Source organism: Sminthopsis crassicaudata, chromosome 3, assembly GCF_048593235.1.
Source record: "Sminthopsis crassicaudata isolate SCR6 chromosome 3, ASM4859323v1, whole genome shotgun sequence".
NCBI classification, from domain to species: Eukaryota; Metazoa; Chordata; class Mammalia; order Dasyuromorphia; family Dasyuridae; genus Sminthopsis; species Sminthopsis crassicaudata.
Genome location: NC_133619.1, coordinates 42641581 through 42929938, shown reverse-complemented (window position 1 = coordinate 42929938; position 288358 = coordinate 42641581). Strand labels below are relative to the sequence as shown.

Genomic DNA, 288358 nt, shown 5'->3' with positions numbered 1-288358 from the left:
CCATTTGGGGTTTTCTTGGTAGATATTGGAATGGTTTGCCATTTCCTTCTCCAATTCATTTCAAAGATGATATAATTGAAGCGAACAGGGTTATATGACTTGCCCAGCTAGTAAAGTTCTGCAACCAGATTTGAATTCAAGCCCTTTTGATTACAAGATGAGTGCTCTATCTCAGGTTTTCTTAAATTTTCTCCACCTCTTCTCACCAGAGAAATTTTTATCCAACCCTGGTTATATAGGTATATAAAATCGGTATACAAATCAAGCATTTACTATTAATAAATCATAATTTTGTGACTCCTCCACATTTGTGACTCCATATGGAATCATGACTCACAGTCTAAGAAGCTTTGCTCTATCCAGTGTGCTACCTAGCTGTTCTCTACCCTACACATACTTTGTTTAATAAATGCTTGATTACTTTAATAGGATTTCAACATGAGGTCTTATTAGAGAGCACAATAACTTTGTCATAAATATCATATCTTCACTTTACAGATAATTAAACTGAAACTCAAAGTGGTCAAATGATTTACCCAAAATCCTATATAGAACCCTAGAGTCAGATCAGAGACCTATGAAGATTTCTAATACAAGTGTAGTTCCCCATGTTATAGATAAGGAAGCTGACCCAGGAAGGTTAATTATTTATCCAAATTCACATAGTAAGGGCAGAAGCATAAGCCTAAATCTTCTGATTCACAAGTCAGTACTTTTCTCACTTTATCATGTTCAATTTTTCATTTTAATTCATAGCATATAAATTTTATTTCAATTCATATCACTTTATCACTGAATCAGAACTGGGTTTAAATTCAGTTTGCCTTATGTGAGATCCTGGACTCTTTCCATTATTCCAAAATGCCTCTCAAAACCTACTTACCCTGACTCTCACTTCCTCATTATACAAATGAGAAAATTTCATGGAAAAAAGCGACCTTTCTAGGTCAGATAATGACTAAGTGGGAGAGCTTGGATAGAGCCCAGCTGTCTGTACAGTCAATATTTTCTATGTTTGCTTATGGGAGACAGGAAGAGATTAGCCCCTACATTCCAGGCTTAAGTGACAACCTTTTAAACAAGGAAACCCTTCTCCCCCAGATCCAGAGCCAATCTTACAAAATACACAGTATTAGCAAAAATGAATGATTAAGAAAGGGGCCACATTATTTTTCTTTTTAGGTATCAGTTATCTGTTACAAAGGATCCACATGGGACCAGCTGATGCCACATATACTTAGTGTGCCTAAACTGGTTTTCGAGATACTTTAAGTTATAGATTTTCAAGAAGAGAAGAATTCATCCCATTTATTTTTATATTTTTTATATTTTATTATTATATTTTATATTTATATTATATTTTTATTATTTATTATATATTTTAATATATTTATATTATGTGTATATTATTTATTAAATGATTATTATATACAATATAATGATATATTAGATAATAAATCTATATGAAATATAATAATATATAAATATATTCTCTATTAAAAATCAAAATAAGTAAATCATTAGATAACAATTTATTAATACCAGTGAAAATGATAGACTTCTGGTCCCCTGCAGGCAGCATGAATGCTATGGTCAAGATTTCCATCTAGACTGTCAGAAGCTCCTGGCTATGGTTCATCATCTAAATTCCTAGGAGACTGAGAATTAAGGGTAGGAGTTGTGGTAATAGAAATAATCAAATGCAAGAAAAGGAAAGAGGGGCAAGACATGAAGAATTATCAAATATAGCATGTTCACATTTTCCCTCTGCTCAAAAATCATCAATAGTGTCTTAATGATTATTAAGCAATTTTGTTAAAAGCCTTCCAAAATTGGCTGCCACCCTATATTTCTGGGTTCATCTTGTATTATTATTATTATATGCTGGTTTTGGAGTCATTAGGAACTGAGTTCAAATCCAGCTTCAAAAATTTCTAGCTGTGTGACCTTGGTCAAGTCCATTTGATCATTTCTTTATTTATCTCCATTTCTAGAAATGTTAAGTGACATAGTCAGTGCTCTGCCTCTGCAAGGATTTGGAAGGAGGTCCTCTGACTCCAGAGTTTCATAACAGAAAAATTTCTGAGTCTTTCAGTTAAAATAGTAATCAAATGTTTCTCTCACCTCACATACCTTTTACTCCCTCAGGGAAGAAATCAAGCATATTTATTTCCTTGACAGTGTGACCTCCTTCCAGTAAGTAAACACTAAGGAGAATAATTTGCAAATACGTAAAGAGAAGATGAAAGAAACTTGGATCAAAAGAATTGCACAAAGATGAGATCTTGCACTGTCTTATAGAAGTTTTGAATCTAGCCCTGATTGGAAGAAAGCTTGAGAAAAGAAACTTAGACATGGTCTTAGAACAGTTCATTTTATTGTCAAAGTATGACTTAGGTGTGGAGGGACAGGAGTCACATCATCCAAAGTTACCCTTTCAAAAGCTGGAGAAAGCATTGCCCTAAGAGAGCATCTCCCACAAACAAACAGAAATGTACTTCAGACTAGATGAGAGACTGCTAAGACTCATATATAGTCTCTTACTTCCAGAAAAGCATTCTAGTTGTATCTATAGCAAATATTTCATTCATTCATTAATGCATTTATTTATTCTCTATAATACAAAAATAGTTTTTATAAATAATAATAGTATTATTAAATAATGATAAAAACATGCAACTCATCATAAGCCTGGGAATTCTGATGAAAAAATGAAACAGAATCAGAGCATTGCCCTTGAAGAAATGGATATACATCTTTTTCATGTTGGTTTGAGGACCACTGTCCCTCTACTTTGTGGAAGCCACCACTGAGGAGTTACATAGTCCTTTACCAACCCTAAGCCTCCCAGTTAAATTGCTGTAGAACCCTTCTCCCAAGATCTTCCTCCCTATTTCTGATTCTCAATCATATTATAAATGCAGGCAGGTCTCTCTGAAATAAAGGACTTTCCCCTCTCCTAACCACACTCCCCTTCTAACTATTGCTCTATCCCACTACACACACACACACACACACACACACACACACACACACAGAGAGAGAGAGAGAGAGAGAGAGAGAGAGAGAGAGAGAGAGAGAGAGAGAGAGAGAATATCACCCTGTTCTCTACACTCATACCTACTCCACTCTGCTTCTCCTACAACTGCTATTTCTTCAGGTAAAGGAATTTCTATTTTGGTCTCCAGAATATAATGAGATCTTAAATGCTAATACCAACTAAAGGGTCATAAATCTGTCAGGCAGAAATCACTGGAAAAGTTCCTGACATTGGGAAAGATTGAAGAAAAAAGGAAAGACAGAGGATGAGATGGACAGAGTTAGGCAAACTTTGGGAGATAGTGGAGGACAGAAGGGACTGGCGCACTAAGATTCATGGAATCACAAAGAGTTGAACACAACTAAATAACTGAACAATAACAAACTTTGTCAGGACAGATTAGACAAACTACCCACGTTATTTAGCCTCACTTTGGACTGTCTCCATCCTATTCCCCATATACTTTTATGCAAAATAGTTTAATTATCTCACTAGCCTGTACCCAATGAGGAGCACTAAACTATTTGTAAGCACACTCCATTCACTCAATTTTAGCTGTACAGATTTATATTCCTTATAATTTTTTCTGTTTTAAACAGTAATGACCCCCCAAATTGATTTGTACAAACCAGAATACTTCAGACTGAGGTTTAAAGATCATCAATGAGTGAAAACCAGACGGATTGTTTAGTATAGTTCCATCCCGAGGATACAGATAAGCCAAGGTTAATAAACCCAGAGAATGATATTAATCCTTTTCAATATCTTTCTAGAATGACACCTTTATGATTAAGTTTTCTATTTCTCTATTTCTTCATTCCAACTTCCTTGTTCCTCATTCCTCATTAGACAATCCCTTCTGATCCTGATCCTGTAGAGAATAGAGCAGAATCCCACAGGTACATAAAGAGTCTTTGAGACACAAATTTGAATCCTGAGGGAATCTGGATCTTCAGCTATCAGTTACCATTCCCCACCATCATCATCACCATCACCTAAGTTTGTCCACTACAGGTGTAGACCAAAGACCGAGACTGTCCCTTCTTTATTGTGAGTAGCAATAAAATTTATTAAGGCTATTTGTGTAGGATAAAGTTCATTGCTTGGGTTTGGTTTGGTTTTCCTAATATGGATTCCCCTGCATCACAAAGATAAAATTTTAATTCAATTCATTCAACTCAAATTGATACTTATTTAGCATCCAGTGTGTGTATCATTATATATGTATGATGGAGCATGGGGTACAGGAGTGCTGAACTCTCAAAATATTGGGGTTCCAGGTCTTTCTCCATATACACCATCAAATTTGGGATTTGGAGTTGAATCCAAAAATATATTAGGGTTTGGGGCTGGAGTCAAAAAGGTAGCTCAAAAGAATTTGTAGGCTTAGATCATCTCCAAATGAAGAGGCAAATATTTTATTATTATTATTATTATTGTGGCCTATGTTCCAAAAGGAAGTTAGTGACTGTGGTGTTTATTTAGTAAGCTGGAAAACCACAAAAGGAGTTAGCAGTGAACAAAGGAAAAGAAGAGGACCAAGTTCCCGAGTGGAATTGGCCATCAACAAGGGGAAAGATGCCATAAGGTGAGCTAACTTCCTAAAGAAGTTAGTAAAGAAGTAAGGTCCCAATAAGTTATTTTATAGGAGAAAAAACCTCAAGGGTTGACCTTTATGGCTTGTTCTTTTGATTGTATCCAGTAACTGGGGGATCCACAAAATTGATAATTGATAATTTTCTCAATTCAAGGCATTGCAATGTCAATGCAAAGGGGCTTGCTGCATTAAAGGTCCACTTAAGGATAACAAAAGACCCAAGGAGGGATAAGCCTGTCAGTGCTCCTCCCTGCTTGCTTCAAGGAATAGCTTGGCTTTCTGAAGGAAAAATTTACTAATTCAGGCCCTTTCCAGTTAATGTTCTTCCCTATGACCAACCCAACCCCTGAGGACCAAGAACCCAATCATTTATGTGTGTGAATACGTATGTGTATGAATATATACATTATTTATACACATACATATAGATATATATGTATATATATATATATATATTTCATAAACATACAAGTGGCTGTGTGTGTGTGAGAGAGAGAGAGTGAGTGAGAGAGATAAGGGGAGATTGAATGTTCAGATAACACATAGTCTCTGACATTAAAATTTATACATACTTAAAGCAGGGGGAGGAATTTTTTTTTTCTTGCCAATGGCCATTTAGATATTTATAATATAATTTAAGGATCATAAAAAATTATGAACTTACAGAACTCAAGCAATGGAAGGTTGTTGACCTAGCTTTGAGCTCATCACCACCTGTGGTTGATTATATAAATGATGTTGTGGGTCTCCTACGATGAAATGTCCCCCACCCCTTTCTTAAAGGTACATCTTTGCACATGCAGCAAAAGGCTAAGTCATAGCTTCTGGTTGTTGGGAGCCTTTTTCTTCCATTTATGGAGTGCCTAAGAATTCTCTGAGTCATGGTACCATTTAATTTCTGTACTCTTTTGTGGGGTCATGAATTTATATCCAGTCTATCGTTGGCTCCCAATACAGACACCTCCACTTGCTAATTGGGGAATACTGCTAAGACTTCAATGGAGAGATGAGAATTCCAACATTCTTAGTTCCTTTTAAACTTACAGATTCCTCTTCTACTCAAGCTGGGGGTGGAGAGTGGGAAGGATATCCAAGGCTAAAAGCCAAAGCTTCTCCTTTCCCTCCAGTAAGTGATTCACCAAGGTCTCTCCTCTCCTGCAGGCAGTTCCTTCTCAGGTGTTTTTCCTGGAATGCTCGGTTTGCTCCAGTTTCTGGAATTACTTAGATGATGTGGTTGTTCCAACAAGCAAAACAACAGCAAATTTGGAAGGGAAGTAAATGGCAAACATTAGGCAATCTATAATAATTCTATTCCTAACTTGTGAGCTCTTAGATTTGTCATGTGAAGTTTACACAGCCAAAATTCAATTCTCCTCTAAACTCCTCCCTGATTCATGTGAGGGCAGTGACTCTGAAAAGACTATGTTAGGGAAATACAGAATCTAGCAGATTATACCAATGATGAAGGACTTCAAAAATTACCTAGCAGCATCTATGTTTTGAGAAGATAACGCATCAAGTTTAAAGGGGCTCATCCCTAGAGTCTTAGTCACCAGATATAGATTTTTTTTTCAACCACAGCAATTTAAAATGCTGGACTAAGGAATGAAGCAGTTGAGTTCTCCATGACTGGAATATCTAGGTGGATGGTATCCTAAATCCTTATAGTAAGGTGCAAGCATATCCCTTTAATACCTGACAGAAGGATGGCTGACATTCCCACAAGAGGCTCTCAAAACATATCTAATTATGATGATGATGACACGATTCAAGTCAGAAGTAAATAGAATCATATTTTAAATTATAACAAAATTCATTGAGTAATAAAATCCACGGGCTAGGAAGAAGTTAGAAAACATTCCTAGCAATGTTCAAAGCTGGAAAAGTCAATTCAGAGATATACGAAAGGAATAATTATCTTCAAAATGATAGTTCATGACATGGAACATCTCTATTCAAGACAACACCCAAGAGTGTTCTATTATGGAAGCAATACTATCTTTGCTCCAGGTCCTCATCATCACTGTGAGCTCAGATATTATCTGTTCTCCTGGAAATACTCCCTAGACCTCAAGCCCACATCTCAACGAGACAACATTTTAGGAAGACCTCTGTCGACACACTCAGTACGAACTGCAACTGTCCTTAGGGCCATAGCCCGGCCACTCCATCTTCTCAGTGAGAATAGCATGTCTAACACCATTTATTCTTCTCATATGTCCATGGTTAGCAGGAATGAGCAAAGAGTCAAGGGATGGGATTTGGAGTTAAGGTGATAATGTCTTAAGGAGAAACAAGGGAATATGGGGTAGGAGAGTTCCATGGTTGGCCATGGAACTCAAACGAATGATGGGAAAAGGGCCTATTACCCCAGTTTCTGAGAAGACTTATTAATGAGTTTCTAGAAGATAGAGTTTCCCATTATTTTATTTACTCACCACTTTGGCCATCCATGGAGTTCATGGCAATTCAATCTAAGGAGTTTCTAACTCATCCCCATGTCATCAATTGTAGTAATTGTTGTGTTAAAAGTTGCTTTAATTCCCCAGTAATAACATTTGCATATTATTAAAGAATAAACTGATGAGGCAGCAGACAGTCTGTTCTAGCAGACAGTAAATGAAAAGGCCATCTTAGCCTGCGTTGTCAAAAGTCCCTTAGGAGTGGAGGTTTGTAAACAGTTTACATTGGAGTAGATATACAAAATCAAAAAAAAAAAAAAAATGGAGTTCATAAGTATTTATGAAACAATTACTATATGTGAAGCATCTTGATAAACGCTGGAGATGACAGAAAGAAAAGCAAAAACAGTTCCTATTCCCAAGAATGTTCTGATCAAAGAGACAATTGTAAATAATTACATACATATAAGGCAGATATAACAGAAATGCAAAGTAATCTCACAGGCAAAGCCTTTACTCAAAGGGATGGAGGAGGAAGGGACTAATGAGCCCTCCTGCAGATAATGGGATTTGAGATGAGTTTTTAAGGAAGTAAGAAGGCAGAGATGAATAGGGAGAACATTCCAAGAATGAAGGACAGCCATTCCAATGGAGAGAAAAAAACACAAACTAATTCAAGAGGAGGAGAAAACAAAGGGATAAATGGATTACATAAAGAGGTAAGTGGGGAAATGGGGCTGGGAGGCAGGAGAGGAAACGCCTTTCTCACCTTGGCCTAGGACTCCCCCTGCCTCCCTCTGCCCTTGGAGACCAAACTTTTATGTGTTTCCTCTTATTTCATAATTTCTAGAGATTGGATGTTAAAGATGATCAAATCCAACTTTTAATCAGTTGCAAGAATCCTATGTTTTTAAAAAATAGACATTTTCCTCAATTGAACTTGGGTATCATTTGGTATAAGCCCATCACTGGGGGCAGGGTAAATGGGGGGGGGGTCATCTTCTTTGATCTAAATTACGTTAGTAAGTCTGCAATGGGCTCATTCTCTTCCAGAGCTTTGGCTTTCAGGCAGAAACTTCAATATGAAGAATGGTTGGGATCCCAGCCCAAAGCCAGAAATGGCCATTCTTTGCTGTGTAGCTTCCAGAGCTGCCCCAAGCCTTCATGCTGTTGACTAAAGGGACAAGGAAATTCAAGGACTGTATAAATCACAGATATTGTCTCTGTATTCAAAATTTTTGTCCTTTGTTTTGGAAGAGGATCAATGACTTCACAAAATGAGGTTTTGACTCGCTCATAAACTCAAACTTAATAAAGTGAAGCCTTCCTTGAGCATCTGAAGTCTTAAATGGAAAAAATCTTGGCCAGTATTAATCATCCCCTTTAGCCTTCTGCCTCCTGCTGTCCAGCTTTTTGAGATTCATATATACAATGGTCAGGATGTTTTTTGTCAAAGCCAAGGGGGGGGAGAAAAAAAAGAAAAAGGGTGCCTTAGACACCGTTGGAGAGATTGCATCAGGTGGCTTCCAGCCATCCGGAGGGATTTCTTACACTGTTAACTTCAGCTGTTGTTCTTTCCTCCCACTCTGCCCACATGAGTAAATGTCACCAGAAGACAGATTGGTTATCAGTCTGAAGGGCTCTTGTGTTAGGAAGTGATAACAATGGCTAATATCTTCATGGTCTTTTAAATGTTACAAAGCAGCTATTTCACAACAGAGCCAGAGGTTGAATTAATTAATAAGACACGAATAAGATAAAGAGTAGAGTCATAAAAAACTCCTGAGGAGAGACTTCTCTGGTAAAATATATGGAGACATCATCTACTTTCAGTCTTGGAGAATTGTCTAGGACACTGAGAAATCAAGGGTCTTGGATTAGAGTCTAAGGCAAGATTTGAATCCAAGTGTTCATAACTCCCAGCCCAGTTATCTATCCACTAAACCTTGCTGTCTTAAGGGAGCAATTGGAGCTGCAAAAGAATACATGGAAATACAGATCACTTTTTTCCTCCCATGGTCCTCAATTGGACGTAAAATATAAATTATGAGATTTGTTGTTCATTTATTCCATTTGTGCCTGAATCTTCATGACCCCATTGGGGGTTTTCTTGGCAAAGATACTGGAGTGGTTTGTCAATTCCTTCTACAGCTCATTTTACAGATGGGGAAACTGAGGCAAACAGAGTTAAGCGATCTGCCTAGAGTGACACAGGTAGGAAGAGTCTGAGGTCAAATTTGAATCCAGGAAAACAAGTCTTCCTGATTTCAGGCCCAGCTCTTTATCATATCACCTAGCTGCCCATTATGAGATTTAGACATTCATAAACCAGATTTCTTGGGAGCAGGGCTTGAATCATGGACCCAAATCTGAAGCTCATCATCTTTGGCTATAAAATGAACATTAACTATTTTATACTACAACTAGATCAGTGCCTGTTATTTTATTGGAAGATAATTAAAAAGGTAAGCAAGGCTAGAAAGCCCTTTAGAGATCATTTAGTCCAATATCTTCATTTTACTGATGAGAAGTGCTAAGGTCAGATGCCTTCCTTGTGTCCCCCCCACACCTTGTGACCCTTGTGTACTGGCTCCAAATTAAGCATGCCCTCCACCACCACTCCCCAAGCTCCTCTTTATGCAAAACCCAGGTCTCTCCACATCCATTGCTCTTTCCTTTGTCTCAAGATGCCTCCAACTGGTGCTCCCACATTTGTTAAAGAAATCATCCATTTACTAATCCCTTGGTCATATACTGATCTCTTTCTCCTTTTGCACAAAAGGTCAATTTTTTATATTTGTTTTCCTAAAACTGGGATTTCAGGATGATTTTTCTTAAAATAGGCACCTGTCTAGAGTTAAATATATCACCTCCCTGTAAATTATCAATAAAGCAATTATTAGGTACTTGTTATGTACCAAATAAGTTTTGAAATTTTATTTTAATATTTAATACTAATTACTAATCCTTCCACTAATATAAATTGCAACTTTTCCAGATCTTCTTAAGCTGTGTAGTTCTCATTCATATCTTTCCATAAATTCTCCATTGGAGATCTGTTTAACATGAGGGAGTAGTTCTAGCTCTTTTAGATGGTACCCAAGATCTCCAGCTGTTGTCTCTCAAAATATAAAATAGCATTTCAATAGCACCTACTATGTGCTAGGTATCATGCTAAGTATTTTCCAGATCTTATTTCATTTGGTCTTCACAATAAATCCTTGGGAGGTAGGTGTTTTTATCCCCACTTTATAGTTGAGGCAAATAAGCAGAGTTTGTGATTTGCCCAAGCTCATCCCAGTAAGTGTTTGAAGCTGGATTTTGCTATCTTGCTTCCTGACTCCAGGCCCAGTGCTTAATTCCCTATCCTCAGGAAGCTTACAATTTAATAAGGAGAAAAAGAAAAAAAATTAAGGGAAGCTAAAGCCCTAATTTCCAGTTGTGATCAGTAATAGGGACAATTGCTGAAAATCTTTCAATGTCAAATGCCTCTTCTTTCCTCCCTTTATGGAATCCAATGAGACAGATCCTAGTAATGAAGCAACCTACCCTTCTCAACCTTTTGCTACCATAATGGTTTATAAAGAACCAGTATAGCCTATGAGAAGCAAGGTTTGGAAGAGAAAAGTTGAGAAAAAGCTTTGCAAGAATATGCATGTATATTTTATATGTGACATTACACATACACATTACATATAAAATAGATGCGATGGATATATCCCAAATTTGCATTATTTTGCAACAATCTGCCATTTTACACCCCTCAGTGATGTTTCTTAAGGCTGTAAAAAATACGGAATCCTCAACACTTACGACAGTACCTGGTATATTACTGACCCTTAATAAATGCTTATTGACTAACTGATTCATTGCTTGATTTCAATTTCTCAGGTGCCCAAATTTTTTTGCTCTTTTTTCCTTGTAAAGTTTGTAAGAGACTGTGCAGTTCTCTGAATGGAGAACCCACCTCAGAGGCAGGAGGATAGAATGAGTTCCAGACCTGCTTCTGTTGCCTACTGGTTGCATGATCTTCCCCCAAGCAGGACCCTCATCAAGGGATTTAATCTCTCAGTGCACCAAAGCTGTTTAGTTTTACAGAGCTGCCTACTTGCAAAACAGTTGAAAATCTGCATTGGGAGAGAGTTGTCTCACTAGAAGTTCCCTACATTATTGAAATCTCAAGTCAAAATGAATTTTTAAAGGTAGTTAGGAACAAGTTGTAGATTCATTTTAATATTATGTTAATGCTTTTGCTTGTTTTAAATGAATGAGCAAACAGATAGCTAGATACATGCAAAATCATGTCTAAAGCATATATTATGTGCTAAGCCCTGGAATATAAAACAGAAGGAGAGTCTGTTCCTTCATTTATGGAACTTAAATACCAGTTGGAAAAAATATATAGAGGAAGAAATTGGACTGGACTCTTGACTAAATTGGAATAGAAAATCCCCTGAGAAACATCAAATATTTCTCTTCATTACCTTCACCAGCTTACCATGCTTTCTGCTGAGTTTCTACTGAGTTTCTGCACCATCTGACTCCAATAATTACTAACAAGCTCACCTTTTGTCCAGAGTAGACTTTTGTGAACAGCATTTGATAAATTTTTAGCAATAGATGCCCCCAAGACATTCTTAGGACAAAATGCACAAAGAAAGATAAAAGCCATAATGCAGCTCTAAAGGTGAGTTCATTTCTGTAATACAAACACTGTATGCATTTTTCAGGATACCCGAAGGACAATAGTGGTCATGAATAGGATCCAACATATTACTAATTAAAAACTAAGAGCAACAGAATAAAGAACATTATCGTATTATATGTTAGTTATACTACTAAATATAACAGTATAGATGATATATGTTTATATATACACACATATGTGTAAAATTATATTATTTAGAACTAGAAAAGAAAGATGGTTGTTGAATAAGAATGAAGATTTACCCATGAACAACTTTCCACTAATATTCACCGGTCAGTGTTGGTATTCTCTCAATGTCAGGAGCTTGAGTAAACAGGTTACATCCACTATGCTGGCTAGCATCCTAGAATACTTTATTGAAACATCCTACATAGGATGGAAAATTGTAGATGGGATGTAATTGATTGACACTGATGGATTACATAGAGCCATCCAAAAAAATATGTGTGTGTGTGTACACTTTGACCCAAGATGATCTGGAAAGGAAATCACATTTAGAAAGCCCACAGGCACTAAATACAGTCAAAACAATACTTATATTCTTACAATTTGGTTAAGATAATAGTCATTCATCTATGAAAATTATATATTCAGAGCTGAAAAATATTGCTGTACCCCCATATCAATGTCCCAGGCATATGCCTGGGATATGACAATTATTCAAGACTGTCTTCTATTATCATAAATAAATAACCACCAAATGTCTTCACCCTCCATTCCTCCCCTCAAAGAAAAGGAAAGTTGTCTATGACATTGCCACATGTTATTATATGACTTTTCTTCCCATCTCATTGTCCTATGGTTAAATATTTAACTGCCCATGGAGAGATTGGGGTTGTTGATATTTCTTACTTCTGTAGCAGAAACTGATGAGCAAAGTTGTGATTTCTATAATTTCATGGTTCATGTTCTTAAGTCAGAATGAGTTTTATTGTTCCCTGAAGTCTCTACCAAACTCAGATTTAACCATTCTCAGAAATTATAATGAAAACATTAGGCAACTGAGTTCTTATTTATCTCAAAGTCAGTTTACCCAAATCATGTAATTCAAATATTCCTAAAGAACAGTATGGAGTCATTGCTTCCATTTTATAGATGAGAAAGTTAAAAATAAGGCGAGCCAATTTTCTTCCAATTAGGAAGAAATACAAGCCCCTCTCATAAGGTACATTGTACTGCACAAGTCATTGAGGGTATTTAATTCTAGGGCCCATAATTTTAGTACTACTTTTTAAATCCACAGTTTAAGAAGCTTTGTGCCCCACTATTATAGCAATATATTCTACACTATCATAGTAATATGCTCTATACCCCCCAGCTTCTTAAACTCTGGTTCAAGACCCAATATGAGGTCTTAGAACTGAATGTTGGGGTCACAAAATTATGATTTATTATCAGTAAATGTTGGATTTATATATCTTTCTACCTAGGGTCATGTAAATAATTCTTGGGTGAAAATTTAAGATGCTCTGCTCTATACTATCATAGTAATCCTACTATAATATGTTGCACACTATCATGGTGATATGCTCTGTACTATAAGTAGTAATACTAATATAATATATAATATATAATATAATACTATGGTAATATGCTCTATATTTTACTGTATTATCTTAACACTATACTTAATACTGTAATATAATCTCATATACTATCATAGTAATACTGCTATAATATACTCTGTACTATCATAGTAACTAACTGTACTTTACTGTACTAAATCATCCGATGCTATATCATACCATACCATAACATACCATACTATTCTATACTATACTAATAATAAAACCAATCTCAGATCCATGGAGTCCTGGGTTCAAGTCTTCCCTCTTAACCTCTCAGTGCCAAAACACAGATCTGAAAGAACATAAATTGCTGGGAAGGTGGCAGTCTATATTGGAAGAGGGAGTTTCTTCACTGGACATCCCTTATAGCAATGAAATTACAGTACTGATTTTTCTTTTAAAAAGTTGGTTAGGGGCAGCTAGGGGGTACAGTGGTTAGAGCACCAGCCCTGAAGTCAGGAAGACCTGAGTTCAAATTTGACTTCAGACACTTAACATTTACTAGCTGTGTGACCCTGAGCACTTAACCCCAATTGCCTCAGCAAAATGAACAAATAAACAAATAGATAAACAAACAACTAAGTAAATGAATGAATGAACAAATAAATAAATGCTCTTTTTAAAAAAGTTGGCTAAAGGAAAACATAGTCATATAAAATTTGCATCTCACAGGGTTATTATAAGGATCAAATGATATCTTTATGTAAAGAGCTTTGCAAACTCAAAGTCCTATACAAACTAGGTCCTAATTAGTTTGAATAATTACTCCCTTGGCAATGCATATATGTATTCAGAATTTAATATTTGAAGTTTAATTATGTGAAATATGGTCAATGAATGGTTCCAGCCCAATGAATATATACTAAAGAACATCTAACTACATAAATAGTAAGTATTATTATTTTATTACAAATCAAAATATTTTGGGTCCTGTGTAAATATTTCAGGATAAGAGAATTTCGAAGTTAAGAGGAAATCCAATATCTCCAAAATCCAATACTGGAAAAGAGACAGAATCAATCTGAACCATCTTAGTTGTCTTATAATTCAATTTCTTGAATTCCTGTGAGCAAGGCAATTTTACTACCGCTTGGTAAAAGTCTTCCAAAACCCACCAGTGCAGCCACCTTGGCAATAGCAAGTTGCAGGTTCAGTTTTGCTGATTTTCTGCCAGCAGAAAATCCTTCCAGCTTGGTAGGACCTGCCGGAGCCTGGGAACTACTGACAAAAGCCTTTGGGAACAGGGAGTCCCTAGTATGCAACAATGGTAATGGGAGTGTTTCAGATCTAAATTAAATCAATCAGCAAACATTTATAAAGATCTAGAACTGGGTGCTAGACATTGCTAGTAGGTTAAGTGCAAGAGGGAAACATTCCCTACTCACAAGGCAGGTAATCTTCCCAAAGCCCAGGCTGGCAATCTAGGCATTATATCCAACTGGAACATCCAATCTATTACCATAGTCTGTCAATTTTTTAAATAGTTTTTATTTACCTGGTATATGCATGGGTAATTTTACAACATTGACAACTGCCAAACCTTTTGTTCCAATTTTTCCTCTCCTTCCCCCCCCCCCCAGATGGCAGGTTGACCAATACATGTCCAATATGTTAAAGTATAAATTAAATACAACATATGTATACATGTCCAAACAGTTGAGTCTGTCGATTTTTTTTTCCTTCTTGAATAAGACTGTGATATTGTCTCTATCCTGGTGCAGAGCTTTAATTCTTTATGCCTGAGCTATTTATTGTACTAGCCAGCTAGTGGATCTACCAGTCACGATGCAGTCCACCTTCCATTCAGCTTCTAAAGTCATTTTCCTAAAACAGTTTCTTAACTCACACTCAATAAACTCCAATGGCTCCCTGTCAAGATCAAATATGAGAAGCAATTTGGTGGGACGGTGCCTAGAGCCATGCCCCGGAGTGAGGAGGACCTGGATTGCACAACTGGCAAGTCACTTAACCCCAACTGTCTTGCCTTAAAAAAAAAAATCACTCTAAAATTGCTAATTCAGAGCCCTTTATAACTCTTAATAGTGCCCCCCCCCAAAAAAAAATCACATATTTTTCAGTCTTGCCCCTTTCCCTGCCAAGTACTCTTGAATCTAGTGACAATGGCCTCCAGTGAATACCTCGGACATCTCCACTGCCTGTTTCTTACACACCACGTGCTCTCTCCATCTCCATCACATCAGCCACAATCTCACATTATCTAAGAAGCTCTTCCCCCTCTTCGCGCTCCTTCGGAGCCGTGCGTGCCATTTCTGTGGCACACGTGTGCGTGTCCGCAGCTGTTTCCTCGGCTTGTTCATTCTAGTGGTGGCTCCTTGAGATCACGGACTATCTGGCCTTTTTCCCTTCCTGCGGCACGGAGCCCGGGCCTTTCATCACGTCTAACTTTTCCCCGGCTTCTCGGCGGAGAGCCTGGGCCGGACTGGCGGCTCCCTGTCGGCGGAGAGCCTGGGCCGGACTGGCGGCTCCCTGTCGGCGGAGAGCCTGGGCCGGACTGGCGGCTCCCTGTCGGCGGAGAGCCTGGGCCGGACTGGCGGCTCCTTCTCGGCCCCTCTGGGCCCGGGCCCTGCCGGAGATCCCACAGCTCCACGTGTCTGAGCTAGATCTGTGCCCACGACCAGTCTGTCTGAGTCCAGGCCCGGCACTGCGCCCCTGGCACGTAGCGGGCACTTCCGGCTAACCGATGGAAGGAGGCTCCCCTCTGCTTGCCTGGGAGTATACAAGGAATTCCCGGATAGGAACAGAACTAAAGTCCTTTTTTAGAACGTTCATCCGAGGATGAGGTCAGAATGCAGATATAGATTAACAAGGAGGAGGGGCGGGTGCTCCCAGGCGATCGGGAGGCTGCTCGGTCGGAAATTACAAAGGAATCCACCTTTCCTTTCTTGTCATCCCCTCGGCTGTGACCCCGTTCCACCCTCGGGGGTCTTTCCCGGCGCCCCTTCCCTCGAGTCTCTCGGCCGTTTGTTTCTCTCGGCGGCCCGCGGCCGGAGGAGCCCGCATAACGACTGCCCCCGTCCCCCGAGCAGCCACGGCCAGCCAGACCGGGCCAACCAGCTGAGCCCCCAAGGGACTGTATGTTCGATTAGAAGTCACCCGTGCCCTCTGGTAGGTGCAGAGGAGGCCGAGGACGCGGGCCGGGGGGTCCCAGGAACTGAGGGGCTGGGGGCAGGAGGGCTTCTTGGAGGAGACAGAGGCTTCGGACCCGGGAGCCTCCAAAGGGCCGGGGTCCGGAGCAGGGGCGGCTGGGGACCGTCTGCCGCGTCAAACATCCAGAGAAAACCTCTCAGTGAAAAATGTTGTCCACAAGCCCGAGATCTGGATTCATTAAAATCCGACTTTTTGCTCCGTCCCTATTTTTAATTATTCTCTCTCCTAGAATAATAATAATAATAGGAATAATCTCTCCCAGGCCTTGAGCCTTCCCCTCGAGCAGCCACAGTCTGACTTTGTATCTGGGCCTGCACCCTAACTCCATCGGCATTTAGGGACATTGTAAACTTGACCCAAAATTCAACACAAAATTCATGAGGAAATTCTTCGAGTCCGCCTTTTCCCATCTTCTCCATGATTAAGCATCTCCTCTAGGCTTGGTTCTGCTGATTCCCAGATTTTAAATAGTTCTCTCAAGTTACCGCTACCTTGATGGCACTTGGCTCCTGCCATTGGGGTGGTCCTTGACAGCTCCTCGGTGGTTATTAGTTATCGGTCATTATCCCCTCCGTTTCCTTTTTTTTTTTTTTTTCCCTGAGAAAAGAGTTGCTTTAACTATTTTGTACATATAGGGTTCTTTTCTTTAAAAAAAAAATCTCTTTTGGAGTACAAGATTTTGCAGGGGTAAATAGTGAAAACTATCTTTGTATGTATTTTGAAAAATAAAAAGTTATTAATAAAAAATAATCTGTTTTGGGATTCATGCCTCATAGTGTTATTGTTAGATCAAATTTTATAGTTCTTTGGATATATCTTTTGATCATTTATCAATTGGGACAAGTGTCTTACTTTTTATATATGTCTCAGTTTCCTATATGTTTGAGAAATAAGACCTTATCAGAGAAACTTGCATCAAAATTCTTCTTACAATTCCACTTGCTAATTGCAATTCCCCCCATTTATTGTATTCTCTCTCTCTTTTCACTCTATTCCTCATCAGAAGTATTTTGCTACTGAACATTCCCTTCTCCAATATGCCTTCTCTTTTATTGCCCTATCACCTTCCCATATCCTATTCTCCTCCTACTTTCCAGCAAGATGAGGGTGCTATTTCCTCTTTGAGCTAATTCTGAGAAGAGTAAGGTTCAGTCACTCCTCATCTCATCCCCCTCTTTTCCACTACTTGACTATTTTTCTTGCCTATTTTATGGTAGATAATTTATGCCATTCCACTTCTCCCTCTCATGTCTTGATATTATTTTTACAAATATACCTTCATATTCAACTCACACTTGTGCCCTCTGTCCATATATAATCCTTCTAATTGCCATAATAATATGAAAGTTCTGAGTTACAGTATCATCTTCCCATGTAGGAATGTAAACAGATAAACCTTAATAAGTCCCTTATGATATCACTTTTCTGATTACCTCTTTATGCTTTTCCTGAGTCCTATGTGAAAGTCAAATTTTATATTCAGCTCTGGTCTTTTCATCATGAATGTATGAAAATACTCTATTCTTTGAGTTTCCATCTTTTCCCCTGAAGGATTATAATCCATTTTGCTGGGTAGCTTCATTGCTCCCTGGAAGACCATATTTTAAACCCTCCAGTTCTTCAATGTAGACATTGCTAAATCTTGTGTTATCCTAACTGTGGCTCCACCATTATTTAATTGTTTATCCCTGAATGTTTACAATATTTTCTCCTTGACTTGGGAGTTCCGAAATTTGGCTGTAATATTCCTTGGAATTTTCATTTTGGGATCTCTTTTGGAGGTGATTGGTGGATTCACTCAATTCCTATTTTATCCCCTGGTTCTAGAATGTCAAGACAGTTTTCCTTGATAATTTCTTGAAAGATGATGTCCAGGCTCCTTTTTTGATCATGACTTTCAGATAGACTAACATATATCTATATCTATATCTATATATATATCTATATCTATATCTCTCTCTCTATATATATATATATTTTTTTTTTTTTTTTTTTGAGGCTGGGGTTAAGTGACTTGCCCAGGGTCACACAGCTAAGAAGTGTTGTGTCTGAGACCAAATTTGAACTTGGGTCCTCCTGAATTCAAGGCTGGTGCTCTATCTACTGCGCCACCTAGCTGCCCCTAGACTAATAATTTTTAAATTATCTCTCCCTGGATCTATTTTCCAAGCCAGTTGTTTTTCCAATGAGATATTTCACATTTTTTGCTATTTTTTCATTCTTTTGCTTTTGCTTTATTTTATTGTATCTTTGTTTCTCATAAAATCTTTGTTTCTCATAAAAAGCTTTGATTTGCTCAATTCTAATTTTTAAGAAATTATTTTGAGCTCCTTTCCCATTTGGCCAATTTGCTTTTTAAGGCATTTTTTGCCTCAATAGCTTTTTGCATTTTCTTTTGCACAAAGTCTCTCAGTTCTCTTCTTAATTTTTCCTCTATCTTTCTTACCTTTTCAAAATTCCTTTTAAGCAATTCCATGGCTTGAGACAAATTCTTATTTTTCTTGGAGGCTTTGGAGCTTTGACTTTGTTACCTTCTTCTGAGTTGTCTTCCTTAACACAAGAAAGTAATTGTTTATGGTCAGAATCATTTTTCCATTGCCTTCTCATGTTTTTAGCCTATTACTCAGCTTTTAACTCTTTGTTAAAGGTGTTTCCAAGGTGTAAGGTATGCTGTCCCGAGCTTCAGGGGTTTTGTGCAGCTGTTTTCAAAGATCCTTCTAGGGACCTGATCCCAAGCATTCTTTTCTGACCTAGAGCTATTAGAGTGTCTCAACACCTCTATACCTATAAGATCTAGTATGCTAAAGCAACATTCCTCAGTGCTAGTAAAGAGACTTCCTGTGAGCTGAGGCCTCAGGAAGCTACCACAGCCATCACTAGCCCATTCCTGGTATGCTTGTTTCCCAAATCCCTCTCACCATACTAACATACAGTAGGAATACTGACTTTCCAAGTTGCCTTTGTCATCTCTGGGCTGAGAGGTCCAATAATCGCCAGTGCTACTGATAATGCTGAGACCTGTTCCAGCTCTGCTGGGACTCCATCCTGGTTTCCCACCCTGATGCCACAGAACTTTTCTGCTGATCTTCTAAGTTGCCTCCTGCTGGAAATTTGTTCTATTCCAGCTTTTTGTGTGTTCTGGTGCTGTTCAGAGTCATTATGTAAAGGAATTTAGGGGAAAATATGGAGAGTTCCCGCCTTTGCCATCTTGGTTCTGCCTCCAACTATGTTTTTTTAATTAAAATTGTATCATTATCTTTTGTTTTTACATCACTTTCATTTCTCCCAGTGCCTCTACCTTTCCCTCTCCTATAGAATATCCAAAACAAAACAAAAAGACCAAGAAATCAGCAAAAAACAATCATTACATTAAGAACTATAAAACTATATGCAATATTCCTCTCTGTGGACCTCTCACCTCTTCAAAGAGATCAGGAAAAGTGTCTTCTATCTCTTCTTCAGCTCAATGCTCATTCTTTATAATTCTGCCAAGTTCACTTTTATGTGTTATGGTTGATCTACTTGTTGTAGTCATTGTGTATCTTGTTTTCTTGACTCTGATGAATTCATTTTTAAATCAGTTCACACAGTTTTCTGTGCATCTCCATATTCAGCATATTGATTGTTTCTTATGACACAGTAATATTCCCTTCCATTCATGTACTATAATCTGTTTAGTCATTTCCCAGTCAATGAGCATCTGTTTTGTTTCCCGTTCTTTGCTACCACAAAAAAAGTGTTTCATAAATATTTTTGCATAAATATTTTGTATGTTTATGTGAGAACTCTCTTATTATCAGTGAACTCATTGAGAAATATGGTAAATAGTGGAATTTCTCAAATAGCATGGAAATTTTAGTTGCTTTACTTGCATAATTCCAAAATACTTTCTATAATAATCACATTGATTCTCAGATCCACCAATGTATGATTGTGACTTTTTCCATCATCACTCCCAACATTGAATGTTCCATCTTTTTTTTTTGTCTTTGCCAATTTGCCTTTGCAAGCTGTGAAACCTCAGGTTTGTTTTGATTTGCATGTATCCTAATATTTGTGATTTGGCACATTCTTTCATATGGTTATTAATAGTTTGCATTTTTTCCTGATAAATGTTTATTCATATCTTTGATCCTTTAAACACTTGTCTATTGGGTAATAGCTTTTGACATATACATGTGCAAGAGTGTGCACACACATACATACAGGGGGACACACAGGGGGAAAATCTTTGTATAAATCTACATAGTGTGTGTCTATAATCACATACATACATATTTATAAATGTATAAATGAACTTTGTGTTTAATACATATACATATCTATACACACAGAGATATGTATACATATGATGGGGTTGAGGTAGCACAACCTAGTTTGAAATAAACATGTGACAAATTCACAATGACCATTCTCTTTGGCAAAAGGCATGTTTATTTAGAAAAGGAGGTTGCAGACAAAATAAACTAAGGGATACAATAGACTCCATGAATGGTAAATATGAAATAGAGTTGAGAGAGCATATAGTTAGACCAATCAGAGGTAGCTAGAGTAAGGAGAAAAATGCCTTTAGAGGGAAGAGACTATAAGGGAGAGAAAAAAAAGAGTATTTCATAGTGGGCTTAGCAAAGTTCTTCATCATAAGCAGAACTTTTGAGGGAAAGATAGTTGGGGTTTCTCATGTATAAAGGCGGAAACTCTTAAGAGGGTCAAAGAGGCAGATGGAATGCATCCTATCTGGAAGACCTATTTAAAGATAAACTAATCTATATCTCAGAGGTTGTTTAAAGATGCACGAAGGTTTGAGGGATAAATAAAAAAGTTCCATCCTCATAATCACACTATACAAACAGAATTGCCTGGGAATTTCATTATATTGGATAATAGTTACTTGGGCTAGATAGTCAGTTCATATCACATACATGTGTTATTATAGATAATGTCCATATAAAAATCTATTGATTGTATCTTAGAAACCAGATTATTTTAAAAGCTACATGTGTTATTATAGATAACGTCCATATAAAAATCTATTGATTGTATCTTAGAAACCAGATTATTTTAAAAGCTTTTTATTTTCAAAATATATGCATAGTTTTCAACATTCACCCTTGCAAAACCTTGTGTTCCAAATTTATTTTCTCCCTTCCTCGCCCTGCAGATGTCAAGTAATCCAATGTATGTTAAACATGTGTGATCCTTCTATACATATTTCCACAATGATCTTGCTGCATAAAAATCAGATCAAAAAAAGGAAAAAAAATTAGAAAGAAAACAAAAAGCAAGCAAACAACAACCAAAAGTGAAAATGCTATGTTGTGATCCAATCTCAGTCCCCAGATGGTTCTCTTCATTACAAATCCATTGGGACTGCCCTGAATCACCTCACTCTTGAAAAGAGCCACATTGTCTCTTCAACAATGAGATGATTCAAACCAATTCCAATTGTTCAGTAATGAAGAGCCATCTACACCCAGAGAGAGAACTATGGGAAATGAGCATGGACCACAACATAGCATTTCTACTCTTTCTGTTGTTGTTTGCTTGCATTTTTGTTTTCCTTCTCAGGTTTTTTTTAATCTTCTTTCTAGATCTTATTTTTCTTGTGCAGTAAGATAACTATATAAATATGTATACATATATTGGATTTAACATATACTTTAACATTTAACATGTATTGGACTACCTGCCATCTAGAGGAGGGGGTGGGGAGAAGGAGGGGAAAAATTGGAACAGATGGCTTTGTAAGGGTCGATGTTGAGAAATTACCCATGCGTATGTTTTGTAAATAAAAAGCTATAATAATAAAATTTTTAAAAATTTTTAGAAAGAGCCACATTCATCAAAATTGATCATCACATGATCTTGTTGCTGTGTACAATGTTCGCTTGATTCTACTCACTTCACTTAGTATCAGTTCATGTAAGCCTTTCCAGACCTTTCTAAAATCATTCTACTGGTCGCTTCTCATAAAACAATAATCTTCTATAACATTCATATACCAACTTATTCTGCCATTCACCAACTGATGATCATCCACTCAGTTTCCAGTTTCTTGCCCTTACAAAAAAGTCTGCTACAAACATTTTTGAATGTGTGGATCTTTTTCCCTTTTTTATGATCTTTTTGGGATTAAGCCTAGTAGAAACATTGCTGGATCAAAGGTGTGCAGTTTGATAACCCTTTGGGCATAGTTCCAAAGTGCTCTCCAGAATGGCTGGATTCTTTCACAGCTCCACCAACAATGTATCAGTGTCCCAGTTTTCCCACATCCTCTCCAACATTCATCATTATCTTTTCCTGTCATCTTAACCAATTTGAGAGGTGTGTAGTGATATCTCAGAGCTGTCTTAATTTGCATTTCTCTGATCAATAATGATTTAGAGCACCTTTTCACATGACTAGAAATGGTTTTAATTTCTTCATCTGAAAATCGTTTATTCATATCCTTTGACGATTTATTATTTGGAGAATACTTGTATTCTCATAATTTTGATATATTTTAGAAATGAGGCCTTTATCAAAATTCTTAGGTGTAAAAATGTTTTCTTAGTTTTCTACTTCCCTTCTAATCTTGCCTTCATTGGTTTTGTTTGAACAAAAACTTTTTAATTTAATATAATCAAAATTATCCATTTTGCATTGCTTTCTCCGCCAGGTGCCTGCTTCAATTCTTAACATACATATACTATGTTGGTTGTACAGAAGTTTTTCAATTTCATGAAATCTAACTAAGTTCATAGTGCCCATCTATCATGACAAAGTTGGAAAGAGAACAAAAGTGTCTGGTTCTTTTAAAGATGCAGCTTGCTCTGGATACATAGATAATTAAGAGTCTTTTTCTCCCCTGAAATCGAGGAAAGCAGAATGTCTTCTTTCAGAAACTGGCAATCCTAGCCTCTCCTAAGTTAGTGCATTTTAGGAACATACCCACATCTACAATCCACATATGTGTGTATGTATTTATATATGCACATCATGTGTATGTGTATATGTGCATATATAGTTACATTGTACATACAGATGAAGAAATTAGAATATACATTCCTATATATAGTATATAGAAGTAAATATATTTATCATCTATATCTATCATCTATTTTTGTGTTTTCATCTTGTTCATTTGCTATTTTTATAGATTTGATGTTCTCTTTTTTTCTTTAATCAAGTCAATTAAAGGTATGTCAATTTTGTTAATCTTTTCAAAACAATAGCTTCTAGTTTTAAAAAATCATAAACTTTTAATTTTTAATGTAGCTGTTCTCTAACTTCCCATGTCTCTTCTTCTGTGCTTATATTTGGGTTTATTAATTTATTGGCTTTCTAATTTTTTATTATAGCTTTTTATTTACAAAACATATGCATGGATAATTTTTCAACTTTGGCCCTTGAAAAACCTTTTGTTCCAACTTTTCCCTTCCTTCCCCCCATCCCTAGATGACAGGTAGTCCAATACATTAAGTACGTTAAAATATGTTAAATCCAACATATGTATACATATTTATACAGTTATCTTTGCTGCATAATAAAAATTGGATCTAGAAATAAAGGGGAAAAAACCTGAGAAGGAAAACAAAATGCAAGCAAACAATAACAGAAAGAGAGGAAATGCTATGTTGTAGTCCATATTCATTTCCCATAGTTCTCTCTCTGGGTGTAGCTGATTCTCTTCTTTACTGAACAATTGGAACTGATTTGAATCATCTCATTGTTGAAAAGAGCCTCGTTCATCAGAGTTGATCATTGTATAATCTTGTTGTTTTGGCTTTCCAATTTAAAAAAATGAACATTGAATTAATCCTCTTTTTTTCTATTCATTAACTTGTCTTTTTTAGTTTGAAATTTTTCCCCTGAGGTCTGCCTTAGCTGCCTCCCAGAAATTTTGATGTTAAATCATTATAATTTTCATTCACAAAATTATTCCTTCTTTTGATGATTTGTGGAGCCACACATTACTTAGGATTTCATTGTTAAGTATTCATTTGTCTGCATCTTTTCATTTGTGATAGCCACCAGATTTTTTCCTTGATTTCAGAAAGGACTTTGACTTCTTTTGTTGATGTCATTGCCCCCATGAAAAGGAGTAGTTAGAATAGGATGCCACTGAGAAATAAGTCTGGAGATTTGATCACATATTCTTTCCATTTACATAGATAGATGGATGGATGGATGGATGGATGGATGGATATAGACACAGACACAGACACAGACACAGACATACTCCATTCCACTGAAACTGACCTCCTAGCTATCCCCATCCCAGAATATTTGTCTCCTGCCTTTACTCAGAAGGTTTTCTGTCTTCCATCAATCACCTTAATTTCCCATTTTTCTGCAAAGTAAAACTCTGGAGCCAACTTGCCTCTCAAATTTATTCTGAATCCCTAATGTCCTCCCCCCTTAAAATAATGGATTTACTTCTCAAGTCTACTTGGAACACCTGCAAAAGAGGAAGCACCTCTTGCAGGAATGGTTCATTTTTGTCTTTGTATTCTCATACACAAATGGAGCTTTATAAATGCAGTATAACTATTGTGGTGTTTCTTAGAATTTTCTGTAGATGAGAGGTTGACTACAAGTTTAGCCAGAGAGTCAAGATGTTTTCATGTCTCTGCTGAAAAATATATCTGGCTCCCATTTAAAACAGCTGCTATGCTGCCTTACAAGCCACCCCTGTGGAAGTGCAGGACATACTCAAAATCACTGTGTGGCTCTGCAGCACCTGGCTTCAAAACTCAGTTCCACTCTTAACTTGCATGCAAAGAACATCTTTCTTCAGCCTTGGTTTTTTCATCTATAAAATAAGAGGTTGTTTTAAATCGTGGGATCACAATTCATCACAATGCAACTGCAGCTGTGGCACATTAGCCAAATTGTGAGATATTTATAAAATGGTCTTAGAGTGTTTTTTTTTCTTTAACCTTCTAGTGGCCAAATGTCCAAGGCCCTGAGAGTGAATGCAAAGATCTAACAACATGCTCTCTCCAACTCCATCTTCCAATACAAGGAATCAAGTATCTTGTCAATGCTGAAGAACTTACTGGTGTTCATGGAAAAGTGATTGTTTTCCAGGTAATCAAATTTAGAAGGGCCCCCAGGAAATAATTCCAGGGCTAGAAATGCCTTGAGGAGCTCTGCCTTCATTTGAGAGGCTGCTGCGTTGCTTTGGGACGCGGTAGCCCAATAACTGGATTCTGGGGAAGGAGAGTCATCTAAAATTCTGAGCTAAGACCTCAGCAGGTTCTGGATAATAGGGACTATACCTGGTGGATGGGAAATATTCTCCTCCATCAGTTTGTGTGACTTTCTTAGCAGGATGTGCTGTATACAATGTGCACATTGCCTGGGAGGCTGCCTCCTTCCTCTGATGCTGTTGGGTGTCCTGTCAAATATCCTGCTCTGCTTCCCTGTAATGACCACAGTGAAATTTGAACATCTTAGTGATGAAGTCACATACTTTGGAGGAATAATCGGATGTGGGATAATAGTGAGTAAAACAGACTCTGCCAAATCTCCCGTGGATCACCTTCACCTCTGGGGGTAGGGTGGGGGGATTGGGCTGGCTTGGGCCCCTTCTGTTTCATCAGTGTTTGGGCAATGAAGAATGCATTATAGAGTACTGTCAGTTGCTGACAGAAATCCTCCCCTGTCCTGCTAAGAATCCAGAGATTCGGTGTTCTCATGTGTTCTTTTAACAGCTAATGTGAGAAAAGCTCCATCTTGCTTCTTCTCTCATTAAAATAAAATCCTGGCCTTGTCTGTTGAGTGTTTTTGGCCAACAGAATCACCAAACTATGTCTGTCACCCATGATCCTGATCAAAGGAAACCTTATTCTTTGTCGTGGAAGTAGCTTTGAAAAAAAGCAATATTCTTTTTAAAACCCAATTTATTTAAAAGTCCTCCAAAAAACCTTATTCCTACCATGAATTGCTTCTACCCATAGACTCTCAACAACAATTTCCATATCCACAGTTACAAATAGGAAGGGAGACTGGGGCTTTGCCTCAGTATATGAAATTTAGAGGTCCTCGAAGGGTCTTCAAATTCTAAATTAACCAAAGTATTTGTAGTGAAGTTTATTTCTCATTTAGCCAGGAGGCCTCTCAATAACTCCTTGAACAAAGTGAGAACACATTTTGCATCATGTTAAGGACAGTATGTTCTGTCTCAGACACAAGTATTCCTAGTATCATCTTTTGTCATAACCTTTGGTTTCTATAAATTAAAGAAAGAGAAGTAATAGCATCTTCAGACCAGCTTTCCTCTATGCTAAATGACGATGAGTTAGTTTGTGTTTTAAATGCAACCTTCTTTGTGGTCATTAAGAAGGGACTACAGTTCAGATGTTGCCCTTCATTTGATCAGCTCTAATCACAATCAAAGGAGAGCTATCCCCTATAGATGATATTCCATCTCTTACCCCCGTGCTTCCCCTGTCTGCAGTGAGATATTTGTCAAGTGCTGTATAAATGCTTATTCCCTTCCCTTTCTTTTTCATTCTCCTCCCTTTCAAGTCTAAATAGAAAGCTGATCAAACTTTGCATTCTTTTCACCTCCTTTTAACATTTTACATTTAAACATTTAAAATTTAATATTTGTTCCTTTAACATGATTCCATTAAGAGTACTCAGTGATTCATAAAAGAAATTCCCACTTTTTTTGTTCTTTTCTAGAGTCCTAGTCTGTTATGTTTCATCATGACTAGAGAGCTCCCGGAGTTCCTTTCCACCCAAACTCACTATCTTTGTTTCCAATTCTTGACAGATGATCTTTCCTGCTTTCACATTTCTGAGTATAGGAGCAAGAGCAAAGAAATGTCCTAAATTTAAGTGCTGTTGGCCAAGGTGTTTGGTAAGTGAATACATGATGGTAATAGCCAATGGAAATTCAGATGGATCAGGGGATCCAAATTTGGGGAGTCCTGATCTCATGGGTCCTAGACAGTAAGATGATAGGATATTTCCTGACCACTAGTGATTAAAAAAACTACCACAACATTTTACACACAATATCTGACATTTAAATATCATTTTAAGTGTTTTAAAGAACTTTATAAATATTATCTTATGTCCCTTGAATCTCACAAGAACCCTGGAAGGTAAGCTTACAGGGATCCATTAAAACAGATGAGGAAACTGAAGCCTGAGGAAATTAAGTGAAATTACACCAGGGGACAGCATGTGATTTTAGGCAAAAGATACTGTAGAAAATGAAAAGGTCTATGGTGAAGAACAGTTGCAGAGGAATTGATTTTAGTAAAGAAAAGGACTACCCTTCACCAGGGACCAGAGTAATAAAAGGATGAAATGGGAAATGAGGTGGAGGGATGAGATCAAGGATTAAGATCATTTTGAGATGATTAGATAGCTGAGGTGCCTTGGAGTGAAGAACAGATGACCCCAAACTTGCTGGGAAAGATGGCAGTAGCCTACTATCTGTTATATTACAAAGGCCTTGTAGAGCTGTAGGATTTTAAAGGGTGAATAATTAGTATGACTCAAGACATTATTCTTCAGTCTGATTTAAGGTAGCTTCTAAATGGGAGTATTTAAGAATATGCCTATTAATGACACAAAGTATTATTAGAAAAATTGGTCATGTACTAAAACATAAATTAGAAATAAATATGAAGAAGCAGAAATACTAAATACGTCCTTTATAGACCACTAGGCAGAGGGATTGAATCTGGGATTTCATTGATATAAAATGTTTCTGCTTTGGTTAACTGTCAATGCAGATTAACATTCTCTTTGCAATGTTATAGTCTTAGAAAGTTACCTAGAGCATTGAGAGGTGGAGTAATTTCCCTTCAGATTATCTTACTCCTTCTATTTTGTGGCCCCACCGAGACAATGTACCTTCTTGATGACCATACTTCCTTTGCCATCCTATTTATATCAATAGTTGCATTTTTGGACAGGACAGCAGACTCACTCTCTGTAGAGAAGTCAGAAAATTCCTTGCTCTCCATTGTCACTTGCAGACTCCCTCTACTACTTCGATTTAACAAATTTTCCTACTTTAAGGCTCATTCAATCCAAATTTAATCACCTAATCCAAATTTTGGTAGCTATTATATTTCCCTCTCTAGAATATTCTCCTTCCTTCCTTCCATGAGTTCAGGGCCTGGCTGGCAGTGTTTACTCATTTTATTTAAAACCAACATAAAGCAATTTTGATCCAATTATACTTTTAACAAAACTTACTTTTGTAGTTTTAAACATATTAATACCTGATTTGCTTTTAAAGGGTCAAATATCACAATTATCCTAATAGGGTTGCACATCTCACTTAAAATGAGACTAGAATAAATTCAATTACATCTGGATTTATAGATCCAAATGGTACCATACAGAATCTCACTCTTTATTGCTAGAGCTAAATATTATAAACACCACTTTCAGTTAATTTATCACCAAAGATTTAAAGTTGCAGTCTTGTCTTCTTATCTCCCTCTTTTAAGATCCATGAGAATTTAATATTTCTTACATAATGACTAAAATATACTTTTCTGATGATCCTTCAAGACAGAATTTTAGTATCCTATCTTCAAATAATTCCATGTTGCAAATATAGCCTCCATATTATAAGGAATAACCATATAAAGTTTTTTTATATTCTTATCTTTATTAGATTAAAATTTCCTTGAAAGGTCTCTCTCCAAAACTCCAAACCCTTTGCTTTCAAGTCGTCCAATCATGCAAATAGACTACAATTTAACTTTCTACCCAGTTTTTCTTATATCTTTTTTTTAATATCTTTTCAAAATTGCACCTGTTTTGAATAAATAAGTTTCTTTTAAATTCTGATCCAATACTTCCCTTCTATTTGCTCAATTCCTTTCATCATTTCCCTATCACAACCCGGATTATGTATAGAACTAATCTTCAACCCACTGAATTTTTCCTATGTAATTTGGCAAATTTTTGTCTTATACAATCCCAGTTAATTGCAATACTGCTGCCTTCGTGGTTCTTCTGAATTTACAGATGCATGGTTTTATCTAACTTCTTTTCATGACCTGACTTCTAGTTTACTTGACTCTACTGACTCTAAGTTTACTGTGCTATTACTCACAGAAAAAAAAAAAAAAAAACCAAAACACAATAATAACACTAAAACACTCTTCTGAGTTAAATTTTTCTTAGTTTTAAGAGGGTTCCTGATTTAAACAAGCTTTCTCCTTTTATTTTTCTTTCTTTTTTCCTTTTTTTTTTGGTGGTCAGGGAAAGAGTTCATAATAGACAATTCTTAAGTACCAAATAAATCTGAATTGCGAACTTAAATCTTTGTTTTTCTTTCTCTAATCAGTGAATTCACTTTCCCCTTTCACACTAAAACAATACATCTGTCACTTTCCAGGGAGTGATAAAAGGTCTAATTGCCATTTCCATGAAGTTTCCACAGTTTTACTCTTGTTTTTCCTTTTTTTAAATCTATAGATTTTTACCATATAACTCACTAAAACATTTCAGCATTTTTTTAAAAATGCAAACTTTCTTCCTGACTTACCCTAAAATGCCATAAATCTCTGGTGACCATGGAACAACGATTTACTTTCCTCTTATGCATTCTTATCTCTACACTCTCCTACCTGGCCAGAGTTTTAAAAATTTAGAGAAAGAGGACTACCTTTCTGAAGATTTAGAAAACTCACAAAAGTTCAAATTCTTTTTCCCAGAGGAAAAAGAATGTGTTTATTTTACACAGATAATGTGACAAGACAGACACAAAAGCACTTCCTAACAAAGTTCCTTTAAAAAAACAAAATCAGGTCCTTTTGTAGGCCAGATTTGGGGGTTTTCTTATATATTTTAGATTCATTTTATTCTATATTTAGTTGCTCCTTTTTCCTGTTTTCAGGCTTCTCCAACCCTCATCAACAATGCAGATCTTTTGCCCTTCGGAGAATTTCTCTGATTTGTTGCCCATAGTCACCAAACAATACATCAAGACAGACAAGTAAATTTGCAACAATTTTGGGGTTAAAGAAAGAGTCCAGCTCCAGTGAGGCTTAGAGTATGGAAAGGAAAAAAGAGTATTTCTAAGAAAAAAATCCTTCAGTGAAAATTTTCCCTGGAGTGCTTTAGAAGTCCCCTTGAGAGACTGTCCAGGTGAATGGCTTCCTTTCCTCAATACTTTTGTAATTGTGAACTGATGTGATGGAAATTAAGGTAAACTGAGGAAGCAAAATTCTGAACACATTCAGTTAGTTGATAAGAATAACAATAAAAAGGGTCTTTAGCTTCCCAACAAGCTCAAAGACCCTTAAGATAGGTTTTTAAGACTTCTTATAGTTTAAGAAAAGTAGATAAGAACAGAAAAGCATATAGACAGGATTAAGACATCTACTTTCTCTTGGTGGAAAGGAGGAGATTTGTTGTTGATTGGTAGTGTCCACTTGCATTCTTTGCAAGGATAGCTAGTGGGGCAGAAATAACTGTTTTCCTTGATAAAAAGATGGAACAGTGATTTATAGGAAGACTGAACCAATGAATTTAATTTAAAGTTAAAGAATTGTAACTTAAGCAGTTGCAAATTGTTGGTGGCAGGTACAGAATAGAACCAAGTTCAAAATTGTAATAATTTAGTTTTCTCATTTTTCAAGTATTTAGGGAACTGAGTCAAATTTATTAAAATAGAGGTAATTCTTCAGTGGCCAAAGGATAGATTTCTTCTTCTGAAAACTATCTATAGTCATATGAAGGGCAGCTTAGAGTTGCAAAAGATTAAGGGCTGGGATCAGAGTCCGAAAGAAAAGCTGAGTTCAAATCAAATCTTAGATACTTAGAAGCTGGTAAGTCATTTTACTCTGCCTCAATTTCCTCATCTCTAAAGTGAAGAAGGAAAGGAAATAGCAAAAACATTCAGGTATCTTTGCCAAGAAAACCACAAATGGGGTCATGAGCTGGAAACTACTCAACAATAAATCATGTGGGAGGAAATAATTTAAAGCAAATTAAAATAATTTCTGTAGTATCACTCCATACCTATCAGAAATAACAATTGTTGAAGGGGCTGAGGTAAAAGGGATACAATAATGAATTGTTTGTGGAGTAGTGAATTCATCTAGCTATTCTGGAGAACAATCTGAACTATCTTCAAAGACAGGAAACCATGCATACCCTTTAATCCAGCAATGTTTTTTATAGGTCTGTACCCCCAAAGAGATAAGTGGAAAAAGAAAGGGATTTATTTATATGAAAATATTTCTTTATTTTAAGTTTTAAATAATTTTTTTCATTCAATTAAATGTTAAAAAATTGAACATTGGTGTAAGGGGCCTTTAAATGGGTGCCACAGCGCATCGGAGATTGAGGCCGGGAAGTAATTCTGTGAATATTAGGACTGCCCTTGGGCGGGATCCTGGCCATATTGAGATAGCTTCGTAATGGGTGACTCTCTCGCTGATTGGCTGTGTGTGTGACCTCACAGGCCCTATGTAAGCCCACTGCAGGCAGCAGTCGCCTCTCTTTAACCTGGCGTTCTTCACCCTGGCTTCCCAGCCTGGGTGGCCAAGCCAAGATGGATAGCCAAAAGAGGTAAGGGTTTTGGTAGTGAACACGTGGGTCTTCTGACCAGGTGTTCACTTGGGAACCAACAAGTCAGGGCATCAGTCAGGGCATTATGTGAGTAGGTATAATAAAGGCTTTTAAGATTACACGTGGTTGTTCTTGAGTGCGCTACCGGTTATTAAGCTAGTAATTGTAACTGCCAGGAGAGCACGTTACACATTGGGGTTTTTTTTAGGTCCAAATATTACTACTACCTCCCTTCCTTTTGCACTCCCTGAAACAGTAGGTAATCTGATATAAGTTAGATATGTGCAATCATGTAAAACATTTCCATACTAGTCACTTTGTGTAGGAATATGAGAGGGAGGGATAAAGAGAGGGGAGAGGAAAGGAAGGAGGAAGGGAGGAAGGGAGGGCTGAGGAAAGGAGGGAGGGAGGGAGGGAAGAAGAGGGGAGGAGGAAAGAAAGCAAGGAAGAAAAAAGATTGCTTTTTTTTTGCTGTGGCTAATATGGAAACATGTTTTGCATGATTTTACATGTGTAATCAAAATATTGTTTGCCTTCTCTGTGAATGAGAGGAGTGGGAGGGAGGGAGCGAATCTGGAACTTAACATTTAAAAAGAAAATAATATGTGAACTAAGGGGAAAAATTTTAATCCATTAAATTGAGATGAAAAAGGAAGCTATCTACTGGAGACGAAGTCTTTACATCAAATATCTCTGATAAAAGTTTGGTATATAAGATAGAGGAATCTAACAAACAGCTTTAAGTAAGTAACATCAATTCTTCTTACTTCAGACTATCCTTGAACAGCAAATTAAATAGGTTCAATATAACTTCTTTGTTATCTTTGTGTCTCAGTTCCACATGTGCTTCTTCAAGTACTCACCATAGAAGACATTTACTAGACATTTAAACTTTACTATAGGTAATTACTGTGAATGGTAAACTATGCTACCATCAGTATAATCTGAATGATTACTCTGCCTATGAATATCTTTAAGGTTTTTTGGTGGGTCTGACATTAGGCCATTTTTTGGCCCACACTAAATATAAGACTCTCTGCAACTCACTTAACTTATTAATACTTAGGCAACACTCTCAAATACTGTTTAAGAGATGATGTTGAGAACCTTTGTCTTGGCAATTCCAAGTTGTTTTAGTAAAGGAAGTTTTCTTATTATACTAAATGAAATCCCAGCTCAAGTTCCTATCAATATGAAGAAGTGAAAATTACTTAATTTTATTTCTCTATTTTTCAGATGTTTAAGTCAATAATGTTTGCTGCACTGGGAATTGCAGGAGGATCTTATGCAATGGTATTAGCATGGATTGCTATTAAAAAAGGTCCCAAATGTGATCTAGGAGATAATTTCTGGGACTATCCCTTCTACGAATGGTAAGAACAAGCACTGCAGACATATCCTATCTTCCCATAAGGGGATTACTGTGTGGACCTACCCAATTTGGGGAGGGTTACCCTCTCCAGAGCAAAATCAACTTTCTTGTTATATATTTTACACAGTTCTTTTCAATATTAGGTGCCAGAAAGGCCAAAATGCAAATAGGAGAAAACTATGATCTTTCTCTCGGAATCTTATACAGCAAATTTCATATGGTGAGAAGGCCAGAATAACTTTGAATAGCTCTAAGCCAAAAGTAATAGCTGTCATAAGACACTGTAGCTCAAAGGAACCTTAGAAATCTAGATTCATCACATTCATTTTTAATAGTATTAAATTTTTGCCAAATATATGTAAAGACAATTTCAACATTTATTTTTTATAAAATTTTGAGTTCCAAGCTTTCTCCTTCCTCCCTAAAGTAGCAAGAAATTTGATATAGATTATATATGAGCAATCATGTAAAACATTTCCATATTAGTCATGTTGTAAAAGAAGAAACAGAAAAAGGGGAGAGATGCAAAAATAAAGTAAAAATAATATGGTTTGGTCTTCAGATTCTATCAGTTCTTTTTCTGGATGTGGACAGAATTTAACATTTAATATGAGTCTTTTGGAATTTTCTTAGATCATTGTAATGCTGAGAATAGTTAAGTCAATCATAGCTGATCATGGCAAAATGTTACTGTATATATTGTTCTCCTGGTTTTGTTCACTTGACTTTGTATCAGTTAAAGTAAGTCCATATTTTTCTGAGATCTGTCTGCTCATCATTTCTAATAGCACAATAGTATGCCATTATATTCATATACTACAATTTGTTCAGCCTTTTCCCAGTTGATGGGCATCCTCACAATTTTCATTGTTTTTGCCACCACAAAAAGAGCTGCTATATATATTTTTTGTACTTATAAATCCTTTTCCCTTTTTTTATAATCTCTTTGGGATACAGACCTAGTAGTGCTGGATCAAAGGGGAATGCACAGTTTGATTGCCTGTTAGCATATTTCCAAATTATTCTTCAAAATGGTTGGATTCATTCATAACTCCACCAACAGAAAGCACATTTATTTTAAGGTGAAGAAAGATTACTAGTTTTTTCTATGTTATTTATATAGCTAGCAAGTGGTGAATGTGGAACTCGAACCTAAATGCCTTTTATCATTGCATCTTATTTCTTTTGAAAAGAGAGACAGAGATAGAGGTGAGAGAGACAGATTCAGAAGCAGACACAGAGACACAGAGACAGAGAGACAGGCAGACAGAGACAGAAAGGCAGAGAGAAATATGGAGACAGAGACAGAGAGAGAAACTTTAGAATCTTTGGCAGGGGGAGCACAAAGAAAGTACAAAGAAAAATGTGTGCATGTATGTGTGTTTCTGTGTTGCCTTTGTAACAACTAAAAACCCAATACTTATTAAGGATCTGAACTTAATACTACTTAGAGAAGCACAACTAATGTCAGATATTTTGAAGGACAGTTTTCTTCTTAAGTAAGCTTAGACTGGTCTCACTAATAAATAGGAAGTGTGGACAATCTTTTAATAAGGCAAAATTAGTGAAAATGATGTTAGTTGTTTGCCAGATTAAAAAGCTAGTCTAAAGACAAATCCATGTATCCTATACAAGAGCATTGTTTCATGATCCACTGGAAGTTGACATGCAAACCTGCATGATCTTTTATTAATTTAGAAATAGAGCAAACCAATGTAGAATAGTCTTCTCATTCCCCACGAGGGTATCATGACTTCTGCCCTTGGAGATTCTGGTTCTGTGAAAATAGCTCAAAATACAAGGAATTTTTAGTGAACATAAAATTTAAATATTACAGATTTCAATAATACTTAGGGAGTCTTTCATTCAAATAATATTGAGATTTAATAGATGACTTGTTTAATGGTGCTGTGGGACAGAATGAGTACAGATTTTGTAGTAAAATGATTGGATTAAAGTCTTAGTTCTGCCAATTACAATGTGAGTGTCCTTGGGCAAACACTTAACATTTCTAGTCTGTAAAATCAGCAAAGTAAACAAGATAGCCTATAAGAAAGTATCAAACCTTCATTTTTTTCCAATTAATATATGTAAAGATAGTTTTCAACATGCATTTTTGTGAAATTTTGAGTTCCAATTTTTTTCCTTCCTCCCATTCCTCCTCCCTCCCCAAGATAGTTTATACTTGTATAATCATTTTAAACATCTTTCAATATTATTCATATTGTAAAAGAAAAATCAAAAGGGAAAAACTATGAAAAAGAAAAAAAGATGAAAGTAGTGTGCTTTGATCTATATTCAGTTTTCATAGTTCTTTCTCTAGATTTGGATGGCATTTTCCATCCCAAGTCTATTGAAATTGCTAAGAAGAGATAAAGTCTGTCATAGTTGCTCATTGCATCATACTGCGTTTCTATGTTCTGGTTCTGCTTATTTCACTCAGCAACAGTTCATGTAAGTCTTTCAGGCGTCTCTTTTTTTCCCTTAAAAATTATTTATTTATTTAGTACTTTTCCCCAGTTTACATACAAAACTTTATTTTTTTTGAGTTCTAGGTTCTTTCTCTAATCCCCAAATCTTCACTTCTAAATTTATGATATAGTAATCTTCTCATTCACTTTAGTAGGAGGTGGAATCAGAAATACCTGTCCAGCAATCCAGGTTATGTTCTCTTCCAGGACAGCCTTCTCACTCACTAGAATCCAAAGTTCTGAGTCTGATTCTTGGTTTTGCTATTTGCTAGTTTTGTGGAGCATGGCAAATCATTGTGTGTTCTTCTACATATGTTCCCTCATCTATAAGATGGGGACAATAATACAATAATACAGCGAGATGATTCAGGACAGTTCCAATGGTCTTGTGATGGACAGAGCCATCTACACTCAGAAGGAGAACTGTGGGGACTGAGTGTGGATCCCAACATAGTATTTTCACCTTTTTTTGTTGTTGTTTGCTTGCTTTTCTTTTTTCTCATTTTTTCCATTTTGATCTGATTTTTCTTGTGCTACATGATAAATGTGGAAATATCTGTAGAATTGTACATGTTTAATATAATATTGAATTACTTGCTGTTTAGGGGAAGGCATGGGGGGAACAGAGGGATTTGGAAGGTTTTGCAAGGATGAATGTTGAAAATTATCTTTCCATATATTTTGAAAATAAAAAAAATTAAATAAGTAACTGGGTGAAGGAATCCTAAATTAAAAAAAAAAACAAAAAAACTGTCCATCTTTAAATCTCCCCTGTATCTATTGCAGGTATCTCTATTCTCCTAACCATCCAGATTTGTACTTTTGTATAATCCTTAAATCTGTGTTGCCCTGCTGTACACATGTCCAATCAGTGTCAATTCTTCTTGTTCCTACCTTCACAACGTCTCTTACGTTTGTCCACTTCTCTCTACTCACTCAGTCATCACTTTAATTCAGGTTCTCATACCTCTCATTTGAATTGTCACAAGTGATTTGCTTCAAATTTCTCACTTCTCCAAAAGCCTGCACTCCACAATTGCTTTCTACACTTCAACAGATATATCTGAAGTGAAGGTCTGGCCATGTCACTCCCCTACTCAATAAAATGCAATGGCTCCTTTGCCTCTAGGACTAAATATAAACTCTCTTCTTTTACTTTTTTTTTTTTTTTTTTTTTTTTGAGAAAATTGAGGTTAAATAACTTACCCAGGGCCACATAGCTAGTAAGTGTCTGAGGCTGGATTTGACCTTAAATCTTCCTGACTCCACTGCCAGTGCTCTATCTATCCACTGAGCTACCAAGCTGTCTCTTCTCTTTAACTTTTAGAGTCCTTATTACAAACTGCTCTCTTTTATCCTCTGTACAACACAAACTGGCCTCCTGATTAATTCCCTCATACAAGTCTCCCTCCCCATCTCCATGCCTTTTTCCTAGCTCTTTCCCATACCTGCCATGCACATTTCTGCCTTTAGGAAACCTTTATTTCCTTCAAAAGTTTGCTCAGGTTACACCTCCTTTATGAGTCCTTATCTGAATCATCACTTGCTAATAGCCCTTCAGTATATGAAGCTCTGATGGTTTGTACTATTGGCATTTGTTTCTCCCTACAGATATAGGCAGAGGAAATAAGCAAAAGAAAATGTAGAATTTTAATGGACATATACAACCCTTTTATGGTGAAGTTCAATGGTGTCAAGTTCAAACAGAATTGGAGTCATTAAACTTCCTCCTGGCATCATATTGACTTGGAAAACCACATGTTAACATCATCTGGGTTCTATTATATTTTTATTTTGTTAAATATTTTCCCATTTTTTTATGTCTGAATGCTATCTAGAGTCAAGTATTTGACCCCTCTAGTGTAGTTCAAAAAAGTCCTAAATTTTCATCTCAATCAAGAGGCTTTAGTTTAGCCTCAGCACTGCCTAGATTCATCCTGAGTAAAATACATGTGCTCTGAGCTTTATTTTCTCCCTGTAGAAAATAATGATAATATGATTTAACAACTGTAGTCCAACAAGACTCATAGATGTGAAGAGAAGAGCTGGGTTCTGATATTCACTATTTTTTTGAAATCTCAGTCTCAAAATCATTTAAACTTCATATGTATGTTCTAAGTGTGTAGATATATGTGTGTGAACTGCAATTATTAATCAGAGACAACATGGAAGGGGGAGTGAAAGAGAAAGTGAGGAAGAGTAAAGGAGGGGAGAGGAGGAAAGAGGAAGGAGAGAGGGAGAGGAGGGAGAAAAGGAGAGAAGAGGGAGGGAGGGGGAGAGAGAGAGAGAGAGAGAGAGAGAGAGAGAGAGAGAGAGAGAGAGAGAGAGAGAGAGAGAGAGAGAGAGAGAGAGAGAGAGAGAAGAGAGAGAGAGAGAGAGAGAGAGAAAGCGCTAAGTTTGAAGTCAGGAAGATGTAAGTTCCCTTCATATATGTTTCACTAATTAGTAAAGTGAACATGAAAACTTTATGTAATCTTCTCTGAGCTTCATACAACTCTAAAACTAAAAAGTAAAGTTGATTTTTATTATTACTATTATTGTAATCTACATTTAGTGAGAAAGTTCCCCACACTGATGAAATCACAGATTCATTCTCAGTGACTTAGCCAAAAGTAAGAGGAAGCAAGTTGTCCTATGCAAGACAATTAAAACAACCACAGAGAATTTGTCTTATCTGAATGAATTAGCAAATGGAGCTTCAGCAAGAATTTCTCGATACTAATGAAATCCAACAACCACAATAGAGTGGCCAGACCATTTTGAGATCTACATGAGATTATATTAAAGGATCTTTAGGTGTCTAGAGTTTGTCATTTATGGAAAGGGTTGCCATAATTATTAGTAGAATTATCATAAGTTATTTTTCAAATATTAAGATTTCATTTGCATCTTTCAAATGCCCACTGACTATAAGTTTCTTAATGGCAGGGAAGGTGTGACTTTTCAACTTTGGCTCCATAATACCTAGCCTAGTGCCATATTTATGGCATTTAATAAAGACATTTAATAAAGTGTTTATTGAATGAATGTCTTCACCATCTACTTCCTCACATAGGGACTATCTGACTAATAAAGTTTTGTGGCGTAAGTGCAAAAAAACCTGTTGATATTGTGCCCTGGAACTTGACTCTCTTCTCCATCCAGCTGGCAGTAAGTTCTGGTCAGGTGTTAATCTGTACAATACAACTGGTAAACGGCCTTCTTGGAACATTGTGTGGACTGTGGGAGATGAAATGAATATTGTAAGGTAAGTTTATTGTTTTCCATGTTTCATCTCTCACCATAATCATGTGAATCAACTTGGGATAGCAGGGTTGTTTGTTAGTAGAGTCCCATAGACTGTGTCTCCCTAGACATCCAGCAGAGAACTAGACCAGGAGCAAAGCAAAGGGTCTAGTTTACCTGATTGGCCACAGCTCATCACAGTCAAAACTCTTTGGTTGAATCCTAGAAGCATCAGTTTGTTATACAATTAAAACATCTGAACTCATCTCTTCAATTCTCTTGAGTTCATATTGACAAGGCATGAACGAATATCTGTCTACACAAAGCAGTTTGCAAGGACACAGAACATTGTTGTTTGGCCCCAAACATAGTTTTATCCATTTCCCAGAAAAATTTAGAGCTTATTAGGTAGGTGGAAAAGTCTTACCTAATGACTTTACCTTAGTTAGGAGAATTTTGTATGACTCTTTCCTCATTAGTATAGAATATGCTGCTTCAAAAGCAAACGTTTTATGGATGTCTTAGTGTAAGAGAACCAGACGCCAAAGGGAAGGATATAACATCCATAACATTGAGTCTTTGAGTGTCACATAGACAAAGCTAAGTTAAAAAAAAACAAACCGCTGAATGCAAAAATAGTCTAATTACTTATAATATTTATCAGCTAAAACATATCATAAAAAAATGAAGTTTATATGCCATTTTTCCTTGCCACATACTTTTCAATTCAATGACAACAGGCCTCCTGGATGTTCTGCAAACAAGACAATGCCATCCCTATGTTCCATGACACTCTCCTCTATGCATTCTCTTTCCTCTTCTCTGCCTACTGACTTCCCTGGCTTCCTTTGACTCTCAAGTAAAATCTCATTTTCTACAGTAAACATTTCCCAGTATCTCCTAATTCTGATTCCTTCCCCTAATTATTTCCTATTTATCCCATACTTAGCATGGGTATACAATTTTTGTTTCTTTGTTTTCTCTTCTAGTAGAATAAAGGAACTGTCTTTTTCCTTTTTTATATCCCCAGCGTTTGGTACATGGTAGGCATTTGATGAATATTGATCATGTGTTGAAAGTGAAAAGATAAAATTCAAAAACTACAAATTCTCTTCTGATCTAATTAAGAATGGGATAGCATAATAATACAGGATTCTTGTCTCCTTTCTAGGGTAAGTAATCTGCTTAAAGCTCTGTGATGAGCCTTGACTACCCTCATAAAAGAGCTATCATCTTTGGAAGGTTTCAGAGGATTCCCCTGCTCATTTCTTGAGAAGGAGTTACTACCATAAGGCAGCTTTGCTGATCTCTTGTCCAAGCACCAGCTCATGAAATTCAATATTGGAAAATGTATTCAAATAAATGAAAATCAGGAAAATCAATTTTTGAATAGTGATCAAAGGACAGGAATGGTTTTCAAAAGAATTATAATCAAATACCATATGAAAATAAGCTTCAAATAATGAGTAATGCAAATGAAAACAACTCTGTGGTTTTATCTCATACCTGGAAAATTGGCAACCATGACAAAAATAGTAATGGTCAATGTTTGGGATGTCTGTAAAGGTATAAACTAATAAGTGGAGCTGAGAAATGGTTCTACTCTGGACATCATAGGGAAATGGAAAAGAAAATGTAAGGTCCAATATTTACCGAATTATTCATAGCACTACTTTGGATGATAACAATGAATACTAGAAACAAGGTAGATATATAAAAACAAAATCCATTGTTCGGTGAAGGATTGAATAAATTATAACATATGAAGGTATTAGAATTGTCAAGATATTAGGTGACATCCTGTTTTTCAGAACTAAGGTCCAACAAGCAAGTTGTGCCCTGAGCTTGAAAAAACAACTATCCTTTGTGTTAAGCTTCTGGATATTCTCAGCCACAGCAAAATCTCAGAATTATTTCTGGCATAAAACCCTGCTATGAATCAGACTTCTCATACTATTGCTGCTACCCCTCATTGTCAGGACTACAGTTCACTGCACAGCCATAGATGTAGATAGTGATTTCCCCATACTTAATTGGCTCCCTTCCATGAAAGGCAGGTTGTGGCACATGCATTCTTGCTTGCAATCCAATTAAATCCTTAACTTTGAAATCAAAGGTCTGTTCGACACCTGAATTCTTTGTCCTTAATCTACTCTGTTTGGCTTTGACCACATTAGAGACCAATTCCATCTCATTGACATTAATTGGTGTCAGAATTAGGATTGGATATGAATCCAGGGGTTTGGACTCTCTGGTACCATTGGGAATGGACTAGGTGCCACTTAATTTCTTCTCTACATGCACCCCCAATCTGATGAGTCCTCTGCCCTTAACCTTGCTTCAATCCTTTGAGCTCCACATTGGATAAGCTTAGCATTCTTTGACCTAGTTCATCCTGGATCATTGGTGTGTCTCTACATAGTTCCACTCTTTTGCTGCATGTCTCTGTTAAATTTTCAATTATTTATGCCTTGGTAACTTGTATGCTTCAGCCAAACTGTTCAAAATTAGAATTTTAATTGCGCATTTTGTTAAAAACTATTGGTATCATGTTTATGTTGTGAGTTAGCCAGCTATTTGTATCTGTCCTTTTGTTTTGTCTGTGTCTGTGTAAAATGGAAAATATAGCATGTTTGGGTTGTGAGCTGATTTAAATTTTAAAGATTTAAAATGGAGCTAGTCAGAAATACTTCTAAGGTCTACAGACAGAGTTTAGAACACTGGAAAAAATTAATGAACTTTTATAATTAAAGCAATTACCCAGAACTAACTCCCATTTTAGGCTTTCCTAGGGAAATTAGGTTATAAGAAAAGAAACTATAGACATTTTTTTCTCTGTCATTTCAGCTTTGGCTATGTTGGAATTACAGAAATAAAGTCAGATAATCATGGTCAAGCATGGTGCTTAATAGTTCTCTAAATTCAGTATGATTGATTTAATCCTACAACAAATAATGGTTTCCTAGTGATATAATGATTGGTTTATACTCAGTGTAGAGCATATAAACTAGGAGCCTCAGCTAAATTCAGATTCAGAGAGAGGCAGAGAAGACAAGAGAACTGGAGGCAGGAGCTTATGCTCTCAGAACCAAGGAGAGAGATTCATTTGATCTTCAGTCAGGCTCCTGGTGTCTGGCCTAGCTTCCAGTATTTTCTCCACTGAAACCAAGACTCTGAAAGGCCTCCAAGAAAGCTAGCTGAAGCCCCAGGAAAGGAGACAAGATTTTGAAAGAGATGTTAAAGGACTTGGACTTTAACCCCTGGCTACTCTTGTGATGACTACTGAACTGAATTGAAGGCTGCTCTCAAAACCTCCAGAAACCATCAAGAAACCAAACAGAGAATATTACATTTTTGTGCCCAACATGGGGCCAAGGACCTACATCTGTGACCCAGAAATTAGGGTGAATACAAGAAGGAAACTTTGTAAAAGGCTAACCTAGTGCTTCAGCTGAAATGGGACAGATGTTTAGAAAACAACCTTTTCCAATTCAAGGAAAATGTGTCGAAAGCTTGGTTAAACTTATAAAAAACCAAGATTTGATTGTAAGTTGGGAGCAGATTATTGAACTTTTAGAAACAGTGCAGTACATATCTCCTTGGTTCTCTAAGGAAAAAGAATTAGATTCATATGAGTGGAAATTAGTAGGAGAACAGCTATGTGAATATTACAATGATAATGGACCTGACTCAATTTCTTAAGAAACACTTTATATATGTAACTTAATACAATTATTATATTAAGTGTTAGAATATTATTAAGAAATTGTATAAATGTTAGAATAAGAAAAAGAAAGAGCAGGAGAGGAAAGGGAGAATACTGACAAACTAAGTGAAAAACATGAATTAGACAAGAATGGAGTTAAGTACGAAGCTGATGGAATTAAGGAGTGTGGTGCTTCACAGCAGGAGACAGTAGGGCATTCCCCATCCCCTGACCTACCCCTCTCAATTAACCCTTCATGGCTGAAGGGAGAAGGAGGAGGGGGAGAGGCAGTGACACAATTAGCACCACCTATGAAGCAGCCTATGACAAGATTACAAAAGGCATTAGTTAAAAGCTAAAAAAGAAGTACATGATATATCTGATTTTAAAATAAATACATACCTTGTAATTGAAGAATTTGATTCTTCAGGTCAAGCCAGGAGAAAATACACTCCTTTTGATCTGGAAAAAATTAAGGATTTGAAAAAGGACTGCACTCTTTATGGGGCTACATCATCTTATGTTAAAATGTTACTAGAGAATTTGGCTTATGAAATCTTAATCCCTAGTGATTGGAAATCTATAGCAAGGACATGTTTAGAACCTGGACAAAAGTTGTTGTAGCTTTTGGAGTATAGTGAATTATGTAGGATTCAAGCCCAACAAAATAAGCAAACTGGAGTTAATATACAAATCACCTTTGACCAACTAGAAGATAAAGATCAGTATGTAGATACTTTAGCACAGATTAATTACCTCATAGCAGCATATGAGCAATTACTGTTGCTGTTGCTGTTATCAAAGCATAGGGCTCCCTCCCAGGAAAAGATGGGGGGAAGCCTTTATGAAAATAGAGCAAGATCCCAATGAACCCTTTGCTGATTTTGTGGGACATCTGCAGACAGTTGTCACAATGATTGAAGAAAATGAAGCTATAAGAATTATAAGGCAATTGGCTAAGGAAAATGCTAATAAGGTTTGTAGAAAAATTATATGGGGACTACACAAGAATGCTCTTTTAGAGGAGATCATAAGACGCTGTGCCACAGTGGGCACGAATGTTTTTTATACCCATGCTGTGATGCAGAACATGGGAAGACAGGGTCCCTCTTGGCAAGGGACTTTTGGAGAGATTCACCGATGCTTTCAATGTGGAAAAATAGGGCATCTAAAAGCTCAATGTAGGCAGATAGAGAGAGAGGATAGGGTGAGAGAATAAGACCCCAAACCCTATGTTCAAAATGCAACCAAGGTTTCCACTGGGCTTCAGGATGTAGAGTGACCCAGGGAAATGAGATGCAAATCTTTTTGGAAGCTCAATACTCTGATATGATCAACCAGCAGAGAAGCAAACTGATAGAAGAAAGGGATTACATGATCAATCAGCCAAAAAGCAATCAGATGGCAGGGATTACAATTGGGGAGAATACAGGCTTTTTAACCTAACAGAAGGGCAGTGTCCAGTGCAAACAGCTCCAATATAATTGCCAGGTGATGTGAAGAAATCTAGAAAGTGGTAAATAGAAGGGACTAGATAGGTAAACTGCCTGGGAGAGAGGGTTTGCTTGTATCTCTACAGATGGAGAAGGAATCAGATGAGTTTCAAAGAGCCATATTCGCCTTGTCTGTCAGAGACAGAAAAAAAGAAAAACATCAAAACAAAGGAGAAGACCTAAGAAACATCTGACACTGAAAGAGCATGTCTGATAATGAGACTGTTGTAGAACTTCAAAACCCACAGAAATCATTGGATTCACTGAGATGAAAAATTTTTGCTAAGACTATTATAAAACTTTAAAACTTGCAAGAATCATTGAATTCCAGATACATAAAGTAATGGACAATACATTGGTTTTGGCCTATTTCTAGGACTTAGGAAATGTATAATTCTTCATGTTGATTCATGTTATTTGTTATATCACTACTAGCCTGTATTGTATTGCTATGTGCTTACATAATTTATGTAATTATGTGTAATGCCTCCCATGTTGGTGGATTTATGTATACCTGTTTCAAGTGAGACCCTTCAGAAACCTGGTAATCTTATTTGATTCCCCATTTCCTTTAGTGTTCTCATCTCCCTTTCTGAGACATCAGGGAAGGCATGACCATCTCCTTTATGGTGTTTTTACCCCTTTTTTGAGGAGTCAGGGAAGGCATGATCACCTCCTTTTTGGGGATTTTCAGTTCCTTGAAAAGTCAGGGCGAATGACCACCTATGTTCTAAAACAAAAGGAAGCAGGAGATGTTATGGGCCAGAACTCTGAACTTGAAACAAGGATTCTTACAAGGGGCTAATTCAGTGAAATTGATGAGTCAATAGTTATCTAGTTTAGCATGGTGCTTAATAATTCTCTAAATTCAGTATGATTGATTTAATGCTACAACAAATAATGGTTTCCTAGTGATATAATGATTGGTTTATACTCAGTGTAGAGCATATAAGCTAGGAGCCTCAGCTAGATTCAGATTCAAAGAGAGGCAGAGAAGACAAGAGAACTGGAGGCAGGAGCTTAAGCTCTCAGAACCAAGGAGAGAGATTCATTTGATCTTCAGTCAGGCTCCTGGTGTCTGGCCTAGCTTCCTGTATTTTCTCCACTGAAATCAAGACTCTGGAAGGCCTCCAAGAAAGCTAGCCAAAGCCCCAGGAAGGGAGACAAGATTTTGAAAGAGATGTTAAAGGATTTGGACTTTAACCCCTGGCTACTCTTGTGGTGATTACTGAACTGAAACAAAGGCTGCTCCTAAGACTTCCAGAGACCACCAAGAAACCAAACAAAGAACATTTTACAGAATAATATAAAGTGCTTAATATAATAATTAACATATGCTAATTACACATTATTTTTTTAGCAATTTAATTGTTCCACACATAATAACTCTAAAATGGTTTTAAAATGTCAAAGGTAATAAGATCAAAGATTTTTATATATGATAGCTTGGAAATACAATTGATGTCATCTTTTAGTATATTATAAATGTATATTATATATACGTACATTATGAATACAAGTTTATGCGTATTGTATGTGTATGCAACATATGTGTAGAGTATATGTATTTTAATGCTATATTAGTATTTCTAAATTCTCTTATTTTGAAACATTTGAAAGATCATTGTAACAGAAATACTGCTAGACAAAACAATTTAATTTGAATTCTTTTACATATGAATTTGGCTTTTAAAAGAATATGATAAAAAATAAGATGTTTGAAAACTGTTAATATTTAATGAGCTATATATTTTGTTATAAAGCAGATCTGGTACCAGAGAAGCAGAGTCCCTTTTAGAGTTGTCCTGAGAATAAGATGATTGTTGTCCAAGAAAAAGATATCTATAGACTAGATAACACCACCAGACACATGGGACTCAAAATATGCTAATTAAATGGATATTGAGAATGGGTTATTAAGATATATAGAGACTTTGTTAGTTTACATTGGGGATAATTGCTGTATTGCTTTGCATGGTTTATGTTTTCTTGGCTACCTTGGTGACATGTAAATCTCCCTTCTCAAAACTAGTCCATTGTGAATCCTCTGAGTAGTATTATCTGTATCCTGACACTAATATAACTTGACCGATTATAATAATGATTGTAAATTTATGAAGAACTTTATAGATTTGGTTTATAGTGGATTGAGGGAGTTAGGATAGCAAGTAGTTAATTATGGAAATTGAGTGAAGCATAGTGACTCTATCTTGTAATTCAGCCCTAGAACTGTGTACTGATTCAACTATGGAATAGTCCAACTTCTGTCTTGTGAGAAAACTTTATTCAATTGCGGGAACTGGGAGAAAGCTTAATTGCATTATTTGAACCTAGCCTTGCGTTGCTGAGAAACTGATCCATCTCTGTGCTGTTTAGAAATCCTTAACTAAAGAATTATGTTATACTGACCAAAAACTCAGATTCAAAGCTTGATGCAAGTTTTCTCTAAGGGCCCCAGGTTTTTCTTACTATTCCCACAGTGGTCACTGCTATCTATACCCATAACTTGTGAGGGGGTGCTCCTAGATCATCTGAAGGAAGATGTTCCTGAGTGGATGACAAAACCCTCCAGGGCTCTCAAGATTCATCCAGTACAGACTCAAGCAGCAGGTGACATCCAGATAAGACAGCTGTCCCAAGATACCGGATGAGGCCTCAGTGTACTGTTCTAGTTTTTGTACCCACCTTTCCCTTTTGGTATGTGCCCAACCACCAAGATCCTGATTCAAGCACTGGCATTTTCTCGAATTTCTTGCTTTCCCCATTTTGTTGCTTGCAAGCAAATAATGGCTAGCAATACCTGGGACACACTTTACCAATAGGTCCCCAGAGACAAGGAACTAACCCCCTGGGCAATGTCTTATTTTAGCTCAACCGGTCTCTTGTGGCATTTTGGCTTATACCTGCCTCTTCTTTATTGACCATAAGGCTGAGTTCTATTACATCCCCCACTTGGCCAAGATGGGGAAATGTTATTAGGAGACAGCTTGTTTTCCAGAGCTAAAACCCAGAAAGCAGGCTGGGGGCTGGGTCCTGAGTTTGGCAACAACAATCTGTTGCACTCACCTTTTGGATAATCTCAGCTACAGCAAAATTCCAGAATTGTTTTTGCTTATAAAATCTCATGAATAATTGTTGCTGTTACCCCTCATTGTCCCTCAGATCACCCTGTGAGGAGTGGGGCCCCCACATGTGTGCTTGCTTGCAAACCTGCTTCCCTCATTTTGAAATTCTATTTCTGACACTCCTTGTAAAGGCTGGAACTGAGCAGGATGCACTTAGATAACCAAGCACTTAAAGCTAATTACTAATTGGACAATACTCTATTAATATATGCTTGGAGAATGATCCTGCCCAACTATTCTGTGCTGAGAAATCAGTTATCAGCGGCAAGTTTAGTGATTTTGCTCCCCAATCTTAGGATCAGAGAATCACAGATTTAGAGCTGGTAAGGAGATCATCTTTTCTGAGTTTTCCACCCCCATTTTACAGGTGGCCCAAAGAAGTTAACTCACCTGGGATGACTCTAAACGATGGTCAATCCTTTGTGTTCTTTCAATTGAGGGTTCATTTATCAAATGATAAAATCAAACCCAGCAATGATCGCTGGAGGATTTAAAATCAAACCCAGCAATGATCGCTGGAGGATTTCACTATTAAGCAAAGAAATATTTTTACTCTATCTTATTCATTTTTACCTTTGTTATCTATCAATGATCAAATACTCTCCCACCTCCAAAATTCATTCCCTTGCATTTATTAAAGAGTATTGTAGTATAAAGCACACCTTGTGCTAATCCCAGCTTTTTCAGATGCTATGCAACTTTGAACAAATCACTTCTCAGCCGAATTTTTTTTCACCTTATTAAAAAACTGGAATAGAAGAGCTATGACTTCCCTTTCAGCTCTCACTTTCTGTGACTGTGACATAGTCAAACCTACCAAAGTGATTACTCTTTCCAACCCCATTCACATGATTTACATCAAAGAATTCTAGTCAAATAGGAAGCCATGATTTCTCTGAACTCCTGCTGCCCTGAGAGGTTATAGCCTTGATTTATCTCTCAGCATATATTAGCCCCTTTTTGTTATCTTTTCTCCTGCAGAGGTGCCAAAGAGCCTCCTTGCAAAATGCAGAACTACTGAGAATATCCTAAACCAGATTAAAATGTAATTATGAAGTGTTTAATAATTTTTTAAAAAATACAATGTTAATTTGGGATTTTCTACAATATGCAGCCTGCAGGGATATACTTCTATTGGAATTTTAAAGCACTGCCTGTATATACACTCTGTCACCCCAACTAGATTGTAAGTCCCTTGAGGACAAGGACTATGCTTTATACATTTTACTTTCTATCTGATCACCTAGCCCAGTGCCCTATACAGTTCCATAAAAAATCTGCTATTGATGGTGATAAGTTACTCTTCCTCTCACTAAGTAATGCTTGGTCAATCTGTTGATTCCCCAAGTATTTCAATTGCCACCTGTATGTATCCAGTATGGAAGGAAGGCTCAGTAATTTAAACTACTTTGGTCATCACAAGGTTGGGAGAAATGTCAGTAATTCACCTGTGCTTTATTTACTCAGGGAATATCAAAGTTAGGTAGGTGATCTATCCCTTGTGTTACTTAACTGCCCCTGGAGTTAAGGGAACTAGGTTATATATTAATTCGAAATTCTATGATCCAATGGATCAGAGTCAATAGTGTGTTTACTATGTTAAGGACTGGGAATACTTCCTGCCATCAAGGAGTTCACAATGTAACAGGAGAAGATAATATATAAATAGGGAAAGGGGGATACCTGACATAGCAGGGAGAGATGACGATCAGAAACTGGAATGAAAAGATGTATTATGGAGTTGACTTCATCTTGCAGGATGAGTTTTTGAAGATCATAAAGTTCAGGAACCTTGAGTCTTTAGCCTATTTCAAACACACATTTGCTGTTGAGCTTGGGTTACTTAGTTCACTGAGCTCATTTTCTCATTAAAAAGGGAATTTTAAAATGGTTCCTTTGACATAACATATGAGAAGTGCTTTGGAAACTTTAATGCATATTCTATAGCTTCCGGTTTCAGAAATCATTTTGGTTGATTAAATGTTTTTTTTCAGTTCATAGAATCTTTGAGAGTCTAGAAGTCCTTTTGTTCATCTTACTGCCCCCAACTTTCATTTCAGACATCAAAAAACTAAAATATAGGCTCATTAAGAAGGTAGCCCATTCAACAAGAAGAATGGAGAATACAGAGCAATTCTGACACAAGGGGAAAATCTTTCAAAATGCATGTAGAGGCAAGGAGCTTTTGAGACTGATGAGGATGGAGAATACAAAATACCAAACTCTTGCAAGGAAGAAAATACATTTTGAAAAGATAGAACCATGGAATTTGGGAGCACTGGAAGGGATCTCAGAAGCCATCTAGTTTCATTCCTACCCTGTTAAAATTTCCACTATAATACACCCTAAAAGTGGTCATCCAACCTTTTCTTGAAAATCTCTAGTGAAGGAGAAACCCATCATCTCTCAAAACAGGCCATTACATTTTTGGATATACTAGTCAGCAAAATTATCTGTATTAAGCCTCAATTTTTTTCTCTTTGTGATTTTTACACACTTCTCCAGATCCTGCCTTTTGAGGACAAACAGAACAAGTCTGACAAACACATTATGAAATTGCGGCTAGGAGATTGCTGCCAATAGCCACACCAAGAACTCACTTAGGATTTGACTGTTGTTAAAGAAAAAGGCAGCTTCCTCTTTTCAGTTTCCCATCAAAGGTGCTAGTTTTTTTCTACCTGATACAGTATGAATTGTTAGCACCCTGTAAATGTTGACACTCTGGGGCAAATCTTCATTTACTCACTCCTAGTTACAGGTCTATTAGACATAGAGATAAATCCCTGCTTAGTCACTTACTAGCTTCTTGACCATATTAGCAAAATCTACTAATTAATCTACCCTTACTTTGTTAAATGACACGAGGATCAATTACCATGGGATCATGAAAAGTCAGGCACAACTAAATTACTGAACAACAAACCTCACCTCTGATACATTATATTGAAATCATGAAGATCTGTAAAACTGAAAAAGCCCATCACAACGCAAAGAAAATAACAAGATCTCAAACTTCTGAGTAACAGTATAAATGTGGAAAGTAGCCAGAGAGATGATTTCATCTATTGTTCTTGGACAATAGTTTATTGATCTTTTTTCAATGTGTGATTTTTATCTTGAGTTGAAATCCAAAAAGATTGTTGCATGGATGAGAAAGCAGCAGGATTTTCCGATGATGATGAAAAAGAAGTATTCTTAGATCTTCTGCGAGCATAGTAGAATGTTATGAAGAGTCCCGCACAAGGTTTTAAGCAGCTCTATGCCTCTAGAGGGAAGAAAATGGTTACAAATTATATTACATTCAATCTTTTTATGTATTTAATCACACCATCATACAAAATCAACTGCAAAGTTGCCATATTTTATTTACACTGTATCACAATACTTTATAACAAGAATTAACTGGATTTCTTGAGAATCATGGTAGCAAGCCCTCTCTCAGTGGAACTGGTTGGAAGCAATAAATTGGTAATATCAAAAAAAAAAAAGACTAAATTTTAATACAGAGCCTTTAGATTTCTTTTTTTTAAATTCTCATTTTGATCTCAATGGTATTTGCAACCAGATTTGTGATTGAGAAAAACTTCAAAGAAAAATCTAATTCAGTTCGCACCCAAGCACAGTACCAGGGTCATACATACTGAATGTGTGAGCATAATTTTCTATCAAGTCACTTTCTGATGAAATTAGTAAATGTTAAGAGAACACAAAAACTGATGATAGTGCAATATTTTCATGATTTCAAAAGGGTCATTTCTAGCAAAAGAATGTTGGAGGAGACTATTTTCATTCTTCAAATTATGTCACAATGAATCACTAAACTATCTACCCTAAAAAATCAAAGAAAAAGTCAAAATATCAATATGTGCAAACCATTTCTTTCACATCTCTTTGTGCTAACTATAGTTTGTAGCTCCAAACTGCAAACTAAGTGGCTGCCCATTATGGTATATAACAAAGCTTCTTAACTCTGGGTCATGTAACTCAATGTGATGGTCATGAAATTATGATTTATTATCAGAAAATGTTTGATTCTTATGCCTATTATATCTACTTATATACTCAGGGTCATTTAAAAATTTTTCCAGTGAAAAGGTATCACAAGTGGAAAATTTTAAGAAGTCCTAAGGGTATTGTTGCTGCTGTTCAACTATTTCAGTCATGTCCAACTCTTCATGACCCTATTTTGGCAAAGATATTGAAATGGTTTGCCATTTCTTGCTCCAGCTCATTTTACAGATGAGAAAACTGAGGCAAATAGGATTAAGTGACTTGCCCATGATGACACACCTAGGAAATGTTTGTGGCCAAATTTGAACTCATGAAGAGAAGTCTTCCTGATTTCAAGTCCAATGCCATTGTTGTCTGTCCTTTGTTTTTCAAAAGGACCGTGTCATCTGGGAAGTGATTCCAGGCTATGTAAAGTGAATTAGATTTAAGTGAAGGTGGACTGTGCAAAGTCACCAGTCTCACTTCCTCCTCCAGTCCAATGGCAAGATATAGATCAAGACGACTGGCAATGACCCTGTATGCAGTGGGAGATTTTGGCCTTTTTAAGCTATTAACAGGTCTCACTTTGAGGCAACACCCATTAGTTGATTAAGGCTAGATTTAGAAACAAAATATATCAATGAAAACAAAAAGATCAATTTAAAATAATGCTACTAATATTGGAATCATTTACCCTATATACATTTAACCATATTTTGTCCATATAACCACAAAGATCTACAAAGAGCGCTGAAGTATTTGGTCAACTTATTTTATCAAAAGTGGTTTTAATGCTGACCAAAGATTATAACTAGTTACATATCCTCACTCTATAAGTAAATTTGAGTCATTCAGACTGATTGAGCTTTTGGTCCTGGTCTAGTTCTCTGCTAGGAAGATGCAAAAAGCTATTTTATTCTATTGACCAACCAGTCCCAGTCTCCTGAGTTTAACTCAGAAGATGGAAATATAATGTGAAAATGGCAAAATTACTCACTTACCCTTATGTGACCATGGGCACTTTTCTGACGTAAAGATTGTTCCTAAGATACCAGACATCATTGAACAGATGCATATTGCCATCTGAGCACTACTTACTAGCACCTGAACGATGAAAATACTCAAGTGCCAGGGTATAATATGAGGGGGACTTTTGCAGTCTTTCCAATAGTTCAAATCGACTAGATAGTTCCTAAGTGAGAAAGGAGAAAGTACCTGAAAAGACTAAACTGATTCTGTATCATTTTTATTGATCCTATTACAATTAAGTTTTTCCTGTACCTAAGTAATGGTTCTCTGCCTCTGAACTTAGTTCAGAAATTCAGCTGTATTGTAAAGAGTTTAGAAAACCAGTTCTGTTCATCACTGTTCTGATCTTGATTGAAGGAAATCTGTTATCCTTAGAGGATACAAGTGGGCACTAGAGAGGGCAATCCTTCAAGGATGACTGATTTATTATCCAAAAAAGTTGGTTCCTTTATATATGACCTTGCAAGTAGACTCAAACAATGAAATGTCCTTATTCGTGGGAAGGGAAGGAGGCTTTTGCTAGCCTTTCTTTCCCAATTTCCAACTAATCATATTGCTCTCCACATATAAGCTCCAAAAGCAATCATGTCCTTACTGCCATGATGCTAGTAACCCAGTATGAAGTCCTGTTCTTTGTTGTGTATTCCCCAAAAAATTATAAAAGGGGAACTCAGCGAGGTTCTTTATCTAGGAAGCAGACATAGATTCATTCTCTTGGCAGGCAACACTGCTGTTAATAAAATGTTGTCTTGCTCAGAAGGAATTTGTTTCAACATATCTTTGCCAAATTTCATTCATAATTTAACAATGTTCATTCATTCTTTTATTTATTCAACATACATTTATTTTCAATTTTGTAAAAGAAATTATTCTGGCACTGAGAATACAGAAGTAAAAAGTGACATAGTTACTGCCTTTAAGAAGTTTATAGAATATTGGTATTGGAAAAACATGAGTCTGAGACCTAGAGAGTGAGGGATTCATCTACAAAATGGAAGCAAACAGCAGAATGGATTAGAAACTAAAACCAAAATTTACAAGAAGCATATTTGAAACTGAGAGACACACACAGAGTTAAAATAAAATGCTAGAGTAGAATCTATTAAACTTTAGCTGAAGTTAAAAAGGAAGGAAAGCAATTAATTTCAGGCAAAGCAAAAGCAACAATCAAAGGATATGAACAGTTTTCAGATGAAGAAATTAAAGGCACATGAAAAAAATCCCCAAAGAAATACTAAAGAAGGGAAACGTATGTGCCAAAATGTTTGTGGCAGCTCTTTTCATAGTGGCTAGAAAATGGAAAATGAATGGATGTCCATCAATTGGAGAATGGTTGGGTAAATTATGGTATATGAAGGTTATGGAATATTATTGCTCTGTAAGAAATGACCAACTGGAGGAATACGGAGAGGCTTGGAGAGATTTACATCCACTGATGCTGAGTGAAATGAGCAGAACCAGAAGATCACTATACACTTCAACAATGATACTGTATGAGGATGTATTCTGATGGAAGTGGATATCTTCAACATAGAGAAGAGCTAATCCAATTCCAATTGATCAATGATGGACAGAATCAGCTACATCCAGAAAAGTAACACTGGGAAATGAGTGTAAATTGTGAGCATTTTTTTTTGTTGTTTTTTGTTTTGTTTTGTTTTGTTTTGTTTCTCTTCCCAGATTATTTTTACCTTGCGAATACAATCCTTCCTTTGCAACAACAAAATTCGGTTCTGCACATATATATTGTACCTAGGATATACTATAAGATATTTAATATATATGGGAATGCCTGCCATCTAGGGGAGGGGGTGGAGGGAAGGAGGGGAAAAGCTCGGAACAGAAGGGAGTACAAGGGATAATGTTGTAAAAAAAAAAAATTTACCTATGCATATGTACTGTCAAAGAAAATGTTATAATTATAAAAATTAATTTAAAAAAGCTATAAAAAATAAAAAAATAAAAATCCTCTACATCATTATTGATAAAGAGAAATGCAAATTAAAAACAACTCTGAGGTACTACTTTATGCCTCTCAGTTCGGCTAAAATGACAGGAAAATATGATAAATGTTGGATGGGATGTGGAAAAACTGGAAAACTAATGAATTGTTGATAGAGTTGTGAACTGATTTAGCCATTCTGGAGACCACTTTGGAACAATTTCCAAAGGTCTATAAAATTGTGCATACTCTTTGATCCAAGAGTGTGTTACTAGTGAGTGTTTCCCAAAAAGATCATAAAAATAGGGAAAAGGACCCACGTGTGAAAAAATGGTTGTAGCAGCCCTTTTTTGTAGTTGCAAGGAACTGGAAATTGAGTGGATGCCCATCAGTTGGAGAATGGCTTAATTAAGTTATAGTATGAAGATAATGGAATATTATTGTTCTATAAGAAATGATGAGCTGTCTGATTTCAGAAAATTCTGGAAAGACTGATGAACTGATGCTGAGTGAAGTGAGCAGAACCAAGAAATCATTATACACAGTAACTACAAGATTATATGATGATCAACTGTGATAGACTTGGCTCTTTTCAATAATGAGATGATTCAAGGCAATTCCAAGAGACTTGTGATGGAAAGTACTTTGTGATGGATTGTACCATCTACATCCAGAGAATAAATTATGGAGACTAAATGTAAATCAAAGCATAGTGTTTTCATTTTTTTGTTGTTATTGTTAGTTTGCCTGGTTTTTTGCCACCTTGTGTGTTTTTCTCTTTTGACCTGATTTTTCTTTTGATCAGCATGGCATATAAGAAAATATGTTTAGAAGAACTGCACATGTTTAACCTATATTGGCTTGCTTATCATCTTGGGGAAGGAGGGAGGGAAGGAGAAAAATTTGGAACACAAGATTTTGCAAAGGTGAATTTTGAAAACTAATCTTTACATTTATTTGGAAAAATAAAATACTATTGAAATAATAAAAAATAATATCAAAAAAGCAAAAGCAAAAATAGGGCTAATTAAAATAGATAAGCAAGAAAACTACATTATGTTAAAATATATTGTAGATGAAGTAATATCAATACTAAACATATGTGCATCAAATGATATAGCACCCATATTCTTAAAGAGTTAAATGACTTGCAGGAGATCGTAAAACTGTATTAGTGGGGAACTTCAACTTTCCTGTGTCAGAGCTAGAGGAATACAAAAAAAAAAAAAAAAAAGAAATTAAGAAGATGAATAGAATTTAAGAAAAGTGAGATATTCTAGACCTCTAGAGAAAATTGGATGAAAATAGAAAGGAATATATCTTTTTTTCTTCATGCATGTCACCTTCACAAAATGTGGCATGTATTAAGGCATAAAAAAGCTACAATCAAATGCAGAAATATTATACATTATTTTCAAATCATTATGCAATAAAAATTACTTTCAATAAATAACCATGGAAACAGATTAAAAATAATTTGATTAATTAATCTAATACTAATGAATGGCTCAAAGAAAGAATCATAGAAACAATAATTTCATCAAAGACAACAATGAAACAACATTCCAAAATTTCTGGGATATAACCAAAGAAGTATTTAGGAAACCTTTTGTATCCCTAAACACATCAATAATACAAAGAATAAATCAATGAACTGGGCATACAACTAAAAACAAAAAATGAATTAATTAAAAATCTCCTTTTACACACCAAATTGGAAATCCTGAAAATCAAAGGAGAGATTAATAAATAAGAAAAAAAAGTTGAATACAAATAAAACTAGGAGCTGGTTTTACAGTTTAAAAAATAAAATAGATGAATCATTTTACAAATGAGGAAACTGAAGGAAAAAAAAAAAAACCAGGGCAAAGTGACTTGCCCAGAATCACACAACTAGCAAATATCTGAGCCTGGATTTGAACACTAGCTGTGGGACTCCAGGCAACTCACTTGAATCTTGTTTACATTGATTTCCTTATCTCTATGGGGAGAAAAAGCAGAAATTGCCCAGAAGAATGCCTCCCAAAATAGTCCTTGTATTAGAGTGCAAATAAAAATATTGCCTGTCCTTACCCTTTATGGAAGGGATATTCCCATTTGTCACCTCCTACAAAACATTTGGGACCCTTATAAATAGCAAACAATGATACAAATAATCCATATGATGATCCTAGGAGTCCAATACAAGAAAATAATGCAGCATTCCCATTCTGAAAAAGAAAGAAAAATAAATTATTCTTCACCCCTTTGAGAATAACTTCACAAAAATCATTGACAGGTAAAGCTCCTATTCTGATAAAATTGATGATTCCAGTGATTTTCATGTGAGTGATTGGTTTACTTTAAGGTTTGCAAGATGCTTTCCTCCCAGTAACCACATGAGGTCAAATAGTGTAAATATTTTTTGAGTCATTTTAGTCACATCCAACTCTTCATGACCCCATTTGTGGTTTTCTTGGCAAAGATACTGGAGGGGTTAGCCATTTCCTTTTCCAGCTCACTTTACAGATGAGGAAACTGAGGCAAAGAGTTAAGTGACTAGTTCAAGGTCATACAACTCGTAAGTGTCTAAGGCTAGATTTGAACTTGGGAGATGAGCCTTCCTAATTCCAAGCCTACCTGTCTATCCATTGTGCCACCCTAGGGAAAATATTACTATCTCCATTTTACAGGTAGAAATTGAGTCTCGGAAATTATATATTCTTCATTATCTCTACAAGCATCAATTTTCTCATCTATAAAATGAAGATAATATACCAGTCCTACTACCTCTCAGAATTGAGGGGGCTTTTTTATTTTTGTTGGTGAGACAATTGGGGTGACCTGCCTAGGATCACACAGCTAGTAAGTATTAAGTGTCTAAAGCCATATTTGAATTCTGATCCTCCTGACTTCAAAGCCAATACTCTCTCCACTGAACTATCCAGCTACCCCTACTTCCCAGAACTGCTGTCAGGCATAAGTGATCTAACATCCAAAGAGTGCTTTGAAAACTTCCATGTTTTTATATAGACACACACACACGTATATGAGTTATATGCCAATGCTAACAACCTATTATGTGAAAAAACTTCAGGAGTTAATTTTTTTTTTTGGTGGGGGGGTCACTGGCTTCCAAAAGTATCTCCTTTTCTGCTTTCTTTCCACATTCCCCATGCTGCCTTCTTAACTCACTTGGTTCATACCAACAAGAGTATAAGCCTCCAAAGTGAGAATCTGGGGTTATTTTGCTGATCTGCCCTAGGCCAGTGACACTTCTGAGTGTTGTCAGTTCCTTCCTTATTCACTTACTGACTTCCCACAGAATATATTGATAATGCATCCATAGCAGCCAAGTTTTTTCATCCTTAAGTATACAGTAGCAGGGAAAAGTATCTGTTAAGAGAAGGAAGAAGGAACAAATAGTGAGTTTAGGCAATGATGAAAGAGTTCTAGAGTCCTCCAAACTGACAGCAATCTCTGTAAACTGACTACTTTCTAGTGAGGTTGGCAGTACAGAACAGATGAACATAAAGTACATTGGCAGGTGAAATGTCATGGCTTGTATTCTTTCTTTTGATCTTGAAATGGTCAATGAACCTGATTACTGAAATCAGACAAGAGCTAGGTGATGTAGCTAGACAGAATGAAGCCAGGAAGACTCAGGCTTGATTTCCACCTCAGATATTCTAGGTTTGTGATCTTTAATCTCTCAGTTTCCTCATCTGGTAAAACAATATAATATTTACTTTGTACAAATTGTCTTGAAATCAGATAAGGTCATCTTTGTAAAATATTTTGCATTTAAAGTGATCTGCTACGATTCAAACCAGTTCTAATTGTTCAGTGATGAAGAGAGGATCCACACCTAGAGAGGACAGTGGGAACTCAACATAGCATTTCCACTCTTTCTGTTGTTTGCTTGCATCTTGTTTTCTTTCCCAGTTTTTTTTTCCTTCTTGATCCGATTGTTCTTGTGCATCAAGAAAACTGTATAAATATGTATACATATATTGGATTTAACATATATTTTAACATATTTAGCATATATTGGACTACCTGTCATCTAGGGGAGGAAGTGGGGAGGAACAGAAAGTTTTGCAAGGTTCAATGTTGAAAATTACCCATGCAAATGTTTTGTAAATAAAAAGCTTTAATAAATTTTTTTATAATAAAGGTATCTGCTATTAGCTATTATTGGGATTATTTACACCTGGATATCACAGTCAATGCCTAGAACAAATGACACTCGTCAACTTTTTAATCTGGGGCCAACTGAGAAGGCTTCCACCTAGTTACTGGTAGAAAGGACACAGGACATTTGGTAGCTTCCTCTTTCTCCTAATTCTTTTAGCTAATGAGGTACTAAACTCACTCATCTCTTGTGTTGCTGAAAGACAAAAGAGTGTTTAAACTTGGTACTCTGGGAAAAGCTTCCATTCCCTTCCTTATTTATAGCTTTGAATATAACTGATAATTGAGCATTTTTCAGAATGGATACATACTATGTGAGTATATGATTTCTTTGGTGCTTTTATTGGGGGGGGGGCGGGGAAAATAGCATCGTCTGTAACCAGAATATTGAGAAACAGCTAACAGCCCATTTGGCCAAACTGGTAAATAAACAAGATTTTACTTGAATGATTTAGGAAGCCAGAGAGCACTTCACTTATAGTAAGTCCTTATAAAGAACACAAAAGGACCATAAAGTCACCAGCATTTTAGTGGCAGTCTGGCAGTTAGTCAACAAGCATTTATTTATTAAGCATTTACTATACACCAGATACTGAGCTCTTAGAGATACACATAAAAAAGCAAAAATATAGTGTTTTTACAGCTCAAGAAGCTCATAGTCCTAAGGAGGAGACAACTTCTACAAAAACAGTGTAAATGCATAAAGGCATCAGCAGAGCTCAGGAAGCAGGAACTAGACATATCCCCAAATCAACTCACAGCCCCCCAAATGTCTAAATACTGATGAAAACAAAAGGGCAGAAGCCAGTCCAATGCTTCTGAAAGGGGAAAAATGAACTATGGGCTGGTCAAGTTGGGATTTTTCATTCATTTACTCACCATGACCCCACTTCCCAAAAGTCCTCCAAACCTCCAGGCCTCATTAGGTATTTTGTCAATTGATACATGTTGCATTGCAGGGAAGAAGAGGAGAATATTAAGTATCATACTTAAGATGGCCATATGCAGGAGCGTCGCCCCCAGGCAATGAGTACAGTTTGTAGAACACATCGTACTGAATAGTAGACAGATGCCTCTTGGCTAGCAAAAAAGCAGCCCCCATAGACCAGCCCCTTGACTTGACAGGGCTAGCCCAGAGCTTGTGAATGGTTTCCTTCTCTAATGCAGTCCTGAGGGCTGGGGAAAATGGAGATGAGATTCTAAAGGGTCTGAAAACCTTGCCCTGGATAGATGCTGCCACTTCTCGGATACAGGAAAGGCTCCCCACAGAATTCATAGACTCTTCTTTGCCCTGGAATGCCCATATAGTTGATTACCTACTGAGTGGTCACTTGACCACTGAAACCAGTAGCTTTTCTTATTATTCTGGCAATAATTGTGTCACTGGAACTGAAGTCTGCAGCTGGAAAAAAACATGACTTTGGATCTGCCTTTGGTTTAAACGTTTGTCCACTGTGGAGGAAAAAAAAAAAAAAAAAGGAAAGACATGATCAGGTGGCTAGAATTTTACCAGAAGCTCTCTATAGACAGCAATTCCCTGTACTACAAAAACTGCTGAGAATTCAGCAGTTAAAACACAGCAGGACTGGACCATTAGTACAGACAGAGAAAAAACTGTCATGCAAAACTATTTGGGCTTGACAATGCTCCCTAAAAACCTACAACCAGTGTTTTAGTAGGTATTATCTTACTGAATATTTGTAATATCCAAACCACATGAAATGAAAAAATTTCAAAATATAGAGACCATGAAAGCAGAAAGAAGCACCTTGTCTTTCTGCCTTTTAAAACTTTTTGCCTTGTGATTTTGATTGTTGACTAAATTGTAAAATGGGCATGAGTAACCCCAGTTCTTTGGATACCAAAGGAAAGCCCAGGAGGAACAATGAGAAATAAGATAGCAATCACACTGAAACATAAAAGATGTAGGAGCAAGCAGTCCATAAAGGCAGCTGTCAAAAAGTGATACAGAGGCACGAAAGGATGGGTAAGTAACATGGGGGAAGAGAATGGGGATGGGGAATGACAAACTCATAACCTTGGATTAGAGCTGAAAGCACTCAGCAGCATGGATCCGAGGAAGAGGGAAGAGGGCTCAAGAGACAGAACTTTGAGGTCTAGAGCCTTGGAAGTCTGGATTTTGTCTGGACCAGAAATCTTGACAGCAATGTCTGTCAAGGCATCCCCTGATTCAGCCATATAATTGGGATATGAATTTGGGATAATGTATAATACAGTTTATAAGTGATGCTCCTTTTATCTTTGAAATGGTATATAATGATGAAAGGATCAAGTAAAGTTTGTTTGAGGATGAGGAAGACATGGGCACTTTTGTAGACAGTGGAGAAGGAAAGATTGAAAATACATGAAAAAGTGGAAATGATAGAGAGGGTGGTTTATTGGAAGAGCTGGGATGGAAGTGGGGGGAGGGAGGGAGGAAGGAGAGAGGAAGGGAGGAAGGGAGGAAGGAGAGAGGAAGGGAGGAAGGGAGGAAGGAGAGAGGAAGGGAGGAAGGGAGGAAGGGAGGAAGGGAGGAAGGGAGGAAGGGAGGAAGGGAGGAAGGGAGGAAGGGAGGAAGGGAGGAAGGGAGGAAGGGAGGAAGGGAGGAAGGGAGGAAGGGAGGAAGGGAGGAAGGGAGGAAGGGAGGAAGGGAGGAAGGGAGGAAGGGAGGAAGGGAGGAAGGGAGGAAGGGAGGAAGGGAGGAAGGGAGGAAGGAAGGAAGGAAGGAAGGAAGGAAGGAAGGAAGGAAGGAAGGAAGGAAGGAAGGAAGGAAGGAAGGAAGGAAGGAAGGAAGGAAGGAAGGAAGGAAGGAAGGAAGGAAGGAAGGAAGGAAGGAAGGAAGGAAGGAAGGAAGACGGGCGAGCCTACCTCCCAGCGTTGTGGAGAGGATGAAGTGCAATCTCCCCGCGCAGACGGGGCACTGCAGGCATTTAACACCTGTGCCTTGTCCCTCCCCCTCCCATTGTTTCTCCCTAAGTGCCGGGCGGTGGGGACCCCAGGCGGGGCTCCCGGAGTGCGGGAGACTTCGGCGTTCCTCTCAGGGAGCCGCTCCCCGCCTCCCAAACGCCGGCGGGGGGAGAAGTCTCAGTTACAAGACGGGGCACCTGCTCTGAGGAAGAATCGCGGCTTGAGAAAGCCGGGAAAGAGCGCGCTTTTGCCCCAATATCGCCCTCGATGCCGCCCAGGCGGGAGCGCGACCCTGTGATCCGAGGGGTCCCCGTTTTCTCTCGCCAGCGGCCGAGGCGGGGTCCTGCCCCCGGCTCCAGCCAGCGGAGTTCGCAGACTTTACTAAAAGCATTTCGCTCTGCTGCGACTCGCTTCCTCGGTAGCCCTGCGTCCTCGGGCGGCCAGAAACCCCGGCCCGCCCGCCCCCGCGTACAGCCGCAGGCTCCGAGCGCCCCGGCGGACCGTCGGTTTGGAGGCGCCCCGCTCGGGGAGAGGAGCAGAACGCTCACTCGCAGGAGCCTCCCGCAAGAACCCTCCGCCCCGTTTCCAGCCCCGCCCCGCCCCTCCCACGCACCGGTGACTGCGGGTTTCTTTGTCCTCACCTCCGTTTCGGCTGTCTCCTCGGAGCCGGTGCGGTATCTCTGCCCGCGCAGAGTGACAATCAAGAAGCCAGATCAAGGGCCCTGGCAGCAGTGACGGGGCCTGCCTCGCTGAACTGGGCTCGCGGGGGGACGGGATGGGAAAAACTAACGGCTGGTAAATCGGCGGGAGCACCCGCGGTTGGACTGACGGGGCACCTGGAACTTCGGAGGGCTGGCGACCGCCGATGAAAATGCGAGCCGGGCAGCTAAGTGCAACTGGAGAAGACAGAGAAAAGGGGGCCTTCCTCCCTTAAAGCGTAGTTCAAGCGGTCCAAGTCCAGCCCTTCCAATCCTAGCGGGATTCAGTTGAATCTTTAATTTCCAAGATAAGCTCACTGAGAGTTGGTTGCTTGCCTGGTGTCTGTTCTACAAGGGCCCAAAATGGCAGCACTGGGTTTAGTTAGTGCGGCCTAATAACTGAGGACAGAAACTTGTCTCACCCCTCTATTTCTGTGCCTCAGTCCAGCGCCTTGCTGAGAACAGAGAGAGAGAGACAGAGAGACAGAGACAGAGACTTCAGACAGAAAATGCCATCTTGCATCCAGAAAAAGAACTAAAATCAACCCGGGCTATGTTCATTTCTTTTTTGTTTTTTTTTTTTTTTCCTCTCTCCTGGTGTTTCCCTTTTGCTCTGATTTTTTCTCTCCCATCATGATTCATAAAGCAATGTGTATTAAAAATAAATTTAAATTTAGGGCAGCTAGGTGGCGCAGTGGATAGAGCAGCAGCCCTGAATTCAGGAGGACCCGAGTTCAAATTTGACCTCAGACACTTAATACTTCCTATCCTAGCTGTGTGACCCCAGGCAAGTCACTTAACCCCAATTGCCTCAGAAAAAAATATATTAAAAATAAAATTTAAAACAAATTAAATTGAAATTTGCCTCACTAGGTATATATTGAGTCTTGAAGCTCAAGAGCCATTGAGTAGCATTTAAGTTTGTATTGTTGCTGCTATGTGAGCATATTTTGTGGAAAGCAACATGTATTTGTGCAGCAAATGACCGTCAAAAGTTTGAAATATTACAGGAATATTATAAAAATTGTATGTATTACTGGCTTCTGAGTTTGTCTAATGATGTAGATGGCAACAATCTCTCAGCACCTGCCAATCCATTGTGATTATTCTCCACTTTCTCCTAAAATGCACCTATCTGGAGCTTGATCGACATTTTGAAGGTCTTCCTTGATTTGATGACAATGAATCAAGTTTTGTACTCAGGTCTTTCAGAATTGCACCAGTGTACATACGGACCGCCCCACCTAGACTCTGGGTGGCCTCGTGGACAGCAAGCTGGGCTTGGAGTGGGAAGACGAGTTTTAAGTTCTGTTTCTGACGGCATGTATTTGGGTAAGTTGGGTAACTATCTCTTCCAGGCTCAGTTTCTTCATATATAAAGTGAGGATTATAAAACAGGACTGTGCTTAGAATCAGATTAATCTGTGGAAAGGATTTTGCAAATCTTAAAGTCAATCAACAGTGTTTACAATGTAGCTCGTGAGGATAAAAAGGGGGGAAAACTGCCCTTAAGCTCAAGGAACTCATGTTCTGATTGGAGATACAACATAAGAGTTGTCCGACCAGGATAGATACACTATATATGGGAGGGAATTTCAGAGGCTTGGTACTTGGGAGGAAGAAAAGAGAGTTAATTGGGAAAGGCTTCTTGAAAGTGTTAAATTTTAAGCTAAATCTGGAAGGGATTGATCATGTGCAAAGGAGTAGGAATCAAATGTTGGTTCTATTGCTCATTACCCCAGATTGAATCATTGACTGAGTCTTGACTGAGAAGACAACTTGTAGTGAGATTGGAGGACTGAGGCAAGCAATGGTCACAAATGTAAAGCTGTGTACTAAATAAGCAGAAACTGATTGGCTCTGGCTCTGGAATGAGGTCTTGGATTCTACCCCATTGTCGGTTTAAGATCTGCACCTAATAAGCAAGGAAAGGACCTTAGGATAAGAGCTATTTATGAGGCTGGAGCTAGCAACAATCTACTGGAGCTCCAACCAAGGGCCAAAGTCACAATTCTGTTACCTAGCCTCAGTCTGGGATCAGAAATTTGCAAAGCTGATTGGAGGGCAGCTATTAGACTTTGTCCTAGATCAGATCGCCTGGACACACTGTGAGCTTGCAGGTTCCTGGCCTGAACAGCTCCTGAAATCCTTGAATGCAGCATGTCCAAAGAAAACAAGGACTTAAGAACATAAAGAGCAAGCAAAGCCCCTAGAACTTCTTGCGTAAAAGTCCAAATCCTGTGTATATGTAACTTTTTTATCATTGAATACCATAGGCCATGTATCTAATTTGCGGCCTCTAGGTCAAATGGTAAGGACTTTTTAGTCACTTCCTTAGCAACATTTCAAATTGCTTTTGAGAATATCCATGATGTTAATAGCATTATTGTCTAATATTAATATGCACAATATACTTTATAAATGTATTTATCTCTCCAAAATCCCTCTGAGGTCAATCTTGCCATCTTTTGTCACCTTGCCCAATTAACTGGCAATTTTAATTTAGATCACTTTAAAGTTATGTTTAATAGTTTCCAATTTGAGAAATGTTGAGTGCTCATGCCTCTTAAATCACCTATCTGTTAATAGCTTTTGGTCAAACATATAGAGAATTGATCCTAATTTATAAGAAATCAAACCGTTCTCCAATTGATAAATGGTCAAAGGATATGAACAGACAATTCTCAGATAATGAAATTGAAATTATATCCACTCATATGAAAGAGTGTTCCAAATCACTACTGATCAGAGAAATGCAAATTAAGACAACTCTGAGATACCACTACACACCTGTCAGATTGGCTAAGATGACAGGAACAAATAATGATGAGTGTTGGAGGGGATGTGGGAAAACTGGGACACTAATACATTGTTGGTGGAGTTGTGAAAGAATCCAGCCATTCTGGAGAGCAATGTGGAATTATGCCCCAAAAGTTACCAAACAGTGCATACCCTTTGATCCAGCAGTGCTACTACTGAGCTTATATCCCAAAGAAATACTAAAGAGGGGAAAGGGACTTGTGTGTGCCAAAATGTTTGTGGCAGCCCTTTTTGTAGTGGCTAGAAGCTGGAAAATGAGCAGATGTCCATCAATTGGAGAATGGTTGGGTAAATTATGGTATATGAAGGTTATGGAATATTATTGTTCTGTAAGAAATGACCAGCAGGAGGAATACAGAGAGGCTTGGAGAGACTTGCATGAACTGATGCTGAGTGAAATGAGCAGAACCAGAAGATCGCTGTACACTTCAATGCTGTATGAGACATATTCTGATGGAAGTGGATATCTTCAATATAAAGAAGATCCAACTCACTTCCAGCTAATCAATGATGGACAAAAACAACTACACCCAGAGAAAGAACACTGGGAATTGAATGTAAAATATTAGCACTACTATCTATCTACCCAGGTTATTTATACCTCTGGAATCCAGTACTTAACATGTAACAAGAAAATTGGATTTACACACATGTATTGTATCTAGGTTATACTGTAACACATGTAAAATGTATGAGATTGCCTGTCATCTAGGGGAGGGAGTAGAGGGAGGGAGGGGAAAATCTGGAAAAATGAATACAAGGGATAATGTTATAAAAAAATTACTCATGCATATATACTGTCAAAAAATGTATAATTATAAAATTAATAAAATTAAAAATATAGCTTTTGGTCTTAAGTATTTTGTTGGTTCATCGTTTTTTGGATATAAAACCCATACCAGATAACCACTGCAAAGATCTCTTCCTAGCTGATTGCTTCTGCATTTTAATTGCACTGATTGTGCAAAATAATTTAAGGATGTCTCTATGTTTAGTAGTTTCCCATTACCAATATATGAAGATTAATTTGTAAGTAAATTTGGCAGCAATCTGTAAATTGCATTGGTAAGGGCCAACCACAAACACTATTCTTCCAGGTATTTGAATTATTCCTTTAAGGATAATTTCTAATTGTTTCAATCTATAAAGGTCTTGTTTGCCCTGGCAAATTGAGTTCTGGATATTTTATTTTGAATGAATTACTCTAGTTCTTATTCTTTCCAGATTTTATTAAATATTTGTAAGTTTATTTTATGACCTACCACCTTAGTGAAACTATTATACTTTGTTGATTTTCTAGAATGTTTCATCAGCAAATAATTCTATTGTAATTTTTGGTCTACATTTATTCCATTGATTCTATTGTCTTATTGCTATCAGCATTTCTAGGACTATGTCAAATAATGGAAGAGAGAAAATTATTACTTTTACATTTATTGGGGGAAAAGTTTTCAAACTGACTATAATCCTAGCTTTTATTTTTAGATACTTAAGTCACTCTCTGCTCTGTATAAATGAGAGTTGTGGAGGTTTTGGTTTTTTCCTTATTTTTTTAAATTTATTTTTAATACACATTGCTTTATGAATCACATTGGGAAGGAAAAATCAGAACAAAAGGGGAAAACCATGGGAGACAGAAAAAAGTGAACATAGCATTTGTTTTATATTCAATCTCCATGGTTCTTTTTCTGGATTCAGATGGCATTTTCTATCCAAAGTCTATTGGGATTGCCTTGGATCATTGAACCACTGAGATGAACCAAGTATTTCATAGTTGATCATCACACATTCTTGCTGTTATTGTGTACAATGTATTGCTGGTTCTGCTTTCGCTTAGCATTAGTTTTGTGTAAATTTTTCCAGTTCCTCCTAAAATCAGCTTATTTTAATAGAATATTCCAGAGTGTTGTTAAAAGATTGTTTTCTGTATCTATATAATTATGTAGTTTAAAACTATTTTCCTAATGTTGAACTATCCACTCAACTAAATGTATGTGTGTGTGTGTGTATGTGTATGTATGAATACACGAAGTAGAATGGTCACAAAACTAGTGAGTGACATAACCAAGACTAGAATTCAGGTCTTTGAGCTTTAAGCTAAGAAGCCATTCTACCAGACCACTGTAAATACATTGGACAGATCACAAAGTTATGAAAACCCAAGTTCAAATTTGATCTCACTTAGCTTTACGACCCTGAGCAAGTTAGTTAACCTCTATTTGCCTCAATTTGTAATTGTAAAATGAGGATCATAAAAGCATTTAATTCCTAGGGAGCTTAGTACAGTGCCTGGAACATAGTAGCTACCATATTCCTTCTCTCTCTTCACCAAACTAAGATAGACCTCTATGGGTTCCATCTTCAATTGTTTTATCTTTTTATGTTTCTAATCATGACTGGTATACCTAATGCAAAGGGTTAAAGTTTCTATACAAGATATAAGCATATAACTTGATTTTAAATCATCTCATATATTTTGACATTTCTATTTGGAGGGGGGGTCAGGAAGCATTCTTAGTAAAGCTAACAATCACTAAATTATTCTCTTTGTGTACATTATACTGAAACCAAGAAGAAATTGGAAGTATCAGAGTGTGGTATATAGAGTTAAAAAGCTTATCACAAATAATACAAAGAAAATTACAAGACATCAAATATTGGCCATAAATCAGTATTACATTTCCACCCTCACAAATGTGAAAACCTTCATTTGCTTCCTTCTAAAAGTTTCCTTAAGAATTAAGCCAAGTATTCCAAAAGATATTTCATTATATCTGATTTTGTAAGGTATTTGAAGAAATTTGAGCTTGACTTATGCTCATAGAACTCGAAAATGGGGCTGTATCTTAATTTAAATTTTTAAAAAGTCTGACAATAGTTAACTATAAAGTTTAAGAATACACACAACAGTATTACTCTCAAAGTATACTTTATTTTATTTTTTAAAACTAATTTTCTAACATGGATTTTGAACTTAACCTAAATCCCAGAATGGTTTGTGCCAAAAACTTCTTGGTGAGCATACTGAGGATGAGGAACTTTCCAAAGTTGGTAGCTCTTGGCTCAGAGTAGTAGTTTATTTCAAAGGTTCATCACAGTTTTTAGAATTCCTCTTTTCTCTACCTGCCAAGACAAATTCAGGGACTATGTGAACAGAATTATAAAACACTTTTCACACAAAGACAGGCTGTCAGTATAATTAAAATGACAATTATGCCTACATTAATTTACTTATTCACTGGAATGTTAATAAAAATACCAAAGAATTGTTTTAGAGCTAGAAAATATAATGAAATAAAGGTCAGGAATATCAAGGGAATCAATCTCTTAAAATGTGAAGGAAGGCGGCCTAGCAGTACCAAATTTTAAACTGTTACAAAATGATAATCATCAAAACAATCTGAAACCTGGTAAGAAACAGAATGGAAGATCAGAGGAATAGATTAGATACACAGTAGTAAATGACCCTAGTAATGTATTGTTTGATAAACCCAAATATTCAAGCTTTGAGGATAAAAACTCATCATCCAAGAAAACTGGAAAGTGATAGACCAATTTCTCATACCATATTACCAAGAAGGACAAAATGGATAAATGATTTTAGACATAAAGGATGATATCATAACTAAATTAGAGAAGCAGGGGAAATTTTACCTGTCAGATGTATGGGTAAAGGAGGAGTTTCTGACCAAACAAAAGATAAGAGAGTGATCATGAGAATTAAATGGATAATTCTGGTTACATGAAATTAAAGAGTTTTGCACAAACAAAACCAATGCAGCCAAAATTAAAAACAGGAAAGGAAAAGGAGATTACAGCAAATTTCTCTGATAAAGACTTTATTTCTTATTATATAGGGAACTGAGACACATTTATAACAATACAAGTCACTCAATTGATGGTCAAAAGATATGAACAGACAGTTTTCAGAAGAAGTCAAAGCTACCAATAGTCACATGAAAAAAATGCTCTCCATCACTATTGACTATAGAAATGCAAATTAAAACAACTCTGAAGTACCAACTCACATATATCAAATTGTCTAATATGAGAGATATCATACTAGTGGACTCAAGGACATTCCACAGACTCACAGCAAAACCCAGCTCTATATCCTGGTCGTTTCTAAGTGTGGCAGAGAACCCAGTTCCAGATTACAAAATTTTGCTTGATCTTAATAGCCAGCTTGACCACACCTCTTCAAGGGCAAAAGCCTGCTGGAGTTGAAGCCCAGAAACTTCAAAAACTGGTGCTGGGAAAAACAAGCTCTGCCAAAAGCAACCTCTGCAAGTGCCAGGAAAATCAGCTTTAGCCATTGCCAGAAAAGGTAGGCTCTCAACTTTTGGAGCCAGGCCAGAGAACTAAGGAACAGGAATGAGGCAGGCCACAAAACTCATAGAAGAGGCTTTGCACCACTCTAACAAGCCTGAGGAAAGAGCACAGCATCCAGCTGGAGCTAATTCTGATCATACAGTTGGATCTAAGATTCACACAGACCTAGGCTGATGAACCGTGAATTGCCTAGAATAGGAGAAGATTGAGATGTTTTGAGATTCATCCCCTAAGTGGTTTACTGAGACGGGAGTGAGTCAGAAGTGAATGATAAGGAAAATTGACAAGGGAATAGGATGGGGGAAGACTAAGTACCAAAGATTTCAGGAAGAGAAAAAAATCTCAGAAGCTTTGAACATAAACAGATAGATCAGTTGGAAAAATAGCAACAACAGAAGGAAATATAGCTTACAGATCTAATAAACAAGTTCAGGTATTTATGAATAAATACTGCAAAATAAAGGGAAATGATCCAAGACTTGATGAGACCAATGACCCTGTGGAATTTGAGAATATGAAACCATATAATATGCTGTCTCTAAAGTGGTTTAAAAGGGAAAGTTAGAATTATGGGAGTAGAATGTATGTTCTCCACAATCAAAATAATGAATTTAATGGCAAAATAAATCTACAATGGCAAGCCTCAACAAAAAAATAAGAGAGCACACAAGATTGGGGAATGTAAATACACAGAAACCTAGAGGAAGAAAAGCAAAAACAAAAACATTAAAAGAAACTGGATGAGCAACTAAAATTTTTGGTCATTTGTCCAAGTCAACCATAAGTGGCCTTAATGTTGCACTAAGTGCAAAATGTGGCATCTAAAATCCTCCCAAAGAACTGTGGTTCCAATGAATAGAATTGATGGGACTTGGGTATTCATCTGATTCTCTAATACACAGAAAGAATCAATAGTCATCTTCTGAGCTGACTGAGAAGAATCACTGAGAAATTTGAAAATAACCAATTATTAACCTTCCCCACAGGTTCCAGATCACCAATATTTACATAGAATGCTGTGCAGAATGCCAAAAAGCATCTGAAAGCTGCAGAATAGCTCGAAGGCTGCTTGTGCCTACCTGGATGGAATACATAGTAATGTTCAAGGTACAAGTTGAGGAGGACTTTCACACAGATCCCCTCAACTTCACATTTTTTTCAAGGAGTTCCTGTGTGAGGAAGCAGAAAGGGAAAATGATGAATGATGCCCACAACAAACATTTTCTAAGCACTACTATGTTTGAAGGACTGTGCTGGGCGCCAGTAATGCAAAGGTGAAAGTGTCAAGAAACTAAAGTCTGCCCAACATTTGAAAAAATCAGCAAAAACCATCTCCTACAAATAATTTGGCATTGCATCCTGAGTAGAATAAGAGCAATCCTTTCCACTTGGGGCACGTATCCTATAATGTCAGCCAAGGTAGATCTCAAAGTCGTGTCATTTTAAGAGGAAATCTGATTTCACTGGTGTGTGGAAATGGCTTGTAGAACCTCAATCTATTGAGGTAGGTGATAGTACGTCAATAATTTAGTCTTAGAAAGTGGCCCGGAACTCTAAAAGATTAAGTGACTCAACAGTGATGCTATAGCTACATATAGTATATGTGTGTGTGCATATGTGTGTATATGTGTGTCTAAGTGTGTAGATGTATGAAACAGAGACAGACAGAGAGAGAGAAGTTGAGAGGTAGAGGAGAGAGGGAGGGGCAAGATTTGAAAACGGGTCTTCTTGCCCTCTATCCTTCACTACCTTTCAGTTTTGCCAAAAAAAGACTTCAGTAACCTGAAGACCCATTTATGTTAACATTGGGTGGAGACAGAGCCTTGAGCTTGTTTTTAGGAACATGTAAATTAAAATCAGCCTTTTATCCTTGCTAGCTATGTGATCATATCCAAGGCTCAGGAAGCTATAACAAACCGATTACTATTATAAAGTCATTAGGTAATGCAGGTATTTTTTTTTTTTTTTTGCTTTTCTTTGCATCAGGGAGATAAAATTGCTTTTTTTTAATCTGAATTTATATTTTGAGAGATTATGTTGGTCTTGTTTAGACATGATCATTACATTGCTAAGAAGCAAACATAAGAACAGAATTGGGGGAGGAAATCCCAACCTGTGGATTTCAGCCAGAAAAAGGTTTAGATTTAGTTGTATTTTGAGATATTCTCTTGGTAAATACTTGGGAGATCTGTGAATACAGTAAAACTGAAAGAAACAATCACTTTGTATTACATTTTATTGGAACTTTTAAGTAGACAAGCCAACCATTGTTTATAAAACAAATGAATTTCATGTAATTATCTTTTTTTTAAAAGCACTATTTTTTAAAATTCTAAAAGCAATCATCCCAAGTTTTCTGTGTGCATGTGCATGTGCATGTGTGTGAAACATGTTCTCTGTTAAGAACTTTCCTTCCTCGCCTTAATTATTTCAGAAGTTGTCTATTGATCAGTCTAGAAAATAAAGATTGCCACTGCTTCACTCAGGCAAACAGAGCAATTTTATATTCCAATACGGCAGAGGCCAAAAGATCCTGTCCCCCTGGCAATAGGGATCTGCTGAGCAGCCAGTTATCAGCCTTCAGCTTCCAATATTTGGAGGATTCTGCTCCCACCCATGGTTAATCTTGTGATCAGAATTTGTCCCTTCTAAAGAGCTAGCTGCCCTTCGAGGTCATTATTACCCAATATCTTTCTATTTGCTGATAAAGAAACCTTAGGATCAGAGAAAGCAGTCATTCACCCAAATCACAGGATTATCAAGAGGCAGAGATAGAACCTGAAATCCAAACACAGCACACGGCTACAAAGATAACACTGGCTTCCAGAATTTGTAAGCATTTAGTATAATCTATATAGTACCTATGGCGTGAGGAGCATCATAGTATGGGAACATAGTAGAGAGAGCCTATAATGTACTCTAAATAATCCATATAATTTGTAGGACTAGAAGGAACAAATTATGTCATCTCAAGTAGCCACTTCATTTTATAGGTGGATAAAACTGACAGGGAGAGAAACAAGACTTATTTGTTCATGCTCATGAACTTGTGAATTATCAGAGAAAGATTCAAATCCTGCTCCTTAAGAGATCCAAGGCTCTTCAGCACCCCCTCCCCCAATCATTCATGGCCTCCCATGGCACCCTGCAAGCAGGGCTGGGAGCTTCCACTAGGGCTATTTCCATTCATGTTTCACTCTCTCTTCCTAAAGTCCCTCTTTATTTACTTGAATAGGTCTTCTCTCCTTTGTACTTCTCACCAGATTTGGTTTTTTTAAACAGTCCACATAAAAATTACAACTATCCATAAAATTCAAGTTCAAGAGACCTGTGGGACCATGCATCTAGAAATGGAAGCTGAATCTCAAGGAAGCCATTGACCTGCCCAAGATCATAGAGCAGGTAAATGTTAGTGAAGAATACTCTTGGATAAGTTCTCTGTTAACTTGACAGCAATAAAATTTTCTATTCCTGAGTTTCCAAATACATTTTTTGGGGCAGGAAATGTGGTCCTAGAGAATTTCATTGACAATAGGGCATCTGTGATGAATTTGGAGAGGAGGAGGGCAATACTGACCTCTTGTGGCAAATTTGATAAAATGAGGAAAAGCTAACGATTTCAAATGGGACATGAGAATGGGCATTTGAACACAAGACTTTGGTTTCAAATCCATCACTCAGCCACTAGTCCCACCAGCTCTTATTTGTTAAAGACTATTTCCCATGCTCTTGTCCTTAGGAAGGCTCTGAAAGTTAGAAAGTCCAAGTAACACCATAGAATTATGAATCTAATTTTGGAGGAAATCTAAGAGAACATCTAGTACAATGGCAATCACAACTGATGAGAAAAAGGAGATTTAGAAACAAGAGAGACTTGGGCAAGATCGCATAGTCAATAGCATCAAAGGTAGCATATGGATTTAGCCAGGGGTCCAACTGTATCAGGGAGCTCAGGGCAAAGAGGAAGTTAACAGAGAGGTAGTAAAGTAGGTTAGCCCAGGTGCCATGTACCCTCCCTCCATCAGAATGCTGCCCTCCAGCATCCAAAGCTGGTCCATTAGCATTAATTACCATCTCCCAATTACCCTCAGTTGTATGGATGGCACTGAGCTAGAGGCTCATGGTCCACTTCACTGCTGGGGGATACTACCTGCCTTCCAGAGTGGGGCGACAGGCTGTCCCATGCAGGGAGAGGCTGCCTTTCACAGACATTGAGGAGTAATGAAAAGAGCAAAGAACCAGTCCCAGCGCCTGCCTGTCACGTGCCAAGCTGTATGGCCAAATTCCAGTTGGCATTAGGGATAACACTACCACTAGTACTTACTTCACTGGTCTGTTGTGTGGATCAAGATGATAACTATAATGCACTTACTTTGTGGATCTTGGCTCACTACAAATGTCAGCTATTAGAATAACTCACATGAGAAAATTGTAAGAATCAGAAGTGCCTGTAGCTCTCTCCCGCCTCACCTCTATCTCCTGCCTTCTCTGGCTCCCTTGGAAGGAGTCTTAGCCTTCAAGGATAAGCTAAACTCCCGCCTTCTAGATCTCCCTTAATTCTAGTCCTTTCCCTCAGTTGGCTGCCTTCAATTTATCCCATCTATATCTGTTTGTATTATCTTTCCTATTAGACAATGAGCTCCTTAAAATCAAAGACTGTTTTTGACAATGTATGTATCATCAGGCCTCAGCACAGTGACTGGCAAACAGTAGGTACTTAATAAGTGTTTACTGACTGACCCAACCTTTCCATGTTATAGGTTAAGAAACTACGGCTCAGACATGGGACATGACAAGATCTCAGTTACCACAGGGCACATTTTCCAGGCTCGATTTATATACAAAGTTAAAGCTTATGAACTGTTTTCCTCACCTACAACCCCAAGGGGTACAAAAAACAAGGATCACTCTCCCCATTTTATAGATTACCAAAGAATTAAAATGATTTCTCTTGGCTCCCACACCTTGTAGGCATCCTAGTTTTCTGATTGTAAATAGCTGGGCAGAGTATCTCCTGTATGAGAGGACAGGCTGGCTTCCGAGATGGAAATGTCATCTCAGTTAAAAAAAAACAGGATCATAGGCTCTTAGATTTAGAACTGGAAAGGACCTATTGATAAGGAAACTGATTCAAAGACATTATGTAATTTCCCCAAGATCAAAAAAGTAATAGAATACAGAATCTGGATCAGAGGCAAGTTCTTAAGACTGCAGATGTGATGCTCTTTCTATTGTATCTATTCATTTCAATAGATTTCAAAGAAAGAAACATCCAAGAAATGATTCAAGCCTACAATGTCAAAATGCCATGCTCACAAGCATCCTTTGGAGCTTCCATTAGCATTTTTCTCAATAACTTGGTCAGAGGCCGTTCATTGCCCCCTGAGAAATGGGAGGTCTGTAGTTTATACTGATTGGCTCTGAATGTGAATTAACAAATGGCCATGCCTTTTTCTAAGCCAACTTCTGATGGATGTGATGAATCAATCTTTATGGCTTGGCTTCAACTGAAAAATCTTAACACTAACTAGGTTCTGTCCCGAATTCCCTTCTCTCTGTACTTTCTCACTCAGTGACTTCATCAGCTCTCACAGATTCAATTATTATCTCTATGCAGATGAGCCCCAAATCTATTTATGCAGCCACAGTCTCCTGTACTCCATGTCAGGATCATTAAATGCCTATTAGATATTTCAAACAGGATATTCCATAGGCATTCCAAATTCAATTTGTCTCAGAAGAAATAATTACATTTCCTGTGAAAATTGACTTCTCTTCTGAAGTTCCCCATTACAGCTGAAAGAATCAGTCACCCAGCTTCTTAACCTTAGCATAATCCTTTACTCCCTACTCTCGCCCTGTATGTTCAGTGACCAAATTTTGTCATTTTCTCTCATATCTCTTGCTATGTCCCCTTCTTTCCCATTCACAATCACCACCCTAATTAAAATCCTCATCACCACAAACCTCAATTATTGAAATAGCCTCATGATTGGGCATCTTGCCTCAAGTCTCTAATCACTCCAGACCATCCTTCCCACAACTGTCAAAAAGCAATTTTACTAACATCTAGGTTAACTCCAGTGGCTCCTTATTACTTCTATGGTCAAACAAATTCTCTTTATTTAACATTTAAATGTTAAATAAAGACCCCTCACTTACATTACTTCCACTATCTAGCTAATCATCCAGTCATATTGTCCTATGTGAATGTGATGCTCTGTCTCCTCTGTCACTTTACTTAGGCTATTTAGTTTTTGTCTTTGTATCTCTAGCCTTTTGGCAGTGACTAGAACACTATAGACATTTATTAAATTGATAAATTTATTGATCTATCTAAGATTTAGCTTAACTTCCTTCTAATCTATCATTCAAAGATTGCCCCCATTGGGGAGAAAAAGACTTTGCATCATTTCTCTAAAAAAAATCTCATTTCTGAGTACAATGCTTTGCCACCTTAAAGAGTTATATAAATACTATTTTTATTACATAAAAGGAATGGATTCAAATTTATAAGAATAAGAATCATTTTTCAGTTGATTGATGGCCAAAAGATTTGCTCAGTTTTCAAAGAAAGAAATCCAAGTTAACAACTATGTGAAAAATGTTTAAATAACTATTAGAGAAAGGCAAATTAAAAGAACTCTTGAGTATAGTTATATTTCACACCCATCAAATTGATGGAGATGACAAAAGTGGGAGATGCTAAAGACAGACAAAAATGTGTTAATTCACTGTTGGTTGAACTGGATTGGTCCAGTCATTCTGGAAAGTAGTTTGGAATAAAGTTACTAACCTGTATATATGCTTTCAGCAATTATCACTACTAGTCTTATACTCCAAAGATATCAAAGAAAGAAAAAACAGATCCATTTAGAAGAAAATTATTTGCATGAGTGCTTCTTTTAGTAGTAAAGAACTAAAATCTGAAAGAGTGTCTATCAGTTGAGGAAAGTATGAACAAATTATTGCATATCAATGTAAAGAAATACTATTGTGTGTTAAGAAATGATGAAACATAAAAGTCTGAGAAGACTTTTTTTTTAATGATATAGAATGAGATGAGCAAAACCAGTAGAACAATTTAAAAGAAGTTGATTTCCAAAGCCCCTTCAGCTCAAGTCTTTAAGATCCATTTTAACTATTCCCCTGAAAATAGGAATAGGTCTTTTTCACTTGATAGAAAATCCAATATTTCAAAGAACTGTAGCAATTAGTCAGCATATAATGTAAATACTACTAGTCTTTGGGTCCAAAAACTCAAGTTCAAATTCTAAGTCAGAAGCTAATTATTAGCTATGTGGCCAATGAAGTGATAATAAATGGCATGCTAGCTGGGTGGTCCAGTGGATTAGTGCCAGGCCTGTGGTCACTTCCTGAGTTCAAATCTGTCGTCAGACATTTACTAACTGTGGGACCCTGGGCAAGTCACTTTACCCTTTTGCTTCAATTTCCTCATCTGTAAAATGATCTGGGGAAAGAAATGGAGAATCATTCCAGTTATCTCTGCCAAAAAAAAAAAATCCCAAATGAAATCACAAAGTCACACAAGATTAACTACTACAAGCATAATGTAAACTTTTGGAAGACAACAGCTGTCCCTTTGGGCTGGCCAAAGGACAAGGAGGGAGTGTAATATAGACACCAGGACCACCTACACAAAGGCATGGAGGGAGGAGATAGATCATCATGTACAAGGGCCAGCTCCTCTGTGGTTTTGTTATAAAGTTCATTTGTATTTGTTTGAATAAATTTAGGAATGAAAGGAGGCAGGATCTTACAAGGACCCCAGTTGAACCCCGAGTCTCTTTCCAATGACCAGAAGCAGAGTGAAATCTGAAAAGCTTCTTTCCATTTAGCTTGGGAAAGCTTAAGTTCTACTTTCTTTAACTTCCTTAACTATTAATGTTTTATCCAAACTGATGCATATGAGCCAAAGGCGTAGGCAGGGCTGTCATGACCAATAATTGTACCCGGGTCAAGGATGCCCTCCTGTCAACTTTTTAATCAGCAAGTCTATAGATGAAAGCTGTAAACATTGGAGATAACACACAAACCATCTGGCAGTTTCCCATTTCAATTAATTCTTCCTGCTAGCTAGTTATTTTTACATCTGTGGTGCTAAAAAACTGTAAATAGCTCTCAATATCCTCTAAATGCAGTTCCCTGTGGAAAAACCCCCATCACCTTCTCTATTTTTAACACTGGATATGTGAATTTTTTCTAATTGGTGAAAGGTTCATTTGTGAAATTGGAAAAAAAATTCATATGAAGAAATCAAATTACTTCTCTAGTTTAATTCATTCTGATATTAAAAAGAAAACTGGCTTTCTTCAAAGGCTTTATTTCATGGTAAAATAATATAGTCTTTAATCTTACTAATGGGAGATAGAAAACAGTCTAGTTGGACAAAAGAATTAATGGCCACGGCTTGGTTTTGTCTGAGTGACTGAAGCAGAATGATGGATTTGACTACGGTAGTCCTTAAGTGGCTATCAAATGATCAGACTGTGTGCTCTTTGAAGGCAGGACTGTCTTTTGCCTTTATTTGTATATTTGGTGCACAGCAAATTCCTGTATTGATAGACTGGCAAGGGATACACAAATACAAAGACTTTTTAAGCAATCCCCCAGAGAATTTCTGAACATATTCCTAAATCATAGGATCATTGGTTTACTTTCTCCCCACTGAAGGCTCACAGACTTTCTAGGAGAGAATTTTTGTCTTATTCTCCCGTCCCAATAATGCTTCTTGAAGGCTGAGAATAGGTTAAGAATGCACTGAACCTGCAAACTGCATCCTGGAGGGATGTTCAGCAGACACAGACAAAAACTGCCTACATGATTTATTTCTAAGGATTTTTTCTTTTTTTTTTTTTTCTTTTTTTCACTGCAACTCCATTATTTGATTATCTACCTGGCAATCACTTTACCAAGGAGATCATCCACACACATCTTTTTATGAGGCATCATCGAGAACAAAGCACTCACTTTACTGGAATCATCGGATCAAGTTGGAGGCTTCTTTTGAAGATCCATTTCCCTAACACACTTACTTCCTGTTATCCTCAGACATGATGGCAAAAAGAAAAGACCAAAAAGCCCATCTGTTAAGTGTTGTGATTCACTTATATCTTGTGTTAATTAAAGCATGATCATTGGATTTGGGGGAGCCCCCCATTTTACAGATGAGAAAACTGAGGCTCCAAAAGTTAAACTTCCACCAAGATAATACAGTAAATAGTTGGGCCACTTTTATTGGAAGTGAGTGTGTGAAGGGAAGTAGTTAATTATCCTCCCCCCAGACCTGTTCCTTGTGTGCTGGCATAGCATGGGACAATGGCATCAGGGAAGATCCTCTTCTCATCGGCTTCCCCCTAAACTCAAGAATAAGGAAGATCTGAGAGATATAAAAGGGTTTGGGAGGGGGACTAAGAGCTGAAAGGGAAAAACTTAGAAAGGAAACTCAAAACCTGACACTAAGGTTGACATATGACAGTCAATTTCACCAGCTGTCACTATTCCATGATCACTTTTAAAATGCTTTTCTCAAGTGTGGAGCAGACTCAGAATTAAGTGATCCCACTTGGTTCTGGAATGTCCATATCAGTCATCTCCAAATATTCAAAGCTTCTACATCAAAGTCTCTCTGTCTCTGTCTCTCTCTCTCTCTCTCTCTCTGTCTCTCTCTCTCTCTCTCTCTCTCTCTCTCTCTCTCTCTCTCTCTCTCTCTCTCTCTCTCTCTCTCTCTCACACACACACACACACACACACACACACACACACACACACTCTCCATTCCATTCCAAACTGGCCTGCCTTGGAGTGCATCTCACCTCTTCAATCCTCATCATCCTTCACCGCTCAGGATAAAGAAGCCCTTAGTTCCCGCTCCTCTTAGACTGTGTCAGTTGCCCCTTAATTATTAGTTTGACACTTGTAGTGTCTTCATGTAACTTTGCATGCACCTGGGTTAGCTTCTCTAGGAATATGCGGGATCTCACACAGCACAATCTAAGTGCTTGGGACAAGACTACCTTGATGCTTTGCAGCCCCACGGCCTAAAATCATCCCTTGCGCAGTAAGCGCTTAATAAAAGTTGAATTAGGGATTCTGAAGGTCTGAAGCTGACACAAAGTCTAGCCAGGATCTAAGATGATCCAAAAGCTTTCCTTTCTCTGGATGGCTGCTCTGGTGTAGACCAGGGATCCTTAATCTGAGGTCGGTGGATTTGTTTTAAATCCTGTGCTTTCTGTATTTTGCTGTAATCGATTTCCTTTATAATCCTATGTCTGGATTGATCTCTTCTGAGGAGAGCTCCAGAGCTTTCACCAGACTGCCAACGGATGGGACATACAACAGTTTAAAATGGTCCCAGAGTACCGGTCTAGGGGATTGGGGGGGGGGGGAAAGAGGGATTTTTCGGGGAGTGGGGGAGAAGGGTCAGGCTTCTGGAGCCCCCCACAGGCTCGGACTGAGGCAAGGTCACAAGGCTCCGCCCCAAGGCCGCCGCCTGCAGACAGCTTCTCCCCACCCCAGAAATAATGACTACTTTGTACCCATTTTCCATCTCCTTACCGCCGCTACTGAGGTTTCTTTCCGATTCAACACTAGCCCTTGGAGAGCGCCGATGGTCGGTCCGGTGTGAAGAGAATTCTATAGATGGCAAGTTCAAGGAAGTCTGGAGCGGCCGTTATGGGGGTTCGGGGCAGGAGGGAGGGAGAGGCACGTGGGGAGCAAACCACTGGGCCTCCCGCGGACCTCGAGGTGGGTGGGGGCGTTGGAGGGGCGCGAGCTTCCAACTGCTGGCTCTGGGCTCGAAATCTGCTCGGACACATACCAGCTATTGGACCTTGGGCTTTGTTACCCCCTCTGGATTAGAAATCCCTCCCAGCTGCAAAGGAAGGAGGGAGGGGGAGGGGGCAGGCGAGGACGAGGAAACTAATCAGATCTAGGGGAAAGAGGACCCCCCCCTCAAGTTAACTTCCACCTCCAGGAAATACTCCGCCCTCCCCCCCACCCTGTCCTTCCCCCTTCCTCCCCCCCACCCTTCCCTGCCCCCTTCCTCCAGATGTTTGAGCCTCCACTCAGTTACTATTATGTGTGCTTATTCTTTCCCCCTTTTTAATCTCTATGGTGTGGCCTAGTAGAAAGTAAGCTTCTTGAGACCAGGAACTGCCTATTGAGCTTCTATACTTTGCTCCTAGAACATGATTGCTCTTTGCTAATAAAATGAATAAAATTATTCATTGGTATAGAGGTGACAATTATTGAAGCTATGGCAGCAGATCTCAAGCTTTTTTGTAGGAACTGTTGTTCAGTCGTATGTGATGTGAGTCACACTTTGTGACCCCAAATGGGTTTCGTTTTTCTTTTTCTTTTCTTTCTTTTTTTTTGCTAAGGCAATTGGGGTTAAGTGACTTGCCCAGGATCACACAGCTAAGTTAAGTGTCTGAGGTCACATTTGAACTCAGGTCCTCCTGACTAAAGGGCTGGTGTTCTATCCATTACACCACCTAGCTGCCCCAAATTGGGGTTTTCTTGGAAAAGATACTGGATTGGTTTACTATTTTCTTTCTCCAGTTCATTTTACAGATGAGGAAACTGAGGCAAATCCTTGCCCAAGGTCACGTAGCTATTAAGTTTCTTAGGCCAGATTTGAAATCAGGAAGATGAATCTTCCTGACTTTCCGCCCAGTACTCTATCCACTGTACCACCTAACTGCCCCCTGGTCCCCAAAAAGAGACAAAGCTGAGATCTTATTAGGCCTAATTTCCCTCATACAGCTTTCTGGTGAACTCAAGGATTTATGAACAACCAGTGAGTCACTATATCCTTCACTTTTACCCTGATGACCAAATCTGTTTCATTATGGAAGGGGGGAAGGAATGGAGTATGCTCAAAGAAGCTAAGTCTTTACCATGTTGGGGAAAAGTAAACCTGCTTTTATTAACTGCTCAATGACTTAACCCATGTCTCATTTCATTCCAACATTGAACTTGAACTGGGAGTGTTGGAACTTGAACTGGGAGTGTCGGAGATCCCCCTCAAATATCTGTTTGTCTTTATTTCATAAAATACTAATGACACCACAAGGTGATATCTTGACTTACTCATGACTTGGCATTAATCAGGGGAGAGTTGCACAAAGTCATTAACCTCTCACTCTCAGCCATTAAAGTTCAATGGCAGGACTAAAGTCAACATGACTGGTAATGACCCAGAATGCAAAGGATGCCTTGGCACTTTTGATATCTGACCAAGCTGTTAGCCAGGGTTGGGGATCCTTTTTCCTGCCAATGGCCATTTGGGTATTTATCACATTATGTAGGGGGCATGCAAAATTATCCACTTATAGAACTCAAGCACTGAGAGGCTTTTCTTACCTAGCTATCAGTTCATCATCACCTCTGGTTGATTATACCAATAATTTTGAGGGCCTTATAGGGCCCATAGACCAATTCCATCCTCCCCTGCTTAAGCACTCCCCAATGCCCACTTTAACCACCTTGGTGGCTGTGGAACAAATTGTTCTCATTTACCCATTCCTCAGGAGGAAGTCTTCACCTTCCTGAGGTAGACACCCTCCTAATTCACCATAGGGTTTGAGGCCTGTTGACTATACTTAACCTGGTTTAGCTAGCCTGAGAAGATGATTTTACCAAGTTGTGGCCACTGTAAGCCACAGATTTTTTAAATTATTTTTTTCACTTTTATTTTCATTTTTTATAAAGCTTTTTTTATTTTCAAAACATATGCATGGATAATTTTCAACATTCAACCTGCAACATTTAACAACATACTTGTGTTCCAAATTTTTTCTCTCTCTCCTCTAGACCAGGAGTTCTCAAACTACGGCCCACGGGCCAGATGCGGCCCACTGAGGACATTTATGTGGCCTGCCAGGTTATGGCAAATGGGCTGAGGGGTGGAGACAGTGTGTGAGTTTTTGTTTTTACTATAGTCGGGCCCTCCCACAGTCTGAGGGACAGGGAACTGGACCCCTATTTTAAAAGTTTGAGGACCACTGCTCTAGACAATAAGTAATTCAATGTAAACATGTGCAGTTCTTCTATACATATTTACACAATTATCAATTTGCCCGCGAAAAATTAGATCAAAAATGAAAAAAAAAATGAGAACATACAAGCAAACAACAACAACCACAAAAGTGAAAACACTGTGTTGTGTCCCACACTCAGTTCCCACAGTTCTCTCCCTGGATGCAGATGGCTCTCTTCATCACAAAACCATTGTAACTGTAAACCACGGTTACATTATTGAAGCCACAAGTGAGAGGTAGGTGGCTGGTGGATAAGTAACCTTTAATAGGGCTCTGCAGGTTCTTACACCAGAGATGTTAGTCCTTCCTGAATCTGCCTCAAATAATCCCTGAAGAATAATCATATATAATGAGGCTTGAAAAGATTGATAGGGGGCAGGTTTGAAGGATTACAAACATCAGAGATTTTTTCCCCCTTCAAGGTAATTCTGGAGCATGGTTAATGAACATGGTTAGACCTACACTTAAGAAAAATCACTTTGGCAGCAATTGAGGATCACAGGTTGGATTAGGAAAAGGCCTGTGATAATCCAGGCAAGAATATATGAGGGTTTGACTGTGATGGGTTCCTGTGAATAGAGAAAAGGGGTCAGAGGTGCAAATGTTGTAGGGGATGGAATAGCAAAAGTTATTGATGAACTGATTAAAAGATGAGGTATATGGGGCAGCTAGGTGGCACAGTGGATAGAACATCAGCCCTGAAGTCAAGAGGACCCAAGTTCAAATCTGGTCTCAGACACTTAACACTTCCTAGCTATGTGACCCTGGGCAAGTCCCTTAAGCCCAATTGACTCAGAAAAAAAATGTTTGAAAATTGGAAGACTAGAAAAATGGTGGCATCTGCGATGAGAGGGAGAGATATCTGTGGAAAGTCCCAATTATAGAGTCCAAAAGACAGCTGATGATGTCACCCTCATCTCTATTTCTATCATCAAGACCACCTGGTTTCTTTTTTGACCTTATTGTGATGAATCAATAGCCACACCCCAGTTTTGTTTATTTTCAAGAAGAATAACTCTCATAGCCTACTTGAACAATTGGTTTATTTGATGGGACTCAAGGAAGATGCCTTGTGACCCAAACTTTTCTGGTACCTCACTAAGTTTCAACTTAGTATCAGTTTTAAGTTGTCTTCCAACTTCTTGGCAGTGGCTATTTTCCGAACTTACATTAAACTGTATTTTCCTATTTGCCTCAAAATTGTAGGGCACAAAAATGGGCTGGTTAAAGTGACATTTCTCAAAAATAGAGAGGATTTCTCTTCAGATGATGTAATAAATTTCTTAATGATGATAAGAGAATGAGCTTTGCTGATATTTACCAGTTTGGGGACCATGTTAACCCTATCAGTATTTTATTTCTTAGGCACAATGAGATAATAGAAAGATTTTTGTAAAAAGTACTGAGAAAACTTTGGTTTGAAATCCCAATTTTTCTACTAACAATATATAACTTTAGCAAGAGACTTCAACTCTTTATCAAATTGGCTTCATCTTTCAGAGATGGTGATTAGAATTCTAAGGTGCCTTCCAACATTGATTTGGTTTTTTCAACATGATGGAGATACTCCCGTCTCATCAATTCTTTTCATGTTGTAGCCATAATATGTATGTGCATGGTACCACTAAGTATTTAATTTTGTAATTATAACAAAAGACTTAGGGAATTGAGCTTGCACCATACCCCAGATCTCAGAAAAGGAGACAAATCTAAAAAATGTTTAACTTATGTTATCGAGTTGCTACTGCCAAATATTTTTTAAAGTTAAAAATGTTCACATTCATTTACTCTTGAACAACTTACTAATTTTATTTTTTTATTAGAACACATTTCTAACATGGAATTTTAATAATTTGTGATTTATACAGAGTTAAGTTTAGGGTTAGGGTTAGGGATAGGGTTTGGTTCGAAGACCTTCTTGAACAATGTGTCAGGGACAAAGAATCTCCCAGAGATAATAGCTCTTTATCCAAGATAGTGAAGTATTCCAAATGGCTTATCAGAACTTTAATCAGTTCTTTTTCCCTAGGAAAGAGAAAAGACTCAAAATTACTCTAACTCAATCTTCCTCTTTTGATGTTCACCTTTCACCTTTAACTCATGACCAGCTGTATGATTATCAGATTTTCCTCCTTCTCCTCTGAAACTTATTTTTGCTAAAACCAAAATGCCCTTTTTTAGGGTTCATTTACACCCATGAATAGGTCCTTTTGAGTCTGTTCCTTTTCTCTTTTTTTGGCTTTTAAATAGTTGAGCTTCAAAAAAAATAAGTGACCAATGAATGGATGGCAATTCTAATTTAGCCCTTATTGTTCTAGGCCAGTGATTTCATCAGAAAGGGAGGAGAAATCCCTATGTGGAATCTCTTTTCATCATATAGACCAGTGATTTCCTCTGTAATTTTATAAAAGGAATTGGCTGGATTATTAAGAAGTAACTTGCTCCTGCTCATGTGTCTAAGATAGAACTTGAATCAAAATCTCTCTAATGTGACGGCAGGCCCTTTAGACACTATCCCGTATTGCCTCTTATTTAGTCATTAAAACAGCAGAATTTCTGTTTTGCTTAATCATCATGGTGGTTTTTCTTTAAAAAATAAAATAAAATAAAAATTGACTACAGTCAGTATCTTGGTGGGATTATATAAACAAAAACCATATCTTGACCCAGAACCCTCAGATTTTGTTAAACATTATCATTTTATGTATTTCTTATGGTCATCCTTGTGAATAAGAAGAACTTTGCTACTGATACCAACTTAAAACAGACCTTGTGTAAGAAAGGAAAATGAATGAGGATTTCTTATTCTCTACCTTGTATCAAGGGTTCATGCAAATTTATTGAGAGGGCATTTCATAAATTTAAAATGTCTGATATTATGAATAAAGTCACCACCTGACAAAATAGCAGTTGTTTAGAGAACATAAAAATTGCTTATTCTTTGAAAAAAAAAGTCATTTTGGGAATAGAGGTTTTTATCTTTCATAATATATCATTATATATATTACCTATAAGACTTTTGGATCATTCAATGTTTAGTTTGTTATAATTTTTGTTACTTTTTAATATTAGGTAATTACTGACTTGATTTTGCCAATAAATGAGCAAAACAGTGATGAAACTATTTCCATTTAATAGTTTCAACTTTATGGACATAGGCTCTGACACACTCAAAGACAAATAGGACTATATGATTATAGATTTACAACCAGAAGGGACCTCGGAGAGTCCAAAATAATGCTTTTACAGCAGTGGAACCTGAGGCCTAGAGACCTTAAATGACTTGTCTAGGTTCACATAGTTCACAGGAGTCTGAAGCAAGATCTGAATTCAGATCTTCCTGCACTATATCCAAAGTCCTATCTATTATACTATGATCTCACCAAGCCTCCTATGGGTTACTTCATAATGATATCCAGTTCTCTCATATTAAACACAGCAATAACATATTGGTTTTAAATTGATGTGCTTTGCAAGGATAGAACTATTTAAAAAAAGCCCTCATAAGTGATCAAATCAATTACCTCTAGATCTTTGTAAAAAACTAATGAAATCATATATTTAGAGCCTTTGGAAACAACATGCCCTGAATGGAGTCTTTATATTTCCACAGGAGGGAAGAAGAAACAGCTTGTCTACTTGTTCACCCCAAGTGGATATTAATGATGTACAAAGAGCAAAAGTAGTGCTTCTAGAATCCAGCCAAGGATCTCTGGCTCTGACCATGATGAGATGTGGCCTTTCAGGCAGACCAAGCTCTTTTTCCTGTCCTGGTTCCCTGTTAGCTTTGTGGATGGAGGTAAAGTCTGTGAAAGTCTCTTGATCAAATAGCCCTAACCTCCTGAGTTGACTCAGATATATAGATATAACAAATCATTAACTTACTCTGCAGATTTTAGGGCATTGGCATTTTTTGCAGGAAACCCCACAGCAAATTTTGGTCACGTAAGAGCCACAGAGTGATATCTGAATGCCACTTATTATGAGCTGGATGGAGAAGAAAGATAAGTTCCAGGGTACAATATGAATAGGTTCTTTGCAGTTATTCCATAATCCTGTGTCTTTGAGATAGTTCCTGTATAACAGAGGAAATATTCATTCATTCAACAAACATGTATTAAATCTTTATCACAGACAATGATCCCTCTGATATAGTTCTAGGAAGGTCTCATTTTGCCAAGTTTCCTTTTCCCTCCAATAGTACTTTATTTTTCCAATCACATGTAAAGCTAGTTTTCAATATTCATTTTTGCAAAATTTTGAGCTCCATATTTTTACTCCCTCTCACCCTTCCCTCTTTCCTCCTCAAGAGAGCAAGCAATCTGATATAGATTATATATGTACAATTTCCATACTAGTCTCATTAGAAATTCAAAGAGAAAAACGAGAAAGAAAAAGCAAAAGGAAAGAAAAGATGAAAATATTATGTTGCAACCCACATTCTATCTCCATAGTTCTCTCTCTGGATTGCATTTTCTATCCCAAGTCTGTTGGAATTATCTTAGATCACCACATTGTTGAGAAGAACTAAGTCTACCATAAATGATCATCACATGATCTTACTGTAACTGTGTAACTGTGTACAGTGTTCTCCTAGTTTTATCACTCAGCATCAGTTCATATAGGTCCTTCCAGGTTTTTCTAAAATCATCCTATCTTTTAGAACAATAATATTCCATTATATTCACATACCATAACTTATTCAGTCACTCCCTAGTTTATGAACATCCACTCAATTTCCAATTCCTTGCCACCATAAAAAGAGCTGCTACAAACATTATTTGCACATGGGGATCCTTTTCCCTCTATTATGATCTCTTTGGAATACAGACTCAGTAGTGACACTGATGGATCAAAGGGTATGCATAATTTTATAGACCTTTGGAAATAGTTCCAAATTGCTCTCTAGAATGGCTGCATCAGTTCACAACTCTACCAATAATTTATTAGTTTTCTAGTTTTTCCACATCCCCTCCAACAATTATCATTATATTTTCCTGTCAACTTAGTCAATCTGATAGTTATGAGGTGGTACCTCAGAGTTGTTTTAATTTGCATTTTTCTAATCATTAATGATTTAGAGCATTTTTTCATGTATTATAAATGGTTTTAATTTCTTCATCTGAAAATTGTTCATATCCTTTGACCATTTATCATTTGGAGAATGTCTTTTATTCTTATAAAATTGATTCAGTTCTTTTAGAAATGAGGCCTTTATCAGGAAAAAAATTTGCCAATTGTTTCTTGATCAATGTGTGTAGGGATATTATGAGGATCAAATGAGATGATGGTTTAAATCACTTTGCAAATTTTAAAGCATCATATGAATTGTTATTATTATTAAATTATTAATTAGCAATCAGCAGAACGCCAATCTGCTGATGACTTCATTTCCTAAGGCTGCTACTGTGTTCCTGCTGAGTTCAAGCTATGTTTATAGAGCAATATGGGGGTCTGCTACGAAATGTTTAACAGCTGGACTCTTCTTGGGAAAATATATGCACATATGCTTTCAAGTTTAATCTGAATCACTAACATTTTTAAGTCTAGGCAATGAACAAAACAGTACTTCAAACCATGATCTGTAGTGATTGCCAATTTTCAAGGTGTAAATATTTGTTGCTGTTCACTTTTTTCTGCCATTTTCAACTCTTTGTGAACCCATTTGGGGTTTTCTTGGGAAAGATACTGGAGTGGGTTGCCATTTTCTTCTCCAGCTCATTTTACAGCTGAAGTAAACAAGGTGAAGTGATTTGCTTAGGGTCAGATAGCTAGGAAAAGTCTGAGATTGGACTTGAACTCAGGTTTTCCAGATTCCCAGGACTAGAGTATATTTGAGGCATTCTCCTTATAAGAATTCAAGAGATCTCCAGATCAAAACACATTTTCAGAAATGTTTGGCTAAGTGGCAGAGTGAATAAAGTATTGAGAAGACATCTTCCTGAGTTCAAATCTAGCTCCTGAAACTACCTAGTTGTGTTATCCTGGGCAAATCACTTAGTTTTCCAATTTTTCAGTTTGCTTCAATTTCCTAACATGAAAACTGAAAAGAATAATAGCACCTGGGACAGTTAAGTAGTGCAGTGATTAGAGCACCAGCTTTTGAATCTGGAAATCTCATCTTCATGAGTTCAAATCTGACTTTGAACACTTACTAACTGGGTAACTCTGGGCAGGCCCCTTAAACTCCAATTGTCTTAATATACTGCTGAAGAAAATGGCAAAGTACTCCAGTATCTTTGCAAAACAACAACAATCACAACAACAAAAAGACTCCAAATGGGGTCAGGAAGAGTGGTTTACAACTGAAGACTAAAAAACAGTATTCCATTTTTGCCAAATCATAGAAAAAAAGGAAGCACAGAATGTTAGAGAAGTGACCTGAGAGATCATTCATCCAGCTCAGTATGATCTTGCTTTGCTCTTGGACCCAATAATTTTCTCAAGATCCTACAGCAGGTGAATAGTTGTGAAGGGGAAGTTTCTCCAATACTCACATGAAGCAGTTTCTTAGATCACAATTTAATAACTGACAGTGATAAAATTTATACTTCTGAGCTTCTGGAGATTTTTTTTATTCTATACAGAAAATGTGGCACTGGAGAGTTTTGGGCCGGGATTGGTATTTTTTTGTTTCTTTTGTTCCTAAATTGAGTTTCCCTTCTTTTCCTTGAAAAAGCTTGACTTGAGAGAATTGGGGCAACACTGACATCTTGTGATCAGATTGATAAAACAGGTCAGGAAAGCTCATTACAGAGTTAGGAAAGTTTTCTGTCAAGTTTTAAACTTTAATTTTTATTCATGAATATTTCATTAATCTGTGGTTTTTATCACTGTGGGAACTCCCCCCACAGATGCAGATTGCAATCCATTTGCAATTTATAGTCTTAGTGGATAGATGGATGAATAGATAATGAGCCTGAGTGTATCACCTATGAGCTCATTGCTAATTAGCCTCAGAGAACCCAGGCTTTCCCAACTTCAAGAACAACAGCACTCTAATAGGCTATGCTGCCCCTGATTATTAACAAGTTACAGAACTTGAGAGGCAGAAACTACCTAAGGGTCCATCTTATCTAATATACATCCAATAGGAATTCCACTATAACATACTTTGCAAATGACCATCTAGCCCCTGTTATAAAAACTGACAAGAGAAAGTCCATTGAAGAAGTGGGAAATTTCTAATCATAATGAAGTCTTTCCCAATAACAAGTTTAAATTGGGATCTTTGTAACATCTACCTCTTATTCCTGGCTCTTCTCTCTGGGGCCAAAAAGAGCAAATTTGCTGGGTATGTTAGTTATCCTTTCCAGTTTAATGTTATGTGCATAACATCTGCATATCATTTATTAAAGTTATTTGAATGTCAAAAACAGCAGAAACTTCCTGACATGTAGACATCAAAATATGAATCCTACTTTTCAACCTCTCCTTAGTCCACATAACTGAATTATAAACTAGCCTCTAGGTTAGATAGAGTCCATCTCTGGCCAGTTATCTGTCAACTCTATAATTTAGGTGGTTGTTCGTAAATCCGCATCCCATTTTCAGATTCTATGCTAGTCATTAATTTCCCAAATCCATTTTTCTCTTCTGCATCCCTTGCTTTCCATGGACAACAATCTATACTTTTAGCACCTTATACTTTAGCAATATTTTTAGATTCCTCCTATTGCTCCAGGAGCAGGTATCAATAGAATAACCAGCATATCAGTCATCCTGTGACCGCCAACTTTGGGGATGATGGACCTTTCTCTTGTTTGACTTTGGGACATGTTGATTTACTCTAAAAACATCATAGATTTAGAGTTGGAACAGAACTCAGTGCAATCTGTACTTTTTGTTGGAGTGCAAACTGAGACCCACAACGGTATAGTAACTTGCTGGGAATGTTCTCCATTTTGATAAGCTTGGTGGGCTATCTCAGAAACACATCCTAGGAAGAAAACAGTACTCTATTGCTATCATCAGGCCAACAAATAATTGCCTCCATGTGCCCCAATAGAAATTCACCAACTCCTGCTTCTCTTCTTTCTTTGCCCCTTATTGGATAATCACTCAAGTAGAAGCCTCTATCACTTGAAAGTGGCTCAGCCAGGGAAGAGTCTCTAGTAGAGAATTTTTCTTGGTCTTGTAACTTCTTTATCCTCAAAGTATCCAGTTACCTCCTCATCAAGAACAACAAAATCAAATCTGATTTTGTGGAGCTCTTAATATACAGCTGTCCTTTCTCTTCTTCTGAGCAACAAGAAATCACACCTTAATAACACCTCTCCATAAATCCTACACAATTTTATTCTTCTGAATTCAGATGAAGCCCTTCTCTCCAGTTCTTATTCTCGTCCCACAACTTTCACCCTTAGAAACCAAAATTTGATCCACTGAATTAAGCATACTAATTTGCAGCTACAAAGAACCTAACCAGAATTCCAGTGACCAGAGAAAAGAGAAGACTCAGTCCCACAAGGCTCCTTGCCAAGACAGAGCTTTGTTAAAAGACTTGGAATGCAGCCTCAATTAAATGTAAAACTCCATCTGAGGCTAACACAAAGTGGATAGTCAACAAGCATCCAAGGGAACGCTGAAAAGAATAGTTGTGAAATCTCAGCTGAGAATCCGCTCCCTGGCTGGCTAAACCTTTGGCTATTATTTTGTCACTTCAGCTATGATTTGGCAAGCTGGAGGAAGTAGATAGATAGATAGATAGATAGATAGATAGATAGATAGATAGATAGATAGATAGATGGATGGATGATAGGCAGATAGACAGGTGGATGGATAAAGAGGTAGACATATGTAGATGGAAAGATGAACAAGAGATGGATAGGATAGCTAGATTAGATGGATGGATGGACAAATAATGGATAGGTAGTTGGATGGATAGATAAATTAGGTAGATGGATAGATGAGATAGATTAAATAGGTGAATGGACAGGTAATATATGTAAATAACCTTATAAGACCAAAAGCTGTATTGGATAATGTTATGGTCCAGGAGTCAGGATAACCTGAATTCAAATCCATACTATCTTTGTGATTTTAGGCAAATCACTTAACTTCTCTCTTAGTTTTCTCATTTACAAAATGGCAATAATAGTAGCACCTACCTCCAAAGATAAATTGGATGAAATTTTTAAAGCCTTTGCAAAATTTAAAGCACTATGTAAATGCTATTATTATTAAATTAAAATAGTATATACCATATACTCCAAGATAAAGTCAAAATGGGTACATACTATAGATGGAAAGGGTGATACTATAAGCAAGTTAGGAGAGCAAGGAATAGTTTACTTATCAGATTCATGGAGAAGGGAAGAATTTATGAGCAAATGAGAAAATACTATGAAATGCAAAATATATAATTTTGATTACATTAAATTAAAAAGGAATTGCAGAAAACTAATGAAAGATTCAAAGTAAAGCAGAAAGCTAGGAAACAATTTTACTGCCAGTGTTTATGATAAAGACCTTATTTCTAAAATATATAGAGAACTGAATCAAATTTGTAAGAATACAAGTCATTCCCGAATTGATAAATGGTCAAAAGATTAAAAGACAGTTTTCAGATAGAGAAATTAAAACTATAGTCATATGGGGGAAAATGTTCTAAATCATTATTGATTAGAGAAATGTGAATTAAAATACCTCTGAGATATCATCTCACAAGTATCAGATTGGCTAACATGATAAAAAGGGGAAAATGATCAATGTTGGAGAGCATGTGGAAAAATGGTTATTAAATGACCCAAACATTCTGAAGAGCAATTTGGAATTATGTCCAAAGGGCATTAAAACTTTGCATTGTTACTACTGAATCTGTGTCTCAAAGAGACTATAAAAGAGGGGAAAGGGCCCACATGTGCAAAAATGTTTGTGCCAGCTCTTTTTGTGATGGCAAAGAATTGGAAATTGAGTGGATGTCCACTAACTGGAGCATGGCTGAACAAGTTGTAGTATATAAATGTATCAGAATACTATTGTACTATAAGAAATGATGAGCAAGTAGATTTCAGAGAAACCTAGAAAGATTTATATGAACTGATGCTAAGTGCAGTGAGCAGAACCATGAAAACATTGTATACAGTAACAGCAACATTGTGTGATGATCAATTTTGACAGACTTAGCTTTTCTCAACAATATAAAGATCTAAGACTATTCCAAAACACACATGATGGAAAATGCTATCCACATGCAGAGGAAGAAGCGTGGAGTCTGAATGCAGACTGAAGTATACTATTTTAACTTTTTTTCTGATTCTTCTTTATTCTGATATTCTTTTACAACATGACTAATGTAACATATTTAATATGATTGTACGAAAATAACCTAAACTAGATTGCTTATCATCTTGGAGAGGATGGGAGTGACGGAGAAAAAATTTGGATCAAATCTTATAAAGGTAAACACTGAAAATTATGTTTGTTTAATTGAAAAAATAAAGTACTATTAAGAGAAAAAATAAAATTAGTGTAAGTCACAACTAAAAAAAAATTTAAGTATATAAAAGGAACTTTTATGAATTTGTTGTTGAGTTGTTTTAGTCACGTCCTATTCTTCATGGCTTCCAGTTAGGATTTTCTTGGCAAATTTTCCTTTCCACTCATTTTACAAATGAGAAATGGAGGCAGATAACTTGCCTAAGGTCACATAGCTAGTAAGTATTTGAGGCCAGATTTGAACTCACAAAGATGAGTTTTCCTGACTTCAAGTCCAGCACTCTGATACCTCCTAGCTCCCCATGTACATGAAGGTAATCAAGAACTAGGACAGTAGCCATTGACTTAATTCCTTTCAGAACCCAAGTCCTTTTGCCAAGTTATGAAGTATGTGTTTGTTTTTCCTCTCTAACATCATATGGTTTACTCATTAAAAAAAGAAATAAAAGGAGAATTAAAAGACAGAAAATTGGGCAAAGTTATCAGTATTAAACACTCTTTTGGAATTATCACCAAGAAATGTTGCTGAATTTCCCCTGAGATGGAAGGATAATATAGGGATAGGAGTTACATGCTCCAAGTATGGCTAAGATATGCTGCCTGCCTTGTAGAGCACAGTGCGGGGGCATTTCTCCATCCCACTGGAAGAATATGTTAGATATGAGAAAAGGGAAGGACCCAGAATTAGGAGAGAGATGGCCTCAGATCTTAGCTCTCCAAACAAGTGGGTGTGTTATTTAACCTGACTCTTCCTTTCCTCCCATGTAAATTAGAGATAATTATAGAGCTTGATAGTACGCAGCTTACTTGGTTGTTGTATGAACTAAATGTGGTGTCTGTAAAGCACTTTGCCAACCTTCACACATTATTTAAATACTGGTTATTATTATTATAGTCATGGTATTTGGAGGTGAAAAGAACTAGATCCATCCATTCCAAACCCCTTGCTTAATATATAGGATGCTAGAGAATCACAAACACACAGTAAAGATCAATAGATTTAACCAATGTTTTCTGGCTCCTTTTATGTAGCAGTTTTGATTTACAAAATAGGTTTGGCAACCATATGAAGCAGTCATTGCAAATGTCATTATCCTCATTGTACAGATAGGGAAACTGAGATAAGAGAAAATTAATGTGACTTGTTAGGAATTATACAGTTCATAGGAGGCAAAGCCAAAGTATAGATAGGATCATTAATCTACAGCTAGAAGGAACCTCAGAGGACATCAAAGTGCAAGAAAGTTATATGTTTTGTTCTAGGTGGTACAGTAGTTAGTGGCAGATCTGGGATTTAAACCCAAGTCACCTGACTGCAAATAAAATGCAATTCCAATTGTACCATAAAAAGGGTGCTGTAATGGGCTCAGTACAGTCAGGATATAAGACTTCCTAGAGATAATCCAAGCCCTCTCATTCCTAAAGTTCACACTCATCAATCATCTTTTGGAAATTAATTGAGTGCCATTTTCAGAAAACTTGGGGAGAGATCATTGTGCCCTTTGGGAATGGGAAAGTGGTTGTTTATATTTACTTTAAAGTGAGGTAGAGATGAATAAAACATTCACCTTTATAATTATAACAAGAGCACACACGTTTTCCTTTCCTCAGTCCTCTTGTTGAACCTGCGTGTGTGTGTGTGTGTGTGCAGTGACTAATCTTACCCATTATGAAAGGGATATTCCCATGTATTGTTTCCCACAAGACATTTGGGACCCCTAATAATAGCAACCACTGAGATGGCAAATGCATATAAAGCTCCTACAATGCCAGTCCCAAGAAACATCATGGTGTTCAGCATCTGAAAAAGAGAAAAAGTTATTTTTCACTCTTATGAGATGATATAACTTCACAAAAATCAAAAAGCGGTGGTGGTAAATTACTCCTGGAGTAATTGCTTCTCTTCCAGGCTTGGAAAATACCTTCATTACAACAAATACATAAGGATAAGAAAGTAAATACAGGTATGGGACAGTTGGTGACACAGCAGATCAAATGCAGAGATGAAAAATAATAGCACTACCTCACTGGGAGGATCCAAGGAAATCATTTCTATAAAATGGGTTTAGTAGACTGCCTGACATGTGTTAGGCACTGTATAAATATCATTATGCCCAATTTACAGATTATAAAATTATAAAAAATAAAATTGTCAGAGATTATGTCACTTCTCAGGAAATCATTAGATCATGTTATGGGCACCTTCACAGACAAATAGTCAGCTTGTCCCCACCTAGGTCTCCCCTCTCCACTTTCCAGCCCTCATTTCTATGCCAGGTATTCTCGAGTTTATCTGCACCTAACCTGTCTCTGGAACCACAGTCTCACATCTCCAGCAATCTCTTGGATATTGGATAAACTATATTTCTCACAGACACCTTAATCTCTATGTGTCCAAAACTGAGCTCATTAATCTTCCCCTTCTTCCTACTTTCTCTGTCAGGTAAAACCACCATCCCCTCAGTCACAGGCTGGCCATCCATGTGCTGTTCCTGACTCTTCCATGTCATTCACCCTCCATATCCAATTGATTGTCATGCCCTGTCTTTTCTATATTAACATTTTCTCATATATATATATATATATATATATATATATATATATATATATATATATCCCTTTCTCTCCTCTGACACTGCTATCACCCTAATGAAGACTCTAATCCCCTCACTCCTGGACTATGGCAATAATTTACTTATTGGTCTTCCTAATTTGTCTTTCCTCACTCTTATCCAGTCTTCATTCAATGATCTTCCTAAAGTACAAGTTTAACCATGTCACCTCTCCCATCATTTAATCAACTCTAGTGGCTCCCTAATTATCTCCAGAATCAAATATAAAATCCTCTGTTGGGCTTTCAAAGCTCTTCATAACTTGGCCCCTACCCATCTTTCTAATCCTATTTTTTGTAACATGGCCCAAGGTCACACAGCCAGTAGCTGAAGTTAAATTTGATCCTGATTCCATACTTAACACTCTATCCACTGCCCTACTTAACTGCCCCTTTCCAATCTTATAACTTTCTCCTTTCCACCTATTCCCTGATCCAATGGTTCTGGCATCCTCACTGTCCCTTGCATAAGACACTCTGTGTCCCCATTCTGAGCATTTTCATTAGCTGCCCCTACACCTAGAACTCTCTTCTTCAATTTTGACTTTTGACTTTCCTTAAATCCCAGCTAAAATCTAATCATCTTCAAAAAGCTGTTCCCAATCACTTTTAATTCTTATACTTTCTCTCTGGCCATCTTCAGTTTATCCCATACGTAATCTTGTTTGTACTAGTTTTTCACATGCTGTCTCACCTATTAGATGGGGAGCTTCTTCAGATCAGGGGCTGTCTTTTGCCTTTCTTTGTAGTCCCAAAGTATAGTATAGAGCTTGTCCCTTGATAAGCATTTTGCAAGTGTTTATTGACTGACTGAATGTTGATCAGTTTTCCAGCAGCCACAAATAATTGTTCTTTCTGTCCCTTCGCCTAAGGTTCCTGGAGAAAACATCCATGGTGATATCAAGGAGAGTACAGTGGTCTACAAGCTTAATAATTGTATACCTGACTGACATTGGAGCTAGCTATAGTACTGCTTAGAGCCGTCTTAAGTGTCAGTGGAGTTGGTTATTACCCAATGTGCTTCCCTCACCAGTTTCTCCAAAGGCACTACTCATCCTGTCCTTCAATACTTCTCTACATTCATGTGAATCCCTGAAATTTCATAGGTACAATTTTATTGCTTTGGTACTTATCTTTATCCTTTGTTGACTGCTGATGTTTTAGGTCACAATAGTCACCCATGCTTAGGATCTGAGAGTTAGAAGTGCTCTTCTTAGTGTAATAAAATAAATAATGTAATAGATAAAAAGTACCAGATGTAGAGTTAGAAAAACCTGAATTAAATCTCACTTCTGACATTTAATTATATGACCATGTATGACTGACTTAATATTTAAGTTCCTCAGTTTCCGCATCTATAAAATGGAGGTAGGAATGTATACTATATGGAACTATATGTTGCTAAGTTCAAATGAAGTAATGGTTGTAAAGTGTTTTGAAACTTAAATTATCAGTTATTGTCGGAGAGGCTACCCATCAATAGGAGAATGACTAAACAAATTGTGATGTGTAAATGTAAAGGAAGTGACAAATGCAGAGCAGAATACAGAGAGATTAAAGAACTGAGTTTCAGTCCTAGGCCTGATGTTTTCATCTATATAACTCTGAGGCTTGTTTGTTAACCATGTGTAGAACTATGTTGAGGAGGCACATTTGAGATGATCCCAGAGGGAAATGAGAAAGAAGTTGGTATTTGGCCCTAATAACAAGGATATTATGACTGATTGTACATGATTGAGAGGGACAGTGGAGGAAATGACAATCATAAGGACTGATCTGGCTTCAAATCCTCCTCTTTAATACTAGCTAGGTGTGATCTCGTGACCAAGTCTCTTAATCTCAGCTTTTTGGATTTGTAAACTAGGAATAAAAATAACCTTGTTCTTAGGGCTACTGAGAGGCTCATGTGATAGAACATATATAAAGTCTTTTGTAATTGTAAAGTCCTTTACAAATATCAGTAATTAATTAAGTGTAAAATTTATTAATTAAATAAAGCTTCAGGGATTATTGTATTATCACTAGCTGTGAAACTGGTCCCCCCCCCTTCTCCATTGCCTCCCCAAACTACCTCCATTTCCAACAGAACAGAAGCTCCTCAAAGGCAAGGTCGGGGTGATCACTCTGATTTACCGGGACCTGGGCATTCTGCTGCCCCTTTTTTGACTCTTGTTCACTCACTTTGAGCTTCTTTCCACAATCCTCCTGTTCATAGATTTCACAGCAGTCAATATTCTTCGAATTCAACAATGAGACAACAGGAAGAATCATCTATCAACAGCAAGAAGATACCCACAATGAGAGTGGAACTTGGAAATGAAGTTGGGGATCCTCTACGTCATCCATGTTCAAGGGATTTGTCCCATGATGAATTGTAAGGACTGGGAGCAGTTATGGGAAAAAATATGAGGGATGACTTTTGCTAAACAATGGGTGCTCATAAATGGTTCTGTTATAGGTGCAGGTAAAAGAAAATGTTGTTCTTTTTAAGGGCATGTTTTAAAAAATGCAAACTTCAATTAAATGAATAGGGATAAACAACTACCTAGTTGTGACAGCAAAAGAGCATGGAGAGAGTACATTATCAGACCTGGAGGATCCACCTGAATGTGCAAAGGTATGGAAGCAGGAAGAGAACTATCATATACAGAGATATGGATAGATGACAAATCTGTCATGGGACATGGCTAAACATAAAGCCGAAAGAAGTAGGGATTTGGACTGAAATCTCTTTTTGGGTAGGTACAAAAAGGGTAAAATTAAAGTAAAATAATGAATTCATCTAATAAAATGATATTTAAAAATTACTCAAACAGAAGACTTGCCTACTTGATTCCCTTTTGTACTTTGAATTTTCCTTCTAAAACATCTCCAAGAATGGTACTTTTTCTGCGACTTCCCAGCTCAGCTGAAAGTGTGGAATTGGCTGCATTGTTATGAAGTTTAGTCTGTCTTCAAGCCTTTTATCTTCAATGTCAGTACAGAGTGACAAGCTGCCCCAATGTTATAGGCTACTTAATTCAGAATCCTATTAAGGAGCTGTTTAGGTTGTTATTCTTCAATCCTGTCCAACTCTTCATGATCTTTGCAAAGATATTGGAGCGTTTTCCTTTTCTAGCGTGACCCCATGTTACAGATGAGGAACTGAAGCAAATAGGGACTAAGTGGCTCGCCCAACATCACATAACTAATAAGTAGCTAAGGTTGAATTTGAACTTGGAGCTTCCTGATTCCAAGCTCAGTGATCTATTCACTGATCCACCTAGGAAATGGCAAAACTCTAGTATATCTGCCAAGAAAACTATAAATAAGGTCATGAAGAGTCAGACATGATTGAAAATAACTGAAGAACAAAGGCATAGAAAGAGGTGAAAGCATACCATTTGTTAACTTTCAATTTCAATTAATTTTTCTTGCTAAGTTCTAACCCCTGTTCTGGTCTGCTGTGCTACTGAAAGACTTGCACCCTCTAAATTCAGTGTCCTGGAAAAAATTCTCTCCATTCAGACCATCATCCCCCTTACCTCCCCCCACAAGAAATTTGAACTCTAATCTAAGAACTACTAGATTGGTGAGAATGATTTTGCCTGCAACCAATTGACTTTCCCCTTATTCCCTCCTGACCAGCTCCATGAAAAAAACTCCCTCCTGACCAGCTCCCCTTTATGTCTGTCTTCCCCCTTTAGAATGTAAGTGCCTCATGGGCAGAAACTTCCTGGTGTTTGTATGCCAGTGCTTAGTGATTAGCACAATATGTGGCATGTAATAAATGTGTTATCTATTAATCCAACTATATTATCTGTCAGAAATAATGGTTTTCCCAAAGATATTACGTTATGGTAAAATTATATGTAATCAGGTTGATGGGAGGTAAATGTGACTAAAGGATTATTCATATTCTTTCAAGGAGTGCACAATTGCATCAAAGTCACTGGCTAAAATGATTTCTATTAACAACTGAACATATCCCCAAATCAATTCACATCCTTAAAAAATATCATACTAGTAATAAGACCAAAGAGGGCAGAAGCCAATCTATTATGCCCTTTTGGGAGAGGGAATTTGAATTGGGTTTTAGGAGATGTTTACTCACCAAGACCCCACTTCCTAATATTCCTCCAAAATACCAGACCTCTTCGGAAAGGTTTATATTGTTGTCCATTTTCTTAGCTCCGGGAAAGAAGAGTAGGATATTTGTCAGGGTGGCTGAAATGGCCAGAGGGATGAGGGTGCCCCCCACACACCGTGCACAGGTCATATGACACATCCTTCTGATGAAAGACAAAGGAAATTAAGGTGGAAGAATGATCATCCACTCCTATAAGTTCTCTTCAGAGGTCCTAGGCTAGAAATCCCAAATATTTTTCCCAAATGCTATCTTAGATATTTCAGTCTCTTAAATTAGGCAAAGCAACCCAAGATACTTGCCTGCTCTCCTGACCAGTTTTAATGGCCCCTCCATGAGTGTGATTATGTACAGAGCAATCATTTCACCATGGAGACTGATAAAGTCTGTTAATATTCCACCAGCAAAAGGAAGGACAGGCATATAAATATGCTGTTGGTGGAGTTGTGAATTGGTCAAATCAGTCTAGAAATTGGCTTAGTATTATGCTCAAAAAATGGCTAAATTCATAACCTTTGACTGGAGATCCCATAATGGTACATGTATCCCAAAGACAAAAAGGACCTACATACAATAAAATATTTTGGGCAGCAGTGCTGTGGGAGAGGTAGAAATGGTGGGGGTGCTCCTTGATTGAGGAATGCTAACATACTATAGCACAAAAATGGGATGGAATATTATTGACTTAAGAAACGACTACATGGATATCTTCAACATAGAGAAGATCTAATCCAGTTCCAATTGAATCAGCTACACCCAGAGAAGGAACATGTATAAACATATTTTTCTTATCTTCTAAATTTCGATGACCTGAGACAAAGTATTAACTCAACTTTAACTATGAGGCTTCCAGCACCAGCACAAAAAGAGTATCCATTTGTGAGCAACCTATAGAATTATATTTCCATAGGGACAAAGACTTAGATAAAGGTCACATCAGCTGACTTAGTTGTATGAAACAAGATATTGAGCCACTGAACAGATAAACTGATAAAAATCACCCCCAAACAAGAAATGGGTTAGCGTTTTTGGCAAGCACTGAATGCACATGCTTACTAGTTAATATTAAGTTCTCCTTCCTAAAGAAGTTTTCTAATGTTTTAAACCATGGGTTTTATGATGAGGGAGGAGAAACATGTCAAGGAGAAACACGCGATGAAAGAACCAAGAGATCTGGTAATTTCATTATCCCCAGTTAATTGGGGGTGATGGGGTACATGGGGGGAGGGAGGGATCTTGCACTTCAGGGTAGTTAATAAAATAAATAATAAAAGGCTCATTCCCGTGTCTATAAGAGCAAATTCACTTAGTAACTGTCCCTGGGTGAGTGACCTATTTTTGCAAAACCCATAAATAACCAACTAACCACACACTCCTGAGTCCTTTTTATCTTTGCAGCATATTTATAACTGGTAGGATGGAGCTCCTCAATGGAGTTGCTTATTGGGTAGGAAGGATGGAAGGTGAGGGGAGATACCCATATTCTCACGTGTCAACCATTAGGGCACCTTCTATTTTTTTCTATCACCATGGTCCTCATGGAATCTCCATCCCTAACTTTCATGGTATCTTCCAGTTTATTAAGCACTAGCCTGGGGAGAAGATTTTAATAAAGAAACCAAGGGGTGATGGAAAACCAATGTCCTTACCTGATTATATTCAAACATTCTTTGAGTTGGGGTGGCTTAAGGCACATAGAAATGAGACTGACTAAGAGTCATAGAATTAAAAGCTAACCCAGATTTAAAAACAATATTGATTGGATGTAAAATTTAACATATATCCATAATGGGATAGTAGGATCTATAGCTGGAAAGGTTATTAGAAACCTGCTTAATCTTGCTGTCAGTAAATGTGAAGATGCCCAGTAATAGTTAAAAACATGGAACCATATAGGGCCATATAAATTATATATTATTTTGGTTAAACGAATATGGACAATATAAAATGAAATATTGATTTTTAAAAGACATATTTCATATTAAGTGATGTTGATCATTTTTTTCTCCCAGTCACCTAAGGTTTCTGAGAAAGACATTTAGGTACCATGGTGATATAACCAAGAGAGTTCAGTGCCTGCAAGCCCCATATGAATCAATAATGTGAGAAGATGATGGATAAAACTTCATTAAGAATGGGATAGTTTCCAGGAAGTAGATGACAGTCTAAATATTTATGTTCCGCTCTGGTTGCCATGTTTAAGGTAGGACGTTGAGAAGCTACCAAGTGTTCAGATGAGAGTATCCCAGGTGATTGAAATTGCAATTGTTTAGCCTGAAGAAGAGAAGCCTATAGGGAATAGGGGCAGGTGGCAGGTGATCACAGAGAGGAGGTAGCTTTCTCCCTTAAAGGATTTAAGCTATCACCAAGAAGAGTCATAAATTAGAATTGTTCTTTGGCTCCAGAAAGCAGTCAGGAAGAGCCATGTATTAAAATTGCCAAGAGACAAATTTAACCTGATGTAAGGGGTAAAAAAAAACCAGCCAAACAAACAAACAAAAAAAAAAACACTGAAAAAAATTGAAGCACTCTTATTACTAAGAGTCAATAAATGTTTATGAAGCTCTTACTGTGTGTCGGGTATTGTGTTAACTACAAGAGATACAAAGAAAGCTATAAGACAGTATAATCTAATTTTAAAGAAGCCGAAGAGGAGTGGAGATATAGGGCATGAAGTAATCCTGTCATAGACAGGGAAATGACCAGAGGAGGTGTGAGTTATAGTGTTGACTTCATCTTGCTGGATAATGAGTACTAGAAATCAATATTTTATTTTAATTTTTTTTCATATTAGTTTAAGTAAAGTAATATATATTTTAGGTGACTACATAGTTTTCAGCCCATTATTATGTATCTTCACATTTACTGACAGCAAGATTAAGCAAGCTTCTAATAACCTTTCCAGTTATAATTCATATAATCCCAGGGTAGTTGTGACCAAGTGGGAAATGACGTGAATTTTCTGGGCACTCTCTTTAAATGGTGGGGGATCTGGGAGGAATTCCCAGATGTCCACCCACCCACCCCCCTCTAAGCTTTAGGGACAGGGAGTACTGAGGAGTCATGAGTTTCATAGTTGATTTTATCTCAAACACTGATGTCTTTCTGGAGATTGTAAAATTCAGCAGAACATCTGGGTGGGAAATGATGTGATGAATTCCCTGAATGCACTAAAGTGGCAGAGGATCTGGGAAGAATATGGAAGCAATCCCTTAATATTGTGTAGGTCTATACAGAGTTTGAAATAATCATATTTTCTAATATTATTTCCTACTTTTAGTGGAAAATGCATTTCTAAATGAGTAATTCTGTGATACATCAGTATCTATGGAGGGTAAAAAAAGGTCTGTCTCATATATATATCAATAATACTTCATGATTCCTTCTGGAATTCTAGTATAATGGAAGGAAAATATTCCTTTTATTCAGAGAATGTTAAGCACTAAAATCAATTGACAAGACAAGGAAGTAGATAGAATCTAATTGTACCCATGCTTGATTTTGTGAATTTGGGGGAGTCTTTGAACACAGAGAAAGCAGCATGTTCCCATGTCCTTGTCTAGTCTCTATCAAATGATTGTGGAAATCAGGGGCTCATGGTTCCCACACTGAATCATTAGCTCATAAAAGACCTAAAGGGCCAAATGAAAAACAAAAATGTTCTTAAATTTGTGCCTGGTCTGGATTTTTTTTAAGCTCTTCTAAGATGGTATCCAGACATGTTATAGGTGCACTACATGGGCCAACATTCACTCAAGATTATTTTTGTTCACTAATTCATATACTGAGAATTCTTGCACTTATATGACGGGCTCACAATTACAGAAGTATGTAGAACAGGCCTTAACACATTTCCCATATAGAAGGGGATGCCTCAGAAGTCAGTGGATATATCCTCACTGGGGGCATTTGGACAAAAGCAAGATGCTCATCTATAGAACCAAGTCTTTTTCAGTTAGAGGTTGGTCTAAATAAATGATAAGTTCCTTTAAATGTTCCTGCCTTTAGGATTCCCCCTTTCCCGCTAAATCCTTGCATTTTAATTTGTGAATATCATATATTTATATGTTGCTTCCCCCCCAATACAAAGTAAGCTCCTAGAGGTCACTGTTTCCTGTTTGTCTTTACATCTCCAGTATCTAACAGAGCTTGACACAAAGCAGGCACTTAAATGTTTGTTGAATTGAATTCCCAGCTTTGAAGTTCTGTCATCCAACAGCCATAAAGATGGCAGGTCACGAGCCGCCAGATCCAAAAAGAAAAACAAGGAAATTTGCTGGGGTGGAACAGTATTAAATGTGAGTATTTGAAGTATTATTCATCCTGACTTGGTAATGAAAGAACAGAGCCAAAATACTGGCCCTGATACTGAAAGAAAGAGGTCAACAGGCAGCTTTGAAAGTGTGGCCCTTGATGGATTTGATGTAATAAACAAACCTTGCATCTCTATAAAGTGTATTAGGGACAGTGATATGATAGGGACAGATACATTCTTCTCAAAAATCTAAAATAAAATAAAAACTAGAATTCTAAAAACCAATATATATGCTCCTGAACTCTGGACAGGCAATTGAAGAAAATGTATACAGAATTTTCTTTCCTTCCAGAAAAGTGTTATGTAATCCATTCTTCACTAAAACCTAAAACTTTCCAGTGAAAAGAACAATACAAAAGACCAAAAAAAGCAAAGAACACCAGCTGAAATTTAATTATATTTATTTTTTTGTACAGGATCAGAGAAAAAAAAAAACCAGTACCAAACTCTGGGTACAACAGTTTGATCTGACATAGCCATCTAAATTAAAAATAAACACTCACACATATGTCATATAACAAAAATGTAGAAGTAAATTTAAAAATTAAGGCACTAGAACATAAATGGATGTAGTGTATTAGGAAGCAATCTTTTTTCAATCACCCATTTTTCCCATTGAAAATTAATGTACGATGTCTTACAAACAGCATTGTGTCATTGAGTCGTGCTTCTTCTGAGAACTACATTCTAAGAGTGTTGCCAGAATAAAAGCTACAATAGACAACTTTCCTAGTGTTCCATGTCACCAACACTGATGTAGAACTGTCCTGCCTGGCAAAGGTCAACTGTGTGCCCAGGCACTTTGGCATAGTCACTTCCTGTACACCATGAAAATTGGTTTAAAAAAAAAAAAAAAAGCATTTCACATCTTTGAATAATGCAGTAAGACAGTGTCTAAAAATCACTGCATCGGTGGTAATAAAAACATGAAGGTTTTGTGTAAGAATTCAATTCAATTATCTTTTAAGTTAGAAAAATCACGGGAAGGAATATCTTTAAAATATATCTTCCCCAAGCCAAAAGTAATTGGCAGCAATGTGGATTTTCTTCTATCTCATCATTGTCATTTCAAACTAAAAAGAACTGACATCCTGGCAGTTGCTTTAAAAACCTAACAAAAACTTGTAAGATAGCACCTTCTATTTAATTTGGCGGGATGTCTATGATGATAGTTATCTGAAACTAGGTATGTAAGAGCTGTTACTGCTTCAAGTTTTCTATTTTTTTTCTTCCTTCTTTCCTTCTTTTTTTTCCTTCTTCCCTCCCTCCCTTTCTTTCTTTTGTTCCTTCCTTCCTTCTTTCTTTCATTCGTTCCTTCCTTCTTTCTTTCATCTAACCTTTTTTTTTCTTTTTGAAACAATGTTTTACATGCCATTAAAATAAGAACTCTACTTGGCTTTATTCAAGTGATAACACAGTATTCAATGCTTTGCTTTATTCTGGGGGGAAATGCAATTTCCTTAATAATAAATGCTCAACTACTTTCTCTAAAAAATAAAGAAAAGAAAATTTCACCTAATATTTAATAATTTGAACTATAATATACTAGAAAATTCGTTTCTGAAAATAGACGCTATAAATCCCCAATGTGCTAATCATGTATTAAAATATATATATATAAGACAATGAGGGATAGCTTTTTCAGATTTAATTTGTTAACCTGAAAACAAGTTTTAAAGAAAAAAAAAAAAAAAAAAACTTAAAAAAAAATACAGTAACACTGCTTAGCCTTGTTAGGTCCCTTGTTCGTTCAAAAAGATTGTTCCCCTCTTTTTTGCAATTATTTTTAGCAAAAGAGGAAAAAAATCAGTGCTCCCTTCAATTTGGTGGAGAAAGAAACATTCCCACGCTGCTCTCTTCACCCCCCTTCACCTCCACACACACAAACACCCACCTTGGGTGTGAGAAGGAAAAAGGGGGGCAGAGAGTGAAGAAAATAATGACGAAAATGGGAAAGGGAAAAGAGAGATTACAAAGGTATGTGTATGTGGGGGGGATCATCAGACAAACATACAGGGAAAGGGAGGGAGCAAAAAAAAAAACTATTTAGAAAAAAAAAAGTTTCTTTGTTTTGGAAGTAACAGTAGTTTCAACCTCATCCTTCTCATTTCTTCTTTTGTCTTTCTCTCCAATGTAAAGTGCACCAAAGTATTTTTTTTTTAAATATAATGGAAAAATCTTTTGGTATAAAAATTATCATAGAAAACCATTTTCATAAAATTCTGTTGACACCTTCTATTTGGGTATCTATCACATGAAGCTCTTCTCAACTCTGGGGTACGATTACATGTCTATCCCTATCCATTTCCTAATTTTCAACCTTTCCATATGTTTCCATCTCATTGCTACTTGAACTCTGACCTTTTCACCTGCTTTCTTCCCAACAAGATAAAAGAGTCTCTATTTCTTGTATCTTCTAATACATAAGAAAGAATCTGAATTAACAGACCCTCAACAAATAAACACTTAAATGAGTGATCAGTCTCCCTTCTTTGCTAGGATCTGGAGAATCCTAGCTCAGAGACTGAAATTAATAATAATGCCTTTAAAAAGTAATGCATTTTGTTAATTTTTTTAAAAAACAGATTAAATTCATAGATTATAAATAATGACAATTCAAAAAATATTAAAACATTTGAGGACGTCATTGGCATATTTGGGGCGCTGAATGCTAGCTATACTTTATGCATTCTCAGTCCTAAACATCTCAAAAAGAAACTTCTCTTGATTACATGAGAGATATTGAGTATATGTGATATCATGCCTTTTATACCAATGGTAGCAAGCAAAAAAAAAAAAAAAAAAAAAAAAAAGGTTTGGATAATAGAGTTAGCAGACAGGGAATAATTTGACTGAATTCAGAAACATTTGCCTCCACCATGTACCCTTCCCCATAAAGCAGGCATTTGTTTACAGGTCATTCAGTGATCGGGTTGTTTCACCGATTACAGTTTCATTGATACTGTCTGTTTCAATTCGTTATTGTCTTGGCAACAAGACGACAAGGCTTATAAAAAAAAAAATAACATTAAAAAAGGCAACTGGGCATTCATCATCAAGTGGTGAATTGCGCCACACTTTTCTACCCTGATATAATTTAGGATTAAAATCCCAGAATCAAAGTAAGTATACTTTGTGGCAGTTGCCACAAATGTATTAAAAAAAAAAAAATTCTGTTGCTAATCAGTTACAAAATTACAGTGAGTGCTTAATAAAAATAAACATCAAAATCTGAGTTACATTTTATCATCATTGCATGTCGTTTCATTCCACTGGTTCGTTTTCCTAGTGGTGGTGATGGTTAGTACCGATGTGGTCTCTCTTACGACATCTTTAGAATAAAACACTAAACGATCTGCTACTTTTGCTATTGGAATTGTTCATTATCTGGAAGCTATACAGTAATATACTGGAGAATAAACTATTAACAGTACTGTCTGTGCCTCTGAAAATATAGAATAATAATAATAATTATTATGATAGCCAGCATGGATTCAAAGCTGCGCTGCATTCCATACAGTACTATTTGACTAACAATACGTGATTTCTTGAAAGCTCAAGTTAAATAGTTTTATTTTTTTACTTGTGTAAAGCTTTTGGTATTATTGTCATCAATACAGCTACTGACCTGCCCTTTGGGACTAATCTGGTGCAGGGATCTTGGCTGAAGTTTGTCACATCAAACTGGTTTTTTCTTATTTATCGGCTTTTAGTTTAAACTAACACCACAAGCTTCTTCATGGGCCAATGAGAAGAGAGAAGAGGTAAAAACAATTCTGCATGCTCTCTTTCTCTCTGAAATCTGGGCTACAGGCATATCTCAGCCAGGATGCTGTAGTAAACAGATGCAGTAATAAAGTAAAGAGAAAATATATATTTATATATTTAGACTTAAGTTCTTGTCGATCAAATCCAGACAACAATTTCAATTGACCACATGGATGTAAAAGAGTTGTTGGAAATCTTGAGTACTTTCTGGGCTCCACCTCTTTTCCAAAGAGGAAAAGCAAATGGAGGATGTGGGGGGTGCCCAAAGCCAGGAGCTCAGATTACAGCCAGGTCAGGAAGGGCTCACTCTTGTTAAGGACCGACTCCACATCGTTGAAGATCGGGATCAGGTCGTCCGACTCCAAAGTCCCAAGATCGACATTTGTTCCAGGAAGACAGTCAAGGAAGTCGGGGAAACGGGTCTGCTGGGCATTTAGGGCCATCGGTGTCTGTCCTACATTTTCCCCTAGGAGAAAAAGAAGTTGTCAACAAAGCAGCAAAAATCACCAAAGAATAAAACTAAGTCCACTTTTCACCGGAGCTGTATTGACTGCCACCTTTTTATCATGGCAAAGAACTCAAGACTTGGAGTCAATAAGATCTGTATTCTAATCTTACCTCTAATACTTCCTGACTGTGCAGCCTCAGGCAATTTTTTTTAATTATAGCTTTTTATATGATATATGAATGGATAATTTTCCAGCATTGATAATTGCCAAGCCTTTTGTTCCAATTGTTCCCCTCCTTCCTCCTACCTCTTCCCCTAGATGGCAGGTTGACCAATACATGTTACATATGTTAAAGTATAAGTTAAATAAAATATGTGTATACATGTCCAAACAGTTATTTTGCTGTATAAAAAGAATCGGACTTTGAAACAGTGTATAATTAGTCTGTGAAGGAAATCAAAAATGTAGGCAGACAAAATTAGAGGGATTGGGAATTCTATGTAGTGTAAACCTCAATTTTCTTACTTTAAAATGGTCATAATGAAAATTCAGAGTAACTACCTCACATGCTTGTTGAGAAGCTCAAAAAAGGAAAATAAATATGAAAAGAGCTACATGAATCATTACTATCAGTCCCCCCAAAAAGAAGCTAAAGTTCTCAAGGGTGCTAGAAGCCCAGTGCTTCTGGGTTCAAACCTTGATTCAAACCTTATCAATCTATATGAAAGTGGGTGATCCATTGAACATATCTGGCCCTCAGTTTCCTCATTTATAAAACAGGTCCTAGAATAAATCTTTCCAGCTCTCCATCCATGATCTTGTCTTCATGTTCCCAGGATCTAGCAAAATGTCTTGGACTAGTAAATGCTTATTAAATGATTGTCCAATAAACTAACTCCCTGTATTAATGGAGTAAATATTAACTAAATCACACTAAAGTCAGGACTATCAGTGTCATGCACAAGAGCTCCAGAGTGTGTTATATCAATTTTGTGTGAAATATCTCTCAGGACACACAGCCCTAAGTGGATAGACAGACCAGGTGACAACACAAGAGCATGACATAATAAATGCCAATGGGTATCAGCCCTGCATCTGATCTCTTTGGGCTACTCATCTTTTTCTCTCAGTTACTGACAAAAGACAGCAAAAATTGTTTCCTAGCACATCATCCTTAAGATGGGATGCAGGTATCTCAGATTATTTGACCATTTCCCATAATATTGTAATAATTTATTTTTTTTTCTTTTTAAGTTAAGAGAGGAAGGTCATTGAAAGAAACTCCCATATAGCAAGTCTAGTCAACACTTTTTTAAAAGTTAAAAAAATGTGGCAAGGTTCTCAGATGCATACCTTAATGTACCAGTACTCCTTGTTTTCTTAGTCTCTAAGGACTCTGGGGGCTGTAACTACTGCTATCACTACTTTTGCTTTCTTCCTCCCTTACTCATTCATCACCCTTCTGTCATTTTCCCCCTGCCACTTCTTTAAGATTCTGGTAGAAGGTGGATCTAATTATTCTGTCACCCAAGCCTCTGTCCATCCCTTCCAGACTGAAATCTGAGGCACTGAGTGAAGTTCATTTTAACCAGAGGTCACTCAGTTTCATCTCTAAACATTTACAGTCCAACTGCTTAACAAATTTCCTGAAACCAGATCCCAGTAAAATGTCAGTTGGCGGTTGGAAAGCCAGCCCAAACAAATTGAGCAAGCTCTTCTTTTCTTCTTCATTTTGCCCATTGAGATGTTTACCAGGCTTAAGCTGACTTCTTAGTTCCTAAAGCTTCCACTTGGCCCTGGAACTCTATGTTCCAGATGGCTTCCTCGGAAATCCACAAATTCTTCTTTATTGCCTTGACCATATAGATTCTCTTTCAAAATTCTCCATATTACCCATGGTTACAGGGTAATTCATTAAGGACATATAGTAAGTGCTTTCTTTGGGTGGAAACAAGTGAAAGGTTTTGGTGATTTGGGATAAGTTGGGTTTTACAACATAATTCCAATTTGGGCAGGAGATAAAACATTATTATAGCAATGGCCTCTGTGACAGAATAGTCTTGGTACAGTTCAGCAATATGCATTATCCTTCCCTGCTAACAAAGTTAAACTCCATGTACAATAAAGAAGTTTTAGCTACTCAAACATAGGTATGTAGGGAAACAGGTTGGCCATCCACTCAAATCACCACTACACCCTATTAGAGTGGCCCATTTGGGGTGAATTTGGGACTGGTTTCTCCAAGCATCTTCCAGTGGTGTGCAGAATCTGATGGGTCTTGGTGCTCTAAAGAAAATTTCAGTATGGGCCAAGTTTTAGTCTCCACATCTGTTATCTATAGGCCAGACTAGCTTAAATTCAGGAAGATATATATTCAGGTTGACCCACTGAGAACTATAGAAACTCTGACATGTACTATACTTAACAAAGGGGACACAATATGTTGGTGGAGGGAATATGAACAGGCTGAAATTTTAAATCTTGGCAGTGTGGGAGGAAAAATGATACCTGTAATAGGTTCATATTATATAGGTATATAATATATATATATATATATATATATATATATATACGTATATAATAGGTATTCTATAATAAAAATAAATTCACAACTTGGTGCATCTATATTATTAAACTATCACTTGTTGCTTTTTGAATTTTCTTGTGCTTGTACTAACAAACATTGATAAAGTATATTTCATAACCCGTCCCTATCTTGGAAGCACATTGCACAAACATATGAAAAAGCATAACATGGAAACTTGAAAACATCCAAGACTAACCAGAGCTTAATAGCTAAAAGTCTTTAAATAACCATTTTCTCCTTCTTACCTGTGTCCATCTCGTCTACGTTGCCGAGGAAATCTTCAGGAGTTGTTGGGATGCTGTAGCAACCTAAGCCTAGGCCACTGTCTGTGCTCTGCTCCCTGGAATGGTACGGTCCACTACAAATTAAAACATGGAAAACTCCTCAGTGTCATTCCCCCTAAAAAGAATTTCAGAGCCCAATACAAGTAGACAAAAAACCAAAATGGGAATCAGATCAACAATCATTCTGCCCAGCTTTAAGTCCACGTTCAAAATAAAATTCTCCAACTTATAATATCAAATAAGCAATATTCAATAAGCAAATTTATAAGAGTCTCTATCAAGGTAAAAAAGAAAAATCGGTCATTTATACTAATTATTGCTCTATTTTATGTACAAATTCATTCCTTTTCATTTTAATATAACTTAAGCTTTTAAAGTGTTCTTACTGTAAGCTTTTGCTGTTTTTTGAATTAAAAAAAAATGACACAAGTTCTCTATAAAAGTTAATAATCTGGTAAAAAGGAAGCAACAAAAATGAGGGCAAACAAAAAAATTAAATAATAAATAGGTCAAATGTGGCCTATGTTTGTAATTGAAAAAGGATGCAGAATCTCAAAAGTTGTAAGAGATTTGCAGGATCTACTAGTTATTAGACAGTGCTATATTTTTTAAATGACCAACTTTTTTTTCAAATCTGTCCTCGTTCATCCTTTCCCAGTAGTCTCATAGTTTGTATGCGATATAATGTGCTGTGGCCTTCTTAGTTACAGGCATTATTCAATGGCATGATTATGATTGCATTTTATCAAATCAATTATATATACTCTGCATATAAATATATGTATGTATATGTAATATACATATGTATATATAAATATATATAAAGTGATAGGAACTGGAATACAAAAAATAAAACAAAAGTTCCTAATCTCAGTTTATATTTTATGGGAATAGGGAAAGGGAAGAAAGAATATAGCACATTCACGTGAAAATACAACAAATACAGGCAACATTCCTTGCACTGAAAATGTACGAAATTCTCCATTCTTGTGGTCTTGACCTTATGATGGAAGTTCAGACCATTTGTTCTCTTCCTGTAACCAATATGAATGTGAAAGCTAACATAAAGTGAGCTTCCCTTCTCCCCAATGAAGTAGGCTCAAAAAAAAAAAAAAAAGAGACTTTACCCATTGAGAAAAGGATCTGAACTGTTATTTGTTATTGGTCTGATTTCCTGGGCCATGGCAGGTGTGTTCCCAGCAGCCTGAACAGTGGCCATCGTCTCTGATTCCATGGGAAGTTGTCGACATAGAGCGGCTTCCTGCACAAAGGTGAAAGACAATGGAGGGGATGAGTTAGCCATATTTCCTGCAAAACAGGACCATGTAAACGAAAAGGGGTTCTAACCTAATGAGACAAAGCTGTTTCTTTCTCTTGTTTCAAGATTCACAATCATCATCAGCATGGGCCCTAGATACAAACTCAAGCCTAAGTCACTCATCCACAGTCACTCAGGCAGCAGTGGCTGGACCTCTGCCCCAGTGTGTCCAACTGCTTAGATATCTGCACCTCAGATTTCCTTTTAATTAATGCCATTTCTAAAAGTCAAATCCAAATCAAAGTTCCGTGGTAAGTAGCTGAGCATAATTCCTTGAAGACAAAAGTGATTATTTTTTCTTACATCACCATCTCCAGCATATAATAGGTACATTATAACTATTTATTAAATTGGATTAGATTGGATCTGATTGAAAGCTATTAATCTCCTTTTTGTCCATGTTATTTCCAGGCCAGTAAAAAAATTTTAAGTGATGACAGAGTAACCTTAATGGTTATATCAGAACACTATCAGCAGATCACCCACCCCACCCCACCCCCAAAAATCAATGACTTATTTCTAGATTGAATGAGCATGATAAAGATCCAGCTGAGAGTTCTTCTTCCTGTTACACTTTTGGGGAAAGTTTCTGGAGACCATGAATAACCATCATAAAAGTAGCATCACTGAACTATACTGTTTTCTTTTGAAGAGTTACAGAAGCCAAAGAAAGGTTCTGTATTACATAAAATATCATATGCCATAAAGGAACAGTAAGAGTGATAAATTAAGAAAGAGACAAGCTAGGTTATGGTTCCAGGTCTACCTTGGACAAGGTGTTTTAACCTCTCAGTTCCCTCATCCATAAAAATAGGGGGCTTGCCTTGACAACCCCAAATCTATTCTAGCTCTGAAAATGCCATGATACTATTTAAACAAAAGTAAAAGAGCATTAAAATCATGTGATTATCTGCAAATTCTATAATAGTATAAAGAGTAGTAGTAGCAAAAGAAGCAGAAGCAGCATTTATATAGTATTTTATCATTATAAAGAGCTGTACGAATATCTCATTTTCTCCACACAACCCTGGGAGGCAGATGTTATTATTACCCCCATTTTACAGATGAGGAAACATAGGAAGGCAGAAATTAAATGACAAAATGCACAGCTAAAAAGTAAGCGAGGCCAGATTTGAAATTGTCTCTCTGACTAGTTCCAACCCTCTATCCAAAAGTCAAAAGAATACTATAAACATAAATTTTTCCAGTGAACAAAAGAAAATATTGGTTTATTCCTTTTACCAAACCCCAGCATGGGACAGCCTATTTTTATCTTTTTTGTCTGTTGATTTTCCTCTAACAATACTACCTTACATCCTGAAATCATTATTATTATGGCTGAAAGTCAGCCTATTTTAAGACTGTCTCATGTAGTGGTCAAATATGGTTATACCACACATGATATGTACCAAAATGACAATGTTCTTATTAGAGAGAGGTTTCTGTATAGCCAGGGTACATTGCAACCACTTCCTATAAATGACTTCTCTCTCTAACAAAGTTCTTTTTACCATTCTTGTGAGCAACAAGATCCTGACTAATTGAGATTTTCAGACACTGATTTTCCAAAATAAAAACTGATGAGTTAGGGATGTCTAGAAATTAAGCAGAAAAGTACTAGAGAAAATTACCATTTATTCAGAATCCAAAAAAATGAAAGATTCAAAGGATCTAAATTCTGGTTTGTGATCTAATTCTATGGAGAATGAAATAAATTACAAGTAAATACTGACATTAAATAGCTGCCTGATCTGTAGCATAGTGGACAGACTGTTGACTTTAGAGGTAAGAGGATCTGGGTTCAAAACCCACCTCGATGCATACTATGTGAACATGAACAAATCATTTCAACTTCTCTGCGCCCCCAAACAGAGGTAGAGATAGCATCGGTAAAGGAAGCTTCTTCATTGGGAGTTCCCTATACTGAAGATATCACAGTCTGTCCCGTCCATGTAGGGCACCATGTTAGGTGTGGGGAAGAAATAACAAGGAACAAAGGCACAGTCACTGACCTCACTTGGTATTTACAGTGAAAAAGAAAGACCAAAAAAAGTAACTTTCATCCTGTGCCATGAGGCTGCTGTAACTCAGCCCGATTCCCTAAAATGTCTAGGTCTATGAGAGACGTGATACTATTCATTTGTTTTCATGTTGTGCCTTCTGCCTCCAACTCAGTTCCCCGCTCCTGCTCTGGGTTCTATACTTTGACTGGTGAGAGGTCTCTATAACTTACCAAACCCTAAGATGGTGTCATCTTCATGACCCTTTCACCAGCCCCCAATTCCTCTCCACCCCCAATTCCTTCCATCTTTGGGAAAAATAATCAATCAGTAGTACATTGGAAAGTACATATCAAGCCATACCCTTTGGTTCCACACTCAACAACCCAATCCCCAGTCCAATCACCCCTCCCTGGCCATTATTCTCCCTTATAAGCGCTATCTTTCCTGATTATTATGTAAGCTCCTTGAGGGCAGGAGTTATATTTTTAAATTTACCTCTCAGTACTTACCATAATTCTTGACACATGCTTAATAATTTTTTTTCTTTCATTCACTCATTCATTTGCTCATCCATTCACGTGTCTACCCCTGATGTAAGATTCAGAGACTCCATGTCCTGGATCAACTGGCAGAGCTCTCTGTTCTCTACCCTTAATCAGAATGTTCCCATTAGGTTAAGTTTTGCTTTTGAAGATATATTCAAGTTCAATTATCTGCTCGAATGGGATTTCCAAATAGCTTTTACCCTTAAGGACATTCTACTTGAAGAGAATACTACATTTGGTCTGTAGAGGGCTCCCTTTATTAATATAAAATGTCTGCTTTCAAGGATTGTCCAAAATTATCCACTAAAGTAGGGAAGAAACTTTCCCTAGCAACAATTATCCCAAAAAAACAGTTGAGCTGGTCTATCAATTAGTAAGCCTTAATAAGCACCTACTATGTGCCAGGCACTGTGCTAATTACTGGCTTAGCTAGTCAATCCAAGCTGGTAAAGTTCTATTCACCACAGACATTTTTTCAGCATCACAACACTAGACAACTTTCTGGGAAGTTGTTTTTAATCTCTGTCCCAAATTCTGACCTGAATTAACTAAGGGAGAAAGCATTTGTAGCAGTATTCTTCATTCCTCCTTGGTGTTTACATTTCCTGTTTGTCTGCAACTCCTGGGTTTTGAACCAAATGGCTTATTCCAAATGGAATCCAAAGGACTGGATTTGCCAAATGCATTCACTGAGCCTTCATTTTCTACTAATTCCTTATCACGTAGCTTTTCAGAGTGGTGATGTGACTATAAACTAACATGATTGACATTTTTGTACAAAAATGGGAATTGTAATGTGGAAATATGTTTAGAAAAATTGTATATGTTGAACTTGTGATGGATTACTTGCCATCTTGGGGTGGGGGAGGAAAGAGAAAAATTTGGAACACAAGGTTTTACAAGAGTGAATGTTGAAAATTACCTTTGCATGTATTTTGAAAATAAAAAACTTTTGTTTAAAAAAAAAAAAGACAATAGACTTAATTATTCCAAAGAATATTAAACTTATTTCTCCAGGGCCATGTCCATTAGTAGGCAGTCTGCCAGGGACAAGAGCCTTTCCTGTTATACTGGCATACTTGTTGCTCCTCACACAGGATACCCCTATCTCTGTTTCAAAGTGATTTTTTTCCTCTAAGCCTGGAATGGCATTCCTCCTCCTGACTTCCTTCAAGTCTCAACACAAACCCCGTTTTCAGCAGAGGGCCTTTCTTGGTCCCTTTAGCTGTGGCTTCTTCTCAAGTTACAAACTCATGTGGGGTTTTCTTGGCAAAGACACTGGAATGGTCTGCCATTTCCTTCTCTAGCTGATTTTTACAGCTGAGGCAAACTGAGGCAAATTGCCCAGAATCACATGGGTAGTAATTATCTGAGGCTAGATTTGAACTGATGAAGATGAGTCTTCCTTTTTCCAAGCCCAATGCTCATCCCACTTAGCTGCCTTCTGATATTATCTTCCATTGACTCTGGATAGACCTGGTTTGTGCCTACTTATTCACATGCCATCTCCTAGAATATGAGCTCCTGGGCTTTTGCCTTTTTTTCACTTTTCCAGTCCTTAACACAGTACATAACATACAATAAATAATAAATAAATGTTTGTTGATCGACAATGATGCTGACAATATGTAAAAAAGTCCTGGAACTCAGTGTTTGTATCTTCAGGGATCATTTATAGCCCATAGAAGGGTCTCGCATTGGAGGAGAGCCTGTCTGGGTACACTTGGGTTGGTATTCAAATTAAATTCACCCATTATATTCACCACATTGACAACAGATGGCCTTTAGCAGCTTCCAACCAGTCTCTAAGAAATAGAGGGCTAGATGCAAGAGAAATGGATGACCTGGATGCAATCCTAATTCTGGCACTTAATAGCTGTGGGAGCATGAAACTTTTCTGGACACCAGGTTGTCTGTAAAATGGAAGTCCCAACATTTGAAGTACCTACTTCACAACTATTGTGAAGTCCCAATTAGATTAGGTTTTGTAAACAAGTCATTTACATGTTAGCTATGATTATTGCTCCTATAAAAGAATGGGACATAGGCGATGACATCAATTCTTATTACCCAATAACTTGAATTATAGACAAAAGTTCTTAATTCTTACTAATGAAATGTTCACAATTTTCCAAGATATAGTTTTAAAATTTAGTAATTCTCTCTTTAAATGATTTCAATTTCAATTTGTGTGTAGATGTCAAAAGGGTCCAAAACTGAATAAGAGAAAGAGAGTGGATTTGGGGAATCTCTCAACAACCCTAGCTGCTCCATTATTTTTTTCAATCGATATTTTTTCCAGTGATATAAAATCCTGAATGAGACAGGGAGAGACTTCCAAGGCATACAATTTCTTATGCAGGAAATGCACAAGTAGATTGAGGTTGTCTGACGGTTGTCTTTCACTCTTGCTATATGGTAACAGGTAAACCATTAAAATGGGGCATGAATTTTCATAGAATATTAAAAGAACTACAAGAAAGCTGGCAGCACAATTTGTAGATTGTGTTCAACTGATTTATAGGAAGACAAAACTTACACAAATTAAAAAGCCATGGATTGGTTGTGAGCTGAACAGTGGACATACCTACATTTCTGAAGCTGCTGCCCAATTCTAGTGACCATTTTCCATTAGTAGAATTTTGGTAATCAAATTAAATCCATTTTCAAAGAACTTGAATAAATGGCAGATTACCCAGAAGTTAAGTGAACTTGGGAAAGTCATTTCTCATTTCTAAGACTCAGTTTTCTCATCTCAAAAATGGTTTGAGCTGATGATTTTTAAGAACATTTCAACACTTAGATCCTAACGCAAACTGTATTTAACAAGGCTTTTCAAAGAATTTTCAGAAGAAAATGCTACCCCTTTTCCCTTGTTTCCCTCAGCGTAATTGTATTCCTCAATGCTTAGTCATCTTGTGCTCCAGATGAAGGCATTAAGCTAAATGGTCTCAAAGGTCCTTTCTAGCTCTTGACACTCTATGGTAGTAAAATTGGCTGCCTGGTCAGGTCTGAAATTCAGTAATAGCTAGAGGTTTTCTATTCAACTTCTCAACTGTTTAACTCCATGATACTCACTTAGGGAATTCAGCAACTTGTCTACTTTCAAAATGTAGTTGCTTGTTACTGAATAATCCTCTCTGAAAATGTGATGGAAGGAATCCTAATTCATTTTCCAGATTTTTGGTCTTTACAATTCTGCTTTACTCAGAAATGTAATTCGACTTAAAATCTTATCTGCTCATAAATTGAAAAATGAAAAAGAAATGCCAAAAAGAAATTTCCCTTTTCACTATTTCATTTATAGGCATAATAACTTCTGCTTTTCTCAAATGAACCATATTAATACAATAATTAACATTTACACAATGTTATATATACATAATCTAATTTAGTCCACATGACAACTCTATGGTTTTGAGACTGTTATTCAATCATTTCAGCAGTGTCTGACTCTTTGTGATCCCTTTTGAAGTGGCTTGCCATCTTTTTTTTTCAGCTCACTTTATTGATGGGGAAACTGAGGCAAACAGGATTAGGTAACTTGTCCAGGGTCACATGGCTAGTATGTGTCTGGGGCTAGATTTGAACTCATGAACATTCCATGCCCAGTGCTCTGTACTCCATGCCACCTAGATGAGAAAACTGAGGTTGGGAGACTTTAAGTAACTTACCACTCAACTAATAAGCATCAGAGGCAAGATTTGAACTAAGAGCTCTCCTTACTCCTAGTTTCTTTCTCTCATATCCCATTGACTTTCCCCCAATCCCTTCCCACAAAAAAGAACGAAAAGACCCAACTCTGAGACTGTGGAATAGAGAGTAATTTCAACTTGAGAAGGCTTAAACATCATCTAAGTCAATCTTCTCATTTTATAGATGAATAAATTGAGGTCCAGAGAAGTGAAATGATTTTTGCAATCGCACAGCTGGTCTGGACACACTACACTGGACAGTGGCTTAGAGATCAAAGTCCAAAGTCTTCCTTTTATACTAGAATCAGTGGCAAAGTTGAAAGGTGACTGCAGATCTCCCGTCCCCCAAACTCAGTGCTCTTTCCAGTACAAGCCCATAGACTTTAGCTTCCCAGTGTAAGCTACAATAACACTTTTCCTTCCCTGGCTTATTGTATTCTCAATACTCCTTTAATACTTACCAAAAAATTCCAAACTTTTTGGTCAATCGCACAATCTGGACAAGCCTTGAATAATTTATACTTAACCATATAGGCTTATTTTTATTTAAATATATTTTAGTGAGCCAGAAGAGTGGATCAATCCCTCAAAAATATACTAATGTCATCTCAAACTATATTAATAGAAACAGAGCGTCCAGGACAAAGGAGGTCATAGTCTTCCTGGATTCTGCTATCAGAACATATCTAGAATGTTGTGTCCAATTCTGGCTACTACATTTCAGGATGGATAGTGACAAATTCTAGAGCAGGGGTTCTGAAATTTTTGTTTGTCATAGATTACCTCTGGTGGAGCCTATGGACTCCTTTCTAGAATGAGATTAATATAAATATAAGATATCACCAAAGCCTTAATGCCTATATATATATAGATAGATAGATAGATAGATAGATAGATAGATAGATAGATAGATATAGATATATATATATATATTTTTTTTTAATTCAGAGAAAACCATTAGTTAAGAATATGTTAAGTTAGTTAAAGTTTGTTCTTTTCTCTGTTCTTGAAGACAGGGATTGTCTCTTAGTTCTTTTTGTATCCTCAAGGCTCAGCACAGTGCCTGGCATTTAGTAAGTACTTAAGAAATGTTGATTGTTTGCTTGCTTGGGCATAGGGAATTATCTCCTTGAGGAATTGCTGGAAGAACTGTGACTAGCCTGATCCATCAATCAACATTAAGTGCCTACTATGTGCCAGGTACTGAAAAAGAAATGCAAGTCGTTCATGCTTTCCAGAAGTTTGTCCAAAAAACAATATGGTCACATATTGGTCCTTGCAGAATTAAAAACAAGGTCATGGGTGAGCCAGGTGAGGGACTAGAAACTGGAAGGAGCAGGAAAATGGAGGTGCTTCAGATTTACTTTGAAGGAATCTAGGAAGTTGAGGCACACAAGGTTGGATGCTAAAAGAGCAATTTATTGGGAAAAGTAATTCCTGGGTTGGGAGGCAAGATTGAAATAAAGGGCCACTCAAGTTATTCCTAATTCTAGCAGGACATGGTTATGACCATAAGATCATATATTTAAAGCAGGAAGAGGCTTCTAATATAAACTACTCCAAATCCCCTCTTTTTGCAAATGAAGAAACTGAGGTCCAGTAACTCACTCTTTCTTCCTCCCCATTTCTCCTTGGTAGAGTAAGTGACAACCAGAATTTGAATCCAGGCTGTTAGACTTCAAAGCCATCGCTCTTTCCACTCTGCTGTCCAGGGAAGTCACAATAGCGATTCACAAGATTTTGGAAAGCTGTCTAGTTTCTCCATAATGCCACCTTGTTGAACTTCTTGCTCTTTTTTTCCAAGCTAAAAGTGGAGAGCACCACGTCTCAGACTCCAGCGATATATAACCCAAACATCCCTTGTAAAGGGGGGTAGTCTGTCTAGTTTACTACACCTTTCCTGGAGGTGGTTAATGATGAGGCTGATTGTTTTCTTAAAGGGCATTCCTGTTAGCTCAGGGTTGGGGACGGTGGGGGAAAGAGGAAGTAGGGGACAGGAGTGGACGCTAAATCCCAATAACAAAATAGAGGTTGTCTCAGGATTAAAACCTCAGCCCTTCTTCTCTTCCAACTTGCTGGTGAGTCTTCCTGTGGAATAAGTAAATAAAGGAGGGGAGAAAATAAACTGCAGTTGAAAGTCAAGCAGCCTGTCGTGACCAGGGATCCTGGATTGGGGTCCCAGCAGCCCTTGCGATGTCTTTGGCTGAAGAAGTGCCTCCTGCTGCCTGGCTCATGTGAGCTTTGGCACGGACTTCAAAGGGAACCCAATGATAATAAGTTCTTCAGAGGGTCCTGTGCTGTCAGTATGAGCGTTGGAGGAAAAGATCCGAAAAATGGGATGCTGCATTGTTTTAATTAACAAGGGTGGGGTAAGTGGAAACAAATGAAAAAATAAAGGCAATATTTTGAAATCCTGAGTCTCGAAGTGGTTCTTCCTTTGCGGAGAATGTGCAGTCCCTGCCAAAAAAACTTTAAAAGACTTCATACGTCGCAGGACGCTAAATTATTCACCTTCTTTACACAACGTCCTGATGTAAATCTCTTTTTAACTTTCTGCCAAAGGAGTCCAGAGAGCCATTGTCAAAGTTCCTGGAATTTCCCTGATTTGGGAACTCTCATCCACACAAGCTCAGTCACCAAAATGAGTTTGGACAGAAAAGGGAGAGTTCAGGCATTGCATTTGTGAATGATAGGGTTTGGGCTTCCCTCACAGCTCCTCCACATTGGGAAGGGCACCCCAATCTAAAACAGTGCAGAAAACATTATGGCTATATAAAACAAAATTCTAAAATGGAATATTCCTACATAGCCATAAATGAGGGATCAGAAATAAGGGGCAGAAATTCCGATAGACTTGTAATGGAGAGAGCCATCTGCATCTGGAGAAAGGACTATGAGGACTGAGTGTGGATCATAATGTAGTATTTTCACTTTTGTTGTTGTTTTTTCTCATTTTCTTCCTTTTTGATCTGATTTTTCTTGTGCAGCATGATAAATGTGGAAATATGTTTAGAAGAATTGCACATATTTAACCTATATTGGATTACATACTGTCTAGGGGATGGGGGGGTGGGGGGGATAGGGAACATAAAGTTTTGCAAAGGGCAAGGTTGAAAACTATCTTTACATATATTTTTTTAAATTAAGAAAAACTTATTAAAAAAAAGAAAGAAGTAAGTAAACCTCATTTTTCACACATTCATCTTCACTGAAACCTGTCAAAAATGGCTCCAGAAAGACACGGCTGCTCATTACATCCCAGTAACAGCAGGAAAACAAAATCAGGGCACTTTTGACACTGTAAATGCTTCCTGGGATTACAAGTTTCCACTTGATTAGCTCCCCAAGTGTGAAGTTTTAGAGCTTGTCATTTCAGTTTCATATGGAGAAGAAGGGAGTGAAGGGGGGACAGGACTGAGTTGGAATTAAATGACTGACACTCTTTAACCTCTCTCTCAAGGAAAAAAAAAAGAAGCTGCCCTTCTGATCAGATATAAGCCAGGCCCTGAAGGATCCCGAAACCAGACTTGCTCACGCCTGGGCGTGCCCCTCCAGCAGAGCAGCTGCAAAGTTTGAGCTGACGGGCTCTAAGGAGATTTGTGAGGGAGGCTGGCCAAGAGAATTCCACTGACTTTCACCCAAACCCTCTGCCTCTTTCCTGTTGCTTAGCAACCCTACTGCACACTTACTCAGCATTTTCTTTGATTTTGGTCCTCAGACAAGTGGCAGGAGGGCAATGGGGGAGTAAGGGACTGAGAGGGGGGCGATTCTGCAAGATGTGAATGCCCCATACGTGGCCATGAAAGCTGCAGGGAAGGGTTAGTTTGGGGAATAATAACAATGTCTGAAAAATGAAACCCAGGGAAGGTGACAGGAAGGAGGAGGGGACTTAAGGGCATTTCTTCACTCCATCACAATCCAGGCCTTGGTCTTACAACACTTAGACTAGAGTGAAAAGTTTTCATGGGGACTTTTATTTTTGTTTAAAGTCTAAACTGTAGGGACAGCTAGATGGCTAGAGCACTGGTCTTGGATTCAGGAGGACCCGACACATAAAAACACTTCCTAGATCCATGTAATAGATAGATAGATAGATAGATAGATAGATAGATAGATAGATAGATAGACAGACAGACAGATAGATGTGACTATATATACATACATCCATACTGCCTACATATATTTTTACACTCTGTGTGTGTGTATGTGTGTATGTGTGTGTGTGTGTGTGTGTATGTGTGTCTGTGTGTGTGTGTGTGTGTGTGTGTGTGTGTGTGTGTGTGTGTGTGTGTGTGTGTTGGAGAGGGAGAAGGCCTGCTAGGTCCTTGGAGGTCATATAAGTAGCTAACTTCAGAGTCAATCCCAGCCCAGGTCCTCTGGTTCTAATGTAGCACATAGGCTGACTTTCTTTTCACCATTGGTGATGATCAAAAATGGCAGCCATGGAGTCACCTGAAAAGGAACCCCCCTCCTTTGAATTCTATTGCTACCCAACTTTGATCTCTGATTGTCCTTACTTCCTCCTGGATTTAAAATATTTCTTCCTTTCAGTTTCTGGATCTGCAACCTATTTTACTTAAGCCTTTTTCCTAGCCTGTTGTCAGAATTTTCAACAAATCCAAATTAGCCAAAGAGGTATTTACTCTTTCAGTACAGGGCTGATAAAAGGGCACCCTTTGGAACCCTTAGGGAGTGAATTGTGGCCTCCTAATTCCTCAGGTATTATCAGACATATATGCTGAGGGGAGTAAGAAAAGATGGGTTAGGAGTCCTATAAGTGAGTACTCTTTCCCAGCTCCCAGCTTCCATGAACTCCTACAGGACAGAGATTGCTTGATTTTTGCATTTGTTTTTTCCAGCACTAGGTACACAATAGGTCCCGCATAAATGCTTGATGAATTATAAATTGAAATGAAGTAAATAAAATTTAAGTTAATTAAAATGAAACTGAATTTAAATGCAAATGAAATGAACAAAATTACATCCCTAAGAATAAGGAGAAAATGTATCTAGAGGGAAGTTAAGTGGTACAATGGAGAGATCACTGGTCCCTGCCTCAGATGCATCTTAGCTGTGTGACCCTGGTCAAGTCACTTAATTCTATTTGCCTCAGTTTCCTCATCTGTAAAATGAGCGGAAGAAGGAAATGGCAAACCACTCTACTACTTTGCCAAAAAAAAAAAAAAAAAAAGATCACAAAGAACTGGACATGACTGAAAAAATGCCTGTCCAACACGGCATTCTGTAGGGGTCAGTGTACTTCTCCTACCCCTCCTTTCACTCCAAAGGCACAGCACCAGCAGACTGCTAGAAAAACCTCTCTGGGCAGACGTGGACATTGATTTGAAGAGACAGGAAAAGGCAAATAATGGGGAAGAAGGTCAGCTCAGAACTCCCAGGAGACATGGCAGCTTTGGCCACTCTGAGAGCCCAGTTTCTAGGAGTGTTCCTAACTCCCACTTAGTGACTCCATCATGGGAAGACAAACATTGCGGAAACTTAGTGACTTCTCTGAAACATGAATTTAAAAACTGGACTTTTTTCAAAGTAACAAACAGAAAAAAATAAATTGATTTTCACCATCATCCCAGATAAATGTACTTTTCCCTCTTCCTCTTCCTAAGCCCCCTCCACCAAAAGAGAGTATCGAAGATTTTAAAATATAGTTGTATAGAGAGAAGATGGAGGAGAGGAGAAGAGAGAGTACAGGAGGAAAGGGAAGAAAGAGAAAGGGGAGGTCTATTCATCTTTGCTAACTCATATCAGGTATGAGAAGAATCTAATGTATGAGCTTCCTAACATGGGCAATAAAAGTGGCAAATAGATACACCGTTCTCTTCAATGTGCTCCACATCCAAAAAGCTAAAAAATAATTCCAAATATTTACTCAAATTGAAAAAAATTTGTAAAGCCAAATCCTGCCAAGAAACATGAGACAATTGCTAAAAGCAGTCTGAACAAATGTTGCCCTGAAATAACCACATAAGTTCGGGCACAAGTCATATACAAAGGCAAGAGGCCAGAACTATAACTAGGGTGGAGCGATGGGATTTTGTACCAGGGTCTAAATTTAGAGAACTCGACTTAAAGGGTGTTGGGTCTTTCTGTAGCTTTAAATAGCAGAATTCAGTACCTAAGAGATAAGAACAATTAAACTAGGAAGCTGCCAGATGACTTCAAATTGGGTATCTCTCTCTATCTCCCCTTACTTCTTTCCCTTTCCTCTGATGTTACAGGACCTCATCTTAATCTGTGTCCAATTCAGAAACCCTTCGTGTGGCTTGCTCTGAGAATGGTTTGTGATCCTTGACCTGGGCAGCAAAAAGAGTAGGAGTAGGAGTAGTAGTAATGGTAGTAGTAGTGGTAGTAGTAGTAATGGTGGTAGTAGTAGTAGTAATAGTAGTAATGATAGTAGTAGTAGTAGTAGTAGTAATGGTAGTAATGATTGTAGTAGTAGTAATGATAGTAGTAGTAGTAATGGGGGTAGTAGTAGGAGCAGGAGGAGGAAGAATAGTAATGAGGGTAGTAGTGTTACTGGTAGTAGTGATGGTGGTAGTAATAATAGTAGTAGTGGTGGTCTAATGGTAGTAGTAGTAGTAACAGTTGAAGTAACAGTAGTAGTATTAGTGGTGGTAGAGCTGATAGTAATGAGGGTGATAGTAATAGCAATAGAAGACGTAGTAATAGTAGTGCTAGTAATAATAATGTTAGTAGTAGTGGTAGCAGCAATAGCAACAGTAACAGTAATGGAATTTTACAAAATGCTTTCAGGTGTACAAAGTTCTAGATGTACTATTTCATTTGACCCTCCCAACAGCCCTAAGATGCAGGTGCTATTATTTTCTTCACTTAACAGATGAGGAAACTGAGGCAGAGAGTAAGGAACTTGTCCAAAGTCACCCATCCAATAAACATCTGACACGTTCTCTACCCCAAGTCCAGCACCCCACCCTGTGGCCTCAAGTACATTTACAACAATTTTAGGATCTGATTTCACGAGGGGCACTTTAGTTAAGACAAATTTCTTCCCCTCAGATTTGGAGGACAATTTCTGCTGCATAAACAAACCACACTGCTTTTCTGTTTGCCTCATTTTCTGAGCCCAGTTACTTCAATACAATATTCCCCCAACAATTCCATTGCAAAAAAAAAAGGAAAGACAAGAAATGACCTAACTCCCCAAATCACATCATATATGCAATTTATGGGCTAGAATTTATATCTTTAGGGAAGCAGGCTATTTATTTTCTCTAAGGAAGCTGACAGAAAATTTCCAGACAGCAGTCATAACTGAAAAAATAACCACATATTCCCTAACAAAAGAAGGAAAATGTGTTCTTTCAGTAGTCTGTTAAAACTGTTTATTTCCTTAAGCCATCCAAAGGAAGCTACCCATCTCTCTTATCCCATGAGTCACACTGCTAAGTTTAAAGCATTAGGACAGTAAATTGAAACTTTCCTCCCAAACTATAGCCAATAAAATTCATGAGACATGCAAACTGGTTAAATTAGCTTTGTAATATTTAAACTTTTAAAAAGATCCTATAATTGCCCAAGCTCATAGCGACATGCCTAGCCACTTTCTCCAGGCCTTCACCAATTACTCCTGAGAGAGTTGGAGAGGTGGGCAGGGAAGGGGCCTGCCAGGAGGGACACCAGAAAGCCAGAAGTCTGCCGGCAGCAGCAGCAGGTATGAGGGTGAAGGAGAGCTGGGAATTTAAAGATCCACTCAGGTCTGTCCCAATAATTCTGCTCTTCCTAATTAGCTAACCACAAAAAGAAAGCGTCTCTGTTTGAGTAGGGAGGAGTCCTACTTATAGCAAAGTTGTCAAGGAGGCACTTTGGGGTAAGAGTCTACACAGAACAAATCTCTTTTCCATCTTTTCCCCCAACCTTATTCTCTTCCCAGCCTCTTTCTCTCAGACTCACATCCATTCTTCTATTCTTCCCTCATCTTATTTCTTTTCCTTTTCTCTTCTTTTCTCTTACTGTTGGACTGCCAACAGTAGACACAACTGCTATAGGAACCAATATAGTCACTGGTCATCTCTGGTCAAAGATTGGAGCCCTTGGAGTTTTAAGCACTAGGGCAAGTAAAACAGGGCTCATGGCTCTGGTTCAGAGGAAGTTCCCTGTCTGACAGGTTAAAAGTGGGGTGATTACCTGTCTCAGGAGTTCCTCCTGGCGCATACGGATTCTTTCTCTTTCCATCTGGATCCGCTGGAGGCGTAATTTCTGCTGCTGCTGTTGCTGAGTGGTCAGGGCATTGGGCAAACTCATCAAGCCCGCCTGTGGGTTTTGGGCTGGGTGGTTCTGCTGGGACAGAGTAGTGTTGGATGCCATTTGCTGCTGGTGCTGGTGGTTCATCACTGAAGGGGAGGAAATACGAAGATGGTTAATGAGAAACTTATAAGCTTGGAGGGAGTGCATCAGACTCTTGAAATCTTTATGGAGAATAATAATAACTAACAACAATAAATATAGCAGCTATTATTCATGGAGTGCTTTACAAATATTATCTCATTGGATCCTTGCAACATTCCTGGGGGTAGGTATGATTACTCTCACCCCCATTGATAGATGAAGAAATTAAGGCAAATAAAGATTAAATGGCTGACCCAGAATCATCCAGTTAGTATGTGATTAAGATTGGAACTGAACTCAATTCTTACCGACAAGACCAGTACCTTACCCACTGTTCCACCTAGCTGTGCAGTGATGGCCATAGAGAGAACTATGAAAATATAATCCCAGTTCATATTCTTTTGGGGAAACAAAGGGTTCTCTCTATCACAAGCACTTTAATAAATGTGTGTTATGGGTAGTACTGATGACAAAAAGAACCCCAAGTTCATTTAAGTTAGAAATTACATTTTGCAAGTAAATATTTTAGTGGATAATTAAATAAGGATTACATTGTCTTTTTATAGTGGATGTCTTGCTTAACCACCGGAGAGAAGATAAAGAACAGTCTGTCTTTCCATCTCTTTGCTTCTGAGAAAGAAACAGAGCCAAGAAAAACGTGGCATTATTTGACCAGCACATCTAGCAGTTACTGAAAAAAGAAAATCAGATGTTTGCTCTTCTTCGCATCACAGTTTCTCAAACATTATGTCATCAGAAAGCATAGCAGAAAGGTCTCTGACTCTAAAATCAAAGGAACTGCAAAATCAAATTCCACCTCTGAAACGTCCTACTTTCATGCATGATCTTGGTCAAGTCACTGAGTCTTGGAACTGAAATTGAAGGGGTTGGACTAGATAGCCTCTTTTGTCCCTTTTAGCTCTGGATCTGGGATTCATGGGATTATAGATTTAGGAAGAAACCTCAGAAGCCATTGAGTCATATGATTGCAGACTAAGAGAGAAAAGGAAACTCAAAGGCCATAAGACTGACCTCATTCTTTTTGTATCTGGGCAAACTGAGTCCTCAAGAAGGTAAATTCAAAGGATTATACATTTATGAAGAAACCTAACCCTAAACCCTATCAAGTCATTGTAACTTTTTGTAACTGGGCAAACTGAGTCCCCAAGAAGGTAAGTGATTTTTTTCATTGTCACAGAGCTATAAATGTCAGGGGTGAGACTTGAACTCAGGACATCCTGACCCTATCTATATCAATCACTCTTATTTCAAAAGGCAAGATCCTGTATTGAAATCAAAGTTACATAAAGCCACTGAAATGAACCCTGTTTCCACCTGCTGTCAGATAAGTGAGTCTTCACTTGAAGCACTATAAAATAACAAACAAGCCAAGCTTCCAACTAGCATGGTGTTTTATAGGTGCTTGATAAGTGCTTCTTGAATTAAGGTAAGCTGTAGTAACAAAGTAGAAGAGCTAATGAGCTGATCAATCATGCTAGAGATGAAAGGGAGCAACCTCCTCACTGTACAGATGAAGCACTCAACACGCCAAGAAATCAAATGACTGGAACAAGTCAATAAGCACCGGAGACAGGATTTGAACCCAGAATCTCTGACTCCAGAGTTAATGCTTTTTTCTAGTCCATAATTCCTGATAACTAGAATTCACTTTAATTCATGCTAGGGAGAATAACTAAAACCAAGTCACTTCCCATCTTTCTTTTTTTGGGAGGGACATTTATTTAAATGGGAACAAATGATCCTGTTTTCCCCACATGATTTCCAGAATGTAGGTGCCCCCAAAAGATACACATTTATGTCTAAATGAGGTGATTTTGTATGATTAGCACTAATTCACTATCTTCCATTGAAATTCAGCTCTTTGCTTCTTTAGAATCCTCTACCTGAGAGGAAGAAAAATTTCTAGACTACTTGAAAATGTGATTTTATAGCACAGGCTCTTTTCAGCAAAAGAAGAGATGGCCTTTCCTTAGGTCCTTTCCTGAAGGGAGCCATCCCCAGAAATCTTTCCAGTTCCATACTCTGGGTGTAAACCTGGTTTACACACACCAAGAATGCGTCCTGTTACTGAACTCTTGGAGGCAACCAGATCCTCCTCAGTAGATTTTATTAATGTCTGAAACCTTATCTGGGGGAGTCTCAAACTGGGAAGAAAACTCTTGAAGGACCACACCCTTGCTGGAACATTCAAAGCACTCTGTTCTCAAAGGGAGCTCTCCAGGGAGGGAGGGAGGGTGGATCGAGGGAACAGGCTTTTTCCAATTAAAGTTAGATTCAACCCACTCAAAGCTCAGCATGTCTGCTGGCCAGCGGAAATAGAGGTCAAAAGATAGCAGTGTTTGAACAAAGACATTATTTTTAAAAAGCAATGTGGCACTTTTTGTAGGAGCAGGGAAGTAGAGACAAAGGAGATGTTATTATCCATTGGGAATTGCCTCAACAAGTTGTAATACATGAATGGAGTAGAGTGTAACTATATAAGAAGCATAGGAAAACTTAGATAACTGATGTAAAGTAAAATAAGCAGAACCAGGAAAACAGCCTGACAATGTAAATGAAAAAATATATCCATATCTAAGAGCTAAATGGCACCGTGGATAGAGCGCGTGACTCAGAAACACCTGCCTCAGCCACTTTCTCTGTGATTATGGTCACTGTTTGCCTCAGTTTCCTCATCCAAAAAGTGGGGATAACAGATAATAATAAAAATCTACTTGTCAGAGTTGTTATAAGGATAAAATGAGAAACTATTTGTAAGATACTTTGCAAATCACCTTATTTCACAAACTTTTCAGTGACACTCACCTCCTGGCTGATCCCCAGACAAGATACTTCATCTCTCAGCTCCACACATTGTCTCTCCTGGCAATGTTGTCCCTTCTTTTGCACTGATTATTGATCTTCCTGGCTTCCTTTAAATCCCAACTAAGATCCTACCTTCTAGAGAAAGCCTTCCCTAATCATTAAGATTTTTTCAGGACCTTCTCTCTATTAATTCCTATTTATACTGTATATAGTTTGCTTTGTTTACATTTGTTTGTGTGTTGTCTCCCTTATTATATTGTAACATCTAATTTATTTAAAAGAGGTCTTTTATCTCTCTTTGTATCCCTAGCACTTAGGACAGTGCCTAGTATATAGTATGCATTTAATAAATATTTATTCAATTGAACTGAAATGCTATTATTATTATTATTAAACCAGATTCTGGAAAATATCTAATTGTGACCCAGATTGACAATGAAGAAGAAATGAAAGAATGTATTCCCTCCTTTTCAGAGGAAAAGAACTCTGCATTTATTTCATATATAAAAAGACTAATCAATGACCTAGCTTCCTCTAAGGCACAGAGATGAAATGGCTTGTCCAGGATCATACCGCTGAACTCAAGGACACAAGACACTCTGGCTCTCTGTCCTTTGAAACACAATATAGGAAAGAAGTAACATTTGCCCATAGACTTTTTTGGACCAAGAAATGGTAAGGATCACAGAGATCACCTAGAACCACCTTCTTGTCACACAGGTCAGAAAATTAAGATATAATGATCTTGGACAGAATACTATGGGTTCTGTAAATGAAATTCCTGCCTTATTTGAGAGTAGAGCAATACTTCAGCTTTAAGAATGTATATTCAGAAAGCTATTCCAAATGAAGCTAGACTGGATTATGGGCAAGCTGCCATAAACCTCCTGAGAAAAGCTAATGACCTCCTCTACACTGTTCCTTTGCCAGTCTCGGCAGAAAGAAATAACCCAAACAGAAACTGCTCCATCCCAGAAAAAATGCATCAAATCTCCAACAGAGAAGTCTTTCACTTTTCTTTCCAAGAGAATAAGAATTGATATCTCACATTTATCTTTCTTTCATTGTTGCTTTCATCAGAAGGAAAGTTGGAAGATCTCAAAATAAATTGGTCCTCCATCATTATTTTTGGAAACGAATGAGTTCATGCAACATAGATATTTGATCCCTAGTTAACTTCCCAGGATAACAGAAAACAGAGAAGATATAATTTAATTCAGCTAACATTTGTTAACATAATCCTCTATGTACAAAGCATTGTATTGGCAAAATCCAAAGATGGAGAAGATTATGGTTGGTCCCAACAGTCTAGTAGGAGGGGGAACCATTATTCATCATCTTCATCATCATTCATTGTCATCACTTTCTTCATTATCATCATCCAACACAGAGAGGTGACAATAATCAAAGGTAATGAGATATGATGAACAGAGAGTCAGCCTTGGAGACACAGATTGGCTGTCAGACTCTGAGAATCTCTCTTAACTACTCAGTACCTGTATTCAGGTAAGTCTATAATTGAAGAAAATTGCTGACCTGTGTTGGTAGATTGATTTTTTTCAATCAATTTATGCTAATAAGTCATGGATCCAGGCCAAAAGAAAAAAATAAGAAAGATACAGACGTGGGTTATCTGTGCTTCTTTGAATAGAAAAAAAAATGTTTTCAGAGAACTGTGATATAATGGGGAAAAAATGACATTTGGATTTAGGGGACCAGAGTTCAAATCCTAACCTGTGAAACTTTGGGCAAGTCACTCAATCTCAGAAGGCCTCAGTTTTCTCATCTATAAAGTGGTGTTTGGAGTATATGACTTTTATGGTTTGTTCCAATTCTAAATCCTATAAACAGAAATACAATCAAAAATATACTTTTTTTTTTTAAATAATTTATATCATGTCAAGTGCTTTATTTTTTTTTGCTTTGATATTGTCACTTGATGCCAAATTATTCAGCAGTGCTTTATTATAATTGAATAAATGAAAATAATCTGTATACTACATATTCATCTCAAGGATACTGTGAGTTCTTCATTCTCTCAATATATTTTTACAAGGGGATTAAATACCCCCAAGGTCCAATCTGTTAGCCATTTCACAAATATATTGAACAACCAATCAACTAGGATTTACTTATTGAATCTGGCAGGCCCAGGTTAGGAAGAGACCAAGCCAGAAAATGTGAACTCATCATCATACCTGAAAAAACATCTAGGAACCCAAAACTTGAATAATCCATTAATAGAATATATTCTATTAATAGAGGCCATGTTTGCAGAAGGAGAAACATAAGATAAATTGGAGGCATAAGAAATAGCTAGGCTAGTTCTTTCCAAATTGACACTGTTGATATTACATTAAAGACATCCTTATTATTAAAGGCTTCACTGGTATTAAATATGCAAAAAAGGTGGAAAGTACAGTAAGCACACATGAGTGACTGAATAAATATATAATTTCAAGCTGAGGGTACCCCAAAAACCATCTAGTCCAATCCCCTTAGTTTATAAATGAGAAAATTGAATTTCAGGAGTTGTGACTTCTGCAGGGTCAAAGAAATAGCATTTTCCAAGCTAAATTTTGGACTTAAGCCCTTTTGTTTCAAGTATATAATTCTGCATTGTTACACAAGTAACTGGATAATAGTTAACATAAACACCCAAAAATACTTACTTTGGATATGAATTTTTGAATAAAATCTCTTCTTATTCTGTCTTATAAAACTGGTTTGGTAAATTAAATTAAAAACTCACAAAATCAAAAAAAAAAGGTAAACTTTTTAAGGATGGGGCCTTCTTTTTTTAGGGGTAGAAGTCTTTGTATGACAATGTCTAGCACAGTATATGGCACATAGTAGGAGCTTAATTCATTCTTATTGAATAGATGAAGTCTTAAATCTATATGATTCACAGAGTTTGATGTGACCTTAACAATTACCAAGCCCAAAGCCCTCACTTTATAGATGGATGAAAAATGTAAGGTTAAGTAATTCTAAAGTCAAATAGGATAAATCAGAACTTAGGAGCCCAGGATTCCCAATTTTCCACTTCTTTTATGCTATCTCAAAACCAGAAGGAAGATAGATTCCCCTAGCTCTTGCCCCTCTTCCCTCCCCCACTACCACAAACACATATTTTCAATAACAAATGAAACGAGACATTCAGACCAAAGTTAAGATTATCTAATTGTTGATCTGCACCTGTAATTATAGCAAGGTTAATAAACAAGCTCTTTCCTCCCCTAAAATGCAACTTCTATTGCACAGCTCTATTATTAAATATGTTGTATTTGTAGTCAAAAGTTCAGCAATTGTAAACTGATCCAACCACTTTGGAGAACAATTTGGAACAAGCCCCAAAGAGCTTTAAACTGTCCATACCCTTTGACCCAACATTACCTAGTACTACTAGGTCTGTATCCCAAAGAAAATTTTTTAAAAAGACCAACATAAACAAAAAAATTTAAAGCAGCTCTTTTTGTGGTAGCAAAGAATTGGCAATAGAGGATGTCTACCAAATAAAAAATGACTGAACAAGTTGTGATACATGCTTGTGATAGAATAATACTATAAGAAATGACAGAATGCTTTCAGAAAAAAACTAGAAAACTTACACGAAGTGATGCAAAATGAAGTGAGCAGAACCATAATGTTGTAGACAATCACAAGATTATGTGCCATCAACTGTGAATGGCTTAACTACTCTCAACAATACATTGATCCAAGACAATTCTGAATGACTCAAGATGAAAAATCTATCCACTTCCAGAGAAAGAACTGATAGAATCTGAATGTAGATGCAAAAATACTTTTTAAACTTTATTTTTCTTTCCTGAGTTTTCTTTTACCTGACTAATATGGAAATGTTTGGTTTGACTACTCAAGTATAACTTATATCAAACTGCTTGCCTTCTCAATGAGGGGGAAGGGAAGGGAAAGAGAAAATTTGAAACTCAAAGCTGTTTAAAATGAATTTTAAAATTTTTATATGTATTTAAGAAATCATAATATATTTTTTCATTAAAATAAAAATTTGAAAAGAGGAAAATGGAAGGGATTTCTGATATAAACTTTGTCTCTTTGCAGGGTAAAGGGGAACAGCAGAAAGAGGGCAGTCACACATCCTTCTAGAGCCAGAAGCTTCAGACTGTGAAGAAGCTAAGTGATTCAGAAGCTGCCCCAGCTGCTTTCCTGGAATGTTTGACAAATGTCCTCTTGGCCTGGAAGAGGTATAATGACTTGCTTTCCTATGTCCAATTTCTCTTCTCTTCTTCTCTCTCTCTTCTCTCTTCTCTCTTCTCTCTCTCTCTCTCTCTCTCTCTCTCTCTCTCTCTCTCTCTCTCTCTCTCTCTCTCCTATTTTCTCTGTCTTAAATAGTCTTTGTTCACAAAAACCAAGCCAAATCAAGAAAATAAAACCATATGGTTAGGCTTAAGAATAAAAACCAGAATAGGCACTGAGCTACGAATGCATTTTGTCAGAAACTAACAGAGCCTGGCTCATTGGCAATCACCAACATTCCAGTCTCAGGGCCCTGAGCCTCTGCATCAACAGACTCAGGATTTACCTTGCCTCTCTTCTCCAAATACTCTCCCCAAAGGAGTCAGCTGGATTCACCTGCTTGCTTATTCTTTTTCTAACTTATCCCCCCCTTTTCTGCTTCTTTCTTTCTCTTCTTATGAAATACATAGATAGATGACATCTCTCTATTCCCAATTCTACTCTGAGCCAACCCCTCCAATATCTTACTTCAGCCAACATGACAAAAGGTAAACTTATTGGGTGGCCATAGAGATGTAGGGTCTGGCTCAGTGAATTTTGAAATAAGAATATTTTTCATTTCCAATCTCCACTTTCTCCCCTCTAAGCACTAAGTCTATTTTCATGTCTAATAAAATAGTAAAGTTGTTTCATTTTTAAGATATTTTAATTCTAAGTTTAACAAACCTAAAAAACATCCCTATTTTCATATGCCTACTACAACAGAAGAAGATGCTAATGTAGACTTCATAAGTTTACTTTTCTGTTAAATAAGAAATACTAAAATATTAAACATGATTAATTCCATATGTAAGTTTCAAAATTATTCTATTTGCCTGTGCTTCTTTCTAGTCTTCCTATTGTTCTCTTCTTCACATCATATGTATATGTTTGTGTGTGTGTGTATATATATATATATATATATATATACACACAAACACATACACACTCAAATATATATAGACACACATATATGTGTATACATATATACATGTGTACCTATATGTACGTGTAAATGTGCATATATATAAGCTTCAATCATCCTTTTCTCTTTTTTTTTTCTATTCTATTTCTATATCCCTTTTCTTTTCCATTCCTCTAAAATAGAGTTTACAAACTCAAGCTTTATACCCCAAGTAGATGCTTCAAGTATTTGTGAATTTTCTGGCATGGATATTTATTTCTTCTATTCATATAAAACCCCAATGACTTAGGAAAGGGGAACCAGAGATGACACACCTGAAAATTCTGTTTATCCTCCGGAGTGATCTGCTGATGAGATGCTTTAAACTTTGCTAGGCTTTGACTATAGACATCAAATTTATTCTGTAGCTTTCTTATAACTTTTATAAAAGGTATCTTTACAAAGAGTTTGTGCCTGAAGTGCACCAGCTTTCAAAAGTCCAATAGAGTAGAGAGCACAGAACTTCAGAGTCAGGGAGTTTAAACACCACCTTAAACTTACTAGCAGTGTCATAATGGGCAAGTCACTAATCTCCCTAAAACTCAGTTTTCTTATCTATTAAATAAGGGGGCTAGATCTGATGACCCCTATGGTCTCTTTCAGTTCTAAATCCATGATCTGTAATGAGGCTTCAACGTAGGAGCAGGGCTGGAAGCAGTTAGATAGCACTTCACTCTGACTTTTTTATTCTGAGAAGTGAGTATCTTGAAAAACATTCATGTGACATTGCTAAATCTATTGAGGCTTATCATCACAGATACTTTCTCCAGTGAGAACAACACTCATGTCTCCCATCCAAGATACTTTCACAATGCATAAACAGGCAAAAGAGAAGGGGGTTCCCCATCTCTGGGGATACTCACCAAAAAGAAGTCTTTTTGGTGAGAATCCCCAGAGATGAGGGCCTGTGCTTTCAATTCCATGGATACAATGCTTGAGAAGACAGAATATTAACCCAAGATTTAACTTCAAAAAAACCACCACAAAAAAAAAGGTGCCTTAAGAGAGATGCAAACGAAGGACTATGGGAATTCTAACTTGAAACATATTTTCATAATAAAGAATGATGGGAGGGGGGAATCAAATTTTCAGGCAGGGCCAGACCGAAAAAAGTCGATTTAAGAGATCAAAACAGAGGAAAAGGGACAAGCAAACATTTTGTCAAGTCAATTGAACTCAAGTCAATTGAACTCAAGTATTGACAAAGCACTTGCTATGTGTTAATCCCCATAACAACAACCTATTAATACCTTAATATTTCAGGAGCTAAGGATGAAAAGATGGGGGAAAAAATAGAGTAACCTCTTCATAAGCTAGGCAACACAATGTGGCAAAAAAAAGAGCACTGGCCAATAACTTCCAAGAATCTCAAGTTTCTCATGCAGAGTGAATACTTTCACCAAACAGACAACTTGGTAGAATGGGAGGCTTGAAGTTTGAGACTTGATTTTAGATCCTACCTTTGATATTTCATGTGTTGTGTTAGCATGGGAAAGTCATTGCACTTAAGTTCAAGCAAGTTCTTTGCTTGAACTGGAGAAGAGAATGTCACACTATTCCAGTATCTTTAATAAGAGAACCCCAAATGGGGACATGAGGAGTCGGACAGGCCCGGACAACAACAGCATTATTACTGATGAAGTAACAGACTCAACTCATGTAAACCGAGCCCTTAGGTCATTAAAACAGTTAACATTAGGACTCATATTATCTGATTCCCAGCCCATTGCTTTGTCCAATGCACCAAGCCATCTTTCAATACTATATGTAGATATAGAGATATATATATATATATACATATATACACACAAATATTTTATATAGATACACATATAAATGGATACATATGTATACATACATATATAAATATATACTTATATATTATAATATACAAATAATAATAAGCCTGAGATAAATACTCTATCCCTCCCAGCCTTCACCCTGGAGTCACAGAATAGTGGAAAGGAGAACAGGCTTATTAAAGCCAAAAATCTGCCTCTGACACTTAAAATCTAGGTGATCAGGGGCCATTTCTCAGCATCCAAAGTGATTTCTAAAATTACTTAAGGAGAGTTAGTTTCAATATTAGGAGTTATGTCCATTAATGAAAGAAATCATCTCCATTTCTGCCATCAAACACCCCCTTGATTGGCTCTATTAAACCCATCTCCAAAGCAACTAACAAGTGAACTTCTAAATAAGCATTCAGTTTTAAAACTGCCTTTTCTCATAAACATATACAAATACACCCCAAAATTAGGCTAATGAAGGAGTAAGAATAATTAGCAGATTTATTGACTAGACTCCTAATGATACTTCCAAGTATGGTCTTTAAAAATAAAAAAGCATTTTGCTTTGATTAGGATCTTGATAGCCCTGAAAAGTTATTGAACATTACAACTGTTTAAATATCATGATCTGATCACAGCACCCTCCTGCTAGATAAATTCCAATAGTTCTTTATTACCTCTAGGAGCAAATAGAAACTCCTTTCTTTGACATTTAGGGCTCATTTTAATAGTGTCAAATTCTACTTTCAGCAAATTCCCCCTTCAAATACTCTATGAGACAACCTAACAGGTCTTCTTAACCCTTCCCCATGTATGGCACTCCACTGGTTGTCTCCCATGCCTAGAATGCATTCTCCCTTCAGTCCTGCCTGGTCAAATCACTGGTCTCCTTCAAGACAAAATTCAAGCAACATTCAAATTCAAAGTTCAAGCCTTCCCTATTCCCACTTCTTCCCCCACCCAGCCTGCTAATGTTTTCTATCCTAAACTACCTTGAATTTAATTACTTTGTGTTTATTCTCTTCATGTATTTTATATAGATTTACATATGCACTTATTGCCTCACCTGTTAGTATGAAAACCTTGAGAGCTGCTTCTTTATATTTAGATCCTCACAGCATGGCACCGTGCCCAGCCTATAGTAGATGCTTAATGAATGCTTGCTGATGTCTCGGAATGCTGCTGCTTTGCCCTCAAAATTATCCCATATTTCTCTTGTATATTTTAAACCTATGCAATATTCTTGGGAGGAAGGCTGAAGCAGATTCCCCAATCCTATCCAATGAGCAGCTATTAAATACAGAGCTTTGTAGATGCAATTAAAGTCATCAAGGACTTTATATCCAAATGGAAGAGCTTGAATTCTACAGGAGGGCAATGATAATCACAAGAAAACAGGAACATACAGACGTAGAAATGAAACCCTAGGTCTACTATAATGAAGCAGGCTCCTTGAGATTGTGAGGGATGTAGAAGACCCTTACCCAAAATGAGTACTCAGAAATCACTCAGTAGAAGGCAGAAAAGTTGTTCTCCAGGATAGGGCCCGCTTCTTGAGATTCTAATAAATAATTCTGCTTCCTATGAGTGATCTCTGAGTGTCAATTTGGGTAGGTCTTGTCCCAAACAAGATCAAGGACCGGTGCCTTCCATCTTCGTAGCTCTAGTGATCATTTTGATCTATGGAGATAGATAGATAGATAGATAGATAGATAGATAGATAGATAGATAGATAATAGATAGATGGATAGATAGATGGATAGATAATAGATGGATAGATAGATAATAGATAGATCGGCAGATAATAGATAAATAGATAGATAGATAGATAGATGGATGGATAGATAGATCTATAGATGGATAGATAGATAATAGATAGATCGGCAGATAATAGATAGATAGATAGATGGATAGATAGGTAGATAGATAGATAGATAGATAGATAGATCTATAGATGGATAGATAGATAATAGATAGATCGGCAGATAATAGATAGATAGATAGATGGATAGATAGGTAGATAGATAGATAGATAGATAGATAGATGGATGGATAGATAGATCTATAGATGGATAGATAGATAATAGATAGATCGGCAGATAATAGATAGATAGATGGATAGATAGGTAGATAGATAGATAGATAGATAGATAGATGGATAGATAGATCTATAGATGGATAGATAGATAATAGATAGATAGATAGATAGATAGATAGATAGATAGATAGATAGATAGATAGATAGATGTTTGTTGTTGTTGTTGTTGTTAAGGGGAAGAGGGGATCCAGACCTGTGATTGTACTGGTGAAGGCGACTTCGAATGAGGAAACTCCTGCTACCAATGAATAAAGGCAAGTAAGTATTCTGCAGCTCTCCTTCAATGTCACAAGTGCTCAATACATGTTTCTTAATTTGAGACAACACCCTTTAAATGAGAAAGTAGAGAAGGTCCCTAGAATGGCAAAGCCCCTCTCTAAGAGAAAGGTTCCAGAAAAATTCTTGGCTAGCAAAGTTACTCCCTCCAATACACACAGGTATGTATGTATGTGTGTGTGTGTATGTACATGTGTGTGATGTAGGTACTGAGTATGTATATACATGTATATGTAGATATCTATATACATATACACACTATCCTAATACAAAATATGTATTATGTATGTACATGTATATTTGTGTGCGTGTATACATGCATGTACACAAATATTTGTTCTGCTCCAACATGCATAAGGATATGTATATGTGACTATTTAGATTGTGCATGTACTAGATATGTGTGCACATGTGTGTAGATGTGTCTATATATACACATACGCAGTACCCCTAATAAACACAGATAAATATATGCATATGTATGTATTAAGCATATATTGTGTGCCAGACTCTGGGCTAATTTTCTGGAGAGAACCAAAAAAGGCAAAAGACAATGCCTGAATTCCAGAAACTCCCAATTAATGCAAACAAATATAAACAAAGCAAGCTACACATACAGGATAAATAGGAAATAATTAACAGAGTGAAGGTTCTGGAATTAACAGGGTACAGGCATTTTTAATTGTGAAGGAGTGAAGTGGGGCTGTCTTAAGTCCTTGGATTTAAGGGTCTTGCTCCTCAGAAAACTAAATGCCAGCAATTCCACATATAGTATTTAATCCTTTTAATGCTCAAAAAGCTTGTTCCCCAAACCTCCAGAGTAGCCCTGAATTAGGCAATCGCTTACCACTCTGCACAGTGCATAAGAACATTTCCTAAAGTAAGCTGAATTAGAAAATCAATATATACAATACAATGGCAGTGGATTTTAGTTTTCAGTAAAGCAATGTAGGCAGCATGATACTTGGAAAGAATAGTAATTCTGGAACTGAGGATCTAGTTCAAATTTCACTGCTAACAGTTTTTGCTTTTCTCCTCCGGGTCTCCATTTCAACTATAAAATGAGAGGACTAGGTTAAAATTCTGGCTTCCTCTGGCTCCAAGTCTAGGACTTTCTCATAGAAGTGGGAGCATAACTCAATCAGTCAATCACCCCCGTCCCAACGGAAATAACTAAGAAAATGCTGAAGTCTTGATAACATCTTACCCGGAAAGAATAAATCGATTTGAATTAATTAATCAGAGTGATTTCACCTGAGTGCAGAAACGGTCCTTGAACAATTTGGAAGGAAGTTCACTAGATGAAGAGAGGAGGTAAATTAGGATTAGTCTCTGAGAGAGGAATTGGGGGGGGGGGGGGAGAAGAAGGCTCTATTCTGCATCACCACCACCAAAAGAAGTCCCTGTCAATTTTAAACAGTCTAGAAGGTCTGGATTTGTTATAAACATCCTAGCAATGTCCCTAGAAGAGCAGTCAGTGACTAGGAACAGTGTCTTCACTGGCAGTGAGGGAGGACATAGGAGACACTCTAAAGAAACTTTAGGATTGTTCACAGAAATCCATCAGAAAGCTATATTCCGTGCAGAACTTCAAGAAGGCCTCATGAAGGGGAGAAAGGGAATTCAAGCAAAAGATTTCCAGAGGCTGTGAGTTTCTTCCTTTGCTAAGCATCAGTCTACTTTTCCCAGGACCTTCAGCATGTATGTAGGGGAAAGTGTGCTGCCCTAGACTTTTGGGGAGATGAACCTTACTTTAGTAAATCCCACTTTCTCCAATTAAGTCTGGCTGACTCATTAATTGGTTATCATTGAGGAAAATAGACCAGTGGGGACTCCTCTAGCTATGGTCCTAGAACTCACTTTTTTTTTTTTTCTGAGACAATTGGGGTTAAGTGACTTATCCAAGTTCACACAGCTAGGAAGTGTTGTGTGTCTGAGACCAGATTTGAATTCAGGTTCTCTGGGCTTTAGGGCTGGTGCTCTATCTACTGCACCACCACCTAGCTGCCCCCTAGAACTCACTTCTTAATCCTTCAAGGTTCTAGCCTGAAAACCCTGAAAGGAAACACAGTAGTTGCCTTCTGGGGACCTCATCTACCAGTGGAGTGAGAGTTGAAATAGTAGCTGCAAAGATTATATAACTGTATGTGTACTTGGTGCCCCAATAGAAAATATGAGGATGCCCTTGATTGAAGAGATGAGGGGATGTGGGAGTGGAATGCTACATAGGATGTCAGATTTGATTGATGTGTCGGTTAATTTATTGAACTGATAATTCTTTTTCTTTCTTTTTTTAAAAAACTCTACAGATGGCTTTCTGGGAATTGGCAAGGGAGAACTATATAGTAGGGAATATAAATCAAAAGGAATCTGTAAAAAATTTAAAGGATTGACTGAGACAACTCAGTGTAATGGATAAATCAAATCCCTCAGATACATCTTAGCTGTGTGAGCCTAGACAAGGTACTTAACCTTAACCAGTCTCAATTTCTCCATCTATAAAAAAATATGGAAGATCAACGGAAATGACCTAAGGTCTTTGTAAATCTTAAAGTACTATATAATATGCTAGCTACTATTATCCTCTCATTTCCAATGGGGACCATCTTCATCCCTGCTCAGGTACTGGTTTAGGCACTCTAAAACCATTTAATCAAATTCAATTTACAATTGTTTTTCATCAACCTCTTCCCTTCAGGCCATCACCTGGCACAATTATCAAATAATGCTTTAGTATTCAAAATAAAGGGCTGACTGTCTAGACTAAGCTTTAATGGATTCCTTTCTGGATTACCAGGGGATGCTTATCCTTTTTTCCTATACAGAAAAACTAACAATCAGTGAGGGGCTATTACTTATCCACCAGACTGAGTGCTCTTGGGATTTTAAGAAAATGGGTGCTATTTATGACCTTACATGGAATTGTCCACCAAAAAGAGCAGAAGGGTGATAGGTGAGGTCCAGGGAGTCTTGTATTTGGAATATTTGGTTGAGATATACACAAATAAACATATATATGTATATTATATGTATGTATATGTGTGTGTGTGCACCAGTGCAAAAGCTTTTAATAAATACATTTTTCTCCTGCCCCCTCTGCCTGTGATGGAGACCTAATTTCATGTTCATAATAGATTTCTATAGTGCTTCAAATAATTTTTTAGAAAAGATGAAAGCTCGCTCGTCTGTCTGATCCAAACCCAACAGACTGTACTTTGGATTACACTGTCTCGTTTTAGGCAAGGAGATCGAATACTGTTTTTCCATCGTCCTATTGAGATTTCCTGTCATACTAAAAAACTAGACTCCGGGTCTCCTAGTCCTCGTGCCAGTATTCTTCAATCGAACAATAAGAAAATAAGCACTTAGTATATTATCCAAAGTGCCAGGTTCTGTGCTAAGTGCTTGGGCTACAAATATAAAGAACGTGACAGTCCCAAGGAGTCCCTGCTTTCTTCCCTGAGCTGAACTCAAAGAAATGCTCTTTTTATCAGACTTTATAGGAAACAGAATAGGGCTCAATGCTTTTTACTCTCTTAAAATAGAAACATTCTTAGACATTCTACTTTATAACTAAGTCAGCAAGGAGGAAGGGGCAGCACCTGGCATGAGATCTTACTGGATTTTCTGGCTAAGATATCTTTCTGGGTAGAATGATTTGCAAGTGGAAGGCCAAAACATACAGGTGTAAATTGTTCCTGACATGTGTGCTGCCCCGAGCTCCTCAAACTTTTATGATTCCAGTGTCAGAAGTGCAGCTGTGCCTTTTCCCCTCTGCTTATGGGCAGCCCGTGGCTTAATTCATATGAACTGGCCAGCATCAGGTGTCACACAGCCCAGTCTGATGTAAAACACATGTCAGCCGAGGTAGAAAGAAAAATCCAGCCATATTATGGTCTTGTCTCAGTCACGACATCATGAAGGAAAAAAAGACTCAAGCCCAAGCTCTCTCCCGCCTTCTGTCTCTCTCTGCTCCTGCCAACAAAAGGCTGCTTGTTTACCCTATTTCCCAGAAACAGACTTAGCCTTCCAACAAGGTCAGCAAAAAATGCAGTTTTTTTAGTTCAGGGTGCAGAGAGTTCCAAAAATCTGCAAAGTATTAAACAAAAAAATTGCACCATCCCAACTTCACACTGAGTCCTTTATTCAGGCTCTGAGCTGAGAATTGCTAAAGAGAGATTTCTCAACAGTCTCAGCTGATATGAGAAGGATTCTGGGCTCTGTACATTCTGTAAACCTCTCCCTGTCTTCTTTGCTTCCCTCTTGAGCAAGGTATCCCCAGGTACACCGAGACAAAGCTTTGGCCTAAAGGGATGGGCGGTACCTCGTCCAGTTGCACTAGGCATTTGTCCTTCTTAGATCTCATGCTCAAAATGGTCATTCACACCAAATTTTTTGGTGCTGGTACATCTACCAGGAAAGGATTTGCTCATGAGAGGAACTGTCTATTCATTTATTCTGTGTACAAATTAATGCACCCAATTATTTTTTGCTCAGGATAATTCAATCTAAACGGTGCAAAGAAACAGGAAGAAAAAGTCTCCTAGAGTCTTTCTTTTAAGTTTTCCTAACAAAAGTATCAAAAAATGCATCAAAAATTGTATATTTTGGAAGAGTATAACAAAGTCCAGTAACAATTTTTTAAAATGAAATATGCATTTTTTGGTTCACAACTTGTCATTTCCTTGTATAACAGATTCCCGTTTTAGAAATTCCACACCAATTTCACCAATACAGAACAACAACTATCTGCAAATTATAATTCTAGACAGTCGCCTGGGGCACTGAGAGTTTAAATGACTTAATAAGGAAAATAGGGCAAACAAGCAATCTTTTATTGGCAAAAGCAGTGAGTGTGTGTCAGAGATGGGACTAGAACTCAAGTCTGATTGGTTCTAAGGCTGGTCCATTATCTAGTATGTCATACTCCTCGGGTTTCAATTATCAACAGCAGTGACTTCTCTGTCACTGGAGATCCTCAAATAAGGACAAGGATAACTATTCAGCTGGAATATTAGGAAGAGGCTCCATATTTCAGGGAAGGGTTGGGACTCGATTTACCTCCAAGGTCTTCTCCAATTTTCAAAATTCTCTGCTTCTATGAAAATGATTCAGATTTATTTTAGTAATATCAATACCTCCTTTTCCAGAGCTGGCTAGCAAAGACTTCATTCCTTGGCTATGAAGCAGCAACAATTCCCTCCCTTTCAACATAATTTATATTTAAATACCTACTATGTGCAAGGTTCATTCAAACATTGGAAAAGGATATATGAAATACTTATTCTGTCCCAGGCACTAAGCAAACAAAACAAAAACAGTTCCTGCCCTCAAAAAGCTGACATTCTATTGAGAGGAAACAAGACTGGTAAGTAAAGATATAGAAGATAAATAGATCTATATAGATACAAATATAGACAGAGGAATCATGAACTCATCTTCAAGAGTTCAGATCTGGCCTCAGATTCTTAGCTGTATGTCCCTGGGCAAGTCCCTTAACCCTGTTTGCCTCAGTTTCCTCATATATAAATTGAGCTGAAGAAGGAAAAAGCATTATAGCAGGAAGGCTAAAAGAAAGAGCTGAGAAGGAAGGGAATTCTAGGCAAAGGTCTCAAAGACAGCTAATGAGACAAAGCACCGGTAAACATCAATTTCTAATAGATCTTTGCCCAATTCCCTAATATTCAAATTTCATAAGGTGGTAAACTCCACTTGACTTTATCTAGTTCTTTCAATCTTAGGTGAACTAATAACCCAGTCACCTACAGACTATGATAGAGATCTCCCCTACTAAATTATAAACTCTTTGAGGGTAGCAACAAAGTCTTGTTTTATCTTTCTATCTTCCCCACTCACCATCCTTTGTATCTAGTTGGTGCTTAATAACTATTTGTGAAATGATTGAAAATTCAGACAAACTTAATTGAGTTAAGTCCAGGTGCTTGGCAAGCCTGGGGGTGAGGCTCCCTTGCTACTACTGAACTGTGCTTAGCTTAGGGTAACTGCCAGTTTATGGCCTCAGTTACTCAAGTTTTTATCATCCTCCAACAACAGGTACACTTTCATCTCTGCTGGAAGTTGAAACTTACTACTGTTTTTCAGGATGGATTTATTGTGACTTTGTACTAGTTAAGCTTCCTGAATAACTATGCATGTTACAAAAATTTTGTTTTTCTTTCTTTTTGTTTTCATTGATGGGGAGGGCTGGGATGAACAGAAGGGAAAGTAAATAGATTTTGTTGAATGAAAAATAAGAAACTAACTTTATATTTTTATATGTTATTATGTATAATATATTATGTTTATAAATTGTTATATATTATTATGCATTATCATATTATTTTATATATTATGTATTATATATTTTATATTTTTTTAAAGTCACTTAGGTGCCAAGGGCCATTTAATCTCTTAATTAACTGAAATAATAGGAGAGTAGGATAGTGGATAGAGCATTGGACTTGGAGTCAGGAACTTCCCAGTTCAAATTACTTAAAATAAATCATAATTTCATGGATCATGACCCACAGTTTAAGAAGCTTTGACATAGACCATTGCCATGCTACACTGATAAAGGAAGGTTTATTTCATTCATTTACTATCTGTGTAATTCTGCCCAAGTCATTTAACCCCTCTTTCTTTCTCCGTTTCCCCGCCAGAAAAAGCAGACTTTCTTTTTTTGAGGCAATTGGAGTTAAGTGATTTGCCGAACGTCATACAGCTAGTACATGTCTAAAACTGAGTCTGAACTCAGGTCCTCCTGACTTTAGGACCAATACTTTATCCACTATACCACTTAGCTACCCTTTAAAAGTAGAGGTAATGATAGCATCTATCTCCCAAGGTTTCTGTAAATTTAAAAATGAGTTAACTTTAAATTAACCGTAAAGGTCTACATCCATGTTAGCTATTATTCTTAAATACTAGTAAATGGAGTCACTCTGCACTTCAGAGCAAAAATTACAGTAATTACCATTACACTAAAATTACATTAATTAATTCTTTAACTTTCTTCCTTAGAAAGCAACTTTTTGTTTTGTTTTATCATCTTCAAGGCTACTTCAAAGAAGATATATAAGTGGATCCATAATCTTCATAAACTATTATTTATGATCTATTTACTGTCTCTTTTTTTTTTTTGGAAGAGGGATCAATTAAATTCCACAACTATTCTGTACCATCTTATATGAATTCCACATCTCTAGTACTATGGAAGCTAAGGAGACAAACTATGGCATTGGTCCTTGCTGACACTATCTTTCCCCCAGTATACTTGTACTACTTAGTATAAAACTCTTTTTTTCCCCAAATCATGTTCTAATTTGTTTTTGTTTAAAAAAAAAAAGGGGGGGGGCAATTATGCTCATGCAAGGGCAGAACTAGGACAGGGGGAACTAGAGATTTTTCTCAGGGTGCCACAATTTAGCAGGAGCACTAAATAACATATCCAATCCCTCAGCATCATAGAAATGACCAAGCAAGAACCTAGTGAATAAGATTAGTCATTGATTCAGTCAATAAACATTTGTCAAGTGCATACTATGTGCGAGGTGCCATAGTAAGACTAGTTAGTTAAAATAGAAAGACGATGACTTTCTCTCTCATTCTAATTACAGGCAAAATGCTTCCCACTCTGTGATATCTTATATTCTCTGTCACTTTAAGCTTTTTTCATGCCAGTTGTCCTAGGTACATTTTGTGCTGCTTGCTGAGAATTCAATGACCCATTATGGTTTTGCTTGGAATATAAGCTTTTTGATGTTAGGAACATCTTACTGAATCAGTAGAGTGAAATTTCTCACCTGGGATCTTCCTATCACAATGAAATTACAGATTCAGTCCTTTTCACTAATATCACACACACACACACACACACACACACACACACAAGCATCAAGTTAACATTGGAGTATGTCTAATTTGTACTAATTAAAATAAATGAAGATTTTTCAATAAGTTGATCTCGACACTGAATATCACTTCTCGTTCTCAACATTCTCTGATGTTAGGGTTCTATGAAACCTTCGATGGAGAAGCTCCATTTTGCTGACTATCTCGAAAGTGGTACCGTTTCCATTCACTGGCATAAGAAATGCCAGAAACTGCCATGCTGTTTTGTGTCACTTGGGAAAACTGTTGATTCCTATGCTAATGAGTGACTAGAAAGTTTGGGAGAAATTATTCTGCATATTTCTGGAGTTTAATTCAATTTGACTCAAAGAAACATTTAATGAGGTTTTCTACACACGTGTAAATCTCTGTGCTGGGTAGAAAGCGAGAACAAAAGATGAATGAAAGCTACTCCCTACTCTCAAAAAGCTTGAGGAAAATATATATAGACAGATACACAACACACACACACACACACACACACACACACACACACACACACACACGAGAAAATCTGAGTAATAAAAGTATAATATATACAAAAAGAGGTCAATGTGGATGAAGCTTATTAAAAGAAAGCGATCACTGGAGAAGAATCATCTACTGAATTAGCCTCAAGTGACTCTAGACAATGACATATTGACTAGTCATATCGAAATATATACACTAAACCAAATCTTTTTTAAATTATTATTATTTCAGGCTGTTAAGTGAGCGTATCTAGAAACTGGCAATACCAGTAGTTCTGACAAGTAAAAAACCAGATTCCCACCAATAATTAAGAAGAATTTATGAACTGGCCATCTCTAGTCTGGCTGGGGTCATAGAAATGAAGTAGACTTGAGCTCTCTATGCATTGTCAAAGGGTATCTGTATACTGAGGTGTAACGAGCTATCGTCTCCAGGCAGTTGCTGTTAACTCTTGTCCTTAGAAGTGACTTCCCTTCCTGCAGAGAGCCCCATCAAGCCTGATGTAATGCAGAGAGTCTTTCTCTTGAATCCTGGCTCTGAATCTCCTCCAACTCTTATCCTTCTTCAGGCCGATCTGCCCTCTGCGCCCAGTGCTGTCTCTTTTTATCCTCCCAGAGAATGGGCGTGGGATAATGCAAGGGCTTCTGGGAAGAACCACCCCAGCCAATGAGCTTGCCCCCTCTATCAAGTCAACCTGAGTTCTCACCTTGTAATTGTCCAGAAAACCTGAATTCTCACCTTGTCACTGTCCAGACAACCTCAGTTCTCACTTAGTAATCCTAACATCTCCCCCTTTCTTTTGATTTAGAACATAGGACAGTCATGACCTTGAAACATAAATCCATCAATATGGGAAGTATTACAGATAATTACATAAATGACCTTGAAACATAAATCCATCAATATGGGAAGTATTACAGATAATTACATAAATTACATAAGCATATAGTAACATAGTAACATAACACATGCTAGAAGTATATAACATAATCATAAATTGAAAATTTATAAATGTCCATAAGTCCATTGTCCATTAGTCTCATCTTGTGAGGAAGTCCAATGATTCCTGCTGGTTTTAAAGTTCTTTAACAGTCTTCTTATTATCCATGCTCTTTCAGTATCAGATGTATCTTAGATCTTCTCCTTTATTTTGAGGTCTTTCTCTTTTTCTGTCTCTCTCTGATGGACAAGGCGAATATGACTCGTTGGCACCCATCTGATTCCTTCTCCTGCTGAAGAAATACAAGCAAACCCTCTCTCCCAGGCAGTTAACCTATCTAATTTCCTTCTATTTACCACTTTCTAAATCTCTTCTCATCATCTGGCAATTACATCGGAATTGTTTGCACTGGACACAGCCCTGTTGGTTTAAAAGGCCTGTATTCTCCCCAAGTGTAATCCATTTTTGCAATCTGATTGCCTTTTGGTTGACTGATTGGGTAATCCCTTTCTGCCATGTGATTGCTTTTCTGCTGGTTGATTAAATCAGAGTCCTGGCCTTCTAAAGGTTCTTTAGGTGTAACATCAGCTGCCATCATGCCCCAAGTCTTTTTTGCCTGGGGCCCTGGATCTGGGCCCCTCATCCTATTTCCCTGAATTAGTTTACACTCTGATGCCCAATGGAGTCCTCTGTTGCATTTTGGACATGGGGTTTTAGGTCTTCTCTCACCCTGTCTTCTCACTGTATCTCCATACCTACACTGAGCTCTTAGATGTCCAATTTTTCCACATTGAAAACATCGCCGAGTTTCTCTAGAAGTCCCTTGCCAGGAGGGACCCTGCCTTTCCACATTCATCATTGTCCGGGTGTAAAAAGCATTTGTTCCCACTGTAGCACAGCGTCTTATGATCTCCTCTAAAGGAGCATCTTTGTCTAATCCCCATATAATTCTTTTGCAAATCTCATTGGCATTTTCCTTAGCCAGATGTCTGGTCATTATTTCTGTAGCTGCATTTTCTCCAATAGTTCTTTTGACAGAAGTTTGCAAACGTCCCACAAAATCTGCAAAAGGTTCATTGGGACCTTGCTGTATTTTAGTGAAAGCCTCTCCACGATCTTTCTGTCCAGGAAGGACACCCCAAGCTTTTATTGCAGCCTTAGCAATTTGTTCATATATTGTCATGGTATAATTAATCTGTTCCGAATTCTCTCCATACCGACCTTCACCAGCCAAGTGCTCAAAAGTGAATTGTGTGTTAACTCCTATTTCCAAATTGCATCTGACTTGAATTTTACATAATTCATGAAATTCCGAAAGCCATAATAAATTTTCTCCAGGTTCCAGGCATATCCTTGCTATGGATTTCCAATCATTCGGGGTTAGGACTTCATAAGACAAACCATCTAGTAACATTTTGACATAAGCTGATGTAGTCCCATAAAGGGTACAACCTTTTTTTAAATCCTTAATTTTATTCAAATCTAAAGGTGCATATCTTCTCATTTTATGACCTACAGAATCAATATTTTCAATCACAGGATATGCATGTATAAAATCACTTATATCCTGTCCTTCTCTCTTAGCTTTAACCAATGCTTTTTCTAATCTTGTCATAGGCTTAGGCTGCTTCACAGGCAATTCTGTTTGTGTTTCTGCCTCTTCCTCTCCTCCTTCTTGCTCCACCCATGAAGGGTTAATTGAGGGAGGAGATGGGAGGTGCTCCTGTTGCTGTTGCTCAGAATTGTACTTAACTTCATTGTTATCTGATTCATCCTTTTCACCTAGTTTAGTTGACACTTCCCCATTTTGCTCCTTCATCTCTTCCTTTAGAATAACATTTTTTAAAGCCATTTGGATTAAATTGTAGGTATGAATTGTATCTTTGGAAACTGAGTTTGGTCTGGAACCAAAGGGTAAAATGTCACAAAGGTAATTGTACTGTTCACCTAATTGCTCTCCTACTAATTTCCACTCATCTGGATCCAATTCTTCTTCCAGAGAAAAAGAAGGACATATGACCTTCACAGTTCTTAAAAGTTCAGTAATCTCCTCTAAAATTATAATCAAGCCTTGGCTTTTCATAACCTTGATGATGCTCTCTAAACATTTTCCTTGAACAGAAGGTGTTTGCCCCATTTCACTATAAGAGATTCCTGGTTTAGCCCTTAACAAGTTAAGTTCCTTATTTATCTATTAACACGCTCACTTAATCTTTTAACAAAGTTTCCTTGTTACTCACGGTTCTGGGTCAGAGAGACTGAGATCTAGATCAGAAGCTTTTCCACTGGAATCAGGACCGTGTCTGTCCCTGTTCGGGCGCCAAATTGCAAAGGTCTGGTCTAGCTCCTCTTGTCAGGATAAGCAAAAGTCCTTGCCCCACGTTGGGCGCCAAATGTAGCGAGCTGTCGTCTCCAGGCAGTTGCTGTTAACTCTTGTCCTTAGAAGTGACTTCCCTTCCTGCAGAGAGCCCCATCAAGCCTGATGTAATGCAGAGAGTCTTTCTCTTGAATCCTGGCTCTGAATCTCCTCCAACTCTTATCCTTCTTCAGGCCGATCTGCCCTCTGCGCCCAGTGCTGTCTCTTTTTATCCTCCCAGAGAATGGGCGTGGGATAATGCAAGGGCTTCTGGGAAGAACCACCCCAGCCAATGAGCTTGCCCCCTCTATCAAGTCAACCTGAGTTCTCACCTTGTAATTGTCCAGAAAACCTGAATTCTCACCTTGTCACCATCCAGACAACCTGAGTTCTCACTTAGTAATCCTAACACTGAGGAAGTAGGAAGGGGGAGGGTATGACTCTGGTTGGAAGGAAGAAAGGATCTCTGAAAGGATAATGCTTTTGTTGGAAGAAGACTGGAAGCTTAAAGATGAAAAATCATAAAACTGCCAAGAAACAGAATGGTAGAGGGGAAAGAGCTTTAAGCTACAAGTATCAGATGAGCCAGATCCCATCACTTTTTACCTGTACTCTTAAAGACAAGCTGCTGTCAGTCAATAAGCCTCAGTTTCCTTATCTGCATACCTGATAGCATTGAACTTAGAAAGACTGAGATTAATCACAGCCTCAAGCCACATCAAGAATATCATCATCAACATCATCATCATCATCATCATCACTAGTATTAAGATAGTACCTACTGTGTGCTAGACATTGTACTAAATGCTTTATAATTATCTCATTATTATCAATATTATTATCATTATCTCATCTTATGCCCATTACATTACCTATTCTCTGTTGTATGTAGCCATACCCAAAAATCTGTTTGTACTTTAATACATAAAACATGACCTTTATGCTGAGAAAGGAAGAACCACCAGAAAAATAAAAGGGAGAAAATTGTGAATATTAGATTTGAGGTCTTTGGAAGAGAAATTCCAACCCTTGAAACCCAAAATGGCAGCAACAGAAAGTTATCCAACCAATAAGAGACGAGGATGAAAAAGGAAAGGAAGAAGGGGAAACAGAGGGTCTTCTTTTGGGGAATGTCCCTGGGCACTAGTTATATCATAGAAGGACAATTCATTTCCATTTTTGGAAAAATTATGTTTCCCATTTTAATTAACTCAAGCAAATTGGGAGGTTGATGAAGAAGAGACAGAAGGAAATGACTCTAAAAGTATAAGCTAAACTTTAGCTAAATTAAATGCTTATGGAACTTGAATTAAAGTTAATCACATTAAAATATATAGCTTTTTTTCTAGTTCTACAAATAACCGGCTCTGGTCAAAATTTGAAACTATTCTTTCCCTTCTCCCCAACACCATTGTCTGACCAAAAATTATAACTATAAAATAGAAAAGAAAACATTAATATGGAATGAAATGCACAATCTCCAATTGTTGTTGTCATTCCAGTTGGGGTTTTCTTAGCAAAATTACTGGAGTGGTTTGTCATTTCCTTCTCCAGCTCATTTTACAAATAAGGAAACTGAGGCAAACAGGATTACTATATGATATATACTGCAAAGCAAATTAATTTTATATGAATCTTTCTTTTATAGTGGTTATTGTTCTTGTCTTGACAACAACAGAGCAATGAAAAATGTGCAATGGAAAATCATTTGGGTGCTCATAATAGTCTATGGGAAAGAGAAATATCTGATTCAAAATACACCTGTCTGTGACCATTCTAGATCTTTTGGGGAAAAATTCTCCCAAGTCCTCCTTCTTCCTCTCCACCTCCCCAAAGTTCATCTTAAAACACTTAAAAGGGCCTCCATTTCCCTTGGGCTCTAATGTAGTTTAATAAGCTTGAGATCATAATTTATAACTCCCTTTCTTAATACTCCCCCTCTTCTCTTCCCCTCCTCCCCATCTTTTTTTGGTGATTATGTTTTGTTTTCTACTCAGAAAATCAAGGCAGGGAGGGGGGGAATTTACTCCAAAGTGATTTTTCACGGGGCATTAATTACCAAAGACAAGCCACCAAAGTGTTTGTTTCCCAGACTAATTCTCCAGTAGTGGGATTCATGGTGAGTTCATCATTCAGAATTACTCAGAGAGCAGCATGACGGAACAGCTGTTACTGACCACCAACAACTGCAAAAGACACTGGGAATAAATTTAGGATTGCAGGAGAGGAAGGAGAAATGAATCTTCCAGTTTATAAAGGGAGAGGGTGGGGAAGTGGGGGTGGGAATGAAAATCCCACCCAGGCCCGAGACCACAGGACTTGAAACCTTCAAAGAAGGAAGGCAACAGAAGTAGAGAAATGTCACTTGGAGGTTATGGATTTGATCCAAGTGCCTGAAGGACAGATCATCCCAAATTTACCTTGCCTAGAGAGGGCTCTACACTTGAACTAGATGGCTGGCTATCTCAACAGCAAGGAAGTTCCTGGTGACAGAACAAGGATATGAGCCAACAGATACTCGTTAAGCTGACAAAACTATTTTTAACACACTTGACGATTTGCAACTGAGAAAAATAAGTTGAATTTTTTTTGGGGGGAGAGGGAAGAGAACAAACAAAAGAGGGAGGTTTTTTTAAGTTCAATGACCCAGTCTTTACCTCTTACATATAGCTAAGCTGCCTATAACAAAATCCATCATAAAAGAATAACAGAAATTCAAGTTTCATTCAAAATAATTATAAAATGCACAATATTTCTGGGACTCATTATACCAAGATACATTTTAGACAATTATAAAATTCTCCTTAAATAAATAATCAATAACTTAGGTAACTGGAGTGCTCATGATCAGGTGAAACCAACAAGAAAAATAATAATGCTTAAATTAATTGACAGATTTTATGCTATGCCAAACAAACTATCAACGGGACACATAGATCTGGACAAAATAATAACAACAAAGGGCCACATAAATTGGGTAATGGCTGAATAAGTTATGATATCTGAAAGTAAAGAAATATTATTGTTCCATAAAAAGTGATTAACAAACTGATTTTAGAAAGACTTGGATAGATTTACACAAATTAATGCTGAGCAAAACAAGCAGAACCAGGAATAACATTTTACACAGTAACAGCAAGATTGTGCAATGATCAACTATGAAAGACTTCTCAGTAGTTCAGTGATCCAAGACAATTCCAATAAACTTTAGACGGAAAATGTCATCTACATCCAGAGAGAGAACTGGAGACTGAACATAAATCAACATATACTATGTTCACTTTTTTTCCTTCTGTTTCTTTTTTTCTCTCGTGGTTTTTCCCTTTTGTTCCGATTTTTCTCTCCCAACACGATTCATAAGGAAATGTGTTGTTTTTTTTTAAAATGAATGTATATGTACAATTAGAAAAAAATAAAGGGCCAAAATCCAAAGAAAAATATTTTTTAAAAGCTAGTAATAGAAGAATAACAGGCTTCATATCTACTTTAAAGCGGTAATCATTAAAACTATTTGTTTATTGTTCCTGGCTAAAAAAAAATAAGTAAGTAAGTAAGTAAATTGCTGGAACAGAATAGCAGAGGAAGCATCAGAAATAACTGAACTGAATTACCCACCCGTGTTCAAAATATCTAAAAACATAAATTACCCAGGAACTCCTTCACTTAGATGATTTGCTGGGAAACCTGAAAAGCAATCTGGGAGAAACTGTATAGTCCAACATCTTACAGCATACACCCTAATAACTTCAAAGTGGATTTATGGAATATTCAAGATTATTACATAAAAATAAGAAAAGAATCAGAAATCCTTCATCATTAATGTTGGAGGGAGATTTTTATCCATGTAAAGAAGTACAACAATTTTTAAAACACCAGAGTTTTAGTGACATGAAATTGAAAACTTTTGCATGAACAAAATTAATTCAAATAGGATAAGATAATTGATCAAAGGGCATTAATAAGCTGGTCCCAAAGATTATAGATTATTAACTACTATTTGAAAAAAATGTTCCACTCACTAATCAAGAGAGAATTACAAATGAAAACAACTTTGAGATTTTACCTCACATCCAGCAAATTAACCAAGCTGACAAAACATGGGGATAGTCAATGTTGGAGGAGTTGCGTAAAGACAGATCCATATATATTGTTCAGAGAACTACAGATTGGTCTCACTTCTCTGGCAAATGATTTAGATTTTTGCCCAAAACAATGACTACAGCAATCCAATGATAAAAAGAAAGAGCATCATATCTACCAAAATGTGCTAGCACTTTTTGTAACAGTCAAGAAATGGAAACAAAGGAAAGGGAAATGGCTAAAGAAGGTAGTACAATATCTTGAATTAGAAGCAATGGAAGCTTTCCACTAACTATTGCAAGACAAAAGAGAGCAATATTGACTGCAACAATGTAAGGGGAAAGAACACCAACTATACAATTAAAAGAGAATTCTATGGTGACTCTGGGCAAGTCACTTAACCTCAACTGCCTCAGCAAAAAAAAAAAAAAAAAAAAAGAATTCTATGAAATTATGACTGGTTGGCCATGTGGAAGAAATAAGAGAAACTCCTTTTCTTTCTTTGCAGAGGAATTGATGACCAATCAAGAGATGTGCATATAATGACAAATTCAGCTGATATGTTGTTTAGTTTTATTGAACATTTGTTGGTTTTCTTTTCTTTTTTAATTCTTATATATAAAAGATAGCTTTCCAGGAAGAAGAGAGAAGATGAATATACTAAAAAATGTAGGTGATGTTAAAATCAAAAATATTTGTTTAATTATAGGGCGGGAGGAAAAAAAAAAAGACTAAACTACATTAGGGCAGCTCTCTCTCTTTTTATAAATTTCTATGGACCTGATTTAAAGAAAGTTGTTGATGTTCAGGGATTTATGATTGTTAAGAGGAATGTCCTTTATAAATTCCAAAAGTGGTGGCTAAATGTGAACTGCTGCTATTCATTGTGATATTGTTATTATTATTACTTGGTCACACAGTCCTGGAATTTCAGCTAGAACTGAGATAGCAAAATTACATTGGTGAACATGTCACTATCCAATAAATTCAGGCAATTGGAGATCATTCAACAATCTGGACAATTCAGATCTCTCAAACTCTCTTTGATTTTCACCGCACCCCCACCCCATCATCAAATATTTCCTGTGAGTGACAGACCCAAGATGTCAGGATAATTGTCACATCTCTCTGCTTCACTTGGAATTATTTGCAAGTCAATCAATCACCAAGTACTTATTAAGCAGCTACCATAGTAGATGGCATTTAGTCATCTTCATACACTGAGGATGATGATATTACCACTACTGATAATAATAATAATCGGGCTTTAAGTTTTGGCACTTTATATATATTGACTCATTTGATTCTCACAATAATCCTATGAAGTTGACATTCTCTCCATTTTACAGATGAAGAAACTGAGGCACAGAGAGGTAAAGTGTGCTGACCATGGTCACACAGCTGTGAGGGAGGTGCTATTATCCCCAGTTTACAGATGAGAAAACTAAAATACTGAGTGGTTAAGTGACTCAGGTGGTAAGTGCCAAAAGTGGATATAAGTTTTGTCTCTTGTGCCTGGCAGCTTCCTTTAAAGAATAAAATATTACCTTCTCACACAAGACATGCATCCCCAGGGAGTCAAATAGATGTATAAACATATGGGACATAAATAGGAAGTGAATTAATAAAAATACATTCAAAGTTGCTGCCACAAGTCATGAAGGCTTCCCATTGAGCTTGGCAGGGTTTTCCTGACTATCAACAATGTCCTTATCTTCACCTACTCGAATGAATCAAAGCTCAGCTAGGGTTCTCAATGAGAACGGGCAGTTTTGGGGTCCCAATCAGAGCCTCTTCAGCTACAGTGGCAGCTGAGTCACCATATCTGTAGAATCTCACAGGTTCCCTTTTCTCTTCTTCCTTCCCTTTCAAAAACATAGTCAAGTTAATTCTTTTTTACTTTTTCCTCCTTCAAGGGGTTCTACGTACCAACAACTACCACCAGAACTTCTCAGGGAAACAAAGAAAAAGATAAAAATAACAACATAATTGTAACAAAAACCAAATGAGAGCTAAATGATTGTAAATGTGTTCTCACTAATAGTAACTTCTACTCATAATTTTGAGGGACAGACAGACAGACACACAGAGAGAGACACACAGACAGACAGAGAAAAAGGAGACATGGATCCAAACCCTGGCTCTGGGCCCTTTCTATCCATGTAACCTCAGGCAAGTTACATAAGCTTGGTCTCAGTTTCATCCTCTTTAAAATAAGGACAGGATAAATGGATCCAATATTCCCTTTCAACTTTAAAATATGTAAGAAGAAAAAGTAAATCACGTTAGATTTTAGTATGGAGTTTTCTCAACAGTATATAATTTTATATTGACAATTTTTTAAAGTGAAAAAAAGTCATGAACTGATATATTTTGCAACCCCAAATACTCATCCTGGAATCTATAAAAAAACTTTTCATTAAATTCTTCAGGACACTAACATTCACTGGGATTTAATTATGTTTATTTATTAATCAGGAACATGCTTAATGTTCATCCAATGAAATGTCCAGTTAAAGCAAGTGTATATTATCAGAATTTGTTTATATCCCTGTATAATGGGGGGGGGGAGGTGTCATCTGAATTCTATTTAATATAAAATCAAAAGTGGGAATAGAGATGGGAGTAATGCATAATGAAGAGTGGAAGCTTGATTTTCCTCTATTTTCTGGAATAAATAAGAGGAAATGGCAGTAGCTTTCCTTCTGTCTAGTTATATGAAGAAATCACAAACCAATCAGTCCATTCACTTGAGCCACTTTGGTGCCAAAGCCCAGCTGGCTGCTCTGGCTGCCCAAGCTCGTGCACATGGTAAAGACCAGTGACTGTGAAATTATTAAGATCTGAAAAGATCTGTTCAGCCATGGTACGGGCAGATTGATTCATCCCAAGTGGACACAGACTAAGCTTCCCTTCCTAAAGGGGTACTTACAATTCATGGACATGGCTTCAAAGTTTTTGGAAGGGAGGGTCAAAGAAAAGAAGTGAAGGGATACATTCCAGTAAAAGGAAAGGTCAATGGTCAATGTAGTTTTGTTTGTTGTTTTTTTTTTTTTTTAAAAAAACAAAGATCAAGAATTTCATTAAATCCATAACTTCCTTCAAATTTCAGTTCAAGTGCCAATAGGCACAGGCACTTATTCCTGTCTCCCCATCCCAGACAAAGTTGCGACAATTATAGACACAGACATAAGCATAGTTATCAAAATAGAGATAGAGACACAAGTAAACATTTATTAAATATTTACTATGTGCCAAGCATCATGCTAGGTGCACGGGATATAAAAAAGCAAAAGAAAGCTCCTGCCCTCAAAAAGCTTACAATCTAATGTACAAAGCTAGCCATTTACAGGATAAGTAGGAAACAATTAACAAAGGGAAGGAACTACAAGTAAGAGGTTTGGAGAAGGCTTCCTGTAGAAGGTGAGTTTTACTTGGGCTGTAAAGGAAGCCAGGGAGGTCAGGAGTTAGGGTAGAAGAGTGAGAGTATTTTCAGGCACTGTGGACAGCTGGAGAAAACACTAAGTAATATGGTGTCTTGTTCACAGAATAGCCTGGAGGCCAGTATGTGTTAGGGAATAAAGTATACGAGATAAGGTATAATCATAAGGACCATACCCAATAATAAGGACAATAAAATGTAATTAAACTAGAAAGGTGAGAGAGGGCTAGGTTATGAAGATCTTTGAAGGCCAAATAGAGCATTTTCTATTTGGTCCTGGGACAATAGGGAGCCATCTATATTTTATGTGCAATTTTCTGTGTCTGTCTTTTTTAGTCTCAATAGAATACGAGCTCTTTAAAGGAAAAAGCTGTCTCTTGCAGCCAGATGACACAGTGGATAGAACACTGGACCTGGATTCAAGATAACCCAAATTCAAATTTGGCTTCAGACTTCAATTAGCTGTGTGACAGTAAGCAAGCCATAGCGTTCTGTTTGTCTTTGTTTCCTCAATTGTTAAATGGGAATAACAATATCTGCCTCCCAAAGTTGTGAGGATCAAATGAGATAATATTTATAAAGCCCTTAGCACAATGCCCCGCATAAAATGTCATTTAACAAATATTTCCTTTTGATTCTCATTGGGCAATCCAATACCTGGAACACAGTAAGTGCTTAATAAATGGTTATTGAATTGAGTTGGTTTTATATTTTTAAACTAAATTAATTGATTCAAGAGATACAACTGGGAAGAAGGATGGGAAAACCCAATGAATAAATAAGGTTTTTATCTTCTTCATTTCCATTCCAGTAAGTTACTCTAAATTAGAAATCATGACATCTATGACTATGGGAACTCACTGAGTCTGGGTGTCCTGGGACCCTCAAGGAACGTGGGTAACCAACTGAACTTAATTTTGGCAGGGAACAAATCAGATCCTCCAAATGTTCCAAGAAGAAATCATTATCAAATCTTGTCCATACTTAGACATCTCTTCCTGCCAAATCCCCTTTTTACACTGAATCTCAAAGCCTGCCATTCTCTCTTTGACACACCATCTTCTCTAGGGGTGAAGAGCAGGGAGTGAGGAAGGGAAGACATGTATTCCTTGCCTTGGGTTAGAGGGAGCTGCAGGATTTTTTATTAAAAAATAAAATAAAAGATAGTGAGAAAAACAGAGCTGGAAAGAATGGAGTAAGCCAGATGTGTCTGCCATAAACTCTGGTTAGAAAAACAACTGCAGAGGGGAGCAGACAGCCCAAAGTATGAGTCTGAATTGCAATGAACTCCTATTGCCTCTGCTCCTATATGCTCTAAGCCACACTAGTCTGTGGTCTGATTTAGTTATTTTCTCTGCTTTTGATAAAAAATGTTTTAAGTGTTTTTGTACACTTCCCTTCAAACATAGCTCGAGGGAGGTTAGGAGACGGGCCAGCCAGCTAAACAACGCAGTTGATTTTCCATCTCTTCTCCAAAGGCAGAGCTAGACACACACATGTGTTTGCAATTTCAAGTACAGATCAGGGTACAGACCTGGAATACTGTGGGCCTTTGGTGGCACATCTTCAAAAGAGAAAGAGGGAGAGAGGGAAAAAATATATATGCATATACATACATATATGTGTATATTATCTGTAATTCCTACAGCATTTAAAAATATACTACAGACAGAAGTGGAAACTGAACTTTGCCAGAAAGATCTCTTAGAGACTCTGGCCAAAGGGGATTTAACTTGTTACCCAGTTTTTATTTTTCCTGTGATGTCTGGCAGGTTGTTGGCACAACGCGGCTTGCTGAGACACCAGCAGTCCCATTCCCAAAAACTTCTTGGTTCAATGTCTGACATGAGCCAGACCGGCCAAGATTTGTGATCCTTGGATTATCACAGAAGGGTAAAATAACACATTACTTTCTTTTGGCAAAACATTTCAATATACAGGGATATTTTAAATTGTCATACTCAGTGGCGTTCTCTAAGGAGAGAAATAGATAAAAGACAGAGAGGGGAGGAAGAGAGGCAGAGAGGGGGAGGGAAGAGGGGAGAAGGAAACAGAATGAGGAGAAGAAAGGAGAGGAAGGGTAAGGAACAAGATTAGACAGGAGAAAGAAACTAACAGTAGAGAAGAGGAAGAGAAGGAGAGAGAAAAGAAAGAGAGAGAGACAAAGAAACAGAAGAGAGATAGATAGCAAGTAGGAGGAAAGAAGGGAGAAGGAAACAACAAGGAGAGGAATGGAAAGGAGAAAAGAGAAGAGAAAGGGAGGGAACAGGATTAGACAGGAGAAAGAAACTAACAGTAGAGAAAAGGAAGGGAAGAGAGAGAGAAGAGAGATAGAGGAAGAGAGAAGACACAAAGAGAGACAATCAGAGAGGAAGAGACAGAGAAAGAGATAGAAACAGAAAGACAGAAGAGAGGTAGAGAGGGGGAGGGAAGAAGGGAATAGAAAACAGACAGAATAAGGAGAGGATGAGAGGGGAAGGGAAAAGGGAAAAAGATAGGAGGGGAGAGGACAAGAAAGGAGGGGAGGAGAGAGAAGAGAAGGCGAGAAGAAGAAAATAGAAAGGAGAGGAAGGGAGATGTGGGAAGAGAAGAAGAGGGGAGGGAACAGGACAAGAGAGGAGAAAGAAAAAGAAACAGTTGAGGAAAGGAAGGAAAGAAGAAAGAGAGAGGCAGAGGAGAGAGACAGCGAAAGAAAGAGAAATAGAAACACAAAGAAAGAAAGAGTCAGTGAGACAGAGAGAAAGAGACCAAGAGAAAGACAGAGACAGAGACAAAAGGGTGAGGATAGAGACAGGGGAGAATATCCAATCCAGAGCATGTAGTTTGGGAGAGTAGGAAATACTCAAGTTTCAAGGGATATTGGGTGTGGTGGTTTTAGGTGACCCCTTTATTACTAATCTATATTGAAAGAGTTAATAGCAGTACTGATTATCACTGTCATGGTTTTCACAATTGTGGATGTCAACATAAGGATGCTTAGTGGCTAGATCATAATTGTCATTTAATACCCCAAGGGCCTTCTCTACCTCATCTCACGTGTCATTTTCTTTATGCAAGTTATTTCCCTTTAACTCTTTCCTACCCCCCCCCAAAAAAAAAGACCCACCCTTTCAAAGTCTATAAACAGAAAAGCATTTCAGCAAACCCAAAAAAGGCATGGCTAAGCCACCTCTGGGTGGGTGCTGCTTTCTGTATCCACCACCCCTCACACATTCACACATTAATGTTCCACCATCAGTTTTGGACCTAGACTAGACACTGTAATTCATTTTCATGTTAACTTCATGTACATTAGTGTAGTGATTGCATAGACAGTTTATTATTCTTCCAACTTCCAACTCAGCTCACTTCACTTTGAATTCTCCCTGTTGTTTGATGGCACAACAAAGTTTTATCCCTTTTCTGTATCACAGTTTGTTCAGCACCTCCTTCATCGATGAGCGCTCGTTTTTTTAAAAATTGGGTTTTGCTCTTACAAAAAGTGGCAGCTTGCACAATTTGATGTCTCTGGGAGCTTTTTGCCTCCTATTTCCTCATGCAGCTCATGTTCCTTACAGAACTCTGTCTGTCATGCCATATTTGAAACCTTGGAAATTCACTTCACCAATGGATTACTCAAAATGGAAGTACCCTCAGCCCTGGGGGCTTCTCCTTCTGAGTGGCTGCTTACTCCCAGAACCACCATGTAAGGAAGAGGTTCAGGGCAACCATGTTTTCATTCCTCTTCAGAGTGAATGGCTAACACGTTTCAGGGATTCTGTCAAATACTCCTACCCCTCCATGCCCCCCCCCGCCCTTATCCCACCTCCACCATCACCACACCTTCCAGGCACCTTCATCCCTTATCTAAACTCTTCCTATTCTCTGCATCTTCCCAATGAGAATGTAGTCTCTCTGACATCAAGGATAGCCTTTCTTACTGGTGTTCCCAACACAACACATGCAACATTTTTGGTATCCAGTAAGCTTAATAAATGCTTCTTGACTCAATTTCATTTTTTATCTTTCTAATGGAACAGCTAAGCAGTGTACTAGATAGAAAGCTAGAACTGAATAAGGTCAGAAAAAACATAGTTAAAATCTCCATCTAAAAAACTTATTGTGTGACTCTGGACAAAGCATATAATTTCTCAGTCTCGGTTTACTCATCTGCAATATGGGGATAATAATAGCACTTCTCTCTCAGGTTTGTGAGGATAAAATGAGATCTTGGTAAAAAGGAAGAGAACCAGAGAGCAAGATGACTGTGGCTTAGCAAGCAGCTCAACAAGGCAGTTGAAAACCTGGGGAGACAAGCTTTCCAAACTGGTGCCATGACATGCCTTTTTGGAGAACACAGGAAGTGAGGCAAGAACTAGTCAGTTGCCATTTGAATGAGGCTTTACTGAGTAGGTAAAATGTTTGTACCAGAAATACAGGATTGGAGAATGTTGGAAGAGACCTTGGTGGTTACCCATTCTATTTCTAAATCAATTAGAAGGTCATAGATCTTTAGCTGGAAGGAACTTTGAAGGTCATTCAGACCAACTGGTCCATTTAACAGATCAGGAAACTGAGGTGCAATGATTTGCCCAAAGTCAAACTCAAAGTTTGTGGAAGAGAAGCCATGATTCAGTTCTTTTGGCCACATCAATGTTACCTCCCATATTTTTAACAATGGTTATTTTTACTTTTGCTTTTAGACAGTTGACATAGAGAAAGAAGTTTATATATATATGTATGTGTGTGTGTGTGTGTGTGTGTGTGTGTGTGTGTATAGATGTATATATACATATATATATATTAATTTTATATTATATTATATATATATATAGTTTGTACTCATATTCAAAGACCTCGATTTGAGACTTCGTTTACCACTTTGGGGCAGTAAGGTTAGGTAAGTTCAAGCTCTATGTCGAGACAGTATTTCATTTGATCTTAAAGAAACAGAATGAGAGACAAATAGAGCAGAGTGTCACAAATACAAAATAGAAGACCCAAGAATTAGAAGGAAATGGGAAAAGAGAAGTGGTTTTGATCTAGGCAGGGGCAGAGCTCTGTACATAAAGACTTAGAATCGGAGGGAGTGTTAGCCACTATCTCATCCACAACTCCCGTTCTCAAAATAAGCAGATGCAGACTGTGAGACTGTGGACTACAGCTAGAAAGACAGGAAGACAGCTGTAGTTACTTAGCTCGTGGGGCTATAAACTTCCACCTTCATTTTGCAAAATAATTTGCCTTTATGTTCTTTTCAATACAAGCTCCCATCTTGCATCTGAAAAGATGAAGCAAATTTTCAGGGACATACTGACGTACCTGTAATAAATGGGAGCGACCTCAAAACAATTGTACCTCGATTAAAACAATATGTGAAGACATATAGTCTTCCCATCTCCACCAGAGGGCACTATTCCCAATCAAAGTAATGAATAAAAATAGAAAATAGTTTTGCCCAAATGGAAACCCATTCAGTTTTGGAAACTCTTGATGCAAATAAATATCATTATTTTGGAAGCAAATCTGTCCCAACAGCATCAAATGCAACACTTCTGAGATACATACGATGATTTATAATAGAAACAGTGTAACATGGTAGCATCCTGTCAACGGAGCTAAGTTCAAATCCCACCTCTGGAAAGTCCATTGGGGAAGGTAGTTGTGTATATAACTCAGCACTCTGAATTCAGAGTCAGGAAGACTATATTCAAATTCTAGCTCTCTCTTCAAACTCTTAATGACTGGTTCCACACTGAACAAATGCAATCAAAGGCCAATGCAATATAATTAGCCTTTTGCCATCAGTGTCTTACTCAGTAGTGTAAACTACAAATGTCCTTGCATCTGTTGCCATGGCGACAACAAATACAATTCATCCAGGCATCTGCTGCCCACACTAGTGCAACCTGTGTGCAAAGGACCAGCGGCAGCATAACATATGATCTGGACCAAACTTGATCAGAGATTGTGAACATCCTCCACGTACCTGCCAGGCCTCCTAGAACTCTTACCCAATTCCTTCTTCTCTCCCAGTAACACATTCTCCATCCATCCACTCTCCCCCTCAAATACAAGTTACCGTACATTCATCACAACTCATACACAAGCCCACGTGCTAATAAGAGTACTTACCTCACATGTCTTCTGTAAAACTCAAATAAGACAATATATGGAAAACACCACATAAAAGATAGCTATTATTATTAATTATCATTACCTGCCTCTCTACCTGTAATACCATTATCTTAAAGGGATTCCTTTATATTTTGAACATCTTTTACCCACATGCATTATGGGGATGTGATGGGCTTATGGATCCAGGCCATCTTCTTTTTAAAAACACATTTTATTAATGCCTTTTTCTTGACATCAGTCATTTCAACCCTTCTCCTTTTCCATTATGAAGATGCCTTCAACAGCTGAAATTCCCATTTGAAAAGTGATCTGATCTTTTTTACCTTTATATATATATATATATATATATATATTTTAAGATTGATATAAAAAGAATGTGAGCCCACGGGCAGCTGTAGTTTGCAACGATATGCTCTGAGGGAAGCAATGAATATTCCCATATTGTGAGTCACTAAATGATTTCCCAATCTTTGGACGTCACTCAGGTTTCTTCTTCAGATGTCCATTCTTAGAGCACATCTGCTACTCTCCCCAGGATGGTGGAACTCCATACCATCAAAGCCAAGTAAACACTCCACCAATGAACCTTGCTAGGAAAACCCAAGGACAGGGAACTAGATAGCACGAGTACGGCATAAGACATGGTGTAAGGAAATCTGAATTCAAATCCTGCCACAAACACTAAAGCAAGTTAATTATCCTCTCTCTGCCTCAGCTTTCCCCTCTATAAAATGAAGATGAAAATAGACCTATATCACACAGTCACTGTGAGGATCAAATGCATTCACATATGTAAAGCACTTTGGAAATCTTAAAGTATTATATAAATGTGATGATGACGATGATAATGACATGATGATGAAATGGTAGGTTTCTTTTTGGTGATCATCCCAATGATAAGGGAGAGAGAAAGAAGTTTATATATATATATAAATTTTATACTATATTATTTATATACACACACACAAAATGCAATTTAGGTAGATTCAAATTGAAGCTTAAATCTCCTTTGTGCTCTAAAATAAGAAATGAAGGTAGGGAGAGCAGTATGTAGTGGTAAGCAGCAGCAAACAGAATGCTCGACATCAGTCAGAGGGATGGGTTCGAATTTTGCTTCTGACACTAGCATGTTTCCTGTGGCCAAATCCCAAAGCCTCTTTGAGACTCAGTTTCCTTCTCTACAACCACATTGGGATGCAGTGAGGATCCAGTGAATTAATTTCCATGAAGTGTTTTGCTTTTCTAAAAATATTATGTAAATGTCAGCTATTTTTTTTTAATCAATGTAAAAACTCCCTCTCTTCCAACTTAAAAGAAAACTCACCACCAGGCACTAACCAGGTTGGGATTCCAGTACTAGCATCTGGTTTCTGTACAATGGTGGCTATATTGAGGGCATGTGACTATAAGAGAATTTAGATTTCTCACTGCTGGTATAATCATTAGTTATTATTTTTCCTTGATCTTGCTTCTAGATAAGGACTGGGCTGCTTCCTTAGCCTTTTACTTTTTTGGCTGTATTTCATGTCTGCAACCTTCAAAATTAAAACTCCAGACTTCCTGGAAGAATGGGCTCGATTTTCACCTTAGGCCAATTTGGGTTCTATTTGAATTTATATTCCCTTTGGCTCCATTGCAGAAATAGGGAAATAGATCCAGGAATAACTCGTCCACTTTTATTCTTTTCATTCCTGAAAATCTAATGTGAGGTTTTTGAAAAATGGGTTTCTGAGACTAAATGAAACTATTATCTAAAAAATGAAAATGACCTTTTTGGCTTTTAATCATTAATGATGACAACTTGAAGAAGCCTGGAAATATTGGTTCTATATAAAATCCCATCCATGATGGTGGTGGTGGAGACAAAGGTATGTTTTTATTGTTGAAAGATTATCAACAGAAAATATTTTCTGTTCTCAGCTACCTATTTTAGAGTCATGATGAAGTAAACTATGCAAAATGGAAACAGTTATCTATAAATTTGGGGGGTTAGAGGGAAAAGGATGCAATGTAGAAAAGGCACGAGACACCTGCTTCAGAAATAAAGGAGTTGGAGGCTGATTTGTAGAGTTTGGCCGAGTCCGCTGATTAAATTCCCAGGCAGTGTCTCAGCTCCCCCTTTTCCTTTGGTCTGTGTGAACTCAGCCAGACGCACTGATTTTTCTCACAGGTCCTGTAAAACTAAGTATACTGAATGATGTCAGCACGATCACTGCTGAAAGTGACAAATCCCTAGTCCCAGAGTTATAGAGAAAGGATGAAGAGAGAAAAGGGAGAAGTAGAAAAGTGCTCTTCTTGGACCCCTCTGGCCACGCGGAACTTAGGGCTTGGGGCTGCACTGGAACTCTCACTCTCCCCATTCCCAAGCCAAAGGGCAAAGGTCCGGTACTTACCGAGGTTGGGCTGGGACATCGCCATGGATCTCTGGGGCATTGGAGTTGAAGCTGCCGTGGGATGGAGGGCCATGTGGTTTAAAGGTTGAGTCATCGTCTTCCGAGGATCTTGCCATGTGGTGATTTTTTCTATGTGACTAAAACAAGAGAAACAATTAGTTTCTAGACTATTAACATCCCAGTCACCTGCATCAGCAGCAGAGGTGAGAAAAATTACTAAGATTGCACAGCAATCCACTAATTTGTAATATGCCTCCAAGTGAACAGGTTCTTCTCTTTGTTTTCATTCTCATTCATCGGATTTCTAGCAAGTGAACACTGAGCTTCCCAAACATGGAAGCACTTATTGGGGTCTGCTCTCTTGGCTGCCCAACCACAGAAGGGAGTGGGTTTTCTCAATGGGCAGAGTCTGAGCCCATAAAAATCATTTCCCTTTGCTTATGGATAAGTTCCCTCAACCCAAAACACACAAAGGAAGGTTCAAACTCATTAAGTCAGCGTTTGTTGGCAATAGGTCAGAATATAAATAAATAACTTCCTTGACCGCAGCCTCTTATCCCCATTTCACCCTTACCCCATTTGCACCAACTACCTCCTTGAGCTGAACACTTGACCTTTTCATTATATACAGAGGGAAAAGCATGCTGGAGGTGAACAGGACCTCAGGGGTCAACAGGTTCAACCCATGCTTGACCAAGAATTCTCTCCACAATGTGTCCAACAGGTGATTTTCCTAAAGTGGCAAGATGAATCACCCCCCCCCCCACACACACACACACACACACTCTCTCTCTGCTGTAACTGTGGGCAGTCTTCCTAATGCTTTCAATCTGTCCGCTGGCCAGAATTAATAAAATTCTGTCCCTCCTGCCTTCTCCTCCTTATTCTTTTCCTCCTCTTTCTTCCTTCTCCTCCCCAACAATTTCATCAGCATACAGGTTCTGCTCTCAGACTACCAAACCACACAGGCAATCATCTCAGATGACTCAATCCCAAGCCCAAATTGCCGACTTCCTCTTCCACTCCCTCAAGCACTAACTTTTGTGGGAGTTTGTTAGCTTCCTCACTTTGAAGATCAGCCTGATTTCTCTGTGCTTCCACCTGAAAGGTTGATATACTTTGCTTTTCTGGCTGAGCACAAGGACCCATCTGAATCCTCAAGAGACATGACTTCCTATCTGTTTTGGCAGCTGGCTCCTGGAAGTATCAGGGGGATGCCTGCTTCTCCCTTTTCCCAAGCCTGGGTCATTTCCAGTGCCTACTTCACCTCTATTCACTTTCCCCTAGATACATGCTGATTCTTTCTCATGGACCTTTTCCTGGATTCTAAGGTCTTTAATGTAGAAAAAATACTGTCTTTCCCTTTTTAAAAAATGTTATTTATTTTTAAATACACATTACTTTATGAATCATGGTGGGAGAGAAAAAATAGAGCAAAAGAGAAAAACCATGGAGAGCAAAAAATCCAGAAAAAAGAAGTGAACCTAGCATGTGTTGATATATATTCAATCTCCATAGGTCTTTTTCTGGATGCAGATGGTGTTTTCTGTCCAAAGCCTATTGGGATTGCTTTGGATCACTGAACCAATAAAAAGAATTAAGTCTTTCATAGTTGATAATTGCATATTCTTGTACTGTGTACAATATATTCTATGACATATAATTCTCTCTCTCTCTCTCTATATATATATATATATATATATATATGCATATGTTATTATATTCTTATATAATTTTACTATATATAAAATATATAATAATTATATAATCTATAATAAAAGCTTGTTCATCATCTTTTACAGAATAATAATATTCCATTACCTTCATGTACCACAACTTGTTCAACCATTCCTCAATTGATGGGCATCTACTTTTTTGGCTATTTAGGAGAAAGCTGTTATTTAAGAATATGAGGCAACTAATTAGGCAACTCTAATGAGTGGAGAGAGCTAGCTGAACCTAACTTCAAATTCTGACCCAGATATTTCAGAGCTCAGTGACCCAGCTAGGAAAGTCACTAAACCTCTCAGTCTGTTTCTTCATCTGTAACGTGGAGGTGGTGATAATTGTTTCAGTGTTTTATAAAGGTTTGCTAATGAAATTCCAATATTGCCAACTAACTAAAAGGATCATAAGTTTGAAACCAAAGGTACCCACCTCCGCCATTTTACAAATTTAAAAAAAAAACCTCAGACTCACAAATTTTGATTTCTTCAAGAATTTCACACAGAAAGTAAGTGAAAGGCACAGGATTTCAACTCAGGTCCCCTGGTTCCTAAGTGCTCTCTCAAATGTACCATGTTGTTTCTCTGATAATTTTGGATAATAATGAAAATCGATACAATACATAAAAAAAACTGAAGAGAAGGAAAATCAGAGCACCAAAGTAGAGTACGAATGTTAAAAAAAAAATTATATAAACTTATAAACTCATTTCTTGCCCAAAGAGAGGGAGAACAGCATCCACAAACATAAAAATTCAAATGATATGAGTATCTTCAGCACATCTCCTTTTCAATCGCCCACTTTTTTTTTTTTTTAACAGCCTTCATAAATTTCTCTTCTTCACTAAAGTACATACAGAATACCACAGCCAGTCTCCCAGGGCTGAATATAATAAGGATGGAAACAACTCCATAACCAGCTGCTAATGCCATAGCCCCAAAGCAGATTCCCTTTCGGAGTATGAAGCCCCCATTATCTATGCCCCTAAGTTTCATATTATAAAACAAGCAATTACATATAAGTGCTAGATGCATTATCTACAAGATGGTGATGTTGTCTCATGAAGGTTAGGGCCCTCTGCCATCCATGACCACCACCACTAACACTCAGGTGTCTCCCTTCCATTATTTTTCCCATAAGTATCCCCTTATAGCCCCACCCAAAGAGAGCAGTTTCTTTCCTTTTTCTTGCCTTTCAGTGAGATAGGCTATATGGTCCCCCAGTTCTGCATGGAGGGATACACAGAGCTTTCGTATCCATGAAGACGGTCCCTCATTTAATCATGAAAAAGTCACACACAGTCACAGTTTGGGAGACCGGCTGACTAGTCAAGTCCTGGGGCTGGGGCCATCTCTCAGCTACCACCACGACCCACTGCCGGGAAGCTTTTCCCAACCGATGCCCCCAGGACAACTTGGCTCCAAGGTTCTTAGTTCCCCAGGAAGTTTGTTCACTGAACTACTACTATAAGCCCCAAATAATCTTCCGCGTATCATAAAATGTAGTCACAAAAAAGGGCAGAGAGGGAGAAGTTTGAGTGCAAATCAACAAGGATCCTGGTGACATCCTTGCCACCTGGATGACCTCGGGCAGGTCACTCGCCTCTCACTGACAGGGATGGTTAGATGCTCCAGGCTCTAACCCCATGACCTTAGGATGCTAAGCCACATCACTAGTGCTGTGTGAGGCGGAGGACTAGAGTCAATCCCTCACCTCAGTACATGGATCTGTCCTGAAACCACACCTCTCACTTTATGCAACTGTCCAACCCATCCCTCCGCTCCAGAGAACTATATCATCCTTCAGTCACTTCACAATGGCTCCTTGTGAAAGCTTTACCCAGAGGAGGCAGTTCAATAAATAGCCAATAATTTTATTTACAAAATGAATTTGTCCTCTTGCCCAGATTCACTGCCCCACCCCCTAAAGCTGAAATCTGGGTTTCAATTCTTCTCTGTTTCACTGGAGGTCATGTCTCCACTCCCTCCTCAGAGGTACTGAGTCATTTCCTTTCTCAGCTAACTCGTAATGAAAACTTTCAATTGGCCACAAGACTGAATTTATAATTGTGTCACTTAAGGAAAGACTCCCACCTGTTACACTCCCTTGTTTACATTAGTTTAAAATCATTTTGTCTCCTGGCATTTTTTTATTCCCATAAAGTCTCCTTTATGCTGAGTCCAAATCCTCATTCGCCATTTATTATCAATGTGACTTCAGGAAACTTTTTGTCTTCCCTGGCTCCTGTCTCCTCATCTGCAAAATGAACCCAATGGCCTCCAAGCTTCCAGATTATGGTCTAAGTATCAGTTCTAAGAATCATTAGTGTATATAACATAGGTCATGTGTATGTGGTTTTGAAAATGCAAACCTCCACCAATAATACTGACCAATAAATAGATTTCAGATAAAGAATCAAAGAAATATGCATTTCAGATTATCAAGGCATTTAGCCAAAAATCTACAAAAATATGAAATAAATGAACAATAATTATGAATCATTTCTAAAAAAGATGGCTCAAAAGAGATTATGGTTCAAATGTGATTTTTTTGTTGGTTCTGACAAAACAATGCTCTCTATACTCACTATAAGTGAACACTTTTTTAGGCTCACAGATTGGCTGATAAGGTCTTTTTTTTTTTTTTAATCCTAATTCTTATTCTAGATTGATCAGTTCAAATTGTTTTTCCATATAGCTAAGAGATGGCATGGGGTATGCCATGAGTGGTTTTTTAGTTCAATTGTTACAGTCTTGTCTGACCCTATTTTGGGTTTTCTTGGCAAAGACACAGGCGTATCTTTTTTTAAAAATTCATTTCCTTCTGCAGCTCATTTTACAAATGAGGAAACTGAGGCAAGTGACTGAGGCCAGACTTAAACTCAGAAATAAAGATTCTTCCTGATTCAGACACAGAGCTACATGGTATATATCACTGATGTCAAATTTCAAGAGAAACAAGTTTCCACAAACCTATACATGATTCCTGAAGGCTGCAGTTTGACTTATAAAATCACATATTAGCATTATCTATGTTTTGTTTTATTTTCATTATTTTCATTTCTCTTTAATTTGTATTTTTGGCATTCATTTTTTTTATTTTCATTAATTTAAAAAAATTATTTCCCAATTACATTTTAATCTGGTTCTTGATGCACTTATGAACCACATGTGACCTGTGTGTTTTGACATCTCTGATGTAGTTGATAAGAAACTGATTTAGAGTCAGGAAAACATGAGTTCAAATCCTGCTTCAAATATAGTAATTATGCCATTCGTCATGTTATTTAACCTCTCTAACCTCTGTTTACTCACCTGTAAAATCCAGAGGGCCTGACTGGATGCTCTCTGAAAAGCTTTAGGGCAATAAATCTATGATCCTATGATCTGGGACATAATAAAAAGAGCACTAGGCTTTGGGGCAAAGGCTATGAGTTCAAGCCTTTAATCTGATGCCCTCTGGTGATGGGGCAGGGAGGTGATGTGGTAGAAAGAACGCCACGTCCAGAGTCAGACACTTAATGCAACTCCAGACAAGTCACTTTATCTTGTTTGCCTCAGTTCTTAATCTGTAAAATGAGCTGGAAAAAGAAAATGGCAAACCGCTCCAGTACATAAGAGTCGGACATGGTTGGAAAAAAAAAAGAGCAGGTGACTTTGGGCAAATTTACCATTAAATGTTCCTGGGCTGGACCAAAGGAGGCATTTAGCAGGTGCTTACTGACCATGTCAGTGGGCTTAACTAATGGAGGGGTACAGCCCGGATGGGTTCATGAGATCAGTAGTTCAGAGGCCATCTAGACCAGAAGGCAGCTCCTAACTAGTTCTTATTAGTGTGTTGAACCAAATTAAAATGTCACTTTCTAAAAGGTGGTTTTCTAAGTTAATATGGAACCATCAGGGATCCTGATATATCATTTCATCACTGATTTAAACCAACGTGCTCATTTGAGAGTTGAAGAAAACCAAATTAGAGACTAAGTGACATGGAACCAAAACCATACAGGAAGTATACACTGGAGATCAATCCAACTGGCATCTAGATCTTCTGATTTCAACGCTAATGAGATACAGAAGGAAAGACCTGCCTGACAGGAAAGGGCCCGACTAAAGTCTAAAGCACTAATGTCTCAGAAAGGTCATCACTTCAATAAGGAAGAAACTTGGCTACAAAATTCATTTATTGAAATTTACCTTCTCAAAGTTCTCAGAATTTCATTTTAAACTATTTTCAACCAAGACACAAAATTAGAAATTTGTATATTTGATCAAAGAATTTCACACGGCTTAAAATATCCATGATGTAGAGAACCCTTTAGAACTCATGGTCTCCAATCATTTACTGTTCATTATTTCCATTTTATTAATGGCACCAATAAGCTTCCATTAGGCCAAGCTCCAAATCCCAGAGGCATTTTTGATTTGGGGCTATTTTTTTACCCTCCTACTATTATAGCTGAAAAAATCCAATTTTTCCTTTTCATGCTGATTGTGACAAACTAGGACAGACTCCCATTTCTCCATTCTATGCCAGACATTGTACTGAGAGCTGAAGGAAAAAAATTAAAATGAGATGATCCCGGTACTCATAGAGCTTAGCTTCTAAGAGAAGAAGACAGGTACACATGTAAAATGCAAAAATATACAAACTAAAAAAAAAAAAAAAAAAAGAAGAAAGAGAGGAAGAAAGATAATTTAAGGAGATGAATTTCCCCTAAATTGGCTAGCCTCTTTATGGAGCTTTCTTCTACCAGCCTCTTCCACTTCCAGTCCATTTAAGGGTCATCTCAAATGCTATTTACTCCATCTTCATATTCTGCTCCTGATAAACAGCATTATGAGGGATCTTCTTCCTTTGTATGACAGTGATCACATTTTACTTGTTATTTCAGTTGTTTATGGATCACCCACACTAACCTGTGCACTCCTAGAGGACCCTGTTATCTTTCTATAATCTAGCAAAGGGCCTTGTACAATACATCTCCCAAGAAGTATTCCCAGAATAAAATAATGAAAGGACCCATAGAGGCATAAATAGGGCTGAGTAGTAGGGACTTTTGACTCAGAACAATAAAAATTAAATCAGTCTTAATAGTACTTTCAATCCTTTAGCACTGAGATTTTCAAAGTGTGGTCTAGGACTCCAGTGACATCCTTAAATCCCTTTAAAGGGGCTTTCATAGTTTTAAAAAAACTATTTTAATAATATTAATAATATGACATTTTATTTCAAATACAGTATCAATAAATATAACCCACATTAGCAAAACTTCTCAAAAGTATAAAGAGTCTACTAAAGAGTCTTAAAGCCAAAAAGTTTGAGAACCAATGCTTAGTTGTTCAGAAAAAAATGTGCTTAGGGTCTATTAAATGAGAAAAAAAAATATTTTAAATTGGTAATGACTAGTAATCAAATGGCAGCCCCTCTCCAATTCTGGAGATAACAGCTGAGCTAAGCTTCCCCTCCACCCATCTGTACCCAAGGGTCTCAGAATCTGTCTCCAAAAGTTAATCTAAAAGTACAATTTTCTGCCTCTTTCTGATCACAATTCTCTCTATGAGTAAAGTTGAATTGACAAAGAAAACCAAGGGAAAAATTAAGTCATACATTTTCAATTATGGCCAAGATGGTGACTTATTTTCTTTGTCTATATTCCTTGTGTAAAGAAGGCTTCCATTGGGACTGGGAGCTGGGGAGAACTTGTGGGAAAGGAAGTTGGTGGGTAGCGGTGATAATGCACAAAAAAAAAAAAAAAGAAAAGAAAAGAAAAGAAAAGGAAAAAATGTCCCATAAACATTTAATAGAATAGAAAAGACAGACGTTCAGAAAGAGCAGCATTGTTACTATAATGTAATGCTAAATTTAACATATGCTTAAAAAAAAAAACAATTCATAATACAAGTCTACAGTTTCATTTACAATCCTCTTTTCTTCTTTGTAGATGAAAATATACATATTGGTCAATGTTGACCTCAAGGTATACAATGTACTTTACATACACTATATCATTTGATCTTCACAAATGAGGATGTTGGGAAGCTAGATGCTATTATTATCCCTATTTTACAGATGAGGAAAATGAGGCAGAAAGAGATTAAGGGACTTGCCCTGAATCATACAGGATGAATAACTTCAAGTCCAGAGGTATACCCACCTAACTCCCTACAGGTTTAAGTATATGATATAATGGTATAGGATTTAATAAGTTATTTTTTTACTCAATTATTTCATAATTTTTGTGTGAAGTTTCTATGCTGTCACTCATGGTCTAAATATTTCTTGGATAATCCAGATGCATAAAATAATAAATGTAATCCTTTCTTTCCTCATTTCAACAATTATCATCTTAGTGCTAGAAAAATCAATCTCTACAATTTATAGCTGGAATTAGCCTATCTGCCAATTTTGCTCCTGACTGAGCAATACGTGGCTAAGAATGGCGCAGGAGAGGTCTGCACTGGAGAAAAAGTTCACGCTTTGATGAGGTCACAAGGTAACCTGTGGTCTTGCAATGTACCTTGTACTTTGTGCCTACAAGCAAAGCATTTTATGCCTGTCCCTGATCTTGTGCAAGATAGCCAAAGGTCACATGCCCTCCTTGCACAAGATGACAGAGGCCTGAAATTTTCCCAAGTGAGGCTTAAAAGCAAAACACACAAAAATAAAACTCTTGTTTTTTTTCGGGTGGAAGGGATGGAAGGGATGGGGAGTTTTCCTCTAAACAGCAAACTACTTCTCAAAATTGATAAAGCATGGTGATTTATTTTTGGTTCTTTTAAACTAAAAAGTGAGGATTTCAACCCTAAAAAAGTATAATTCTACAACATGGTCACCTCTAAATAGCAAGGTTGGGCAACAACTATGAAATGATAACCTATAATTACAGCAAAGCACATGAGAAATTTACTAGCACTGCACAGGGGAAGATGCATGGGTTTGGGAATCAGAGGATCTGGATCCCACGTCAGTGCTTTCTACCTCTGCGACCTGGGACACATCATGGGTCTGTTTCTTCATCTTTAAAATGAAAGTTGGGCTAGCTGGATTTTTTCAGTGCTTTCCTTTTCTAGAAAGAGCCAAAGGTGATCATTCTGTCGGAAGAATAAAACTCGGTGACTGGAGCCTGTGGCTGAGAGCGCACTGACGTTGACATCTTGACTACCTTCTCTCTGACCATCCCGCCATCTTTGTTTTTCTCCCAGATTTTACAGAGAGCTCATACTAAATGTCTCACTTGTTTTTACTCAGAAATGTGGGTTTCTTGAAGGCAACACCAAAGACTTAGGGATCCTCAGGGCTGGGAGAGACCCATACTTACCTAAGGTTCATGTCTATGGCAGGTGTTTATAATATAATATAACACGATATATGGTGTGTTATAATATAAAAATGTAAGCTCCTTGAGGGCAAAGAGTGTCTTGTCATCTTGCTATTTATATCCTCAAAACTTAAAACCATTCCTGGCAACAAGAAGACTATACGAAGATCGATTCTGATGGACGTGGCTCCCTTCAACAAAGAGATGTTTCAGACCAGTTCCAATTGTTCAGTGATGAAGAAAGCCATCCGCACCCAGAAAGAGGACTATGGGAACTGAGTGTGGACCACAGCGCAGCATTCTCACTCTTCTTCTTCTTGTTTGCTGCGTTTTATTTTGCTTCCCTTTTTCTCTTGTACGGCACAATAATTATATAAATACTATGCATATATTGGATTTAACATACATTTCTATCATGTTTAACATATATTAGACTACTTGCCATCTAGGGGAGGGCATGGGGGAAAGGGAGGGAAATTGGAACACAAGGTTTTGCAAGGGCTAATGGTGAAGAATCATCCACGCATGTGTTTTGGAAAATAAAAAGTTTTTTAAAAATATCTGGGACATAGTAAGTACTCAATAAATCCTTTATCTATCAAGTATTCAACCACTAAATGGTAAACTTCTTGAAGGGAGGCACTCTTTTACCCCTTTTTGTATCCCCAGTGCTTAATATGGTTATCTAGCACATGATAGGCACTTAATATATACAGATACATACATGCAAATGTGTATACATACACTTATACACACATATATGCATACAAACAAGTGTATTATGTATTATTAATATGTATTAAATATTATATGTATTGGTGGTGTTTTGTCCTTCCTTCTCAAAAAGGACCAGGACATCAGGGAGGTAATGCCATGACATACTGGTAAATTGGATTTAAGTGAGGGAGAACTGTGCAGTCACCTGCCTTACTTTCCCCTCCAGAGCCATCTGGGTCCAGTGTCAGGGGGATGAAGGGAGATAGTCCAGGACTTTTACTGACTGACTGACTTTTGGCTACATCAAAGTGTTAGGAAGTATTTTTCTTAAGCTTAAATATGACAATTTGCAACCATTATTCCTAACGTGATAAGTCTATCTGATTAAAGACAAACTAGGCTCTTCAAGAGTTCATCTAGTAAAAATATCCTTCCACAATATCATAGTGAATGAAACTGAGGTCCAGGGATGTTAAGGAACTTGTCTGATGTGACAAATAAGTAACCATTAAATGGGATTTCAGCTCTGGTCTTTTGACTCCTGGCTAGGGCAGCTGGGTGGCACAGTACATGGGGTACAATACCTAAAGTCAGGAAGACTCAACTTTCTGAGTTCAAATGTGGTCTCTTACTAGATGTGTGACTATGGACAAATCACTTCATCCTGTTTCCCTATCTGTAAAATGAGCTGGAGAAAGAAATAGCAAGACTACATTTTTATCAAGAAAACACCAAATGGGATCAACCAAAAGACAGACAGTACTACCACCATCACCACCACAGTTTCTGACTTCAGAACTAATGCTCTTTCCACTATACCACAGTCTCCCATAATGCCTTAGATTATAAGCTCCTTGAGGGCAGGAACTGCCATTTGCCTCTTTTTTCTATCACAGTTCTGGCACACAGTAGGCACTTAATGAGTATTGATTGATTTACTGATTGATTAGCCAAGTTTCCTCCTCTTCTCCACACTAAAACCCAAGGTCTAAGCATTTCCTTCTGTATCCCACATCTAACCTAGTACAACAGTAAACACTTAAAAAATGCCCATGATATCACCGAGAGAACGAGCAAACGAATAAATAAACCCAAACCCTTTTCTGTCTGTTCCCCTTGGTGTTGTTATGACCTTACTGTCGGTATTATGACTTGACTTGGTTCAAAAATGCATATAGAGAAACGCAATCCAGCACTTACTGGTTGCTCGACTTCCTTATTAGGCAAACTCCTTGAAATTTCCACTGGGTCTACATCAAGGTTGTGGGAGGGGAGGCTCTGAATGATAGAACACACACAACTTGTGCAAAAACTCCTCCCTGGGGACAAGAAAAGCAGCAGAGGGGGGCTTTTGGCCATAGGAGCACAGACTTTTACAAACAGACCAAAGAATCTGGATTTTATTCCATGAGAAAGAGCATGAGCTTCATTTGTTCTTCCAATTAAAATCTGGATTCTGTTCCTTTCTCCTTCCCATCTTTAGGAATCTGAAGCCGCCTGGCTCTATAGAAGTGAAAACAATTAAAGCAATTTTAAAACCACCTTACTCACTAGGATGCATTCAAAATGTCAGGTTATTCTATCTAGGAAAGAAAGGGGATCATTGCTACAGAGAAGAGGTTGGTTAAAGTTAGGTTTACGAGAGTTAACACTTATTTTCTCATTTCTATCCAAAAGACTTTGGAGACTTTAAGCCACTCACCAGTGTCTTTTATCTACTTAAATACAATTTAATCACCTTCTCTAAGACTCTTCATCAATCTACCCTTGACTATATACTACTTTTCTCCTAAAAGGACATTAAGGCAGAAGGGGGAGGGAGGAGGGAGAAGATAATTTTTGTAATGAATCATTACAAAGTTCAGTCCCACAACACACTCTTCCTCCATCATGGTCATCAAAAACATAGAGCTTAGAAAACCACACAATTTTGGACCTACAAAGGACTCCTTTTGTAAAATGGGGAAACTTCCCTTAAAATCTAGAGTTTTTGTCCTCAATTGACAGCTCTTTCCATTATTCTAAAATTGTATCTAAAGGATATTTATGACATAAAGATTAATTCTCACTTGAGTACTTACTTAGTATCTTGGGGCAAGAATGGAGGGTTTCCATAAAAAGTTAGAACTAGGAAACATAAAAATCATGTGATTTAGGTAGCACTCCTCTCCCTTCCTCCCTCCTTCTCTCTGTCTCTCTCATTTTTATTTATTCTAGACTTGTGATTTCATGTGGAAGGATGGAAATTCTCTTCAATTATGGGGACTGACCATTCATTCCTCTATAACTTACACCCTTAGAGAGTTGCCTAGGGCACTAACTCAAGTGACCTATCCAAGGTCACATAACTAATATGTATCAGAGATCAGACTTGAAACCAGATCTTCCTAACTCACTTCAAAACCAGCCCTCTATTTATAAGGGCCTTATCTCTCCTTTTCCAGTTTACATTAGACTGCAAACTCCTTGAGGGCAGGCTCTATTTTCTACCTTTCATTGCCAGAGTTTAGCACATAGCAGGCACTTAATAAAATTGACTGATTTACAGAAGTCATCAATAATCTATACATTAACAATCAACCATGAGTGTGCTCAGCGTGGCTTGGGTAGCAAAGTCAGCCGTGTTAAATAAAACGTCTCCCCACCATATCGTTCATTTCAGGGTAGCAGAATAGCATGATTAATGTCATGAATATCCTCATGCCAAATTTATTACAAGAATAACCCAAAGTTATCTCTTCTTTTTTTCTCCAAAGGCCACTAGAAGTTGGATCCAAAATAACAACAGCTCCTACATTTACTAGCTGTGTGATCCTGAGCAAGTCATTTAACTATTGGCTTCCTCATCTGTAAAATGAACTGGAGAAGGAAATGGCAAGACTACATTTTTGTCAAAAAAAAAAAAAAAAGCCTAAATGATGTCATGAAGAGCCACTGAAATGACATCATAACAAATCCTGACTTCAGCCCAAAGACAAAGGAATTTGAGCTAGCCCTGAAAATCCAAACTATGGAGAAAGGAGAATTCTGGGGTGTGTCCTACAGCCTCAAACTCGATATTAAGGGAACGCTTTTCACAAGACTGAATGTATATGGTTTAATGTCTGTCTTATTTCTAAAAATATCAATCTTCAAATTATAATGCTCCCTTCTGCTACCACCGTCATTTATTCTTCTGAGGCTGAAAATAGCCTTTAAAAACAGGGATAGCATAACTATCCTTCCTCTCAGCCCCAAGGGATGCCCCACCATTTTTGCTCCCTACCAGTGTCTTTAGCCCCACTTCTAAGATAAAATTCAAATTTTTCAGTGTAACCTTTAAAGCTCTTCTATCCTTTCATACATTTCATGCTACACCCTTTTACTCCTTATTGTCAGTGTTGTTTCTACCTTCATAACATGTCTAATACATACATAAGTACTGTATCCAGGGCCATTCCAGACGTCCTGACCTATGTCTGGCTACTGGACCCAGATGGCTCTGGAGGGGAAGGTGATTCTTTATATGTGTGCATGTGTGTGTGTGTGTGTGTGTGTGTGTCTTTACATGTATAAATGTACAGGTACATCTGTATCTTTTTACACACTGGGAAGTTAGATGGTACAGTAGATAGAATGCTGTTTCTGAGGTCAAGAAGACTCATTTTCCTAAGCTCAAATCAGGTCTCAGACTCTTACTAGCTGTGTGGCCCTGAACAAGTCACTTAGCCCAGTTTGCCTCAGTTTCCTCATCTGTAAAATAAGCTGAAGAAGGAAATAGTAAACCACTCCATAACTCTGACAAGAAAACCCCAAAAGGGGTCATAAAGAGTGAGACATGACTCAAATGACTGAATAATAACAAATCCCATACTGAGGCACCCTTTTTGTGCAAGCCCTTTATTATCTTATCCCTCACAATAACTTCTGGTTGGTTTCTCTCCCTCAAGTCTCTCTCTCCTCCAACAGAACTTTCATTTAGCTGTCAATGTGATTTTCCTAAAGACTCTGTTAGACCTATGCCCAAAGGGCTATCACACTGTGCACACCTTTTGTCCCAGCAGTGTCTCTATTGGGCCTATATCCCTTTTTGTAATGGCTAGAAACTGGAAACTGAGTGGATACCCATCAGTTGGAGAATGGCTGAATAAATTATAGAATATTATTGTTCTATCAGAAATGGTCAGCAAGATGATTTTAGAGAAGCCTGGAGAGACTTACATGGACTGATGCTGAGTGAAGTAAATAGAACTAGGAGATCATTGTACACAGCAACAAATTTATATGATGATCATTTCTGATGGACATGGCTCTTTTTAACAGTGAGGTGATTCAGGCCAATTCTAATAGATTTGTGATGGAAAGAACCATCTTCATTCAGAAAGGGGACTATAGGGACTAAATGTGGATCACAACATAGTATTTTCACCTTTTTTGTTGTTATTTGCTTGCATTTTTTTCTCATTTTTTAAACTTTTTTATTTTATTTTTCTTGTGCAGCAAGATAAATGTGGAAATGTGTTTAGAAGAATGGCACATGTTTAACTTATATGGAATTACTTCCTGTCTAGGGAAGGGAAATAGGGAGAAGGGAGAGAAAAAATTTGGAACACAAGGTTTTGCAAGGATGAATGATGAAAACTATTTTTACATGTATTTTGAAAATAAAAAAAAAAAAAAAACATTATAAAAAAGACCACGTTAAGTGCCTTGCCCAGTGGGCTTTAGGAAGTTGCTATGACCTCCAGGATCTAATATATGATCCTCTGCTGAGTATTTAAAGCCCTTCACAACCTGGATCCTTCTTAACTTTTGAATCTTCTGCTGTACTCCCTTTCATCCACTCTACAACCAAATGACTCTGGTCTATTTGCTATGTAGTCTTCAAACAACATTTCATCTCTGGTTCCATGTTTTCCTCTGGCTGTCCCTCATTCTAGCCATGTTCTCCTCCACCTCTGATTTCACTGTCTTTCCTCAAGACTCAAATGCCTCCTTCTGTAGAATGTCATTCCTGGTGTATCCCCATTTCCACCCTACTCATGATGTTTTCTCCATTTATCCTCCATTTCCCCCATGCCCTGCTTGGACAACGCATAGTTTTTGGCATATTATCTCACAATTAGAAAGTGCATTCTTGAGGGTCCTAATCCTGTTTTTGCCTTTCTTTGAATTCCCAGTGCTTAGCACAATGCCTGGCACACAGTAAGTGTTAAATAAATGCATACTGACTCTATTAATCACCTCAGCTGGGCTCCTTGCTGTCCCCCTGCACCTTAAATTTGTCTGCCTCATTCCAATTTCCAGGCCTGAAATGTTTTCTTCAAGGCCCTAACTCCTTAGTAATTAGAGCTCTCTCCCTCCCTCCTTTCTTTGTCCCCCCCCCCCACCTTTGTGTATGTCTCTCTATAGATAGAGAGATAGAGAGATAGAGAGATAGAGATATATTATATTCCCTCCAAGAGAATATAAACTCATTATTAGCATGGATTATTTGACTTGGTGGTACCTACCACTTAATAAATCCTCATTGAATCCAGTGTATTTTTCTGATGGACAGAACTACAAAACTGTGTCTATGGTAGCAATCAATTGGTTAAACAAGTTATACTAACCAGGGCTTAAACTCCTAAACTGTAAAATTAATTCTGACAATAGCAAAGGCTTCAAAAAACAGAAGAATACCAAAGTGAGAAAAATCATCTTTTAAATAAAAATAAGGCAGTGCAGGCTTTATTTCTTCCACTTGGACAGCCTATTAGAGAGCTAGATGTCTTCATTGAGCTCAGAGAAAAAAGGAGTAATAATTCAAACAGACATTTTCAAAGCCTTTGGAAGAACCCAATCTAAGGTGACAGCGGGCCAGGAGGTTATTTTGGTGGTGAGCTTCTGGGTCCTCTTCCCATTCATGTCCCAATTTAAAAACATTTCCGAGTCCTCTGGCATTTTACATGAATGGCAGAGATTGTATTTTTAACTAGCAGGCAGGCTCTAATCCCCGACTTCCTCAGCAGACCTGCCAAGAAGCCTCCATTATTCTAAATTAGCAGCAGTGGAAGCAGCAGCTGGAAAGCTGCATCAGCCTCCAGCCTTGGCCAGCTGTGATGACGTCCCCACTTGGTGTATTTCATGGGCACAAATCCTGGCATCAGAATCCGATCCGAGAGGGACGGAAATGAGAGCAGGAGCAACAACTGTTGGACCTGAGCCCTCTGGGGTGGGCTGCTGGTTTTCATGTTTCTGCCCTCATCAAGGTGGGACTTTCTTTCCCTGACTTCTGCCCCAGGGGCAGCCCCATGACTGGGCCACTTTTCAAAGTCAACCTGTTTTAGGATAAATGAGAAACTGGTGACTCATGAAGGCGTCCGCCCCTGAAATCTGACTCAGCAGGTGACCACTCACAGTGTGTGATCGAGGGCACCGAATCATCCCTTGCCATCATTAAATGTGGGTAAGCCTGTTCCCAACTCTGGAAACAGAGCCAAACCCTGCCCTGGCCCTTTTTTTTTCTCCTGTTCCCTAAAAGGGAGAAACCTGTCTCCAACTTCAGAGATATAATCAAAGGACTTTAGTTTTGCATTCAAGCAGGATTTGGTGGAAATAGTTTGTTTCATTACAACAGATGAACCCTTAGATTACAGCATTGTGGTCTCCCAAGAGATAGTGACCTCAACTCTCTTGTGGAAGATTGGGGGGAGAAGCTGGAAGGAAATCCAAACCACTGATGACTCCAGTAACTTGGAAGAAATAACCAGGCAGAAGTCTGTTACATTAGTTCCGCTGGACAAGAATGCAACATAAAGGACATTCAGACCTTTACTTTAACGTTGTTGATAGAGAATAGTAGAATAGAAAAGTCCCAAGTTCCATCTCTGCTAGGAGTCTCTCCCCAAGCCACAAATATAATTTGACAGGATCATTATTTTCCCTACCTCCTCAAATACTACTTGCAGGACAGATAAAAACTATTCAATTCAATTTAAATAAAATCAATTCAACATTGGTTATCATACAAAAAAATCATTCCCCTTCCCCACTTGAAAAATAACTGTCATTGTAAGAAAGAATTGGCTTATTCTATATAATATATATATAAATTCTAAACAAGACATGATTAAATAAATTCAGGATTTAGTTAGTATGTGTCAGAGACAAGAATCAAAAATCAACTCAAATCTTCCTCAGAGTACCATCTCTATTTACTATCCTGGGGGAGGTTGAACCACAAAAGAATTCTTGGAAAGAATTCCTGGACAGGTACATAAATTTGGATGGGGGGGGAAATTACATCTTTGTTTTTAGTAACCACTAACTGAAAATTAGTATCTGCATTTTGATGGTGAAAATTAAGGTTGGAAAAAAGAAAAATGAAGACAGCTAATGGAGGATTTTGAAAGCAAAGTGGAGGATCCTTGACTTGATTTCATTTAAAAAGAGAAGTTTGGGCTTCATATACTGGGGAGTCACAAGCTGAAAAACCCATTTCCTAGAGAAGGCTAATTGGGCAGCTGCTAAAAGTCTCTAATTTGATGTTCAAATGTCTGGTATCAAATCCAAAGATCTGTTAACTGTTAACTGCTCAAGGATCCCTCTAAGATTATGGATTATAGAAGAGCTGCCAAGTTGGTGGAAGGAAAGAAGCTTGAACCATTTGGGTTCCATTGGGAAATGTTTAATAAAATAAAAAGAAATTCAGTAAAATATAGATAATCTTAATTTGTGGTTTTCTAAGTCTGAGTATAATACTATTGGTAGCATCTGATAAAATCACAGATCCAGACTAAGTTAAGACACATTTGTTAATTCACATTTACATAGCACTTTGAAGTTTGTACCATGATTTGCAAATATTTTCTCATTCAATGCTCACAACTATTATCACTGTTTTATAGATCTCAGCTTCCTAAATTGTGGTTCATGACTTCATATGGGGTCTCATAACTGAAGGTGGAGTTGCAAAATTATGATTTATTATATGTAAATGATTTGTATATTTACTTTATATAACTCTATGCCTTGGGGTCATATAAAAATTGTTGGGGAAAAAAAAAAATAAGAGGTCATGAGTATAAAAGATTTAAGAAGTCCTAGCTGCTCCTAGCTTTTTATTCTTTAAAAAATAAATTATTTGTAACAAGGCATGACTTTCTGAGTAGATAATAGGGCATGGATATATTTGGGAAAAGAGGTAATACCAAAAAAAAAAAAAAAAAAAAAAAAAAGACATCAATAAAAAACATTTTTTAAAGAAATAAATGTGAGGAATTCCAATTCATATGTACTGATTTGGAGCAATTAAAAAAAAAACAAAACCTGAATAGCTTATATAGCAACTACAAAAAAGCAAAGAAATAAAAATAGAGACCTCAAAATTATAATTTATACCTTGACCAAGAAAACTGATGACTAAGCACATCTCCCTCAGTTTAGTAGAGAATTGGTGGATTACGCGTGGGAAATGAGATATACATTGAAAAAAAAATGTCCAATATGTTCGTTTTTGTTTTACTTACTAGTACTTTTTTTGTTATAAGGGAATGTTCTTCAAGATTGGGTGACTGAAGGAAAGAAAAATGGGGACAATGATATTTTTAAAATATTTATCAAATGAGGTATTTGTGAGGCCCTTAGCGTAGTTTCTGGACCATAGAAGGCACTTACTAAACTCCCATAAAAGAAAATAAATGAATAAGAGGGACTTAGCAGGCCAAAATACACCCCCCAAGAGGGTGGAAAAATGTCACATTCCCTGAGTGAGCCCGATACCTAAAACTTCTAATTAGCATCCCCAACTAGCTCCCTAGAAGAGGAGTTCCGGGTGGAAGCCCTTGGCTGGGAGGGCAGGAGTGGCGCCATGCTAAAGCTGGCTGCTCCCGGAAGGCTCTCCATTGGAACCAGGCAGGGCCCCCCAAAAAAGGGGGTGAGGAAAGGGATCAAGAAGATCAAAGAAAATTCTATAATTAAGCAATATTTCCTAGCCGCCTCGGGCAGCTGTTGGAAGGAGCAGGAGAGGTGCAGAGAGGCTGCGACCGCCACCAGCAGCCACCCTCATGGTGGGCAGATCAAGCCCAGCCTATCATTCCTGAGTCCTGTCAATACATCACAGGCAGCCAGGGCCGGCTCCGATCCCCACCTGTCAGCTTTGGAGACTCCAGGCTGCCCTTCTGTTATTGCTGTCATCCCCCTAATCCACAAGAGGAGAGGCATTTATTGTTTGGGGGAGAAAGATTAGGCTGGAAATATCTCCGATTGATGCCATGAAAGAAAGCCTGTGCCCACTGATGTTTATGTTTGTTTGCATCTCTCTCCTCCCTCCCTTTCTTTTTTTTATTAAAGGAAATCACAAGGAGAACCCTACCCTTGCAGCTGTATTTTCCTCCTTTTTTGAAAAGAACCCGTCATGTTAATTATATCTTTACTACACAAATAAGGGTTTAAATTTAGTTTCACGACCGACCATATTTGCTCCCTTTCATAGGATGAGGCACATCCTGCCTCCAAACCCCGTACACAATTCCCATTGACATAAAGGGGAACTCTGTAAAAATGAAACAGGATATGCTCCATAAGAATTGCCGGAGGAAACGGCATTTTCTTAACAGGATTCGTTCAGGAGCTCTTTTTCGTGAAACTTTTTTTTTTTTTTTTAACGGTGTCAGAGTTAGCCTTGACATTAAGTCATTCGACCGTGTGAATTGTCTCAAACCTGCTCTGAGGTCATCAAACTTGGGGTCTGACCTTGCATGGAATACTTACCAGTAACCTTGGTCAAATCCTCGATGTGTTCCTAAGATTCTGTGACATGAAACTCCTTCAAGAAACCTAGAACCACTTAGTAGTTTTAGATGTAAAGATAGTTTTCAACATTTACTTTAATAAGATGTGGATTTCCAATTTTTTTTCCTTCCCTCCCTCCCCAAGATGGCAAGCAATATAAATGTACAATCATATTAAATATATTTCCCCATTGATTATGTTGTAAAGAAGAATCAGAACAAAAAGGAAAAATCAAAAGCAATAACAAAAAAAAAGTGAACATAGTATGCTTTGATCTGTATTCGGATTCTGCAATTCTTTCTCTGGATGGGGATAGTAATTTTCCCTCATGAGTCTTGGAATTGTCCTAGATTATTGCATTGCTGAGAAGGACTAAGTCTATTCTAGATGATCATCAATCACAGTGTTGCTGTACGATGATCTCTTGGTTCTGCTCATTTCACTCAGCATCAGTTCATGTAAGCCTCTTGAAGCTCTGACTCTTGCTTCCCAAATTCTCCTTAACCAAGTTTGGGTTTGTTGGACCAGAGCAGTGATTTCCTTGGAATACTCAGTTCTCAATGAGAAAACCCCCTTTACCAACACTGATGAACACCTGTTCTCTCCTGTACAGAGACCTAGACAGCTGCCTGAGGGCAATGACAGGGTTACACAAGAGCTAGGGATCCTTTGAGCTGAAATTTAAACTTAACTCCTGTAATTCTTTTTCTTACTATAAAAGAAGAAATAACCACACTGATGGAAGCTATTATTATAATACAACAATATAAACCAAAGCTCTCGGCTAATTATTTCTAATTAATCCTGTCTTGTTAATTAATGAATTAATCCTCATTTGTACTAGTTGCTTGCATGTTTCCTCCCCTTTAAATTGTGAGTTCCTTGAAAGCAGGATCTGGCTTTTGCCTTTCTTTGTACCTCCAATAATAGATGCTTAATAAATGTTTATTAACTTACTGACTAGAAATGGATAGTCAAGTCGGTTTCTGATTTTTGTCCTGTCCTAACTGCCTTGGTCATACGGAATCACAAAATGTCAGGGTGAGAAATCCCCTCAAAAGCCAAAAATTATAGGGGGCATCCAATGTCCACTTAAAGACTCATGAGATGAGCGATCATTTTTGCAAGGTTTCAAGATATTTCTAAAAATCCATTTAAATATGCTTTTCTACAACCACTGCTTTATTACATACAGAATACAAATCATACAGAATAAATCAAAGGCTTCTCAAATATCTGAAGACAGTTAACATGTCCCTCTTTCTCCAAACTAAACATATGTAATTTTTTCAATCTAACCTCACATGGCTGCTAGGCAGCATGATGGATAAGCACTTGATGTTTGGAGTGAGAAAGAACTGAGTTCAAATTCTATTTTAGATACTTACTAGCTGAGTGATCCTAGGCAACTCCCATCTGTTTGGATATTTGTTTCAGTTTCTTCAATTGTAGAGATAATAGCACTCACTTCCCAGGGTTGTTGTGCAAACCAAATGAAATAAGCACTTTGCAAAAGTTAAAGCAATACAGAATTATTGCTAATAATAATAATAATAGCTAATTTCTGCTATTAGGATATAAAATTTAATCCTACTTGAGACATATTCTGACTTTGGATAAGTCATTTCCATCTCTATGTGCCTCAGTTTCCGAAATATAAAATGGGGATAATAATCATAATATCTACTTTCCATGATATCTACTTTGTGAGGATTTATGCACAAGAGTCTAGTACAAATCTCATAAATTCTTCCTTCCCCTTCTTTCTTTCCTCCCTTCCTTTTTTCATTCTTCCTTCCTTTCCTTTCTCCTTTTCTAATTGTAGTTGAGCTCCTTTGGACCCTCTCCTGCTTATTAATATCTTCCTTAAATGTGGCATTCAGACCAGAACACAGTGCTCCAGATATATTCTTTTTTTTTTTTTTTCTGAGACAATTGGGGTTAAGTGACTTGCCCAGGATCACACAGCTAGGAAATGTTAAGTATATGAGGTCACATTTGAACTCAGGTCCTCCTGACTTCAGAACTGGTGCTCTATCCACTACACCACCTAGCTGCCCTGCTCCAGATATATTCTTAATCAGACCAGAACACATCACAACAATAACTTCCCCAGTCCTAAGCACTACATCACTTAGTCTGTAAGTCATCTCATCCCACATGCTGCTTCCTGAATCATATTAAACTCGTGGTCTACCAAGATATTCAGATCTTCAGACAAACCACACGACCCGCCAGGCATCTTCCATCTTATACCAGAAAAGTTGCTTTGGTGGTGAAACTAAGTGGAAGATTTTTAATTTGTACTTATTAAATTTTGGTTTGGACCCAATCGTTGTCTAAACCCATTAAGTCTACTGATTATGCTCTCCTAGGTTTTTACCTCTGGAAATTTGATAAATATGACATCTTTGTTGTTGTTATTATTAAATAACACACAGCCAAGCCCAGATCCCAGGTAGAAATCCTTCCAATAACAAGTAAGCATTGATGGTTAATCTTGAGCCATTTAGCTAGTCCTTAATCCCTCCTCATCTCTCTCCTTTTCCATAAGAATATGAGATTTGCTGAAATGCTTTGTTAAAATCAGAGTCTTTAAGGTTAGCAGTCCAGTCCTTATCTCTCTCTCTTTTTCCATAAAAATATAATGAGATTTCCTCAAAGGCTTTGCTAAAATCTAGGGAAACTGTCTTTAAGGTTAGTCTGATATGACCTGAAATGAATCTATTTGACAATCCTTTTCTTCTCTTACTTCAACAGAAATGAGCAAAAACTTCCTCTTGCCTTGGTGAGTCACCTATTACATGTATTTACGGGAAAGTCAACCTTGAAAAAGCATCCCTTTTCCACCGCTTCTTTGATGTTACTCACGAAGTAAATGATATCTGGAAATGACTGTGATGCAAAACCAAATGGCAGAAGTAAAAACTTTTTTGTTTAATTCAATCCTCTGATGAAAAAACCCAAAGTCTTTCCTATGGAGAGAAATCTCCAGCTGAGTCAGTTACAGCATTTTTATTGGTGATGATTACGCAGACCAATATTTGCTTAAAGTTCGGCCTCCTCTCTTCATCCTGCTTCTTCTAGTTGCGTTTTGCTTTCAACAGTAAGTATTCACTGTTGAGAACAAAGCAGGAAAAGTGAGGAAAAAAAGTCCTAAAGGGAAATTTCTATTGATCGCCAATGGAAGGCGATCAAAACTGAAATCAAATAACGAGACTGAAGAAGGAGGGAGACTCCCAAAAATAGGAGCAGGACCACACTGTAAAACGATTTACAGAACTAATTTATTGGCCATTGGTAACCCTTAAAGAAACCATTCTATCCTAGACAGAAGAGGGAGCTATTTATTTCTCTGAATTCTTCCCTAGACACTGTAGGCAGGGGTCCTGCAGAAGGTAGACCCAATAACATCTTAAATACCTTTAAAATTGGGAAGAGATGAGAGATATAGCAAAGCTGTAGACATTATAGTATTACATAGGAAAAGCACTAGATTTGGAATCAGAGGGCATGAATTTTTATCTCAAGTTTTAATCTTAAATCCAATTAATATCCAAGTCATAACTAGCTCATGAAGTGATTAGTCCTTTTCAAAAACAAAGGAACAATAACTACAATTTTTAAAAAGGAGCTTTGTGATTGATTGATTTGTGATGGATTAAATATTCTCTAAAATCCCCGCCAACTCTAATCCAATTATTAGAGGAACTTACCAGTGATAAATATTCTATTCCAACAGAGATGAGAAGAAATAAGGAAAAGGAAGAGAAGATAATAATAATAAGGATAAGGATAATAATAACAATAATAGTATTTATATGGTGCTTTCTAGGACTAGGAGACAAGAATGGATTTTTAATTTGCACTGAGAGGAATAATCATATAATGAGATCATAAATTCATTTGAGTATTTATTGAGGAGAGAATATTAACTCACTTTCTTCATCCAGATTTTTAAAATTGTACTAATAAAAGGACCCTGTGCCCTGACATTAACGATTTCAACTGATTTACAGGAAAGTTTTCAGACTCCCCCTCAGGGGGAGATGAAATCAGTAATATCTTTTGTTCTTCTTAAAGTCTAGTTCCATGTATTTCTTCAAAAAGATAGAGGGTCGAACATAAGTATCAAAATCATCTGAATTCAAATTTTGCCTCAGATATTTTTAACTAGACAAATAGCCTCTTTCTCAGTTTCCTCATCTGTAAAATTAGGATAATAATAGCATTTAGTTGACATCATAGTTGGGAGGATCAAATGAGATATGTAAAGTGCTTTGCAAACATCAAAACACCATGTAAATGCTAGCTATTATTACTAATGTTTGTTATTATTAATAATAAAACAACCTCAGGATTAATTAATTAACTTCAGCTTGTATTCTGTCATCTGATTTAACTAAAGCTAGTGGTCTCCATTGTCTCAAGATGGTGAATAATTAATTTGCAAATAAATCCTTTTCTAAGATGTTTTCTACTAGAAATCACCTTCCAACAAATACTTAGATTATTTGTGTTTTCCAAGTCCTCTTTTTTGGATAAAATTAAATCCTTTCAGCACAAAGGAGTATACATTGATTTTTGTTCTAAATGTTTTCCTTTACTCATAAGTATTCTAATCTTAATCTCCAAGCAAATATCTAGTACACAGAGGTCAATTGCCTTTGGTCATTATCTTAAACAGACTTCAGCATTCTCATTGCTACCAGCAAAAAGTGATGGAGTAAATAGGGAAACTGGAGGAACAAAAGGAAAAATGGAACACCTAATTAATTGATGTTAAGAGTACATTTAAGTATTAGGGGACAGGTGACTGTTAAAAAAAAAAAAATTAGTGATAGGATAATGTACAACTTATTCCCCAAAACATACATTAAACCTAGCCAATGAGGGCTAGCAAAAGAAGGCATGGAATTAAGTTCTTTAATGAGGTTGAGGTCCAATCAAGAAAATCTCTGCAACTCTCAAAAGCAAGCTTTTCAATACTGCCCACAACAAAGCCTAATCCTACTGAGCCAAGCGCTCCAGTAAGTGCTTTTTACAAATATTATCACTTTGATTCTCATAATCTGGGGACCTAGGTGCAATTATTATACCCATTTTTAGATGCAGAAACTGATAGGACTTGTCTATGGTCATATGACCACTATGTGTCAGAAATCCCCTAATACCACTCCATATTGTCTCTCAATTGACTTATTCATTTTAACTTGGGTTGTGGTGCTTTTAGCCTATGAGTTTGTAACTGATAAGAACGAGTTGATATTAGTACAGCATTTAAAGATTTACAAAGTACTTTGCTTGTTATTTTTCAGTCACGTTCAATTTTTTGTGATCCCATTTGGAATTACTTTGGCAAAGATACTGGAGTAGTTCTCCATTTCCTTCTCAGATAAGGATCTGAGGCAAACAGGATAAAATGACTTGCCCAGAGTCACACAGCTAGTAAGTGTCTGAGGAAGATGAGTCTTCTTAACTCTGGGCACTGCTCTCCATCCACCATATTGCTTAATTATTATGTATTTTGCATGCGTTATCTTATTTGATTCTCATAACAAAAGAGAGAACAGAAGCTAGCAACATTAATTGGTTTTTTCCCATGGTCACAGAATCAAAGCGTATGAGACTGGAATGAAATCCAATATCACTAGCTGTATAAATCTAGAAATGTCTTTTTTTATCCTCTTGGCCACTATTTTCTCATCCATAAAATGAAGGAATCAGCCTAAAGAATTTTTAGACTCCCTACTACCTGCAAGTTATACATATAACACAAAATATAAATACTCCGAGACACTTCAATGGATTTCACTGAAGTGAGCATTCCTTCCACTGACTTGATAGCAACCCCTCTTCCCTTTGGGAGATGATCTTTTAGAATACCTGGAGCTCCCCTGGATATAAGCTCTGATACTCAAGTGACAAATACCAGGTTACCACTCTGAGTCTTTCAAAGCTCTGGCAGAACCTGTTAGATCATGGCCTAGAGAACCTAAGGTTCTTGATAAGGCAAGTTAACAATGATTTGTTAAAAAGGGAGGAAAAAAGTAGAATTTTTTAAAAATAATTTTATGTTATACTACTGATACAAGGGTACATTTTATAAAGTGAATAATCTGTGTTCATATTTAATCATGATATTTCATTTCACTTTATTCTCCTAGGATTTTAAAACACCCTAAATTGACTTCTTATGGCCCCTGAATTTCAGATTTTATGTGATTTTAAACAGTTGCTTTTCTAAGGAATCTTTTTTTTTATGAATTAAGTGCTTTCTAATTGGGCCTATATTGTCTCAATGCCAATTTTATTGGTTATAACAATTAAAGATTTTTCTCAATGTAAAGTAGTTTAAATCTGTATGATACTTTAGAGAAATCTAAAGTAAAAGCTACATCCCATTTTCTCTAAACAACCTTTTTTCAGGAGGAAGCAGAGGATTTGTTACTTAGGAGCTTTTTTTGGAAGAAGAGGAAATGTCCATTGTGTCAAAACAAAATTTTAAAACTTTTCTTAAACACTAAAAAATGAATGGGAAAGAAACAGAATTAGACTTCCCTGTGTCCATTTCCATCTCTTAAAATGCTCTCTACTCTACACTCTACCATTTCTAGATAGCAGATAAGGGTTCTATTTTTGTCTTGAATACGTTAAAAAGAAAAGAACACACTACTTAGAAGTGAAAGCACTTTTGGGGCAGTACAATGGAGAAAGCACCAGCCCAAGATTCAGGGGGATCTGAGTTCAAATGTGACCTCAGAAACTTAACACTTATAAACTGTGTGATCCTGGACAAGTCACTTAACCTCAACTGCCTTACAAAAATTTATCGAGAATCATAGGAAGGTAACACTTTATAATTATAGATATCAATTTTCTCAATATATAATTTTCCTCCTATGGAAATTCCCCCCCAGGCAATTGGGGTTAAGTGACTTGCTCAGGGTCACACAGCTAGAAAGTGTTAAGCCGTATTTGAACTTGGGTCCTCCTGACTTCAGAGCTGGTGCTCTATCCATTGCACTACCTAGCTGTCCCCTATAGAAGTTCTTCTTTTTGTTTCAAATTATATATGTGTATATATACCGATAAAAATATATTTATAAGTTCAAATGGGACATTTATGGAAATAGAATTTAGTCGATCTTATTTTGTTGGGCAGGAATTACAGCAATAATTGAGTCAGTAAATCAGCTGCAACTGATTATGACTAGGGGTAGTCATGGTTGAAAATGAAAAGACAGACAAAAAACACAAAAAGTGCTTCCAATTAAAATGTTTATAACCCAGTTTCCTTTCAAACCTGACATTCTGAACCTGCAATAAAGGACTCACAAGAGTCCACTTAGATTTGAGATGCTGTAGGAAATCTGGAGAAGGCAGTTTCAGAAGAGGCAACCAAAAGAGCAAGACCTGAAATGTTGAGTTGCAGCTCCAATCTGCAGGGGAAGCCACGCTCTATCACTTTTCTGATCTCCAGAGCCCACAGTTCTGGAGAATGCTGAGAGAAGACCTCCCCTATGCAAGATCCTTTTCTCTCTCCCTGAATTGGAAGGGAGATCTTATCTTACTCTCAGCCAAAGAGTTCATTTATTTTGTTTTCCCAACTAGGCTTGAATCTATAGAACCTCTCCAGTTGTGGTGACTGTTTTTATGACTTGGACAAATGGATTTACACACTACTTGTTATTTGTAATGGTCTTTCATGTAACTAGCTGTTTAGTGGAGAGGAGATAAGCTAGTTTAATAAAAGGGCCACCTTTTATTAGGGGGATGCTGTTTTTCTTCAAAACTTAGACCTGAAGCTCTCCATGTCAAAGATATCTGAGGGAGAATTTCTGGGGTTTTAATCATTATGGATATATGAATATGCATATATGTATGTGTGTATGTATACACATGTGTATAAATATTTTAAAGTATACATATGTGCATATATAATACACATAAATATGTTTATATGTGTGTAATTTACATGTGCATACATAAGTATTTATGTATATATATTTATTTGCATTTATGTATATATACATATACTCCTACATTTACTTATATATGTACTTATACATGTATGTATATGTATGCATATATATTTATAGAGAAGCTATAGCTTTCCATTTAAATAAGCCATACACCCAGAATTTTCCATTAAAAACACAAAGAACTAAGATTCTTCCCATAGAAACTCGGTGCCAATTTGTTCAAATGTATAGAAATAATGTCTTTGGCTGGCAAAAAATGTCATCAACATAAACAAAAATAATGCTGAAAGTTAGCTAAACTCTGAGGTCAAGGAAGAGTGAGACAGGACTGAACAGCAACGTTATCAATATCTGTAGCTCATCCACTGGACAGCGTGCCATCCCTATCTGATAAAATCGTAATTATACCATTTCTAAATTGCTGAGGATCAAATAGACTTTAAATAACCCTAATATCATGCAAATTGTGTGTATGTATACACACACATAGAATATGTATATACCCACACACAGGTAAGTCTCATTTGAATTTAAATTCAAAAGATGTTTTAATAATTTCTGAGAAAACATATCTATACAGTCAGACATAGACTAACAGTTTAAACCGAAAAGTTATTGGGGAGGAAATTCTAACACTATAAACAGTGACGTAAGGCTACCCACACACATGGACTATTGTTTTTTCTTTTGGCTCAAAACATTTCCTCAAATCCTGGCTTTTCTCTGGGTGGAGCTAAGGATATTAAGATAAGGTGCTCCACCATTTGGGAAGTCTTAGCCAGCAAAATGCTGGATGATCAGTGAAAACAACTTGAAGCAATGGTGAAAATCAGAGAGTTGGGGTGGGGAGGGGCATGGAATCAGTTCCCACAACTCTATACCTTACTTCATTCCCCTTATCAGAAAGCTACCATGTTACCAAGTGGAGGAAGAGAATGTGGCTATCTGGAGTGTTTAACATTGTTAGGGTCTCCTTCCTGGTAGCTATTCTCTCCAGCCTTGGAAAGACCGGGCCATTAGCCTTTTTCTCCCGCTACCTTCCTAAATGCTCCCTCCTTTATTGGTTCATCCATTTTAACTTCAATATTTCTTTTGGTAGCTTCATCATTCATCAATTAGGTGCAAGCCTGGGTGCTAAGTGTGCTAAAGGTCCAATTCTGAGCCTTTCACCCTGAGGGAAAGAAGTACTTGGAGGCAATGAGGAAGGACTGGACTTCTTTACCCAGAACTTGGTTCAAAGATGAGAGCTTGAAACTGTGGGTTAATGAGTCCATATCAGTCCCTATTCCCTGAATGTTCTCTCTCCCACTCTTTGCTTCTTCTCCTCTTCATCCTTTGCAATCCACCCAAAAGCTCCTTGCCCAGCTAACCTCCTTTGATTTCTGCCCCCATCCCTTAGAATCCATAAGACATCGGTAGCTGGCTTATCTTTACTAAAGAATACAGCCTTCAGGGGAGCATTAAATTAGATTATATCTTTCCAAGCAGCTAACTGGCTCACAAGGGCAATCTAGAACATGCTGGGTCATTGCAAGAATTGGGAAGAAAAACATAAGATTTAAAAAAACAAAAATCAAACAATCATTTTTACAAGTGGGTTGCCTTATTTCTTGGCGATAGCAACAGATTCATTTGCTATATTAAACATTTTTATTCATAATAATTTATAATAAAAATTTTGTAAAATATATAATTTATCATAAAAATATTAAGCATTATAGTACTATTTTTCTTTCCTTTTATACAAAAAAATTGATGCATGAATTATGACCATTTTTCTTTCTTTCTTTCTTTCTTTTTTGCTGAGACAATTGGGGTGGATTACAGGATTACACAGCCAGGAAGTGTTAAGTGTCTACAACCAGATTTGAACTCAGGTCCTCCCTGGACTTCAGGGCTGGTGCTCTATCCACTCCATCACCCAGCTGCCTCCCATTTAAAAAAAAAAAAAAAAAAAAAAAGGAAACACCCAATACTTTTCATCCTCTGAGTCCTCAAAACCACAAGTAGGGACAAATGATTTTATAACATCATGAATTATACTGTATTATGCTTATCTGTCTGTGTCATAAAATTTTGAGTTTCTTAAGTATAGGAGCCATGTCTTATCTGTTCCATATTAAGAAGTAGGCAGTATGGTGCAATGGAAAGACTTCTGGCTTTGGAGTTAAACCCCAGCTCTGTCACTACTCAAGTTATTTAATCTTCCTGGATCTCCGTGGGCCTCTATGGTACTTTCCAGCACGGGGGAGGTCACCTGTCTCCACACTGCCTTCTAACTCTTGACATTTGAGCCTATGAACCAATGCCTCAGTCACAGCATATATATATATCAAGTTATGACATTTAATTCTTCATTCATTAATGTTTCATGAAGCTTACATAAAACTTTAGCAAGGGGCTATAATTAAATTATTTGTGTTGCATTGATTACATCTCAAGTCAGGTTTTCTTGCTATAAATTAAGTGCTAATAAGTTACCTAAAAGTGAGATGTTTCAAAATTATGATTAAGACTTCTGGAACTATTTTGTTGCAATTCATGGCAAACATGGTCTCTGTTTACATGACTAATATGAATGAACAATAAATAAATGGGTAAGCGATGGAGACAGACCCTGGGCAAAGTGTAGGATAGGATAGGAAGACAATATTACCCTGCTTCCAAAACTTTGAGCAAAAACATCCAAGTTCTAAAAAACAAACCTATTAAATGTTAAGCTTCCTTATCTCAAAGATAAAGATTAATTAAAAAAAAAAAAAAAAAAAAAAACCACCCAAGGGTTTTTTACCTAGAAGCTTTTAAACTTCCATAGCTCAGAAATGCAATTTGTTTCTATCTATTCTTAGTGTGCTCTCAAAATACTTGTTGGCACTCACAATAAACTTAGCTCCCTTTGGCCCGTGTTTACAGCTGTTGCAAAGCACTCTGGGTGGCTCCTCTTGATACCCTTGAAGCAACTGGTACACATAGAGCAACAGGCAATTAACACAGCTGCTAGATCCGACTTTCTAACTTTAGCAAGTTCCCGAGCCCTGTTATCACTCATTCAAGCTGAACATCAGATAGGTAATAGTCAATGAGTTTTCCTCTAAAAATCATGGAACTGCTAGGTCTGTGCCTGCTTGACCTGATGTAACAAAACAACAGACAAAAAAGGAGGAGATGCTGGGTGACCTAATTCAGGAGGTTTGTCCCCATCATCTTCGAAATTCCTGTCCCTTGTGAAATAGCTAGAAAGCCCAAATTGGAACGGCTCAAACTTGACCTCAATCATTCCATTATCTTGCGACATCCATATATTAATATCTACATCACAAATCACAAAGGGGTGACGGTGCAACAGATAGAACACTAGGCCTGGAGTCAGAAAAATCCATCTTTCTGAGTTCAAAGGCTAGTTACCTAAACCTGCTTGCCTCAGTTTCCTCATCTGTAAAATGAGCTGGAGAAGGAAATGGCAGACACTCCAGTATCTTTGCCAAAAGAGCCCAATAAAGAATTGGACCCGACTGAAAAACAACTTAACACCAAAATATCAAAGCTGTTAAGCCTGAAGATCTGAGTTCAGATTCAGACTCAGACATTAGCTGAGTGATCATTTTTTTGCCTCAGTTTTTTAAATTGAAAATAGACACTATAAGAGCACTAGACCTGAAGACAGGAAGACTCCAGTTCAAATCTGATCTCAGACACTTACTTCCTAGCTGTGGGACTCCGGGCATGTCGCTTAATCCCAATTGCCTCAACAACAACAACAAAAAAAAAAAAAAAAAAAAAAAGAAAGAAAGAAAGAAAGAAAATAGAGACTATCACAAGAGTTACCTCCCAGAATTGTTAACAATCAAATAAGATAATGTTTGTAAAGAGCTTAGTCTAATACCTGGAACATAATAAATACTATATAAATACTAGCTATTTTTAAAAATCTCATTCATTTTTACTCTTTTCCAAAATATGAAAATATAGCAGGGAACCCAAACTTCAGAATGAGTCATCTATATCCATCTCCCCTAATAATATGCAAGAAGCTTGGTTTTGTTTTTTTTTTTTTTTTTTGGTTTTTTTTTTCCCTCTTAATGTATCATGAAACTTTAGCAAGGAGGTTAGGATGTAATTATTTGCTTTTAATGGATTATACCCTGGGCCCCATTTTTTCCTGCCTCAAGTTCATTGCTAATTACTTGTCCTAAAGTGGAGATGTTTCAGAATTGTTTAGCTATTTATTATACTATGGGAGCCACTAATTAAAATAATTTCCCCCAGTGAAAAGAATTGCTCTTTTTTTTCCTGAATTAGTTTCAACACTGTTCACTGCTGGGAAGAGAACTTTTGAGAATGTCTTGCTAAGCTTCCCTATAATTGACTGATTCCATTGTTAGTATATGCTATAGACTTAAAAAACATTAAACTAGTGATACAAAAGAAGACAAAACACCCTTTGAGTTCTATTGATAACTTAACCTTTAGCGTTTGGATGCAATCCCAATTCTCCAGAAAGGGAGGGGTTAGAGCTATTGAAAGGAAACCATTATATGAAACATTGTTGTGGGAAACTTGTGTGTGTGAAAATATATACAGTACATTTCAATTTTTAAGTATCTGTATGAAGGATGAGGTCTCTCATTGGTGCTGTCAGAAACATTAAATATAAGAAACTTTTTCTACATTTTGTCCTTTTTATCGAGGAAACAATCAAAAGCAGGATTTAACTAAGAAGTGAAAAAGAAAAAAATGGGGGTCTATGGGACAGGGCATCTCTATGAATAGTTCTAAGGCTGTGGCTAAAACATGGTTTATATTAGTATTCTCTTAAAAAAAAAAAAAAAAAAAAAAAAAAAAGCAAAATTTGTCCCTGTAGTGATCAAGCCACCAGTGGAGGAATTTAAATAAGCTTTCCTAGTAATCCTCTCTAATTAAGTTCCATTTTGAATTGGAAAGGAACTGCAAGCTATTCATCCATAGGCTGAAGGTAGGAAGCAATGCCAGATCAGAGAATCAGAGATTTAGAACTATAGAGCACCTCAGGGGCCAATAATCCACCCCCTCATTTTGTTCATAAGGAAATCTGAAACCAGAAGGGGTTAAATGGCTTCCCAAGATCAAACAGGCCCTGAGCTTAGAACCCACTTCCAGCAACAGTTATTTTTCTATCCTACCATCCTGATGTCCCTTTTAACTTTGTGATTCCATAATTCTGAATAAAATCTTTTTTTTTTTTTTTTTTTTTAGTAAATAATTGAAATGGTTTCCTTCCCCCCTTTACCCCACACCAAGCCATACTAAAAAGAGTAACTTCAGAAAAGGACAGTCGGTGTCCTTGCAGAGGCTCTGGAATCTGTTCCTACAAGTGTGTAGCCCAGTTGTTCTGGGTTTCCCAATGACAAGCTATCAGTTTCCTGCACTATCCAGACAGCCTTTCCAACTGATAACACAAAGGCCTTAAGGAATTCATCTCTCTGATGGAGTGTTCTTCGCCTCGGAACAAAAAATAGCCTGGTAGCTTCAAATAAGAACTTGGCTAATAAAGAATATGTTCTAGGACCACAGGTCTTACTGACAAACCCTTCTCACAACCCCAACTTCCCAGTCCCTGCATTTATAACTTCAGAAAAAAGTAGCAACAGTGTTATCTATAGAGCTCAGTCCTTGAAAAGCAAGACAAGTTAAATGTTATTACAAATGACAACAGATAAATGGGGTCCAGTGAATTGGACCCCAAAAAGATTTTTATTTTTTCATCAGAAAAGCCATTTCCTTCCTCCTCCCCCATGATGTACAGGAGACCTTATATTCTAGATTAGGGTTTGTGACTTGTCAATAATTTATTTTTAAATATTTTTTATTGATAACTTATTTTTATGTTACCTAAATTTCTTCCAGAAAGCCAGTCCTTATAACAAAAAATTGTCAATACAGTTTTCTTCAATTTCCCAACATCTTTTCTCAAAATAAAAGGTTTTAATTATCCCATTTGCTCCTCCCCTCTTTGTTGGTAAGGGGAAATGAGGTCTGCAGGGTGGGGTGCAACAGTGTGTAGTATCAGATTCAGTCCATGTGGACACTTTACTGCTTATTTTTCTCTCTTTTACTTCTTTTTTGGTTATAACCTACCACTCTCTGGAAGAGGGAGAGCTACACTGAACAATGAAAAGTGATTTAAAAACAAAAGATATGCCGAAAGTTTTAGAACTGAGAAATAAAGAACTGAATTTCTTTTAAATCTTATTTAATTAGTAATTATAAAACAAAACCAGTCAGTTAATTAACATTTCAGTGCCTACTCCATGCCAAGGTTTTAAAATTCTAAAATCACAAAAGGAAACTATGGATTTGTGAATCATAATGGTCCAAAAAAAAAAAAAAGTTTAGAAAAATAGGAATGAGTGTCCTTCATATCTATTATCAACTGTCCATACAGCTATCTATTCTCAGGTACTCTCAGATTTTCTCCTCCACACAGGGATCCAACAGAATAGATTTTACTTTTGAGCCAGACTTCCTCAGCAAGCAGAAACTCAATCCAGTCTCTTTCTGCCTTGGTTTCTCCTAACATAGAAAGAGATAATAACCTTTCTTGTGAGTATTTGATATAAATATAGCACTTTCAAAAAGATAATATTAAAAAAATTAAATTAACTTAACAATCAATAGAAGAACTAGTTTGAATGATAATTCTGCTATTTATAACTTTACTTAAATGCTATAGATCTGTTTCTTCATTTATAGGAAGGGAAGAGAGGAGATTGGAATAGACTGCCTTTGAGTTTCCCTTCCAACTCTAAATATATACTTTTAGGAACTACCACTAATTTATCTGCTTTATAAAAGCAGATCTTCCATATTAAGTTTTCCACAAAGTAAGATATTTTGTATATTTAATTAGAAATATCTAGAGCCTGCCACCATCCAGTTGTAGAAGAAAAAAAAATTGTTCTCTATAGTCCCTATAAACCTATGTTTGTGATCGTCACAATAAACCTCACTCATTTGGACTCCAGAGCAAAGCTGGCCAGCCACAGGCACAGCTCTCCAGATAAATATAGATTATTATCTTGGTTTCTCAGCAGCATGTCAGGTTACCAGAAAGAACTCATTTCATGTGAGGAATCAAAGAAAGAAGGAACAGAACCTGAAGACTACATGTTCCACAGTAATTTTATGGAAGATAAATCTTTCAATTTTTTTTTTTTGGTGTCATACTGAAAAAAAAAAAAAAATTCTGATTTTTGAGAAAAGAAACATTTAAAGATTTTATTTTTTTCAAAGTGTGAGTCCAGATTATGTTCTTGAATTTTTGTAAGACTTTTATCCAAAAGAGTTATAGAAATTCAAGCCCTCCCTCCTCCCTCCATACTTTTTAATATGCATAAATTCTATCCCATTCCCTCCTCCCACCTACTCCTAAAGCCATCCCACTATGATCAAGGGCTCTGGGCTCTTCATGGATGGCTTGTCAGCAGCAAACTACCCAGAGATTCCAATTCCTCTGTCCAATCCCAGCTGGAAAGAGGTGGCTGAATTCTGAGAGGCACTCCTATCTTATTGAGTTTCTGAAAGAACCCAATTCAAACTCTAAGCTTCAAAAGGAGAAGGTGGGATTTGACAGCCATTCTAGGATCTGAAGTGGGCCTTCACTCCACCAGATAACAACACCTTCTTTTAGCCATGGCCTTTGCATTCATTGCAAGGGACTGGATGGCTAAAAGACCCAAATTAAAATTGCTGAAGTCCCTCTCATTTTATCTTCTTTACCTCATAGTAACCATGTTTCTTCCCACTCTTCATTCAGAAAAGTGAAAACTCAATAATGAGGGGGACAAATGCTTCTGGTATTATTTCAATCTGAAAAAATAGGGGCCAATTTTTTGTTATTTCCTTAGAAAAATGTAGATGTTTTAGATGCTAACCTCTGAAACTACACTCATGGATAGTGATTTCTGAGCCTAAGAAAAGTAAAAATAAAATAAAAATAAATGTTTTTAATAGTAAAATCCAATCCATTTGTGACTGTGACGTTTTGAGACAGTAATAAGCTGTTGGATATAGCATTGAGACTACGAATCACTGTTTGGTCTGTACTTAGCATGCTTTGCTTCCTGAGAAAACAGGCTTTTTAAAAGCCCATGTCTTTTCCTAGGAGTAGTCAAATATAAGGATTTTCCAAATCCAAGCAGTAATACTAATACTATTATTGAAATATGCTTTGCAAAAAAATCCCACATTTAGAGCAGTCAAGTCACGATGTTCCCCTTTATTTAGATAATTAGTTCTGGATTTGGAAGCAAGGGACCAAGATTCAAATCCCAGCTCTGCCAAATTGGACTTCCTTCTGTCTGGCTTTCTTCAAATTCCCTAACCTCTGTGGCTCTCAATTTTCTTACATGAAAAAATGAAAAAGTTAGACTAAACACAGTCTTTAAAATCCCTTATAAATCTGAAAGGCAACTTGGTGTAGTGGGTAGCAAGCCATCCAGGAAGACCTGGGTTTACGGCTTAGACATAGTGACTGAGCAAGTCAATGATTTTCTTTGAAAATAAAGAACAAGAGGGAACAGTATGACAGTACATTGGATCCTAGAATCAAGAGGACCTGAGTTCAAATTTGCCCTTAGACATTTAGTAGCTGTGTGAATCTGGGCACCTTAATCTCAATTGCCTTCCAAGGGGGAAAAAAAAAAAAAAAAAAAAAAAGGAAGAATATTTGCTCTAGATAACTCTAAGCTGATTACAAGGATCTTGATAATAACACTTAGCATTTACTAAGTCTTTTAAAAATATTATTTCGTTTTATCCTCATGACAAAACCTGCAAGGTAGCTGTTATCAGTATTATTCCTATTTTAAATTTGAGGAAATTGAGGATCGAGTGATTTGCCTGAGATCGCCCACATAGTAGCTGAGGCAATTTGAACTTAGGTCTTCCTGACTCTAGGACTCCATCCATCCTATCATCTAAATGCTCACCTGCACTGATAAGGCGAATTCTCTTTAGTCATTAAACCTCAGGTCTAGTCTCCATCCCTATACCTCTGAGGCTACAATCCTAAGAAAGGCTAAATGGCCCAGTAGCAGTAGATCAGTAGTTATGCAAAGGAATGGAAAAACCAAAAACCAAGCATCAGGTTACATCTGATTTTTTTTTTCTCATTTTCAAGAAAACCATAATAACCATATAAGCTCCTGGTGTATTTAGCATGCTTATTCTCATACTTTCCTCACAAGCAATGAATTCACAAATGATGAAACTGAAGTCCAGAGAGGTTAATATACACCAAATATATAATACACTAATGATCACCCAGATAATAAGAAACAGAACAGAGATTTGAACCAAGACCCTTTGCCTCCAAATCTCAGATTCCTTCAACTACCTCATCCCGCTTCTCTTGGGTCTTCTTTTCATGTAACTCTCTAGGAAACTGCAATGTATATTTCATTATCATGGACGTTATATAGAATGTATTTTTTTAAAATAAATAAATCAGAAATGTTCTTGGAAAAAGAAATTGGAATTTTTTCTCCCTATAGCTGTAGCCTTAAAGTTCACTTATAATAAAAAGATTAACTTGTTTTTTAATACTTAAAAATGTGTTTGTTCATCTTTGCCAACTCCGCAAGGGTGTCTCTGAAAATATCTATTGGCCTGCAGAGTTTTTCCCCCCATTGATTACCCCAGGATTTCTTGACACTGTCCTATAACAATTTACACCCTCCTTGGAACAGTCAGCCTCTAAAGTAACGTCTTTCAAATTCATAGCTTCCAAGATCAACTCTTTAGAAAAATTCATTAGTGAAACTTTCCATCATTTTCAGATTTTTATTTTTCATCACATTATGATGAAGACAGATTTAGTTCCAATTTAGAGGAATCAATGGACTCAATAAAAGAAGGCAAGAGTTTCAATTAGCAGACAGGTTATTCTTGGACACTTTTTCTTTTCTCCAAATGATAAGCTGATTAGTTCCCATGGAAGAAAACAACAGCACAAATAACTAGGCTAATCATTGAAGTTCAGAAAGTTGGCTTTAACAATTGTAACTGGCCGCGTATCCAGGAAATCCTGCCAGACAGTCGCTGTTTGCAAATGGCTGGGAAATATGGTCTTTTGCCATCAAAAACAGATGAAAAGCAGGATCTGGTTAAAAGAACGAAGTCTTTGCCCAAGAAAAACCTTTCCAAAATAAAGAAACAGTGTATGCTAGCTGCTAATTGACCTCAGCTGAAAGAGGGTGACAGTTCTGCATTGATGCTCACTAGACCTAATTCAAGATTTTTTAAATGGGACCAGGAATTGAAATGCAACTTAATCAAGGGAAAATATGTGGCCAATTATGACACTGTGCTAGTAACCCAATGTAAGATGCAATGAGCTTCAGGACATTTTCTTTTTCAAAGCTAAAAAATGCAATAGAAAGAATTCCATTCTAGGGTAAAAAAAAAAAAAAAATGAAAACAAGTGATATTAACAAGGGCACTTTAGCCCATATTTCCCAAACCATCTAAAAGACAAGACAAAGTTTTTCAGACTTCCTTTCAACAGGTTTAAGGCATATGGCAGACAAAGCAAAACACAAGTAAGGATTCCATTTTCGAAATTTCCAAATGTTAATTAGAGGCAACTCTCATAAAACATGCCTTGCATGTAGTAGGTGCTTAATGTCTGCTGAATTGAATTGACAACAGCCAACTCATAAGGGCCACTAACAATGTGACAAAACCACTTCACCAGCTCAATCCCAAGAAAAGCCTCACAGGCTACAGGGAAATGAGGCAGAGAAAAGAGAATTTAAAACTGCCTCCCTGCTAGATGTTAAATTCAGTAAAGTGTATTTGACAGTTATGAAATGTCTATTTTAACTCAACATCACCTCCATAAATCATTAATTTCTTCTTAGTTCCCTACTTAAGGGAAACTGTCAGGTTCTAGAAAAAATATTCAAATCATTTTGGATTAGAATTTGGATCGATCACTCAAGTCATGGAAAATATGAAATCCTTTGCTTTATTAAAATCCACCTCTTCTAGGATAAATCTTCATCAACAGAAAGCTTTAGGTGGAAGGGACCCTTCCCTTGAATTAATCTCCACTAAATGTCCACTGTGTACAAGGTACTCTGCCAGATGGTAAGTGTACAAAAATATAGATGAAAACAGTCCCTTGCTCTCAAGTCATTGAGTCAATTTACAGGTGAGTACACTGAGACTCAGAGTGATTGAGTGATTGATTGATTGCCTTAGCTCAATAGCCAGCTAGAGGCATGGTTGTAACTACAAACCAAATTTCCTAGTCCTGTGATCTCTTCACTAGACAAATCATTCTATCCATAAATAAGCAACTATTATGTATCTACTATGTGCTATCCCTGGGAGACACAATAATAAATAACAGGGAAAGCGATGGATACCATGTATCTAGAAAAATAAACCAAAGATACACAATGGCAAATGAGGGAAATCAGTAATGGCTTCTTGAATTGAACCTTGAGGAAAACTAGGAATTTTAAAATATGATTAAGAGGGAGAGAAAATCAGGGAAGGGGGCAGCCTATGAACACACTCAAATGTAGAAGATGTAATATAATAAACCATAATCCACAATGAGATCAGATTGGTTGGAACAGAGTACGTGAGGAATAATGTGCATCATCAGTTTTTAAAGACAAAGTGCAGTCAAATTGTGAAGGATTTTACCTATCAAACAGAGTTTTTATTTTCTCCTAGAGGCAAGAGGGAGCCTCTGAAGCTTCTTGAGAAGGGGAATAACATGCCCTTTAGAAATCTCACTGTTGCAGCAGTGAGGAGGAGCACGCATTCGTGAGAGAGATTTCAGGAAGAAAGTACCAGGAGGAACATTTGCAGTAAGTCCAGGTGAGAGGTAATCAAGACCTCAACTAGAGCAATTGTGGTGTGAATGAAGAAAAAAGAATGAATAAGGAGGAAAAGGTGGAGATGGAATCAAACAGACTTGACAATTAATTGGACAAGAAAGAATTACGGTAAGGGAGACCAAAGGGAGCTCGAGGATAGTACCCTTAACAGAAATGGGAGTGAGTGGATATTAGGGTTAGTAGGGTCATTTAAGAGAAAAGCTGCTTTCTGTTTGGGGCCTGCTGAGTTTCAGATACCCATGAGAGATGTTCACCAAGAAGTTAGAGATGATCAATGAGAAAAAAGGGCTGCACAGAAACAGAGATAAGAGAAAAATCAATGGAACCAGAGATCACAGAGCTGAGAGAGAAAAGGGCCTGGGACACAACCTTGGGGAGGGGATGAGAGAAAGATAACTTTCTAGCCAGTGAGACTTAAAATTAGAATGAGGGGTTAGACAGATAGGAAAGAAACCAAGACAGCAGTTGAGAAAACCTGGATGAAAGAGCATCCCAAAGGAAGGGCCTGGGCAACAAAAACAAATGCTATCGATGAATTCTGAAGACTAAGGATGGGAGAAAGCCAGTCGGATTTCTCAACCAAAGAGATCATCAATAACAACTCTTTGGTTTCATTTGGTAAATGCAAGGGATTGAGAAGCAGAGTGGGAATTGAGAAAGCCAAGTCTAACAGTTTACCTTAAGCCACATGTTTTCCCTTTGATTAAGTCACATCGATTTTTTTCCCTCTCTGAGATTTTGGCTGTAAAAAGAGAGATCACAATAGTTTGGCAACGACTGAAAGTTATTTTGAAGGATGGAAGAGATTTTGGTGTGTTTGTAGGCAGCAGGGAAGGTGACAGCAGATAAGAAGAGGCTGTAAACTGGGATGATCAAAGGGACATGCTCCTAGGAGGTAGGAGAGAATGGAATGAAGGACCTGGGACACAGGGGTCAGCTAGGACAAGGAAAAGGGCCACTTCATACTACCATAATCTTTACCACAACCTGTCCTCCAATCAATCAACATTAATTCTGCCACATCAAGTCTTTTAACTCTAAATCATATTTATTCATTCACTAAATATTTATTAAAATTGGAGGTTTTAACTAATTAAAGTCAGGGCCTCCATCCTGTCATAGAAAAATACCTTATAGAAAGCAGAATTTGTTGAAATTAAGTGTCGACTGGGGCAGCTAGGTGGCACAGTAGATAGAGCACCAGCCCTGAATTCAGGAGGACCTGAGTTCAAATCTGATCTCAGACACTTAACACTGCTTAGCTGTGTGACCCTGGGCAAGTCACTTAACCCCAGCCTCAGGGAAAAAAAAAAAAGAAAGAAAGAAATTAAGAGTCGACTAATGACTGATTAAACAGAGCCAAGTAAGTTGGTGCCTTGTTCCTTGTCCCGTTGCTGTTCTTATTATATATTTAATAGGATAAAACCTCTTCCTCTTCCCTCCCTCCCAATAAGCAAATGATTCTATAAGTAATAATACAAGACAGGCTATGATAGGATGGTACATAATATGGCCACAAGTAGAGAGAGAATTCAAAGTAAAAGATGATAAGAAGGGGAAGCGGAATAAATTTATAGATTCTCTATCCAAACATATTTATACTGATCATGTCTAATAGTTTCATTTATGTCCTGCATGAGAGAGTTAAAACTCCTTAACAGCAGGGACATATCTAATCTTAATCAATATCTATCATCATTATGATCAGCAACCACATCCCATTCCTATCTTCCCCCACAAATCCCACAGAGAAATCACCTACCATAAGAAATTCCTACTTTAGGACTCTAAGTACTGGTGTTATTGCTTTTCTACCAACTGTAGGACCAGCAAAGAGCAAAAGAGATTTTCCCATAGACAACATATATAAAAAGCAAATTATATTTAACTAGTGCTATTTTAAGTCAGAAAAATGAAATGTAACATTAAATTAATGCTTTTGAACACATTGTGGCTCAATAGAACCTAATAGGATTGGACCATTAAGAAATGGTAATTCTACTTCCTATGAATTAGGAAGACTAGAAGAATAAAATGACCACAATCATGTAAAGGGAAATAGCTGGGGCAGCTAGGTGGCTCAGGGGGCTGCTTAACACTTATTAGCTGGGTGACTCTAGACAAGCTACTTTACCTTCACTGCCTTGCAAAAAAAAAAATAAATAATAATAATAATAATTTATTTTTTAAAAATAAAGGGCAATAGTGACATGACATTGAACAAATAGGAGAGGTTGAAGGAAATATGGGTAATTTCCTATGAATCTATTCAGAAGGAAATATCAGAAGCAGGAGAATGCACGAGATTATTACAATAATGGGAATGAAAAGAATTCTCAAAAGCGAACAGAAAACAGTAATGGCCAAGACAGTGAATGAGCCCCCAGCTATGGAGTGTTTGACACAGACTACTACTGACTTTGCTTAATTTTTGTTTTGTTGCAAGGGAAAGTTCTGTAAGGGAACTATGAGGAATTGATGACTTTTTTTCCCCCTAAACTTCACTAACATATTAAGAAATAATACAATCATTGCTTGATCATTCTCTCCATTCAGGCTTTCACCCTTAATCCCGATTACCTGTATCTTCTTTGAGAAATAAATAAGCCAGTAGGGAAAGCATGCTGGACTGACTATAAAGCAGGAGGCCTAGGTTCAAATCTTGACTTTGGATACCTTGGATACATCACTTCCCTCTTTGGGACTCAGTTCCTCATCTATGAAATGAAGGGATGTCTAGCTCTAAATCTATGATCCTCAGAAATGATAAAAGAAAAATCAATTTCATTATAAAAAATTAAACACTTATATAACTAATAATTCTTTTCTGTAAGCATATTCTCAGATACCAACATTCAGTCCCATTCTTATGTAAAACAATGTATAAAGAGCATTGGGCCTAGTGAGGAAGAGACCTGGGTTCAAATCTCCAATGTGAATTAATGATCTGGTTATGGATAAACCATAATACTTCTCTGAGCTTCAGATAATTTTTTTTTTTTTTTTTTTTTTTCCGGTAAAGCAATTGAGGTTGAGTGACTTATTCAGAGTCACACAGGTAGGAAATGTTAAGTGTCTGAGGTAGCATTTGAACTCAGGTCCTCCTGACTCCAGGGCCAGTGTCTATCACTACACTATCCAGCTATCCCCATACAACTATTTAAGAGTAAATGAGTGGGTTGGACTTAAGAAGACCACTTAGGTCCCTTCTAGACTTAGGTTTTTGATTGGAAGTTTTATATTTGAAATCTCTTTGAAGTGAGAAGATGAATGAAATCCTGATCTGTGACCTATCAATGTATATTCTCAGTTGAACATGAGAAATAAACAAAGCTTAGGTTCAAGAGTCATTTTAAACTACCTAATGCAATATTGGTTTGTTCTTTTAAAAAGTTTGAATTTGAATATTCAATCCTATTCTTTTTTAAACAAATAATTAAAGATGATACTTAAATGGGGATGCAACTTTGTGGACTCCAATGAAGCCACGTAAAAACTGCTGTTGTTATTATTCAGCCCTGTCTGAGTCCTTATGACCCCACTGGGGGGTTTCTTAGCAAAGATGTCTGGAATGATTTGCCTTTTTTTTCTCCAGCTTATTTTATAGATGAGGACTGAGGTAAACAGGCTTAAGGGACTTGCCTAGGATCACACAGTTAGTTAAGTGTCTGAGGCCAGATTTAAACTCAGTTCTACTGTGCCCAGATTAAAGACCATGATGTTATAGGCAATTAACTCCAGCTTTGGAATCAGAGCAATATGAGCCACAGTTCCCCTGATTTGTGATCTTGGAGAAGTCATGTGATAATTCAAAACCCCAAAATGACTTGAAGTGAAGGGAGGGAGAAGGAGAAGAGTATAAGCATTTATTTATTGAGAGCCTGCCATGTAGACACTGTGTGAAGTGCTAGTCAACTGAAACTCTGGAGCTCAAGTATAGGCTGCTTATGATCTTAGGTCCAATGGTCACGAGTCACTGCCCAAATGGGTCAGTGTAAAACAAAGATCAATGTCAACTGGAGAACTGGGAGGGACTTGAGATATCATCTCATCAGATTCCTACTTTTAAAAGGTGAAGTGCTTTATGCAAGATCCTCCCAAAACATAGGGAGAACAAGCATTTTAAAATACAACTGCAGAGCATCTAAACTGCTCTCCCAATCTTGAGTGCTTTTGTCAACTCCCCATTACAGTGAATTATTGGTAAATTGGCAAATTCCCATATTCCAAGTAGCATATGATGGAAAGATTGATTTTCACACACAGGATAAGATCCCTTTTCTTCTCTCCCCTCCTCCTCCCCCCCCCCCCCACACACTTAGAATGTTTAAACAATCTAAATTAAATTTCTCTGGAACTCCTTCAGAGTTCCAGGTTGCTGACTTTAAATGTCATCTATGGAGTCACTCAATAAATATTTATTTAGAAGCATCTATATCCAATGTACAGTTCAGGGGGAAAAGGGGGGTACAGGAAGGATCTGAAGAAGTCAAGTATATAGTCATTACTCTGGGGCAATATCCCCAACATTGCTCACAAGGGTCTCAGACAGAAGAGGCAATTAAGAAACGCCCACTGACTTCATAATTATGGGTCCATGATATAAAACCTATTTTTAAAAAGAAAAAACGAACAACTTTTTTCTGATTGAGTAATGAAATTAACTTATCTATATCTTCATTTACATTTTCAAATAATTTTGATTTATTAAAATTTTGATTACTCTGTGATTTAACCTCAATCTCCTCATCTGTAAAACAGAGGTAATAGTAAAACTTATCTCCCAGGGTTATTGTGAACATCAAATGAGATGATCAATAATAATAGTAATAATGTTGATATAACACAATATATGAGAGGCACTTTTACGTCATTTGAGTCTCACAAAAAATCTTGGGAGGTAGGTGCTATTATTATTATCTCCAATTTTTTTAGGAGGAAACTAAGGTAAAGAATAACTTCACAGGCCCACAGCTATTGTCTGAGGACTGATTAGAACTCAGGGCCCAGCACTCTATACCACTTAGCTAGCTGCCTCTCAGTAATTGTAAAAGTGCTTTGCAAATTTTAAAATATTATAAGTAAATGCCATCTGTTATTCTTGAGTCTCTGACCCCACCTGGGGGTAATGATACCATGATGGTTTTATGGGAAGACAAGGGCAAGGGTAACAGTTACACAATTTTACACATCCTACACGGATGTCAGTGAGATCATAGATCTACTGAAAAAGTTATCCTAATAAGACTTGGCTTTTCAATCCCTAACAGGAGTTGGAAAAGCTCTAAATTAGTTGATCATCCTCTCCTCTCTCCACTCTCTAATCTGTGTATAACCCACCCCCACCTTTACCAGCTTCTGACTCCCCACCAGTCCCTTAATGAAAGAAAAAAGATGGAGGCCAGAATAAAAATCAAGCTGGTTGGTTCATAAAGAGTTCTTTGTCAATCAGAGTAGAAGGGAATGCAAATGAAGACAGGCTTCACAAGGAATTTTGACATATTAATGAAGATTTATGATGAATTTTTGGCACACAAAAACCTCAAAGACTAGGAGAAAACACTCATAAGCGACAGCATTGGACCTACAAGATTCATTTTTGTTTTGTTTTGTTTGGATTTTGACCACTAAGGTGTCTAATTATTAGTAATTCTACTTGGATTGTGAATCTGGCTTTCCCCCATTTTAGTATTGTACTATTGGGGCTACTCTGACTACCCCCCAGTAAATCTAATCAATCTCTTCTTTCTTACATTAAACCCTAAGATGATATCTGTTCCTCGGTGTATATAAATATATATATATATATATATATATATATATATATATATATATATATATATATATATATGTATGTATGTATGTATGTACCCTGCAGACTGTGAACTGCGTCACTAATGAACCGATCCAGCTTTTACCCTATACACGGAGCTCTGGGTTACACAGTTTTCTTTGTTCACATACTTAGCAATGGAAAAAATCAATTGACATTTTCTCCTAAAAATGATTAAGTTATGAACTGATGTCAATGAAATTAAACTGGGGTAAAGACTGCTTTCCTGGTGCTACAGAGATGTCGCATGGGATCTTAGCATCTGTGGCGAGTACAAATGTTGGGAGGAAGCAGAAAGTTCCAAATCAAGAAGAGAAAGCCTCTCTGACCATCCCCTGAGTGGTACCAAGAAATGGCCACTTGTGGACACTGGAGGGTTAATACTGATTTTGCCTATTCCATTGAATAGCTCAGGAAGGCTCATCCCTCAAACACGCCCCCGATTCCATTAAATCCAATCAATATTATAGATAATAACAGACAGTGTTTTCATAATGATTCATATCAGATAATAAGAAGTACTTTGCAAACATTTGAGTATTATCTTACATGATCCTTACAACTATTCAATAGAAGCAAATAATCTTGTTTGTTGTTCAGAGCTGTCCAATTCTGCCTTACACCATCCACCAATCCTATCCATGAGATTTTCTTGGCAAAGATACTGCAGGAGTGTGCCATTTTTATCCAGTTCATTTTACAGATGGGGAAACTGAGGCAAACGGGGGTAAGTGACTTGCCCAGTGTTACTCAGCTAGTAAGTGTCTGGGGTCAGATCTTCCTGACTCCAGGTACAGTATTTTATCCACTAGGCTCTCTAGATGCCTCAAATAATATCTTGGTAATTTCAAAGAAATCCTTAATATAACTTATGAGGAGCATCTTGATTCTGAAACGTCATCCCTTGACCTTGTGTGATTTACAAGCTGAGGGAAGGGAAAGACGGTCTCCTAAGGGAACCCTAAAACCTGCGTCACAGTTGCTGCTGTAATAACCACCTTAATCCTCCTTGCTCTGGCCCTGCTCCCGCTGACCAGGCCTGTAAGCTGTCCACCTGCTCTCAGCTTCTCTTTTGGGGGCGGAAGGGTAGATGTCAAACTAATACATCACACACAGAGTACTCTAACTCCACATACATGTCTGCAAGACAGCTGCAGGCAGTGACAATATAATCCCATCACCCTAAAAGCAAGAGAGGCTAACTGACCCTTACAAATGCTCACCCTCTGACCTTCAGCCCACCGGCACTGTCCTATAGCCAACTGAATCAATAGATCAAGATCTAAAATGTAGTAAAATGAAAAACAATTTATTTACTAATACACATCACAGCCAAACCATAACTAGGGCTGGGTAACATGGTCTATGTCCAAGAAGGTTGATTTTAGAAGGCTACAAGCACTTTCTAGCTTCAGGAGTCAGAAGGAAGACCAGGATTTAGTACCCAATTAGCAAAAATAGTTAAATGTGAAAGCTAACAGAAAATTTTTCCTTTGTCATCTTTTTCATTTATTTATTCATTCACAAACTTGCCATCACTCTCTCCTCAATTTATGGTACTTCCTTACAGGGGGGACACAAAAACCCTTAGCCATAGCTTTGATTGGCACAGTAAATTTCACCCTTCCCCTTTACACAGAGAACAGGTTTCTAAATTCTCTCAGGAAGTCTGGTAAAGCCTATGGGCTCCTCAGAATGATGGTTTTAAATAACTGAAGTAAATGTTCAATTTTATTTAAAGGCTAATAAAAATAAAGAAGGATTTTTTTTTTTTATTTCACCATCAAAGCTCATTGGCTCTCTAAAATCTGTTCCATGGATTCCTTGAAAGTCCATGGATCTCAGATTAAGAAACTTTGATATAAAGGATGAAAAGATGATTAAGAGAAATGAGTGTAGGCCTTTAAGAGAAGGAGAAGGGCACATTTCTTTATTAAGCACCTACTACACCTTTATAGTCTTCACAATTATTATCTCATCTGATCATCACAACAATCCTAGGAGAGATGGGTAATAGTACAGGACAAGTCAAGGCGAAAACCAGAACATGACATCTGTACATCTTATTCTTGAACATTTGGTTTCCCCACCCTTCACCCAACCTGTACGTAGAACAGAAACTTTGAGCATTTGAAGCATAATATCAAACTACCTTGTTGTTCACTCACATCTGACTCTTTCTGACTCCATTTGGGGGGATTGATTTGCCATTCCCTCCTCTAGTTCATTTTACACAGGAGGGTTGAGGCAAACAGGATTAAGTGAATTGTGCAGGGTCACACATTCAAGAGACTCAGGAAGATGAGTCTAATTGTAGGAACTAATTCTTGGACCTTTCCTAAATGTAATACCACAATGCTATTAGACTGAAAGGCCCTTGAGTCTTTGCTTTTGTATTTGAATCCCCAACACACACACACACACACACACACACACACACACACACACACACACACACACACACACACAGCTTGCTACATAACATGTTCTTCCTAAATATTTTTTCATTCATTCATAACATTGTTTTAAAAGTGCATTGGAGGTGAAAAAAAGTACATTGGAGACATTCAAAACAAACAGGACCTATTGGAAGAAAATGGTGGGGTCTTGGGAGAGAGATCAGGGAGGACATTCACCAGAATCATTCTTTGTGTTCCACAACACAAAGGATTCTGAAGGATTCCAAGCATGTTACAGGCACTCACCAAGTAGTTCTTTCAGCATAAACTAGAAATGAGGCAAATGGCAATTATTGCCACCCGGTTTTTTAGCACTCTAAATGCTGGAACTGAGAAAGCTGCTCTGCTTCCATAGTCCTCTGCTTAATGAAACAGAATCAAGGACAAGAATTGGAATAAAACCATTCTTGTTCCCTAACTAAAATTTTAATTCAGAGTCTATGCTGCAACTTGTCTGGAAAATTCCTTCATTAGCTTCCCTTAATTCATCACAATCTTAAATCTCCCTGGATAGCCAGAGAAGACAGTGAGTGGGTGTTTCCTTCCTGTACCCCCTTACCTCGCCCCTCTGAGACTCAGTATCCTTATCTGTAAAATAGGAGGAAAGGCTGGACTTAGGTGATTTCTAAGGCCCCTTTCTCCTTAAAATCTATGATCTGGCAATTCTAGCTTTCCCATACACATTGTTTCTTCTTCTTTGATTACTAAACCTCCCCAGCAAAGTCACTGTTTTTACCAGTTGCCCAGAAAACAAAGGGGGAAAAGTTTCCACAGAGGAAATCATGATAACCTTGCTTTTTCCAAGCGTCCATTCTGCTGGCGGTCTGAGCACACACATTAACCTCTCACATTATCAACAGGAATCCTTTGTGAGAAGAAGCAAGGGGCTGTGTGTTACTTTCCCCAAGAGTTCAGATGACTCCAGTGGCATGTTTCCACTGCTCTGCCCAGCTATGAAAAAGAAGAAAGTTTTAGACCAACTGAAACCAAACAAAAACAACTGCCCAGCTTTGTCTGAACCTTAAATCACCTTCCTGTCTTTGATCTCCAAAATGGCAGGCTCTTGATTTTGAATTTTATAACTATTTAAGGTTTGGTTTGGGAGGAGTGGGATTAAAAGGACTTTTTTGACTTGCCCCTGTGATTTTGCTCAGAATGAACTATTTCTTTGACTTGAGTAGGTCCTTATCTTCTAGACTAGAAGTGAGGAACATCCAGCCTGCAAAGTCATTTGGTTTGGCCCTGCCAAGGCGACTGCAAGTGACTTCCCACTGCTTGAGTTCTTTAAATTGATGATTTTGTACGGACTGCAAACGATGTTATAAATATCCAAATGGCTTTTGGCAGAAAAAAAGATTCCTCATCACTGTTCAAAATTAAGACAGTTGAACTGACTGGGACACCAAAAAGTTAAATCATATTATCAGTAGGTATCAGAGGCTGACCTCACACCTGCCATTCACCGTTTGTTGTCGTTCAGTCATTTCAGTCATGTCTTATTCCTTATGGTGCCATTTGGGGTTTTCTTGACAAAGATACCAGAATAATTTGCTATTTCCTTCTCCAGCTCATTTTACAGATGAGGAAACTGAGGCAAACAGGGTTAAGTGAATTGCCCAGGGTCACACAGCTAGCAAATCTGATGCCAGATTTGAAGATGTCTTCCTGACTTCAGGCCCAGTGTTCTGTGCATTAAGGCACTAGCCATCTACTACTTCTCTTTCTAGAGCTTTAAATAAAAATTGATATATATTTCTCAAAGTCCTTATTACTTACTTGTTTTTCCCTAAGCCCATATGTAAATAAAATAAACTATGTCAGGGAAGCCGAGTCAAAATTCAATCTTTGACAATTAATACTTTCATTTTTTCTGTCCTTCTCTCCCTCCTTTCTCCCCTCTTTTTTTTTCCTTCTTTCCCTCCTTCCTTCTTTCCTTCCTTGAGCCTTCCAGGTCAGTTTTCTTATCTAAAAAATGATCAAGGTAGACTAGATCAGAGCTTCTTACTCGCGAGCCCTTTTCACCTAAGAAATTTTTACATGACCCCAGGGACATAAATATACAGGTATAAAAATAAAACACTTACTAATAATAAATCATAATTTTACAATCCCCACATATAGTTCCAAGATGCCTTATGGAGTCATGACCTACAATTTAAGAAGCTGGGGACTAGATGGTGTTTAAAGTCCCTTCCAACTGCAGCTTTGTGGTCTATATTCTTGTCTATGCAATCTATTAAAGATTTACCTTTAAAGCTTCAATTTAGAAACTTTCGTGTAAATAAAAGTAATCAAAGGCACTAGCATATTAAAAAAAAAAACTATTAAATGATGTCAAGTGATCAAAGAAATGTGGTGGTTTAGCAGTTAGAATCCCCTAAAGACTCAAGGCAGCCTTTGGACCCTAAAAACATAAAATAGGAAGACTCATCTTTTCTTCTTGGAAATCACTATAAGGTTAACTACAGGCACTTACATCATGAGTACAGCTGTTATGCTTGAGTTCAAAAACATCACTTTGAAGAAATCCCAAAATGTTAGCTACAAATGGGTCAACCACTTCAAATACTGAGTAAGAATCCCATGTTTATGAAATCCACCAAAATTATGACAGAAAGAATAGATGAGAGGATATATTCCGAGACTTCATTTCCAGCTCAGAAATAATATTCCCCTTCCTCTCCAATAACATCTCCTCCCTGGCACTGCTGCCAGAGCACAGCAGGGATGGGAACCCCAAAAGAAACCTTGGTCACCATAGAGGTAACTCAGGAATAGTGATTGCTTTTTTCTTTTATTTTTTTTTAAACAAAAGAGAGAGAGAGAGAGAGAGAGAGAGAGAGAGAGAGAGAGAGAGAGAGAGAGAGAGAGAGAGAGAAAGACTTCATGTTCATTCTGAAGATGCTTTGACAGAGGTAGAGAGGGAATGGGGACAAAGTATAAAAATAATGAATTTGGTACATTTCCCCTAAATCTCATTGGGTCTGGTTAGCTTAGCTAACATTGTTGGAAGGAGACCTAAATAATAGGAATAATCCTGGTGTAGGCACGACAAGTGCCCCAAAATGGTTGGATACATGCATGCTGTGGATCCCAGTATAGACAGGGTGACTACAGAACAGAATGGCTATAAATCTATCACCAAATCTGGAAAATACAACAACTGCAAATACATACCGCTAGCTACTTCATGTCCTTATGCCAAGAAAAACAGTGTCATGAGCTATCAGAGGAAACTAAAACTCAGTCCTGGGGTAAAGGACCCCTGCTAATTCCCCAAAGGTCATTCTGTATACTTGGATCCACAATAGGCCTTGCTGACCAAAAGCCACTAAGGTTTGAGTGACTCCCCTAGAAACCACAATTGCCTGCCAATTGAGTAATACTGCCTTTTCAGGGAAATACCACTAAAGAGGTTATATCTTAAGTCACTAAATATTTCCTAAGCAGGAAGATATGAGGCTATGGGACTGAATGTCTCTTTATCAGCAGGATACTAAGTCTGATTGAGAAATTGCCTTTGGGGACCATATGTACAAAATTATTTATAGCACTTTCTGTTATAGGAAAAATACTGGAAATTAAGGAGATGTCTATCAATTGGGGAATGGCTAAGCAATTATGGTATATTAACATAATAACATAATTAACATAACATTAACAGGACAAAATGGTCAGATTCTGAGAAATCTGAAAAGACCTATATGAACTGATGCAAAATAAAAGTGAACAGAGCCTGGAGAATGTTTCATACAATAACAAGGTTATAAAGGAAAACTGGGAAAGACTTGAAAACTCAAGTCAATGCAATGATGAACTACAATTTCAACGGATTGAGGATGGAATATGCTATTACTCTTCTCTTAATAGAGAAGGGATAGACTGAAGATGTAGAATAAGACATACATCTTGGGACACAGATAATTTGACAATTTGTTGTAGATGACTATTTCCCCCACAATGAGACAAAAGACCCAGAGTTTTATCCCAATAGATAATTCTTAAAAGCAACAGTTATTCCACCATTTAGAAGTCCCAAGGTTGGAGGTTTCAAGATGTAAACCAACATTTCCAAATGATTTAACTGTGATTACAAGAATTATCTTCCATTAGTCTGCTAAAGGGCTGAGAACCTCTTATGAACTTCTTTCCATGAGTCCAAAAGTGTTTAATAAATGCTTACTATGTACTAAGTTCTGGTATTAGCTTTCAAACAGACCTAACAATCCTATTTCTACCTGCTTGCCTTAGCTGTCATCTTACTTCCAAAAGAGGGGGCAGAAGAGGTAAGTTAGAAGTATTGTGGGTAGGTACAGCTGAACTTTGAGATTCCAAAAGAAGGTAATTAGAGGAACAGTCCTACCATCAGCCATCTACCAAAATCTGGTTTTTCAGTCCTAGACATGCTCCTTGAGTCTAATTCTTCATCTAACACTTTGCTTGCATATAAAAAGAAAAATGTTTTTTAAAATTACTGTCTCACATGCTTTCACAACTTTTTCTCATTTGCTCTCCAGGACAATCTTGTAAGGTATTATTATTATCATTAGCATTATTATTATTTTATAGATACATAAACTGAGCCTTATGAGATTAATCAATCTAGCTCAGCATCACACAATCAGTAATAAAAACAAAAGACAGAATGAAACAAAAGGAAGAAAGAGATTAGGAGACAAGGGGAGACCCCTGAAATACGACCCATCCCTGCATTCTGGCACAAGTAGTTTCATACCTGTACTAAAGAGTTTCACTTTAGAGAGCTAGGAATCATGATACCACTTCAGCTAGGAAGGAATTGTTCTTAAATGAATCAGATGACCCGCTGAAGGGCAAAAACCTGTAGTTTAAGGGAAAAATCACTTTCTTCCTATCACATGGCAACTCCCACATGACTCGTCCCACAACTGCCTGGGGTGTTTAGGTGTCCCTCTGCTGTTTTAAAGATCATGAAAATCACACAGTCGGATTCTGCTTGTCCAACACCAGAAAAACCAGTTTTGAGAAGGTATAAAACATATATATTTCTCAGGTGATCTACAAAGATCCTTAGTATATTGCCTGGCACACAGTAAGGACTTTAATAAATGTCTGCTGATTGTTGTGTTTCCAACACAAATGAAGTCACTTTCAGCTGGGCGATATTTGTACTGGGTTCTTTAAGCAAACCAATAAATATTCTAAAGCCTATTATCAACCAGCAGAGTGAGAGCCCTTTCACCTTCCAGGGAGGCACTACAATGCCCTATTCACCTTTAAGTCCTTGGATCTTAAGCCAGAGGTAGGAGAGAGGAAAGGAGAAGATCTTTTATCTCCTACTAAAAATATTTGCATTTCAAGTTTTTAAGTTAGGGAGGAGACTAGACTTGGTATTTCACCAGTAGAATACTTCAGGAAGTGGAAATTCCCCATGTTCACATACAGGGCACTCATTACCTTCTCTACAATTGAAATGAGCTTGAGAACTTACCATGTTTGTCCAAAGTTCCACTACCAGTGTCAAAGGAAGGATTTGAACTCAAGTCTTTTTGGTTCAGCTACTAGCCATGCTGCCACTTTTAAGTTATATCAGATTCAATTCAATGAGCATTGTGGCTATATTTCAGTCACAATGCTAGGTTCTGAAGATGCAAATAGGAAATTCAATGAACTCAATCAACAAACATTTATTAAGTTCCTACTATGTGCCAGGTGCCATTTTAGGCACTGGGGACATACTAAGAATGACAAACATTTCTAGGACTGGGGTGGAGGAAGGTATGGGGGAAAATTTTTTTTTAAATTTACATGATAACTTTATTATGTGTTTAAAAGGAATAGCAAGTTGTACATAATAGATTTACAGTTTCATGTGTAATTATATTTTTTATCATACGATGTTATAGAAATGCTCATTTTATTGCATAAATTAAGAATAAAATAACTAAATGTGTAAAAAAGTGTTAAATCTCCTAAAAGGAACATTAGGTTTTGAGCAGAATGGTGGGACGCAATCATCCCTCACCTGGAGTGCCTCATAAAGCCTCCTCTGATATTTACCTATAATTTCAAATTCTAAAACCTACAATTTCAGCTCAATCTAGAAACACAAGAGAAATCCGATAGGGAAGACGAGCATTTCTTAAACTCCTCATCAAACTATTGCCAATACTTCAATGTTTTGGATCATTTATATAGTGCTTTTGGAATCTGCTTTACTGACATCATCTCATCTAAACTCCTACAAAAATCCTATGAGATAAATCTTCCAGGTATTAATTTATACATAAGGAAACTGAGATTTAAAGAGTTAAGTGACTCAAGGGCTCACAGCTAGGAAGTATCAGAGTTGGATTGGATGTCGTGGCTTGTATTTTTATAATGCTCCATACTCGCTGCTTCTACTCCATTCATCTGTAAAATGAGAGACAGTGGAGTGGGACTAGCTGATCCTCCAAGATCCCTCCAGGCATTAAACTCAAATTATAAGGCATTCAGTGAACAAATATATTCCTTTAAAAAATAAATAAATAAATGAACTAACAGCCATGTTCCAGAAGTATGAAAAGGCACCATTTTCTGATATGTGAAACATGAACTGCAGAAGATTTGGGTCACTTGGCAATCCAAAGACTGGTTTCCATCATTTCAAAGCGCTTTTCTTATCAGCCATTGACTCATCAGCCTCTTCAGAACTTGCTGGGCCTATCTCTCTCAACAGAATCCATTCCGTTTGCCCCAGAAGCCAGAAAGGATGATGGAAAAGGGGAACCCGCCGACCCCTATCCTTATCCCCATCCCGGTACACACTTTTCTATCATCCTGGACTTTTATAAATATTATTGTCCATGAGTAAACCTGTTCCATTGTCATCGAGGGTGCTTTGGAGCATCCTGTTTTTCTAGAAAAATGAATCAGACTTCTCTGTTTATCTAAGATAAAAAAGAACTGTGCAAGAACAATATTAGTTTGATAGGAGCCATCCTGGCGGAGAAAGGAAATGTCCATGAGTCACAGTATCCTCCATAAGAGACATCCCTAAATGAAACAAACCAGACTTATTCCAAAAGCGTTAGGATATCTGTGAAGTGGACCTGAGAGGAAAACACAGTAGGCAGCTCTTGGATCACTCCACTGTGTTTTATTGGTTATGTCTAAACAGGCAAATCTCAAGTTGAAAGTGGAGGCAATTAATTTTCAAAAGAAAAAAAATTAGAGAAATCAAAGAAGTTAGTGTCTACCATGTAGGGAAAGAACACTGGATTTGAAAGTCAGAGAAACTGGATTCAAATCCCTGATTTCCTGAAAATATGGTGCCTGGGTTTAATTCAGTTTTTCCATTTGAAAACTGAACAGAAGCCTGCCATCAGGTGGAGCTGAGTTCAAATCCTGCCTCAGACCTTAATTATGTGACTCTTGGAAAGTTCCCTAATTTCTGTCTGTCTCAATTTCTTCAACTTTAAAATGGGAACAATAATCACCTACTTTCCAGGGTTGTTGTGAAGATCAAATGAAGTAATACAATTTGTAAAGTGCTTAGCACAGTGACTGGCACCCAGTAAGCATTCTATAAATGCTTCTTCCCTTTCTTTTCTTTTTCTTCTATAAAATGATACGGACTAGATTAGGACAAGATAGAATCTGTAAACTTTATTTAAAAATATGTATCTTTAGATAACTCTATTTCAGTATACTAGGTTTCCTTTCTATGTTGATGTATTTTATTTATTTAAGAATATTTTTCTGAAAAGGGTTCTGTTGGTTTTTTCACATTATACAAAAGAGTCCATTTAAAAACTTCTGGACTAGACAAGGCTCCTTAAATTTTTTTCTACTTGCTTGAGAAATTTTTACATGACTTCAACTATATAATATTACCTACTATGTACCACTCACTGTGATAAGCACTTTTTTTTTTAATATAACAAATGTTATTTCTTGATCCTCACAACAACTCTGAAAGATGGGTGTGGTTATGAGCCATATTTACAGTTGAGAAAACTGAGGCAAACAGAGCTTGGGTATCCTTAGCCATACAGCTAGTATCTGAAGCTAGATGTGAATTCAGTTCTTCCTGGCTCCAGACTATCACACTATCACTGTCCCACCTAGCCGCTTCAGATCTTCAAAATCCCTCCTTGCTCCAAAATCCCATCATCCTAAGATCTATATTGACCAAGTTATCAAAATAATTTATCTTGGGGAAGAGCACTGAACATAGGCTTTAGACAGAGTCACATGCATTTAAATCCATTTACTACTTAAGTGACCTTGGACAAATCACAACCACTCTGAGCCTTAGTTTATCATCTATAAAATGGGAAGGTCAAACAAGAGTTTTTGAGGACAACTTTAAATCTAAAATCTTAGAGATAACTCTCCTTGACTCTCCAACTTGTTCTTGGAAACACGCCTGGACTACTGCATAGTTCTGGGTCAGAGAAGAAATAGCCCAAACAGTGTGGCTCTTTGACTCCATCATGGTGGACTGTTGTCTAGGTTAATAGGGCAGAGCTAGAGACCCATTCCATTCTTTCTTTGGCCTCCGATATTCACGGCCATAAACTCTATATTTGAAACATGCCTTCTTTACAAGGATCCTTTGTAAGTTTCGCCATTTAATTCAAATGGAAGAAAGCAGGAAAAAGCTAGGTCACAATTGTCAGGGACACCAGGAAAATGTCAGAATGGCAAGCAAACAAAACAAAGTAGAAAGATGTATGTGAAGTGAGAATCTGGAGTCCAGACCTGGCCTTGTCCCTCCCTAGCTGTGTGTGCTTAACAATAAAAATAAAACTGTTCCTCCACAGGGCGCAAGTCAGAGCTTAAAAGTTCTTCTCATCCCAGCCTGTGAGGCAGATAATGCTGATATCATTATCCCCACTTTACAGATAAGAAAACTAAGTCTCAGTTTCTCTGAGCACTGAGATAGTTAGTGTCCTTAACATGAGATTACACTGAGATACTGTGTCAGTATTGTTGTTGTTCAGTTCTTCCCAACTCCATATGATCCTCTGGACTATTTTGTCCAAAGGGTTTTCTTGGCAAAGATACTGTACCGGTTTGCTATTTCCTTTTCCAGTGAGCTCCCATTTTACAAAAGAGAAATTGAGGCAAATAGTCCCTAGGATCATAGAGCTAGTAAATGTCTAAGGTTGAATTTGAATTCAGATCTTCCTGACTCCAGGTCTGGTACTCTATGGACCAGACCACCTAGGATCCTTTTGCACTATGTCAGTGCAAGGACTAAAACATAGGTCTTTGGAAGCCAATTCAGGATTCTTACATCTTCATGTCTTTCTTTAAATCGCTCCACATCAGTGGATCACTTTTCTCACAGGAAATCAAGGAACTGGTTAAATCTAGGGCCCCTAAAGGAGATGGGAGTAAAAGTAGATTTAGTTGCATTTGGAGGAAAAAGAAGGGGAGGGAAATCCAGATCAGAGATTTCATCAGGGTGGAAACTCCCTTCCCCGCTGCAGATCTTTAACTTGTTAAAGATTGCCTTAAATTAAGTAGCCTGAAGCACCAGTTCATGATTTGCCCAGAGTCACAAAGCTAATATGTATCAGAGGCAAGATTCTGGACTTTATCCACCAGGCTGGGCCTCAGACCCTTGCCAGCTGTGGGCTGATGGGCAAATTACTTAGATGTGAACTTCTCTTAAAACTTAAGTCTGAATTTTCTCTTTCCAGAAGTCAAAAATTCATTCTAAATGTCCCCATTCATTTTGTTACCAAATGCCAATGATTCCGTAAATCATACCAACATTATTCATGAACTCTAAAAAGCCACTGTCAAGTTTTCAGACTTGAACAAAAAACAAAGGAATCCAGAGAAAAAGCCAAAGGGGCCCTTCTGGATTGATTCCAACCCAGAAAAATGGCACTGTGGCTACATAGTTCCAAGAGGGTTCACAGGTCCCAACTGGCTGGAAGCCCTGGGCCATTGGGTCAGCATGTGTGTCCCTGTTCAGGAACACAGGCAGAAATAACAAGACACAATGGCCTCGGCATCCTAGTCAGCTACAACAGGTTCCGCAGAAACCCAGGAAGTCAAGGAAGATTTGACAAAAGGAATAATGTAAGGATGAAGGGTCTCTACTTTGTCATAAACCTCACTTGGAGAGAGTCTGGGAGAAAAAACACCATTTCCCACTCTCACAGGCAGAATGCTGATGTGAGACAATGCATCTAGGGCTCACATTCAGTTTGCTCTGTTCAGTTTCAAATGTTCAGTTTGAACATTTGAAAATGTTCAATTGAAGGAAATCTGGCTAGTATCAAAACAAGGAAATTCAAAAGATAATCCTATCTCTGTCATTATCTTATATTGGCTGGCAGTCAGTAAGAGATCATGGCAACTTAGAATTTTATTCTGTAGAAGTATCCTTCAGAATTTTAAATGGACATTAATCATCCCTTCCTGAGGTAAGACACCAATGTACCCATTTTACAGAACAGAGGTATTGAGATGTAATTTGATTCAATTGCAAAAACATTTATTAAGCCCCTACTACGTATAAAGGCAGAACATAAATGTCTGAACTCAAGGAGCTTACCTTCTACTACTGGGAGAAGATAATCTCATCTCCAAATAGTTTGGAGAGGAGGCTAAAGGATAGCAGTTTAAAGTATCATTATTAAATATCACAAGAAGCAACAGGGAATGGTGAATGAAAATATCCAACTTGACATATGGAAGATGTGGATTCAAATCCTGACTGTGACACTGACTAGATGCTTGATCTTTGGCAAACAAAACTCTAAGCTTGTTTACCAATGAGTAAAATAGGGGTGATAGTCCAGTCATTTCTATCATGATGTTTGCTTTAAAATTGGGAATTTGTTCCAACACGATTGATGTATTAGGGAACATTTGGAGCATAATTTGAATTTTGGTTTGCCCTTCTAATAAGAAACGAACGAACAATAACTACAACTATTAAGTGGAGTTTTAAATAGTAATCAGTGCTTTAAATGGCAGAAAATGGTACCATTTCACAATAACTCACAAGCTGAGTTAAGTCACCCTTCAATGCCCACTTCCACAAGTAGTCTTGGCCAAGATAATGTGCCATATTTATTCTAAATCATCTGGTGCAATGGGAGCTGTGGGAGGAGAAAGAAAAGGAGGAAGAAGGCTGAGCTGTACGTTCACCTTCCACCACAGTTCCTCAGCCTGGAGCCCAAACTGCTAGATTTTCTCTAGCCTGAGGCTATAGAGACATCCCTATTTATTGGAGTATTTATATTTTTCTTAACCATTTAACATGTATAAAACTGTGTTACCATTTTTATTAGATTCCTAATTTTTTATGAGTCACTAAGTTTTTCGAGTGTTAGCCACTAACTCCATTTTCCCCTTAAGCCTTGTGGTCTTAGGGAACACAAGTCAAGTTATAGCAGAATTGACTGTACCAGCAGTAGTACCTCCTCAAGAGGGTTGTTGTGAAGCTGAAATGAGATAATAGAGACAGGGTGTCCCAAAAGTCTGAGTGAAGTTTTAAGCTATTAAAGGCTAAACTGTTAAACTTGAAGCCATTAAGGCTTAAAACTTCACTCAGACTTTTGGGACACTCCATATAAAAGGCTTTGTAAACTTTAAAGTGTCATACGACTATCACTTATCACGTAACTGTCACTTACCATGCCATATCACAACATTAATTAGTTAATTAAACAAATTGTTGAAAGACTTTCCTTTTTTACTGTCGTAGTAGAAAAAGAAATGATATCACTACTCCAGTTTGTCATGTCACTGACACCTCCCCCAGCCTTCTCCCTTCATCACAGGACTCTGATGGCACTTTTGTTCCAACCTATCATTTCAAGAATGTGTCTAGGACAAGAGCCTGACATAATGACACTGACTCCTGGGGAGAGGTACGACCCGTACATGTTTTCTTTGTTACTCGAAGCCATGCCCCGATCACCGTGCACTTGACTCCGAGTTTCTCCTGAGGCATGTGCAGGCTCCTACTGAAGAATGAAGCAGTTGTCCCTCCACTCACAGCCTGAACCTGGTGATCAGGTTACACCATGGTTTGTCAGGAAGTCCATTTCTAAATTTTGGTTCATTCATTTAAAGGCTCTTGGCAGCTGGAACTACAGAAGATTCCACCACATGTACCAGGGGGCTCTGGGGTTGGTCGCTCTTTCAGTCCTCACGCTGGAAGCCTGAGTTCCATGGCCACAGAACCTGGTGCTTTATGGCAGCACAGAATTCTCAGGGCCTGCATGAAAACATCCAGGATGAAGAAAAGAGCAGGACAAGACAAAATGAAATGAAACAACGAGCAATAACTACAACTATTAAGTGGTGTTTTAAATTATAACCTCAGTGCTTTAAATGGCACTGACTTATTAAAGCACACACTTTTACTGTTCCAATGAAACACAACCTGAAACAATCTCCAAAGAACTAAAAAAATGAGTGACACAGAAAGCAGTAGAGAAGCACACGGGGGATTGAACAGACTGAAACATTTTACCAAGGAGGAATTCCAAAGAGCCACAATATAGGATGTCATTGGAGAAGTGGAGGATAAGAAGGGAGCATAGAGTGGTCACATGCTGAGAATGAGGAGTAACAACAGGTGGACTTCTAGAGAGCTCCACTGGCATTCTTATGATAGAAGGTAAAAATCAAGGAAGATATCCAGGGTGTCGGGGGAACCCAACATATTGAGTTTATGGGAGAACATGAGCAAGAAATGTAAAGGATGAGCAGCCATGGATAGGACTGTTGGAGGGAAATCTCAAATCGATGAGATCCCAGATCTATTAGAGAAGGGTTGAATGTACTATCAGTTAGAATCATTCCGTGGCGTCGTCTTACTTAATGGTTTGTGTAGGGGGATGTCCAGGAGTGTTCAATGGAACAGATTCTCAAGAGTGAACTGTAAAATTTTCAGTGTGAATATATATATTCTATAAATTAGAGTTTGACTTATTTATTTGCTGATTGTCTAGATTGAAGAAAGTGATGGGGGAAACATTTTTAACAATGCAAATTAAACTTTAAAGTATTTCCTGAACATACTTTTCCTTAACCTAGAGAACCATTAGTTAAACATTCATCATCATACCAATATGAAAGGAATTATGGTTTAGCAAGAGGAATGAACTTCAAAGTCAAAAAGATATAGAATCAAATGCCAATTTAGACACTTAAGAACAGTGTGACCCTAGGCAAGTGACTTAACCCCACTTAGCCTATTTCCTTATATACAAAATAGAGGTAACTATTACCTACCTCAATATTATGGGGGAAAATTGGGATGAGAAAATTTATATAAAGCACTTATTAGTACTATATGATGATAGCTAGTATTTTTTTAATTACTGTGTGATTGTGAACAATTCACGTCACCTCTGTAAAATAATAATCATAAGAGCATCTACATCATAGTCATGAGTAATATATTTAAAGTGCTCTATATACCGTAAAACAGCTATAAACCAAAGACTCATGCTAGCACTTTTTGTGGTGGCAAATAACTAGACACTCCAAGGGATGCCCATCAATTGGGGAGTGGCTGAACAAATAATGATATGATTATAATAGAATGTTATCATGGTATAAAGAAATGAGAAAAGGATAATGGTTTTGAAGAAATCTGAAGTTATTCGTATTAATACAGAATCAATTGAGAAGAACCAAGAGAATAATTTATACACTATCAACAATGTTAAAAAAAAAAAAAAGATATAGATATATATATATTTTAAACTTAAGAACTTTGAGCAGCATAATGATCTCTCATGACTCCAAAGAACCAGTGATAAAAGAACCTGCCCACCTCCAACCAAAGCAGACTAATGATGGCCTAACATGAAAATGAGTCACACATTTTGGGATATTTTGTTTCACTATACTTACTTGTTACAGATTTTATTTTTCTTTTGGGGGAAGGACTGGGAGGAAAAATAAATACTTGACTGTCAGTCATCATTATATTCAAAGACTAAAATTTACTGCATTTTTCTTTAAAAAATACATTCTTTCAGAATACTTCTGGGAATTTACCTTAAGAGCGTAAATAAAGCAGTGTACATGAAAGGAGTCTTAACTGGATTGAGGACTTGGATTATAATCTCAAGGATATTGTGAAATCTTGGAAATGCTATTTTAACTTTATCTATCCTCAGCTTACCTGTCTATAAAATGGGAATAACAATAGAATTCTACTTTCCCTGGTTATTGTTTCAAATAACAAAAAGATATGACGGCACAATCCCAGAAGAACTGGAAAGGCTAGATTACAGTTAAGGTGATGAGCTAAAATAGATGAGGGCAAAGTTTGTGGCCTTCTAAACCACACCTTGTATTTTAACTCCTCCCTCTACTTGGTAGTAAGGTAATATACCCTGTCATCAATCTCTAACATTAGCCTCCTCCATCGCCCTTTATAAAAACTTCATATTTTCTAGAATTTAAGACTAGAAGGAACCTTTTAAACATAATCCAGTCCAACTCCCTCAATTCCCAGATGAGGAAAACTGAGTCCCCCAAAAGGTTATCTGACTGCTTTAAGCTCCCAAGCAGGCAGAACTTGACCCTCTGACTATGGAACCAGTCCCACACTGAAACATCCTACACAAAATGCTTCCTTACCCATCAAGCTAAATGAGACAAATATCCTTTCTGTGGGATGGCAAAAGTACCTGTGATTGCTCATCTCCAACAGAGATACCAAACAGCTCCAGCTTAGAAATTGAGTTTCTCTCTAGAGAAAATTGCCCTAAACTCCAAGAGGCTGAGTGGGTTGTATAGGGTTGCAAAGCCATTCTCCATATACCACAGGAGTCAGCAGAGTCCCCCACAATCAAATCCTCAATCTTGAGAGCAGTCTCCTATGGCACATGGCTTAGTAACAGGGCTACTTGATGTAGCCAGGCTGTCTACTAAATTCGCCATCTGGCTCTTGGTCTTCCCCTCAGTTTCCTCCTTTGTAATATGATGCTGTTAAACCACATAAAGTTAGTCCTTTCCAGCTCCAGAATTCTGTGATTCATAAGCATAGGTTAAGTCAAGCCAACTATCTGTGTATCTCAGGCTCCCAAAAGCTTTCTGGGATTGGAAAGGAGAGCTGTACAGGCTAAAATATCCAGACAGGCTGTCTGCTTTGAACATTATTCACTAGGTAACTCCTCAGCCCTCTACTGCTCTTTACTGGGGCAGACATGATGAATTTGGCATGTTGTTGTGTGCCCTACTCCAAATAATGGGCGTTCCCTTTGTGAGACCAGCCTAATCAGAACTGCCCAGTCTGTTCCAAAATGGTCATGACTCCATCACCTTGAATTTATTAGTATTTTATATATCTTTATTTACTCATCTGTTATTTCGCAGAATATAAGTTCCATGAGAATGGCTAATTTTTGTGTTCACATTGTATTTGCATAACATGGTGCCTGATACCCAGTAGCTGCTTAACAAATGCTTATTGAGTGATTTATGAACAGGGCCTGCTTCCTGTCAATGCTAGAACAGCAGTTCCATATAATGTCTCTATAATCCTGACCTTTCAGATCTGAAGGTCACTCATTCTTATCACTTTGATCCCATTTCTGGTTTGGCATGGGTAGGGTGTTTGGGGAAGAACAATATGACCTTATGACCTAAAAAATGTGGGTAGCCATTGTAAAAAATGTAATTTTATCTTCTGGGTGGAAACAAATCTTGCAAATTGATTTTACAGAAACAGTCCAGCATCCACTTGCTTCCTAACGACTGATCATTTTCTCCATCTCCTTCCTACCAGAAACTCAGACTCCATATCCAGAACCACCTTGGGTTCTAATAATTGAGTTGTCCAATTATCTTGCCCATTTCTAAATTTCCACCCCACTTTCTAACCATCTCCAAAATATTCAGCTGTGATTTTGACCATTGATTATTTGAAGGAAATGGAAAATCATAGTGTTAAACAGAAGGAATTCAGGAGCAGTGAGGGCAATACAGACTAAATCACTCCTTTGGAAGACAAAATTATAGCTATGTCATTTTGGGCCAATGACAATGAAATATTCCAGCTTTGCCCAAGTTAAATCTAGTTGAACAGGTCTAATTTTATTAACCATCCAATATGACTGGAATACCGGAAAGAAATTCCCAGGTCTTCAAGATTAGCCCCTAGGACCCTAAAAGGAGTAGCAGCAAAGATCTGGGAACCTGACCAAGTAATTCAAGTGTGAGTTAGGAGAATAAACCCTGAATCTATGAGCTAAATATACAAAGCACGTTCACACAAATGTGACCTATTATTGCAAAATAACAACAACAAAACCCTACCATTTTCCCTCTAAAACTGAACCACTGAAAACAGTCAACATGGCCAGTGGCAGTAGACATAAAGATACGATGACATTAAACAGGACTGAGTTCTTGGTTTTCCACTCGGCAGCATCATAAATCTTCATGTACACACAGAACTCCACATCCAGTTCCCTTCATTCCTATCCTACTGTTTCAACACGTTGCTGGCACCCGTTCAACACTGCCATATTGCTTCTTTATGTTAGGACGTGGATATTTGCTCGGGGAACCCAAAGAACACAAACCCCATCAGCAGCATCCTGCCTTTTTCCTCATCACTGCTTTTTTCAACATTCACTTACTGTCTTTTATTGCTCTATGGACACTCAAAAATCTAGAATCCTTTGATTGAGGTTGTGACTCCTTCCACAATGCATGTCCATTTTGGGGCTTCTTCTTCTGAGAACTTAGTAGGAAGCATATCAAGGATCTGCTGTTGATGGAAATTGGGTGTGAATTTTAGTTTCGCCTTTTGTGGTTCAGTTGTTTTGTCTGACTCTTCCCGATTACATTCGGAGTTTTATTGGCAAAGACAAGGGAGTGGTTTTCCATTTCCTTCTCCAGCTCACTTCACAGATGAGAAAACTGAGGCAGAGTTAAATGACTTGCCCAGGGTCACCCAGTTAGTAAATGTCTGAGGTCATATTTGAACCCAGGAAGATGGCAGCTCTCTAGCTGCTTTGTCTCTGTTCTTTAGTATCTACACAACTTTGGATCAGTTAATTTACATTTTCTGAATTTCAGTGTGCTCAACTATAAAATTAGTGAATAAGAATTAACTTCTAAATCCCTCTAAATTACAGCTATATGGTTGTTAGGAGACTGTCTTAGAAATTTGCTAGAGATCCACAAAGATTAAGCAATGGTAACACAGCTAGGGCCAGAGTATAAGGCAAAACTATTTCTCTTCACTAGCAAGAATTCCCATAAATGTAAAACCCATTATGTTCCAAACACCCGGTTAAGAACTCTAATACATTCTATCTACATGAGAACAATGCTTTGGTTAAGACAGTAGAATAAATTTTTAAAATTGTCCATCCATCTTTCCTTTTTCCTCCACCTTCATCTCCATATTTCTAAGTGCTGGCACTTTTTCTACCCAATATTATTGTTTAAATAATAATCTTTTGTTTTAAAAACTGCTCGGATATTAGGATTATGAGGAAAGATATTTTGAAAGACAAAAGAGAAGCCTTTTGTGATGTCCCCAAGTGTTACTGCATTCCCTCCCAAACCATCTTATATTTAACTACTTTGAATTTATTTGTGCTTATTCTTTCTGTTATTCTATATGTATCTATATATATATGTATAGATGATGATGAATGTATGAATTACATATGTATATATCCACGCACACACACATACACCCAGTACACCAGTCTTAAGGCAATTTTAAACTATTAAATCTTAATATTATCCTAAAATCTTTAGGGTACTCTATATGTTCATATATGTTTATACTTTTCATTATCATTTATACTATTTATGTATATTTATACTTTTCATAAATATTTTATATTACTGTTATATATCTAATTATATAGTCATACTTTTCATTATTTTATATATATATAAATACTACTCATCTTTCCCATTACAATGTGAGTTCTTTACAAACTGGCATCTATCTGGGGTTTCATCAAGAATCCATTGGCTTTACCATACTCCATTTATTTCAAATGAAAACAAGACAATTTACGTTACAAAATTAGTTTTACCAACAAGATTGCTGTTGTTTATCCTTCGTTCTCAAAGAGGACCATGACATCAAGGAACTGATGCCATGATATGCAAGTGAACTGAATTTGAGTGAAGGAAGACTGAGCAAGGTCTGATAATTAAAAGAACCCCATACTCCACATCAAAAGATATGAATTCTAATTATGATTTCACCCACTCTCCAGCTGAGTGGCCATAGACAAGTCACTTTTCTTTACAGGACAGACCACATGATAAAGCAGAAAGTACACTGTATTGGGAGTTAAAGGATCTGAGTTCAAATCCTTGTCATTTTATTACCTGTGTGATCTTGATAAATTACTTAATCTCTTCCTCATCTGTCAAAAAAAGTAGTTAAATTAGATAATCTCTAAAATTTCTGCCAGCTTTAAATGTGAGACTATGTATTGAGTACTTTCTGTATACCAGGTTCTGGGAATCTGTAAACAAAAAGAAATTCTATTCCAACTGGAAGACAAAAGCATAGGTACACATAAAGACCAGAGGAAGTCAAAACCAAAAAGCAATATGCCAGGGAGACATTAGCATGATTCAGTTTTTTAAAATATTTTGGTAATTGGATTTCAATAAAATTACATTGAAATTGAAATATCTGTATTTCAATTAAAAAATTTTGCATCTTTAAAACCCAGCTGAGCGCCTTCCATTTAACAAGCGTTTAGCTCATCCTGTTGAGTTGAAATGAATGAGACATATTGATGTCACTTCAACATAATTTTAATAACCCTAATAATGTAAGCAACAATGACAGGAGAATTATATAGTTTCATTAGCTTGGGGATGAAAATTACTTACAAGCAGTAGTCGTCGGACTATGAAAATGATGCTGTCATCAGGGGAACCTCCCATGGGCAGGGGAGTGGCTATGTGAGCCACTGGCACTGTGTCCATCTGTCTGTCTGTCTGTCTTTCCATCTACCTGCCTGCTTTAAGAAGCACTACTTGACTATGTCCTCTGATACAGATGATAATTAGTTGTCTACCAACTAAAACCTCCCTTTGCTCTCAATAACAAGAGCGAATATCTCTTTTAATACTTTAACACAGTGCCTTGTCCAGAGGAAGCTTTTAATTAATAATTGCTCCATGGATGCAATGGAACATATATTTTTGAGTTATTCTCTAGTCCTATGGATGAATATTATTTTATTTTTTAATATTAACACTATTGTAGGCAAATGTAGAAAACATACAAGAGCAGAGAGTATTCAATTAAGAAATGACTTTGGAGTACAAGACAAAAGGCATCAATAAACTCATTTTAAAAATTTTTCCCCCTGTGACATAGCAGGAAAAAAGTTAAGAGTTGTAAAAGCTTGTCACCTGACATATGTCACTGGATCAAGGTAAAATAATAATTTGATTTTTTTTCCTATATAAACTAGCAAGTTTTATTAAAACAAAGTTATTTTCCTAACTTCTTTTAGGTATCAAAATATTCATTTTTTTATTTTAATAAAACATTTGTCATGTGCTCAGCAGAACATCAGGGAGTATCCAAAATATGTAAGAAAAAATTTCCATTTCAAGAAATCATATATAATAATAGAAGAGATTATATTCATTATTGTCCCTCTTTTCTTTGCTTTCTAGTAAGTTATTCTTTTGTCCTCTGCTGTGCATTTTTTACTTTATTCTTTTTTTGCTCTTTAATCCCCCACTTTATCTCCCCCAAGCAGGCTACGGTTAAGCACGAGTATATAAATGTTAAGGGATGGGTGAATTCTCCGATAGCCTCCACAGCTATGGATCATAACATCTGAAGGAGTTGCAGGGCAGCCTTTGCTGACACAGGTGTTGTAGACGGGGAATGAGATAAATTGGAGGCAGAGGGAAGAGGAGAGAGGTCAGAGAACGCAATGGCTTCTCAGTGGGGAGGTCAGAGAGCAGCAACTGCCTCTCAGTCTCCTATTATCTTCTCACAAGAGGAGATCCATTCTGGGTTGGATCTCCAGCAGCCACTGTCAGGTGGCTCCCGTCTATTCCAACATACAAATATGTTTGTGTATGTGCACACAAACACACACACAGACATATTCACACCCCCAATACATACAACTATATATATATATATATATATATATATATATACACACATATACACACATATACACACACACACTCTCTCATACATAAACCCACATATTCAAATAAATGTAGACATATCTAGAATAATATGACTAATATATAATAATGATTTCTCTCGATTCTTTTTTTAAACACGGTAACATTTATCTCACAGACCCATCTTAAAGGCTGGCTCCACAGCAATACCTAATATGTTTGTATACCCTTCAAAAAGGATGAGATCAAATTTTATCCTAATTATGAATTAGGTTTGCTAATCAAATGAATAGTCGAAACAAAATTCCCAAGAGGAATGTTTAAGCTACTTTAAAAAAACAAACAATTTTCAAGCACCTTCAAAGGATCATTTATGGTCAAATAATTGGCATTTGAATTATATACCATTCAATTGGATATCAAGTCACAAAAACAAGTTGAAGGAGCCCTATGACAAAACATACTGGCTTCACCTTCTTAAAACATGTAGTCTCTATTATATTATGTTCTTCAAAGTAATGTCACTTTTAAAAACACAATTCAGAATATTCTCAACTCTCAACTGGTAGGAGTTTGCCATACTTATGATACCTTGTTGTATTCAGATGTTAGAAATGTTTTGTTTACACTTAAAAAACCTCACAACAAAACAAGGTCACAGATTATGAGTTAAGAGGAAGGGGGTCTTAAAAACACAGGATCAGAGATTTAAAGCTGGGATGGACCTCAGAACTCATGTAGATCAATGTTTTCATTGTAATTGAAGAAACAGGTGCAGAAAACCATGAGGCTAGGATTTGAAACCCAGCTCCTCTGATGACAGCAAATCCAATGTTCCTTCTATTGCATTAGGACACTCCCAAGTTCCTATTTGGATGTAGAGTTGACCCTGGGTTCTTAAAGATGGTGTCAGTGGGGCATAAACTCGAGTAGATCCCATTAAGCTGACAGAGACTTATAAACACAACCTAAGTCTGCAATCAAATGAGTAGCTTCTGGGTGGGGAGGCTCATCGCCAGAAAGCTGGTCTCTAGATGTGGAATTCTTTGGCCATGACAACCAATGGACGATGAGTTTTATTAATTGATCTTAAGCAATCCAGTGAGTTATCTGGGTGGTAACAAAATTATTTCCATTGTATAGATGATGAAACTGAAGCCCACAGATATGGAGGGACCTTTCAAAGACATTATGGACAATCAGTGACAGACTCACAATGAAAATAGTTTACCCAATGATCCAATGCCAAGGGGCAAAGAACAATGGCTCCCAACTGAGATTTACAAAGCACTTTCCTTACAACAGCCCCAAGAGATAGGTAGTGTAAACACGATTAGGATTCTCGGTTTTATAAATGAGTTAAAGCCCAGCTCAGAGAATGGAAGCAACCAGTCCACTATCACACAGCCAACAGAATAAGAACTAGAGCCCAGTGATCTGATTCCAAGATGGATGTTGTTGGTTTCCTCCGCCTTGTACCATGCTTTGATTCTATAACTGGATTCTGGGACCAGTAAGCCCTAATGTAATTCCATTATTTTATGGGCACGATTCTGAGCTGAACAGACCATGTCACAAGAAGTAATATCTCAGTAACTGTCATACCTGAGGGAGAGGGTGAGGTGGAGTGCTGTATGAAATATGTCTGGCAAGTGGCTTTTTATAGAGCTTTTTGGAGGCTGATAAAACTATCAGTCACTTAAAGCTTTATTCAGCTGCTCCTACTGCTTCATCTTGTGGCCCAGCTTTTGGCCATTTCAGCACTTGTCAGTTCTAAATTTAAGACAGTGTTAGCCAAAATGATTTTACAAGGAGAGATGGTCTCACCCATCAGAACAATGGCATCAAAAGACAAAGAGCCGAAAAACCATTATCAATGATCAAATTTATAGGCATTTATCTATTAAGCACCTCCTTCGTACCAAAGACCAAAAAAAAAAAAGTCCTTACTCTCAAGGAGTTTGCATTGTCTTCTACCATTACAGAATATCGTATACATGTTCAAATATCCTTATTACAATCTTATCCCAGTGCCACTAAATTGGAAATGACCTTAGAGGCTATATAAGTCAATACTTAACTGCATGAGGTTGATGCCATTATCTTGGCAACTCAAATGCAAAATATTTTTAAATTAGCAAGGTGTTCCACCCATTTTACAGACAAACAGTTCCTTTCAGAGCTGGTAACCTGCCCATGAATACATAGAACCTGAAGAAGGATTTGATCCTAATAACTTGAATCTGAGCCTTATACTTTATCACGTAACACTAACATTAAAGTGTCATTGGTAGGGACAACTCTATGTGGGCTGTGTCTCTGTCTGTGATTGCCTGGTAAAAAGGTTTATTTGGGAAAAAGCTGGAACCAGCCATGAAAATTAAATGAGACTTTAGATGTTAACTTTTCTGGACTACTATTACCAGTGTCCATGGCAAGTGAGTTAGTTAATCATATTCCTAAAACCTTACAATCCTCACTGATTTTCACTCCTTTATCATGCATCCATTTATTACTTAGGTAATCAATTCAATATGCATTTATTCCACTGATATTAGGTTTCTTGGAAATGTCTTTTCCTCTAAAACAAGCATACCGTACCACTATTCTCCCCCATGTTAATTGTTCCTCCAAAAACACAATGGTGAAGCAAAATGTGACAGAGACGGTCATTTCCATTAGAAGTTCCATAAATGGATGATTGGCTGAAGGATATCACAGTGGGGTTTTCAGTGCATTAATAGTGTTTCTACTAAACAATGCTCAATGTAACACATTTATACATGATACATGGCATGTATGTTCTTCTTCCATTAGTTCACAAATCTAAAACTTGATTGTTGTCCTTTGTACTCAGAGAGGACCAAATGACATCCTTATGTTCGAGTGAAGTTACAGTATGTCTGACTGTGGCTGATCAGACCATACACGCTTAGACACAAATAGCCCTTGTGAACATTTGGGGTAGCTTCTCTAATTCTGTGCATCTCATGTTCTTTTGGGTTAATTCAATTTTGCCTTATTCATAGAGCACAGCACCTTCTCTAAGGAGGGCATGTCCATTAGCTTACAAATTTAAAATTAGCATCCTGATAATACCTTTTGCAAGACTCTCTCCCTCCATGCAAAAATGAAGCAAAAATTTTAAATGGTCCTAACACAAGATATCAGCAAGAAGGAAGAAACTTTTGCAATAAAGCAGTAAGCAAGCCTTTTAAAGACCAGCTGGTTGGCAACTGGTTCCCAACACAGCAAGGATTCCTTCCTACGTACAGGGAGCCATCTCCCAGGGAATGTATTTTCTACTCTCACAACCCATCAAATAATGGATATGGAGGCATTTTTTACCTTAGATTTAGAAATTCTATCCATCATACATTGGCCTTGGAAGACACTTCAGTGTCATCTGCTGATAACAAGCTGATGATGAACATAGACCAATTATAAGAAAAAGGTTTGTGTCCCAGCTGTTCTTCACACACACTTCAATCATTAAAGACTTTATTGGTGTGGGTACTTCCTAGAATGATGCTGATCACAATCTTTTTATAACCTAATAAAGAGTCATTAAATTTAAAAAAAAAAAAAAAACAGTATTCCACAGCCAAACATCTCCAAACATAGCTAAATTAATCTCCAGTTAATCTCCCTAATAATTTTTTTTTTTATTGTTGTTGGTCCAGATCTCTGATTTCATCACCCTAGGTCAATGTAGGTCAACAGCTTAGAGTTAGATGAGGTATTTTTCATCTTAAAGAGTTGATAAAATGCATGAAGAAATTTAAAAACTTGGCCAGGATCACATAAGTCATATATGTCAGAAACAGGATTTGAACCCTTAAATCCCTAGTTCTTCCTGACTTCAAAGTCAGCCCTCTACCTACACACTCTATTGCTTCTCATAATAATCATATACTTGAAAAAAGGACATGCTCTCCTTCAACAGTGTTCTCACATACCAGAAAAGTTTGGGGTGACCTGTTTCATCTAACAAAGTAATGACAGTGACCAAAAAAGATGGACAAAAAAAATTAACCACAGGGCAGAGTCTTTGCTAGGATACTGTTTCCCAGTAGGGAGGACAACAAGTCCCAAGCACTCCCTAAATAATATTGTAGTTAGCACTGACTCAAATGGAGCGCCACCTCCTTAATCACTTCCCCTATTCTCAGCATTGCTTCCCACCTAAGCACAGGTCTGGCCCAACCCTGGCTGGATTTCTGACACCTAATGACTACATGGCTCAAGGTGACAATCATCAAACTGTGACTAGCGATGAATTGACCATTACTGCCAGTAATGGCCCCAAAGGGATGAGAATGCCTCTTCTTGCTGCGTTCAGGAAATCCAGCCTTCATAAAATTGTTTTCACTACCCAAGGAAAGACTGAACAGTTCATGAAGTCTTAGAGGATTTGCATGGCCTGGAAAGCTTAAGGGAAATTTTGGGGGAAATGATTAACTTCCGAGTTTTAGAGGTCTTCTATATTCCTTTGCTGAATAAGTAGCTGCTGGCTAAGCTGAGTCAAAGCAGAGATTGAAAAGAAGAGTCTAAATGCCACGGGAACCATGCTCAGCTATTCAAAATCCAGTAGTGTGGGGTGTTGGATAAAAATCTCTGTAAAGATTCCAGTGGCCCCATGATTAGCTTTCTTGTCTTTTTTTTCCCCTCTAAAATTTAACAGATTGAAGTCAGTCACTCAATTACATAACCCAACCTATCAGACTATACTTTGTTCCAGTCTGAATAGAAGAGAAATTATGTACTTTTTTTCCATTTCAAATAAAGTAACTTGATCTGAACTAACATGATACTGAAAACACAAATAGAACTAGTTTAGATATTTTAGCAAAGCATTGATGCTATAATTGGATCATCAGCTCATAACTGAAAGGAACCTCCTCAGAAGCTATCCAGTCCAAATCCTTAAGTTCACAGTTGAAGAAATTGAGTTCTACAGAGATGGAGTGACTATTCTAAGATTACACAGTTAGTAAATGGGAAAACCAGGATTCAATATCATATCCACCAATTCCAAATCTGATCAACTTTCCACCATCCCCTGACACCTCTCCTATTCTAAAGTCCATGGAAGCTTGATAAAGGAAAACTAAACAGATTTGGTAGATTAAAATAATGAATACATGTAGGAAAAAAAAAAAAAAAAAAGATTGATGCTTTAAAGAACAGCAGTTATGGAAAATCAACTGGATTCTTCCTAGAGGTAATACAGAATAAACAATTGTAAAACTGAGAACTGAACAGGACTTCCATCTTGAGCAAAATAAAACTTGTAAAAGTTCTTGAGAAATTTAAGAAAGTATTTAAGAAAAAGGACTTTCCCATTATGGAAGCAAAGAAAATACTCCCACAGATCAATGACCTCTTGGATATAGATATTCTGGCCAATTACAAATTGCAATCCATCCTGTACAATTCTTTTTCAAATCTCCCATAAATCCACTATACATCCAACATACTGGGAACCTTCCTCCAGTTACCATAAAGATAGCAACAGAGCACATGGGCTACTATCAATCTATTAATTTTTTAATAGGGCATGTTGTCAACTTTATGCAGGATGAATATGTACGTAAGTTATAAAAACTTGAAAACAGGACATTTTGACATCTCCAGTAGCTATGGTAGTATCACGGTTAAGATTATTGTAAATGCTAAATGAAATAAGAAGACTGAACTCTGTACATCCTAAAATGTTATATAAAAGTTATTGTTATTACAAAGAAAAAAGTACAAACAGTACTTCTCAATTATTTGTAAGTATTGGGTTTTCTTTTCAGCTTGAAATTAATTTTTTAACCAGGAATTTTGCTTGTTTTTGTTTTTTTTTTCCCAAGAAAATAATCAAATGTTAACAGAGAAATAGATAAAGGCTTCCTTAATAATGATTTGGCAGGATGGAAATATTCTTTGGGGGATATTTTAGTTCAAAACAAAAAAATTTTCAAGGAAAAAAAAATGACATGACATCCCAAAAAACTAAAGCCATTCTGGGCTTTGATGAAAGGCATAGTGGCCAGGGAAGTGACAGACAGCCCTACAGTATTCTCGTCTATCAGACAACATTTGAAGTACCAGTTTCAGTTCTGGGCTCCAATTTAGGAGCGATGGTGAAAAGACAAAGAGAATCAAGGAGGGAAAGCAAGATTTTAATAAAATCCCAGTTCATGTCACAAGTAAATTAACTAATTAATAATGTTTAGTCTAGAGAAGAAAAGACTCAGGGTGGACATGATAACCATTTTTAAGTATTTGAAGAACTATCAAAAGTGACAGAAACATTTAAATTTGAACAGTAGGTAGAAGGTACCAAAAAAAAAATTTCAGACTGATGAAAGAACACCCTTCCTAACAATGAGAACTTGGGGCAAGTTCAATGGGTTTCTTCTAGATGTAGTAGCTTTGACTGGCTAGATGTCTTAAAGCAAAGGTTAGATGAAGTTATTGTAGAAGGAGCGAACTAGATGTCTCCTAAGGTACTTCCAACTTTTGAGATTCTTGATTTTTGTGATTATTATAACTTCTTTTTAATAATCATGTTTCTTCTTTGTAAACCATTGAGAGTTTCACTAGCTCTTATCCTGATTAAAAAAAAAAATCAGGGAATTAGGGAAGTCTCTACTTATATTTATTTCTATTTATTGCAAAGGATTTATCTGATAAAGATACGACCAATTTACCAACATTTTATAAGAGTGTAGATCCATTTCTTTGTAATAATAATAACTACATTTTTAAATGTTCATATATTCGGGATGCGATGGAATCTCAAAGACCATAAAACCCAATCACTTCACATTAAAGATGAGTAAACTGAAGCCCAGAGTTAAAGGGACACACCAAAAGTCACAGAGAGAGTAAGTGTGGAAAGTGTGATTTGAACCCAAGACCACTGATTCCTGAATTAGTACTTTTTCCCCAAATATTATAAAAGTAACATTTCAGAATTAGATGTTGAGTACACTAAACCACACTGTTCCCAACATCTGGCTATGAAATGTTACCTTTGTTCTCCCAGAAACTCTTGCAATCATATTAAAAGTTTTTGCCTCTTTCCCCCCCCCAAAAAAAAAAAAAAAAACTCTTAAAGAAAAATTTTAATAAAGAAACCAGAAAAGAGCTGACTCTAATTTTCTTTCTCAAGTATCATTTCTTTAGCTGGGTAGAGCCAAATGAAATAATCATGCAAGTGAGCTGATGGATAGACTTGCATGCCCAGTTTCTGTATCAATCTCACCATGGTTCCTCCAAAGAGGATATTTCAGGGGAATAAGTCAGCAGGAAGAAGTCTGGAGCCCCTCCTCAGCTGTAAAAGGGTTGGGGGGGTATTGACTGTCAGAAAAAACACGGTACATATCACTCTTCCCCATCCTTCCCAAATTCAGGATCTGAGAGGATGATGGAGCTTCTTGCTTAGGGGACCTCTCAAAGAGGACCACAGAGAAAAACCCATGGTGCATCTGTGTGGGCAGATGCGCTGATGAAATACACAAAACACAGGGATGCATCCAAGAATAGCATCAAAAACAAGGCGTAGTCCAACTCTGGAGTGTAGTTGACAGGTAAGTGAACACCCACTCTGTCCTCGGCCCGCAAACAGCTGCCTGGCCCATACCTAGGGTGCTTCCAGCACTTCCTTCTATTACCAGACTAATATCTTTTGCCATTATCATTCTATTGCTCCTCCTTCAAAACATAGAGGCTTGGGACCAGGTGCTTAAAGTCCTAAGAATAAACGATGACTTAAGAATAAACCAGGCTTAGAATTGCTTAGCAAACTTAGTATTAAGAGAGGGAGGAAAATTACAAATATATATATATATATATATATATATATATATATATATATATATATATATATATATATATATATATGTAATTTTTTTTCTTTCTTTCTTCTTCTTTTTTTTTTTTTTTTTTTTTTTTTTTGCTTAGGCAATTGGGGTTAAGTGATTTGCCCAGGGTCACACAGCCAGGCAGGAAGTGTTAAGAGTCTGAGAGACCAGATTAACCCTGACTTCAGGATTGGTGCTCTATCCACACCACCTAGTTGCCCCAAAATATATTAATTAAAAAGACTTCATCTCTTATATTTATCACTATTGGACCAGACTTATAGCTAGGAAATGTTGACTTGGTAAACTTTCATGTCACCAAAGCTTTACATAAACAAGATATTTAAAAAAAAAAAAAAAAGGCAATTCAGTTCTGTTCTATGTATTTAATGAGCAACTACTCTGTTCTAATCAAAATGGATTCACAAACAAACATGAGACATTCCCTGCCCTCAAGGAGATTACTTTCTCCTAGAGGAGGGGTGACTATCAGGTAAGTATATGTGCAAAATAAATACAGGAGGAGTAAGAGGGGAGGGGTTACCTTCCCTAAAAGGTTGCACTCGGAAGATCTTAGAAGTTAAGGACTGCTAACAGTCTAAGCAAGAAGTGATAAGGAACTAAACAAACAGATGACAAGTTCTACTTTGTATGTATTGGTTTGAAATAACTAGGATAAAACTATATGGAGTAGTCAGTTAGCGAGGGAGGGCTAAAGATTTAGGGCTATCTGTGAAGAGGTGGAAACTGAATCTTTATGATTTACTAAGAAGGGAAAGGGGAAAGAGAATAAAAGGGCCCAGAACAGAACTTTGATAGCATAAAGTAAAACATGAATCCCCAGAATTGGTGGGAAAAAGATCTACTTTATATTCTTCTGAAGCACTGAAGTCTCCAGAGTGTCCTAATGTAACTACTCCTAGGCTCTGGGGAAAAGGGGCTTCTGTGCTTGCTGCCTCAAGGGCTAATTCTCCTCTTGCCTTCCTGTCAGCCATCCATTTGACTTCAAGGTGGATTTTCCGCCTGAATGCCCCTTGCTCCATGGATGGCACTTTCTAAGATGGGCTCTTCTTTATTCAATAGGACCTATGAAAGAATGATGAACTTTTTGTCTCATTAAAGAAAATTTTTTTCTCTTTTCTTTTTAAGAAGGACAAAGTTCCTATTGTTAAAACTGGTCTCATCTGAGCTCAATGTTTCAAAGGTTGGTTTAAAAAAAAATGGACCTGGCTGATTACACAGCATAGAACAAGAATGATTTTCTAACTCCTCTAGCAACTGAAAATTCTACAACTAGAAAGAGAGACAAACAGAGAGAAAACTTACTCAGAAGTAAATACTGAGGTCACACTAAAAAAATCCCTCCTTTCTCTTCAAATCACTTCAATCAATATCCCTTAAGCAACCACAATCTACACTGGGCAAACAGAGACTCTTCTACAGCACGTTAATGCTGTCTACAGACTGCCAAGACTTGGCCACTTTTGTATAGATTTATCTGATTTTTAAGCCTGTCCCCTCTTCCTTCTTTCATAAATGAAAGAGACCCCCATAATCAATAAGGACATCTTATTCAAGGTGACACAAGGGATTTATGGCAGAGTCCAGCTAGAACCATTGTCTCTGAGCTTTCAAATCCAGAACTCTTTCCCAATCAACCCATGATCCTTTGTACATAATGGCATGTGGCAAGAGGCCAAGGGGTGTGCAGGAGTGTTTTGTCACTGTCTAATAGAGAGCAGGCCTTCAGATCAGGACTTGACTTCAAGTTGTGCTAAAAATACATACTGACTGTGAGATCATGTTCAAGTCACTTAACCTCACTATCCCAAGCAACTGAGCCACCTTTACAGACCCACCCTATCAACTGACTGAAGGAGTTTCCATGTTGGGAATTCCCAACACAGATGAAATCATAGGTCAGGAACATATAGATACTTATATACTTACTCAAGTATGTATGTATGTATGTATGTATGTGTGTATTATATATATATTTATTTACATCAAGTGTGTATGTGTGTGTATTGTATATATATTTACATCAAGTATGTATGTGTATTATATATATATTTACATTAAGTATGTATGTGTGTATTATATATATATATATTTACATCAAGTGTGTATGTGTGTGTATTATATATATATATTTACATCAAGTGTGTATGTGTGTGTATTATATATATATTTACATCAAGTATGGATGTGTATTATATATATATATATTTACATTAAGTATGTATGTGTGTATTATATATATATATATATATTTACATCAAGTGTGTATGTGTGTGTATTATATATATATTTACATCAAGTATGGATGTGTATTATATATATATATATTTACATTAAGTATGTATGTGTGTATTATATATATATATATATATTTACATCAAGTGTGTATGTGTGTGTATTATATATATATTTACATCAAGTATGGATGTGTATTATATATATATATATTTACATTAAGTATGTATGTGTGTATTATATATATATATATATATTTACATCAAGTGTGTATGTGTGTATTATATATATATTTACATCAAGTATGGATGTGTATTATATATATATATATTTACATTAAGTATGTATGTGTGTATTATATATATATATATATATATATATATATATATATATATATATATATATATATTTACATCAAGTGTGTATGTGTGTGTATTATATATATATTTACATCAAGTATGGATGTGTATTATATATATATATATTTACATTAAGTATGTATGTGTGTATTATATATATATATATATATATATATATATTTACATCAAGTGTGTATGTGTGTGTATTATATATATATTTACATCAAGTATGGATGTGTATTATATATATATTTACATCAAGTATGGATGTGTATTATATATATATTTACATTAAGTATGTATGTGTGTATTATATATATATATATATATATTTACATCAAGTGTGTATGTGTGTGTATTATATATATATATTTACATCAAGTATGGATGTGTATTTTATATATATATATTTACATTAAGTGTGTATGTGTATATTATATATATATTTACATTAAGTATGTATGTGTGTATTATATATATATATTTACATCAAGTGTGTATATGTGTGTTATATATATATTTACATTAAGTGTGTATGTGTGTGTATTATATATATATATTTACATCAAGTGTGTATGTGTGTGTATTATATATATATTTACATCAAGTATGGATGTGTATTATATATATATTTACATTAAGTATGTATGTGTGTATTATATATATATATATATATTTACATCAAGTGTGTATGTGTGTGTATTATATATATATATTTACATCAAGTATGGATGTGTATTTTATATATATATTTACATTAAGTGTGTATGTGTATATTATATATATTTTTACATTAAGTATGTATGTGTGTATTATATATATATATTTACATCAAGTGTGTATATGTGTGTTATATATATATTTACATTAAGTGTGTATGTGTGTGTATTATATATATATATTTACATCAAGTGTGTATGTGTGTGTATTATATATATATTTACATCAAGTATGGATGTGTATTATATATATATTTACATTAAGTATGTATGTGTGTATTATATATATATATATTTACATCAAGTGTGTATTATATATATATTTACATCAAGTATGTATGTGTATTTTATATATATATATATATATTTACATCAAGTGTGTATGTGTGTGTATTGTATATATGTTTACATCAAGTATGTATGTGTGTATTATATATATATTTATTTATTTACATCAAGTGTGTATGTATATATGTGTGTATTATATATATATTTATTTACATCAAGTGTGTATGTGTGTGTGCTGTATATATATTTACATCAAGTATGTATGTGTATTACCGTGTTTCCCCGATAATAAGACCTATCCTGAAAATAAGACACCCACATACTCTTTAATATTCCGCTAAAATAAGCCCTCCCCCGAAAATAAGCCCTATCGAACTTACTATGAAAACGGTCATCATGGTGATCCCCTGCGCTATATGCTGCGTAGCGGTACCTTCAGTAAGCAGCGCCGCCCTCCCCTCCCGGGTGAAACGCACATCATGCTCCGAGCTGCATCCAATCAGAGCTGCAGCAGTGAGCGCGTCATCCTCTTCTTCCCTGGTGATTTGCTTGCTGGCGCTACTGAGAGCAGCGCCGCGGAGTAGAGCTGAGACAGGACCATCTAAAAACTCGGTAAGTTCAGTAAGCGATGGAGAATAAAATAAGCACTCAGGGGGCATGATGGAGGCTAAAAGGGGCATGATGGAGGCTAAAATGGGCATGATGGAGGATAAAAGGGGCATGATGGAGGCTAAAATGGGCATGATGGAGGATAAAAGGGGCATGATGGAGGATAAAATAAGCCCTCCCCTGAAAATAAGCCCTCTGGTGTTTTTTAGTCCCAAAAAAATAATAAGACAGTGTCTTATTATCGGGGAAACACGGTATATATATTTACATCAAGTATGTATGTATATATGTGTATTATATATATATATATTTATTTACATCAAGTGTGTATGTGTGTGTATTGTATATATTTACATCAAGTATGTATGTGTGTATTATATATATATTTATTTACATCAAGTGTGTATGTGTATATTATATATATTTACATCAACTATGTATATATTACATATATGTTTACATCAAGTTTGTATTATGTGTATATTATATATGTCAAGTATGTATGTATATGTATTTTATATATTTTTACATCAATTATGTGTCATATGTACATAAATGTTTACATCAAGTATGTACGTATATTTTATATATATTTACATCAAGTATGTATGTATCATATACACATGTTTACATCAAGTATTTTATATATACACATATATTTACATCAAGTATGCATATATTATATATACATATATGTTTATATCAAGTATGAGTGTATTATACCTATAAATCAAGTATGCATGTATATGTATTTTATATATATATTTACATCAAGTATGTAAGCATGTGTGTACTATATATACATATTTACTTACATCATATACGTGTATGTATCCATGCATGTGTACGATTTATGACTAAAAACGAAAAGATTGGCCAACCAAAATGGTCATGTTCTTAAAATTAACAAGTCTCTTATTATCTATGTCTTTGATGGAGAAGCACTGCACTCAGGAGGCAGAATAAGACATACATTTTAGACATGGCCAATGTGAGAATTTGTTTTGTTTGATTATGTAAATATTATAAGGATTTCCTTTCATTAAAAGTAAGGGAAGTGGGTCAGCTAGGTGGTGCAGTGAAGTACCAGCCCTGAAGTCAGGAGGACCCGAGTTCAAATCTGATCTCAGACACAATACTTCAAATCTGTGTGATCCTGGCCAAGTCACTTAACCCCAATTGCCTCAGCAAAAAAGAAAAGAAAAGTAAAGGAAGTTAAGGAGAAGATTCCTTCCCCCTCCAAAAAAAAAAAAGCATTGAATTATTTTTTTTTTTTTTAAATAAAGAGAAAAGGACAGAATGAAGGCCAAAGAAAAGGCCAGACAAATAAGGACAGCTTTGAATTCTACTATTTGACTGTATTATTTATTTAAAAAAAAAAAAAAAAAAAAAAAAACAGAGTTGTAAGTTACACAAGCCTGAAGTTTCATATGCAGTCCTGGTTTTTTTCCTCTTCTGCCAAGTTTAGGCCAATGTCTATTCCATTTGGTGTTTAAGTTCAGAATATAAATTAAAATTTAACACAAATGAGTACTTCTCTTTGTCCTTTTGCATTCCAATTAGATTTGGGCTTATGACTTTGGGAGTGAATAAGCTGGAGAAAGAAAGTTTGGAAGTTTTTGTTTGTTACTGAGGTGTTTCAAACTATTCAAAATAAGTCAAGATGCAAAGATTCTCTTGTGTTTCCAGAAGGATTTTTCACCCTCATTTTTCCTAGTACTCTCCCTCCCTAATAATAATATTAGTTCACATTTAAATAGTACTTAAAGAACTTCAAAGCACCTACAGACATCTCAATTGAACCACACAACAATCCTAGATGGATGCTATTACTATCATTATTGTTGATGTAGTTGTTGTCCCATTTTACAGTTGAGGAAACTGAGACAGAAAGAAGTTGAAAAACTTTCCCAGAGCCACGCTATCAGAGTGTCTCAGATAAGATTGCCCTACCTAAAGGTATCCAGAACATCCACTCTTTGCCAGGTATAAGCCCAGCAGAGAGCTAAGGTTTCAGCAGAGAACTAGGTCTTCCTCCACAATTCAGTGTAATCACCTATTGGCGGGTTTGTGACAAGGTGAGTCAAAGGAATGGTTTCAGTGGCTGATTAGCTCACACTCCAACTTCAGACCTGCCCACTTAACTTGGCTGGCTGAGAGGAGAAAAAGAAGTTCACATGTAAATCAAGTCCCCAGAGTCCTTGGAAGAACAGCGCCTATTAATAAACAAAGCCACTGGACCAGACTTACACACCAGTGCCCATGGTCATGGCAATGGAATGTGCCCTCAGAGGGACAGAACACTCCATCTCAGGCCTATTGTCATGGGCCGCTGAGCCCTGAATTCATCAACCAGACCAACCTTTTCATTTTTGCCCAATTTATTTTCACCTCCATTCACTTCTTTCCAGCTACCCGGGGCATCTGAATGTGGTCAAATAGAAATATCCAAGGCTTCTTTTCCTTTCCCTCATGCTTCTTTCTAAGCAAATGAACCATTATCCTTAATTCCAAAAAAGCTCACCATCCAATGAGGTAAATGTCAGATTTAATTGGGAAAATGGGGTGTCAGTCCCACTGGGAACAAAAAGTCTTTTGTCGAAGTCTCCCACACAAAATCTGGTCATCGTGTCAGCTTGGAAATGTTGACCTTTTCACTACACTCTCTGAATGTGAGATGGTTCATGATGGTGCAAAAGCTTGGTAAGGAGAGATCTGCTCCATCTTACAAGATGTCAGGAAAGGGGGGGAGGGAGGAAAGGAAGGTTTAAATAAAAGTCTGGGAAGACCAACTTTCACTTTCTTCTAGCAATGGCACAAAGTCAGAAGAACTGAGATGGGATTTTGAAAAAAAATTGTTTATTATTTATATTATCTGCTTCAAGTACTTACTGACTGTGTGACCCTGGATAAGTCACTTAATGTCTATAAAATGAAGGGGGCTGAATTCAATGGCCTCTAAGTGTTTCTACAACTTAATTTAAACAATTTTTATATCTGTGGGGGAAAAATAGAGACTATGCTGCTTGAATACCAATAGCATGACATTGTTTTATTCATTAATCATTCAATTGCCCAGACCTACTCCAGTGACTGCTATAAGTATCATCCCTTCCAAAAATTAAAGGTAAATAAATTAAGCCACATCCTTTAAGTTTCCAGAATTCCATGCTGGGTGGGTGACCTCTCTGGAAAGAGAGTAATCCTGCCCTCCAGGTGAATCTCAGTAGTTCAATCTACTAGTAATCAATTTATCAATCCCTCAAGACAATTCATTGAGATGGGAGGGAAATTGGAAATTTCCTCATTTTACAAATGAGTAAACTGAGGCATGGTCTGTCGGTGTTACAATGTTAATAATACTAAGTGACAATAGGATTCAAGTCTCCTCACATCTTCTTCCTGCCTCCCTCCTGCTCTACCCCCACCAATATCTTACATCTGAATCACAGATTCTCTGAATGAGAAAGGACCTCAGAGTCACAGGAAGTCTACTCTTTGCCTGACAGGAACCTCTATGACATTCCCAATAAGTGGTCTTTCAGCCTGATTTCTTTATGCTTATCCCCATTCATTTTCATCCTGTTAAATTCATTCCAATTTTGCAGACCATAAAAATATGTTACATCCAGACTCTTGCCATATCCAATTTCAAGAATCCTTCCTAATTTTATATCATCCACAAATTTGTTAAGGACGCCATCAATAGATTGATCCAATTCAGTGATAAAAATGTCAACAGCATAGGGCTGAACATAGATCTCTGTGACAGGGTGCTCAATAGCGTCTTCAAATTAACATGGACCTAATTATGACTGTTTTTTAATTATGAGATCCTATATATATTTTTAAAAGGAAGGGATGGATGACCCAGTGATTTCAAAGGAAAAAAATACAAACATCAGAGTGCCTTTAAGTAGGAATGATTTGGGTCTAGATCCAATCCTTAGAAGAGGACAGTAGGGGAAAAAAAAAAGGCCTGGAAATCTAGTTCCAAATCCCAGGAGCAATCCGATTGTTTTTTAATGGGAGTGGGGAGCTTTTCAAGAGAATGCCTCAGAATTTGGGATAGAGTCCTCAAGACACCACAAGGTCATTTCTGGAGACGGTAGAGAACAGAGCAGGGCCGAGCCAAGGAAGATCTAGCTGGACCTTGTCCAAATTAGGAAAAGCTTCTTATTTCAACCAGTTCTCTGGCTAACTAGTTGCTAAGCTCAGTTGTTTCTAGCTGTTAAAGATATTAAGTAGTTATCAGGTGTCTCTAAATTTCAGCACGCTAGGACATAACCCTGACCATTCCTTCCTAATTTCAGCTTAAATTTACAAAAAACAAAATAAAATAAAATCACCAATATCAATATTAACGTGCACCTATTATGTGCAAGTTACTCTACAGGGTCTCCCTCTGTAAACAAAGAAGTGAAAAGACACCATTTGATCCTATGGTTCCCCCCCTTTCCTTCAAAGGGCCTGCAATCTAGTCAGGAAGATAAGACCTTAGGACATGAAAAATTAAACTATAAAAGATTTTAATAACAGCTCAAGACAATAGAGGAAATGTTTAAAGGTAGAGCATGATTAATTGCCAAACAGCTCATACAGTCAGCAATTGTTAGAAGTTCAGATGATTGGCAGGAAGTCAGTAGAGGATGCCTGCTGGGAGTTCTTATAATTGCCAGGGGCTCTGAAGAAAAAGATCTAATGGAAAAATGCTGAATTTCAGCCAGAAGACATGAATTCAAATTCCAGTCATGGAATGGCTGGGGCCATAAACATGGGCCAATCACTTCTTTCCTTTGGAGTTCAGTTTACAGAATGAGGGGTTTGGCTGGCCTGGATTATCTAAGGTTCTTTCCAGCTCAAAATCTGTTTATGACCTGACTATGTTATGATTCATTTATTAAGGGCACCTTCCACCAAGGAGCTTGGGCTAGACCCTGGAATTACTACGAGCTGTGATGGACCAGAAGAGCAACTTTTTGTAGGTAAAGGGATGGAAAGTGGAAGATATTCCAGGTGGCTAAAATTATATGAGCAAAAGTCCAAAGGCAAGAAAACACAGAAATACATACACAGACACGTGTATGCACATGTGTACGTGCATACAGATATACTTCCACACCCTTACACATATGCACATACCCTCATGCAGACACACTCACATACATATACTCACACACATACATCAAACTCTCTCACAAACATATACACACATACAGACACATACATATACATATATACTTTCTGGCACAGGGGTTCTCAAACTACGGCCCACTGAGGACGTTTATGTGGTCGGCTTGGTTATGGCAAATGGGCTAAGGGATGGAGACAGAGTGTGAGCTTTTGTTTTTACTATAGTCCAGCCCTCCAACAGTCTGAGGGACAGTGAACTGGCCCCCTATTTAAAAAGTTTGAGGACCACCGCCTAGCACATACATGTACTCACACACATGTGAGTGTGAGTTACAGCTCTATATTGTAGAGCTATTATAATATGCAGAAATTTCTCTGCAGTTTTTTCCAACATTCATCAAGACCAAACTCAGATTCCACCATATACAATTCCTCCCCTTCCCCTTTATCAATCTGCATCTCCGTTATGTACTTAGAAATCAGCTACTTTCCTAGTGTCATTCTCTCAATTAGATGTTAAATTATTCTGAGGCAAAGACAATGTCCTATTTATCTTTGCAACATAAATTGTATCTGGCAGAGTATTTTATACTTAAAATTGAATGACTTAATTGAATATCATTCTTTGAAATTTGGATTTTTTCTAGGCTAAGGATGGCCAAAGCCCTTTTTATAGTGGCAAGGAACTGGAAACTGAGTGGTTGCCCATCAGTTGGAGAATGAATAAGTTATGGCATATGAATGTTATGGAATATTATTGTTCTGTAAGAAATGACCAGCAAAATGACTTCAGAGGGGCTTGGAGAGACTTCATGAAAGAATGTTTCTAGGAATCACTCCCAAGTTATGCATATTTTTGCCTTTTTCTTTAAAAAATTCAGGGATAGCTAGGTGGTGCAGTGGATAGAGCACCAGCCCTGAAGTCAGGAGGACTCGAGTTCAAATCTGATCTCAGACACTTAACACTTTCTAGCTGTGTGACCCTGGGCAAGTCACTTAACCCCCACTGCCTCAGAAAAAAAGAATTACATTTAACAAACTGTAGCACAAGGAATTGAATGGACTCAATAGAATGTAAGCTCACTGAGGGTAGGAACTGTTCTGATGTTTTCCCCTTGGATGCTCAGGCTGGTTCTTTCCCAAGATTTACCCAACTTCGGTCTGGAGCTGGACAGTGTCTGACTAAATGTTGCAAAGCTGCTCATTTGTCTACTCCAAGGTATCGCTCAACATCCCACCAAATCTTTCTTCTCCCAGGCCTTTTTCTTCCCCTAACCCATGCTCTGTACAAGAAAAAAATAATAACAATCACTGACACTCCTCTGTCCGTTTAAATTCAGCCCACACGACATTTCCTTCTAATTTAATTACTTCCATACAATTTATAGCTGCTAGTCACGCTAGACCCCTGAGCACTAACCGTGCTTTGTTACAAAGAAACTCTTGTCCTGTACTAAGTAACCTTCACAAGCAAAGTGAAGGAATTATGGGCCATGAGGGGAAACAAGCAGGTTTTCAGCTTTTCCCAAAGCCTGCTCCGGGCGGGAAGCAGATCCAAGCCTGCCTGGCCTCTCACTCTCTCGTCCCTGGCTATCTGCTGCCTGCCTCATCTCCGCACTTGCTGCCAGACAAGTCTGAAACTGGACACATGCATGGAGGCTGGCCCTTGCCATGGCCCTGCAGGGAGAGCCATCCTGCCATGTGGCCCAAGTCTGGATGGGGAAATTTTCTCCTCTTTCAAGTCAAGCCATTCTGAGAAGTGTAAGCGTTGTCAACAAAACCAGCTCAGGGAAAATGTTTTTTTGTTTTGTTTTGTTTTTTAAGCTAAGGGCTAGTTCTTCCTTGTTCCTCTGACTAGGCAAACCAGTTATGAATTCTTTCTTCCTGGAGTTGACTCAGGAAATATTTCAGGTCCATTTCCATAAACAGATTATCTCATGGTAATTCAAGGGGACTAAATAACCATTTAAAATCACACCTCTAAAAAATAAAATAAAACAAAATTACACGTCTAAAAATAAAATAAAACCAAGTTACGCCTCGGGAAACTTCAATGCTTCTACTAATAACTGGCATTCATTTAATACTTTAAGATTTATAAATTATTTATAATTTATTATATTTATAATTATTAATTTATCATTTATAATATTTATAATATCTCATTGATTGATTCTAATAACCAAAACAAATCTCAAAAGATCAAAATTTCTTTCTTTTGGGGAGGTCTCCCCTGCCTTGCTCAGATTGGAAGCAGAGTGACCACTCATGGACTTAATCCTACTACTGAGAGATTTGATCTACTTCTGCTAGTCGACTAGCCCTTTGCTACTAGGAGCTCATTGTTTTGCTGTCAGACAATGCAGAAATGAAATCATTAGTCTACTATAGCTCAGAGCTCCCAAAATCAAGCAGTCCCCCAGCCTCTGACTCCTTGGTGGGGAGTGCAGGTGTGTGCTAACCAATCTGCTCAGACATCCCCCCATTTCAGGCTTTTGTGGATAGTGTGTCTGAAGTCCAAAGTCATTCCTCCTCAGAATAATGTTTTTAAATATATGGAATAAAACACAAAGGATCACAGAAGAACGTAGAGTTATGTAGAAATACAATGATTAAAATTTTTTAAAACAAATCCAAAGACCCCAAGTTAAAAGCTTCAGATGTTAGAATAGACACACACACACACTCCAAAGTCTTTCCTGTTGTTGAATTGAAAAGATTGAGGGACAACAACAACTACTTATCTTTAAAGGCAATAAGACAAGGGCTCAAAGCCTGCCCCTGACATTTACAAACTGATAAATCACTAGACAAATAGCTTAATCTCTCTAGGCCTTTAGCAATTCCTTAGAACTTATTCAACAAGGCCCAGATGGATGACCATGTTGATGGAGGTGACAAGAGGGATCTCACGTGGGGAATAGACCACTCTAACAAACATATTTTCATTTATTGCCTATTCTTTATGATAGACTGGTGTTTAAAATGTCCAGAACTGGCACTTCTCTAGCCACTGCGTATTTCTTTAGACTCTATACGTGCAATGGACTCATGGGAGAAAAATCTGGTTTTTTATGAGCACCGATTTAATGAGTTACAGAAAGGAAATCTTATATTTTAATAGCATTAGCTATTATTTATTATGCAGTGTCTCTTTTTTTCTTGTATTACATTATAACTTTTCTTTGTTCTGATCTTGGCAGACTGAACTCTCGCTATACAAAACCGACATTGTTTTGAAAATCCATTTATAATAAGTGTCAGTAAATATGATCTGTCACAGCAGCTACAGCCGTTCAGGGGAATCAGCTTTCGCCGCCACACTCAATTGGAACTTCATCCTCAGTGCCTTTTCAACAGCTCTCCAATCAAGACTCAAAATAGATACCCATCAGTCAACAAGATGTCTCCCAGGCTTCAAAGGAGCCTTCTAAGAATTCTAGAAGCTCAGTCTCGTCCCAAAGGTTTTCCCCTAATTCGCTCATTGACAAATACAGTGCCATGACTTGGCCTGTTTTAGGATTCTATGTAAAAGACTGAAAAGTCTATGAATTTCACTACATTCATAATTGGGCCCCTACCTGGTAATCTGAGATCTTACATACAAACTATACTTTTCCACTGATTAACCAGAGCTGGCCAATTATTAGGTTAAATCAAGAAGGCGGCGTCAAACTCTATTCACGAAGCTGTGGCTAATCATTGAAAGGGATTATGCTATACCATTTCTCCTGCTCCACCCACCTTTAAGTTTCTTTCAATTTAAGCAAAGACAGATTTTAGAACCTTAAAAAAAAAATAATAACTCCCCTCTGTTGGCATTCCAGACTGTCCTTAACGGACAAGAAGGCACTTCTGTGCTTGCTGTTTGGAATAATCTGTTAATAATCACCAACTGTTCAATAGTTATTAAAATGAAAGCAGTGAGCAAACAGGAACAACAATGACAGCCCTGTGAGGCAGTGTGGCTTACACTCCCTGTGCACGTTCCTGAGAGTCCAGCTTCCAAGGCCCTAGCACCACTTAACATTTTCTTGCTGAGGGGTCAGTTTCACTGGGCACGAGGCTCAGAATCAATAAGCTTCAACTTGGCTTCTTTCTCACTACAGATAAGACTTCTGCGTTTTGTGAGAAATATGTACTGCATTTAGTAAGAAAGGGGGAATTATGATTTTAAAACACACTCAGTTGAATCACAGTTCTACAATCACGCAATCACTTGTTTATTATTAAATGTCAACTATATGGTGGCCACTACTCAAGGTATTTAAAATACCAAGACCAAAAAAGTATCCTTGGAATTCTATTTGAAATATTAGCTTAGGAACTCCTCCCCAGTTTTTAGTGCTTTTTTGTCCCTTGAAATTATTAGCATGGTTTTGTATGAAATGGATTTCAAATGAAATATGATTTTGCAAATTGTATCATTTTATATGAAGTTCTTAATATTTTGTTTTTGCTTGAAATGATTTGGCATGATGCTATGTTTTCGCAGGAAACCATTTTGTATGATTTTATCTATTTGTAGGAAATTGCTTTGTATGATATACTAGGTTTTACACAAAATTATTTTGTACAATTTTGTATTGTCTTGTATGAGTTTGAATTTTCATGCTTCATGTGACATTTTGAATATTTATATGATTTTGCTGAAATCACTCCGTATAATTTTGAATATTTTGTATGATTTGGTATGAAATTGTGAAAATATATATGATTTTGTGTGAAATAATTTGTATGTATGAATTGCTTTGTGTGTTTAAAATTTCATATTAAATTTATGAAGTTGTTTTGTATGATATAAGGTTTTACACAAAATAATTTTGTATAATTTTATATTCAATTGCTTTTCATGATTTTGAATATTTTATGATTTCATAGAAAATTTTGTATTTTTATATGATGTCATATCATGTCTTCTATGCTTTTGTATGAATTATTTTTGCATAATTTTGTACAATTTATATGATTTCATGTAAAATTGTGTATAGTTATATGCTTTGCATGGAATTATTCATATATCTTATATGACTGAATGAAATTGCTTTGTAAGGTTTTGAACATTTTTTATTTCATATCAAAATGTATATTTTATATGATTTTATATGGAATTATCTCATGAGTCTATATTTGTTTGACAGTCTATGAAATTAAAGATTTTTGTATAATTTGTATGATTTTAAGCCTACTTTGTTTTTACTTAACTGTGATGACTTAAATGCTATCCCCCACCTCCCCTCACCCCTTATCCTAGGGACTATAAATACCTTGAGGACAGAGATTGTTTCTTTTTTCTCCCCCCCCCCCCCATCCCTGTCTTTGAATCTGTGGCACCTAGCAGTGTACCTGGCACATAATAGTAGTTAATAAATGCTTGTTGAAGACATGCTATGTTCATTTCTTTTTTCTGTGTTTTTTTTCCCCTCTTCCATGGTTTTTCCCTTTTGTTCTTATTTTTCTTTCCCAGTATTCATAAAACAATGTATATTAAAATAAATTCATTAATTTAAAAATGCTTTTTGAATGAATGGTGCCATATGCTTTAAATGAGCATTTACAATTGAATTCCCTTTCTCTCTTCCTTTTTAAATGAACCTATTTGTAGTGGAAGAAGAATACCAATGCAGTACTCAAGATTCTAAGCAGAAATATTCTAAATGCTGCATAGGAGCAGCCTTCTGAGTGCTCTGGTACACAGCTTAGAACATAGAAGGCCCTTAAATATGGAAGAGCTAAGGGGTGAGGAAAAGGAGGTTGTTAAAAAAAAAATGGAATTGAATTTTAATCTTCATTAAAGCAGATCATTTCTCTACACCTCTATTTCCTTCTAAATTAAGTCAATATTTTTTTGAAATATACTTCTTTTTTTTTGCTTCTTTCTCCCTTGAAACTTTACCTCAATAATTCTATAAATATGTATGCTTATTTTGGATTTAACATATATTTCTACCATGTTTAACATATATTGGACTACATGCCATTAGGGGAGGGTGTGGGGAAAGCGGAGGGGGGGGGGGGGAATTGGAACACAAGGTTTTGCAAGGGCTAATGCTGAAGAATTGCCCATGCATACGTTCTGAAAAATAAAAAGCTTTAATAAAGAAAAAAAACTTTATCTCAAGCAGAATTAATTGACTGATTGCAGCAGCAGGATTTGCCAGATCTCTGGGAGTGAGGCAGTCTGGGAAACCCACTCACTAGCAGTCCTCCTGGGGTGTGTATAGAGGCCAAGAGGTTTGCAGTCAGATCTATATGCATAGGACTTTACATTTCAAAGAGTAAATAAACAAAGAAGATAATACTGGGGCTAGCAGCTCAAAAGACCATTTCTCCAGAAAACTCAAGAGACTCCATAAACATCTCTAGGGTTTACATTACTCGGACTTCCTTAGTTTTAACCCTCCCACCAAACTCACAATTATGCAAGCCCTGAGTTGAGTTCTCTTGGCAGAATTATGGGGGGAGGGGGGAGGCTGGACTTGAATTTAAGTTTTAAAAACTAAGTGAGACACTAAAAAGTCAACTTTTTTTCTTATGCTGTAGTACCTATTTCAAATACTTTTATATAAAAGTCATTTTTTGAAGGGTAAAAATAATCAGAGACACACTTCAATATTTCAAGGAACTGCGTGATTTCTTTGGTGTGGGATTTGGCAGATTGCTACCCTCTGAATCTTGAAAAGTTGTATTTATCTGTTTCTTTGCCCAAAACTTTCATTACCCAACAGTCATCCCTCTGTCAGTGAAGTCACATATAAACACAAGTATCTATAGTAAAAGTTAGCTTAAAGGATAGAAACTTACCCTTGAAGGCTGTGTCACCAATACATATTAATCAGTTAACCATCAGCAGATAAATCTAATTTCTCAGTGATTTAGGCAATTCTCTAAGACTTTAAGATACAAACTTTTGACTAGTAGAGAGAATTTCCACACTGGAAATTCCCAATACTGAAGAAATCACAAGTCCAAACTTCCCCCTCCTGTGTGTATGTGTATGTATGTATGTATATAGACATGCATATTATACATACATATGTGCAAGCCTGAGCGAAAGTAATTATATTTAACATATTTGATTAAACTTGAAACTTTATTTTAAAAGCAGACTCTTTCTCTCCAGACTTCTATTTCCTTCCTTCAAGTAAATATTTCTATAAAATACAATTTTAGCACAGTTGTGTATGTCTGGCTAACAAGATGGCTAAGCATGTGGGGCCCAGACAACGTGTATGCATTGATAAAATAAATGTTTTTTCTAACACCAAAATCATTTCAAGTGCCAATAGCAACCAAGATATGAATGATAAAATGCATAAAATGAAACTGCAGCTCCATGTTATTCTGAACTATAAATTTCAATCTGATCTTCTCTCAGAACATAATCTGCTATTTGTTTTGAACTCACAGACCCCAAGTCTTAAGCAACTGCAGGTGGTCCCAGGACCACACTTGAAGAACCACTACCTTAAACCAATTAAATCACAGATTCAATTTAAAAAAAAATGGAGAGGGAAGGGAATAATACACAATATTGCTTTAGGGATCAAATAAGTATGCAAAAGCACTTTTTAAAGTAAGAAGAAGAAAAAATAAACACTTATATAGGGTCTAATATGTGCTGAGCACTTTATAAATATAATCTCTTACAACTACTCTGTCAGATACATGCAGTTATTATCCATATTTTACAGTTGAGGTAACTGAGATTATGTGACTAGCCCTGAGTCACATAGCTAATAAGTGCCTGAGGTTGGATTTGAACTGACCCACATTCACTGTTCTATTCACTCTAATACTCAGATAGCCATAGTTTTTTGCAATAAAATACTATATTTTTTAAAAATGTGAGCCAAAATTCTCTTAATTGCTTTCCCTTCATCAAAGGATAAAAAGGAGTAATTATTTTAGATCAATATTGCTTAGCTTTAGTGGAAAAATGTAATTTACCTAGTGAATTATTTCATGTGTTAGGGCCCCAATCTGGGAAGTTTCGTTCCAGGTTACAGAAGAACAAGAAGAAGAAAGATGAATCTATTATGTCAAATCAAACACTTTGACTTGATGAAAAGGTGAAAATTTCTTGAAACAATGGTTCTTGTGGCCTAACTCACATTGGAAAAGAAAAGATTCTTTTAACAACCAGATAACTCTAGAGGTAGTTTACCTAAACAGGTCTCTGGACTGAAGTATAAAGCCCTCCATTTCTCCCTTACCCCCCAGTTTCTTTCAGAGCAACTGCTGGGATGGAGCTCTCCAGGGTACTGTATCATCAGTTCCATAGGACTAGATTCCATTAGACCTACTATGTCAACTTTAACCTCTTCCCTCCTGGCTTGGACTATTCCATATACTATATGCACATCCTTATCTGTGCCTTTCCAAGTTTTTCTGTGACTGTCATTGTGGGTTGGAATAAGGAAAAATATCACACAGGAAGTAGGGTTTAATTGGAGCCTTAAAGATGGAACTTCTGATAGGTTTAGTGGAGTAAGGAGGATTTTTCAAAAGAGGAAGGAAATTGAATAAGCCAAAGTATAGTGGTAGGAGGGGGTAATGCAATCTTTTTTCCTATTATCATCAACTAAAACTAAGCTATCACCCAACTGCAAGATCACAATATAGAAGAATCCTACCCAGGAACTTGGGAATCCTCCCAAAGAATATTCAAAGTTCTAGGGAAGTCAATTAAGAGTAGTATGTATAAATCAGCTGAGGAGTTAAGAAAAAACAGCAACTACTTTAAGTCTACACAAAGCTGAAACTAATTAATGCCATTTTAAAGAAAATCATTCATCTCAGTTAAACTAAATAAATAACTGGTCAGAACAAAGCATGTTAACTTCCTTGACTCTTCCATTCTTCAGTTGGTTGATTATTGTAGACAAATGTTTGTTTCTAAACACCTAAAAAGAAAAGTGTCTGGGAGTGAGGCAGACTGGGAAGCCCATTCACTAGCTGTCCTCCTGGGATGTGCATGGAGGTTTCAGCAAAAAGGAAGAGAGAAAAACAAGATCAGGAAACTGAGGCAAATGGCATTAAGTGACTTGCTTGTCCAGAGTCACACAGCTAGAAAGTATGAAGCTGAATTTCATTCAAGATTCAGCACTATCAGGAAAAGAGTAAAGTTTGCTATAGTAAGCAAGCCACCAGACATGCTTGTCTCTAATCAGTTATGTTATTATTTCTAAGCACATTGTTTGAAATGTTCTAAGCTAGGTTAAGCACAAAACAGAATAGAGTTTAGTTTTAGCTTTACTTTCCAGGCTCAAGGAGTATCCAAGTGCTTTTTAAAAACAATGGGCTAGTGTTGGAGACAGGGATCAAGCACATAATACATAACCTCCATATGGTACATTGTTTTGTTTCCTAATTGAGAATCCTTGTAGAACAAGTTAGAATTGTCAGCCCTCAGTCATTTAAGAATAAATTATCTGAGAATGTGAATTTGAGCCTCTCCATCAGAATTTAATTTGATAACCAGAGCAAGATGGAAAAGAGTTCTAGAAAATGTGGTTTGGCATATATTGGATCTAACATGTATTCCAATATATGTAACATGTATGGGACTACCTGCCAGCTAGGGAATGGGGTGAGGGGAAGGTGGGGAAAATTTGGAACAAAAGGTTTTGCATGGGTCAATGTTGGAAAAATTACCCATGCATATGTTTTGCTAATAAATAAATAAATAAATAAATATAAATAATTTTTTTAAATGCAGTTTAGGATGATAAAAAGAATTAGAACTTAATATTTTTATTATTGCTTTTTATTTATATAATATATGCATGGGTAATTTTTCAGCATTGACAATTGCAAAACCTTTTGTTCTACTTTTTCCCTTCCTTTCCTCCACCTCCTCCCCCAGATGACAGGTTGACAATACATGTTAAATATGTTAAAGTAGAACTTAATATTTTTTTAAAGTTAAAGACAAGTAGCATGGAGAAGAAGAAGAAAGCTTGATTTCAATATGGTTGTTCCATCATTTTTCAGTCGTGCCTAACTCTTCCTGACTCCATTTGGGGATTTCTTGGCAAAGACACTAGAGTGGTTTGCCATTTTCTTCTCCGTTCAATTTAATAGACTTCATTTAGGCAGAATCTTATGTACTAATGTGCAACACATATGAACTAATTTTCTGGATAAAGTTTACTCTATTGGGAGGAGGAACCTGGTATAGTGGAAGGAGAGCTGAATTTGGAGATAGAAAACGAGTTCAAATCTCAGCTCCGCTATTTACTATTTGTATGACATTGTCAATTAACTTACTGGGTCTCTATTTTTCCATCTGTAAAAGGAGGAAAGTGGAATAGAAGGATTCTGAGTGTTCTTGAAGCTCTAAGCCTGATCCTAGGCATCATCATCATGAACAACCATCATTGTCACTGTGTAGTAATACTCACAGTTGTGTCCAGTTCTGAGTGTCTCTGCCTTCTCCCTCGATGTCAAGAGCCACTTGTCTGGATGTCATTGTCCTGTCTGTTGTAACCTGTAACCAGTACTCTACCGGCTCCTTCTTGCTGCTTCCAATTCCCTGTGGGCTAAGAAACTAGATCTAGGCTTATTAGGCTTGTCAGAGGTTAATTCCAGGTCAAGAAGGCACTAAGCAGAGATCTTTAAGAACCCAAGTACATAGCTAGAGCACAGAGCCTTTGGAAGAACTATTATTGGATTTGGAAGACTCTCCCATTCCTATCCCTACCCTGTCCCCCCAACCCCCCTTTTTTGGAATCTCCCTGATTAGAAATTTAAAGCTACTTTTGTTTCATAGGTTTTTATTTGTCTGGTTCATATTTATTCTAAAAAGAAAGGTAATATTGAGACGTGTGTGTTCGTGTGAATTAAATTCTTTAGTGAAAAGGTATTCCTCCCTAATTCCTATTCTTCAGCCATTTATATGCACTGAATGTGCTATAATTTGCTCCAAGGTCACATAACCAGGATGTATCCAAAGGACTTCAATCCCTATCTTCCAGACTCAAAGGTCAGCTTTCTATGAACTAGGTCACACTGTCTCTCTCCCCTGTTCTTTGCATCCTCCCAAGTCCAGCTTGTGTCTCACACAACCCCTAAAGTCTTCCTTGACCAATGTTTCAACCATCATGGATCAAAAACTGGACAAGAAATACCCTGGCCAAACTGCTCATCTCTGAAATGATAAGACAGATCATGGAGGTTCCATGACTTGCTCAGAATAACACAGGCAGGAAATGACTAGGAAGGGGAGATTTTAACCCAGGCGTTCTCATTTCAGAGGTAGTGCTTTCCCCATTATACTGTATAATCCCCCTCTCTTCTGACTCTATCAGAGCCTGCAACACAAAATTTAATATATATTTATATATTGCCTGTCATGTCCTACTGATTGTTGTTTCTTGCTAGTCTTGTGTCCCCTTTGAAATTTTTACAGGCTTTATGATTCTTGTGTAGCTTCCATAGTACCTAGAAAAGTGCTGTATGCACAAGATATTCAATAAATAAAAATTGTTGATGCTTCCATCACCACACTATCACCATCATTATCCTAGAGAACTTTGGAAGCATCTCTCTCTGTATTTTCATATTAATCTACTGCTCTGCTACCGTTTTAAGCCTAGAGTTCATAAATAAAATGTCAGGGATATATGAATTTGGTTGAGAAATATACATGTATTTATTTACTTATTCATCTATTTATTTTTGTCAGGCTCTAAGTAAACTTTGGTTCATAGGCTTTCCCAGAGAATTAAAGGGATCCGTGGCACAAGAAAAGTTAAGGCCCCTCACACACACACACATACACACACAAACATTTTTATGTTCCTTCCCTTCAGTAGCAGGAGCTGAGAGGTGAGGCCAGGATTCCCACAAACCAGAACTCATTTTCTGTCATTACACTCTAGGTTCATTTTACCCTGAACTCTCCACCCCAGTTGGGATTTAATAATTCTCAACAATTGTAATTAAGGTATTAAGCAACTTAGTTCTACTTCATCTTTAAACTACTTTTCTAATATTATATAACTTATCCTCTTCCAGAGACAATATAAAGCCATTATTCCTATTTCACAGATTTGAGGACTGAAGGTAGAGAGATCCGGTGTCCAGGTGAGAAAGACAATTTGGTCACCTTGGTTTTTTAGGGTGAAAGGCTGAATAAACTCTTTTGGTTTTTACCAACAGAAAAAAGCTTGACAAACAAATCAAAAATAAGAAATAGATACAATACCTAATTCTGTTTCCTCCCCATCAAATCTCCAAAGATAATGAGAAGTCTAGATTAAAACACAACACTCGGAAACAAACTTTCGATCTCCAAATCTACTCTAGCAGGCAAAAAAATCACCTGAATTCAAGACCTTTTCAACTCTTAATAATATAAACTCTTAAGACCTAATTAATGGGTACTTAATTACAGAGTCTACAATAGTAATGAATAGAGAATCAATTGACCCTGGAGTTATGAAAGCAGTTTTCAAGCCCTGCCTAACAATGTGACCTTGAACAAGTCACTGAAATTCTAAGAGAACCAAGTAAATCCCAAGACTTCGGGGAAGAGTAGCTAATCTGTATTGGTAGAGGGACTTCCCTTCACCAATATAACCACAGATCCTATTATTATTGTGGTTTTTAAAATATTTTTGTAATTCATTGGGGTCCACTACCATGCAAGTCACAATCCCTCTCAAAGCATTGGTATGGCCAAAAAAAAAAAAAAAATGTTTTTTTTAAAATCACCATTCTGTAGCAAAGCTGATTGATAATAGATAAAAAATTCAAACTTCAATAGCCCTCCCTCCCCCCATCACTTCAACCTATTTTCAGACTGGTAAGACCAGGCAGAACTTTGGCTCTACTGATATCGTTCAGGGTGTCCTCTATAACACAATGAGTCATCTGAGTTACACTTGAGTGGATGATAGTAATAATAATAACAGCAATAATAGCTTATATTAATGTAATATTTCATCTTAACTAAGTGCTTCCAAAGTGTAAATAGCATCAATGCGGAAGATTGTGTGAAAAATTCTGCCTGTTGAATTCCAAAAGAGAATTTTTTTTTTAAGGAAAAGGACCTATATGTACAAAAATATTTATAGCAGTTCTTTTCTCAGGGCAGAAAATTGGAAATTGAGGAGATGCCATTTTTTGAGGAATGACTGAATAAATTGTGGCATGTTATTGTTCTATAGGAAATGATGGGCAGGATACTCTCAGAAAAAACCTGGAAAACCCTTTATGAACTCAAGCAAAGTGAAATGTACTATATACAGAGTAATAACAATATTCTGGGATGATCAGCTGTAAATGACTTTACTATTCTTAGCAGTACAATGATCCATGACTACTCTGAAGGGCTTAAAATGAAAAATCCTATCCATATCTAGAGAAGGAACCGACTGTATCTGAATACAGACCAAAACATTTCTCTCTTTTTACTTTATTTTTCTTGAGGATTTTTTTTGGGGGGGGGATGAAAGACCTATATTTTCTTCCACAAAATGACTTTTATAGAAATATTTTGCTTAATTTCACATGTGGTTTCTTAATGGGAGCCAGAATGGGAATAAAGAAAAGAATATGGAACTCAAAAGTTTTTTTTAAAAAATGTAAAAAAAATTGTTTTAAATGTAATTGAGGAAAAATTTTAAAAATAAATAAATTAGAATATTAAATTCTTCTGGTATGTTTTAATTACCAAACTGGAAATTTTAGTTGTCACTTTTCTAGACTTTTCTATACCTGAGCTTTGTGGACCATCTATCACCTCTCCTTCCAAATACTTTCTCCTTTCTTGACTTCTGTTCCACTGGTCTCGCCCAATTTTTTTTCCTATCCAGCTGGCCATTTTTTTCTCAATCTCCTTTGACGGATCATCACTACCATCCTGTCTTCTAATTCTGAGTGTGTCCCTAAAATTCTATATTGGTCCTTCTCACTATCTGTTCTTTCTCTCAGAGAAAGTAGTAAGTTCCCATGGATTCAGAGGATCACACATTTAGAGCTGAGAGTCACCCAGCCCAGTCTCTTTATTTAAAAGTGAGGAAACGAAGGCCCAGGAACCTAAATGATTTACCTGGTCACACAGGTGTAAGTGGTAGAACAGGAAATTGAACCTTTAGCCTCTTACTACAAATTGAACTACTCTCATCTCAACACAGTACTTCTCATTTATTACTTACATATACACAGGCTCACTCACATGGGTATGAGGGCAAGGAAGCCAGGAAATCAATAGGGCAAAAAGGATAAGGATTGAACCATATAATATGGCCATTAAGAACATCTGTGTGTATATGGGTGTATTCGTGTATGTGTATGTGCACATACATAGAAAGGGAGCCTGACATAATGGATTCTCCAAGCTAGGAAGATGGGTTCGAGTCTGCTTCACTTCTGACTCCTACTAGACTTGTGCTTAACCTCTCACTTCCCCAGGCCAGAGGTCTCAAATATGTGCTGCAGCGCAAACAAAATTAAAATATAATTGGGAAATGTAAATATGTAATATAATCAAGAAACAAATATAATAGGAAAAAGGCAATGTTAATGGGCAGTTTCCCAAATCAAAATGAGACCTGCAGGAAGCCTTATATATGGTTTAGTGGGCCCCCCTTTCTATCTGAGTTAGACAATACTGTCCTGGGCACCTCTCCAAGACTATAAATGGCAGAGAAGGCACAATCTGTAATGGCAGTGTTAGTTACATCATCAAAAAAGGTTCCCTATACTAATGAAATCCCAAGCACAATCCTTATGCATGTATTTATGTCTGTGTGTATATATAGTACAGATCTATACCGTGCACACGTACACATATTCATGCATGTTTCTCTGTCTCTCCATTTTTTTCTCCCTCCCTCTGTCTCTAACACACACACACACACACACACACACACACACACACACAGACACACACACACACACACACACACACACACACACAGAGTCTCTCTCCTGAAATTTCCGTAGCTTGTTTCTGGGCACTAGCTCCTTAGACCAGCACAGGCAGGCCTGCCTTCTCCTACCCCACCCTTTGGATGAGCAGTGTAAGGAGAAAACAGGCAATTTCATTCTCCAAAAAGGGTAGAAGGACTTTTGTAAAAGTATTCTGTAGTCACATTGTTAGCCAATAAGGAAAATTAAAAATTGCCAGGATTTAGTTAAATTTTAAAATTCCTAAATGTCCTGCAAATTGTAGAAAATGATAAATAATTTCTTTAAATAATTAATCTCAAAATAATAATAATAATAATATATGCTATCCTTAATACTTTGGGGCTTACAAAATGTTTTACATATTATAAAATTTTCATTTGATTTTTACAACAACTCTGAGAGGTAAATGCTATTATTATGCCCATTTTACAGATGAAGAAAGTGAGATTGAAGGTTAAATCATTTGCTAATGTCACATAAGTTAAGTAAGCATGTGCATCGAGATTCAAATACAGATTTTCCTGACTCAAAGTACAAAGCTCTGTCCATTTCTCTACCTCCTTAATAAACACTGTCCAAAACACCTCACAAAAAAGTAAACCCAATTCAGCCCTGTTCATCCCAATTACAACTGCAATGTTATATGTTTCTGGTCACTTGGGCAGGAAAAGCCCTCCTTACTGACAGCTAACTCTAGACCACATATCACCTTGGGTATTACTTGGTCAAAAGGAGTATTTTTTTTTTTAAGAGCAATTGAAAGACTCTAATGAGAATGAGATTGCAGAGGGAAAATAAAAAGGCTAAACTGTCCAGTTGCTGAAGATGTTCTTTGGACAGGGAGTTAGCCCACATACCCATAAAATCCCAGGTCCAACAACCACAATAAAGAAATATGTTTAAAAGAAGGTAGGGTAGCAAGATAGCAAGAAGGAAAGTTTTTTTAAATGGCCAGAACAGCTTATACAGGGTCCTATTTGGTGTAAAAGACCCAAAGAAGAGGGTCCATCAGTATGTTCCTAACTGTGAAGGATTTATGGGAGAATATGGATAAAAGCTGCATAAGATGATGAGGGGAAGATGGGGTGACAAACAGTACTGTTGGAGGGACTATGCACACACTGCTGAGATCACAAATGCACTTGAAAGCTAATGTATATTGTTGTTACAGCACAGGTTAATGGCCTGTTAAAACGAAACAGCCAGTTTGGAAAAGGCTGCAAGCCACATTCAGAATACAGGCAGGCCTTTTCGCCCTGGATTTTCTCCACAGATACTATTTGCCATAATGGAATGTCTGAAAAGTAGAGACAAGGAGACCTTTTCTGAAGCATGGAAAAGTGATCAAATGAATACACTAGAAAGGAAAAAAAAAGTCTTTTCATTGATGACTATGACTTCCTCCCAAATTGGATGAAAGCTTATTGTATTGTACCGTTAGCCTCAAAAGTCCATTCTACAGATGGAAAAACTGGGGTTAAATGTTTAAGTGATTTGCCCCAGATCATGGAGGCAATAATGTGGCCTAGTGGGTTGGGTACTTTATTTGGACCTTAGTAGGCTCAGTTTCCCGACCTCTCTGTTTTTCTCTAAGCCTCGGTTTCCCATCTATAAAAAAAGAGGCAGTTAAATGAGATGATTTCTGGGATCCATTCCAGCTCCAAGTCTATGAAACAGCAGAGCCAGAAATGGAAGCCAGGTCTTCTGGCTTTCTCCTCCCCTGCACTCCTTCCTCTACAACCTCCAAACTTGGTTGAATGTGAAGGTTCTAGTGATTTTCAGCTGTAGCTTTAGGTAAGGATGTATGCTTTTAGTTATAGCTCAATCCACATTTCTAAGACAGGACACCTGTCCCCTAAACCTATTTCACAGATGATAAAGTGGCCCCATGGGGAGACCCTACAAGCAAGAACAAGAGACCAATGATGGCCTTTTTTAAGATGTGATTTAAAGAACCTCTTACATCTATGTAAGTTATTATTAGTAACAAGGACGAATCATATTTCTATGGAAATTTAGGGTTGCCAATTACTTTCTTCACATCACCCTTGAGAGATAGATAGTACAAATGTTATTCTTCTCATTTTACAAATAAAGACACTGGGACTCAGTGAAGTTATGACTTGCCAAGAATCGCCCAGCTCATGTCAGGGACAGTATTTGAACCCAGGTCTCCCAATCAAAATCTACTACACTGGCATACTGTACTTATTTCCTTTCATCGTTAATCAAAGCATGGAAAAATCTGCTCAGCTAGTTATTCCATCTGACAGAGTAGCAATTTATATTAAGTCTTCCTTCCCTCTTGGTTAATATTATCCTGCTTTCAGTTAAGATCACTTCTGCCATTCACACAGTTAGCATGGGCTACCTCAGCTGGGCACAGGTCAGTTAGTAAAGAAGGAATTGTTCATTGTAAAAGGTGGAGGACAGTTGTGATATAGTGGGATTTTGGGGAGTCTAGAAGGGGGAGGAAAACTTTGATTCTTCCTTGGTATCAAAGAAATGGTAGGCTAGAATAAAATTCTTTTAGGTGAATGAACCCAAAGGCCAGGTACTTCCTTTGTCCTACTTTTACCTGATTTTCCTGGACAAAGTTCAGAGGTACAGAAATGATTCAATGACTGTGAGTGCTTGGGGGTTCCTTCCAAAGTAGAGTCCTGGAGAAATACAAAAGTCATCTTTTTTTTTTTTTTTTTTTTTTCTGGCTAGTCTTTCTTATGTATTCTCCAGGTGGGGCTCGGATCTGTTCCAAGAAAAGCTGGGAATGCTCCCTCTTCCTCCACCCTCTAAGTTCCACAAGTGCTCTTAACCTCCTTTACAATTTATTTGCCATTCATTTTTTATCAGGCATAATTTTTCTACAGTACATACTTATCTAGTATCAAATTTCTTCTTTTAAGTCATTTGAAAAGGGGGTGGGAACATGGGCCCGAAATTTCATTAAAGGTTCATGAAATGTTAGAAGAGGGTGGGATCTTGGAGAGATTTAACTCAACCCTTATATTTCATAGATATGGAAACTAAGACCCAGAGAGAGGAGAAATAACTTTGCAAAATTACACAAAAGGAGGCTGAAACAAGAGGAGGAATTCGAACTCAAATGCTCTGTCTACAAAGAGCCAGTTCTCTTTCCACTATACCAAGACACTTAATCCTTACCAAGTATATCTCTATAAAAATTGCATTAACATCTTTGAAAATTTCATTACCTAAGCAAAATTAAAATGACTAATTTTATAGGCATCCTGACCTTTCAAATGGTATTTGGGGAGCTCAAAAGAGCCTCCTTTAAGACTAAGTCACTGTGCCACAAATGAATGAAATGAGCATAAATAGTAGTCGACTTACAGTGAGCCTTGATAAGTGAAAACATTCTCTCACTGCATCTACATTAAAAGCAGGGGTTTCTTCATCACTTTAAATTTGTAAAACTCTTCACCTAACATGATCTCATGGGATCCCGACAACAACCCCAGGAGGTCTTCAGTTCCAAGAATTACGGTGCCCATTTTACAGATATGAAAACTGAAATTCAGAGAAGGATTTGCCTATGATCAAACTCCTTCCAGCGCAGGTCTTTTTTAACTAGAGTCCAGAGCTCCCTGCTCCTCTCAGTAGGCTGCTAGTGGATACTACACTATGAATCAAGATGACAAAATACATTGGCTTTAGTCCAGTGGCTCTGTCTTGTGTCCATATCAGAAATAAAATCAAGCATTCATTAATCAGAATGCCACCTACTTTCATTTGAAAAGGTCAGTCAAGAGTTTCTCAGATAATTATTCACCAGCAGAGAGATTAAAGACAGCAAGAAAAAAAAAATCACATCTTTGTAAGCAATCCATAGTCATCTCCAAACTCTGTGATAAGCATTTGATTAATTTATTAATTATTGCTGAATTTATTAATAAGCAGAAACATTTATTTGGAAAGGGCCATTGAAAGTGAATCGGATGGGACACAGTACCTTCCTCGGTGTCAATGACTCCACAACTAAGTTTCACTTACACAGATCTTCGACCACCAACTGGACATGTTAAGTAGAGCCCCAACACCTGGGTTCAAGTCCTGCCTGCCTTTGGACTATCCTTGCAATGAAACTAAAAAGGCTCCAATACTCTCAGTTGGGAATGGCAGATGTAAATAGATGAAGGGCATTTCCACACCAGGAACTCCCCATACCAGTGAAATCCCAGATTACGAATTCATTCCATATTGTATCTTAAAGTTTGCGAAGGACTTTTTTTTTCACATTTTACAGATGAGACTCCTCGGTTAAATAGGTTTTCTGTCCTCACACTATCAAATTAAAATTAACACGTTTAAGGTTGTATCTGTACCCAACCCAAGGTCGCGCCCCTTGGGCTCTTGGGAAGATTTCAGGTTGCAGCCCAGTATTCTCCACCACGATTAGTTTCTTGGAAGAGAGGCCACGGCCACAGCTTTCCTTTCCGGAAGTCTGTGGTTACAATTGTCCAAACTTTAATTAAAGTTTAATGTCCACGGAGAAGCTGGGAGTAGGAAAGACGTTTTGCAAAGGCACGGGGGCCAGCTAGGTCCTCCAGCTCTCCGCGGCTGACACAATGAAATTCTCCTGACCTAATTTCCACACAATTGTTTTATCCATCCCATAAACTGCTCCACCGACAAATCACCGAGGGTGACAACCAGGGGCTGGCGCACCGTCCAGCCTCTCACTTTCCCCCCAGCTTTCTTCCCATCAAAGAGAGAACCGCCGACAGCAGAAACGAGCTCCCCTCCCCCAGACCCATCCTTTCCTTAAGACTCCCAAAGACAGGAACTTGCTTGCCCACTGATTTTTCTCGGCACGCTGGCATCCGCAGATGCGCCCTCCGCCCCCCAGCCTTTATCTGGAGCCACTAGCACACGACTGGCTTTTTGCGTCCCTCCCCCTTTGGGTGCAAGGTTATCCCTGAAGGGAACACGGGAATCCCCCCCCCCCAGTTTCATTCCACGCCTCCACGACAACCGGGATTTTACGTTCCCCGAGCCAGCAGATCCCGACGGTGCCTCTCCCCGCCCCCCTCGCCACACGCAGTGCCAACACTGCAGCGGCCTGCCCGGGGACCCCTCTAGCTCCAGCGCCCACGAGAGAGCGGGCACCCTGGCACGCACCCCCACGCCCTCGGGCACACGCAGCCGTCCGCGTTTGCACACACACACAAGCATGCCTGCACCCCCTTCCGCTCACGGACCGGACCCCCCCCCCGGGACCCCGGGAAAGCCGGAGGCAGTCCCGTCACTTACTTGAGAAAGTAGCGCTGGCCGGTGGCCGTGAAGGTCATCTCCCAGCCGGGAGGCAGCGGCAGCTCGTCGGTCACGTCGTAGGACTGCTGGCGGAGGTGCGCGTGCTGCTGCGCCGCGCTGGTCGCCGCCCCGGCCCCGGTGCCCAGCTGCAGGGAGGCGGGCGACGAGTGCGAGCGGACGTGCTGGGCACCGCCGGCCACGCCGCCGCCGCCGCTCAGCCGGGCCGGGTGGCTGCCGGACGAGTCGGTGCTGGACTGCCGGGAGTGCGAGCCGGAATCGGGCTCCTTGAAGAAGGACTCGGGCAGGATCTTCTTCCTCCAAGAGCTGGGTTTGGGGTTCATCACCGAGTTGAAGAGCGCTTCGAGATCGGTGTCGAGGTCCTGGGTGACATGGATGACTTGCTGCCCCGGGGGCGGCAGAGGAGGGGGCACGGGAGCGGGGTTCATCGTGCGCCTCGCAATCTCACACTCGCACTCTTGGAGAACTGCAGGTTTATTAAAAGGGGCGGGAGCGGGGGCGGGGGGCGGGGGCTGAGCCGGGGATCAGCCCCTAAAAATGAAAACTTCGGAGAACTAACTCGGGGAGGAACGAGCCGGGATCGATGCCCTCTCCAAGGATCCAAGCAGACCTTCCTTCCTTCGCCAGGCAGCCCGACCCGCGGGGGGAGGGGAGGGGAAATCCTCGCCTCCTCAACAATTATGCAACTTTCCAGTGGCCCTGAAGTTTCCAGGAGGCGGACAAGTTCGAGGAGGAGGAGGAGGGCGCCTGGAAGTGCAGATCAGGACGGGGTCCGGCAGCTCCGGATCCGGGGAGAGCTCGCGGCTTCCCGGGCCCGACGCTGTTCGGCTCCGAGAAGGATCTGATCCCGGAGCGCCCGAGCCCAAGGGAGTCCTGGCAGCCGGCCCGGGCCAAGCGGGCCAAGGCGCAGACTGGGAGCCCGGCGCGCGGTCGGAGCCCGACTTGGCGAAGTCACGTCTCGCGGCCAGACTCGGCTCCCGGGGCCTCGGAGTCCGTCGATCCGTCCGTCAGCTGCTCCCGGGCTGGCTGCTTAGAGGCTGGGACTGGGGGCAGAGTGGGAGTGGACGCAAGACCGGGACTTCCAGCTCGGGGCTCGGCTTCTGACCTGGCAGAGGAGCGAGAAGGCAAACGCGGGGGCTTCCGTTCTCACATCCTCCCCTCCATCTCCCCTGCATCAAGCCTGGATTCCCCCGGAGCTGAAGGAGGAGAAGGAGGAGGAGGAAGAGAAAAAGGAGGAGGAGACGGAGCCGCCGCGGCTGCTCCCCGACTGTCCCATAAACAAAGTTTAGGGAAAACTCCAACCCTCCGAAAAGGGGCGGAGCCGAAAGTTTAGCTGATGAATTATGCATGACTCCGCGTCCGGAGACGGCCTGCCCCCGCTCGCCCCTCCTCTTCCTCCTCCTCCTCCCGGGCTCCTGCGAGCCCGGGCCGCGATGGCCACTTCTCTGGGGAAGAACAGGCAAAATCCGCCCCTCTCTTCACCCCCGCCCCACCCCCGGGATCGGAGGCCGGGAAGTTTGCTTAAGCCTCCCTCTCGCCGGGTTCGGGATCCACTTTCCTTCAAGTTTCCCTCCGCCTTGGCCCGGGCCCGGGCCTGGATCATAGGCGGAGGGGGGCCCTATTTAACCAAGTGCTCGTGGTCTGAGAGGAGGGGGCTGGGGGGGGCAACGGCGGCCCCCAAAGGGACCCAGGAGGGGACGTAGAGACCGAGCCCGTCCCTGGGTGTTTGCCAGGGCGGACCCGCGGGGCCGCCCGAGCCCCGAATAACTGGGCACTGCGAGCCCCGACGGCCCCGCGCTCCTGGCGGAACCAACAAGAACCGTCTCTTTCCCGGGAGGCAGCTTTTCAAACGTGACCATATTTGGTGCTCCCAGCTCCGCGGCGCGGTGGGGCTCGGCTCGGCGTAGACAGCGCCCCAAGTGCCGGACTTCTTCCCTTACCTGGCCATTGTTTCTAATGGCCTGTAAACAAACTCCCTGGGAACCCCTAATTAATCCTTTGTCTCCGCTGGGATGAATCGGGGCGCTGGGGATGGAGAGGAAACCGGGCCAAACGCGGGGTGCCAGGACGGAGCAGAGAGGGCCGCCGCCCATCCCGCCCCTAGCGCGGGTGGGAGGATCGGAATGGCACGGACATTTCCATTGCAAAATTGGAAGTCGGACAGGTGATAGGGACGGGACCGGGAGGCTCCGATCCGGAAAAAAAAAAAAAAAAAAGCCACGCCCCTCAGACTTACAACTCTGTTAAGGTTGTCTCCTTCCGTAAGGGAAAAGATCGTATACAGTGATAAGGTGCTCACATTTAAATAAGGGGAAGGAAACGAATTTCTATTCAGAACTTTATTTTTTTAATTAAATTACATTTATTGATTTTTTTTCTGTATAATAATAGATTTTTATTTTTCAAATTACAAAGTTTTCTTTTTTAATTTTTCCAAATACATGAAAAGATCATTTTAACATTCACCTTTGCAAAACTGTGTTCCAAATTTTTCTCCCTCCCTCCCCGTCTCGTCACCAGCTTAGCCGTCAGCATTCCGAGGCCTTTCTAACCTCATTTCCCACGATTCCTCCTGCTACAACCAAACTTGTCTCCTCCTAGTCTCTCAAACACAACTTGTTCATAGCTCTCATGGAGCCTCTACAAAAGATGCCTTTGTCTGCCTCTCTGACTGTCTAACATTGTCAAAAGGACATGGATTTAGAGCTGCAAGAGACTTTGGAGATCATTTATTCTAAGTCCTATCCATTTAGGGATGAAGAAAAGAAGTTCCAGAAAAGTTAAATTAATTGCCCAAAGTACACAAAAATTAAGCATCAACACTAAGATTCAAGTTCCGCACCCAGGACTCTGTCCATTGCAGCACGTCCTCAGTGCTACCTTCTAAAACCTCTGCAATCCACGTCCCATTCAGGGGAGTGATGGAGCAGGCTTACACCAATGCTCATGGCTAAATTTTCAGAAATCAGCAAAAACTATAAATCAGAGCTTGATTTATTATTTATTTTGTCTAAATGACTTAAAATATTAGCTATTCAGATTATGCAGATTAAAGTATTCTGAGTACTCTTTTTTGGAAAGAGGAAGCTGGTGGCTAAACATTTACTCAATCTCCTGTGAATATAGTTTTTTTCTATAGCATTGATGTATATCACTTAGGGCAGGTAGGTGGCACAGTGGATAAGACTCTGGGCCAAGAGTCAGGAGGACTCCTCTTCCTGAGTTCAAATCTGGTCTCGGCACTAACCTTGTGATCCTGGACAAGTCACTTAACTCTTTGCCTCAATTTCCTGATCTGTAAAATGAACTAAAGAAGATACTGGTAAATCACACTAGTATCTTTGCAAGAAAATAAGGAATCAAAGAATTAAGACTGAACAACATGTTAAGTCATGATATGCATAATATCTCCTTATATTCTCATTTAACTCCTCATTTGTGATTCTTAACTCCCCAATTAAATCATGAACACCTTGAAGACAAGGACAATTAGTGGATAAACATTGTAAAGTTCCTACTGTGTGCCAGCACTATGCTAAGCACTGAGGATAGAATACCTACTGTGTTGCAATGCACCATGCTAGGTGATGAGAGACAACAAACCAAAATACAGCAGGATTCCTGCTCTCAGTGCAATTTAAAATCCAAAGCAGAGCTAAGTCAGCAAGTATATACAGGTAAGTATAATGAGATGAATTTTATTATGTGATGAATATTATTATTCATGTGATGAATATAATACTATGTGATGTATATAAATAGTTGGAAAACAAAGTGCTATATATTTAACCTGTATCAGATTGTTTGCTGTCTTGGGGAAGGGGACAGGAAAGAACAGAGGGAAAAAACAGTTTTTCAAAGGTGAATATTGAAAACTATCTTTGCATGTATTTGGAAAAATAAATACTATTACATTTGTAAAAATAAAAGAAAACAAAGTACTACATGCAAGGGAGAAGTTGTTCACGATGGGTATCAGAAGAAGCTGGAAAGAAAGGGCATTTCAGACATCAAGAAAAGACTGAACCAAAGCATAGAGACAGAATAAGATCATCAGAAAAGAGTAATAAATAATACAAACCTGGGAAGGTGGAGAGCCCCAAGTTGTAGAGGGACATAAATGCCAAGCAAATGTCAATAAGAATTTGAACCTGGGCCTCTCAGCTCCAAATCTGCTGTTCTTCCTTCTACATTACACCGTGTAGAAGCAAACACAGCGCCATACATGCTTTTATTTTAACCAGATTTAGGATTTCACTGGTGAAGAAAATGTAGATGAGCCTCTAATCTACAATTTACAGATTGGCTGGGGGAGAAGAAAAGTTGACTTGCTTAGCATAAGAATGCATTAAAAGCAGAATAAAACCCTGGTCTTCCTGACTCCAGCCATCTGATCCATACACCCTCAGTCTTATGTATCTGGGGCTCACTGAAATTGTGCCCATCCCTTATTCAGTGCTTTATTAAGTATTTCTATTGAGGGGGTGCTTATCACTATAAAGCTTTGCTACTGTTTCTCTCAATTGCTTCTCTGACCTCAGTTGTAAATCCCTTGAAGGTTGGCCCGTGTTTTGTAAACCCTGCCCAGCATGGTGGTTATGCTAACCATAAATATTAACTGTATTATTGACTGATTTGATTTCTTGTCATCAGCCTTGTATTCCAGTTCTGCCTTAGGAGAGCCTGATTTTCCCCCCTCAGATTGGCTCAGTTGTCCCTCCAGAAAGCTGACTGGGCTCCAGCTGTGAACTAAGAAGTGAGATGCTGTGCAGGGGCCATTGGGGTTTGCAAAGTTACCAACACCAGTACCCTGGACATGCAGAATGAGTACAGGAAGACTCCTTGAGATCTAGAAATGATTAGCTCCTGAAAAGGAGTCCTAATAGACAGAAGACCTTGAAGACTTGGGCCAGGACAGATAAAGTGTTCCATGAGTAATCAAGGGCCCAGCACTAATGCCATGTGATTGCTGTCTTATTGCAGAATCTGCGAAACTTTGCTCTTTTGTCCTTCTTATAAGAGGCTGAGAATAATGTTGCTTTCATTCTCAGAACTTGAGTGTAATCTCTGCTGTATAATTGTCCTGGTAAGGGTCAACCTATCAGACATGCTTTGGCCAGACCACATCCAGAGTACTGCCTTCCGTTCTGGGCATCTTGTCTTAGAAAGAACATTAGCAAATAGTCAAATATCCAGTATGGTATTTATGGATTTAAGGCATAGAACTGGGTTCAACAGATCAGGGAAAAACTCTGGAACCAAAGGTCTCCCCCAAAAACCTTAGTTCTTACATAATACTTTCCTGAGATATCCTATCTATAGGATTCTTCCTTGTAACCCAAGAAAAATTATTAAGACGAATGACATGTCAATCTTTCATTCCATGGCAAATACAATTATTTATTATCCATGTTTCTACATTTCTCTTTTGATAGGGAGCTGATACATTTCATCATCTTTCCTCTGAAATCAACATTAATCAAAGCATTTTATCAGAGTTTGTTTGACTTGTTTTTTATTAAAGCTTTTTATTTACAAAACATATGCATGGGTAATTTTTCAACATTGATCCTTGCAAAACCTGTTCCAACTCTTTCCTCTTCTTCCCCCACTTCCTCCCCTAAATGGCAAGTAGTCCAATACATGTTAAGTATGTTAAAATATATGTTAAATTCAATATATGTATACATAGTTATGTAGTTATCTTACTGCACAAGAAAAAAAAGGAGGAAGGAAGGAAAAAAAAAAACAAGAAAAAAAAAAACAAAATGCAAGCAAACAGTAACAGAAAGAGTGAAAATGCTATGTTATGTGTGGTCCTCCCTCAGTTCCCACAGGCCTCTCCCTGGGTGCAGATGGCTCTCTTCATCACTGAATAGTTGGAACTGGTTTGAATCATTTCATTGTTGAAGAGAGTCATGGCCATCAGAATTGATCATCGTATAGTCTTCTTGTTGCCGTGTATAATGATCTGGTTCTGCTTTCACTTAGCATCAGTTCATATAAGTTTCTCCAGCCTCTCTAAAATCATCCTGCTATTAACCATCTTTTAACATTGTTTTCATCCACATTATTATTATCAGTTTTAATTGTTCTCTTGTTTCATATTTCTTCTTGGAGCAAGTCACTTAGCATTGCATCTTTTATCTAATTGTTTAAAAAAAAAAAACAGTTTAGGGAACTAATCTGCTTTTAAGAGACATTTAAGAGAGAATTGTGTTTCCAGCTAAACTTCTAGAGCCTACATGCCATATCCTTTGCTTCCACCACTCTGGCAAACATAGAGCCCCACAAGGCCATCATCTTCAGAGGCAGCTTTGTTGAAAGTGCTTGGGACCTCCTTCAGCTCTGAGATCTATGATTGCCATCCTTAAGTGATGATCACTAATGATGTGTTGGGTAAATAGTCTTTCCAAGGAGAAGCCTTTGGAGCTTGGTGGAGCTTGGCTCCTGAGAGTACACATTGATTGAGGATGTCACCCAGTTCCCTCCTCCACCCAAATGGGTCCTGGATCTGGTTACACCAGCTGTTCAAGCTACTGATCTTTTCTCAGTCAGAGCTGTCACAATGACAGCAGGCCGAATGCCTCATAACTCTGCTCAGATTTCTTCATCTTACACTGTCCAGTTTCAGGAAAGGCCAGACTCATTGTCTGGTCAACAAATGGCAGTTCATGGTACGTGAGTCAAGATGAGGAATAATAACTCAGAACGGATATAAGAGATCCTATTTCCCACAGATCCAGTGGGATAAGTTCAAAATCATCTACATTTCAAGAAACAATTAAATAAGAGGGTGAGTCCCGGGTGGCCCAGTGACATATATATGAAGGATAAATGGTCCCGGCTTAGTCACTATAGTTAGGCATTTATACTAAAGGATGTACATTTACCTCTCTGTCAGGCCATACTTAAACTTTGACAAGTTTTCTAAAGCAGTCAGCAGTCACGAACATGCACTATTGATATATTTTCCTTTACATTACAGGTGTGTTCTTGAAAAGTTGCATGTGACAGCAAATTATTTTCAAATTATATTTCTCTATTGATTTATATAATTATATTTAATTCAACATTATTTCTTCAAATTAACAAGCATTTATTAAGTACCTACTACAAGCCAGGGACTGGGCAAAGGGGAAAAAAACAAAATAGTCCTGCTCTCCCTACTCTTGGAGAGATAACAATCAAATGGAAGAGAGAACATGCAAAAAACTCCATACAAACAAAATGTTGTTGTTGTTGTTTAGTTGATTAGTCACGTCTGACTCTTCATGATCTCATTTGGGGTTTTCTTGGCAAAAACACTGGTGTGGTTTATCATGTCCTTCTCCAAATTTTTTTTTTTTTAACAGATGTATCCAGAATAAATTGGAGATAACCTCAGCAGAAAGACATATATTTTAAGAGGGATCAGTTTTTCCTTATAGAAAGTGGAACCGTACCTGAGATTTGAGAGAAGCCAAAGTGCCCATCCAGCATTCTAAGTGATAAGGATATAAAAATGAGAAAGCAAGGATGATCTGGGATTGACCAGAACAATGGAAAACATGGCCAAGTAAAAACTTCAAACTTAATGAAACCCTGAGAGTCCAGCCCAGACTTTGCTTTCGGCTTTCTTCTATATTCTCTTTCTTTTTTACTTTATCCTCACTTTGCTAAGTCAATGATTCGTAAACAATCACTTAGAAGAAAGTATAGGCAGTAGGAAAGTCCCTGAATTTGAAATCAAAGGTGAGTTGAAGTCCAACTCTGCTACTCGAGTGACTGTGGCCAGTCAGCCTTTCTGAATCTCAATTTCCTCCTCTATAAAATTAAGAGGTTGCATTAAATAATATCTAAGGGCCCTTCCAACTACAATCTATGATCTTATCCTGTGGTTGGTTAAATTCAGATAGTATATCTTATATCTTAAAAGGGGCCTATCCTTGTAAATTCCCCCATGATTGGCATTATTTAGTTTTTTATTTAGTTAGTTTATTTATTTATTAGGCATAGTATTAAATTAGGTATTTATTTAGTCTATCCTTCTGCAGCCTTCAGTTTTCAAAAAGCCCCACACACACACTTTTTAAAAAATTTAATGGGTATCTTGGTTTATTTTTTTTTAAGATAGTACTTTCCTTATATATCTTACTAATAGTATTCTTCCTTGTAACCAAGAAAAATTATTAAATACATTTGAATGATTAAATAAAATTTCCTGGCAAATGCAACTGTTTATCATCCATATTCCTACATTTCTCTTTTGATAGGAAGCTGATGTTTCAAAATCTTTCATCTGGAACTAACATTAATCAATGTATTTTATCTGAGTTCAGCTTTTAGTATTGTTTTTATTATTGTCCTGTTTCATATTTCTTCTCTCTATATCAATAGATACTAATTTCTCCGCTATTTCTCTGAATCTCTTATGTTTATCACTTCTTGCATTCATATGAAACATATGAATCGGCCAATTGATGAGAACTATACCCTATTTAAATGTATGTTATTGACAAGAAACTTTGATCATGGAATGATTTCAGTAGTGAATAGGGATTGATAAGTGCTATGCGCTAAATTAATTTTTGTCTTTTCAGCAAAGATTTTAGGCAAGAGATAATGCCCATTTTACTAGGTGTTATAATAGGATTCTGCCTTTACAACAAGGGAGAAAAGATATCTTCGTAGAATGATAAACTTCCTTTTGGTGATCCCATGCCTCTATTCAAGGTCCTCAATCAACCCATGTAATAATATGACGCAACTTCCTCCCCTAAAGGTCCTATCCCTGTGGTTCCATCTCCAGGGTCCACCTCATACTCCAACCCCAGCAAAGGTGAAAGTCAGACTAATCCCTTTCTTCATATGACTACATTTGATGTCCTATGTTCCTTTTTGGTTACATTAACTCTTCCTACCCAACTCTATTGCTTTTGCTCCAAGAGAAAAAAATTTCTAATTAACATCTTGGTAGCTAAATGGTCAAAGAATATAAACAGGAGGTTTTCAAAAGAAGAAATCCAAGTGACCAACAGCTATATAAAACAATGTTCCAAATTGCTGATAATTAGAGAAATTCAAATTAAATCAGCTCTGAGGTTCAACTTCATATCTATCAGATTGACAAAGAAAACAAAGATAAGTGAAGAACAATTGTTTGGAGGGGCTATATGAAAATGGGATTACTAAGTAGACAAATGGGTCATTGAAGTATTTTCTAAAGAAATTCAGAAAGAAAGAAATAAGCAGGATAGCTTTGAAAATAGCATGTTGTCCTAGCTTTGGCAGCATATATTCTAAAATTAGAAAGTAACATGTTAAGTTTATCATATAATTTAACTCTCCAAAACCCCAAGCTATCTGTAAGAGAATTTTATATTTTCATATGTAATCTTTTTTTTTATTCTAGTTTGTATGTGGAAATTTTCATTTTTGAAGCATCCATTAAATTCAGGTTAAAACATAAAATTTAATTTTTAAAGAAAGATAGAGGAAGAGTGAATAAAATGTCCGTGCTTTCAGACTCAGAGATTTAAATCCTGGATATATACCAAAGGAGGCCAGAGACAGAAAGAAAGGTTCTATATGTCACAAAATATTCATAGCAGCACTTTTTGTAATATCAAAGAACTGCAAACAAAGTGGATGACATTGATTGAAAAATGGATAAACAAGTAGTAGTAAATTAATGTAGAGGAATATTATGGCATCATAAAAAACAAAGAATATGAGAAATTCCAAGAAACATGGAAGACCTATATTGAAGAGAGTGACAGAGTAAAGCAAGCAGAACCCAGAAAATAACATACACATTGAATAGAACAGTGTAGGCAAAAGGAACAATAAAATGAAATTAACTTTATGTAATTACATTTACCAAGCTTTACTCTGGAAGAAAATTGAAAGTGTGTACTTTCCTCCTTTTAGTAATAGAGTATGAGAGTAGAATATTGTATATGTTCTAAGACACAGTTGATATGTTGCTTGATTTTGCAAATTTATTTTTAAATTTTGTAACAAGGGATAACTCTCTGAATTGGGAATGAGAGTTCCTTTGGAAGTTAAAATTGTGTAAAAGGAAAAAGTATCAACAAAAATTTGACCATAAACCATTAAAAAACAAAATTTTAATTAAGAGCTCTAAAAAAAAAATCTGAAGACAATTTTTTTTTTAATTAAAGCTTTTTATTTACAAAATATACGCATGGGTAATTTTTCCACACTGACTCTTGCAAATCCTTTTGTTCCAAATTCTCCCCTCCTTCCCCCCACCTCTTCCCTTAGATGGCAGGTAATCTAATACATGTTAAATATATTAAAAGATATGTTAAATCCAATATATGTATACATATTTATACAGTTATCTTACTGCACAAAAATAATTGGATCGAGAAAGAAAAAAACTGAGAAAGAAAATAAATGCAAGCAAACAACCACAGACAGATTGAAAATGCTATGTTGTGGTCCACACTCAGTTCCCATGATCTGGGTATAGATGGCTCTTGAAGACAATTTTCAAAGATAGTTTGGAATCCTTGATAGCATATTGAGTTTTTGACTGAAAATGGATTTCTGAGACTGGCCTACAATCTTATGCAAGCTTCTCCTGTTTTTAATATTGTCAACAGTTATGATAAAAATATGATTGCTACAGCATAATAAGTGTACATTGGGGCTATATGTTGGCTATAGTAATATTAACTGGCAGTCTTGTAGCTCTCTAAAGTTTACAAAGCCTTTTGCATATGTTATCTCATTTTATCTTCACAGAAACTGTGAAGTCAAGGGCTTTTCTTTTCTTATAGATAAGAAAATGGAGGGTTTGAGAGGTTGAGATTTGTCTAGGGTCACACAGCTAATCAGTATCCAAGATGAGATTTGAACTCATATCCTCCTGACTACAAATCCAACTCCGCAGCTCCTGGGTCACCCACAGCTGCCTAATAGGGATAAGGATGGTGAAAAAAAGACTATTAGCTTAATTGGGTAGGACAAATTCTCTCAAATAATAATCATAATAACCAATATTTATATAGTGCCGACTATGTACTAAGCATTTTGCAAATATTAGTTCATTTGATCCTCATAACAGCTCTGAGAAAAGATCTGTTGTTATTTTTATTTTACAAATAGAGAAACTGAGGTAGATAGATGTTAAATGACTTGCTCAGGATCACCCAGTAAAGAGTATCTGAGGCTGAACTTGAACTCAGGTTTTCCTGATTCCATGTCTGATGCTCTATCCACTTTGCCAGCTGGCTGCCCATATGAATTTTGTAAAAGTAAATGTAATAAGAGACATGCCAATATATTCTTTGACCCTGTGTAATGTACTCTGCTTTGTGCCTCCCCAAATGTATGCTTACAGAAGCTGGTATTAGAAATACCCAATGATGCATAATAGAGGGGCTCTGTCCCCAATTTGAAGCATGCATAGTTATTCTGGGACTGTATCTTATCTGCTTGTTATACTATGAGAAAAAGTCTTTTAATTGGCTGCTGCCCCAGAACCCAGTGGGCACACAAAAGGGCCCAATTAAAGAACTTTATCCCCCTCTCTCTGGTGGCTTTCATGCAAGAAAAAGGAAGGAAGCTGTAAACCTTCAAGTGGGAAGAGAGGAGGCTGCTGTAACTCACTACTCAAGGCCTTCAGGTGGCCTAGGAACACAGGCCCCTGCTGTTTCTTCTCTCCCATAATATTATGGTTATTTCTTTGATTTTATGCGGAGGAATATTGGAGACAGAATAACCTTTGAAAGGTTGAGAGGTCCAGTGTTGGGAATCCCTAGCACAGACCCTCAGAACCACCATAACCAGGCAGTTAAGGAACCAGTATTAAGGAATGAATTTTGTGACCTAGCCCAGAAGTTAAATAGCCCAGCAGCCAAGATACTTCACAAAAAGGAATTAATTTGTCTATTAGCTATGCCTCAGACAGAAGTAGGAGGCAGGAGGGATGTTTGTTGCAGTTGCCTTCAGTTTAAATCCATTCTACCCAGGGACCAGGATGGTAGAGGGATCTGCCTGGGCTGGAACCATAGGAGTTCCTATTAGTCAATTGAGACTTCCCCCACCTTCAAATAAACATTTCTAACCTCCCTTTCCCCAACTCAGAGCCTAGGTCAGGAGGATGAGATAATATTTCCATTTTTGCCTTATCTTCTCAATATTTATTTTTGGTAAACCTAATTAATGTTAACTACTTGTTGATAATTGATTGGTGATTCCAAGGAGATATCAACTTGTTAAATAATACTGGAAAATACAAACCAGCATAGGCAAATTATATTAGAACAATAATCGCTGGCAATTAATTTTAGGGGAAGACCATGGATGGGTGCTCAGAACGATAGTGTTAGAGAAAAATGCCTTCCTAATCTCCTAGAATTATCCCTGGAACCATGAAAAAAGATGCAATTTTACTCTATGTATCTAACCTACCAGTATGAATGTAAATTGTGATAGGGATCCCTTACATACAACAAATTTGTCCAGTTTAAAATGGCACCTTGTGTCTTTGAAGGAGGAATGACAGAACTCTTGTCTAATAATAATTTAAATAAATGTCTAACATGGGTACTTTCAACAGCAAGGTGATTCAGGCCCAGTTCCAATGGTCTTGTGATCTACATCCAGAGAGGATTATGGGAACTGAGTGTGGATCACACAGGATTTTCAATTTTGCTGTTGTTGTTGTTTGCTCTTTTTAAATATTTTTTCTCATTTTTTTTCCTTTTTTATCTGATTTTTCTTGTGCAACATGATAATTCTGGAAATATGTACAGAAGAATTGCACATATTTAACATATATTGGATTACTTGCCATCTGGGAGAGAGAGCAAGGGGAAGGGAAGGAGATAAAATTTTGGAGCACAGAGTTTTGCAGGAGTGAATGTTGAACTATCAATGCATATATTTTGAAAATAAAAAGCTTTTAAAAATAAACAAATAACTAAATGTCTAAGCCCTTTAGTGAATAGGCAATCATCTGTCCTGAGGAAGGTCCTAAAGATAAGGAGTTTCCCAATGAATATGTTGCATACTTTTTTCCAAAAAAAGCAAGCTATACAAAATAGAGATTTTTTTGGTTTCATATATAATCCTCCTCATCTTTGTAAATGGAAATGTTCAAATCAAAAACAGAATAACAAAAAAGAAAAAAGTATGAAAGGAAAAAAAAAAAAAAGAAGGGGTAAAATTCTGTACTTGAAATAACCAAAATAGGTAAGGACTTAAGCAAGAAGTCAGAGCGTCCTAATATCATTACTGTAAGAGACAGTAGGTAGACAGTACAAGGAAGAAGGGCCCCTCTTGTCAGCCACCTTGAAATGTGGGGTCTGCTTGAACAAGAATCATAAGTGTGTCTTTTATTCCATCGACATCACCACCATCCAACTCCCCCCACCCCAATCACCCAACTCAGACTGGTCTCCAACTTTTTTGTATGGGATTATTTGAGCACATCTCCCAAACTAACAAGAAACACCCTTTGGCAGCAGGGACAAAAATAATCTGGTGGTGAATCTCATACTTGCTAATGAATACTCTTTATTTCCCTACAGGCAGCAGAGCCAAATAAGTGACTTCAGGGTCTCCCAAGAAGTTAGCAGCTGGCCCAGGACAGACCTGTCCCAATTAATCTCCAATGACCAAGGGTCTTTGTGCAAAATGAAAGTTGTTTTCTTTCTTTCTTATTTTTCCCCCCTTGCCTCATCTATTTCGGCATTGCTGTTTCTTTTGAAGTGGAGACCAAAAGAGTCCCACATATAGTTGGTTTTTCCAGACTTATTTCCTCCCTTACAAGGGAAGCTTCTTTCCAGGACACACTGCCTCCTAGGTAGTCATAAAATCCCACAAGACAGACTGTGTGTGACTCTAAGGCATTCAACCAAAAAGTCTATTCCTGCCCCACTCCATTAATCCACACCCTGGAGCAGTGGTCTGTGACCTGTCTGGGAACAAGAACTGTCTTGCTCTGTGCTATCCTGTAACTAGACATAAAAAAGCCTTATCTAAAGCAAAACTTTCTGTTTTGGAAATAGAATTATATTTGAACTTGAATTTCTCTTCCTGAATGAGGATGACTCAAATACTATCCCCAAACTATAAGCTGTAGGACCATCAATTTGGTGGGAACAGGGACCTGAGAGGTGCCTTCATTTTACAGATGGAGAAACTGAGGCTGAGAAGTTAGTGACTTATTCAAGGTCACATATTTAGTAAGTGCCTGAGAAAGGATTTGAACTCAAGTATTCCACACTCCACGTTCAGTATTAGCCCTTACACCATTTTCCATTCATGATCCCTTCTTGCCAGAGAAATATTTTTCTGGGGGGCTGAGGCAATTGGGGTTAAGTGACTTGCCCAGGGTCACATAACTAGGAAGTGTTAAGTGTCTGAGACCAGATTTGAACTTGATTTCATGCCCAAGAAATTTTTATATGACACTGGGTAAGTAGATATATAAAATTGTAGTAAAATTTACTGATAATAAATTGTAATTTTGCAACCCCACATTCAGTTGCACAACCCCACAGGGGTGATAACCCACAGTTTAAGAAACTGTGCCTTACACCAAAACTACTTTCAGTAAAGAAAATAGAGGATAACCAGAGAGTAATCCAGAAAAACTTCAGAGGTAAACTTCTATCCTGTCACACACTTAAAATAATAGTTCAACCTTCCAATTTTACAGATGAAGAAACCGTGACCCAGAAGCATGAAGTGATGACTCAAATTGCAGTATGCTTCCTTCTTGAACCATGAGGAATCTTAGAGCTGTAAGGAACTTCAGAATAGAAATCTTTATGACTTTTCTCTTTTTCTTTTTCTTCAAATAATACTTTATCTTTCCCAATTACATCTCAAAATAATTTTTTAAACATTTTAAAAAGGTTTGTTGGGGGCATCTAGGTGGTGCAGTGGATAGAGCACCAGCCCTGAAGTCAGAAGGACCTGAGTTCAAATCTGCTAGCTGTATGACCCTGGGCAAGTCATTTAACCCCAATTGCCTCAGGGGGAGAAAAATTTTATTGTTTCCTTTCTTCTACTTTTGACACTTACTAGCTATATCACTGGGAAAGTCATACTTTTTTTTTTTTTTTGGTTTGTTTAATTCCCCCCTCCCTTTTTTTTTTTTTTAACTATTTTGCTATTTTCTGGTTATACTTGTACATTAATTTTTAATATATATTTCTTTATGAATCATGTTGGAAAAGAAAAATCATAACAAAAAGAAAAAAAAAACAAGGAAAAAAAAAGTGAACATATCATGTGTTGATTTATATTCAGTCTCCATCTATGACATTTCCAAAAAGGGGCCATCAAGACCATGCTTGAAGATATCTATAGGGGAGGAACCCATTTTGTCCCGAGATAGCTCATTTCCACTTTTGGAAATTTCTATTTATTAGGAAAGTTGATCCTCTCATTGAGTCTCAGCATCTAAGAGTTGGAAGGAAATAGATAGCACAATAGAGAGAATTCGGAACTTCCTATCAGATAGAGCTTGGGATTTCAGCATAGGAAGATTTGAGTTCAAATTCAGTCTTAAGATACTTCCTGGAAGCATGATTCTTGTCACCACTGCCTATCTCAGTTTCTTCATTTATAAAATGGGCATAATAACAGCACCTACCTCCTAGGATTATTATGAGGATCAATGAGATAATATTTGTAAAGCATTTGCCATCCTTAAAACACTATATAAATACTAATTATTGTAATTGTTATCATATTATGAATCCAATCATACCTTATTACAACATTTACCTGACTATAACTAGAAGCTGACTTGGATTAACATCCCGTTATTTTTGACCTTTGTGAGTCTGGGTTTCAGTTTCCTCTATTGGGTGATTAAGACTTTATATGATGAACTTTATAAACCTTTCCAGTTCTGAATCTATAATCTTATGAGCTTCTCACCATTGTCTTTGGTTCTGCCATGTGTGATCAAGCTGAACTTTTTTACCTGACCACCCTTCACATGCTCAAAGATGGCTAGCTGCTTTATCCTCCCTCTCTGTTCTTTGCCTTTCCCTCTCTCCCCAAATTTTCTCTCCTCCAGGCTAAATATACCCCTTCAACTAACCTACATATGATGACCTCTGTTTCCTTCCTCTAGAGTCATCATTGCTCTTTCTAAGATGAGCCATTCAGAAATACAATGAGCAAAAAGTTCTATGTTCCTTATATGAAAACCTCATATGATAACAATTTCTTGGGCCCAGAGAATATCTGTCAAATCCCAGAGTTCAAGTCATTAAACTCAGGGCTAAAACAAAGATCAAGGATAAAAGGGATGAAATAAATTGCTCAGTGTCACCCAGCTAGTTAGGAGCAAAGCAGAGAGACTTGGGAAGAGAG

At 37.5% G+C, this 288358-nt stretch overlaps 3 protein-coding genes and 1 long non-coding RNA gene across 9 annotated transcripts; all 4 read right to left on the bottom strand.

Annotated features, from left to right (window-relative positions):
- Positions 1–50481: 50481 nt before the first annotated feature.
- Positions 50482–62582, bottom strand: LOC141560358 (transmembrane 4 L6 family member 4-like). Of its 5 annotated transcripts, none has more exons than XM_074298356.1 (6): positions 62101–62525; positions 59432–60004; positions 57671–57754; positions 56453–56589; positions 52410–52600; positions 50482–50683 (listed from the first exon to the last, which is right to left on the bottom strand). In XM_074298356.1, the coding sequence occupies exons 2-6, from the start codon at positions 59600–59602 to the stop codon at positions 50676–50678; spliced, it is 591 nt and encodes a 196-aa protein (XP_074154457.1). In that variant the 5' UTR covers positions 59603–60004; positions 62101–62525; the 3' UTR covers positions 50482–50675. The 5 variants fall into 5 exon arrangements, with proteins under 5 accessions (XP_074154457.1, XP_074154458.1, XP_074154459.1 ...); XM_074298357.1 differs by having other exon boundaries at positions 62073–62457; XM_074298358.1 differs by lacking the exon at positions 62101–62525 and adding an exon at positions 61421–62030.
- Positions 62583–67889: 5307 nt separating this feature from the next.
- LOC141560357 (uncharacterized) lies at positions 67890–80048 on the bottom strand. Its single transcript, XR_012487704.1, has 3 exons — positions 79888–80048; positions 70389–70478; positions 67890–68100 (listed from the first exon to the last, which is right to left on the bottom strand). It is a non-coding gene; the product is annotated as an uncharacterized LOC141560357 (long non-coding RNA).
- Positions 80049–84153: 4105 nt separating this feature from the next.
- On the bottom strand, positions 84154–99855 carry TM4SF4 (transmembrane 4 L six family member 4). Of its 2 annotated transcripts, XM_074298354.1 has the most exons (5): positions 99518–99855; positions 97606–97695; positions 94478–94614; positions 86259–86448; positions 84157–84398 (listed from the first exon to the last, which is right to left on the bottom strand). In XM_074298354.1, the coding sequence occupies exons 1-5, from the start codon at positions 99689–99691 to the stop codon at positions 84381–84383; spliced, it is 609 nt and encodes a 202-aa protein (XP_074154455.1). In that variant the 5' UTR covers positions 99692–99855; the 3' UTR covers positions 84157–84380. The 2 variants fall into 2 exon arrangements, with proteins under 2 accessions (XP_074154456.1, XP_074154455.1); XM_074298355.1 differs by lacking the exon at positions 97606–97695 and having other exon boundaries at positions 84154–84398.
- A 4394-nt stretch (positions 99856–104249) lies between these two features.
- Positions 104250–273226, bottom strand: WWTR1 (WW domain containing transcription regulator 1). The gene is made up of 6 exons (XM_074298353.1): positions 271988–273226; positions 166779–166915; positions 126678–126883; positions 112081–112214; positions 110915–111027; positions 104250–108099 (listed from the first exon to the last, which is right to left on the bottom strand). The coding sequence occupies exons 1-6, from the start codon at positions 272431–272433 to the stop codon at positions 107915–107917; spliced, it is 1221 nt and encodes a 406-aa protein (XP_074154454.1). The 5' UTR covers positions 272434–273226; the 3' UTR covers positions 104250–107914.
- Positions 273227–288358: the final 15132 nt, after the last annotated feature.

Excerpts from the sequence above, each read along its gene's own strand:
- LOC141560358 (XM_074298356.1), bottom strand. The coding sequence starts at position 59,602 with ATGTGTTCTACAAACTGTACTCATTGCCTGGGGGCGACGCTCCTGCAT. Across the intron at positions 57,755-59,431 it reads TTTTGGGAAGTGGGGTCATG|ATACTTTTCCCTGCTACTGT; the intron begins GTGAGTAAATGA and ends TTCTCTTAACAG. Across the intron at positions 52,601-56,452 it reads GAATATCCCTTCCATAAAGG|GAACTATCTAGTCGATTTGA; the intron begins GTAAGGACAGGC and ends TTTCTCACTTAG.
- TM4SF4 (XM_074298354.1), bottom strand. The coding sequence starts at position 99,691 with ATGTGTCATATGACCTGTGCACGGTGTGTGGGGGGCACCCTCATCCCT. Across the intron at positions 97,696-99,517 it reads TATTAGGAAGTGGGGTCTTG|ATGATTCTTCCTGTTGTCTC; the intron begins GTGAGTAAACAT and ends TGCTGTTGATAG. Across the intron at positions 86,449-94,477 it reads GAATATCCCTTTCATAATGG|GAACTATCTCAAAGACACAG; the intron begins GTAAGATTAGTC and ends TCTGTTATACAG.
- WWTR1 (XM_074298353.1), bottom strand. The coding sequence starts at position 272,433 with ATGAACCCCGCTCCCGTGCCCCCTCCTCTGCCGCCCCCGGGGCAGCAA. Across the intron at positions 126,884-166,778 it reads GATGTCCCAGCCCAACCTCG|TGATGAACCACCAGCACCAG; the intron begins GTAAGTACCGGA and ends CCTCCCCTTCAG. Across the intron at positions 111,028-112,080 it reads TCAGATCCTTTTCTCAATGG|TGGACCGTACCATTCCAGGG; the intron begins GTAAAGTCTCTT and ends TTTAATTTGTAG.